The 276686-nt window shown below is 48.5% G+C and overlaps 12 protein-coding genes, 5 long non-coding RNA genes and 1 other non-coding gene across 72 annotated transcripts in view; 8 read left to right on the top strand and 10 right to left on the bottom strand.

The window, feature by feature from the left end:
• Positions 1–47418: 47418 nt before the first annotated feature.
• Positions 47419–50479, bottom strand: LOC147651750 (uncharacterized). Its single transcript, XR_015273954.1, has 2 exons — positions 49767–50479; positions 47419–48681 (listed from the first exon to the last, which is right to left on the bottom strand). It is a non-coding gene; the product is annotated as an uncharacterized LOC147651750 (long non-coding RNA).
• Positions 50480–50788: 309 nt separating this feature from the next.
• Positions 50789–111803, top strand: USP24 (ubiquitin specific peptidase 24). Of its 3 annotated transcripts, none has more exons than XM_086842543.1 (68): positions 50789–51116; positions 51155–51241; positions 63101–63266; positions 64220–64287; positions 65728–65871; positions 66383–66505; positions 67383–67418; positions 67986–68051; positions 69561–69626; positions 70424–70498; positions 71206–71364; positions 72454–72568; positions 73078–73181; positions 74328–74435; positions 74898–74993; positions 75095–75256; positions 77123–77230; positions 77827–77976; positions 78624–78755; positions 79267–79378; positions 79615–79691; positions 80568–80708; positions 80851–80904; positions 81082–81197; positions 81900–81966; positions 82122–82232; positions 82605–82703; positions 82783–82953; positions 83565–83650; positions 83794–83887; positions 84149–84304; positions 86580–86677; positions 87421–87516; positions 87662–87890; positions 88728–88887; positions 89173–89328; positions 89882–89952; positions 90681–90841; positions 91257–91318; positions 91677–91868; positions 92119–92236; positions 93498–93642; positions 94351–94470; positions 94700–94825; positions 95035–95133; positions 95345–95427; positions 95635–95776; positions 96103–96222; positions 96619–96839; positions 97270–97394; positions 97970–98111; positions 98407–98557; positions 99577–99672; positions 100322–100425; positions 100510–100623; positions 101333–101429; positions 101593–101709; positions 102332–102424; positions 102733–102835; positions 103694–103815; positions 104280–104393; positions 104647–104712; positions 104986–105052; positions 107003–107081; positions 107662–107737; positions 108477–108563; positions 109023–109133; positions 109280–111803. In XM_086842543.1, exons 4-68 carry the CDS (start codon positions 64255–64257, stop codon positions 109340–109342), a joined length of 7287 nt encoding a protein of 2428 aa, XP_086698669.1. In that variant the 5' UTR covers positions 50789–51116; positions 51155–51241; positions 63101–63266; positions 64220–64254; the 3' UTR covers positions 109343–111803. The 3 variants fall into 3 exon arrangements, with proteins under 3 accessions (XP_086698669.1, XP_086698668.1, XP_086698667.1); XM_086842542.1 differs by adding an exon at positions 76510–76554 and having other exon boundaries at positions 50815–51241; XM_086842541.1 differs by having other exon boundaries at positions 50838–51241.
• Positions 111804–113541: 1738 nt separating this feature from the next.
• Positions 113542–119816, bottom strand: PCSK9 (proprotein convertase subtilisin/kexin type 9). The gene is made up of 12 exons (XM_086842544.1): positions 118701–119816; positions 118439–118624; positions 118202–118325; positions 117879–118012; positions 117379–117520; positions 117110–117303; positions 116813–116996; positions 116367–116537; positions 115378–115526; positions 115154–115298; positions 114741–114922; positions 113542–114534 (listed from the first exon to the last, which is right to left on the bottom strand). The coding sequence occupies exons 1-12, from the start codon at positions 118830–118832 to the stop codon at positions 114379–114381; spliced, it is 1899 nt and encodes a 632-aa protein (XP_086698670.1). The 5' UTR covers positions 118833–119816; the 3' UTR covers positions 113542–114378.
• A 1440-nt stretch (positions 119817–121256) lies between these two features.
• Positions 121257–121327, bottom strand: TRNAG-CCC (transfer RNA glycine (anticodon CCC)). Its single transcript has one exon. It is a non-coding gene; the product is annotated as a tRNA-Gly (tRNA).
• Positions 121328–121329: 2 nt separating this feature from the next.
• On the top strand, positions 121330–124963 carry LOC147651749 (uncharacterized). Its single transcript, XR_015273692.1, has 2 exons — positions 121330–121524; positions 121659–124963. It is a non-coding gene; the product is annotated as an uncharacterized LOC147651749 (long non-coding RNA).
• BSND (barttin CLCNK type accessory subunit beta) lies at positions 123495–127185 on the bottom strand. Its single transcript, XM_023932361.2, has 4 exons — positions 126832–127185; positions 125750–125829; positions 125181–125423; positions 123495–124504 (listed from the first exon to the last, which is right to left on the bottom strand). Exons 1-4 carry the CDS (start codon positions 127006–127008, stop codon positions 124219–124221), a joined length of 786 nt encoding a protein of 261 aa, XP_023788129.2. The 5' UTR covers positions 127009–127185; the 3' UTR covers positions 123495–124218.
• A 1124-nt stretch (positions 127186–128309) lies between these two features.
• On the bottom strand, positions 128310–141024 carry TMEM61 (transmembrane protein 61). Of its 3 annotated transcripts, none has more exons than XM_023932365.2 (3): positions 140411–141024; positions 130805–131212; positions 128310–128841 (listed from the first exon to the last, which is right to left on the bottom strand). In XM_023932365.2, the coding sequence occupies exons 2-3, from the start codon at positions 131149–131151 to the stop codon at positions 128562–128564; spliced, it is 627 nt and encodes a 208-aa protein (XP_023788133.2). In that variant the 5' UTR covers positions 131152–131212; positions 140411–141024; the 3' UTR covers positions 128310–128561. The 3 variants fall into 3 exon arrangements, with proteins under 3 accessions (XP_023788133.2, XP_023788132.2, XP_023788131.2); XM_023932364.2 differs by lacking the exon at positions 140411–141024 and adding an exon at positions 135528–135567; XM_023932363.2 differs by lacking the exon at positions 140411–141024 and adding an exon at positions 135170–135510.
• Positions 141025–147254: 6230 nt separating this feature from the next.
• On the bottom strand, positions 147255–148094 carry LOC111932919 (uncharacterized). 2 transcript variants are annotated; one of them, XR_015273794.1, is made up of 2 exons: positions 148051–148094; positions 147255–147406 (listed from the first exon to the last, which is right to left on the bottom strand). It is a non-coding gene; the product is annotated as an uncharacterized LOC111932919 (long non-coding RNA). The 2 variants fall into 2 exon arrangements; XR_015273793.1 differs by lacking the exon at positions 148051–148094 and adding an exon at positions 147721–147900.
• Positions 148095–148313: 219 nt separating this feature from the next.
• On the top strand, positions 148314–157948 carry DHCR24 (24-dehydrocholesterol reductase). The gene is made up of 9 exons (XM_023932366.2): positions 148314–148658; positions 149729–149884; positions 150328–150433; positions 150698–150816; positions 150907–151170; positions 151946–152089; positions 153020–153217; positions 153967–154145; positions 155730–157948. Exons 1-9 carry the CDS (start codon positions 148401–148403, stop codon positions 155881–155883), a joined length of 1578 nt encoding a protein of 525 aa, XP_023788134.2. The 5' UTR covers positions 148314–148400; the 3' UTR covers positions 155884–157948.
• LOC111933017 (uncharacterized) lies at positions 157063–160252 on the bottom strand. Of its 2 annotated transcripts, none has more exons than XR_015273952.1 (2): positions 160103–160252; positions 157063–158162 (listed from the first exon to the last, which is right to left on the bottom strand). It is a non-coding gene; the product is annotated as an uncharacterized LOC111933017 (long non-coding RNA). The 2 variants fall into 2 exon arrangements; XR_015273953.1 differs by lacking the exon at positions 160103–160252 and adding an exon at positions 158493–159071.
• LOC147651748 (uncharacterized) lies at positions 158960–159848 on the top strand. Its single transcript, XR_015273951.1, has 4 exons — positions 158960–158983; positions 159069–159179; positions 159542–159661; positions 159778–159848. It is a non-coding gene; the product is annotated as an uncharacterized LOC147651748 (long non-coding RNA).
• Positions 160241–166238, top strand: PARS2 (prolyl-tRNA synthetase 2, mitochondrial). 5 transcript variants are annotated; one of them, XM_086842538.1, is made up of 3 exons: positions 160241–160541; positions 162428–163876; positions 163993–166238. In XM_086842538.1, exon 3 carries the CDS (start codon positions 164232–164234, stop codon positions 165645–165647), a length of 1416 nt encoding a protein of 471 aa, XP_086698664.1. In that variant the 5' UTR covers positions 160241–160541; positions 162428–163876; positions 163993–164231; the 3' UTR covers positions 165648–166238. The 5 variants fall into 5 exon arrangements, 3 of the variants coding, with proteins under 3 accessions (XP_086698664.1, XP_086698663.1, XP_086698665.1); XR_015273950.1 differs by lacking the exon at positions 163993–166238 and having other exon boundaries at positions 160336–160541; positions 162428–163696; positions 163733–163769; XR_002866477.2 differs by lacking the exon at positions 163993–166238 and having other exon boundaries at positions 160505–160541; positions 162320–162455.
• Positions 166239–166642: 404 nt separating this feature from the next.
• TTC4 (tetratricopeptide repeat domain 4) lies at positions 166643–174307 on the top strand. Of its 2 annotated transcripts, none has more exons than XM_086842250.1 (10): positions 166643–166826; positions 166904–167021; positions 167096–167257; positions 168105–168182; positions 168931–169055; positions 169257–169343; positions 170192–170406; positions 171544–171625; positions 172671–172753; positions 173651–174307. In XM_086842250.1, exons 1-10 carry the CDS (start codon positions 166740–166742, stop codon positions 173748–173750), a joined length of 1137 nt encoding a protein of 378 aa, XP_086698376.1. In that variant the 5' UTR covers positions 166643–166739; the 3' UTR covers positions 173751–174307. The 2 variants fall into 2 exon arrangements, with proteins under 2 accessions (XP_086698376.1, XP_086698377.1); XM_086842251.1 differs by having other exon boundaries at positions 166663–166826; positions 173491–174307.
• Positions 171836–175742, bottom strand: TMEM205 (transmembrane protein 205). Its single transcript, XM_023932367.2, has 3 exons — positions 175518–175742; positions 175264–175427; positions 171836–175053 (listed from the first exon to the last, which is right to left on the bottom strand). Exons 1-3 carry the CDS (start codon positions 175645–175647, stop codon positions 174754–174756), a joined length of 594 nt encoding a protein of 197 aa, XP_023788135.1. The 5' UTR covers positions 175648–175742; the 3' UTR covers positions 171836–174753.
• Positions 175743–177163: 1421 nt separating this feature from the next.
• On the bottom strand, positions 177164–193254 carry ACOT11 (acyl-CoA thioesterase 11). Of its 16 annotated transcripts, none has more exons than XM_086842238.1 (19): positions 192612–192728; positions 191600–191707; positions 190128–190204; positions 188472–188547; positions 186810–187008; positions 185922–185991; positions 182986–183046; positions 182686–182787; positions 182297–182432; positions 181862–182018; positions 181439–181558; positions 181220–181364; positions 180273–180328; positions 180080–180146; positions 179911–179994; positions 179689–179822; positions 179266–179397; positions 179067–179193; positions 177164–178976 (listed from the first exon to the last, which is right to left on the bottom strand). In XM_086842238.1, exons 4-19 carry the CDS (start codon positions 188532–188534, stop codon positions 178821–178823), a joined length of 1809 nt encoding a protein of 602 aa, XP_086698364.1. In that variant the 5' UTR covers positions 188535–188547; positions 190128–190204; positions 191600–191707; positions 192612–192728; the 3' UTR covers positions 177164–178820. The 16 variants fall into 16 exon arrangements, with proteins under 16 accessions (XP_086698364.1, XP_086698355.1, XP_086698359.1 ...); XM_086842229.1 differs by lacking the exon at positions 191600–191707 and adding an exon at positions 184094–184144; XM_086842233.1 differs by lacking the exon at positions 190128–190204 and adding an exon at positions 184094–184144 and having other exon boundaries at positions 191600–191711; positions 192612–192706.
• A 963-nt stretch (positions 193255–194217) lies between these two features.
• On the top strand, positions 194218–262264 carry SSBP3 (single stranded DNA binding protein 3). Of its 8 annotated transcripts, none has more exons than XM_086842242.1 (18): positions 194608–194875; positions 207632–207704; positions 207885–207946; positions 208514–208598; positions 243829–243918; positions 251738–251818; positions 252653–252712; positions 254632–254698; positions 254780–254856; positions 257738–257802; positions 257904–257952; positions 258157–258192; positions 258355–258409; positions 258830–258900; positions 259625–259703; positions 259903–259931; positions 260135–260236; positions 260790–262264. In XM_086842242.1, the coding sequence occupies exons 1-18, from the start codon at positions 194613–194615 to the stop codon at positions 260817–260819; spliced, it is 1374 nt and encodes a 457-aa protein (XP_086698368.1). In that variant the 5' UTR covers positions 194608–194612; the 3' UTR covers positions 260820–262264. The 8 variants fall into 8 exon arrangements, with proteins under 8 accessions (XP_086698369.1, XP_086698368.1, XP_086698372.1 ...); XM_086842248.1 differs by lacking the exon at positions 194608–194875 and adding an exon at positions 207298–207517; XM_086842249.1 differs by lacking the exon at positions 194608–194875 and adding an exon at positions 207334–207517 and having other exon boundaries at positions 260845–261273.
• Positions 262265–266792: 4528 nt separating this feature from the next.
• Positions 266793–270679, bottom strand: MRPL37 (mitochondrial ribosomal protein L37). The gene is made up of 7 exons (XM_023932374.2): positions 270292–270679; positions 269885–270068; positions 269325–269440; positions 268667–268852; positions 268242–268399; positions 267570–267773; positions 266793–266999 (listed from the first exon to the last, which is right to left on the bottom strand). The coding sequence occupies exons 1-7, from the start codon at positions 270677–270679 to the stop codon at positions 266922–266924; spliced, it is 1314 nt and encodes a 437-aa protein (XP_023788142.2). The 3' UTR covers positions 266793–266921.
• CYB5RL (cytochrome b5 reductase like) overlaps positions 270445–276686 on the top strand; it is a 24300-nt gene continuing 18058 nt past the window's right edge. For 2 of the 22 annotated variants that reach the window (XM_086842206.1, XM_023932378.2), the window contains exons 1-4: positions 270445–270804; positions 272066–272245; positions 273084–273232; positions 274381–274468. In XM_086842206.1, coding sequence (XP_086698332.1) covers positions 272069–272245; positions 273084–273232; positions 274381–274468 — 414 coding nt within the window. In that variant the 5' untranslated portion in view covers positions 270445–270804; positions 272066–272068. The other 20 variants (XM_086842213.1, XM_086842217.1, XM_086842205.1 and 17 more) reach the window with 17 other exon arrangements.

The following is a 276686-nucleotide window of genomic DNA, read 5'->3' as shown; positions in this document are numbered from 1 at the left end:
CTCATAGCTCTGATTTCCAGCTGAAGTCACTACAGTAGATATATTTGAGTTACTAACATGATGTTTTCCAGAAGAGCAATAATCCCACTCCTTTAGCATCAGGTGTAGGCAGTTTTCAGTTCTCACCAAGGGAACTGAGGGAAGGATGGAATAAATGGATATTTCCCTCTGTCCCTGTATAAGGCTATAAAAAGAAGTACCAGAGAAGGATGAGCAATAAAGCTGTTGAACAACATCAGCAAAGAATGCCCAGTTTAGCAATTTTTCTTCGCCTAGAAGTATCCTGAAATGCTCAGGAGACGTTTCCTCATCAATTCATGAGGGATGGGCAACATGAGGACAGTGATTAGAGGCCCTTGTAGACCTCCTGCACCTCTGCTCCCGGAGCACGGGCGGCACTCGCTGCATCGCAGGATCAGCTCTCAGCCTGCAGAGAGGGCTGGGGAACAGCACAGGGGGAGATTACACACCCCCTCCCTCCCATCCCAGTCCAGAGATGCTATTTCCTTACTCCAGGCAGTCACTGCTCTGACAGACCGCTGATGGAGCCCCACAAAAATGTGGCTGACATTCTGGCCTCCATTCCTGCAGCACTTCTGGGCAGATCATCAGCCTTATCTTTGAGCTTCCTGCCTCATGTCACAGCCCCACTGTTATTCAAACATAGTTTTGTATTTAATTTAATTTCCTTGCTTTTGTTTAGCTTTGATAAAGGAAAGGAAATCTTTTCTAATCGGCTCAAAACAAGACCATTGACTCAAGACCAAGTTCAATGAGCTATCAGGGGCAGCAGGATACCAATGGCTAATGCAAAAGTCTGAGAAAGAGTCATGGGAACAAAAGCCACTGGAGGGAGAACAACTTGTCCTTTCAATCCATAAAGAGGAAGTGGGATGTGGAGAAAAGTCCTGAGCTGAAAAACCACTGTGAGAGGGGCTGTGACAGAGCTTGAGCAAAAGCCAGGGTGAGCTGAGAGGGAAATCACAATGCAATGGGCAGAACCTTTTGTGCAGCTACAACATAGATATGAAAATATTTGTATATGTACATAACACATACATGCATGATAAATACATAAATACATTTGATAAAGTTCTATTGGGTTTTTTTGCCAGGTAAGGGTCCTGGAAGGGAAGACTTACCTACACAATTGAGGAATTTAACCCAAAATATTTCTGGAGTTGGAAAATGTCTCCATTATCTCCCCCAAGATGTAGTCACACACATTCTCAGGACATGAAATAATAATTTAATGTTGATTTGATTGCACATCAGTGTAGAATAAAAAGGTTTGAGAAACTGAAAATATAAAGGGGTCAGTTCTACCAATCTAGGTCAACATCTAGAGTTTGAACGTGGCAGAGAATCATGAATACCTTCAGACCTGACAAACAGCCACATGACAGAGCCTCATCCACAAGTGCTTCCAGGAACTTCAGAGAACTTTGGCTCATATCCCAGAATCCCTGCAATTTTCAGGCTAGCTAAGGACAGAAGTGCTCCTACAAGTGAACTGCATAAAGAGTAAATCCAAGTCATAAAAATATTGTGCTAGCAGTTGAGAAGGTTAGAATACAAATGCAAGTGAAGAAACAGATTAAGGTCAAACAGTCATATCAGAATTAGCCCAGTGTGGTGCATTTACAGCTCCTTATTTCCAGCTGAGACAATTTTTTTATGTAAGAGTTCACATGAAAACCAAAGCTGCAGCCATCAGAGCCCTTATAATAATCACCAACCACCCTTCCAGACAAACTTCTTCCTTTCACAGTTCTTGGTTCAATAGTTCTAACTCTTTTAAATCTTCCCAAGCAGATTTGCCCTCACTTTCTCACCTCCACTGAGGTATAACATTTGGGTCAGGTCTATCTTCTGACCTACTCCATGCCAAGTTCCCATTGCACTTGAACTGCATCACATCTGCCATTATAGAAACCCTGTTATGACATCCAGCTTTTAATGCAGTGCTAGATACTTATTTACTAGATAAACAGGCCCAAAAATTCCCTGGCTCTTTCCCTAGCTCGCTAAGACTGTCAAGGGCATTTTTTTAATTTTTTTTTTCCAATTAGGGCATTTTTTTCTCCATTGTTATTAATTCACATTAAGGGTCCTTGGTCATGCTCAGTCATGCTGTCTCTTTGATCAGCACCCAGGTCAAATACCATGAGAACAGCCTTTCAAGAAATGTTTGGCTGCTCTGTCTTCCATCATCCTAAATGCTGGCTCTGCCAACAGATTTGGGCTGGGGATTTCATTACCTTTACTATATTAGGTTCTTTACAGACTTCAACCTCATCTTTATTAAATCATCTCCACACATTTTCCCCTACATTCTCCAAAAAACTATCCCAGGTCTTTGTTCAGGTTATTTAGTGACCATTCTTCCATCTAAGTAGAGATCCAACAGCTTGAAGCTCTGCAGCTTGGTGTCTCTTACTCTTTTGGACCTAAATGTTACCTGCAGAAAAAGTAACATCATTATCACTCTTAACAAGCCTTAGCTTCCCCTGAGGTGTTCAAACCCCTTAATATCAACATAATCTAGAGTTTTTACTGACTTCCAGAAAAGCATTCCTAAGATGATCTTAAGCTAACAACTGGGCTTTATTTCCTTTAAATTTAAGTGCTCTTTGGAGTTTGTTTTTATATTTGCAGTGCCTTCTGGTCTACAACTCTCTTCTGAGCTGTATTTCTTCTCTCTCATGACAGTTAACTCACCACAATGCCCAAAAAGGAAATGTAAACCATTCAAATTCACACTATTCTAATAATTTTACAGTGAGTGTATTAGTCCCACCCAGTCATATTAAAAGTTACAGGAATGATACTTAAGCATCTCTCTGACTTAACCCTTCACTGAGGTCAAACAGAACAGAATGTGCAATGTTTGCCATTTCAATCTGTTCATATTTGCACCTTTCTAATTCATTTTTTAATCTGTTCCAGACCGTTTTTCTGCTGGAAGTCAATTTGTGACAAATAACAATATTCCTTATACCTCCCTAAAAGCTAGAGAGCAAACATACACACAGATATTTTATATATATATATATATATCTTGATCACATTCCTGTCCTCTCCTGAGCTCGTAATGGATGAAGTCTCTTCTCTCCATGAACAAAAATAGAGTTTTTTATAAAGCAGTTTGGATGTATTAGTCTGTACAAAGAAGGGAAAATACTGCAACATTTCTTCCATTCTGGCTTCTCCCTTCTGGAGAATTGGACAAATTCACTGGGAATTTATTCAAGCTTCCAAACCAAATCAGTTTCAAAAGCCTTTGAGTCTGTGTAGGCCCTTCTGTTTTCAATAATGCAGCAGGAACACTATCAGCCCCTGGTGCTTTATTGGTCCTGAGAATTGTAATTGTCTCTCAAAGCTCCTCAAAATGTGGTATTTCTACAAAACAGCTGAGCTGCCTGGATTACAGCCAGTGTCTCTTTTTTCCACCTCACTCTTGAAGAGATCACAGTATTTTCTCTATTTCTTTAAAGTTATGCTGTAATTTCCACTTTGATCCTTAGTCCTGCTCACTCATTTCTCCTCCACACGTGGATATTCTTGTAAAGTGCATTCACATTATTAATACCTCTCTTCTCCCCTGTCATCTCTATTGTGTTTTATTATCTGATGTGTCGTTTAACTCATCCTCCACCTGTGTTGTGGTGTGCCTTCCATCCTGAGACAAACAATTGTCTCTGCACCAGCCCTCTCAGCCTCTACACACAAAGCTTCAGCTGAAAGTTCCCTCTCTCTGTGTTCCCAAAACAAAAATCTCTCACTCACTATCAACAGGTTTCTAAAACCTCAAACCAGATCTCAGCTAAGATCAGCAACATCTGGGGTTTCTGGATATGTCAATTATTTTGTCTTGTCTGATGGGCTCAGGAATTTTGTTGTATTATTTGCTTGATAATTTGCTTAATAATTATTATTATTATTATTATTATTTGCACTGAGCAACAGTCTCAAGACTCTTTGGCTATAACCTTGTCCTTTGAATAAATAAAAGTGTCAGACTGACTGACATCAGCTCCTTTTATTCTTACAAATGTTCTACTGCTCTTCACAACTGTTAGATATTGCAGAATTAACTCATCTCCAGTATTTAACAACATCAGAGGATCACCCAGAATTCCTTCAAATTCCACAAAGGACGCAGTTTTAATTTCATCAGAAGGCTGTTGTTTCTAATATAAGTTTATACAAATCATTATGAACAAAATAAACTGTGTGTTATCCTTCTATTCTGGGAAAAAAAGAAACAAAACAAAGAGACATTCACTGATAGCTTCAAAACCAAGAACTTCTGAATCCTGTCCCTCATGACAAAAACTTTACCAATTTCATGCCTTTGAGTCTTTTCAACTCAGCATACATCTGAAGAGAGTTTTGTACTCTCTTTTGTACTCTCTCTTTTGGCTTTTTGCAATGACAGGATGCTGTGGAGGTCCAGTCCTTTGTCTTAACATCTCTTTCCTGTATTATAAAAATAAGGAAATTATAATTATTAAAAATAAAATTATAAAAATAAGTTGGAGATATTAATTTTTGAAACTACCGAGGCAATGTGGGAGACTCACTCATTTCATATAATTTGGAGGCTTTCTGGCCACATCAGCTCATAAGTTCCATGCTTCCAAATCCCTGAGGTCCTCTATCCATAGAACTGACTTGCTGGGGATTTGTTTGTAGGTTTTTTCCATCACAGAAATGCAATGCACCTTTGAGGGCTTTGAGGCCAAGTGCTTGTGAAAGCCAGCCTGGATATAGCCTGAAATGCAAAGTGAGCCAAGCTTCACCAAATGTTTGAGCACAAAATAGTCCGGGGCAAGAAAGTGACATCCTTGACCCAAAGATATTTTCACATCATTCTCCTTGGATGCCAGAAATACACCAAGATTGTTTATTCTCCCTTTGGAAAAGGCACAGGTCTGCATGAGTGTCCTACAAGGAGGAGAGGGGAGGTGTCAGAGCACTTTACACACTAATCTGGCTTTAGAAACACCATTACAATGAACAGCTAGTGTGTGCCTGTACCATTGTGCTCAGCTGAATGCAAGCAGTTCATTTCAGCATCATGACAGATCCTTTAATGTTCATTGCTGAAGTAGCTGTTTCTGTTTCACAGAACAAATTCCTACAGTTTCAGAAACAGTTTAATCCTGGCACTGAGAAGTTCAAAACATTAGTTTTCAACCTGTCCATTTTCCTAGTACAATCATGTTTTGGCCAATGAAAAACATATGAAATCCTGCAGTTTATTTCCTTTTCTTTATAGGATTATTATTTTTTTGCTGTCCTGGTGCTTCAAATGAGACAACTTCTGTGAACCTTGTTTGGAAAGAGACACCATGTGCTTACACATCCCAGGAGTCCAAATTGTTCTGATGCTACACTTAATGTTCTCCATTAAAAACAGCTGAACACAAATGTAAGGGATTAATGTCTTTATTCCTTAATTATGTGATCAGTATCTATGTGTAGCTGAGATTATTTAAGTGGGGGAAACGCAATATTTTTTTTCATAATATAAATGTTTTTAGCATTAAATTCATGTAAGCAGAGATGCTCACAAACTACTTTGAATCACTTCTGTTTATATTTGCTGGCACCTCTTAGTTCCTGAGTTTGGGGAAAGCAGCACTTGCTGCAAGAGGACAGTGCCCTCAAAATATTCAAAACATTTTTAAAATACAGTTCTCTGAGTTCCTTATGCTGAGGAAAAGCTTGGGAACAAAGAATTTCAATTGTGTATCTCACCTAAAAAAAGACTGGGCAAGATCCCTTGAATACTCCCTCTTTTTTCATCAAGATATGAAGCAGAATTATTATCTGACCTATTTGTAGAAAAACAATAGAAAGGCACAATTCTTTGCTCTCCTCCAGAAAGGCAGCCTGGGATCCCAGCAGAGCCAAGGGGTAGCTCACAGTGATCTCATCAGCTGAACTCTGCTGACGCTTTCCCTGCCAAGAGCAATTCTCTGCAAAGGGACTTCCTGCACAGATAAGGGTAGAGAAGTCCACTGAGTATGTTGTTATTCCAAAGATTTAACTGGTAAAACACATGGATGTTGAACAACTCCTGGAGACCAGCTCAAAAGCAGGAGGCAGCTTTAGGATTGACGCCTCAAGCTTTCATTCTGAGCCCAACAAATTCACATTTTCTCCCTTCTCAGGCATTTTTTTCCTTTCCAAATCCATTTCTCTGGAATATGATTAGAGCTTCTACGAACACTCTTGGGCAAGATAAGCCATGATGAAAAAATTATTGAGTTTATAGTGTTGGTACAATCTTTCCTACATATTTTTAAGGATGCTGGAGCAAGGCTGTATAATGAAAAACTGACTTATAAAAGTGTCACTGAACAGGTCTGTACTCACAGTTGTGATCAGTGCTAAGTCCTTGACAAAGATAGAACTTAAATTCTGTGGATGTTTTGTGCCTACAACCAGTAGTATTCTTTAAAAGCTGTTTTTGTTTAGAGGAGTCAGGAACAGAAGGGAGGCTGAGAAAAGCTGCAGTAATTGCTTGAATAGAGAAGTGTTTTTTTCATCTAGAAAGTTCCTAAACAACATTTTCATAAAGAATTGTAGCGCCTACTAGAAGTTTAACAGGACTTTAAGCAGGAATTACAAATGCCTATAAAGGTTCTCTACCTAGATTTGAGGGATTCTGGGACACTTCTGGCTCTTTTTGAGTTTCCATCCCCAAGCTTTGCTGAAGATGGCTTTGCCCTTCCCAAAGCCCCCTCTCTGTTAAGCCAGCCAGCCTCCCTTTGGTTCTGCAAGCATCATTTTCCTATTAGAAATGATGTTTTTATTACTCTCCTATCAGGCTGAGCAGTGGGGGATATTCCTTCTGCAGCAGCTGGAGTGCAAGGCCTCCTGCCCTGTGGGGATTTGGCAAACCAGTTGCAAACTCAGTGGAGCAGGGAGCGAGATCTGCAGAGAGGATGTCTTGACTGTAATAGCGCGCAGATCGCTCCATTCCTGCACAACTAAAACCAGGCCACTGTTTTGCTTTTTAAGAGACAATAGGTCTCTTTCTCCCCTCCTCCCAAACAGGCCAGGCACAATAGCTCCAAAATCAAAACCTTTTGTCAGTGCATATTATTTGGTTTCAAGCTGCCTGGAGTATAATGGTGATTTTTTTAATTTTTTTTCTCAGCTCCTCGCAGCAGCTGCCAGCATTTCTGTGCAAGGAGATGGGAGTACTGAATATCTTTGTGTGCGTTATTTACTATTATTTGTAATTTATTTTCTTTAAAAAGCTTTCAAAAGGCTGTTTAGGAAACTGCTGCCAGCTCTCCTGGTAACCTCAATGCATTTTCCTTATGGAAGGAAGTTCAGCAAGGAAAGCCACCACTTAGATTTAGAGAGCACTGTGTATTCTGTGCTACAACAGAAACTTTCAAAGCCTAGGGAGAACTCTGGAGAAGGAATGAGGAGTGGGAAAAAAGCCTCTCAGAAACAATAGAAAGGCCCTTTTCAGATTCACACAAGAAATATTGTTATTCAGAAAAGAGTAAAACTCACAATTAATTTTTTTTCCTCTCATCCTTTTCCCCCATCTCAGTCCTTTTCTAAGAGAGGAGCTCCTGGAACTCACCTTTTATGCATTCCTTGGCTAGGGTTATAGCCAAGTGTGAGCAAGCATTAATGCAGCTCCAGGTATCTGGCTAAATAAGTGGTTCTGCAAGGCTTAAATCACCTTTTTGGGGGCAAGGGGTGCAGCATCAGTCCTCTTTTGACATCTTTGGTAAGTACTAGCTAGGAAAGAAATCAAATAGAGTGATTTTCTTTTGCTGTTGTTTCTCTTTGCTTTTTTTCTTGGGGTTTTTTTTTTTTTTTTTAATGTACCAAATTTTTACAGAGATTTTTCTAATAACTGATTCACTTCTGTCCCAGATAGAACAGAGCAGAACAGAGCAGGGGCTTCACTGTCACTCTTTTCTGCCATGCCAGGTGTGATTTTGGTTTCTGGCACATGAATCCTTTGTCAAAGACAAGACATCTGCCTTACAGGTTGTTGACCACTGAACCCAAGGGCTGCCACTCAACCATCCAAAGGCTGGATAAGAATCCCTCAGTATTCAATACTTTTGAATAAATTGTCTCACTTGACAAAAAAAAATAAACTTTACAGCAAAACTAAGGCCATACTTACAACATGGAATAGAGATCAGGATTCTGCCTGAGGTGAGGCTGACCCAGGCTGATGATGGAGTGCACCTCTAGAAAACACACAGCTGTAACTTTTTGGCACTGAAACTTATGGTTTGCCCTGCAAATATGGTTTATAAACCTACTGCCTCAGTTTGGTGTAGGCAAGTGAAGCAGAACTGGCTCATTCTGGGGAAAGGAAGAAGACACTTGCAAAGGACTTTTAATTCTAGGTTCATCCTGCTTGGGGAGGAAAAAGGAGAGAATGCAAACCCAGGGTGTTGCAATGCCCCATCTTTCACAGTAAGAATGGGATTTGGGTGTGTTCTGGCTCAGGCCACTGCAGTCAAACTCCCTCAACCTTGTCAGGTCCCAGGCTGTGGTAGATTTTAGCTCAAGCCTATCTCCAGCAGCCCTTCCCAGTGTTGGCAGGCAAGGGAGCAGGGCTGCCACTATTCACTGTCACAGCCTCAGCCAGGGGCCTCCTGCCTTGTGATTGCTGATTTCAGTTCATTTCTCTGATTTACCATTTCCTGATTTGCAGGTTGTTAAAATACTTGTAAAAAAACACTGGCCTGGAAAATGTTCCTAAATAATTATGTTGATGACTAAAAATCAGGGCTTTAATTCATAGCAGCTTATACAATAAGGGGAGATTTAGGGAAAGCTTTTATTCTCGACTCATATTTTTAATGCTTTATTCATGCTCATATCCTGTACTACAGACCCCAAAGTGAGTTTATATGGCTAAACTCTCATTCTACAGTCAGGAACTAGTCCCTTCTCTGGAAAAGCTTTTTTAGGCAAGTAACTTTTTCTATTTGAAGGTTAGTGCTACATTTATGTCCTGGAGGGCTTGTGAGGAATTAGAGTATTTTCCCCTCTGGAAGGGGATTGTGGGAATTGAAAGGTTGGTGTTTAAATAGTGTGTCTAAGCACCAGTGAGAAACTGAGGTTGAGAGGTGCCCCATTGAATTATGCAAATAAAGGTCACCATAGTGCTCAGGGATTTGTGCAGCACAGCCTGACACATCCTGGATCTGCAAATGTGCAAGACACAGCCAGGACTGCTTTGAGTTTTACCTTTGGTGTTGAGAGGAGAGAGATCTGTTGCCATTAGCCAGGCTAATGTTTAGGCCTGCAATGGTGTCATCTCAAGTTTCTTATTTAACCAATCCCAGCTGTGTGAAATTCTTCCTGCAGCAGAGCTGGAAGTTGGAATTAACCATCGAACCTCCCAAAATGTATGACTGATTGGCTCTATTGTAAGGTCTGGTTAGGACCATTTTGACATGTCTTCTGCTGGAGAATGTCTTTGTTAAAACTCTTCAGAAATGCATCTGTTACTTAATACCAAGACAACTCAGAATAACCTGAGTGAGGCCTGGCCAGGATGGAAGATGGGCTTTACCACATCCCAGGGGTATAAGTTCAGGCTATTGTGAGTTGTTTCTGGTTTTGTGATGACTCCCAGCAGGGAAAAAGCTTGAGATTCACAGTTTTTCGCCAATGAGATAAACATTCTCCGCTCAACTCCGTTTGCAAGTCTTCATTTATTTAAAGTCTTCAAAGAAGTCGACACAAGAACATGACTGCATTCAAACAAGGTTCTTAGGTGGGACAGAGCAGTTTCTGCATTAGGGGAACGTGGATTACAGGAGTTTGCCCATGAGGTGCAGTAGCAAACATCTTCATGCAGCTTTGCAGGCCAAGGCTGCTCGTGAGCTCCCGTGGAGCACAAAGCGCCGCTCCAAGGTGCCAGAGGTTCAGGTGGGAGTTCAATCCTCTGGAGAGAAACAGAACTTCTGGAAGCCTTGCTAGTACAGAATTCTGAAAAGTTTGGAACTTGCTTAACAGCTTGATGTATTAACAGAAGCATTAAAAACAACAAAAAGGCCTCGGTTGGTTAGTGCAGGTGCCTGGTCTGCCAAGAGGCAGCTCTGAGGGAGGAGAGCTGATGTCAGCTGAAACCAAGAACCTTGATGAGCGAAGCAAGGAGAGCTGTGAGAACCCTGTCTCCTGGTGTACTGGACAGTCAGGTGTGCCCAACATCTGCTTTTGTCAGGACAGAGCTAAATGACATGACCTGCTATGACTTGCCAGACTCCTCTTTGTGAGATGGAGCATCCTCCTTGTCCTGCTCCCAGGAAATATTTGTCAGGCAACATTTGATTTGTTTCATCCTTCTACATCCCACCATGCCTCCTTGTGCACAAAAAGGAGCTGCTAGAACAGTGTGTTAGCCATTAGCTTGGAAAATGGCATGTAGAAGGAATGTCTTTTAGCACTGTATTCCATTACTGAGAAAAAACATCTCATCTGCTAGAGGAGTTGATGAAGCAAAGAAGAGACAACGTCTAGATCAAAAGCTTTCATTGAATTTTAAAATGTAAGACAGAAAAATGGTGGAAGGTGGCCTAGTTTTGAGAATGGAGAAAGGATGTTTTAGGAATTGGCATATCATGGCATTATTATTATTATTATTATTATTATTGCCACAGAATGGGAGAGAAGAGCACCAGTTTACCATTAACTCAAGGTGAATTTGCAAACTAGATATTTCCAGGGGACAAGCACATAACATGTGACATTTGTAGTGACAAATAAACTGAGCTGCTCATACACTCTGAGATCAGCAAATTCTGCCCTCTCCTTTAGCAAGTTCCACAGCAGCAAGCAGGTTAATTTGCAATTATCTACTTGTATCAGTTTAATTTACTTATCTCCTTGTGTGAAAGGGTGAGAATATGGAACCAGTCAGTTTTAGGATGGAGGTGAAGGTCTTGCCAGTGAAGAGGAGACGTCTACTCCAGTCTGCCACAGCTTTTGCCACTTATATCCCTTAAGGGAGCCCTTAAGGAACTCCCAAGGATACAGCACAGATGGAGGTAGAGAGGTTTTAAAAGCCATTTCTACTTTGTTAATAACGTGTGTGAATATTGGATTTTATTATTTCCTCTTTGATTTTATGACTATTGCAGATTATTCAAAAAGCAAACTGAAAAAGTCATTTATTGCCTGAGTTTGTTTTGTTTTTTAAACCTGTTACACTTTAAAGGATCATGAAGAGTTCCAGATCATACTCATAACAACAGGAATGCTTTATGAAATAAAGGAACTTGACTGCAAGTCTGAACACCACGATAAATGGAGGGGTGGGAGTCCATGTGGAGCTGTAAGGTTCAAGAACCCAGTGAGATTTTGCTGTAACTCCTGACTGAAGCACCTCAAGGGTCTGCCTGCCCTCTCCAAATGACCTCCATAAAGGGACTGATGATCTCCTGGTAAAAAGACATCAGGATAAAATCCTCCTGATACTTTGGGTCTTGCTAGAAACCAGACGTTCTCTGAGTACCTGACAGCCTCGCTTTGAACACTGGCAGGAAATAGATATTGGAGAACACAGGAATAAGAACACAGAAATAAGAAACCTTTTTTTATTGTTGTTTTTAATTTTTTTATTGTGCCTGATCATTCTCGAGCCATAATACCGGGGACTAAGATTTGGGCAAGGATCCAAACTGGTTCTTCCTCATTAAATCCATTCTCCTGTTCCCACATGCACATTAAGGTGAGCATCAAGTCTGATGTTTCAATTTTAAATCTCAATTCCCTTGCTTCGCTTCCGAGCCAAACCTTTCCTGGGGGAGAGAGAGGCACAGAGGATGAGAGTCCTTCTTGCAGGGAGCCTGTTTACACTGGCTGTGTGATGAAATTGCAGATCATTCTGAGTGGTTCTGGCTGTTTTGCACAAGACACCAGCTAATTAGGCTGCAATGTGTCCCCACCTTGACCAAGTACATGGTTTTTGTACAGCAATCTTCACTAAATGCTGCCAAAGTGCATGTGGCACCATGACCTTAAACTGATGTCTGTGTCACCAGCATTTCAGACAGACATTTCCTCGGGTCACAGACTAGGTCTAGTTAAGTCACCATTTTTTTCTTCCCTGGTGGCTTTCTGGTTTAATTGAAACCAAAGGGTTTAAGTTCAAGATTTACTATAGATATTTAAGCACTTTTTCCCCCTGCCATGTTCCCTATTGAGCTTTTCCTCCCAGAGGCAGCTGCATTTAACTTTTTACATGATGTTTGACAGCTTAAAATGCACCTTTTGTGCTGGTTTTCTAGCTGCTAAGACAGCTTTTTTGTGACTTCAAGGATCATCTTATCAATGAAAGACAAAAAAATAAAAGACAGGAAAGTATACACATCATAGTAACTTCAGATAATTGTAATTTGAGTAACTGTAAAATCTGACAATCAAACAGATTGCACCTGTTTAAGGTTAGTAAATATTCTTTTAAAAGGCTATTCTTTAAACATGATGCTTCTGGACCTGTGTTAATCCATAGGTATTCATATCTCTGCCACTGACAACTTCAATATGAACTGAAAACACAATCCAAACAAGGATTAGATTTTCCAATCAGGCAGTGACAGTAAAATTCTGAAGTACTTCCAATGTGTCAGGCCACTCCTGCAGTGGGAATTCTGCATAAATCACAGCAGTGCTCTGTGTCAAATGTTCTGTAGGAATAAAAGCCAAACTAAGTAGTAAGTGATTTAAATAAGGCTACTGGCTTGCTTCAAATTATTCCAAATTAAGTCATTTTTGAACTTAAAACCTTTGGCTTAAAATAAACCAGAGAGCCATCAGGGAAGAAAAATCTGAGTGCCATGAAAAGTGAGCTCTGAGTTCATGGATATGATTCATTTTCCCCTTTTCCTTTCCATCCATTCAGGGGCCAGCCAAATGCATCTTTACCTGGCCTTTCTTTACCCCAAAACTCAGAGTAATGGGAGGAACAGAGGGGCTGATGTGGCAGGATGTTTGTCAAAGGTTCTGCTGTGAGTGTCCTGTGAAGATATATACATATATATGTATATATATATATATATATTTACACAGGTATAGTGCAGTGATAGAGAACCTGGGCCTAAACAATATGTCTGGGTGGTGTTAATATGGGATTTGCACAAAATCACATCTCTCCATTTCTTCTAAGCTGGGGATGGAGAGATCCCTCACACACACACACACATAACCCTCTCAGAGTGTGGCACCAACATCTGAAGCCCCCAAGATTGGAATTTTTGTTGTTGGTGCTCACTTTCATCACATCCAATATTATCCCTGAACCAACTGCTTCTAAGAACATCACCCTTTGCTACATGTGTGGCTATTAATCTTCCAAAGAGGAATTTAAATGGCAGAGTGGACCCTTCAGGCTAACACAGGGGAGATGATGCCCTGCCTGTTTTTAATTAGAGCCAGCTTGTTTAATGAGGTAATGTTCTGTTGTGCTGGGTTATCTCCTGGAAGACGGGGCAGCAGGCGAGCTGCTGGGGAGGGACACTTGAAAAACATCACAGGCAGGCTGTTTAATGTTAGCACTATCATTCATCACCCGGGCTCTTTGGAGAGCCTGACAGACGGAGCACGTCCTGTGGGGACTCCATCAGCCTCTGGCGTGCTGCTCCATGCAATTTAGCCAGATGTATCAAAGCAGCAGGCGAGACCCTGCTATTTGGACAGCATTTACAGCATCCTGGGCAAATACTCAGGAAATGTTCAATAATGTGCCTTGCACAAGTGTGGCAAGGAGCAGATTCTCAGAGTGACGGGTTGCCAAGAGAAATCCTGGCAGTGCCTCGCTCCAGCTTTTAGTCACATGCTGGTTTTGTTGTTATTGTTTGAGGGATTATTTTTGCACGGGCTCTCTCGGTCTGAGGTTTCCAAGGGCCGGGTTTAAGGTGTCTTGCACACACCCATCTGGTTCCTGATCAAGAGGGCAAATGTGAGCAGCAGGATCCCTGGAGCACTGGTGGATCTGGGCACGGGGCCTGCTGGAGGGCTGGGGCGCCTTCCAGCAGACAGAGCAGGGCAGAGCTGAGTTCTGCAGCAGCCCAAACACTCTGCTCCCCATGCAAAAGGGATCAGTGGTGTTTGGGCAATCGCAGAGCAAATACCAGTACAGACAGGGAGTTTAGTGGGGCCTCTGGCTGTATCTCTAGGCTACAGAATCCAGTCTGGTATGCTGACAGCCTCTGTTTTGGAATCTAAGAGGGGTTCTGCAGAGTGTACTTCAAATACACCTAACTGTTTGACACTGAAATAACAATAATTCCCAAATTTTGCCATATGGACCTCTTCCCAAAAACTTGGATATACCCACAGCCCTGTCTTTGGTTCTCAGTGTGGAATATTGTGTCTGTGAGATCTCTCCATCAGTTACACAACTGGAGGACTGCTCTCTCAGGAGAGCAGATACTCTGGGGAAAGCAGGTTTCTGCTCTTTCTGCTACATGTCCTCTGCCCAGGCAGGGGGGCCACTGCCAGCAGCTGCCAGAGAAACCATTGCCATGAATTGTGTGGGTGCTGAAAGCAGATGGGGTTTGTGGCACTGGTGCTGTGCTATTTAAGTCTACAGCTTCCTTGCCAGCAAAGGAAGAAAAGAGCATGGTTAATGCACTGCCCCATGGGCTGCTGGCAGAAGATGTTTAACTTCTAGAGGGGGAGAAGTTCCAGTGGGCCTGGAAAAAGAATAGTTGTGATGTGTATTTTCAGCCTTAAGGCTAAAGCCTCATTAAATTCCCAATGCAGAAGCAAAGCTGTCTCTGGCACCAGTGTTTTTAAATTACTATTATTATTATTATTATTATTATTATTATTATTATTATTATTATTATTATTAACCGACTTTTCTGAGGAGACCCCCCCCTTCTCCCAGGAGCCAGACCTGCAGCTGGGGTGAGGGACAGACACACAACCCAGACACCTCCCCATGTGCTGGGGTGTCAGCTTCACCTGTGAATTCAGCTTTGGCTCAGGGTTGGTGCATAAAGATGTAAAATCCATCTGGGCCTTGCAGTCTTGGAAAGCTCTTTGATGGTGTTTCCAGCAACAGAAACGTAGCATGTGCAGAGCCTTGCATCCTGTTGCTAATAAGTCTGCTTTTACACCACTCTGCTACACTTAGTAACTTTCATTTACATATTTTTCCAATAATCTTTTAAACAAGTGACTAGATGACCATAAATCCTGGGGAGTGAGGAGTGCAGGGTGTGTTGGAGGAACAAGTGCTTGGGGCTCAGTTTAACCCTTCAGCCCCCACTAGAAAAGCCAGGGCCAGAGCAGCAGTGTCCTGCCATGTGCCCAGCAGAGAAGGTTGGCAGGGAAGGGTAAATGCTTCAAAAGGAACAGAATTTCTTCTTGTGCTATCCCAAAAAAAAATACAAAATCTGGTGCTGCTGCCAAGCCCCAAAATGCAAATTAATGCAGAATGGGGAATTCAAAATGTTTTGCTAGCAAGTACATGCCATGGTTCTGGATGGATATTTAGCTGTTGATGAAATCCCATCCTGGATTTAGCAACCAGGTTCACTAAACCAAAAGACCTTCCCTATCTGATGATATATGATGAGGCAAAGGAAACCTGGAATGGCTTTTTAAGGCAGGACAGAATAGGGACAGCTGGGTGGAGTGTGTCAAACAACAGCACTACCCAGAGACACAGACCCCTATGATAAAATAAGGGGTTATTGGTGTGGGAGGGTACCAACCCTGAATTTCAAAGTTTGAGTTCTTCCCCCTTCTACACCTGGAATTCAGCCTCCTCACTGAGAGAATCAGTGACAGCTTGAAAGATTGTCCAATATATATAATTATTATTTTTTATACATATATCCACATAGTTGCTTCCAACTCCCCAGGAATAAGAGTTTCCTCTACTGAGCCAGTTGCATAGATGGCTGAACAATCTGTCTGTTCAAACACACTTCAGTCAACTTTTCTAGCTGATTTAGCAAGAATTTTTCTTCCTGCAACTGGATCTCCTCCAGTAACAACTCAGACAGCCTTTTGACTTTGGGTCGTGGCTGCATGACACTGAATCCTTTCATTTGTCTCTCTGCAAGTAATGATGGGAAAGCCAAAGCACTGCCATGCCTCTGGATGAGAAAGGACTGTTTAATTCTTTGTGCCACACATCCAGGTGTCACTGACTTTACACCACAAAGCAGAGTGGATGATCTCGAAATCAGGGGTTTGGAGTGGCACTCAGAGGTACAAGCCCTGACACGTGTCCTGGATAATCACCCTTTTTGGTACCTGCATGTATGGAAGTAACTTCTCACCTCAAAGGGTTTCTGTAAGGGATGACAGCCTGTTATGACCAGAGGGCTCAGTGTAATGATGAGCATCAGGGGGAAGAAATATCAGTTCCAGGCAACCAAGAAAGATCTGGAAAAAGATCTGCCAGCAGCAGCAAGGGTGAGCAGGAAGGGACACTGCTGTCATCAGACTGCTCCACCTTTCCCAGTCCCACCCTTTTGTGACAGTTCTACTTAGGCTGTGGCTGTGAAGGCTATGAAAACTTCTAGGCAGGTTACAGCACATGCATTTTACATGTACAAATTTACCCTGCTCTCCCTAAAACTTCAGCTTGGAATGACAACCATTCATAAATATTTCACGTGCCCCAGCTGAGAGGCTAGAAGAAAATGTGGCCTTGATTAGCAACTGTTAATCAATTTCCCTTTCAATTAAATCTTGTTGCAAATGCAGAGTGAGACCACTCAGTTTGTAATGTTCCCAAACCTTGTGTTGCTGCCTGGCATGAGGAAACCAGACCCCAGCCTCCAAGGTTGTCATCCTGGGAACCTTCACAAGCAGTGAAATGCTATTTTGACAAAATCAGCACTTTTCTGCAGCCATTTCCCTGCTGACTTAGGGCAATCTGCTGGGACTGAGTTTGATAAGGGCCCCTGATCTTAGTAATGCAGCTTAATCTCCAAAAGCTGGATTTCAGCACTACCTAATCACATCAGGCTCCTTTGCCTTTGCCAATCCATTATGTTGCTGCAGGCTTCAAAGATTTTGGTGGCATAATGACATCTTCAGACCTACCTTTATGTACTTCCAAAATTCCCATCCAATCCCATGTGCCAAAGCATATCATATTCTTTTAATTGCCAGCTTGCTACTTTAGGGGCACCTTCCTTCATAAGTTCTGCTCTGCTTGTAATGATGAGATCTCTTGCAGATGCAGTTAATCAAAAAGATTACAATCACTCCAGAAACACCTGCATTGGAAATAAGTCTGGCTTTTATTACTATGAATTCCTACTGCTGACAAGCTCTGGGAGGAGAGAATGGGGGAAAACCCAGGATCCCTTTGCACAGCTGGAATATAAATGTGAAATTTTCTTTCCATTTATTTTTCTTCTGTAAATGGTTTAGCTGCTATTGATCAAGATTACCACCAAATAAAAATCAGAATCTACTAGCTTGTGGTGTTTTGTATAACACACTCATAAAATAAATGTATTCCTTCACCACTGGAACAGTGAAGTGGTGAACTGGAACTGAACAGGCCATACTTTTTGCTAGGATATGTGCAGAACTGGAAATAATGTTCATTGTCAGGGCTCAGCAAACAGACATTCAGGAGCAAGAAGGATCCTCTATTGGGATTCCATACTTCACATGGAAGACAAAACACTTCAGTTGTTCCCACAGCCTGCATCCTCTTTACCCTTATGAAATTAAGGATAAATATAAAGGAGCTCATTAATTGTGATGGATAGGTACAACAGGAAGCAGAGAAACCAGAATTATTAAGGGAGCAGAACAAAGATCTGTAATTCACTGCAGGTAAAAAAGGCATTTAAACCATTGCAAACTCTTCAATTAATATCCCTATTACTGTCTCTCCTCTCTAACTGTTGGGTAGGTGCCAGCACAGTTTTTCTGAGAAATATGAAGTTTTCAACCTTTAATAAAGGTGACACAGTATTTCCAAATTCCAAGGGTTAGATAATGAAAGATCTTAGGAACCTGAAAACTGGCAAAACAAGAAACAAAAAGCCATTCCTTCTAGAAAGTGGAAGGACATCCATGTCCACCAAGGACAAAATGGCAACAGTCTAAGAAACAGCTCGAGGCACATTTATTAAGGAATGCTAATTTATTGAAGTCTGCAATAGTTCCAGGCTCTGAACACAGAACTTCTAAGAAATTAAATATTGAATTTAAAAGTCATAGAGGATGTTCACAATTTTTCTAGGTTTTTGTCTGTTTTTTTTAAAGTTCTGCTTCTACAGTGATCTACTAGCACAGGAAAAAGAAAAATCAAAGCGTCCCCCTGTCTCAGGACGGAATTCTCACTACACACAGAGTCAGTATGAATTTGTTTGAGTCCACAGCATCCTGCTCTCCCTCACTGGATAGCAGCTCAAGCCCAATATATACTCAAAGGAATGATTTAGTGGGAATGGTCTGTTCCACTGCTTCTGCAAGAGCTACTGGAAAGAATCTCTAACACAAAAGCAGAAAATATAGCCCCTTTAGTGGCTCTTGATAATATTTTCTTTTACCTTCTATAGGTTCATTTCAGATTCATAAACCATCAGACGCTGTGCTGGCACAGTTACTGACTGGTTTTAAATGATTGTATTTGCCATGCATATCCATGTAACTTCATTTAAATAGCCTGCAATTGGTAGTAGACAACTAAGAAAAGTAATGGCCCTCTCAGAGAAGATGCTCCATTAATAATAGCAAGGTGACACTTCATATTTTGAGCAGAAGAAATATTTAGGGCTGGATCCAGCAAACCACTTAGCTCCCTGCAGTTACAGATATCAAAATCCAAGAAGACAAGACACAAACTCTGTGTAACCCGACAGTTCCTGAATTTTGCATTAAAGACACGTGAAGTAAAATATGCATAGAGTTTTAAAACCATTGGAAAACAAGGGAATGCCTTCTGTGACATGAGCAATGTTCCTTCTGGTCCTGGCAGCTTCAACAGGAGAGCTGAAGAATCCCCTTCCCTCATCCTAAGTTGTCTTCCAGTATGAAATTGGAAGAGGTGGATCAGAAGGGCTAAAGGAGGATTAAAGAAGGTTTAACCGTGTGTAAAAGAAGGTTTAAAGTGTACCTCTCCCAGTTCATCAGGTTTTATCCTTGTGGTCTGCTGCAGAGGAGGCTGTCCCTGCTGCTTTAGGAGCAGGCCCAAAGCAGCACCACGGCTCTCCGGGACACTTGGGGCTGTGGAGCACAACCTCAGCAAGCTGGTTAAATCCAGCCTGCAGCAACCTTGAGTAACCTCAAGTAACAAGGAGGGAAATACTTCAGACATCCTTTTTTACCATTTCTCCTGGCAGCCTTTCAGAGCTTCAGCAAGCTGGCTGAGGTCAGCGCTGGGGTTCAGTGACCAACTCTTCGCTCAGTGCCCAACACACGTCAGAAATGGCAACACAGGCGTACTCCCTACATTGAGAAGTGTTCAGCTGTCACAAATAACCACTCATCCACTCACAGCCAAGCTCCATTTCTTCTTTCCAGAGCACTGTCCAAGTTGCATTACTGAGGGGTGTCTAAAGACGGGCTGCAGGAGCAGAAGGACTTTGCCTAACAGGACATGGGAGGCCACTGAAGTAACAGTCCTTGCTGACTTCGGTGTACTTAAGTCAGACTTAGCCTGTGGTTAAATATACAAGTCCTTTGCCCTTTAAGGCTTAAAATAAATTTGCCTCAAACTACTGCATTGGCTTACATTACAAGATAAATTATGAAAAATAAGTTGGCCTCAAAGCATAGTTTTGCTTAGCTGCTCTGGGCATGAACCGTTTCACTTGGCCTCTGTTTTCCAGACCACCTATCTCCCTCACCAGGAGGATGAAGAGAAAATAATCAAGAGGGATGGAGCCTATTTAGACAACTGCTCAGCTCCTTGCAAAGGGCTCCTTCTCGGGTAGGAGATCCACCACAGAGGAAAAACAAAGCCTGCTGGAGGCTGATCATGGTGCTGATTCAATGCTCTGGTGTTACTGGACAGAAAGGACCAGGATTGTGGCTTTGACCAGGAGCACGGTCAAATCCGTGGTCGGGATCTGTGCCTCCCTTCTTCCTCTCTCCCCCTCCTCTCTTTCCCTGGCTCTCACCTTGCCTTCTCCCTCATCTTTACTGCTACATTTATGTCAGGGCTGAACACACACAGAGTCTTGCACACTACAGCTCTCATCACACCCATCACTTGACAGTGATGATCCCAGCACCCTTTACGAGATCTGTAACCAATTACAGCTGAAATCAATATGAATCCATCAATATAAGCTCTTAAGCTTTACAGCCATGGAACAGTGACAGGCACAGCCTACATATTTTCTGACAACACTGTCTAGCTGACTCAGAAGGGAAACTGCACTAAAATACAGTACTGCTACAGTATGTCTTATATAAAATGTCATATATAACATGTCATATATAACAAGAGGGAAAGAACAAACTACAAAGACACCTCTGTAAAGGCATTATTGCACTGCTATTGAGCAGTGCCTTTCAACAGCAAATCAATCACCAGTTCCCTTAAATGTAGTTGGTTGCAGAATTGCTGCATTTCTAATTTCTATTCCCAATATCGGCCCAGGATTGTGCTGCCTTCCCAAACTTTATGACAGCTCTGCAAAGGTGACCCACTCCTCCTGATCTCATCAGCAAACTTTGGGTGGCTGCCCTGCTGCTGCCTCTGTTGGTCAATCCAGGCAACTCTGAAACAGCAGACAGGGCTGACTGCTCCTCACTCACATTTCACGTGTGCCCTGCACTGGGTTCATGCCTAGACCTGAACTGTGTAAAAAAGAAAAATTAAAAAAGAATTTATGGTCTCGTGAACCTTGAGAGCAGAGGCCCTTGAGCATCTTGTGAATGACAGCAGCACTCTTAAGTCTGGATCCCAGCCCACGTTTTCCATCCAAGAGGACTGAGCGATGTTTGGAATTACATAGCGAGGAATCTAAACTAAACCAGGTGTCTTCCCAGTTTTGCCAAAAAATAGTTTGACACATACTAGCTTATAAATAGATGGTTCTGCCAGATCAAACAATGATATATTACACTGACCACTCAAACAGCCCAACAATGAAGCAATTTTCATGAGGATGCGATACTTTTTTACTTTTTTAAATTGAAAATAATAAACAGATTGGTTTGTGTTATCATGAAAAATGTGCTAAAGGGTAAGGTCTGTGAAGAAAAATCTGACAAGTCATAGGTCATAAAAGTTTCAGTTCAAGCTTGTTCATATTATAGTGAAATAAATTATTGCTGAAAACTCCTTTCAAAGAGTTCCTTTTTGATTGGGACTTGGTTTTAAGATGAGCAAGTGCTTTAAATGTGAGCTATTTCCATTGTTTGTGAGTAATAAACATCAAGCTGAATAGAAAAGCAGAGACCAGAAGTTATTCCCACTGGTGTAAAAGAAAAGCTGCACAGTATTTCCTTCCAACCACAGAACACCCTTTAGCCTTTATCTAACTATGATTATCCAGGTCACCTATGATTATCCAGATCCAGATCACACAGGCAGCTGGACAGGGAGTTCTCAGCATCATACAAGGCTTTTCTTTCTCCTGCAGGTACAACCCATAAACCCAGCTGGCACTTGGGAAACTTCAACTCTTATGTGACTGACTCCAGCACAACCTGACTCCATTTCTAAGATTTAATTCCTTTCACTGGGACTGTTTGCCATTTAATTCTCATTTTGATCTTTCTAGAATGAGGCTGTTTTGATCATGATGAGCAGTGGCTCACTCAGGACAAAGGAGATTTTGGGGGCAGATGTGATGTAGAACAGTATAGCTGCACAGGACCAAAGAGTGTCTTGCAGAGATGGTGTCTGTGGCAGAATTCCTTGGTGCAAATGATTCATGGAGAAACTTCTTTTTGCTGATAGGCTCTGGAGAGATGCCTGGATACAGTGATAAGGAGCTGACAGGGAACCAGCCATGCTCAAATGCCTTTCAGTTCATCTAAAGCTGCAGAGAAAATCTCCTCCCACATTTAAATCCTTGGGACCCTTTCCAGGCATGTCTTTCCCTTCTGACAGTCTTCCAGCTCCCTGGGACTTTCTGGCCCTCCTCAGCATCCTCTTTTGTCTTCTTCTGCTCCCCCAAGGACAGTTCTGATCTTTTTTCAGCTCATTCCACTTCCACACAGGAAGTTCCTGGGGAAGAGGCCGCAGGTGGAGCAGCTGGTGCTGGGACAAGCTGCCATCAGTTGTCCCTTGTCCTCACTCAGGACCCACTGGAGCCTTTCAGAACATGGTTTAGACCTTTCAGAACAAGGTTTAATCCAACACAGCAGACTCAACTCTCCCCCAGTGTTAGTTTCTAGCAGAGCTCTGTGCTCCAGCATGTGAAAGTGCTCTAACACACATCACATATTTTTCCAGGCTCCACTACAGTGTCAGGCTTAATGAAACACTTAATTATCAGACCTCAGGACTTGGGATTCCCCAGCCAGACAAATGCATCAGGGCTTGGCTGTGCAATCCTTCCTCTGCCCAGCACTTGCTCCTGGGGACAGGTAAAACCAGCAGGCTGAGAGAGAAAGAGGCTGCATGGCTAAAGACAGGAATGAGCTCATGATGGTGACTTGTTCTGCCAGCCTAAGGAAAGCCTGGACACAGGATCCAAATAGCTGCTCAGCACCTGAGAGGCAAGGAACTAAATCAGAGGAACTAAATCAGTCCAAGAGTCAGAATGGGAAGTACCAAAATCACTGCATTCCTTGACTGAAGTAGTCTTGCCTAGAAAAGGTGGATCTAGCTGGGAGACCCTGGTGCAGTGGGACACAAGCAAAGGATGGAGACAAGAAGACACCACTGAAAAGACCCCACTGAAACCTTGGCTTTTGTCCCTGTTTCCACTTTCAGAGCAGCTCAGTGAAGCCCACCACCAGCTCTACCCTGGCTCTGAGAGATGGGACCAGCACCCTAAATTCTCAGGTACCACAGAAATTTTCATCTTCTGGGCCAAAGAACAAACACTGCCAGCCACAGGGGCAGCATGAAGGTTTCACAGTGCCCACACCACAGGGGCTTTTGCAGCACAGATCATTTGTTTTGTCTTGAGCACAACAATTCACCCAGGAGTTGTTTCTCCCTCCCAGCCTGCCAGGCACAAAATAGTCACCAGCTTCCTTTTCCATTACTAATTTAAGATCTACCTGCAAAATATAAAAAGCCTGCAGCATGACAAGCATGCAGAGTAAGAGGAGAAGATCTTGAGTCTGTCAGCACTGTCTGTAAATCTCTTTGGTAGCTGGGAAGCTGTGAGGTGGCAGGTTTTCAGTACTGATCCACTGTTATCTGACATGGATTCTAGGGCTCTCTGGGGCTTTTTTGTCAAGCCACTGAAACAATAGTTCTGGTTATAAGAACTCTTTCAGGGTGGAGTGAAAAACAAGAAACCATTGCTGGAGAGTATCTGGTGTTGATCACAAAGAGAATAAGTACTATTTGCCCAGAGAAAACAAAATTTTTTCCACTAACCTCTTATTTTGCCTTCTCAGCAATTTTCTCTGTTTTCTCTAGTCTGCAGCCCTTCTCTAAATAGTAAATTCAATATCTTGTGAGATCTAGAGAGAACAAAGTGAGTGTTAGGCAGACAAACAAGGAAGGGGTCAATTATTGTATTAAAATCCCCAAGTGCATTGTTCTAGCACAAATTTCACATTTGCTTGTGCATGCTTTTAACTGATTCCTTACTTTGTACCTTATAAATGGGCACCAGATGCCAGAGAGAATGATCAAAATTGCAGTGAAACTCAAGATCAAATAAGCTTTTCCCTAAGCTAAACCTATTTTTAAAATATCCTCCGTGCTTTTTCCTCCAAAGATCTAACAAGAAAAAGAGTCTTTCTCCCAATCTGTCACCTTAAGGACTGTGCACACAAGTTGCAAAATCTCTAGGACTCTGTGACTCCCCCACAGTCTCTCCCCTCTTGAGGCACTGGAAGGACCGGAATTATCCTTGTCTTAAACTCACGAATCAGCTTTCCTTTCCCAAACACAAACATCCAACAGCTGTAAAAATGGCATCCAATCAAGTGCTGACTCTGCCAGTTCTGCAGTGTTCCTGCTCACGTCCATCTGCCTCCTCCTGCCACGCTGCAGCACACCAGAGAGTGCTGAGGAGGTAAGGCAGAAGTTGACTTGCTAGCCATGTGTGTGGGCCAGTAGCCAAGTGATTGCACTTTACAAGCTGGCCACAGATCCACCTTTCATGTCAAAACATGGGGAGAATTAGGCAACTTTTTATATTAAATAATTTTTTAATCAATGTTCTTCTGCTGTTTACTTTTCTTCTTCTTCTTGAAAACTTTTTTTTCCCCCCAATTTTTTAATTAGAAACACCTTATTTCTCTCTTTTTAAAACCCTCCTGGATTGAGTTAGGTCAAAGAACAGCAAGTTCTATGAAAGTAAGATCATGTTAAGTTACTGAATCTTTTTGTGAGCTATCTGGCTGCCTGCAGTGTGGCCAGAATATTTTTTTTTCCCAGCATATGAACAGAAGAGACATCAGACACTGCCTTTTAAGAAAAAAGTAAGTCCTTTTAGACATAATCTCTTGCCTCAGATTTACTTCATGCTTCTTCAAAGTGTATTCCTATCTATATTTTTAAACCTTTGGGATGTTAGAACCAATTTTCTGCTCTGAGTTCTGTCAGGAAGCTGAGCCTCTCCCAAGCAAGGCCTACTCAGCTTTCTAGAAGGTGTCACCTCTGTCTTGCTGTAAAGCAAAGAACCACAGGTTTCTCCTCTCTAGGATGTTGTGGGAATTTCCCACACCCTGAACCTTAGAATTTGTTCTCTGATTTTTCTCCCTAGTGTAATAGGAACTGAGCCCCTCCTTACAGTCCACTAATTATAAACTTTAAACCAAATGTGACAGTTTCAGAACCTGGGTTAATTTGGCTGATTATAAATATATATTATATATAAATTATATCTATATAAATATATATATAAAATTATATATATAAAAAATTATATATAAAGGCATCTTCCAGCTATGACCTTCCTCAAAGGACAGGAGCATCCAGGGGTTGAGTGAGCATCCATCCAGCCCTTACAGACATGAACAGAAGCTGCACATTGCAGATTGGGTTATTCCAAGCAGAAAATCATCATGGGTCTTGTTCCCTTAGGAAAATGGGATACAGTTCATCAGTTAGGAAAAGAGGAGAAATAAATGGTATATGGGCATCAAACTCACAATTTCAGAACTGGCCTATGACAGAAATCTCCCCTCCTTTCTGTAAGGGAAAAAATTGATTGAAAGGAAGAAACAGAAGAATCAAGAGGAGTTACAGGAGATGGAAATTGCTGTATCTCAGAACTCTGATGCAGAAATCATGAGTGAATGCAACAAACTACCACAGCAGCTTCCCTCAGTCCACATGCACACTCATGTCTCTGGGGAGCCTTTTTTTCAAATATGGGGTAGCTTTCTCACGAGTTGCAGACTAAAACACTAAATCTAATTGTTTCCCATTTATTGTGGACTGTCACAGGGTCAGAACACACCAACAGCAAGTTATTACTGGGCAGCTGACAGATGCTTATTCCTGTGTCAAACCCTTTGGATCAGAAGCTCAGCTGAGTCCTGCTCCTTTTTAAGTCAACAGAACTTCTCTGAGATCTTTCACTATGTCCTAACTACCACTGCTCCTTATGGCATCTATGAAACACCAGGGACTGCCTAAATTAGACACCTGGTTTTATATTGATTTCAACTCAACACAGCCCTCAAAATGGGGGTGGAGTGCTTAATGCCTTTGGAAAGCCTGCTCCACGTTTTTCCATATATTTTGATAGCACAGAAGCACAGGGAGTAAGTTTGGAAAGTCGCTTGTGTGATCTCTCACTAAAACTCCAAGGTACTATTCAGTAAAAATCCAGCCTTATGGAAAATTTTGCATGCTGCTTACAGGACACTAATCATTCTTTTGACATATATAGGAAAAGTTTTTTGCATCAAAGCATGATAGGTTGAAAACTTTCTTCTTTCTACATATAATACAGGATAACTTCCAGAGCTGAAGTTGCTGTGGGCCAAACCCTATCAGTGGGAGCTTTGCCATTTTTTTTATTAAACCCCCAGTGTGGCCCTAAAAGAACAGTATATACTTTATAACTGCAATTCGAATTCAGTGTTGCTGCATAAAACATTCTCTCTTCAACTAGCTACACCGGAAAATTTTGTCCTCTGTTGCACCTCAATATTTGTATTCTACATGAAAATCTTTCAGGCCACACTGTCTTTGTCGGCTGGTGGGCTCAGCCCACAGCTGGGCTCAGCCCAGTCTGCCAGCCCACAGTTTTGCAGGTGAGAGTGATGAATTTACCACTCAATCTTAACAAACATTTGAATTCCACCCCCTGTTAAAAGACCTCTTTATTCTCCTCCTTTAAGTTTCGGAGAGGTCCTCGCAGGATCAAACTCTTCCACCACTTTGATGACTATTAATGGTGTGCACCGTCAGAAACTTGAATTTAGCATGGAAAATGTCCTTGGATGACCCAGCAACAAGAGGTCACCACTGTGTGGAGAGCACTTCATCCAACACTGCACCTCCTATACGCCTTGAACTTGGCATTTCACTTCAGAGTGTAAAATGTTTGGACTCTCTGGAATTCAGACCATTTAACTTCAAAGTTCAGGCTCATTTGGCTGGTGGTGGGTAGTCTCACCGAGTCACCCGTGTTTGCTCCTAAACAGTCTGCTCCATATCCTGTTTTCTGGGATGTTTACAGGCGCTCTTGGGATGCTGGTTGTGTCTCCCCCATTCAGACAGAACATCTGAAGTTCAGGCCTTTCCTGGTTGATGCACTGGGACCAACTGGAGCACCTCTCCTGTGGAGACAGGCTGAGTTATTCAGACAGATGAAGAGAAGGCTTTAGGAGACCTTAGAGCACTCTCCAATGCCTAGAGGGGTTCCAAGAGAAGTGGAGAGGGACTTTGCACAAGGGGCTGGAATGACAGAGGGGAATGGCTTTGAACTGACAGAGAACAGGTTTTGATTTGATATTAGGAAGGAATTACTGGCTGTGAGGGTGGTGAGACACTGGCACTGCCCAGAGAGGATGTAGATGTCCCATCTCTGAAGTGTTCAAGGCCAGGACAGAGCCCTGAGCAAGCTGGGCTAGGAAGCTGGAAGGTGTCCCTGCCCCTGGCAGCAAGTTGGAATGAGATCATCTGGAAGGCCCCTGTCAACCCAACCGTGATTCTATGATTTGGAAGCTGGACAACATGTCATTACAGCTCCATGGATGCACTTTCAACTCCCTGGTGGCCAAAATATTGTAGATTAATTGTCATTGACCAGGTTTTTGGTGAGGATTTTACTACATGCTTAACCCCTGCAATACCACAGCTGGACTGCTGCCAGCCCCCAGATTTGTCCACCTGAAGCTACTCCAAATATATCTGCAGCCACAGCACAACCATGACTACTGCCACATCTTGCTGTGACTGGATCAGCCCAGACTATAACTCTGATGCAAATCAGCTACTGCAAATGATTTCATTCTCCCTTTAGCCACAGCACCCACTGCTGTTTATAACCAAGGTCAGTGCAGGCATTAGCAAGCAGCAGGCTCCTGTGGCAGTTCTCTTCTGAAGGGCAGCAGAATAGTCTTTGCTCCCTGTGGCATAATTTGCCTGTGTGGAGCCCTGGAAAGCCAGGCTGCTGGGAAAAGGGTAGGGATAAAGCCATACTGCAAAAGCATTTTGAATGGATTGAAAGGAGGGAGGGAGAAGAGGGGTTTGAACAGCCAGAGGCCAGGAAGCTGCAGCACTCTGATGAGTGGATCCTGGACAAAGGTAACCACCAGGAACAGTTCAGAATGAACCAACACACACAAGGGCATGTCAGAGGCAGGCACTCCCACCCAAAATCCTGTTCACAAAAACCTGCAAATGAGCTGCCACTAATGAAAACAAGGGGCTTGGAAACGGGATGGTGGAGGGAGGAAAGGAGAGGCTGTTGTATAACTTGCCCTTCCTGCCCAGACCTGCCAGTGCAGCTGGATCCTGACTTGCAGCATCATCACTTTTCCTGCCTTGGCCTCCTGAACCTGCCAGCAGCCCCTCGAAGTGACCTGCCAAACCTTTACTACCCGAACTTTTCTCCCTTTGAACAGCTTGATAAGGGGCCAGCCTGTGCAGTAGCTTCTCACTGTGCCCCAAAGGGAGAGTACAATGAGGCCTAAAAAGCCAATTGCACTTGTTACCCGAGGCAGTTTTTGAACTCTGCACTGAGAGGCAGGAATGCCCCCTTCCACTTCACAGAACAAAGGGCAGCCAACCTGCAGGGGTTTAAATCTGAAAGTTCAACATGAATGTGATTAATGTGTGGCTTTGAATTTCATGTATTATTGAATTGTATACATTACTCCAGGCTCAGAGGTTTTTCCCTTTTATACTGCAACACAATTGTAAGTTCTGTTTGGGAGAGGTGCAGAGCAGAGAACACCAGGCAAAAGTATTTCCATATGTATTCCACAAATTCTCTGCCTGAAGGACTCGAGCGAGCTGGGATTTATGCTGTGTTCCACTGACCCCAGAAAAACAACTTGAAACAGATTTACAGAAGATGCACTGGAGCTCATTGCAATTGAAACACTGGATACTTATTTGACAGCCTCCAGGAATCCTTCCAGGTCCACCCTTTCCTGTGAATCTGCTAAAGCTCCAGAAGATTATCAGAGCTAAGCGAGTGTGCAGGATGCTGGGTTTTAGGAGATGGGTTGCCTCTCTTAAGACCCATAAAAATGATCATCTCATGTAACCAGTGCTCCCACTCCAAAGTCTGAGTCCTTGATCCCATTTAAGTCATAATCTGCTGATAGGAGGCAGAAAGCTGGACCACACCACTCCTGTCTGATCCCGCCGGCTTTGGTGGAATGCTGCATGACCAGAGCAGTATCCCGCCTCTCACTGCTGGGGAAACCTCTAGCATATTTTTAGAAACAGTTAATTAACCCCATTTGTTGCATACAAAGGCCAACTGTAAAGCACACCTGGACACTTCCAGCTTGGACTTTTTCATTCTCTGTATGGCTCTTGGGCAAGTTTTCTCACTGCACCACAACATAACACAAGGCTAACAAAGGTCCTGAGAAAACCTTGAACGTTTTATTTTAGGGAATGCAGTTATTTGATTGAAGGGTTTGCCTGGGGAGATCTTAAATAGAGTGTCAAATGGTCAGTATCTGATGGGCACTACCTGCCTTTCTGTGGATGGATCAATGGATCTCCTCCTGCAGGTCCTGTGCATTTCCACCCACCCCTGCAGCCTGTGCTTTGCACTGGTGATTCTGCATGGAATGGAGCAACACACCTGCATAAATAATGAACCTACACAACTCCTTGGGCTGGCACTGTCATTCAATGTTACGATTCTGATGTCCTGAGAAGCACCTTCAGCTTTGCCCCAAAGACAAGGCACTGGTTTCTCTCCCAGTATTTAACCCAACCAAATACTGTTGGAGTCATCCTGTGCAATCACAGGCCCCAGCATGATGAGTTTGTGGAGAACGCTCTGCAGCATCCAGACACATCTTCAGAGAACTGCTTCCACTTGGATAAGACCACTGAAAAGAGGGATTTTGTATCACACACCACCACCCAGCTCACTATGATTCCTTCCAGAAGGACCACCATTACAACACCCAGTGAGCCTACCTTCTATGGGACACCTCTCACACTGGGCTGGGCAGAGAGGATCTGGAAGAAATGAGAGATTATGTGAAGAGCTCCCATTTTCAAAGCTTAGATCTAGATGGCTTCTCATAATTTTCCATGCCAATTTGCATCTGGAACTTCGTTTGCTTGTGGAATGGAACATGACTGCTGCAGCAGGAGAGCTCTCTCCCCAGGAACAATTTCTGGCTCAGGAGGATGACTGACCTTTGTTTTGGACAGGAATATGAACTCTGTTGCCCTTGGACACCTTTGAATCCTTGTCTCCCATGCTTTAGCCATTACTTTAACCTATTACCAGCCAGGACATGGATATAGTTTCTCCTAACAGCACTAAAAACTTCCCTGGCTTGTCAAGCTTGTTACAGAGTAATGCTTCTTTAATTCTTTACTTCCCAATCAAAAACTCCAGACAGTGGATAGGGGAATTGTAGCAGTGATTCTTAGACCTGATATATGTCCAGTCCTAAGTTTCCTAGAGTCTCCCTGAAATACATAAAGAGAAATTATTGACCACTGAGGACATTTTGTGAGCAGGGAAGCCCAGAATATCTACCATTATCCATGGCCAGAGACCAGCCCTGAAACTTCACCCTCAATCTGAAATCTGGCAAATGCTGTGCACTTTCACTGGCATGGAGTTTACAGAATGCAGCTGCAGCTCTGAGCTCTGAACTGCAAAAACTAAACCTGCTGCTTCTCCTGCTCATCTCAGTGCAGTACAGACACAAACCAGACAAAACAGGACAACCACATTTCTGTCAAATGCGTGAAAATTCAATTAATGCTTGGGACAGAAGGACAAAGAAGTTTTGAGCAGGGGGCTGGATAGCAACGCTTTTGCACTTCTGTGATTCCCAAACTGGCCATAAAGCACATACCAATGTATCATCAAAAATAGTAAAAATATCAAATACCTTTTGGGACAGCCCCCAGAAACAAAATTTTTAAAATCTCTGTATCTTCTCTGCAAAATGGTATTAACAACCCTCACATACTGCTCCCAGCCCAGGAGCTGCTGGTTTGCTGGGCATATTTGCATCACTTTTGCTATTGTCTGGCAACAAGACCTGACCCACATCTGAACTCATTCAGATATTTCAATAAATCTGAAGTTTCCCCATAAGTCCAAAAGTCCTTGGTTAGGACACCCCTGTCCTGTGCAAAATAAACCAGTTCTCCCCATTTTATTTTGGCATGGCTGGTCCTCCTCCAGTCTCTTAATTAACAGAAGAGGAAAAAATAAGAAGTGTGACAAGACCCACCAGTGGCCTTTCTCTGTGTGCTCATGTGTCTCCATTCTTGGGGGCTGACCCAGGGCACAGCTCTGCTCTTCTACGTGTATTTTCCAGTGGAAGCATTTCTTCTCTCCTTCCTTGAATTTATTCAGATGCCAAACTTCAAATTCATCAAAACTGTCACAGGCCATTTGCAGGATGGGAAGATACTGTGGGTCCAATCAGCGTGGGTGCCACAAACAATTATCTGCTGTGGAATGATCCCAATTAGTAAACACCCTGCTAACAGGCCACCTCCCCAAGGACACTGATTGCCTGTGACAGTGTATTTTCAGGATGTCTGCTGGAAAACTACGACTCAAGCCTTTGTGGCCTGGCTCCTGGCAAATTCCTTGTTAACCCTACAAAAGAATCTACACATGAATAATTAAAAATAGATTGGAGTAGAAATTTAAATTACATTTAGCTTTGTCACCCAACCCCCTTATAACAAGACCTAGTTCTCATCTGGAATCAAATGGAAATTCTATTCCCTGTCTTGGCTTGTATGAGGCGCTCTGTGTTTTGATGCTTTGCTCTAGGCTGTTGGAACTAAATAAAGATTTCAATATAAACACTCCCTTCCACTTTCTCCTTTCTTCTCTCCTTTTCTGTTGGTGCAAAATTCTCAAAGAGTTGCCTGAAGGACCAGCTCAGTGAGGGTTTGAAGCCCAGCTGCTTACTCCTTGCTGAACAAGTGCGGCCTTTAACAACCTGATAGTTGTTTTTAGGGAAAGAAATCACAAAGACAGGAACAAAATAAAGATACAAAACCAAGTCTTTTCAAAAGTAACTGTTTGACCACCCAATTATCTCCTGGAATGGACTGGCTGTGATGCCAGGATGAGGTAGGAAGACAGATTTGGTCAGCAAGGCTGCCTCCCAGCCAGCGCTCTTGCTCCCAAGGAATGGGCTTTAGTGCCATACTCCACTTCCTTTCAAGTGTGCCAAGTCTTCCCACACTGCTCAATAATCCTCCCACACCTCAGAGATTTTGGCAGGCTCCTGCACAGCCTCTCTCCTTCTCCTCTTGCCTGGAATAAGCAGACTCCAGTCTTTCATATGTGGGGGCAAGTAGATTTATTTAACTCGTCCCTCATACTTTCAACTCTGATTTCAAACAAACTGACTGGTAATTTCTTGTCAGTAAATTCTACCCCAGCTGTATCTTCAGCAGGGATAAACTGCCAAGTCTCTGTAATTTCCATGGAGTGATGCCACTTTCCCCAGTCCCAGTCCAGTCCAAAATCCTGGCTCCAGCTATCTTGCTGTCAGTCTGTCACACACACCCAAGGGCTCACTTTGCTGTTTCTCACACTAAAGTTTTGAGGGTTCCTCCTTCCTAAAGAATTTTGCTTTCAGATGTTTCTCTCATACAGAAAAACTACTTTTCCTTCTTTAACATTCCATCACATTCCCACCAAAGTGACCAAACTTCCTGGTTTCTGCCATGCTTCACGTACAAGGTACTCAGTAATGTTTGAAAAACATCGCACCTAAAACTGTCATTAAAATGTTCTTTAATGCTTTGCTAATGCACAGGAGGAGCCCTCAGTGAAATGGATGAATCAAAAACTTTCATCAGTCACATTGGTTGAAAATCTGCGTGACCAGAGCCGTGTATCATTTGTCATTTCTACTAATCCACACGACTGAGTTCCTATTCAAAACAAGCCAAACAGTCTCGGAGGGAGGGCAAGATCTTGTAAGACCCTGTATCAAATGCTCTACTAGGCTCCAACTGCAATATATCTAAGGCAATCCCTTTGTCCAGCACTTTGCCTTTGCATGATTGAGGGTGAAATTGCATAACCATTCCCTCCCTGTCTCCCCCAGGCACAGCACCCTGTGGTTTGGAGCAATTTAAGACTTAGTTCAAAAATTTGTCTCACTTTTCTCCCATCTTGGTGGTCCACACTAAATCCCAACTCTTTTTCCTTTGTTTTCTTACTCCTTTTTTCCTGACCCATAGTGTGGTCCCAGCATCCAGAGCTTCCCCATTCTTTCCCTCCACCTCCAAAGTCACAGGGACAAAATGTGAGAGAAGATCTCTGCTATGACCAACTCAGTTTACAAAAACCTTGGCACTGGCACTATTGCTTTCCTATCCACCACCCTCTTTCCAAAAGAGGCTAAGAAATACTCTGAATTCCTGTCTCAGCTGAAGAGACCCTTCAGCCCTCTGTAAAACTGCAAGAGGTGTGGGCCCTTGTGAATCTGGGAGAAAAAAGAAGTCTGGCTCTCTCCCAGGGGAAAGGCTTTGCACATCAAGATGCAGACAGAGAACCTGGCCCTGCTTTAAAGAGGAGGGACACAGTTCTATTTCGAGCAGGGACATTGTGTGAGAAACTCCCTCTGAAGTCAAAGGGGTTTTGCCCTCAGATATCCAAGGGCAGAAACCAGGAGCCAGTCAACCCTGGTGCCAGCTGATGGAACAATCTCACTCCAGCTGTAGCAAAATAGCTCCCAACACTAGGATAAAGCTGGAGCCACTGGAAGTGTCATTGCAGACACAAACAGATTTATGACCCAAAAATTCAAATAGAAACTATCCTTGTAACCACTGCTAATGCCAGGAGACATTCATTCTCTGCCTATCCATCCTGCTTGGCTCACAAATCCCAGTGGTCCTCCCTAGGACAGCCACACAATCTATGTGAAAGCACTTGGCTTCTGGGAATGCCATGAATTTTCTGTGTTCCCTACAGCACACACTCGCCAAGTAAGTCTTGATTTAGCTACAGGAATCTCTGATGCCTGTTTCCACAGAGAGAACTGTCTAGTTTATAGTATCTCAAATGGATGGTGATAAACATCTGATGCCTCTGCATCAGAACAAGGTCACTGACCCAATCTGCTGCCCAGCAAATGTGTATAAATGCAGCATGGTCCAGGCCTGCCCCATCACCCTGGGCTGCCAAGCTGGCTGCCTTGTGTTGGTGTAGCACAGGCAGAGAAAGCCTGGGCTCTAAATGTGGCTTGAGAGAGGATGGGACATCAGGGAATTACACCCCTGGAAGGACAGCAGGCCCTAAATGCAGATCCAATATAAGCTACACAACCAAAAGGGAAAGACTTCACAGCTTGGCCAGCAGGAGCTTCCAGAGCTTTGGAGGAGCAACAGCATGTTGGCCTAGGAGGGAAGTACCCACACATGAGCTGGGGTGGCTTGAGGCACCTCTTCTTCACAGGAAAAGGGCACTGACTACATGGTGCACTGCAGACCTACTTGAGAAACAGGAATGTTCTGGAGGAACCCACTTTCTGGCCAAGACACTTCCAGGCCAGAGGACTCTGAGGAATGTCTGAGCTGATCTTGAAGTGTTTTACTGCAAATGGCCACTTTGACACCACCACACATGCATAAACTGACAGGTTTTACAGGAGGGACACTTCCAAAAGCCAACAGCTTCCCAAAACCTCACATCCAGCCAGCCAGCAATTTGGCATGTGGTCACTGTGCCTTCAGCAGCAGCTCCCTGACCACCTCAGTCCTCTCAATCCTGACCTCTCTCAACCCTGAGATCTTTGAGGCTCTGGTGTGGGACTGTGGTGTCATCTCTGTCCACTTAGCCAGAAGAAAAACAGTGGACTTTTGACCAGTTTTGTGATCCTGCATCACAAAGGGGGCAGGTGACACCTGGTCCAGCATAAATCCTACCACTAACAAGGGAGTCTTCCAGGATGGTCTGAACCAGCAGAGAGAGTTTATACCAAACCAGCGTGATCTCTCGTGTGGCTGCAGTGTTTTGGATCCAGTACTAACACTCTAAAGACAGTTTTATGGTATCACTGTGTGAGGACTCTGTTTGAACTCCTCTGGTTTAAGCCTTGATTTAAGCTAATGCATAATTCATAATGGGGATGATAACAGATGGCAACTTGTGAAGCCACAGGAACTCAATCAGTTGTGATCACATGACAACACCCTAAATAATTTAAATCATGTCTTACTGCAAGAGCTGCTCTGCTGGGGCCCTGTTACAGAGATGCTGATGCCACACTGTGGGAATCATCCTGCAAGGCAGGATCTGTTACCAAATCTCTCTCTTTGCAAAGGGAGAAACTGAGGCTCAGAGTGAGGGGCTCCCATCTGCTGGCTCCGTGAAAGCAGATCCCTGGTGTCCTCCTGCTCCCCTGCCCCAGATCCCAGCCATGAGGCCCTGCTCTCTCCTCCTCTGCATATTCCACAAGTTAACAAAGATATTTGCAAAAGGTAAATTCAGACAAAAAGCATTGTTTTAAAAATCAGCCTGCCTTCCACAATACAGTTTCTAACTCCAAGAAAACTCTCCAGAGGAGTTTACCCTCAGACCAGACACTCTCATGTCAGAATATCTATTTCTTCTTCTTTAACTACAGGAGGAAAGTACCTTTCCAACACATGGCCTAGACCTCAGTGACACAGAGACCCTTCAGTGTCTCTGTGAGAGCCAGGAGTCCCTGCCAAACACCTTGGCCACTTCAGGAAGAAATGTGGGATGCAGGGAAGCGTGGGGGCTTCTCTTAGAGGCTCAGCACCTTCCTTTTCTTTACATCAATTTCCAGGTGGCCACATGCACATGAAATCTGGGGCTCTGCAGGAAAGTTTTGTTCCCAGTGACTTGAAACAGTTTTCTTAGTAAAAACACTTTAGGAAAGAAATGTTCTAGGAATAATCCAATGTGCTCTGGATTACAGAAATGCTTCTACCGTCACAAGGGACAAAGCACCATAAAGAATATAAAACTTTAATGAATTGTTATCATCATCTCAGCATAGTTTGAGAAGACACACTGAGTTTGAGCCTTCTCTGGAATTCCAATCAATCATAATCAGTGCAGTCAGTCCTGGCTGAAGCACTGGCTGCTCACCATAAGCATAATTAACACAGACTGCTGCCTCCCGCCTCCTGACATATTACTGGGGAATAGGGAACACTGCCTACACCACATTCATCCTTAAACATCACTTGACTGCCAGGCCATTTTTACTCTTCATTTCTAAAGTCACCATCTTTTTTTCTTAAAACACTTCAAGTATAAAAGCACTCATGAGCTGAAATTCTCCTACAGCAACAATTGCAGGCACTTTCTGAAGAGAACATCTCCCAGACAGAAAGGAAATTGTCATGTAAAAAGACTTCCCAGAGGTGTTTGAAGCCCTTTTGGTCTAAGCACAAGGCATGGTTCAAGCAAGTTCTTCAGCACATTTGTTCTAACCAAAGCACAAGTGTGTAACTTCTGGTGCAATATTAGCACTTGGTAAAGGTGTTCAGAGAAATACCAATACATAAAACAAAGCTCTGTGTGTACAAGGTGGACCAGACTCTCAGGTGGACTAGAGTCTGAATTCAAGGCAATCATGCCAAGTGCATGAGCAGAGATGCAGAATTAGGTTTGCTCTAAACCTGTGTGTTAGCAGTGAAGGACAGAACAGCGGCTGGTAACAACACTGTCCTGATCTTCAGGCAAGGATGCAAATCAGAAGATACCTCATGCCCTGAGGGATCCTAGATAAAAAGGAACATCCTTTCCAAAATTATAATAATCCCAAACCTTCTCACAGACCAAGCAGTTTTACACTCAGAATGAAGCCCTGCAATATGTCTCTGTGCTGCCTGGAGCAGGGACAATTCTCCATCACTTTGATAGGTGACTCCAAAGGCCAAGAGTAGCTGCAGCCAGGGACAGCCAGCACTGAGGCAGGTCCCAAGCAAAGTGCCAACCACAGGTTTAATTGTAGAGGCTCAAGAGTGGTTTTGTCCATTTGAGGTTGGACCCAAGGAAGCCCTGCCTTTGTAAGGAGCAAAATCTATTCTTACCACCATGAGTGAGCAGCCCCAGACAAGACTCACGGTCTCTGCTCCATTGCCCTCTCCCCAGGGCTGCCTGTATGAGAGCCAGCACAGACAAACTGCTCTTCCTGGGGTGGGATGCTGAGAGAAACCTCTTCCCAGCAGAGATGGATGCTGCCCTCCCCAAGTGACCTTCTCTGAGAGGAGGCCCTACAACACAAAAATTACCCAACTTGCTTTCCTCAGAAGGAAGAGAACCACAACACTCACATACTCATCTGCTCAGGCTCCTTAAGGAATGCCTCTTTCCATCTGAAAAAGCAACCTGAAACCTTTTTTTATTATTATTATTTATTTCAAGCAAGTAAGGACATGTCAGTCTTCTTGCACAAATCATCAAGGCACTGACTTCAAAAGCAATGAACCTTACACTTCATGCTTATTACAGGGAATAGAATTATAGGACTCTTTTTTTTTAACATGGAGAGCTAGAGTGATCTGAACACAGACTGAACTTAATCTCCTAAACAGGCCCAAATCTCTACTCCAAGTGTCTGGATTATGTCTCTTGGTCCCGAGCGTGCCAAGTGCTGCAGCTCCAAGCAGGTCCTTAATACTCCCAGCAAATTGGTGTCTTGGCTACCTGCCCCTGGGGACAGAGACAGAGAAAAGCACCAGACGCTGCAACACGGTGACCTTGGGCGATAAAAGTGCCCGAGGAAAATGGATAATGGGGGTTGAGGGAGCAGCTCCAGAGGAGCCAGAGCCAGAGCGAGGAGTGCCAAGGACAGCGCGCTCAGCAGACGGAGGGTGGCGGACAGAGGGAGGCTGGGCTTGGGAGGGAGGGATGATGAAGTGGGGACCAGCCTGAGAGGGAAGGCTCCTGCCGTGCTGGGAAGGATCCATAGGCTATCCAAGAGTGTCCTCTGGCGGCAGCAGGCACAGCAGCCGCGGTGGCCGGGGAATGCACCTTCCCTTATCTCCTGATTCCGTCAGTGACTCATGGAAGTGAATAAACAACCGCTGCCAAATCATTTTGATCTTGCCCGCAGCTATAAGGTCAGGGTATGGGTTCGGTCAAGCTGAGGCGTGAGAACTGCAAATGAAATTGCCTGGACTTGGCCGAGGTTACCCGGGGCTTGTCCAGGCTGGCACCGACAGCCGGGGAGGCACAAGCCCCATCCCACAGCAGGGAGGCTGCACAGGAGTGCCCTCTGCCAGCAGCGATCCCAGGCTGTCTTCAAATCCTACCTGGCTGCACTGGGAAAAGGGGGGAAAACAATAACAACAACCAAACAAAACAACTAAACAACTAACAACAAAAAAAATTAACAAAAACAACACCTCTCTGGATGTTTTTTGCAGCTTTCCCTTTGCATTAGAGTTTAAAGAAAGTTCTGGTTCAAAGGCTAGACTTCAGAAGTTGTAAATCACTAGAAAGATACCAAGTGGAGATTGGGAATGATCCCAGGCTTGGAGAGTGCTTTTCCCTGTGCAAGGCTGTGGGAAGCACCAAGGATGGACATGGAGGAAGGAACTTCCCACTTTCACACAGCTGAGTCCTCACCAGAATGGGAGTCAGGACATCACCACTGGTACAGGTGAGCATTCTCTGCATGGCAGACTCCCAAAGATGTTACAAAACTTACAGAACACCGAGGTCACACAGACACTGCCCAAAAAGGAGGGATGGAGGAGCAGAGGCAGGGAGTCTAGTGAGAGAGAAGGCATTTCTTCCCATGATGGCAAACCTGTGCTGAAAGTTTTTCATGGCACTTTTGCTTCCTGGCACTTCAACTCCTCCCATCATGATCTGATTTTTGGTATAGGTCCTGGCTTGAGAAAACCTGTAGGAAAAGGTAGACTCCAGAAAAGAGCATGGAGTGTCTCTCCTGTTCACCAAACCCATGTGCCAAGGGTGTTGTCAGTCTGACTGCCCCATGTTCCCCAGCACCATGGAGGCAAGTGCCAGATGATCCCTGTTAGCCAGCATGGCTCTTCTCACCTGATTCTGTGTTTTAGCTGTCACAGGACAACTGGAGTGGCTCAGGTAACCAGTTCCATGTTAACCCAATGTCTCTCTGCACCTACTGACTCCTCAAAATTGCCAAAACAAAATTAGGCACCTCAGGCCCATCTGAAAGAATTAAGCACAAAGAATATATACTTTTTGAGAAGACATTGACGAAGGCAAGCAAACTGAGACATCACTTGAACACCCCTTGCTCTGAACACTGTGTGCAGTCAAGCTTCTTCACATCTGGGGCTGGGAATGCTCTTCAAGGACAAGCACTCTCTGCTGTGCGGTGCTGTAGATCAGAAGTGATTTTTTTTCTCCTTTAAAAAGCATAAGAAAGAGTACCAGCCTGGCAGAGTGCTGAGCAGGTGTCCTGTGCCCCAGAAGAGTTTGTTAAACAGAGACACGTAGGGATTTTTTCAAAAGCAAACTGAGAGCGAGCCTGCTCCCCCTGTTCGAGCACACAAAGCTTTCCCATGTGGGTAACTCTGCCCTGCTCTTCCCCTTTGCTTCCAAGGGAGAGTTCCCTGAGTCCTCCCTCTGCCTGCCCAGGCCTCCTCCAGCAGCTCATGGATCCAGACAGTTTCTGGGAGATGTGTATGAACTCCCCAGCAGCACCAAAATCCCATCTCTCCCATTGCCTGTGTCAGTGTTAAAATGTTGACTTTGCCTAGAGTTTGACACACTGTGGGCACAATCCCTGCGAGCTTCCCAGAGCTACAGACACACATTTTGATTTGTAGCCCACATTTGTGAGGGGACTTGACCCCATGAGCAAAGCAGTTAAGAGAGATGAGATATTTGGGATCACAGTTTCTTTTTTTTTTTTCTTAACTAGCCCTGTGACTCTGTGTGAATATAGAGACATCCATCAATCTGTGCAGCCTCAGGACAGTGGCTGTTCTGAGACACTCTGACCCAAGTACTGCCTGTTTCCAGCTCCTACTCCTCCAAGGGTATGTGCTGTGAGAACACTCACTTCCAAGTCACAGAGAGTTTTCTTGCTGACAGTAGTTATTTTGATAAGAGACAAAACATAAGAACACAATCAAACTAAAAAACAGCTACTTTTTCTTCCCCCTCACCTCCATCTTGCTGTAACTTGAAATGTCAGTAATTTAAAAAAGAGATAGAGAATGTTAGTGAAGTTCTCCAGGCCATGAAAAAGGTTGAATACAATATCAGACTCTGCCAGGACAACATGACCCACACAAGGGCAGGAAAAAGAACAACATGTAGCAGGAATGGAAAAATGTGGGACCATTACATCCCAATTGTTAGAATGCCTGTATGGAGCAGTGCAGAGCTCAGTCTGACACGGAATCACAGCACCAGAGACAGGCTCTGAGAGAGCATAACATCAAGAGGGGTAAAGTCAGAGACACCTCTTTCAAACAAGCCTTTGGTCCCAGATTGCTCCCACATCTCCGTTGCATCTGGAAGCACAAATTCTCTGAAAAGTTTATGTAATAATTATGATTTTCCAACGTTTACATAAAACTCGCATTTACAAGCAAAACCAGATGAAAGTCTTCCATTGCATTCTCAAGAATCAGCCTAGCTGATTTCTGTGGTTTCTTACATCACGTTCTTGCATAAAATGATAAAATCACTCCTAAGCTATTTTTCTCACAATTGGTTTCACACAGTGCTGAGGTTCTATATAAATCTTTGCATGAATTCCTGGAGGGATTGTTGGAATCACCTACAAAATCTGCACCTCTGACCGAGTTTATAAATCACAGCACATACCAGGTTCCAGCAATCTTCCCTTGGCCTCAGGGAAGCTCAGGAAAGGGAGGCTCCTCATCCCAGAGCCACAGCCCATCCATGGCCAAGGGAGGGCAGTGTGTCCTGCAGATCCAGCAGGCCAGGAGCTCTCAAGGAGAGAATCTCATTTCCTGACTACAGCCACATCACTTCAACCTTCTTACAGCAGTTAGGCTGTTGGGATGCATCCCTGTCTGTGTGATCCTACCTGAGCCTTTTGGATATTGAGGTGCAGACCTCAAAGGTAGATAATTTCCCTCAACTACATAAAATCACAGAATCACAGAATGCTCTGAGTTGGAAGGGACCCACAAGGATCATCAAATTCCAGCTCCTGGGTTTACTAAACTTCTACATCAAACTGATGTTAACAGGGAAACTTCCTAACAGGCGTGAAAGCAATTTTTTTCTGGAAATAATGTTAATCAGCATCCTTAAGCTGAATGCAAGGTATTTCCAAACAAGTTTATGAAGGCAAGAAAAGACAACATCACAAGCAAAACCTGTGAGTCAGGAAGAAGAATCGTGTTCCTACTAAGGACAGGCTGAGAAGCTTCTCTTGTTACTGGTCAACAACAAGCCTTCATGTGGAAAGGTAGAAGACAGTCAGTCAGATGCACTAACAATCCTGCTACATTAATCTTGCTCTTCAGGAAACTGCATGTTTTAAGAGGTGAGGTCATTTGCAGCAGAAGAGGAATAATGGAAGCAAATGGCTGTATCTACTTTCAGAAGAATTTTTGAGAAGTACAGATGCTCACTGCTGCGTGCCTGTGACTGGACTGCTCCAGGAAAAGAGCCATTCCCTCCTGCACACCAGGCTGAATCTGCTCCAGGAAGGAAAAGTAGAAGTAAGTGAAGGCTAAGATTGGACACAGCCCAGGTGAAAGCTGAGTGCATTTGCTGTGTAAAAGGAGCAGAGAACAGGAGAGGGGGCTGTGCAGCAGGAAAAGTGCTTCTCTCTGCCCTGAAGATGGGAGATCACACTGGAACAGATAGAGCTGGTGGGGAAACAACATGCTGCTTTCTCCATTTCCTCATCTACCCCCAGAAATCCACCCCATCCTACAGGCAGTGCTGAGGCTCACAAGTGGTGGATTATTTCCAGCTCTGTCACTAAACCTCCTTTGCAGTACTGGACAGATTCTCCCCCCCTGGTGAGGATTGCTCTTAGATCAGAGCACAAGCTAGAGATGTAGAATCTCTGAGCCTTTATAAATAGTTCACCTACACATTTCACAGGAAGGGAAATGCCAATAAGCGGCTTTAATGGCAGCCCAGAGATGACAATGGCAGCAGCCAGCAGCGAAAACACTGCCACCTTTCTCCAGCCTGTCCTTTCTTCCCACATCCTTCATACTAATAGGGACAATTAAAACCTGGGAGAAGCCCCAGGACACTGACAATTAGTGACTGTAGGCCAGGCCTGAAACACAGTCATGGATCAGTAGCTACAAGTCTATGAAACAGGCTGGGCAAGTCACGAGCTGGGCACACAAACGGCACCTCAGGTCCTCGCCTCATCCTCCCCACAAGCCTGGACCACATCTCACATAATTTTCGCACCATGCTGTGGCCCTTCTCCTGCCCACACAGCAGGCAGAGCTTTTAACTTGCCAAACAGTTTGGCACAGATCACAGAGTGGGGAAGAGGAGAGGTCTCAAGGCATAAACAAAACAAGCCCAACCTGGCCAGTGGAAGGAGAGCAATTCCTCACTGTTAAATCACACCAGGAGCAGCACACTGTGGTCAGGATTTCCAGCATCTGGGACGTGCTGCAGATCAGGGCTGTGCCACTTGGCTGGACCCCATCAGCAGACAAACACACAGCCACAGCCTTCCCTGTGCATGACCCAGTGCAGCAAACACTTCTGTCTCTCTGTCTGTCTGTCCTCCACCCCACAGCACAGCCAAGACCCACCCCTGAGTGCAGGGACAAAACGAGTCGGATCACTGATCTGCAACCACATCAGCAGGAGCTGGCTGCTCAGAAGGCTCTCTGAGGAATGTGCTTGTTATGCTGGAGTTTCTGCCCCAAATCCTACAAACCAGCAAGTTCTTGCTAGGTCATCTGATAAGCAACATCTCCAGCAGAACCAGCTCAGGTGCTGCTATTGGTTTCCTCCAGCATTACTAGGAATTTAGCTGATTTTAACCAAATACATTTTAAAATTATTGTGTGTCTCTGCCTTTGCTCATTTGCCACACTAAAAAAAACCCCACAAATGTGAAACACAGAAAGCTCATTCAGCCCTGCAGCACACAAAGCACCTTTCTTTCCACTGGGGTCTCTAACTTTGACAGAATCAGCCTAGAATTAAACTAGATCCAGCCTGGCCAGCAAAAAGGGACTTCTGCTGGAAGATGAGATTCAGGACTGCTCAGTAATTAGGATTTACAGACTGGTCAGAGCCCACAGCACCAGGTGCTGTAAGGATGAAGTAAACAGCCTGTGCTCCATAGATTTTTAAAAGCAGCAGCTAAATGCAGCAGGGAGAAGCAAGGGAATAATTAACCATATAATTATACCACCATGTAGTGTCTGATGGAAATTGCCATCTTGAAGCAAACTGATTTCCACCATGATTATTGGAAGGCTGAGGGGAATAGTTTTACTTCATGCTTTCAAGCAAAAGCCTGGATGTACTTGCGAGAGCAGCGTGCAGGCAGCAGAGATTGCAGCATTTGGGGAGGGCTGATGGCCCTGCACAGCATAATGAAGCATTAAAAAACAAGAAAAGCTGTTGCTGCACTTCGGGAACAGATCAAAGGCCGGGAGCACCCCAGGAGTGAAAAGAGTAGCTGATAACAGGGTACAGTAACAGGGCTGATACATGGGTGCGACTCAGCCCTGAAGCACCTTGCTGGTGCAGATAGCGAGCCTGGGAATGAGTCACTGACAGATCAAATGCCTTGTAAATGGGACAACACGGCTGTGTGTGCCAGCAGGCAGATGAGGCAGGAGAAATCCAAGGCTTTAGGCTCTCACAGCCTTGAAGAATCTTTTCGTGCTTCTGAAAAATTCAGCCTTGTGATGGAACCAAAAATATTCACATGCTTCGTGCATGTCCCACCTGCAGATCCCGAAGCAGTGCACTGAAGCCTCTCACTGGCACGGGACAGCTCTGCCTCCCACCCAGAGCTGAGCCCCAGTTCCAGCTGCCCTTCGGCCAGCACTTCATAATCTGCATGAAATGTCAGAATCTGCCTGAATGAGAAATGGAGAAATGCTGTGAAAGCACAGCCGAAGCAACGGTAATGTTAAAAACATTCCAAAAGGGAAAGAGGTTCTTCCATCACAGCCCCTCTGCCTAAATACCTCCAGATTTTTTGTCAGGATAATGGTTTTCACCTCTCTCACCTCCAAACTCCTGTTGGTGCCAAGCAGCTGCAGTGCTCTAGTACAAAACCCTGGCAGCAGGAGCACAACTTTAGGTTTCCAAATCACTGAGGGCAAACAAGGTGGTATTTTGATCAAGAGGCAGAGGTGTCCTTTAACAGCAGGAGAGGGTGAGGGACCAGTCTTTAATACCAACCATTTTTTGGAGCTGATTTAAGCTCAGCACCACACAGGCTCATACTGTTGTGGACTGGACTAAAACAGAAGTTAAAAGGCAGCAGATATGAAAAATGGTTTCCATTTGGTGATTGTCTCCCTTAGACCCCTTCCAACCCTTTCTGTGTTTCACTAATTAGGACTTTTAAAAAATCCTGCAGCTTCACAGACTTGTTTCTCAAGCTTCAATGCAGAATTTAAACAATGAGAAACTGAAGAAGCATGTCTTTCTTTAAAGGTCAGCACCTAATTCAGAAGGAATCTGCAGAGGGCAAGAAGCCAGCAAGGAGTTCCCTGTTGTTCTATCACATTGCACCACGTTTCAGTGTACACCAGGGCAACGCCAGCTGCTTTTGTTCCTGGTTATCAGATACACACACCACAGAGAGCAGCCTTCACCCTCAGAGCACTGCTTGTCACTACAGGCTCTGTCAGCACACCACACACCCTTAGCCAGACTGAGGGAGTCTGAGTATATCCCATCAGAGCTGGATTTGCTGTGCTGTTTTCTACCTGCCTCAACAGTCTCCACACTGTTCCCCATCAAAGTTAACGTGTGCTCGCAGTGATTTCATGCTCGTATTCACAGCTTTACTGATTATAAGACTGAAAGGCCTGTAAGTGTTGGGCTGGTATCACAACAGCCAGGACATTCACAATGTCACACGTGTGTTAACATCACTGGCTCTGTGACAGCATTGAGGGATCCCTGCAAGGGGACCAGCAAGAGAGGCTGGGACAACTCGAGCACAAAACAAAAGCACCCAAAGGCTACCCTGTAAAACTGCGTGGTGCCTCACAGACTTCTTCAGTGCAACAAGAAGTTTCCATTTCAGACTGTTTCACTTCTAAAATGTCACTGCCTGAGCTCGTCCCTGCACAAACTGGGCTCTACAGTCAACTATTACATCAAGTTTCCTCAGCTAGCTTGGCTGCAGGAGAGAGTGAGCATTCAAGTGCCTGCCCCTGGGTCGGTCTCTGGGGGTGCTGCTGCAGCCTGACACTGAATATCCTGTTTGTATCATTTCTCCCCTTCACCAGCAGCTCAGCCAGAGCCTCTCCAGCATCAGAAATAATTCTGTCCTTGCAGTCTATCTGTAACTGAACTCACATGTCAACACATCATTTATCTAAAATGACGGTAAAGAACTGTAACCAATACAGGGAGAGAAATGATCTTTTAAAGAAGTGATTTTACCTACAACCACACACATTAAAAATGGATTAGTCATAACTGCAGGTTTTTTTCAGGGCTCTGTTCCAAATCTGACTCTATTGAATGGCTTCACTCTGCACTTCTGCATCTGAGTGCTTTCAGCTTGTTTTAAAGTTCAGCCTTAGCTTTCATTTCCCACAGGCTGCGAAGCTTGTTTCAGGAAGAAGGAACAACCTCCTCGCAGTTGTTTCATTTTCCAGCCCAGAGCTGTGGAGATGTGTTGCAAGACCCACAGAATGGTCTGAACTGAAAACAAACCCACACAGTGAAGCAGAGGGGGCAGATCTGCTCAGCCCCTGGAGTCAGCTGTTCTCTCCTTTCACTCCTGATTCCCATAACATACTGTTCCACTCTTTCCACGCTCACGTCATGCTGTTTCCATTCAAGGGAAACAGTATGAAACTTCATTTTTGTATTCAGGAGGCCAGCGGGTACCCAGCTTCTGCTGCAGAAAAACGGTCATGGTTCAGCTCCTGTTCCCTTTGGATGCTGGAATAACAACAGGGACAGACTTGCTGGAGGAGGCACAGCAACACCACAAGATCTGTACACCTTCTTTCCCTTTCAGCCCCATGATACTTTGTAGCTGTTGCAAAAATTAATACATGTCGAGGAGCTAATGGTATCCCTCCATCACCCAAAAGGCTTGTTAGATATCCATCTTAAAAGCACTGTGTTTGAGCTAAATATTGTAATTATGATAACCAGTGTGCATGAGTCCCAGCTTGAAACCATGGGAAGCTGCCTCTTCACAAATCATTGCTGACAGCAGGCAAAGCCTTGGCGGCTGCCCCAGCTCAAATCTCCTTTCTCGATGGACAAAAGCTGTGAAGGCAGAAAAAATTCCTACCATAGACAAAGTCTAGAAGTGTACTGCAGGAATCTGTCAGCTGGTGCTTGTGAACAGACTCACATACTTCCTGTGCTTGCTAAAATCTTTTCTGAGTGAGGCTGCACAGCTACCTGAGGTGTCAAAAGCATCTACTTTCTTATTTCTCCATTGCAATTGTACCTTGGAGAGGAGTTATGAAGTTTTTCTTTACACATTCAAACATTCTGAACCTCTCCACTAAAGGCAACCAAACACAATTCATCAATATGTTCATATAAGAAATGTGATTTTCAGTAACTCAGGGGGATTTTCTCTATGTAGTTCCCAAAGCACTTCCTTAAAATCCACCTATTACGTTAAGCTACAAATAAACAAGAAACAGGAAACTGGAAGAGATTGGGTGGGACAAGAAATACAAGGAAGGAAGGAAGGAAAGATAAAAATCATTCAGAAAACCTAAATTAATTCTTTGCAATACTATACAAATACTTGGTTCTAGATATATCCCAGATACTCTTTTTTTCAGATAGTAAAGATATCCTTTGCCCCAACTGGCAGCTACACTAAACAGCAAGTGCTTTGCCCATCCAAAATATAAGATTAGCGAGACCTCTGTAAACATTGCTTACAAATGTTCCTCTTGTCAGTGTTTGGTATCTTTAGGGATACAGGCACATGATATTTCTCCCCAGCAAGTTACCTTCATTCCTCCAGTGGGTGATGAGATTTCCTGCAAGACATCAATTGCTCTGCCATCTCTTTGGTTAATCTAATTCAAGTCTACAAAAAAGCATCTACCCTGCAGCCTGTGGAGAGTGTTTCTGTTCATCTGGCAAACAGGACAGAAGCCCCTTCTTAAAATCCTGAGATCCAACTATATTAGTCAGCATCCCAAACCATTAACATCAGTCAGAAAAATAATGTTCTTCTCTTACAAACAAGGGAGGTTGGATTCATCCAGGTTCACAGATATTCCTCACTCATGCAACAACTGCAAAGGAATATTTTCTAGCTACTGTAGCCCCAGTTTTCATACAACTCCTTCTGTGCTTATGTACAGTAGAGTGGTAGAATCCTGTCATTAAATTTTGTCCTGATTTCCCATATTTAGCCATTATTTATAAACAGCAAGTTTTACCTCATGCTAAGCTTCCCTTGGTAATATATTCCTATGGTACCTCTAACAAAATATGAGAAAAGTACTCTTTTATGCTGAGTAAAACACACATGAAATTGAAGATTTGGTGGCAACATAATGAACTTTAGGTCCTTTCTACAATAATCTCTGAGTATTTATATAACAATGATAGCTAGGACAGTACAACAAAGAGAGAAACAAAATCAGGGTGGCATTGGTATTTTCTGAGTACATGGGATTTTGGCTGGAATTTCCCAACGGCTATAAACTACAAGAAAACCTCCAAGTTCAATAAGACAGAGTCACTTCTTAGTTTGGCTGTGGGTGTATGTTTCACCAGAACAATAGAGTTGTTTCTCTTTGAGGGGAAGCACTGCATTCACCATGTAAATAGCTAAAGAGATGTAAACACAGGACTGGCTTTAAAAGAAGTTTATGGAGAAAAGTATAAAAGCATTCTCATTAAAAAGACAAATTATTCAAACACACATACTGAAACATTGCTGCAGAAGTCATTGCAATTCTCCATCACACTCTGTTTTTATTCTACCTGGCCACACCATGATCAACCCAAAAGGCCAGGTTTGATGTCACAGCATGACCACTTACAAAAGCAGTGGTTTCTCTTCAAAAAAGTCTTTTTCTGTAACACAGAGGTTTCTCATGTCAGACATGCCTCAGGATACACAATATGACGCAGTCAGTAGAAAGCAATTACCTTCCACATGGTAAGGCAATCAAATAACTTGCAATCATGTGTAATAGCTAAGTGGCAACTACACAGGCACAAACTCCAAGTCATCTAAAAGCAGATCTTGGGGATATTTGTTCCCCCTGCTTCAGTTTATTTCCTTCCCTTTTCTCCTTGCAGCTCCTGGTGCCCCACAGAGAATCACTCATTGTTCCCTCTTGTTGTTCTCAGACGAGTTTTCTCTGCTTCTCCCTGCAACTTTTCTAGACATGGCAATGCATGAAGAACATTTGCAGACTGTGACTTCCAGGCTGAATAACGTGTAGAAAAGGATGTGCCCATTCCTTCACTAAGCTGCAATGTGTTATCTTGTCCTTCAAGCAGTCTCAGGAGAGGTGCTATCAGTGAGGTCTGTAAAAAATGCTTTGAGGACCAGCACCCCTCGCTGTCAGTTATGTTGAGCTGCTGTGTCCAAGTGTTATTCTCACCTCCTGGTAAATCCAAATTCCCCTCAAACTTCTTTCAGGACAGCTGGACAACAGAGCATGAGTAATTTCATGGCAATGCATCCTCTTCTTCCTTTGTCACTTGGGATTGCAATTAGTTCCTCCATCACTTGTGTAGTTTTCATTAATTACTCAGCACAAATTTACAGGAGCACTTCTTTGAAATAATTCTAAAAGGAATAATGACATCTAATAAATTTCTTACTTTTTCCTACCAACTTTTTTTTGCATTAGTAGGGGGAAATTATGCCAACTGACTTCATCAGGCTATGAGGATTAAACCATCATTTATAATACCCTTTAAAAATGAGAAAGTGTCATTTAAATGTTAGTCACATGAATAAGCAGTGAGTCAATATTCTGCATATTAACTGATGCATTTGAAGTGCTGGAGTTTTTCTGAAGCCTGCCAAGACTGAGCCATAACAATTTCTTTTATAGCTGGAGATCAGCCTGAATAAAAGACCTTCCTAAGATCCAGAAGGTGAAAATCAGAGTCATATGCACATTATCTCCATTGAATGTCAGCTTAGAGAAAATCAGAGAGGACTGAGCAAGAAGAAGGAGCTGTGATTACTTTTGAGGAAAGTAAATAAGGAAAATAAGATCACTGGTGCCATACTGCAATCTAAAAATTAATCCAGAATCTGCCAGTCCAACAGACTGATCCATCAGTTTGTCTCTTTCAAAGACTAACACCGCACTCTGAAAGCTCATGTTAGAGACCTAAATACTGCTTGTGCCCCCTACAAGTGAAAGTTTCTTTTATGCTGAATGTGATTTGTATCTGAGACATCAGACAGGGGTTTCTGGATTCCTTAACCCCAGGGTCAGTCACTGTTAACACAAAATAGTTTGCCTCAAACCATGAGCCTCCAAACCCAAATGTTTATATGCAGATACCAGTACTGATCTTGACAAATCTTTTATCTGTTTCCTCCTTCCTCCACTTCTCTGGACACAGAAAATACATTGTTACAATGAGGTAATAAATTTTGCCTGGGAGAGTGCCAGGAGATCCAGGTCTGCTGACTTCTGTGTGCTACAAGAGCTCACCAAGTGTGTTTAAAGAACACATACAACTTTCTCTCCGCTTTGGGCACTAGAATTTGGTTTTTTCTGATTGTACTCTGCTTCATTGTGCATACATGGAATGATTTGGGTTAGAAGGTACTTTAAAGATCATCTAGACCCAACCCCTGCAATGGGCAGGGACACCTTCCACTGTCCCAGGTTGCTCCAAGCCCCATCCAACCTGGTCGTGGACACTTCCAGGGATCCAGGGGCAGCCACAGCTCCTCTGGGCACCCTGTGCCAGGGCCTCACCACATTCACAGGGCTGAATTTCCTAATATTATATCCTGAAAGGATGCAATCCCTAACTCCACGATGTGCTCCCCGGAGCCAAAGCATCCTCCCAGCACTTCCACTGCACTCCAGCCGCCACTCCGGGGGCAGGAGCAGCCGCTGCAGGCTCCGGGAGTTGGCTTGGCCACAGAACCGACCCCGTTCCCTCAGCCAAGGGCGCAGCTGTCCCCGCCAGCCCCGCCGCTCGCTCCGGCCCTCAGATCCCCACGGGCTGCGCTCTGCCGCCCTCCGGGCCCGCCGTGCTCCGCCGGCCGTGCCCCACCGGCCCCGGCCCACGGAGAGCAGCCGTCATGAGCGGCGGCACTACCAGCAGCGGCAGGAGGCTTGTCCCGGGCTGCCCATCCCCGGCAGGGCGTGAGACACCGCCAGGTCCCGCCGCCGGTCCCCGTCCTGATCCCGATCGCGGTTCCAATCCCTATCCGCATCCCAGATCCTAATCCAGTTCCAAATCCTCGTCCCAGTACTCATCCCCGGTCCTGATCCTGCTGCACATCGTCATCCCGGTCCCCATCTCCGTTCCGGTCCCCATCTCCGTTCCTGTCCCCATCTCCGTTCCCGTCCCCATCCCCGTTCCCATCCCTGGCCTCGTTCCCATCCCGGTGCGGGAGCCCGCTCCCCTCACAAGCCCGCCCGCCCTCACGTGCCCCTGGGCCACGCCCCCTTCCCACGCCGGTCCATTCATTCCCCCCCCCCCCGTCACGTGACGCGGGCCCGGCGGGCGCTCCCCGGCCGGGGCTTCGCCGCCGCTTCCGGGCCGGGCCGGGGGCGGGGCTGGGGCAGGGCCGGGGCGCGCGCGGGGGGCGGAGCGGGGAGGGGCGGGGCCAGGGCCGGGGCGCGCTCGGAGGGGCGGGGCGGGGCGGCCGCCGCGGCGGCGGCGGCGGCGGGAGGGGAGCGGCGCTCCCGGCAACATGGCGGCGCGCGGGGCGGGCAGCGCCTGAGCCCGGCGCCTCTCGGTCCGCGGGGGTTCCCCCCCGGCCCCGGCTTCTTCTTCCTCCTCCTCCTCCTTCTTCTTCTCCTCCTCCTCCTCCTCCTCCTGCCCCGCTCCCCGGCGCGGCCATGGAGAGCGAGGAGGAGCAGCACATGACCACGCTGCTGTGCATGGGCTTCTCGGACGCGGCCGCCATCCGCAAGGCCCTGCGCCTGGCCAAGAACGACATCAACGAGGCCGTGGCGCTGCTCACCAACGAGCGGCCCGGCCTCCACTACGGCGGCTACGAGCCCATGGAGAGCGGGCAGGGCCCGCCGGGCGGGCACGGCTCCCCCGCCGGCGGGCAGGGCCCCCGCGGCGGCGACGGGGACGGCGGAGGAGGCGGGGGCGGCTTCGACCCGCCGCCCGCCTACCACGAAGTGGTGGAGACCGAGGTGAGCTGCGGGCGGGGGGTCCCGGGGCGGTGGGAGCCTCCCCGCTGCCGGGGCCCGGCGGGCGGGGGTCGGCCCGGACATGGGGCCGGCGGGAGGTGCCCGGGGACCCCCCCCCGTCAGTCCCCGGGCCGGGGGCTCCTCATCCCCCCTCATCGCCCGCCCGCCGCCCGCCCCGCGCGCTCCCGAGCCCGTTCCCTGCGATCGCTGCAAGGTGAAGCGCACCCAGGGTTTCCCTTGGCATTCCAGGAATGTGTGGCTACCGTAGGGCTCTGCTTTTCGCTCCCCCTCTTGCGCCTTCTTGCATAATCCCGGTGACTAAGGGCTGTCTATTTTTTTTTTAACTGTTTGCACAATGTTAAAGAAAGCGCAGTGTGGGTATGACTTTATGAACAGTTTTATTTGGATAAGCTGAGCGTAAGTTTTGAAGTAGGAACGCAGTGAGGTCAAATGTTTTTCGGAACAGAGCTTTAACTCATAACTTAGGGCTGTGTTCTAAAACAAAACTGAAGTAGATAGGAGTGCTGGAGAATGTCAGCTTTTCCCAGGTTCTCTCCTTCCTCCTTGTTTGCCTTTCTCTCTCTTCCATCCTCTTCCAGAACTCTGAACTCTTCAGCCAGCAGATACACTCATGGTACTCCCCTTGCTGTCAGAACAGTCTTCCAGTGCTTTCCTGTAAAGTCTTCTCCTCCTCCTCCTGGTCTTTTTCCCAGAACTTCACAGAGTGCTCGTTAGAAAAGAGCTAATTAGTAGTGTCCAGACTATGGGACTCAACTGAAAGCTGCAAGCCCCCCTGTGTGATACCAAAGGGCCACCTTGCGCAGTCTCTGTCTCAAGAAGTGGTCAAGAGCAGATGCTTAAGCTCATGAATAAAACCAGGGAACCTCGTGTAGCCTCTCAGGCTCCAATGAAGAGTATCCTGAGGGTTTTCTGTGCCAGAAAAGTGCTCCCTTTCTGTGCATGCATGTGTGTGTGTGTCTATAAATACATTCGTGAAGAATCCATGGGCGTATCTGGTGCGTAACTACACTTGCACAGATCATCCGTATCCGTAGCCTCGGCGTATTGACGTCCAGCCCTGTGGAATAAAGATAGGTGATCCTGCTCACTGAATTAACTGGGTTAGATCCTGAGCTCCTCTAAGCTGCTGATGTGTGCTTGTGGGGTAAGGTGATCCGGGGATGGCATGTGTGCCGCGCAGAGACGGAGCTGCTCTTTAACTGCCCTGACCGAAGCGCCAGGGAACTGGTTTCCAGCCTTTCCTGTGGAGGACTGAGAGTGAATGAGAGTTTTTGTTGGCATTTGGGTTGGATGTAGTTATAGCTGGGACAGTCTGGCTTGTCAGTGTGACATTTCAAGAGAAGCTGTCAGTGTAAACTTCAGAGAAGCAATTTTTTCCCTGCTCTTGTTCCCGTTACAAATGGCACTTTGACAACTCTCAGAGGATTCTCCCACCCCCCATTATTTCATCTGGTATTTCTGATCAAATTTACTTATGCTTTATAATAGTTTCCTTTGCCACTCACGTTCTTGTTTGCTCTGACTTGTGTTCTTTTTAACCCACAGGAGAGGAGTCAAAACATTTCAATGTAGGTAAATCACTGCACAGAGCAGGCATTTCAGGAGGATTGAGGTGTCTTGCTACATGAAACTTTATATAAATTCATGCCTCAATTTAGTAATTGGATTCATTTGCATATGAGCATCTGTCAACTCCTGCACGTGTATGCAAAACAGTATTTTTGTAATAAAGGAGTTACATCTGTAAAAGTCCTGAGATTGGAATTGTTGCCTGTGCATATTTGTCTAACACTGCAGTACAGTTTAACACCTTTTGATATACATTTTATGAAAGAGGGAAAGTGATATATGGTCAGTTCTTGGCTTTTTAAATTCGTCAGCTGTGATCTAACATAACATTTAATAAGCTACAGCTATTCTTCAAGTGGTTAATCAGTAATTAATCAGGTTAATCAGTAGTTTTCCATTCAGCAGAAGCTTATGGCATATGAAGCTGTACAGAAAGCCATTGCAGAAGCAGCTATATTATTCATTGTAGTCATACACATTATGGTGAAACATATTGTACCCCCTGCTGTCTTGTGGTAATTCAGATGTTATTTCTGGTTTTCTTCCTCTCAGTATCATCTCTCTTTCTAACAGCTCTTTGAGTGTGTATTCCTCCTTCTCTTCATAATACCAGTTTTCTTCAGTGGGGAGGAAGTGGTGTGTTAGATTTTTGGATTTTATATATCAGCAACAGGAGATAAAGAGGAGATAAATCACAGGAGAGCAATTCTTAGAAATTTTCCCCCAAGTAAAATGTTCCAGTCTAATGCTTCATGAGCAAAAGTTAGGATTAGATGTTATAATTTAAAAATAAAAAGGATGCTTCAGTCATTCTTCAAGATGCGTATAACAGGTCTGTACTTTGAATTGACATGTTTTTTTTGGCTGAGTACACTTTAGCATGCATATAAGAATAGGTCTATGAATGATTAAACACTTTACATTTTCCCTAATCAGTAATGAATCCATTATGTTTGCATATGCTTATTTGGTCTCTATTACATAATGTTAGAATCTGTTCAGCATTCATGTGGATCAAAGAAAGGCTTGTCTAGTGGTTTTCTTTGAGAGAAGCACAGCAACCGGATACATATCATACTAGTTAAAACATGTTTTCTGTAGATAAGATTTTAAAAATCAGTGTGAATCCTCTTTCAGTGGTCCAGACTGCTGGGCTTCAGGGCTGTCTGCAAGTGTTTAAGAAGCCTGAATTTGGAGTAACTGGATCAGAAACAAGATAGCTGCTGTGAACTGGCCCCATATATTCCCTGTGCTTGCTTTCTGTATGAGGCTTGAGGTGGAGATGTGCATAAATTTCAATTTCATGAGGTTAAAACTTCAGTTTCAGCAGGCTGATGTTTCCCAATTACCTCAGTTTTAGGTTAATAGCTGTGGTGTGCCTTTGGCATTGATGCTGGTATCATGACCACACTTAACTCGTCAAAAGAAAAAGGCCAGACAAACTTGGAAATGCAAAGGGGGCTTCAGTTCATTTGTGCAGTCTTCCTGAAACTGCAGGAAGTTCAGCTTGAGGTTTACAGCTGGTTGGAATTTTTGCCCTTTGTAGCACCAAACCACACTGACAGACTGAGGTCACCTGCTTTTCCAAGAGGTAACTTTGTGTGTTTGACACACAGACTTCTATGTTTATGTCTGCTGACAGAAGTAAATCTTGCATTTTGGCAGGATGCGGGGTTTCTGTGTTTATTCCTCAGGCAGCGTGCAGACTGTCACGGTGTGATTCTGAGCTTGGGAGGCGGGTGAAGGATGCTACGCTCATCTCTTCATCTGACTGACAGATAAGCTGCTTTATGAACTGCTGCTAAACCCTTATAATTTAAGGCAAGACTATAAATGAGTGTGATGACAACGTCTGTCAGTGTGTCCATGAATTGCCACAAGTGCCACAATTGCTGGCTTTAATGAGTCTCAGAGGAACGGGGTGGAGGAGGCTACACGAATGTGGGGATTGTGACCAAATAACTTGAAATTGTTGGGTGGGGCAGGTAAAGATATTAAACATATATCAATGGTTTGTATAACCTTTACTAAAACAATCTTAATTTGCTTTTAAAAAAGCTTCTGAGAGCCATTACTATGACCTTTTGGCTAAATTGTGATGAACAGATTATATTACCCCCTGGCTATTCCTGTCCCCTTCAGCATGTGCTCTTTTGATTTATGTTTTTTCAGTTGAACTGGATCAAAAGCTCATACATGCCAGATTTTACTAGGTAAGGTTTATAATAAAACTTCTCCAAGATTGCTTTTGAGGTGCTGTTTGACTGCAAGAGAAGGGATTTTGTGAAAAAAACAGGCCAGCGACTGTAGCGAGTGCCAGTGCCAGGAACATTCTCACTAGTCATGCTGCAGAACTGTGGTGTTCAAACCCTACCTCTCCTCATTATTAAAGCTCAGGACTGAAAGCAGTTCTGCCACAGATGTGCTGCGTCACGGTGGGTGTGTAACTTTACCTCTGGTTTAGCTTTTAATGTGTAAAATGAGGATAATGGGGTGTGCTTTATTAGGAGAACCATGGACGTTAGGCTTGTGAAGTTCTTTGATCTTTGAATGGAAGGAGCTGTATTTATTTAAAGACAAAGAAGGTATTTAGCCTTCAAGCAAAGGAGATGGATTTCACGCTACAATTCTGCACATTTAAAGTCAGTCTCCTCTCTTGTAAGTAGTCTTGAGCTTTGCAAAAGTGAGTATTTCTTGCATTCTCGTGTGGAAGTTTTACAGTGTGGCTTGTCTACGAATTGGCCTTGTAAAACAATTAAGCAATCAAATAAAGCTCTGTGGTGGATTCTGGCATGGAGTCCCTGGCTGGATGCCATTACAATGTCAAGTGGAATTAGTATTTTAGCACTCCTGGTTTTCAGCATCACTGTTTTCAAAAATGAGTGGCCCTGGTGTGGAACCTCTTTCTGTATTCTGATTCCATTAACACTTCCTTGAAAGCATTTGTAAGAAAACACTCTGGGTTTCATTCTTGATATAGCACAGACTAATAGAGATGCTACATGAAGTTAGGGAAGTAGGGGTGATACTGAGATGTGCAACTGGTTCATTTTAAATGTAAGCTTTGTTTTGAGTAACTCACAAAGTCATTATCATGTAATGTGATCGTTAGAGTAATTGCTGGATTGAGAGGAGCACTCTGTTATTACTGGTTCATTGGTGAAGGTGATGCCTGCAGGGTCAGTGAAGGTGGGAGACAGCTCTGTACAGCCAAGTTCTCAGCTGGGCAGGAAGTGTCTCTGGTATAATGTCCTCTGGAAGCATTTTTTGGTCATCTTCCCAGTTTACAGTGCTATTCTGTGGCAGCTGTTTAATAAGGAAGTGAAATACTGAGGAAGAATGAGAATAAAAACAAATTAGCCAGTGTTAGAAGTTAATTCCAGCAAATCATTTGGATTGCTTTTGGATTAAGGAACAGTAGCTCTTTGTATGAGGAGGGCAAAGAGGAAGTGCCTGTTTCTTTTGTAAGCTTTTATTTTGAAAAAAACACGCATTTGTGCTGCTGTAGGAATAGCCTTTAGTATATATGTTTCAGGGGCCAAATTAAAAATTAATTTTAAAAGCCAATGTTCCCAGTGTTTCTTGCCACTTGATCTTCCTGCCACTACTTTACAACAGTTCTGGCTTTTCTGATGCCCAGCAGAACGACCTTGAGAGGCACTTAAACATTTTTTCATGTTAGTTAGTCACAATTTTGTAATTATACACTGTTAAAATCAGCTGCTTTGTGAGTTCTGGTTTCTGTCTCACTGTACTTCAGTAGAAGTATAGATGAGTGTTTAGCAGCATTATTGAATTAATTTTCCTTTCCAGAGCCTGACCTTTGGTCACTAAAATGTTACAGTAAATACTTTATGTAGTGGTTCTGCAGCACTTCTCTATTAATTCCTGGTGTTTTGGCAAAGGGAGATACAAGTATTGACTTAATTTTAAGTACTGAAATGTTAAGCGTTTGTGATTCATGGCTTTATTGTTTTAAAGCACAATGTTTATCTGCTATCACACCAAGTTGTTCTGGGTTATTTAGGAACAAGTATGGGGTTTTGTGCTTATGAAAACTCGAGGCTTGGGAGGAATAGTGGTGTTGATTCTGTGTCTGGCTGTTTGTAGTTACACTAATAGAGTAAGTTTTTAAATATATCCACAGGCAATAGTGAAAACACATGGAAGATAAGTGTTTTCTTGGTTCCTTATGAATGGCATTTCTAACAGTGTTTTCCACAACCTCTCCCTTACCTACAACTCGACTCCAAAACACATTCCCAAAAGTGGTTGTAGTGAATCTCTGCCTCAGATTTCACTGAATACTGTGGTAATAGCAGTATAAAAGGGCAAAGAGGCTCCTTGAATTTTTTAAGGAGTTTTTTTAATGTTTTTTTGTATTTTCAAATGGAGGTTTTAATTCAAGTGCTATTTTTACAGAGCCTCAGTTGTTTTGTTTTGCTGTGATGCTCAGGACTATGTTTATCTTCGAACAAGTAGACAAGTACATCAAGGGAGTATTGCCTGGTAACAACACACCATCACCCTGGAAATCAGGGAGAGAGTACAACCCATCTTTTCAGAAACTCTTGAGTCAATTCTCAGCTCTGCTGAATTTATTTTTATTTTTCAAATTCATGTTGTGTTCTTAATTCCCATCTTAAACAATTTTTGGTTGTGAGAGATGGGGGTCAGAGGGAAGGTGGAGCCATAGGGTTTTTGTGGTTATAATTTGTTGTAATCCTTTACAGCTACTAAGGGTTTAGTGTAAGCATGCATCCTTGACAATGTCCTTGTGCAACTCTCAGTTATGGTCAGTGTCTAAAACCTTTTTGAGAAAGTTCACTAAATAAATTTGTTTTTTTCTTAGGGCATCTCTATGATGGGATAAGAGTCCAGATCAGCGTCAGGTGGAGTCTGTAAAGGAGGATTTATTTTCCTTTAGTACTAGATTGGAATAATTCTTTTATTTTAGCATGACAAAATACTGGCATTTTTTCTTGTGACAAGACTGCATTTGTTTGTGTAAGGTAGTCCATAGTAGAAATTTTAAGAGCTTCTTTTCTCTGAAGAAAGAACAAAGCAAAACATCTGTGTATCTCACAACAAACTTATGTTCTCTTATCAGAACATTAGCAAAAACAATTCTGTTACTGGACTTAAAATTTCATCTGTGGATGAAATTCTGTATCTCTTTAGGACTTAAAACAGTTAAAAACTATGACAATACTTTACAAGTAAATATCTGTTTGTCAGTACATTCAGGAAATCACAGTGGGTTTTCTTATTGCCAGATGAGAAACATAATGTTTTATCTATATGTATATATTTTATATATCTATATAAAAAATGTATATGTTGTATATGTGTATATATTATGTTTAATGTGTCACGAATCCCATACATGACACCATTTTTTGAGTCTTAGCAGTACTGACATAGTCACAAGAGGAGACCAAGATTGCTTTAATTGTCTGGAATATCAGTTTATAAAGAGCAAATAGGTTCCAGGTATGAAAATGTGAGCATTGTTTTTAAACATTCAATACCTTGTTCTTAGTTAAGTGCAAGGTGGTAGCTTTGAGTTATTAGAATGGCTTTGAATTCTTACCTTTGCATTTCAGTTCTAGGTAACAGAATATCTCCCTTTTAGGACTTAATTAAAAGAAAAAAAAAGGGTTTGACATCCTGGTGTGAAAGTAAAAGCTGGTTTAATCAATTGTCTGGCAGGTGGAGGGACTGTCAGGTCATGACTTCAAGATTCATAGCTTCTCTCACAAATTGATGGGCACAGTATATCAGAGCAGAGAAATGCTGTGTTTTTATGGGTATTTGATGTATTTCTCTCACCTTGCCTCCATCTGAGCGTTGCAGTGCTCTGCAAACACTTGTGAGTGGTACAGCAGTGCTGTGGCACAGGGGAGAATCCCTGCTGACACTTGGCAGCTGGAAAAGCTGTAGCATTCAGAAATTGATTTCTTTATGTTGACTATGTCTGTGAAAAAAATTGAAAAGTGAACCTAAAATTTTTGTCTGCTGGTTCTGGCTTTATGCTTAATTTTCATTACTGCTTTTCAGAGCAATTAAACTTTGTCCTGTTTGTAGGTACATAATAACAAGGTTTTGTGGTTGTTTTTTTGTAGTAATGCAATGAAACTTTAAAAATCTGTTTTCTTGGCTATAAAACGATGGTTATTTCGTGAAAATCACTTATTAGAGAGGCAGGAGGTGGAGGTAACTGCTTGGTCTGCTGGTGTCTTAGAAAGTCTGATCCTGTTGCTTGTTGAAAGAAACGTGAGTTTGTGGTTTTGTTTCCCAAGTTATACTGGATTCAAGAGCACATAATGTGACTTAGCTATGGTGATAATAGATTCTGTTGGTAGCCTCCTATCAAAATCAAATTAACGAATCTAAATTATAATTTGACTGTAATTTCATTACTAAGGCTGTCAATTAGAATCAAAACAAGTCTTAAACTCCTTCTTATTGTACATAAAGTGACTGGAATGAGAACTGTCAGTGGCTTTAGTTAAACAGTGTTTGATGAGTTAATTAGCTGAATACTGCATGAATACATTTTGAAGCTTTAAACAGTGACCTTTTGGCAATTAAAGTTAATTCATATTTCACTTTTTGCGCTAATCTTTGTTCTGTGTTCCTCTTCAATAGAAAGTTTTATGTTACACATTTAAGCAATGCTTTATTGATCTGATGTTGATCAATTTTTGTTTATTCAGCCTTGCAAGCAAATCTGGGAGGTTCCAGGTCCCCTGAGAGGGAATCTTGAATCAGTGCTTGAGCCTGTTCCTGTGAGGGTATTTCTCCTGGGAGCCTGTGTGTGTGTTTAGCCACAACTGCATTTTCACACCTTGAAAATAAGCCAGAAGAGCCAAGACTGTTAGAATGAGGGGATCTTCAGGGCTTTTGTGCAATATGAGATATATCAGAGGGTGTGGAAAACTATATTAAAAGTTTGTCAGCAAGTTTGTTGGTCTCAGAATTTCAGCTGCAGAAATAGTCATAGATTTATCACCATGACTTCCTACTGCAGAAAAGAGTGATTGTAGGAGCCTTTTAGACAGTTTATCTTTGGATGACCCATTGGTTACCAAGTCTAGGGTTGGGTTTTATTTTTTTGCTTTTTGCTATTCTATAGAAGAACATCCCTACAAATCCTTATCATGTCTGGGGCCAGTGCAGTGCAAGTCTGTTCATCCAGAATTGCAGAGTCCTGGTACAGATCATCATCAACTGGCAGACACTACTCTGAAGTCACCAATTTGAGAGGAGGGAGATAACTTTATATATATATATGTACATATATACACATATATATAAACAACCAACAAACCCTAAAACCCCATGTAATTCCCCAAAGCCAAGATTCAGAAAGCCATTTTTTGTGAAGCTGACATGGCCTTGTATCCTGTTTACTTTCACATAGACCATAATTTTTCTTCAAAATCTTTTATTTCCTCTATGGAGTTTTGTCAGTAGAGTGCAGCTCTCCAGCCAACATAAGATGATGCAAGAACTGAGCTGATGTTTCACCTTGCTGCAGCAGCTGCTGGTAATAAATCCCTCACTTTAAAGAGCAGTGCCCAAATTTATTTAAATTTGGGTGGTGAACAGTTTGGGCTTTTTCATGTGCAGAGAGACACTAATTATGAAAGAGCAGCAGTATAAAGAGACTGTTTCTTGTAGTAGATTTGTTTTAAGAAACACAACTCAGTCTGCACTAATATAATGTGAACATAGCTGTAATCTCCCAGAAATACAGAGTGTTAAATTTATTAATGGTTTGGAGGGGAATTTGGGTTTTAAACTGCCTGGGTGTGTGTTTAAGACTGTCACAAGTTTCACAGTAGCTGTGAAGCTATGTGGATGTGCTGTGTTCTAAAATTAATAAATGAACTTGATACTTTCTGCACATGGTTTTACTAGCAGAGCACTGTCAAGCAAGAAGCCTTACTGCCTCTAATTCCTGGAAAGTGCCAAAAGCATGCTCCTTCAATGCAAATAGTTCCCATTATTATTAGAGCAATATTCCCAATACCACACTCATTTTTTGTGTAAAACCATCTTTTCACTGCACTGTTGGTAGAGTCAATCTGACAATAGATGTTCTAAGCATAATTTGTGATAATGTTGGAGCTGAATGTACAGTGAAGGACATGTATTATTTCACTTTCCATATGAATTTCTGTGTCATGGACCCTGGCAATCACTTGTGTGGAAACAGTAACTAATGAGCAGCATTGCTTGGATGCAGATGGGAAAGCACAACAAGAAGTGGAATTTTTCAGCTACAGTTGATGGTCTGCGTTGCTGTTCTGCACCTCTTGAGATACCAGGTGCTGTCACTCAGTTTATTTAATGTGGATACTTTCCTCCAGGGATGAAACAACTGTTGCTCTGTTTCTGTAACATTTGTTGAAATGTTGCTTTCCTTGGCTACAATTTGGGGCTGAACTGCAGTCCTTGAACACCCAGCAATTGGGTCTTTATGTTATGCTCAGCCTGCCTTTATTATTCTAAAAGTTCATTCCTGCTCTGTTACTGTGAGCACTTTCTTTTATAACTGCACACTTATTTTCTGTAGGAAATGGTTTTGTTTTCTGCATGGGTGTTCTTTACAGAAGCTGTATAATTAACAATTTAATTGCTAAAAAATACTTCTAAATAATTTCAGTGTCTTTTCATGTAGACCTTCAAACATCCCTTCTCTAAAACCTGAAGTATTTAAACAGGGTATGATTTGCTAGATGGGAATTACATTGAGGTTTCCATGCACAGTGCTGGATCAGGTGACCACAGTTTCAGAAGCTGATATTCAGGTCTGCTAAAGTGCAGCTTCCCATAAAGACAAACTGAGGACTAAGTGTTTAGTAGGAGCTGGAGAAGGGTGGCAGTTTATTTCCCAAACACCAGTATGTGTTTTTTTCTAAGCAGTGTTCTGTTCCTATAAATTTTCCTGCTGCTCTCCAGAGCGTTATTAACTCCAGCCTGCGTGCTGTCCATGAACTTTAAAGGTTAAGCTCTGTATAATTGCTTTTCCCTTGGCTTAATAGTTTTGAACTATTATGAAGGTGAATGACACATTTGCTTTTTTAAAACAGGTCTAATCCTACAAATAGCAAATACAGTGAGAAAGCTGGAAGCACTCTGTGTGTGTATACATTGATTTTATTCTTTGTATACCATCTCCTCCAGAGTTCAGTTCTTTCTTTTGGTCTATTCCTTTCTAGTTGTTCTATTCACTTTCCTGACAGTGTCTGGTTTTTACTTTCCAATGTGTTTCCTGCTTGTCCTTCCTCCCTCCATGTCCCTGGCTTCTTTCTCAGTGGGATCTTGTTACCATCACTGTTCTTGTTTTCCACTGTCTCCGACAGTGGCTCCTGCTCGCTGCCAGGCCTGATCCAGACATTCTGTCCTTTCTCCTGCTGGCTTTGCCTGCTGTTGTGGAGGCAGGGAAAGGTAGTCCATGTGAACTCTTTGACGCATTGGCATCTATGGGAGGTTAAAAAATAAACAAAAGAAAATAAATGAATAACTTGTCTACTCTTTCTTTGGCGCTGCTGAGGCAGTTACCTCATATGGCACTTGGTGAGGAGCTGGGGGTGATTCTGTGTCCTGTGCGCAGAAATAGCTGCTCTTTAGTGCCACTAGCAAGGAAACCTGTAAAGCTTAGCTGCAGTCACCTGCTGGCCTTTTCCCTCTTACCTTCCAAAATACTTGCCAGTAATTCATTATTACTTCAGGAGAAGGATAATTACATTACCTTGTTGGACAACTGTCTTTGATATAGATTTTTTTCTTTAGATTATTAGTAAAAGAAAATCTTGATGTACTGAAACAGTATCCTGTATTTCTAATGTGATGGGGTGAAATGGGCTTCCCTTAATTATTCCCATGTTCTACAGGAGTTGTTGAGCAGAGGATTAATGTGCAGATCTATGGAGATCAAAATTCATACTCTGCAGTCTCCCAGGGACTGGAAGTACTTATCACCTGGCTCTAGGATCTGATATGCTATGGAACAAGATTTGCTGCTTAAATAGGCAATTAGTTAGCAATTAGTTATGTAAACATAGTAGTTATCACTTACACGAAATACATCCAGGTATGTAATCCCTTCAAATTGAAATATTAAATTCTGCTTTGAAAAACACAAGGAGCCTCAGGGTTGAGAATTTGACATGCTTGTTATAAGCACAGCTGCCTTTTCTAAACCCTTTAATGTGCCTAGGAAACTGTTTCACTTGGACTTTTTGTTTTTTTCACCCACAGAAAAATGATGAAAATGGGAATTGCTCTGGTGAAGGGATTGAGTTTCCAACAACCAACTTGTATGAACTGGAGAGCAGAGTTTTGACAGATCACTGGTCCATACCCTACAAGCGGGAGGAGTCTCTAGGCAAGTGCCTAATTGCATCCACCTACCTGGCAAGACTGGGTAAGTTCCCTTTCACAATTACACAGATTATCTGTTCAGAGGGTGTTAGAGACAGAATATTGTGCAGTTGTGTCTTTCACTTTAATCTTGTTGCTGTTTACTTGCACCCTGCACAACAGCCACATCTCTGGGAAAGTGGTTAACAGTGAGCTGTTCTACCCAGTGCTGTGAAAACAACATTGATCTCTTTTCTTTCTCTCTAAAGTAATTTGTTTACTTAAGTTTTTTTTCAAAAAGTGGTGCACATGTTTCTTTATGTTCTAATAATTGTGGGAATTACATCTTTTCAGAGCTAAATTACTGACTCGTTTTTTTCTTGTGCTGGCTATTTTCCATTCATAAAAGCAAGCTGTCATCTCGATCCCTGCTGTACCATATAAGTGTTGTTTTTCCCTGGTGAAATGCTTATATTGCATTAGAACTGAATTTTACTTTTCTTATTCAGTACTTTGGCTGGTGTTAAGAGTGTTATGGAGGCACCACACCCAACAACTGGTGTATAATGAGAGTACAAGATAGTTTTTCAGTCATGCTTGATGGCAGACTAAAGGAATGTTGTAATCTCTTGGAAGAATAGAAGTTGTTAAGTGGTTCTGGTTTGCTTCTCTGTTTCCAATCTGTGTTAAAGGGCTGTGCTTTAATTTGGTTTTGGAGGGAGGCTGTGAAGCATCAGTAACATATGAATCGTAAACTGTGTTACAAGTTACTTATGGTGCTAATAATGCTTGGAGAAGCTGTAAAAGGTATTGGGAAATTAATTCTTAGTTCTGAAAGGCAGGTTCTTTCAAGTCATGCTTTTTGTGGTTTAAAAAGCATGCTAGTTATGAAGGAACAGTAGCACATTTACTACTGCTGGTTTGGTGTTCCCTCTAAATTTGCAACAAGATCCCTGAGGTCATCTTAAAAAGTAATTTTTTTAAATACTGTTAAAAAGCACTCTCTTTTCTGTAAAGGTCTTTCTGATTCTGATGAGAATTGCAAGAGGTTTATGGACAGATGCATGCCTGAAGCATTTAAAAAGGTAAGTAGGTACAATAGGTCAGTTCAATGTTTCTTTGTGTTGTTCATGGTGGGAATAGTGTTTTGTAATACAGACTTCAGGCAAGTACTGCATGGGTTCTTAGAATAGAATCACACTCAGATTATTTTCCTAGATTAAAATCATTGGAATTTGAATTTAAATTGTACAAGGTCCCAATTTTGTAACTCTGGCCAGCTTTAGCACTTAGCTTTTTGGGTTTTTTTCTCTTAAATGAAGAGCCCTGTAGTAATTACTAGAGCCCAAAAAGAGGTTTAAAGACCCTTGGATATGGCCACTGGTGACAAGTTCTTGGTCAGATTTCCATTAACTATTCTTTCTGTTATTTCTTCAGAGGGTTGCTAAATTCTGTTCACAATCCATTTAGAGTTATATCTTTCACCTCAGTTCTCAGTGCCCTGTGTTTCTCTGGGCTGTGGTGAATTTTCTGTCGAGCTCCTCAAAGTAATTGACTTCCCACTATTCCATCCACTTTAGGTACTGCCTAAATTTCCTGCCCAGTTTTTAGACCATATGTATAAAAACACATAAATACCCTATAAAGAGTTACTCTTTCCTAGTGTTAAAATACTGAGAATATAATTCCATTTAAGGAAGGCAGAAATTTAAGGGAAAAATAATTTTTTTCCATTTAGTTTTCAGAGTACAAATCTTACATACAATAGTTTTATATCACTTGGTATTTTTTGCATATGAAATAAACAATATAGATTGTTGCTCCAGAAGGATAATCAGATTTCTAAGTTCAGGATGTGCTGAATTACAATTTGCTGAAATATTTACAATAAACTCTATTAATGGTACAAAAAGTGATTGTATTTAAACTGTTAAGCTTTTTTATCTGCTTCTGTTCAGCCACAGCAGAAATTAAGTTAAATTTGCAGATAGCAGCCAAGTGTCCTTTATAAACAGCCATGAAACCAGATTTAAAGAACATGTTTCAGTAGGTGGAAGCAGCATTAAATACCTCTCTCTCCTGGTACATGTGCTTTGTTTTCCAATAGAAGCTGCTCAAAAAGTGGGAATTGGTAAATGGTTACCTCAGCTGAATCAGTGCAGCTTTATGGCTGCCTGTTTCAAGATTTAATAGTTGTGTGTTCAATCTGCAAACAGATTAGTTTCATATTAGTTGTTCTTTGCAAAGGTTACGGTCTCTACTAGTGCATGCAAATGGAAACACTTTGATAGATTTTATTTTCTGTCATAAACTGTGATTTAAGGTGTTCTTCCACAAAATTACAAATTGAATTAACTCTTAAGCCATTAGTGCAGAGAGAGCATCTGAAAAACACACCAGACAGTGATGAGTGCATTCCAAGGAAACATTTATTCTGAAAACAGTATCAGGAGTTGATAAATTTGTTCTTGTTTGTGATTGTGCTCAAACTTTTTAAAAAATTACCTTTTTTTTCCCCTTGTTAGCTGTTGACATCCAGTGCTGTTCACAAGTGGGGAACTGAAATCCATGAAGGAATCTACAACATGCTCATGCTGCTGGTGGACCTGGTTGCAGAAAGAGTAAAACAAGATCCCATCCCCGTGGGCCTGCTTGGTGTGCTCACAATGGTATTTGACTCTCTGATGCAGTTTCTAACATCTGGGTATTTGGTATTTTGTATTTATGCAGCTGATGCTTTTTCCAGCTGTTTAAGTTGTAGTTCATTGTCTTAAAACCTGCAGCTATTGATTGCTGCAGATATTTTACATCCTGTCTACAATTCAAAGGAGTGGATGCTGTTCAAAACTTCTGAAAATTATCACTTTAAAAAAAAAAATCACATTTTTGTCAATTTACTGTTTATTTTTTAAAATCGATACTTTGAGTTCAATTCTCTGTTTTATGGACCTCTGGCTCACATGGTTATTGGACATGGTCTCTACAGAATAAAGGCTTCAAAATGCTTTATGTGGTGAGAACTGAGAGGCAGAAGCAGAGGGCTTGTATTCAGCTTTATTTTTTGCTAGATCTTTAACTGTCAGCCAGGAGAATGCTGAGCTGAAAAGGTCAAATATTGTCAAGATAAGTTTTGAAGCTGACATAAGGCACCTGTTCATTGCCATGGGCTTTTCTTTCAAGGCATTTAATCCCGACAATGAATATCATTTCAAGAATCGAATGAAGGTGTGCCAGAGAAACTGGGCAGAAGTCTTTGGGGAGGGGAACATGCATGCTGTCTCACCCATATCCACTTTTCAGAAGGTAAGCATGGTCATGCCCTAAAAACTAATTTTAGGGTGGATGTCTTTGTTTCAGATAAGATTGCTTGTTTAGTAGGTATTTGTAACACAAAGTTTAAATATGTCACCAAGAATTATTGCAAATAGATGTGGAGTGCATGTTGGTCTGTAGACATTAATTTGTGCTCTCAAATTATTCCAGTTCTCTGTTAGAGGCTACATTTAGAAATGGGTGTATTTTCATGGGTAAAGTAGCACAACAATCTGTGTGTTACTTTGGACATGAAGCGCACAATGGGTGGATCTGTGTATCTAAGGACTGACATCTGTTTGGTTGTTGAGTGTGAAATGACCAGGATAACTCCAGGTGTTCAGTTCTAGTACAGAATTCAGGCTTTTCTGACAGCCAAGGATAAAATACCTTCAACTCAAACACACTGGCAAGGAGGCAGTTTTTGAAGTTTGCACTCTCTTGTCACAGTTGTTCCAGATGGGTGGGTCCAAAACAGCATCAGTGGATTTGATTTCTCCTTCAGGAAACAAGTTTGTGGCCATAGAAAGAAAATTCTGCATCTGCTGCTTTGGGAAAGTAATGTTCCACAGTGCTATAAATACAGTTGCTTGTGAGTCAGCAGCCACATTGTGATCTGTTGCCACAGCACATGGACAGTGATGTCAGGCAGAGTCCAAAACAGGATGATGCTCATGAAAACCAACCAGAGCTCCAGATACACTTAACACAGGAGCTGTCACAAACATTGTTTTATTTGTGTAATAGTGCATCCATTTGAGATGTGGCTTAATGGGCTGAACATGTCTGTCCAAATGTCTGTTTCAGTAGACAAATGTTTAGCATTGATGTTGCAACTGCTAATTTGTTCCTGTTCTTATTGTTCAAGGAGCCTCACGGGTGGCTGGTGGATCTGGTAAACAGGGTAGGTAAATGTAAACCAGAGTTGTTGTTTCTCACTTGAATTCATTGGTCTTCAGAGATAACTTCTTCTCCCCCACCCTCACCTTGCCCTGACTTGTTTTTTCACTCCTCACTTTTCACAACCACAAAAAAAATAGTTTGAGATTTTAACCCTGCCTTATAAAATATAACTTGTTGAGTTGCTGCCTTCTCCCCTGAGCACCTTTACCCTAACATGGTATCTATAACTCGAGGAATCTGAGAGCCCAGCTGAGGCTGCCATCAAAGGTTCCCCAAGCAAAAGTGCCAGTCCAGTGAGCTGTTGCTGTATGTGGTCTACCTTTCTTCCCTGTGTCCATGTTTTACTCAAGACAGAGTTTCTGGCTTGATGCTTAAACCCTGCTACCATGTATAATTGCATGACATTCCCTGAATTCCCATGAAAATACGAAGCTTTTTTTGGATGGGATGTTCCATGGTAAAGGACACTTGACATGTCAGGAACTCTCAGTGGAGTGTTTTCTGTCCTCTCTTATTTAAAAAAGAAAATACTGTAGTTCACTGTGTAATACTGATTATTTTATTTCAGTTTGCAGAGTTGGGAGGATTTTCAGCAATTCAGTCCAAACTCAATTCTGAAGATATTGAACTTGGGGTAAGTCCATCTTCTGTCATGAGACTTCTCCCTTTCCGTTTTGCCCTTCATGTAGAACCAGCAATGTCCCTTTTGGCAGTGCTTTTACCTTTTCTTTGGTACCAGAGCAGCAGTCCCACAGAGCCCTGAGGAAGTGCTGTCAGACTGGAGGTCAAATGAGGTTGTACATAAGAATCCTGATTGAAGAGCAATTAAGACTTCACAGAAAAGAGGAGAAATCAGTGTACCTTTCTGCTAGCATTCAGCCTTCTGGTTAGACATCAATCAAAGTTGTTTGATTGTATGTTCACCAGTATGTCCCTGGTTTTCTGTTTACTGCACCCATATCTGCATTTAGCTGCAAGTGAATTGACTTCTGTCATTTATTACAGAAATCACTGCTTAAGGAAAAAAATCCTTAGGAAGACAGACAGTGTCTAATCCTAAACAACTTTTCAAGAGCGATGTCTTAAAAACTGACTGGTTCAACAGAGCTAAACTATTTTTGGTGATGAAGACTAATTTGGTTAGTTTTAGCTTCCTAACCTATATTCTAGAGACTTCCAATTCTTTCAAGCTTTGGAGCATGAGGAGGCTAAAGGAAAACTGTGTCATTGAGAACCTTGTCCCCCAGTATAAAATCACTCTGCTTTCAGTGACATGCCACCTGGGGGGAATTCAGCTCCTTTTCTTGGGATATTGATATTTCCTGCTTTATATAGAGATAGGTTCATATGTGAGCTTGACAGAAGAATAAGGAAAACCTTGATTTACATGCCAGTTCTGTAATAGAAACTTTGACTTGACTTTGTTTAATGATTAATAATTGCTTGCTTAGGAAGAAAATCTGGGTCAGCGTCACTTAATTTGGGCCTTGGATTGCACTGCTGTACACTCAGTTCCACAATTCTTGATCTAGTGTGAAAAGAAACTGATTTTGATATTATTTATTGGCAAACAAATGTTTTTCTACATTTTATTTCTTGACAATAGATGCCATTTTAAAATCATGCATTGAAGAGATCTTGACATGTATATGACACATTTACAAAAGCTTTCTCCCACGTATTGCTTTGGGAAAGAAATTTGCCATATGGCTTTAACCTTAAATTTTACATTCACACTTCTGATTGCTGTAGAGAGCAAGCAAAATGTGATATGTTCCTTTCCGTCTGTTTATTTCTGTGACTGAAACAGGATCTGTCAGAGAACACTGAACAGAGTGATGGAAGGACCAAGATTAGTAAAAACTGGGAAGGCATTTTTTTATTTCAGACAAAAAAATGTAACACATACTGTGTGCCATATATAATATATAACACATACTCTACTGTGTGCCATAGAGTAAAACATTCTTAAACTGTGTGTTGTTGTAAAGGACTTGCACACCAAAAACAATCATAGCAAATGACTGGAGATATATGATATAAATAATACTCGTTCACCTTCATTTGTCTTTTAAGCTATAGATTGCTAACCATGAAAACATTTCTTAAATATGCACCTAAATACTTGCTGTCTTTCTTTCAGGCAATCTCTGCATTAGTTCAGCCATTTGGAGTTTGTGCAGAATATCTTAACTCTTCTGTAGTACAGGTAAAATGTCTTTGTTATGACTTGTAAGAGGACTGAAAATTAATTTCGAACTGTGTTGGTGTGAAACTGGTGACTAATTTGAAAAGCCTTCAAACCTCACATTGCAGAAAGTACAAGAACCATTTTGAGTATCCTGAGGTGGTGAATAAAGGGCTCAGACAATGTTCAGATTCATTTTCCAAGCAATCATCTGTAGTCATGCATATACATCTGCAGCAGGGAGAAGCTTTACTGCTGCCATTAGTAAGCCTGAGCAGTAGAAACCATGTGGGAAAAGAATCCAGCCTGAAGGATAGATCTTGCTTTTAGTTTAACTTTCTGGCTGAGATCAAGCACATGGATATGAGAGTTTACACTGCAAAAATCATGGAAAAAAAATTCACCAGGACCTCTTTGTATGTGCAAACATACTCCAGGCTTCACTCCTGCCCTCACCACCAAAAACTGTTAAGTGACTGAAAGACTTTATTGGAAGAGAATGTAGTTTAGAAGCCCCTGGGAGTAAGAGAGGCACATGCACGTAAGAACTGATGTGTTTTTAGAGGGCAATCAGTCTGTCTTTTTGCAAACCTGCATTACAGTGGTCTGAAATGGGTTCTTACTCTAATTGCTTTTATTTTTTCCTGGACATAGCTACCAGGATAGTTTTATCTTTGTTGTAGGTGTTGCTTTATCTGTAAGGTAATGGTGAGCTTTCAGCTAAGTATTTCCTTTTGCTGCAGTCACGTCTTTCAAGTAATTCAATTGATTTCAGGAAACATTAAAATGATTGTCATGCCTTTTTTCACATTCTGTAGCCCATGCTGGATCCAGTCATTCACAAAATGATTAAATATGTACAGAATGTAGAAGAGAAGGACTTGAAAGACAAGGTAACATTTTACATATTAAATATTTAGGAAGAACTTCCTGCTTGTCTTGGAAATGCTGTCATTGTAAACTAGAACAATAGGTTTCTTCTCCCTGGCAAGAATGCAGTCTGTTCTGAATTCTGACTGAATCATATAATGAAAATGCATTTACCCAATTCCATTTAATGCCCTTTTCAGTAAATATATAGTTTATGACCCTTTTTAAAATATTTTGCCACTGTTGCTATCAAATATTTGGTTTGGTTGGTCCCTTTGTGCAGCATGCTGAATGCTCACTCTCTGACTCAAAGATATTTGCTGTCTTGCAGTCTGTTAAATTCATATTACTGTTGCATTAGCTGTTTGCTCCTGAGGATTTAGTAGCAAAGTGTCTGTATAACTTGTGGCTACTTCCTGCATTACCCTGAATTTGGCATTCAGTTCTGTTAAATTGCATTGACTTTTTACTTAGTTAAAAATTGTTAGTTTTAAACAAGAAAGTATTCATAGGTTGTTGAACCAAAAGAGAAGAATCTGAAGATTTAACCAAAGGTTTGATTATCTTAAAATACCTACTGTACAAGTAATACTTTCAGATGTACCAGGTACTGTGTTTTGTTTAAAGAGTCTGTTTGGTCACTAAACCTACTCTTTGTGACATCTGTAGCAGAATAGCAAAAATACCAATGCCTCTGTTTGTCCCTTTTTTGTTGTTTTGTTTCAAACAGAGACTGGTGAGTATCCCTGAGCTCTTGTCTGGGATCAAACTGCTGTGTATGCGTTTCCAACCTGACCTGGTCACGGCGGTCGATGACTTGCGGCTGGACATTCTGCTGCGCATGTTGAAATCCCCCCACTTCAGTGCAAAAATGAATTCCCTCAAAGAAGTAGGTTGGCTTTTTGTCTGTCTGTCTGTGCACAAGAGCATGTGTTTAGGTAGGATGGGTTGTTAATAAGCCACTGAAACCACAGCCTTAAAAAAAGAGATGGTGCAAAATTTCCTTGCAAGTTACGTTGCCTTAACAAAACTCAGTTCAAAATAAACACCAAAACAAGTTAATATAACAGGAGTTAGTATTAGTAGCTACTGCAAGGCCTCCCAGTTACACACAGTTTGAAAAGTACACTGTCCTAAGAAATGCAATTTTAGATTGATTTATAAGCAGTGGTCGATGCTATTCATTGAATATTCACTCTAGGATAATCCTGAGCATCCTGTGGTATATCCCATTTTTCTCCTTCCACCGAGAGGAAGCAGAAAAAAACCCAAATAGGACTTAAACCTATATTGATGTCTTAGCCCACTCACATCAGGTCATTGCACTACATAATTGCAGTATTTTATATTGTATTTTTTAGTACAGTTGTATGTGGACACTGTAGTGTTTCAGAGTCCATCTTTTCTGCTTCTTTCCTTCTCTGTTTAAGAGAATATTGAGTTGTTAAACCTCACTGCTGTTTGGTTCTTAATCATAAATGCTGTATATCCGTGGTGAATTTATAAAAGTGCAGCTTTTGAAGATTTTAGCAGAAATGTGCTCTTTCTCCCTGGAGTGAGGAGCCTGTATCAGTTCAGTATTGGATAAAAAGTAGGACACTGATTTGAGTGTAACAAGCAGAAGCCTGAGATAACCTATTTCTGGCATATCTGTAGAAAAATACCTGGCAGCACAGGCCAGCTTTTCTGTGTCAGACTGAGAACAAGATTGTGCTGCATCAGAGACTGATGATGGGGTGTTTCTGGTTAGGAATTTGCCTTTAAGTGGCTTATTAAAAAATAAAAAAAATTAAAAAACAAACACCCCACGAAAAACAGCCAACCCAAAAAATTCCAAACACCTTCTGTACTCAAAATACTCCAGGATTCACACTTAAGCTTCATCATGAACCTTTTTTAATAGATTTCACTGTGTGTGTGTGTGTGCATGATGCAGGTGGGAATTTTTTGTTAAAATCTTATATTTTGCAATTTTTAGGTAACAAAATTAATAGAAGACAGCACTGTGTCCAAGTCAGTGAAGAATGCAATAGACACAGACCGACTGCTAAATTGGCTGGTGGAGAATTCAGTCCTGTCGATTGCTCTGGAAGGTAAGAACTCTCACAAAGCCTTTTGGCACATGCTTTGAATGACTTAAATTTAAAAATCTCATCTTTCCCTTTCAATGCATTTTAATGAGCACTATTAACCAAAGAGTTCACATTTTTTGTTGTCTCCAAAATAAAGTAAAATCCTGCAAATTCTGAAGCTATCACCTAGTCCTCTGTTTGACATCTGTGCAGATGTCTTCTGCTGTACCTGGGGTTTTTTACTCTCAGTTTGTATATTGTTAGCCTCTAAAACAGAGAGAAAAGAGGTGTTTTTCTCCCCAAGTAATAACATTCAGTAGGTTTGCTATCACATGTATGAAGCAAAACAAAAAATGGAAACAGCCTTGTTCTTTTTCTTTGTACTGATACTTGTCTGTAACACTAAAGAAAGAGTTTCCAAATTAAGATAGCTTTGTTCTCTCTTAAAGTAATTAGTTCTTTTATATTAATTTAATGTCTCTAATACTGTTTGAAATATGTTCATTGAGTTGTCTTTCTTTGTTTCACAGGTAATATAGACCAAGCACAATACTGTGATCGTATAAAGGGAATTATTGAACTGCTGGGCAGTAAATTATCTTTAGATGAGCTCACTAAAATTTGGAGAATTCAGGTAAGCAGTCAAGATTAGGCAGGTGCTTTTAGACTGTCTTCCAAAAGTAAACATTCCAATGAAGGGATTTTTAAAAATAATCTGTACATCTCTATTGCAATGTGGAGGTGTTGAGATTTTAACAGTGTAATTAATGCAAAGAGTTCCTTTTACTTTTTCCTTTACCATGTAAAATCAATTGTTCTGGCAATTTCTTGTATCACAGCTGTTAAATCCTGTGATGAAGTTCAGTTCTTTGCAACAAGCATTAAGGAACTGTAAAAGTATTTGGCTTGGCATAAAAATTTGTCGGCCTGAAACAGGTGACGAGAATACTTGTCTAGACCAAACTAAGATGTTAATGTTTGTGGTTGGAGGTATGGATTTAAAGTCAGAATGTGACTTTAAAGAGAGCAGGCTTCAACTGTATGAATTCCCATTTACCTTCCTGTACAGTCTTATAATTGACTGACAAGTCATTTTTTGGCCTTCACTTTAAGGATATTCAACTTTTCACTCTGTGGGGAAGGTGGTTTGAGTGTTTATGCAAATGACACATGGAAACTTTGACAAGAAACTAATCTTCCACTTCAGGAAATGGTTTTCTTCTCTGTGCAAATATTGATATTTTAGACTGAACTCACTGAACATGGTCAGCTCTGCAGTTTGTGTGGCATGGCAGCAAGTCACACTTAATGCTTAGCAGAGTTGAAATGTGATTCTAGCTCTCTCACTTTTATTCTTTAATAAAAAGCAATACTTCCTCCCCCTCTCTGGCTGTTGTTACCATGGTGCTCACATCCATGTGGGAGGAGATTTTGTATTGCTCATTTTTGAGTAAAGCCTGGGAGAGTTTCAAATATTCAGCACCTCACACGTGAACCTCACCAAGCAATAGAAAAGGTAATGTTTGTACTGCTGCCACTGCAGCAGCTTGAGGCTGCTGTAATGATGGCAGACTTGTAGTTTCCTGCTTTAGAGTTACTTCCAAAGACTTCTCAGGGAAATGAGGAGTGCAGACAGTTGACTCTGAACTTGTGTTTCTACCATGTCAAAAGCTCCTATTCTCACTTATTAGTATGAATAGTAGGGTAATGCTTACATTAAGGTTTTTCTCTGGTTTGTTTGGGTTAAAGACCTACCTTCTTGTGTTTTCCTCCTTTTCAGTCAGGACAATCCTCCACTGTGATTGAGAACATACATACCATTATTGCTGCAGCTGCTGTGAAGTTTAGTTCTGATCAGCTCAATCATTTATTTGTTCTAATCCAAAAGGTAATTTTTCACATGAATTTACATTCCTTATGAAGATATGTACTTGTGCATCCAGCCTTCTAAAAGGCAAATGCCTTGAACACATTTATATTTTCTTTATAAATGTGAAATTTGCTATTATAAAAACACTTCTATTGCTAACTTCTACATTAACCCAAAAGCCTAATCTGCTACTGTATTCCTAATTGACTTGGATTTTAAGTACATATAGGTAGCCAGTCCTAAGGGACTTACAGTGAGATTTTCTTAAGATATTTAATCCCTAATATTATTTGAAAAAGAATTCAGCAAATTAATGCTTTAACTCCCAACAACAGAAATAAGGAAATACTTATGGTGGAAACATACTTGTTTGTATTTTGATTTTCCTGCAGTAGAGCAATTGTGGATTACATTTTTGTGTCCACTTGAGGTGTAACAGCCTGACAGAGGTGCTCTAACACTGATTTCTTTGCTGTCCAGAGCTGGGAGACAGAGAGTGACCGAGTGAGGCAGAAGCTGCTGAGCCTCATTGGGCGCATTGGCCGAGAAGCACGAGTGGAAACAACCACTGGCAAGGCAAGTGGATGCTTTTCCTTTGGATTTCTGATTTATTAAATGGAGAGTTGCTAGCCTCTGTTTTTCCTAGGTGCTGACTATCCTTGCCCTTCTTCCTCCAGGTTCTGGAGGTACTTTGGGAGCTGGCTCATCTTCCAACGTTACCGTGTAGTCTTATCCAGCAGGCCTTGGAGGAACACCTGACAATCCTCAGTGATGCTTATGCAGTGAAAGAGGCAATCAAAAGGAGCTACATCATCAAATGCATAGAGGATATTAAGAGGGTTGGTTTATTATTTTATCTTTTCCAAAATGAAATCTTATCTAGCCTCGATGTTGCCCTTTTCTTTCAAGATGCACAAATTGTGTGTCCCATCTGTAAGTTCTTACCTTGGGGAGTCCTCGAGAGGGGTAGGCTTTGTGTGAGCCACTTTGTTGATCATGAGACTCATAGTAAGTCTCTTGCCTTTGTTTTAAGCAAATTTTCAGCACAAGGAGTGATCAGTTTATGGGAAACTACCAGGATGGGCCCAAGGTTAGAATTTGCAAATGGAACCACTGTAAAGGTATGTCAGTATTTTAACTGTCCCTTTCATGTGAAAGCCTAGATTAGTTTTTTTTTTGAGTAAAGCATGTGTTCTGGCATGACCATTAAGTCTCAAAATGCAAAACAGTATTTCAATCGTAGTAGTGTTGTATTTTAGTAAAACACTTAACTCTTTTCCTGTAACATAAAGAAGCCATTCCCAAAGCTGCCTGTACTGTTTCCTGGCAGCAGCAGAGATGTGCATGGCTTAAAAGATTGCATATATTCTCTCCTGCACTGTTCACATAGCAGGCAGTTTTTCTTGAGGCCTGCAGGAATGCTCCTGTCTTCTTTTTTTTTCAGCCTGAAGTATGCTGTAAATAAAGAAAAAGGCTTGTATTTTTTTGTTCATTTCTTTTATGATAAATTAGGTTTTGTCTGTGTTGCAACGTATCTAGAGGATTTTAGATGTTTAGGAGGTACAGTATGTTGATTCTTGATATTGAACACACTTCTTCACACATGAACACACACTTCTTTGTGTGTGTTCATGAATACGGATTTCAAATGTGGGGCTCTCAATGTCTGTGAAAGTTGTAGTTTTTTGGGTTTTGTTTTTTTATCTTCTCTTATGCTTTCCTAATCTCACTCCTTTTAATTATATTCTGGCAAGGGCTTTTACAGAGGTGCTGCAGTGGGAAACACTAACAAAAGCTGTAATTATAAACTAAAAGGGTTTGGGGTAAGCATAATACAGCAAACTTCTAAAATACATGGTGTTCTTATTTCCCTTCATTAGGGAAATGAAGACATAAACTGGGAGGGAATGTAATGTTAAGGCAGCTTTCTCAAATTTGTAAGGGAGTTTTCAGTGGAGAGCTCTGTTATGGGCAGGTTCCTTCAGCCTCTCTGAGTTTATAGGTGGTATTTGGGTGTTGTCAGTATTTAAACCAGACATCACTTCTCTGAACAAGCAACCTCAGTACTGGTCTGTGTGGTCAAACTTTACAGAAAATGAAGCCTCCCAGAAAAGTGATGAGCAGTTCTAAAAATGAGGTAGGAGGGTTATTCTTTGTAGGATCTCTTTCAAAATGCAGCTTAAGTATCCTTTGCTTCCTATCAGGGAGCTGCTTGCAGCACCAATCAGAAATTTCTTGTCTCTTAAGCCTCAGCAGTATTTTAAATTATTTCTTCTGTTGCTCTTGCTTTAGCAGTAAGTAACATAATTTGACTGGATTTGCCCTTTTATGCCGTTTTAGACCTGCTTCATCTCCCATAATTGAGGAAGGTGGTGGTTGTCATCTCTCCCTGGTGTAACTGAGTTCTTTTTGGCTACTTAATTTGCATGTTCTCTAGCAAGGAGCTGGTATTTGGGCTTAAAAATAGGGATAGCAAAATGGCATATGTGTGTATCAAAGGATTTCTTGTAGAAAGTGAAGAAGGGCACACTGAGTGTGTTTGAAAAGGGAGCAGGAACAAGTAACTGACGCCAGCAGAGGTGGTAGCTGTTGTTTTGAAACAGCCTTAGCAGATATCATTAGGCTTCCAGGAGTCTGAGAGGGAAGTTACTCTGTTGTTGAGCATGTACCACATGGGTAATTGTTTTTACCTTTCCTGCTACCAGTCGTCCCAGCACAATAATCCTCAGTTTGTGTGGGTGGTGCCAGCCCTGCGTCAGCTCCACGAAATCACGCGTTCATTTATTAAGCAAACTTACCAAAAACAAGACAAGGTAAGACTATTTGCTGACAAGATTTTTGAAGCTTTTCTTGTGTCTGTGCCATAGCTCTGCCATGCATGGAAGGTTGAATTTAGAAAAAAAAAAAATAAATTAGCTAATAAACAATTTTAAAGGTTGTTTAGTGATGTAGTGTAAACAAGCTGTTGGAATAGAGGTGCTGTGCTGTCCCTTTGTGAGCATGTATAAATCTGTTTGCAGTGTCAGGACTAATTTATTTTATTCTCAGCTTTTTGTAGAATAATTAACAGGCATGTTTGTGTTAAAAAAGGAACAATGGCTAATGTTTAGACTAACTGCTTTGTAATTGAATTGACATTGACTCTTGGAAAACAGACTAAACTACCAGCAGTCATGTGTGCTGTAGAGTGGCAGTGTGGAGATGTGGGACTTTGCAATCTGCAGCACATGCTGAAAACACTAGCATTGGGGGGGTTGGGTGTTTGGAAGGGGAACAGCTGACTCTGGGTGGGAGAACATGACTCCTTCTGATATGAGATGTGTCTTTAAAAGAGCAAATTGCTGTATGCACATCCTTGTTTAATTATTATTTTAAAAACATCTTTTCTCTCTTTTCTTTTATTGCCAAGAGCATTATTCAAGATTTAAAGAAAAACTTTGAAATAGTGAAGTTGGTGACAGGAAGCTTGATATCCTGTCACCGTTTGGCTGCATCTGTGGCAGGCCCAGGAGGGCTGGTGGGAGCGACCCTGGTGGATGGCCGATACACTTACCGGGAGGTACCAGATTTCTTTACCTTGTTGTTTTATTTTTGAAATTCACTGCTGAATAATTATTCTAGTTTTTATCTATAGTTCTACTACTTATCTATGAAGGCTTCTCGTACCTTTGTTATTATATAGAAGAAAGCTGTGTAAACATTACATAAAACTGTACAAGTTCCTTAGCAAAATCTTTACCTGGTGAAGAGTAAATCTCCCCAGCCTAGGATCTGTTGTTGCAGCTTATTCACCAGCTTCAGTTCCTGGTAGAGATGATACCCTTGAATGTTTTGTGAAGCTCTAAATACCTGCAACAGATTTGCTAATTAGCACATAGAAGCCACACACACAGACAGCAGTTTGTTGCTAATGCTTTGATAATTATTTTTTCCACACTAGTTTTGAATTAGTGTCAAATAATATCACCACCAGCAAAGTAAGAGCAAATCCATGGGGACTTCAGTGTTTGTTTCTAGAAAGGTAGTCACAAAGTATGTTTAAAATAGAAATAAATCTCACAAACAGTTTCTGTTTCCAGGCTTTCCAAAATGTACTGTTGTTTGACAACTTTGCAAAAAAACAATAAAATAAATAAATAGAATGCTCAGAGTTCTTGTTTCAGAAAGAAAAGTCTTAAGCTTGAGTTTTTGTTTCCTCTTTCTCAGTATTTGGAGGCACATCTAAAATTTTTGGCATTTTTTCTGCAAGAAGCCACCCTTTATTTGGGCTGGAATCGTGCCAGGGAGATCTGGGAATGCCTTGTAACTGGCCAAGATGTTTGTGAGTTGGATCGAGAGGTAAGAAAAACTTGAAAAGTTGGTTTCTGTGGTTGCAGAAGGAATTTTAATGGATCATGAGCAGCATGTGTGTTTGTTGAGACATGTGGAGTGTGAGTAACAAACACAAACTAGTCATGAATTTTATGCTTTGTGTAGGCAAGAGCAGCCACTGTTAGGAGTTCACTTATGGCCAGGATATTCTTTTAACATTAAATTTGACTGGAAGAGGGACATTGGCTTGAAGATTAGTTGGAGATGCTGGTTTGAAAAGGGGTACATGGAGGTTGGTGCAGGCACAAGAGACATTCAGCATTATTTGGGTGAAAGATGACTATGAAGTACCCTAAATCTGCAATGCAGCCTCTATAACATGTTAGGTTACAGGAGATGAGATTTAGAACCTCTTGCTGTAGATAAAACCTTCTGCAAGATGAGTGGTATCTGATATATTTTGCTGTATAAAACTAAAATATTTGAAGTGACAAATAGGGTAAAAATTATTACCCCATTATCTGCCTTTCATTCACAGATGTGCTTTGAGTGGTTTACAAAAGGACAGCATGATCTGGAGAGTGATGTGCAGCAACAGCTCTTCAAAGAGAAAATTCTTAAACTGGAATCTTATGAAATTACTATGAATGGTAAGAAAATGGATTTGATGAACAGATTTGGGGTTGAAATATATACCAGAAATTTGCTTCCTAGGCCTTCAAATCAAACAGCTAACCAGTTCTTTAATATAAAGGAGTCTATCATTTTAAGCTTTGTTAGTTTAAGAGGAAAAAGTTCATCTCTTGTATTTGATAACTTCACTTTTTAAACAAAGAAACTAAGCCTGACCAGCATAAAAAACCTGCCCCTCTTGTTTCACTTTCAGGTTTTAGTTTATTTAAAACATTCTTTGAAAATGTGAACCTGTGTGATCATCGGCTGAAGAGGCAAGGAACTCAACTGGTGAGTGTGTTCTGGCAAGTTTGGGTCCTGTGCCCTACCTGTGTCCTCTTAGGGATAGCAGGAGGTGAGACAGGGATTGTGTAGCAGCTGTCTGACATGGTCATGTTTGTATTAATGACCAGATTGTCCTTGTAGCATTACCATTGTTACATTCTGAAGCTAAAACTTTGACAATTTCACCAGTTAAAATTCAGCAATTGATATCTGGAAGCTGGTTTGTAGCTTGCTTTGCAAGAGGAACAGCTGAACTCTTTTTTTTAAATAACTGTGAATTCTAATGTGCATTTTTTTCTTCTCCCAAGCAGGGAAAGTATTTTTTAAATGATTTTTTTATTTTTCTTCTTTGCATGAGAGTTAGACTTATTGTATTTAAATTCTAGCCTACTATAATTTTTAACTCTGATCCTTCAGTGGTTTTATTAAATTAATGATTATATGTTAAGTAGTTTATTATAGACATTGTAGATCTTTATCACAGAGAACTTATTCTAAATGCAGAATTTTTTGCCAAGTATCATAGCAGGTTTTGTGATGGTTTATTGTGTGGTTAGTTACCATGTTGACTTCTTTGAAACAAATTCCATTCTAGATTAAATTTCTCCATGCTTTTAAATTTTTTAATTTTTCAGTTGGCTTGACTGAGATTGTTCTTTGGAATTTGTTTATCTGCCAGTAAACAATTTTTTTTTCTTATATAAACACACAAATGTGCAGCAGTTGGTTTAACTTTGCACTGTGCCAAAGTTTGGCAGCATGTTGGAAAAGAAAATGTTCAAGTTTTAATGAAAAGGTGCTTTTCCAGTTTTGTCCCTGTGGTTCAACTCACTATTGTGTAAGAAATCCAGTCATGTTTTACTGTTGTTCTTTCTTGTGTAGAGTGTAGAAAAACTGGAATTAATAGGAATGGATTTCATCTGGAAGATAGCAATGGAGTCCCCAGATGAAGAAATTGCCAATGAAGCTATTCAACTGATAATAAATTACAGCTATATTAATCTAACTCCCAGATTGAAAAAGGTAGGCATAAATGTGCTTTGACATTCATAAAGTCTTGATACTCTGCATGTCCAGTGATGTGATTTGTTGGGTTCTGTCAGTTTTGGAGTAATTCCCATGATTTTAGTGTAAGTTCTAATTAATTTATCCATTTTATCTTTAGGATTCAGTATCACTGCACAAGAAATTCATTGCTGATTGCTACACACGATTAGAGGTAAAGGACAAATTTTAATTATTCTCATGCCTACATCCTTTTGGGTCTGCATCTTAGAATAAGAATACTGGTCTATGATAATTCCATTTAAAGAAAAAAATTCTTTCCACAAATATTTTTTGTCCTCTGAGCTTCCCAGGACATCCTGACTGTCCCTTTCCCTGCTCTGTGTTGCAGGCAGCCAGCTCTGCACTCGGCGGTCCAACATTAACACACGCTGTCACCAGAGCTACAAAAATGCTTACAGCAACTGCCATGCCTACAGTGGCAACATCAGTTCAGTCTCCTTACAGGTAGGCCAGCTTCTAAAGGAATAAATATGACAGTAGACATTTGCTCCCAGCTGCTTCCCACAAGATTTTGAGTGCTAATTAAAATTCTCGGTAATTGGTGGTTGTACATTCTGATGGTTCCTCAGTTGAATGTTCCAATTGCTATGCAAAAGGAGTTCCAGAGGTTTTGAAAAACCTGTGTTTAAAAAAAAAAAAAAGAGACAAATAAAACCAAAACCAAATAGACATTAAGAAACCCCAAAACAATGAATAAAAACAAAAAAAAACCCACCCTGCCTCCAGCCCCCCAAAAACCAAAACCAACCAACCAAAACAAAACAAAAACCCCCACAGGTTATTACCAGCCCATTAATCATGTAATATTTCTGAGGCAGTGGGATTTAGCCGTGGTTCTTCTTAAATTAGGAGAGAAAAGGTTGTTTTTTCAACCTCAAGCTTAATTTAGTCATACCTGCATATGTGAAACTTAAATATAGGAGCATAGGGTGGGACCTTTAGAAACATGAATCTTCCTCTGAAGCTGGCAACATTTCAAGCAGTACATCATGAGCCTCTTGGCCTGTTTTCCTAGTTCATTTCTGCTGAATTAACTCCAAGTTTAAGGAGGTACCTTCAAAACCAGACAATTCATGGTAGTTCCCCGTGGGCGTTGGAAATTAATCTGCGAGACAAGTTACTCTTGTTTTCAATGTTTATCTTTAGGTCAACTAAACTTGTAATAATTGAGAGACTGCTGCTGTTGGCAGAGCGTTATGTGATAACAATAGAGGTAAGATGTGTAATTTCCTACTAGGCAAGGCTAAGAACACAACTTGCAATTTTATTAAAAACAGTAAAAGTTATTTAAACATTCAGCCCTAGCTAGCCACCATCACAGAATGGTTTTCAAGAGTAATATTTACTGTCACCCTTCTCTTCCTGTAGGACCTTTACTCTGTTCCCCGAACTATTCTACCTCATGGTGCCTCTTTCCATGGACATCTTTTAACCCTTAATGTTACATATGAGTCTACCAAAGATACCTTCACCATAGAGGTAAGGTGTGCCCAGCTTGTGTGTGCCATGGACTGTTGGTTAGAGAGCCACTCTTGGTGGGTTTTATACCTGGACTGAATAGAGTAAAATGGTTATAAAGACTCCAGTTAACTTCAAAACTCTTCTTGAAAATGGTAAAAATATGTATATGGAAGTGTCTGTGGATCAAATGTATTTTAATTCCAAGATGGGAAAAATAAAGTGTTTTGCTCACTGTGGGTGTTGGAGCATTTCTGTGCTGTCCTATCCTGTCATTCTTAGGAACAATACTTTTGCCACCCTATGCAGGAAGACTCTTTTGGAAGATTTTAATTTTTCTTGGCATTTGCTGCTCGAGCAGACTTACTGAACCAGTGTTGTTTAATTTCACAGGCTCATAGCAATGAAACTGTAGGAAGTGTCAGGTGGAAGATAGCAAAGATGTTGAATTCACCTGTGGAAAATATACAGATATTTGCCAATGACAGCCTGGTATGTTAACTGTAAAGAATTCCCATTCTTTATGAAATTGAGTCTTTTCCAGAACTAAACAGTAGATATTTTCTTTCAGCTAACCGTAAACAAAGATCAGAAACTTCTCCACCAGCTGGGCTTCTCCGATGAACAAATCCTTACAGTAAAAACATCAGGAAGTGGGACTCCATCAGGGAGCTCTGCAGATTCCTCAACCAGTTCCAGCAACAGCAGCAGTGTGTTTAGTTCATCCTATGCAATGGAACAGGTAAAATATATGGTAAAATATGACCTGAAGCCTTCCCTCAGATGTTTCCTGAAGCAGGGATAGATGGGGAGAGAGTAGGAGCTCCAGTATGATCTTCCAATCTTTAGTAATCTGGTTTTGCTTTCAAACTGCAATTGAAACAAATCATCTAAATACACAACTGCCTTGTGCATGCAGGTTGGACTTCATAATCTGTACTCTGTCACCTGTGGTAGCCTGCTTGGTGTTTATTCATCTCTCCAGGGTCTTTTAAACAAATAGGACTCATCTGGTTTAATTATGAGACTGTATTTGTTGAGGGTAGAGATTTTCATAATTTCATTGCTAATAAAGATACAGTATAAAAATAAAAGAAGCATCGATTGGCATGTTGAGATCACTCCTGGTCTGCTTTGTATTTTGTTTGTCATAACAGCTGACTTCACAAATTGGCTGTTAAAAGGGAAATGGAATAGTGTAAAAATTTAAATGTTGTCTTAGCCTTGAAAGTAGCTGGGATTTCTGTGGGTCAGGTTGGCATCTGGGCCATTTGCTTCAGTGAAGAACTCTGTTAAATTTACATGTAACAGAGAAAGGAGAAAAAGACCTTTGTATTTCTGCTTAATTCTCAGGAGAAATCCCTCCCTGGAGTGGTCATGGCTCTCGTGTGTAATGTGTTTGATATGCTTTACCAGCTTGCCAACCTGGAGGAGCCAAGGTAAGCAGATTAAATGGTTACTAAATATTAAAGAATTGCTCACAGGACTCAGTTTGAATACTCACTCTACTGTGTGCAGGCATCCACCAGGCCAGTGTGGCTGAGCCCTTGATTTGTGCATGTAACTTCTGATTTCTTTTCAGGATAACACTGCGAGTGAGGAAACTTCTGCTCCTGATTCCCACTGACCCAGCTATTCAGGAGGCTCTTGATCAGCTTGATTCCCTGGGAAGGAAGGTATGGATTAAATAATTGATCAGGGTGAGCTACACAAAGAGGATTTTACTACCAGGTTCCTTAAATTCCTGTCAGATCATTATACACAGAGGGTTTGAAACTGCAGCCAAATAATATTCCTGTAAAGTCAATGTTCATTATTGACTTATTTCAAGCAGCCAAAGGTGAGAGGGTTATTACAGGGGTTGTAAGAATTATATTCCCAATTACAGCAAAACACAGGAGTCTCAAAATATTTCTTCTGTGGCTTTTTCCTCCTAGAAAACACTGCTTTCAGAATCCAGTTCTCAGTCCTCAAAATCCCCATCCTTGTCTTCAAAACACCAACATCAGCCCAGTGCCAGTTCAATATTAGAAAGTCTTTTCAGATCTTTTGCTCCAGGCATGTCCACGTTCAGAGTGCTCTACAATTTAGAGGTAAGAAAACAAATTTGCTTCTTTCTGTGTTTCTAAGCAGTAAGAGTTAAATATTTCAAGGCTTTTTGGGCAGGAGTCCACTGTGACAGGGTCATTATGAAAAAGGCAAATATTGTGACAAAGTCTGCTTTTATGCATGTAGTAAATTTTACACAGAATGAAAGGGACAGAAAGTTCCCTTTCAGAGACTTTACTGAGAAAACAGCCCCTCTTTGTGTGATTTGCAAGGTGGAAGAAGTGTTCTGAAGTAAGTGGAGAGGAGCAAAGAAACAATCAAATTCTTACTGTTTAGATAAAATTCCTGCTGGAATCTCTAGATCTCTGAATATGCAATTTTCAAAAGTGTGTGTATCTGTAAAAAAATATATATTAAAAAAAGTTTGCCCTTAAGAATTAATGGGAGCTATTTTAAGTTGGATTGGTTTTGCTTGATTAAATTTGTCAGAAACTTTGTGCTGTATAAGTCTCCCATTTTCTGTCCAAAGATGAGTGTTTTTACAAAGCATTCAGCTGGGAAGAATTTTCACTATCCAAACGTGCAGGGCTTTTACCAAGATGCCTCTGGCCTGTTTTGGCTGCACAGGTAGAGTGGAACACCTACCCCTAAGCATTCTGCTAAACTCTTTAGCCAAAATGCTGGAATGGATCCTGTGAAGATTTTTCCCTAGAGTTCGGAGAATGGATTTTAAGGATTACAGGAGTTCAGCTGGTGTTGTTGGTAGGACACAGTAACCAGCACACTGAAAGCTGGACACTTTAGTTCTACTTGCAGGTCCCACTTTATCCATGACAAATGTGATTTGAACAAGTTGAGGCTGGAGGACCAATTGCCAACTGCTTCCAGAACATTAAACAAAATTATTCTCTTCCCTTCATGGTGTGTGCCAAGATTAGTGTAGGAATTTTCTCGTGGCTGCTTCCCTTTAGGTTTCCACAGTCTAATGTTAGCTCTTCATCTTCCTACACTGTCATCACACTCCTGCCTTAGGATTCCCCCTTTCCTGTGCAGCTGGAGTGAAAGATATTTGATTGTGTCTTCAGAATTTGTTAACAAGTTCTACAACTCAAAGCAAATGGTTTAGGGTGTCTTGTTGAACTGACAGGTTATATTGCAGTAGGATGGGACAGCTGCTTCTGTGCCAGAGAAAATAATAAAGGCAAGTAATAAATTGCTTGCTTTTCTGGCAAGGGATGAGAAGTAATAAATTGGATTAGATGTGTAGATTATATGAGTGGACTTTTTCCTCAGTGCCAGTCAAGCCAATTGGAAGATGGTTTCTGTCAGGAAAAGGAATATGTGCTCTTTTATCCCCTCAGCTGGTGATCTGGTGAAAAGATGGGAACCAGTCCTAGCAGCTTTCTGAAAAAAATGTGCAGAGGAAATTTGCAGAACATGTGAAAGAGATCAAAACTGAATGTTGCAGATGTCCAGGGGGTGATAAGATTTCATGCCTAGAATTCTGTAAAACATTCTTCTGATCTGTGAACCTGGAAGGGATGTATTTTGTTTGCAGCACTGTTGGCTGTACCTGCCAAGGAGACTTTTCAAGGGAATTTTGGGATTTTGGGAGGGGCCAGGGTTTGTTTGTTTGGTGGTTTTGGGGTTTTGCAGGGGTTTTTTGGTGGGTTTGTTTGGGTTTTGGGGATTTTTTTTATGTCAAGTGAAACAGATTATAAACATAAATGAGAAGTGACCCACAGAGACCACAGACTTCCTTCTGGCCACTTTTCTGAGTGTATTTGCACTCTGAAGTTCAGTGCTGATTTAAAACAAGAGAGATGATAGAGTGGTGATATTCATAAGGCCTCTAGAATCACCTGAGCCATCTTTTACAAAGAAACACCAGAATAATAGTAGTGCAATTATATTTCAGAAGGTGTGAATCAATAAGTAAGCCATCTGTAGGGTGCTTTATGGCATACTGTGAACTGAAAATCCAGAACCAAGAAGAATTTGGGCTCCTAAGAAGCACCAAGTGAACCAGAAGATGACACTCCATATACTTCATCTGTTCCCTTAAATGTAAACTGCAGTGAGAGCAAAATGCCCTTTGGTTCAGAATAAACGTCTGTAGTTGCCACAGTTGTCCTAAATATTTGAGATTTATTGAATATATGAGATTTCTCTTACTGGCTACAGTTTTGTGTAAGTGTATTATTAATTGCTTCATTTGTAGTGGACTTTTTGCTGTTTCACCTTCACACTTCAGCAGGTGAAGAACACTGAGAGGGGTGGTAGTTTACATCTGCTTATTCATTTATTTATTTATTGTAGGTGCTGAGCTCCAAGCTGATGCCAACTGCAGATGATGAAATGGCAAGAAACTGTGCCAAGTCTTTCTGTGAAAACTTCCTCAGAGCAGGAGGTTTGAGGTTAGGTTTCAAAACCTTGACTCAATTTGTAGCACTTCATTTAGTTAGCAGTTGTGTGTGGTTTCCTATTTCCACACTGAAGCACACTAATACACCTGTCAGCTTTTTTTTCAGAGAAAAAAATCCACCCAAGGCTGTTTTACCACTGCCAGTAGCTTTCATATTTAACAGAGTACATGTTGTTAAACCTCAAAATCAAGTTAGGCACAAATAAGCTTGTGAAATGTAGCTTGTACTAAAGTAGTTCATATTTGGATAGTTTCCTGACATTTAAGTGTTTCAATTCAAATTTGCAAGTGTGTACATTGCACTCTGCTGTGTAGACACCGGTGGACATTTTAAGCAGTCAAAGTATAGTCATGCAGTGGGAGCCAAATTAAATTTGTACTTATGGTCTTGAAAATTCACACTCTTCAGATAAGAGTTGAGGCACAGTTTTGAGTGGTTTGGAAGACCTGATAATATTGATTGTATGAGATTTATCAAGTATACTTTGCTCTTAGTAATTACATCCATGACACACCTCTGCCCGAGAGATCCTGAAGCATTTTCCAGCAGGAGCAGGAAGCTTCCATCTGTAGATATAAAAGGGGAAAATGAGAACGTTGGCCTCCAAAGAAGTGAATTTGAACTGGGGCTCAGCTGAGTGAATAGGTGGAAGGAAAGATAGAGACAAATTAACTGCAGCTCTCCTAATGTGAAACATTTCCTAATGGAGTCTGTCTTATCGATTTGTTTTTAAGTTTGGTGGTGAATGTGATGCAGAGAGATTCCATCCCATCAGAGGTGGACTATGAAACAAGACAAGGAGTCTATTCCATCTGCCTGCAGCTTGCAAGGTACATAATTGCTTCTCCTTCAAGAAAGTGCTGCTTCCTTGGCTTTTAGCTTTTAATATTTAAGATTAATTGGTACTTTGAGTTCCGTTTCTTTCACTCTGCGAGCATTCAAATCCAAGCCTGATGTTTTTACTCTGTGAATTAGGTTCTTGCTGGTTGGCCAAACAATGCCCACGCTGCTGGATGAGGATTTCATTAAGGATGGGGTGGAAGCTCTGTCCTCGCGGCCCTTCCGCAACGTGAGCCGGCAGGCGAGCAGGCAGATGTCCATCTGTGGAACTCCTGAGAAGTCCTCCTACCGCCAGCTCTCCGTGTCTGACAGATCCTCCATCAGGGTAGAAGAAATCATCCCAGCTGCAAGAGTTGCCATACAGGTAAGGAAGTGTTTGATGGTTTTAACGTAGCAGTGTCATCTCCAATGACAGCTCTGAGATTTTTAATCAATCTGTCTTTCATACAGGCTTTTGCCTTGGCTCCATTTAAAAGCCTCTGAAAATCTTGACCATCAGTGTTTCTTCCACTCTTGATCTCATAAATTATTTTGGCACTACAAAGGGAAGCAGTATCCCAAAAGTGCTTGCAAGAAATAGATGTACACAGGAATCTTACTTGTGGTTTATCCTCGGTCACACTTAACTCTTAAGATCTTATTCTTGTTAATTTCCTGTGAATTGAAAGGAGAATGTTCCTGCTTGAACTTGTGGCTTTAGAATCCATGATACTTTAAATTAAAAAGACTAGGACAAGCTTTTTCCAAATAGCTCATTAAAAATTAAATTTGCTTGATGGTACTGTGGAGAAAAAGGAAATATTTTATTTTCATTACTTTAAAAAAATGTTGTTTGAAAACCCATTGAGTCCAGTTGAAAGAAGCTTCATAGTCCATGTGACAAGTGTGCTGTGTTAGGTTGTTGGGCAGTGCTTCCCAAATGGACTGAATGATTGAAATCACCATGTCTGCCTCCAGATAGGTGACAAGGGTATGTATCCTCGTGGAGAATTAAAAAATTAATTGCTTCTCCTAAGACAGCAATACCAATCTCTCATTGGGAGCAAAGACTCTTGAATCCTTGAACCTGTGTAGAGAAGAGAGGGGAAAACAAATGTATATGTCAATTAGACACGATCCAGAAAATACATTCCTCTGATCCCTGTGATTAACAGAGATTGTTGAATATCACACAAGTAACTGCTGTTTCTTGTTCCTCCAGACCATGGAGGTGAACGATTTCACCTCCACAGTGGCTTGTTTCATGCGCCTCTCGTGGGCTGCAGCTGCAGGACGCCTGGACCTCGTGGGAAGCAGTCAGCCCATCAAAGAGAGCAACACTCTCTTCCCTGCTGGGATTAGAAACAGACTTAGCAGCTCAGGTGGGTTAAATGTGTCTCTAAACCAATCTAAAAGCATTTGGTTTAATCTTAACTGAACACTTTAGGAGCTTGAAACTGAATTCATTGGATGCTCATCCTCTTGGATCTCCTCCAGCTTGGGACATTATATAATTAAATTACAAAAAATCTGATCAAATTTATGTACATTCATCAGGCATTCAGAGAAGCTTTTCAATTGCAGAGAACTAACAAAAAGCTGAAAACATCTGAGTAAAATTTAATAAATTACAGCACTTGTTGTTTTTTGGTTTTTTTTTAATGCAGGAAGTAACTGCAGCTCGGGAAGTGAAGGGGAGCCCACGGCACTGCACGCTGGGATCTGTGTGAGGCAGCAGTCTGTGTCCACCAAAGATGCTCTCATTGCTGGGGAAGCCTTGTCTCTCTTAGTAACCTGCCTTCAGCTACGTAGTCAGCAGCTAGGTATGGAAAAAAATTGGATTATTCACTACTTGGAGTATAAGCCAGGTGGGAGGAGGCTTTTGGATACAGTAAACTTAAAAACAAAATAATGAGAAATTTGTAGGTTTGTTAGCTGAGACAGCTCAAGCTAAAAACACATTTCATTTAAAATTACAGGGATTTTTTTTTTTTCCAGAGCTGAAATAAGGCATGTAGTGCTATGCCTTGGTTGGAAATGTTTTGGGAAAGCTGACTTACTGCCAGAATATAAATATTTGCACTGCCTTTGAAGTCTGTAATTTTGTGAGTGCTTGCAAATCTGTTTGCATAGCTCCTGTTTAGTACTTGAGTCTTTGTGTACAGGAAGTGTAAGTACTGGTGGTGCAGGAAGGCAAGGAAAATGCTGTTTTATCATGGTGGCAGCCCCTGGTGAGAGAAGGAGATCAAGAAATAGCCTTTACTGCTTTTCTGTATTGATGTCCTCTAGGCCCTGTGGTATTTTAATGCAAGACTGTAACTGACTTATTTTAAAATATTATTTTTAATAAGATAACCTGGTACTTTTCTGTTCCAGGATCTTTTTACAATTTGCCTTGTGTTGCTGATTTCATCATTGATATTCTGCTTGGATCACCAAGTGCTGAGGTGAGGGTCTTCCTCTGAAAACTTTCTAAATTCTCCTTCTGAAAGATAATTAAGATAGTTTTGATAATTTCATATGGTCTGAACATAAAATTGTTCATTGCAGGTATTCCCACTGATTATTATTTGAATAAATAAACTTTGTATAATTGTTAGTAATTCCAGTATCTGGTGATGGGTTGATAGAAAATGCTGTAGTATTACACTTTCTAGGCTTGTTTCATCCATGAGATGCACAGGACTGTGCTGTGACTAGTCTAAAGAATATAGTCTCATTTTGGTGACACAAATTCTGTAAAATTAGTACTTTAGGGAAAGTTTCAAACAACTTTGGGTAAAATTTAATAAATACTTCGGAACATTGATTCCAAGTGTCAGAACCCTCCTAAAAGTCATTCTTTTTGATTTAAGATTATCATGGATATTCTAAAATCTATTGACTTTTATGCTTACTTAATTTCATGATACATGATTTATCATCTATTTTGCATGAAGTCATTGCATCTTTCCCCTTTATCTGTATTTATTATTTGTGTTTATCAGAGGTTTTCACTCAGGGATGAACAGGGTTTGTTAAATTTCTAAAAACCCTGGTTGGTGGGTGCAGAGCTGGTTTGCACCATTGCATTGTCCATTTTTCCTGTTAGATTTCTAACATAACAGGAGTGTGGGGATTTCTGCAACCTTTGAGTAGCTGCTGGTGTTTGACAATGTCAATGTCACTGTTCCAGATTCGTCGCGTTGCCTGTGACCAGTTGTACACCCTTAGCCAGACAGACACATCAGCTCACCCAGATGTTCAAAAGCCAAACCAGTTCCTCCTGAGCGTTGTTCTTGGGGCCCAGCTGCCTCTTTGGTCACCAACCAGCATCATGAGAGGAATCAACCAGAGGTAAGTCACATGTGTGTTTATTGAGGGAGCAAATCTGACACGTTCTGAAATGAGCAGCACTGTGGGAGCTCTGAGGAAAAAGAGATTAGCACTTGGCAAGTGTTGGAAGTAGATATCCTGCAGTTTCTAAAGGAGTAAGTGAGAAGCTAAAGCATGTTGTTGTTTTATTGTCCACTGGTAACTAACTAGAATTGCTAGGAGGTGAGGGAAGAAATGAGGATTAAAGATGATTCCTAACGTTCAGAAGTAGCTGTTGGGAAGGAATGTTTTTTTAAAGCTGCAGTATGAAGAGGCACACCTAGATGGTTGTGCTGCTTTGGGTTAGATGGACAGAGCACACAGACTTTAAAGACAACTGGTTAGAGAAAAGCTTATGATTTTAATTTTACCTTTCCTCTGTGTATATCTCTTTCAGACTTTTGTCCCAGTGTACAGAATATTTTGACCTGAGATGTCAATTACTGGATGACCTGACATGTAAGTATGTGCAGACACCTGATTCAGTCATTCTGATGGCAGCATCCAAGCTTTTCTTCCTCCTGTAGAAAAGATGTAGAATTGCCTGCAGAAAGGGGTTTTACACCTTGAACTCAGAGTGACCTGCCAGTGTCCTGTGCTAGTGCCTGGCATGGTCTGTTCTTGGCATTGGGTAGCTGCAGGGCAGCTCATTCCTTCTGGAAAGTGGCCTGAATTCCTTGGTGGAAGGTTTACTCGATACACATGGGGGCAGAACTAGATCATTACCAAACGGTTTAAAATACTTTGTATTTATATTCTACATTTCCAAAGCTGCTAATTTTTACTGACTTCCTGGTTTGTTTTTTTTTCCTTGCAGCATCAGAAATGGAGCAGCTGAAGATAAGCCCAGCTGCCATGTTAGAGGATGAGATCACTTGGCTGGACAATTTCGAACCCAACCGCACAGCAGAGTGTGAGACTAGTGAGGCTGATAACATCCTGTTAGCAGGACACTTGAGGCTCATCAAGACTCTCCTTTCACTCTGTGGGGCAGAGAAGGAAATGGTTGGTGAGTATTCCTCTTTAAATTGACCAGACTGGTGTGAGTTCTGCATTGACACATGACTAGACAGTCATGTGAAGACATCAGGAGAAGTGATACCGAGCTATAAGGACTGATTCTGGCAGTGCCTTTAATATTTGCCAAAACATTTGTTGTTGTGGTGCTATGAAGTGATTTTGTTTTCATAAAACACCTTTTTGGCATTTGCAGTGATAATGTGAGTATTTAACAGTAGATGTGGATTGCTGTGTTTCAGGTTCATCTTTGATTAAGCCATTGTTGGATGATTTCCTGTTCCGAGCATCCAGGATTATTCTGAACAGCCATTCCCCAGCAGGCAGTGCTGCAATCAGTCAGCAAGACTTCCATCCAAAGTAAAAATTCTTTTTCTTTTTTTTTTTAATGTTGAGTTTTGTCTTGAATGTCATGAATGCAAATGTCAGTATTAAATCTTACAGACAGTAGGATTTAATACCAGTAGTGAAGCATTTCTCCATTTTCTACACTTCCTACACAAATGCCCAAATAGCATTTTATGTTTTTGTGTGGTCCAATATCCTTGTGTTTCTCTACTTCAAAGTCTGGGCTTTGTTAGATCAATGATGAACTTCAAGCACAACCAAGTGCTGATTTCATGAGTCCAAAGAATATTCCTTTAGCTCGTTACTGCTTAGGGTGTTGGCTAAATTGGAGCATGAGCAGGAAATTAAATTCCCAAGCTCCTTGTAAAGGAGAATCTCAAAAGTACCACTACTTTCTTTTTCCCTTCTCCCTACCAATTTTTTAAAAATCTAACACCAAGCACCTTGCACCTGAGAAAGCTGATACAGCCTAGAATAGATCAACTGGAGGAAAAAGAGGGGAGTTTCTCCTCCCTGTCACAGCTGTTATGGCCATACAGTGTCTGAAGGGGTAAATTAGCTCATGTGGAGTTCTGACCTAATGCAGCTGGGTTGCACTGAGTAGTTGGTGTTAGATCATGCAGATCCTCACTGCCTTTCCACAAACCCAAAAGAAGGTTCCAGTGGCATTTAACAGCCCTGAAATGAATGAGACTTGATCCATTTCAGTGTTCTGCTCCAGCTTTGCTCCATTGCAGTTCATCCCAAGTTTGCTCTTTTGTTTACCTAAAGTAAACAAAGCCTTTTCTTTGGACTTCAGAAGAAAGGGCTGCTGTATTGAATGACCACTGAGAAGAGCTGAGTTGGGAAGGTGTTGTCTGGTCTAGCTCTTCCCAAGCTTCCCTCCCTGTAAAAAAAGTCATTTTGTCTCCATTAGTGTTATATGGTGGAGAGTATCTGTCTGTTTGTCCTCAGACATGCAACCAATTCTGTCTTCTTTTAGAGCTCCTCCTTTTCCTTGCTCCTGAATGTTAGTAAGTGTATCCATGTCCGTGAAGAAGGCTTGTTTAAAGGGGTATTCCTCTTGCCACTCTTCTCACTGGATTATTCCCCATTCTCCTACCCCAAGAAAGAAAAAAAAAAAAAAAATAGCACTCTGCAGTCCCTCAGGAGTGTTTAATCACTCCAAGTGTTCTTTAGAACATTGTTGCTTGTTCTGAGTAATACAGCTTTCTGGAATTAGAAATCATTGAGTCATCTAGCCAGTAGATCTGAGGTGTGGTTTTCTTTCCAGGTGCAGTACAGCAGACAGCAGATTAGCTGCTTATGAAGTGCTGGTAATGCTGGCTGATAGCTCACCCTCCAATCTCCAGCTTATTACAAAGGAGCTGCTTTCTATGCACCACCAGTGTGACCCTGCACTCACCAAGGAGTTTGATGTAAGCAAGAAGCCTTTTTTTTTTTTTAATCTGTTTTAGCATGGTTTGGAGTGCTGTACATGGTTTACTTGTTGATTCATTCATGAGATTTCCATGGTCTTCAATTTAAAATGATACAATGCAGCTAAGGGTAAATGCAAATATATTTGATCTTCCTCAGAAGCAGATACTTCAGTGTGTTATTATCTGAGTAAGGAAGAAATATTTCCTCAATGTCACAAATTTTATTATTACATTTTAGGTCATTTTCAACAGTGTTGTACAATGTGTTAAATATTTAAATGATTGCATACGGTCGTCTTGCAGTTTTTCAGAATTTATATCCCTGGCTCCCCATTAAATTGTTATTAACAGCTCATATATGAGGGGGAGTGGTTTTAAACTGAAAGAAAGTAGTTTTAGGTGACATATTGGGAAGAAACACTTCTCTGTGAGGGTGGTGAGGGCCTGGCACAGGTTACCCAGAGAAGCTGTGTCTGCCCCATCCTTGGAAGTGTCCAAGGTCGGACTGGACAGAGCTTGGAACAACCTGGGATAGTGGAAGCTGTCCTTGCCCATGACAGGGGGTGGAGCTGGATTAAGGTCCCCTCCAACTCAAACCATTCTGTGATTCCACAATATAAAGGTGATTATAAAAGCCATAGAATGTTGTTGGAGCCTCGTGTTTTTTATAAGTTGTTGAGACAAAAAATGTATTTGTCATTCTAGTACCTTCCACCAGTGGACAGTCGCTCCATTTCTGGATTTGTGGGACTGAAGAATGGTGGTGCTACTTGTTACATGAATGCTGTTTTCCAGCAGCTCTATATGCAGCCTGGTCTCCCAGAGGTAATTAGTTCAGCATCCAGTGAAGTCCTCTTTTTGGAATTACTTTCACTTGAACCACTTCATCCTAGCACCATTTGTAAATAAATTGTAAAATAAAAAGGCAACTGTGTATGTATGAATATGCACAATAAATACACGAATTTTAAGTTGTAGTGCTGTGTGCCATTACATCTTACAGTAATGATTTTTTCCAAAAACCAATTTAATAAGGTCATTTATTTCCTTCCAGGCCTTGCTTTCCATTGATGATGATACAGACAATCCTGATGACAATGTGTTCTATCAAGTTCAATCTCTTTTTGGTCATTTGATGGAAAGCAAGCTACAGTATTATGTACCTGAGAACTTTTGGAAGGTATTGCATCTTTTTGTTTAGAATCTATAGTTTTTCTGCTTAAAAAGTAATCATTTATTCAGCCTTTTCTAATTGCAGGATTTATGAAGTTCTAATTCAAAAAATCAAAACATGTTGAAATAACCAATTTATATAAAAATTACTTTTCTTAGCGATATATGTATGAAACAATCAACTTTAACATAAAAATATATTTATATTTCATATAGATTTTCAAGATGTGGAATAAGGAACTTTATGTTAGAGAGCAACAGGATGCTTATGAATTCTTCACCAGTCTTATAGATCAAATGGATGAATACCTCAAGGTAAAAACCTCAGCAATTTCTTTTCTGGTTCATATGCATATCCTTGGTACCTTTTTTCTCTTTTTGCTTTGATCATTAGAAAAGAAGGTAGAGAGCCATTTGGCTTATTTTATAATCTGCACAGTATTCAGGAGTTTAAAATTCCTACTGATTTCTTGGTCCTCCACCCTGCAATATATCCAACTGATGTCTAACTTTACATCTCCAACAGAAAATAGGAAGAGATCAAATATTTAAGAATACTTTTCAAGGAATCTTCTCTGATCAGAAGATCTGCAAGGACTGTCCTCACAGGTAATGTCACATTTAGTGCATCAGTTACCAAGTTATGTGCTCCCAGAATATTAAAATATGTAGGACAAAGTACTAGAAAGTAGATAAAAGCCCCTGTGAGCATCACAGGTTTGATAGCTGCAGGGCAAATGCAGTATTCTTTCTGAAACATATGTTTTGTTCCTGCCAGCTGGGTAAGTCCTAATATGTTTTTCTTCTTGAATTTAGGTATGAGCGTGAGGAAGCCTTCATGGCTCTCAACCTTGGTGTGACTTCATGTCAAAGCTTGGAAATATCACTGGATCAGTTTGTTAGAGGAGAGGTTCTGGAAGGAAGCAATGCCTACTACTGTGAAAAGTGTGAAGAAAAGGTATTGATCCTTAATTTTTGTGAAAGAAGATTCATGTGCAGTTTGATGCTTTCTAAGCATTACATGGTCATGGGAACCATGCTTAGAATGCTGCTCACTCTTGCTGCATTGAAGACCAAAGGTTCAATGCCTGTAACTCATGTTGTAAACTAAAAATTCAGAGGGATGGCAGGATGGTAAAGTTTTGTGTAAGACGCTGAGATGTATCGCAGTCATCCTATGGACACCCTGCTTCCCATGGCTGGATTTGCCCTGTGAATCTCTAGAAGGATGCTGCAGATTGCCTGGGGTATCAGATAGAGGTGATAATCTTGTTTCTTTTCAAGAGAACTACAGTGAAGCGTACCTGCATTAAGGTCTTACCGAGCCTGCTGGTGATTCACCTGATGAGATTTGGCTTTGACTGGGAGAGCGGCCGTTCTATTAAATACGATGAACAAATAAGGGTAAGAAAACTTTTCTTTATGGAGCCTTCCCCAGCTACTTTGTGTAGTGGACTCTCATTCTTCCTGTTCATTTTTCTTTCTTTTCCCCACGTTTTGATGCAGGGATTTTGAGTATGTGGTACACTAGTAACATGGTAGTGCTACAGAAAATAAGTGGTTTTCCTTAGAGCTTTCCTTGTTTGCAGCATTCTCAGGGTCCTTTCAGAAAGCAAGACAAAATACCTCCTTAAAGTGAGTTTATTATCTAACATCTGTGGAATAAGCATAAGAAGTTGAAGTTCCATATTTTCCTTTGGTGTTCCCAGTGCGGGAAGTATTGATACCATTCTCATAAAATTACACAAAGAGTGTACGCACTGCAATGTCTTAATTAATCCAAAATATCTCTTCAAACAGTTTCCCTGGATGCTGAACATGGAACCTTACACTGTGTCAGGGATGGCTCGTCAGGACTCGTCCTCAGAAGTGGGGGAAAACGGCAGGAACACAGACCAGGGAGGAGGAGGCTCCCCGAGGAAGAAAGTGGCCCCAACAGAAAACTACGAGCTCGTTGGTGTGATTGTCCACAGTGGCCAGGCTCATGCAGGGCACTACTACTCCTTCATCAAGGACAGGAGGTAACGGGCAAGAAGGTTCGTGGGGGAGGTTTGAGAGCTGTCTAAAGGCTTCTTCTTCTGGGAAGGTGAATGGAGCCATCCAGAGCTCTACTGGAAACACACTTCCCTTTCTCAACACCTGTCATGAGGCAATGACACAGGGATATGGGACATCATAGAGTAAAATTCCCATTAATTCTTATGCACCTTGTATTGCAGTTTGAGGGCTTCCTATGATACAGAGTTGTAAGTGACGTGCTTCTCATAGTTTTAATCAAGGTTACTTTTTAAAATGCTACTTTGACATGGATTGAACTAAGCTTTCTTCTTACTGTCGAAACAAATACCAGTTCAGGCTTGTTGCTTCTGGGCCATTCAGGGTAGTTTGTTTTTTACTGAGACAATCAAGTAACTTTGTTTCTTTTGTGTTTCTGTTGTGTTTTGATCACAGAGGATGTGGAAAAGGAAAGTGGTACAAATTTAATGACACCGTTGTTGAAGAATTTGATTTGACTGATGAAACCCTGGAATATGAATGTTTTGGTGGAGAGTATAGACCTAAAGTCTACGATCAATGTAAGCAGAAGACTGATTTTACAGTAGCTTCATATTTCATACTGATTTCAGTAGCAGTAGAACTTAGTCCATTATAGGCACTTTAAGTTACTTGGGCTAATAATCCTTCTGAAGCATTGTTTCCCTAAAGCCTTCCCTTTACTGAAGGACAGAACAGCTTGTGTATGGCCTAATATCAATTGAGCCATATTCACTGTTACCCAGCACTTTGCAGACTTAATAGCAGAGACTGAAAAGCAAAATGGCACCTTGTTAATATAGTTTAAAAAAAAAAACCAGCGAAACATAAAACACCCCTTATTTTAGGCTAGTGAGAATGACTTCATAGAACACTGTGTGCCATCATAGTGTTGAACTTTTCAATCCTTTAAGGAATTTATTCCAAATACCTTTCCAATATTCACCTGTTTCATAATTCAGACAGTTTTAATCAAGGGCACAGATTGATGTTTTGATCTGATAGGCTTACACCACTACCATTCACATTACTGGTACCCCCAGTTTTGCTTCCATATGGGAATGGGAAAGGTACTAACCCTTCAAGGGCCTTCATGGACTGCCTGTTTTCCCCACAGCAAACCCCTACCCCGACGTGCGCCGGCGCTACTGGAATGCCTACATGCTGTTCTACCAGAGAGTGTCCGACCAGAACTCTCCTGTCCTACCAAAGAAAAGCCGAGTCAGTGTCGTGAGGCAGGAAGCTGAGGACCTCTCCTTGTGAGTTCCTCTTGTATCCATAAAGGTTTCTCTCATATTGATACCTAGAATTCTCTCCACAGCTAAAAGTTGTATATTTCCTGTCCAGCAAAGCAATGTATTCGCCCTTCCGTTGATTGGGGTTGGTTTTTAAGCTGCTTGTTTGCTACTGCTATTGCAACAAGTTCCAGCTGACTGACAGCCTGCTGTCATCAAAATTGCCTTAAGATCACCCTGGCTGCACTGGTATTTTATACCTAAACTGTAGCTTTGTTGTAGGATTTCTTTATTCACCTTCAGCTTGTTTATATTTCAGATCTGCTCCCTCTTCACCAGAAATTTCACCCCAATCATCACCTCGACCTCACAGGCCCAACAGTGACCGTCTCTCCATCTTGACTAAACTGGTTCGAAAAGGAGAAAAAAAGGGACTCTTTGTAGAGAAAATGCCTGTGAGGATTTATCAGGTAGAGCACCCTGAAAGTGGCAACTAAATTCTGCCCCTGTAAAATTTGATCACACAATGAAAGAAACACAGTAACTTTTAAAGGTTACCTTGAAGTAATTACCTTGTAGTAAAACTAGAAACGAGTTCTGGATTCTGACATAAAGTTACTAAACAGCTGTTTAGTGATACGTTATTGTCAGTTTTGCTGTACCTTCTCACAAAATTTGCCCACCAATTCTTTGCTTTGAAGAAACTGCAGGCAGATGAATCAAACATGAGATCTGGCAGCAGTCAGCATGCAGGCAGGGAGAAACAACAGCAGAGAAGGTGCTTCATTTGGAGTACACTTGAGGAGTAATGGAGATGATGGCAAATTACAGTGATCCTCAAGTTCTTGAGTTCACAAGAATGTAGAAAGAGGAGGAGCAGTGAAGAGAGCTTGCATCACACACACAGGGAGAATAAACTGCAGGCTCTCTCTGGCCCTCCACATGGGCTGTTTCAGGGCATTAACAGTCACTTTGGGCATTCTTGTATCTGGGATTATATTATTACAATGAACAGAACTTTGCTCCAATTTATTGAGAGTCTTTCAACAAAATCTCATTTGAAAAAAGAAGGGCTTGGCATTTAAATACCTTATTGTGGCTACAGCTTGTAATTACACCAGGTCTCCTTGCTGTCTGCATCTAAATTTTTAGGCAAGCCTTTCTGGTTTGAGAGGTGTTCTCTTGGCTTCTTCATTAAAAACAAGTGAAAAATAGAACTTACCTGCAATTTCTTCCTTTTCTCCCTTAATGGCCAAATGATTAAGTCCCTCATCTGTTGTTTTATAATATCTTTGTAAGAAAATCACTGGTTTTATACCAAATCTTCTCCTGTATGTATTTTTCCCTCTGCTGAAGTTGTGATTCAGAAGGAAACAGAGTAAGTTTGACACTGATTTTTAAACACCACGCATTTACATAAAAGATGAAGTTGTTGTTAGAGAAATGTATTTTGACAACATTTTTAACTTTTTTTTGCCTTCTTTTATAGATGGTGAGAGATGAAAACTTGAAATTTATGAAGAACAGAGATGTATACAGTAGTGACTACTTCAGTTTTGTTCTGTCATTAGCATCCCTGAATGCTGTAAGTATCTGGATTTTAATCTTGGAGTGTTCAAAGTATGTTGGGAAAAATGGCCACAAAAGCTATTTGGGTCAAACCAAGAAAACTGGAAGAGAAGAGTTGACATGATTTTGCTTTTCCACACAAGCTATTCCTTGTCTCCAGTAATTTTTGATGCTGATGACAACATCTGTCTCAAAGCAAGCTCCAGCCTCCTTTTCTAGTAGTGGGAAAAACATTTTGCCCCAGTAAAATTTATTTAATAAACCATACATTTTGTAATGATGCAAACTGAGCTCTAGAGGGACAGAAATCCCTCTCCATATGGAACGTCCAAAAGTTGGTGTTAGTTGCCTCAGAGCTGATAGAGTTTTAATTGGTAATATTTTCTTAATTAAGTTTTTCTAAATGGAGTCATAAAGAAACAGAATTTATTAAATGTTTAAAATCCACAGATCTAGTTGGCCTTACAGCAAGTTTGCTCCTGTTTTAGCATATTTATATAGTAGCACAGTCAGCACTGGAGAGTGACTTAGCACAGAAAAATGCTGTGGTTTGTTTTTTCCAAGTGAAGCAAATAACTTGGATAGAACACATTGATGTGTTTAAGAGACAGCATGTGTGCTGTAGGCATCCTTCTGCTCTGGAGTAAATTTGATATTTCTTTCAGACTAAGGTAAAGCATCCCTATTATCCCTGCATGGCAAAGGTGAGCTTACAGCTGGCAGTCCAATTCCTCTTCCAAACTTATCTCCGAACCAAGAAGAAACTCAGGTAAGGCAAACAAGAAACACGGTTTAGTTTTGAGAGGTGTTTTTTCCTCCTGGATTACTGATAGTTGTCCCTGTTTTGTTGAAGGGCTGATACAGAAGAATGGATTGCCACCATAGATGCACTGCTCTCCAAAAGCATTGATGCTTGTCAGTGGTTGGTTGAGTATTTCGTTGGGCCAGAGGGCCGGGAGCTTGTAAAGTAAGTCCTGGTAATTCTGTCTGGGGTGTTTTGTGTCTCATGTGTGGATAAAGCTTTCTCTTAACATCATCTGGACTATACTGATGTATTCCCAAAGAGTTGACTGTGCACATTATTTAAACAGACACTTTAGATAATGACTTTGAGTTCTATTTCTAGTATTTTCTCTGAGAATGTTGAAAATCAAATTAGATAGCGCAGTGTGCATGGAGGAGAATGCAGGAGATTAATACAGTGAAGGGACTTGGAATGTGTTTTAAGTTTGTGTGGTCAGCCCTACAAGTGGTGGGAAAGGAGAACATGGTGAAAATGTTTGGGGTAAGGTAAGTTAAATACTTACCTGACAAAGATCACAGATAGACTGGAACATCTTCCTGTTGCCAAGCTAAGGATCAGCTAATAGGTGCTTTGAAAACAAATTAATGGAGATCTGACATGCTGAAAGAAGTGTGTCAGTGTAAAGAAAATGGTATCTTTAAATTTGCATTGAAAAACAGCATCCTATGAGAGCTATGAATGGAGTAATAGGAATATTATAGGCCTCACTACAAGCAGGAGTGTGTGAATGTTAAAGTTTACTCACAGAGGTACAATACAAAATGTACCTGGACTGTTAAAATAATAAATACTAAACACCACATTGAATCATAGCAGCTGTGTGTACATGTTGATTCCAGTTCTTTTTGCAGCTTCACCTTTTCTCTTCCAGGACTTTCCTCCTGGAATGCAGCGTGAGGGAGGTGCGAGTTGCTGTGGCCACTATCCTTGAAAAAACCCTCGACAGTGCCTTGCTTTATCAGGAGAAGGTCAGTGAGTGTCACCCCCTCTCCAAGCATCTCCTGGTTGTAGCTCTTCTTTTCTAGAATAGTTTAATGCTCATCTCTTCCTGCCCAGGAGGGATTTGAAACACTTTGGGTTTTTAAGCAGTAGACAGCTCTTTACGTTCAAATTTTTTTTTTGTTTTCACAGTTAAAAACTCTACATCAGTTACTGGAGGTGCTACTTGCTCTACTGGATAAAGATGTACCTGAAAACTGTAAAAACTGTGCTCAGTACTTTTTGCTATTCAATAACTTTGTACAGAAGGTAAGAAAACATTGTTTTCTCATGGCTATTTAAATTCTAAAAGGCAGTGATAAAGCAGATAGTGATCCTTATTCATAGAAGGGTTTGCAGCACAGTGAAACTCTGAACTTGTATTAGGAGTAATCAGGTTTGTTTTGTTTTTTAAATAAATGGCTTTGAATAATGGATTAGGATAACATCACACAAAAATGTACCAGCAAAGTATACCAATGGAAGATGTCATTTCCAGTGTCTGAATTTTGATTGTCTGTTTTGAAGGGTTATATGGGGTTAAAAAAAAATAAAAATACAAAGATAGATACAGATATAGATCTAAATCAAGCATTCAGGATTTTTATTTCATGGGGAGCAGAATATTAGCAGAATATAGAAATATTTCTCTACTCTTTTTGCCTTTTTTTCTTGTAAGACATTTATTGTGCATCTGCTGATTCTGCTCTGGTTTGTGTAATGTGCTGTAAAGACAGCTCTTCAGCAGTTTATCTTATTGATCTGTGTTGGGATATTATGGGGGTTTTAGAGTGGGAAGTGCAGGTTTCAACTTGTGCATTTTACATCTGTTCTCTTGAGCAGTAATTCTTCACCTGGACAGGAAGGTAATTTGTTGGTTTTGTCTTCACAGCAGGGAATAAGGGCCAGCAGCCTTCTCCTCAGACACTCTGCCCTGAGGCACATGGTCAACTTTCTCCTTGGCCCCAACCGGCAGAGCAATCAGGTACAGTTGTGTTGTGCTGTACTTTGGCCATCCCCATGTCTCTGATGATGTTTAAATTATTAATAAATACTTTTCTTGTGGTAGAATAGACAAATCCTTCAGTTGTTCTATAAACCTCATGCAAGTGTGAGCCCACCTATGTGTAATTAGCATGTGGCAGAAGTGAGCAGGATCTTTTTGATAATAATAAAATTTTTACCCACTCCAAAGTATTATACCATGGTGGTGGAGTGTAAAAATATTATTTTGGCTTAACCAAGTGGATTAAATAAATGAAAGTTAATTAAATCTGTCTTTGGCTCAAGCAGAACCGCAGGTGGAGTTCAGCACAGGCACGTGAGTTTGGATATCTTCACAACACTGTAGCACTACTTGTCTTGCACTCTGACGTCTCCTCACAAAGAAATGTTGGTAAGAATTGTGTTTTTGTCCTTTGGTGACCTGACATTTCAGTTACATTGGCTGGGAGGAACTTAATTTTAGTGAGGAAAATACAGTCGTTTTGAATTTAAGGCAGAAATTATTAATACAAGTTTGATTACTTCTGATTTTCCTGTAAATGTATTGAGAGGCTGTGGCAAACAGTACTTTGGGGGGATGGAAATCTTGATACTAACAGTTTTGTACCTTCCTCACTTCCCCATATGCCTAAAAGGTCTTTCCTCATGTGAGTGAATTGAGCTGTGTTGTTGGCTGAACAGATTCACAGGCTGTATTTTGTTTAGACTTGTCCTGTCTTTTGCTAATCTAAAGGAGGGTATTTAGACTAAGCTACTGAATAACAAACAATTAAACACTCCCCTAGTTACTTCTTACAAGAGGCAGAAATATCCAAATAAAGATAATAAAGGAATAAGTTAAAATCTTGAGTTTCCTGAAGGAAGAACTTGACATTGTCATTTAAAAGAATAGCTTAATTTCTCTCTGAGGTTGAAAGCAGTCAAAAATCAGAAGATAACAGGAGAATTATAAATATTTTGGATATGATAAATGTGCAAGAGTGATTGGGAGCAAAACTAAAGCTCAAAGTTGATAGTCTGTGGACATTTTGCTTTGACCTTCCTGCAGTTCTTTTGTCTGCTGTGACTAAAACAAGTGACACTTCAGTGTGCAAGAGATTTGTTACTTGGAGTGGTAGCACACAAGCTATAAACTAGTTGAGATGAGTGTCATGAGGGATTTCATGGTGCCAAATGAGCAGCAGTGTCTTCAAGGTGTGTTAGAACAAACTAATCTATGAGTGGATTGTTTTTGTATTTGCTGTTATAGCTCCTGGTCTCTTTAAGCAGCGTCCACCTCTCAGCATCACCACTTCAGGGCCACTTCTGGCGCTCCATGAAGAAGTGGAAGCCTTGCTATTCCTGTCTGAGGGAAAACCCTACTTAATGGAGGTATCTGTTCTAAATTCTGCCCTGCTTGAACCTAAAAACTCACCTGATGCATTCCTTTGACATATCCTTTCATGAAAAACACTGATTATCCAAAAGCAGTGGCTATTATGAGCCTAAACAAGAAGGCACCTTTAGTTTCTTGACCTCTTCATATTCTAGTATATCCCTAAACTTTGGGTTTTAAGCACATTTTGCAAGGGCTTATGCAGCTTTTTGCCATGTCAAATGCAGGTGCTAAATTGAGTTGATCTGACATAATGGACAATGCTTGACCAGGCTCTTGGAGGTGGCCATCAGGAGCTGAAGGAATGCTGTGAGGGCAGGGGTTCAGCCTCCTGGGCCATGCAAGCTCTGGGGGAAAAAGGGGCTGCATCCTTCCTGGGAAGGACAAACATTGTGTTACAGACGTATTTTGGGGAAGGCAGCCGTGTGCTGTGTGTGTGATGGGTGTGCTCTGCCCGCAGGTGATGCACGCGCTGCGGGAGCTCACGGGGTCGCTGTCGGTGCTCATCGAGATGGTGGTGTACTGCTGCTTCTGCAATGAGCACTTCTCCTTCACTGTGCTGCACTTCATCAAGGTACACACAAAACCAGGACACTCCTGTCCCATAAGTGTTTCTCACAGGCTTTGGTCATCCTGTGTCTTGTGCGTTGTAACAGCACCACAGAACAGTCAGTACAGTTTTGTTGGATTTGGAGAGGAGGTGGGGTTTAGGTTTTCTTAGGCATTTACAGTTTAAATTAATTAATTTTTAAAAAGCTGTAAAGCTGTCTTGAAATTCTTTGCTTCATCAGCGTATTTTGCTAAGTCACTTTGTTTCTTACACGCAGACTCAGCTGGAAACTGCTCCTCCTCATGAACTGAAAAACATATTCCAGTTACTCCATGAGATCCTGGTAGGTGAAGGGTAAAGACTTGTACAGTATAGATTTTGTATTGATGTGTAACAAAAAATGTCGGGACTGCATTGGTAATTCAACATCCACACATATTTTAATCCATCATCCTGAAGTTTTATTAACTCCTGAATTTCTCTCTTGATAATCCAGTGACATGTGAAACTTCACAGTCTTTCTTGTTCTGCATGTGGGGGTGGGTAAAACCATTCCATAGAGTAGATGCATCATCACACACAACTTACCTATGTTGATATTTTTCTTTCCTAACAGGTTATTGAAGACCCATTACAAGTGGAGCGCATTAAGTTTGCCTTTGAAACTGAAAATGGATTAATAGGCAAGTAAGCCAGTGGGTGAACACTCCTGTCTCCTACTGACCCTGATGGAGCTAGTGGTTCACTCCATCTCCTGGTTCCTAATCCTCCTAAACTGTTCTACTTCTTAGGGAAAAAAACTTGACACATTTCATTTGGCCACTGTCGCTCCAAAAATGCTCTAAGAAAATCCAAATTAAGCATTGGAATGTTATAGTGACAGCAAACTAGAAAGGAATGGATCTGGGGAAAAGAGCTAACTTATTTAAATAAGGGGCAGATCAGGGTGTATGTGTAATGGGGGAGGGGGAAGAAAAGTACCTTTGATTACCATAATAGAGGAGCTGTTTGAATCCTGTAACCTTGAAATTATTTTTTCATTTCTTAACATTTCTCAAGAAACTGCCAGACTTTTTGTTTTGTCAGCATCCTAATTACCATAAAAGAAAATGGTTCAGCACAGCAGGATGCTTGCCCTGCTAGCTGCAGTAGAGCCTTGCAGTGGGACAGGTGGCTCCCACCTGTTGCTGCTCATACAGAGTGTTGTGTTTCCATCACATACAGAACTTCACTGAAGTGAGGTTAGTGAAGCATTCAAAAGCAACAGAAAAATCCCAGAAGTAAAGAGAGCTTATTTCATGTGCATCAGGAGGAGCAGCTTTGGTGTGTAAATGAAATGTGGGGTAACACAGAGAGCCCCTCTGATGGGTTAGAGCAGCTCTTTCATGGCTGTTTGGGTGAGGAGCTGCTTCAGACTGTGGCTTTCACCTTCAGTTAGTTTGGATCTTGATTTAGTGAGAAGGAATATTTAGCTTTGTTCTTTGTTTCTCTCATCAGTGCTCTCCCCTGTTTAGTAGTCTCCATGTATGGCTGATGGCAGAGAAGGAAATGTGCAGTGTAAGAGAATAGCTAAGTGATTATTTTAATTTCTGGATAAATTGGTCCCAGTTGGACCAATTCTGTGCTGTAACTTGGGCAATACATGACCTTTTTTCCTCTGCTGAGGAGAAGTGCAAGTGTTCAATTGGATTTTTATGTTGAAGGTTTTGAGAACTGCCCTGAGGTTTGGGAGTGAAAGTTGTAGTTTTACCTTGAAGTTTCCTCACAACAGCATTGAACAGCATCCCTCACATTGACTAGTTTTAATCCAGGAAAGGGAAATCAGCAAATAATAGGTTTTGGTGGTCCTTAATAGGATGTTTGTGCATAATTTGTAGTACAGCAGTGCTGTAATTTTAATCATCTGCTCTGCTTCAACAGTATTAAAACTGGCAATTTGCAGTTCCCAAACAATTTTTCCCGGTTTTGGAGGTTTCACTACAGCGTTCTTTGCTGACTGCTATGGACAGAGCAACTTTTGAGTAGCAAATCTGACTGGGGTAGCTCCGTGGAAATCTTTGTGCTCCTCCTCAGTCAAAGAATTTTGCTAAAGAGGTGGGAATTCATTGTACAGAAACATCTTGGTAGGAATGGCCTGGGGTTTTGCCTGAGTCTCCCATGGAACAGTTTCATGGCTGTTGAATTCTGCTATGCTTGTTTATGTGAAGAAGCTTTAAACATTCCTCTGGCTTTGCAAACTTTGATCCAGGTGGAAGCTGGTGATCTGGTTCATTTATGGGGGTTTCAGACAGTGTTTTTTTTTCCTTCAGACAAATGTAACCATAGTGATTATCTAACATAGAATGGATTATATGGGAAGAATAACTGCATTAGGGCTGTTTAAAATTCAGGTACTGCATTTGAAAGATCAAAGTGAAAATGCAGCAGTTCTATTTTTAATCCAGTAGAGTTGTGGAAGTACTCAAGACTGCCAGCACTTACAGCATTTGTATTTAACACAAATACTTATGCTAACATCTGTAGAAACAAAATCTATTCCCTAACTTAAAATTTTAGCTTCATCTTTGTTTCCAGACTGGCTGGTATATGGAAATCTGGGTTGTGGTTTCTAATCCATGTGTTTCTCCCCACAGCCTTGATGCACCACAGCAACCACGTGGACAGCAGCCGTTGCTACCAGTGTGTCAAGTTCCTGGTAACTCTGGCTCAGAAGTGAGTAATGAAGGTTTCAGAGTTTAACCTCATCCCTGCCTTAGATCCATCTGTGACTATTATAAAACCTACTACTCCTCTTTTTGATCAGTTTTATCCTTTGTTGCTGGTGCAAGGTCTTGGTAGCACATGCTACCAGTATGAAGTGAGATTTTTACTGGTTGGTACCTGAAGGGATTGCTCAGGTAACAAGTGGTAATTGCTATTTATAAAGAAAAAGGCCAATTTGCAGAGCAGGAGGCTGACCATTAACACCAGATAAACACAGGGACACTGTTCAAGATTTTTGAAATATTATGATTCCTAAATTCTCTTTGTTTAGAGCTTGGCATATGTCCTGATAAAGCATAATTCTGAAATATGTGAATCTGTGGAGTAGATTGCTTTGAGTAAATTTTACTGGGCATTATTGCTCTTGCTAATTCAATTAACAACAGGGCTGTAGAGTTAAAGTCAGTTTGCAGTGATAACAATGCACACAGAGGGCAGCAGTGCAAAGAGAGAGGAGTCTTTGTATTTTGTTTTTGTGTTGGCCAGAATGCCTTGTTCCTAACTAATGAATATAATTTCAATTCCCAAGGTGCCCTACTGCAAAAGATTACTTCAAGGAGAATTCACACCACTGGAGTTGGGCTGTGCAGTGGCTACAGAAAAAGGTAATTTGGCTGTAAAAGGGAAATTGTCACTTGTTTACAACACTCATGATGGATAGATAATCTCCATCCTCTGCATGGCTCACTGAGATGGCTCTAAAGACAAAATACAAGCTACTTCATTTTTCACAAGGACTACTTCGATGCAACTAAATCTGATGCAATGCCAGAACTTCAGTAGCCCCCCACGTGTTCCAGGCATAAATGCATTTACAGTGAATAAAACCAAGTGTGAATGGTTGCAGTGATTATTCTTTGCTATGTGGGAAGCTTTCAGTGCCACTGTATTCATATTGGAAGGCTTCAGGTTTTGTTTTTTTTTTTTAAGAAAGCAGTTTTCCATTGCCTGTGTGTTGATGCAGGAGAATGTTTAAATGATTGGATTCCTTACAGAATCATCACAGCTTTGCACAAAGCACAGCTGTTAACTGATACAGCTTTTCCTCCCACACGTGTAGTGTTTGTTCTTCCCTCTAAACTCAGCACAGTTTGGCCAACATATCTTTCATAAATATCCAAGGACACTTTGCAAACTCGGAGCTCAGCAGAAGTTGGTTTCAGCTGAGGGACAATAAACTTTGTGGCTGCATTTAAAGTGTCTGTGCCCCAGATCTCCAGCTCACTGCTAGAGAATTCAGGAAGCTTGTTCCAGACTTAGTTCACCCACCATCACAAGTGGTTGAGGCTTTACACAAGTGAAAATCAAATGGCAAATTTATGGCTTTCTTGGCTTTTTATGCAGATGTCTGAACATTACTGGGCTCCCCAGAGTAACGTGTCCAATGAAACATCCACTGCAAAAACCTTCCAGCGCACTATTTCAGCACAGGTATGTGTCAGTCCTGGCAGAGGATGTTAACCTTGCTTACTTCTTTTCTTGAAAGCATCTGGGTTTGGCAGCTTTAGTTACCATCCCTGGAAGTGTTAAAAAAAAATGTGAGGCCATGGTTTAGTGATGAACATGGTGGTGGTGCTGATTTGGCAGTTGGACTTGTTGATCTTAAAAGGTCTTTTCCAACCCTAATGATTCTGTGATATTTCAGTGCATTTCAGGCTATTTTTCCTTTAGAAGCTCAGACCCTGTGGTTGTTCCTGAAAAAAAAAATTAACCCTTGAGTGATATTAGTGAATACTCAAAATTACCAGTGGTGACTCGGCTGTCTCACTGCAGCAGCTATTATTGTTTAAAAACAATAATAATAAAACAATAAACATTTTAAAAATAATAATTGTGAAATGAAGGGATCACTATGACCCCTGACACTCTCTTGGACTGTTTCCAACTCAGGACACTCTGGCCTATGCCACAGCCCTGCTGAATGAGAAGGATCAGTCTGGAAGCAGCAATGGGTCAGAAAGCAGCCCTGCCAATGAGAATGGAGAGAGGCACCTGCAGCAGGTAAAATAAGGGCAGATTTACCCTCTGCTGTCAGCTCTGTGGGGCAGCTGGTCCCTGGGGCTTGGGTCAGAACCATCCACACAATAACTGTGCACCTTACAAAAGTGACTGTGTCCTTCTCTCCCCATCCCTTGTGTGTTTGAAAGGGCTCAGAGTCTCCTATGATGATTGGGGAGCCTAAAAGTGACCTTGATGATGTTGACCCTTAGAAGAGATCCCTGTGAACACAGGAACCAACTCAAACACTCAATGCCTGGTACCTGCTGGAACTGGAGTCCTGTTGCTTATGCCATGGGAAGTCTGGGGGAGCAGTGGCTTTACAGGACCAGAGGAGATGCTGGAAGAGGTTGTTTCCCTGAAAGATAAAAGCATTTTTTTAGGCACAAAGGCTTCAGATCAACAAATGGTCTAGAAAACTGCATTTTCACCTGCAGTAGCTTGTGACAGTCCAAAACACCGAAACCAAGTTTGTCAAGAAGATTTTATCAAATACACAAACGCTAGTGGTTGAATTTTTATGTGAACATTAAATGAGTGAATGTAAAACTGTTGCTTTTCTGTGATGCTGCAAAAAAAAAAAAAAAAATTCTTTTGGTTTTTATACAGGAAAAAAAAAAAAGAAACAGACTGCCCTTATGTATGGAGGGCAAATTTTTAATCTTTCTGATAATATTGAATAGGAATATTCAAATTTCTGTAAAGATGTGTGATGAGTTACATTTCATTGTAAAATATTAGTTGAAGAATGGGTTTACATAAGGACTTCTGTATTTAATATGTCTCCCTGCTAATTTGTAAAGCTCTTGATGAGAAAGATCAGCAGGATTGCTCTGTAAGAAGAGTGATTCCTTACAGAATGGTTTGGTTAAGGAGCTCTGAGATGAGTCATCTTTCCCAGTACCCTTCCAAAAACCCTTCAGACAACTGGGAAGGGCAGTACAAGAAAAGCTTTGTTCTCTGGGTATGCAAGCATTTATTAGTCAAGGATGTTGATGAATTTAAAAAAAAAAAAAAATAAAAAAGTTAATGAGTAGTTTAAAAGAAAAAAGCACTTTAAGAAGGAATTCTGTTGCAGTTTTACTCATTGAATATTTTTAACCTTTGGAGACATATTGAATAAAATGTAGTCTCAGTCATGGATCTGCAATCACTTGCTTATGCTTTGAAATTACTGAGAAAGTTGGTATTGGTTGTATATGATGAATAATTCCTTGAGTGAGCTGGGAACACTGTTGTGCAGATTTTATAGCAATTTTAACACGGGGAAAGAAAGAATTGGCTTTGTTTGTATTTTCACTTGACCAGGCAACGTTTAAAATATCACAGCTCTTTTAATTTGCTCACAAATAACTGGAAACCAGTTGGGATGATTTGAGCACAGTTTTATTTTCTATGTCAAGTGCAGTTCAGTGATTTCTGGCTCTGGATTCAAGCTTCTTTTGTGCCAACTAACTTCATCTTTTGTACATTTTGTGTTCGTCACATTTTCTGCACTGCTTTTTGCCTTTATTTATGGATTCTGCCTTACTTTAAAAAAATTATAAAAACAAACATGCACAGAAACGGGGGACATCTTAAGGAGTGCCTGGGTACCTCCAGAATAGACAAATTTGCCAAGTTAAAGGCACAACCAGCCAAAAAGTGCCTTTTTTTGTTTCTTTTCACACGCTGCTGCCAAAACACAGAGCAGCAGACAGCTTTTCACTGTTGTGCACTAATATTGAAAGTAACCAGTCATTTCACTGTTGGAAGTAAGCACGGGATGTGATGTCAGCTGAACAGCTTCCTAACTTATTGTGGGGTAGGAGAGCCGGCGTCACGGAGTGCAGGGGCAGGGGGGCACCCTAGTGAGCCTCTCCCTTTCCTTTTCCAGACAACATCTTCACAGAGACGTGGCAGAGATAGCATTTTATAAATGTTTCTGATGATGTGCCGGGACATTTGAAATGTGACACCTTTTAAATTAATTTCCAACCAATCATTTCTTACGGACACCCCCTTTCCTTCCTTCCCCCACCCCCCCAAATGCTTTGGGAATGGCTCATGAATCTTCCCAAGGAGTCAGTACACAGCGGTGATGTGGTGGGAGAAGCTGGTCATGTTCCTATGGGTTGGCACCACTTGTCACTTCAGGTTCCTGTGATTTCCTATGGAAACAACATCCTGGATAGCCGCAGGCCCAGGGAAGCATTGGTGGGAATTGCATCAGGATGGCTCATCACCACTGTGTATACTTGAAACCAATACAAACTTTTTCACCGTTCTGCTCACGCTTGTACAAAGTCAGTGGTTATAATTTGCAATAAGATGATACTTGGTCACTTATTTTTGTTTCCAGCTGCTGTCATTTGAACCTGCTGAAGATTATTTTTTGGAAAATAGAGTTCAACAAAAAAAACAAAAAAAAACCAAAAAAAAAAACAATTAGTTTTTGTGTAAATTGTGATGCATTTATATGTTGTAATTTTTACTGCCAATCTTTTTGGATGAAAATGTTTTTATACAGCTTACAAAATGTTCAGTGAGGAGCAGCCACAGCCTGCCTGTGAGCACTCGGGGAGATATTGTCCGATTAATGAGTAGACATTTGGCACTGGAAAAATAGGCAGTCTTGATGAACAGTCTTGGGATTCCTGGTCAATGGAATAAAGTTATTCCTTTCACAGAAAACTAGTGTAATCTTTAGACTGTGCACATGCTGCTACGCTCTTGTCTTGTTGATCCTCTTATCCTGAACCTCCTTGGGCCAGCCCTGCAGATGCTGAGCTCCCCAGGGGTGCCCTGATTGCTGTTCTGGCTCCTGCCCAGAGTCAGTGGAAGCAGCTGAGTGGCCCTGGAGCTGCTGTTTGTCCTCATGCCACGGCATGTGCTGGGGCACTGTCACACCTGTAGCTCTGTGCAGCCTCTCCTGGCCTCAGCAGAGTGATTTACCCTGGCCACACTCACAGTGGCAGATTAGAGCAGATTTTGTGTCAGATCCAAGATTTGTGGGCAAGCTGGGCGTGAATTCATCCTGCCTCCCACGGGGGCAGGGGGCAGAGAGGTGCACATGGAGCTGCTGTTCCATTACTCACTTATTTGGGAACCAGGTGCTACAGCCAGAGCTGTCATCCCCACTCTGCCTTTGTCACCTGCTCTAAGGACAAGGACTTTCACTTTTCCAGCCTGATCCAGCCTCTGCTCTCCACTGGTGGTCCTGGGAACACAGACTGGGCGTTGCAAATTGCTGCCAGCACTGGGATGAGCATCCTTGGGATCAGCCCTGCTCTCCTGAATGTGAGAGGCTTTTCCACCTACCCACGTACGAGGCACAAAGTAAGGGCTAATCTTTTAATATTGTTTCCTTCCACCAGGATTATGAAGGCTTGAATTGAGCTGGGGAAGCTCTGTCTGGCTTATCAGGCGTGGAACATGCTCACACCTTGTGCTGGATCCTCCCCTCTCCCAGGGAAGGCAGCAGAGCTGAAATCCTGATGTGTGTTTTCAGAGGTGACAGCCCAAGGAGTCTGCTGAAAAATCACCCTCAGTCAGTCAGAGCTGTCCAGGAGCTCTCAGGCTGACATCCTTTTTTCTTTTCTGCCTCTTTGTGCAAAATTCAGGTTCCAGCTGATCAAATTATGGGCTGTAATTATGTCCATGTTATATAATTACATGTTTAGATTAGGGTTGGGCTTTTGCCAGCTTTATTTAACAAGTTGGAATTAGTTTCAACCTTTCAAAGTGATGTTTTGTGCTGGATTTGTCTTCCCTTGCCAATTAAAGCCAGAGTAACAGAACTGCAGGGGGCTTTTATATTAGGAAAAACACCCAACCCAGCCAAGTCTGACAGGTTAACATGGAGCTTGTGGTATCAAACTGCATCTTTTTTTTCTTCTGTCCTCAGATAACACCACAAAAATGATATATCGCAGTAGCAGGAGGCTGCTAAAGGCTGAGAGGAAAGTGAGACCCAGCTTTGGTGGCTTCTGGTGCATCTCAGTGCTCTCAGCCTTTCCCTGCTGTTGGCATCTCTCTGAGCCAAGCTTTGTCTCCTTCCTGGGGCTCCAGCCCTTCCCAAGTGGAGGAACAATGCAAGTTCAAGGGCACATTCCCAAAGCTGGGTGATGTTTGTTTCCATAACTGGAAGCTCTTGCCCTGCACCTCTGTTGTTAAAACAAACTTTTGGTCTTGTGTGTGTGTGGATAACACAGTCCACAGAGCACAACCCAGCTGTGGGCAAGGGCCCTGTGCTGGCTGTGCCAGCTTCCAACAGTGCCAGCTGTCATCCAGGAGCACCTGGGATCCCAGATCCCACTGGGGGCTGGGGCTGCTCTTGGGGTGAGCAGAATCCCTGCTGGATCCCCCTTCCCTCTTCCAGACCAGTTCCCCAGAGGGATGTCTATGAAGCCAGAGCATGGACCACAAGAGCACAGGTCTGCAAGTTTTATTTTAAAAAGACATTTATAAAATGTTCATTTATAAAACTCTAAATAAATATTTAAGGTACAAATGTAAAAACTAAGGTGCTATGAAAGCTTTTCCTTCATCCTATTTTTGTTTTAAGGAATTGCAGCCTCCTACAGTTCTATGTGTCTTGGGAAGACCTGAAACTGTTGACACGTAACACCAGCAGATCATTAACTTTGACTTAACAAAAAAAGCACTAATGAAGCAGTAGCTGACTATAGCAATGCAGATAAAAAATCTAATTAACCAAGCAGGCTGTTTAAACTACAGCCCTTGCACTTGACTCAGAAGTAAAGAAGTCTCCTAGGAATACGAGTAGGCAATTATAAAACTGCCCAGAAATGGCTAAACTAAGATTTTTCAGGTGCTAAGCAGCATTAGCTGACAACTAATGAGCAGCTAACCAGGAAAGGAAGGAGTGAGCCTCACAATCCTTTTTTCTTTAAAGAGGTGGTGGATTTTGTGTTGGGTGACAACACCATGGCTTGTTCTGTCAGGGTGTTTATAGGAAAACTCGGTGCAGGGCAGGGAGAGGGCTCTGGGATGGCTCTGGTGCATGGGGGATGCTTGGAGAGCTCTTGCAGGGCCGCTCTGGATGCTGGTCCTGCATCCTGACCCCACTGCGTGTGAGGCAGAGGGACATTCATCCCCCACCAGCACGGCAGCCCAAGCGTGGAGGTTCTCAGCTGCATGTCAGAGCGTGGATTGTTCTGGAAGCCCTGGAAAGGGACAGGGTGACACCGTTCCAGCCAAGCCTCCATCCCCGCTGTGCCACAGGAGCCTCCAGCTCAGCCTGTCCCTACTGCCGGCGCCGGCAGCAAATGGCCATGGCCATGGCCCTGCCAGGGCCAGCGGGTGCCAGGCAGGAATTGTCCACGGCATAGGCTCCCATGGAGCTCAGGGGAACGGCGTTACAGCCCGTCAGCGTCCAGCCATCGTCACAGGACACCGTCACCTAACGGGGAGGAGAGCTCATCATCCATGGGTCAGCACAGGGCTGGGGGCCTGCCCACCCCCGACATCCCCACAGCACCTCAGGGTGATGCGACTGCCTCACCCAGCTGGGTGGGGTGTCCCATTGCAGGTGGGGACAGCAGTGAGGGCAGGCAGAGACACAGACACAGACACCAGCACGGCACAGGGAGCAGGGCCCATCCCTACCTTGTCCTCGTTTTCCGGGGCCCTGCGCTCCTTCAGCCGGCACTCGAGGCTGGCAGTGGGGCAGCACAGGGCGTGTGCCACCGCCTGTGTCCTGCTGGCACAGCGGCTGGGTCCCCTCCCCAGCCCCAGCACGGGCCTGCCAGCGGCCCCCAGCCCCACGGATGGCGAGTGGAAACTGCAGCCTGCCCGGGGGAGAGGGGATATTGGCACGGGCAGCCACAGCAGCATCCCAGTGCACGCAGGGGTGCCAAGGATGTGCCGAGAGCCCTGAACCTTCCCCCCTCCATGCACACAGCGCACGAACCCCGTCCCTGCCACCCCAGCAAACGCACCCAGCATTTTACCCCAAATCCCAGAGTTTTTCTGGAAGAAACACGCACGTCCACCAGGCTCGCAGGTGTGTTGGGTGTTACCTGTCAGCACGCGGTGTCCTGGGGAGCACTCGGCCTCCCGGGAGCTGGTGTTGATGTGGCATTTAGCCCTGGGCCACGTACAGCACCTGGCGATGGCATAAACCCCCCGGCCTCGGGCCACGCACCGCTTCTGCCCGGCCTTGTCCTGCGGATGGGGCGGCACGGGATGGGGACAGCCCTGCGAGGCCAGCGGGCCCTCGGGGCAGCACCCCCCTTCTGCTCACCTCCATGCGCTCCCCGAGCCGGCTGCCGCTGCGGGAGAAGCTGGAGCAGCTGAGCATCTCCTCGGCGCTGGAGCAGCGAGCCACGGCCGGGCCGGGCCGGGCGGGCCCCGAGCGGGCCGACCACACCGAGCGGCAGAGCAGCTGCTCCTCTGCAACGGGGCCGGGGCCACAGCGGCGGGGACAGCCGCGGGGACAGCCAGTGACAGCCAGTGACACCCGCGGGGACAGCCAGTGACACCCAGTGACACCCAGTGACACCCAGTGACACCCGCGGGGACAGCCAGTGACAGCCAGTGACACCCAGTGACACCCAGTGACACCCGCGGGGACAGCCAGTGACACCCAGTGACACCCGCGGGGACAGCCAGTGACACCCAGTGACACCCGGTGACATCCAGTGACACCCAGTGACACCCGCAGGGACAGCCAGTGACAGCCAGTGACAGCCAGTGACACCCGCGGGGACAGCCAGTGACACCCAGTGACACCCGCAGTGACACCCACATTGTCCCCGCAGTGACACCCGCAGTGACACTCACACTGTCACCCGCAGTGACACCCACAGTGACACCGAGTGATACCCACATTGTCCCCGCAGTGACACCCACATTGTCACCCACACTGTCACCCACATTGTCACCTGCAGTGACACCCGCTGTGACACCCACATTGTCACCCAGAGTGACACCCTCGTTGTCACACACATTGTCACCCACAGTGACACCCACACTGTCACCTACATTGTCACCTACATTGTCACACACATTGTCACCCAGAGTGACACCCACACTGTCACCCACGTTGTCCCCGCAGTGACACCCAGAGTGACACCCACACTGTCACCCACGTTGTCCCCGCAGTGACACCCAGCGCTCGCGGCACCGACCAGGCGCCATCCCGGCCCATCCAGGCTGAGCCGTGCCCGGCACAGCTCAGGGGACATTCCCTGCGGGCACAGCGAGCGCCCGGCCGTGCAGCGGGCTCCTCACCTGTGGCCAGGCGGGCGGGCAGGGCAGCCACGCTGTCGGGTGTCTGGGGGCGCTGCTCCTCCGGGAGCCGCTCCGTGCCCATCGCGCCCTTGGCGGAGAAGCGCAGGAGGCGCTGCCGGAGCTCGGCCGGGCTCAGCCGGGGCTCGGCGCTCAGCAGCACGGCAGCGATGCCTGCAGAGCCCGGGGGGCCGCAGTGAGAAGCGGAGGGGACACGGCCACCTGCACAGCGCTCCCGTGGGCAGCTCAGCTCCAGGGACACGGGAGGAGCCGCCTCCGCTGCCCATCGCCACCGGCGGGGTGCGGGAGCGCGGTGCGGGCCCCGACGACACAAACCGAACCCAAGGCAAAAACGCCCCCGGCTCAGGCGTGCCTGGAGCCCTGTGCCAGCAGCAGCAGCAGCAGGAGGAGGGGGACCAGCCCTCCCTGCCCCTCCAAGCGCAGCTCGCCTGCCACGTGTGCGGCCGCCTGCGAGGTTCCGCTCCGCGCTGTGAAACACGTGCGGCAGTCGCTGGAGGCGCCGATGATGTCGTCCCCCGGGGCGAACAGGTCCACGCAGCGGCCGAAGTTGGTGCCCAGGGTGCCGATGGAGGCGGGTTGGTCCTCGCTGTCGGTGGCACCGACCGTGATGACCTGACGGCGACAGGGGAGCTCTGGAGGGATGGCGCGCTCAGCCCCAGCCCACGCCGCCGACCCGGAGCTGGAGGGGATGAGGTGGCACCTCAGGGGTCCCCCACAGCCCGTACCTCCGGCTCGGATGCAGGCGAGTAGAGGCAGGCATCGTCCTTGTAGTTGCCGGCGGCCGCCACCAGCAGCGCTCCGGCCCGTGCGAGCCGGCGGCAGCCCGCGTTCAGTGCGGGGCTGTGGCCGCCCGCCAGCGGCAGCAGCACCAGCGGCGGGGACGGCTCAGCCTCCAGAGCCCTCCTGACGAACTCCAGGGCTGGGAGGGACAAGTCGCTATGGCAGGGAGCTCCGCGAGGGATCCCGCACCTCTCCGGGGCAGGGGGTCACTCACCCAGGAGGGTCCCGCTGACGGTGCCCTTGCCCTGGCAGTTCAGCACCCGGAGGCTGCGGATGTTGGCTGCCGTGGCCACGCCGGCGTCGCGCCCGCTCAGCACCCCGGCCACGTGTGTCCCGTGGCTGTCACACTTGCTGGCCTGGCACAGGCACCGCAGTTTCATGCCTCAGCCCACGGCATCAAAGCAGGTTTGCAATCCCGCAACATCGTCCCCACCCCTTCCCACCCTGATTCCCTCTTACCTGACACACACCCGTGCTACCCTAGAACGGTTTCCTAGAAAGAAACCCTGCCCCACTCAGCCCTATCTCCAAATAGACCACCTTGAGTGTCCCAATATCCCCCAGCACCGCAGCTCCTGTTTCCCATCCTGCCCAGCATCTTGCTCCAGCCAAGTGTCTCCCTTGTCCTGGAAAGCCTCACAAGCCTGGCCAGGATTTGGTGGATGCAGGGGGGTGCTCTGGCCAGGACGCAGCATGTGGCACCTCGGGACTCGCCTGCCTGTGGGAGTGGGTGCCATCCTCATCGGGGATGCTCTCGAAGCCAGTCACAGTCACCCTGCCCTCGATCTCCCGGTGGGTGCTTTGCACGCTGGTGTCCAGCAGGTAAATCTCGACCAGGTCACCTTTATCTGCCAAGGATGCAGCAGAGGAGAAAGGCAACCACCATCACGGTCAGCTCGGACCACCTGGGTTGCCCCCAAACTGCAGCTCCAGACCCGCAGCACCATGGGGCAGAAGAATATTCCCATCCCTCACGTTAAGGAGAGGGGACCTGACTCTTCCTCAGAGCCGCCCCTCTCACACTCTCCAGCGCTTACTGGGAGGGCTGTAGGCGCCTGAGCTGGGCTGCGGCGGCACAATCCTGCCCAGGTTCCAGGGAATGCTCTGGCCGAACACGTAGGCATCCTCCTCGATGTACTTCACTTGCGGCAGCTTCAGCGCCTGCGGGGAGGACACAAAGCTCCCGTTTCCCCCCGAGGCTGGGGCTGCCGCTCCCAGCAGCGCCCACCGCAGCTGCCGTCCCCTGCCACCACCCTGTCCTCCTCTCCACGTACCGTGTCCAGGACGTCGCTGCTCATCCTCACCAGGAAGGCTGGCAGGAGGTGGAAAACGTGCAGCAGCTCGGCCCGGTGTCCCCGCCGAGCCGCCCGGGCCTGCAGCCGCCGGGCCGTGTCCCGCAGCTCGGCCTCGCTGCCCGCCCGCAGCATCACCACGTAGCGCCCGGGCAGCCGCCACGACACCTGCGGGGACACCGGGCTGGCTCCGGGGGACACACACACACCGGAGCGCGCCTGTCCCCCGCCCCACGCTCCTCACCTTGGCGGCGCGATGAAAAGCAGCGGGTCCCGGAGGGGCCACCCCGACGGCGGCTTCCCCCTCCTCGGCCGCCCCCAGGGCCAGAAGCAACTCCGCCAGCGCCAGCGCCAGCGCCAGGGCCCGCGGGGACATCCCGCACCCGCGCCCCGACGGGCAGCGCCGGGAGACGCCGCGACCCTCGGGGCAGGGGACGGCACCGGCGGGGACCCCCTGCGAGACCGCCGAGGGGCCGGAGAGCACCCGCGGGGCCGAGGGGCAGCAGCGCAGTGGAAGGGCAGGAGCGGGGCCGGGCAGCTGGAGCGGAGCCGGGAGGCCGGAGCGCACCCGCGGAGCGCAGATCCCGGAGCGCACCCGCGCAGATCCCGGAGCGCACCCGAGCAGATCCCGGAGCGCACCCGAGCAGATCCCGGAGCGCACCGGCGGAGATCCCGGCCCGCACCCGAGCAGATCCCGGCCCGCACCCGAGCAGATCCCGGCCCGCACCCGAGCAGATCCCGGCCCGCACCCGAGCAGATCCCGGAGCGCACCCGCGCAGATCCCGGAGCGCACCGGCGGAGATCCCGGAGCGCACCGGCGGAGATCCCGGAGCGCACCCGCGGCTCTGAGGTTCCGGAGCGCACCCGCGCAGATCCCGGAGCTCACCCGAGCAGATCCCGGCCCGCACCCGCGCAGATCCCGGAGCGCACCCGAGCAGATCCCGGCCCGCACCCGAGCAGATCCCGGCCCGCACCCGCGCAGATCCCGGTCCGCACCCGAGCAGATCCTGGAGCGCACCCGAGCAGATCCCGGAGCGCACCCGCGCAGATCCCGGAGCGCACCCGCGCAGATCCCGGTCCGCACCCGCGCAGATCCCGGCCCGCACCCGCGCAGGTCCCGGAGCGCAGCGGCGGCCGCGGCTCTGCCCGTGTGGCCGGGGCTCAGCGCGGCGGGGCGGGGATCACGCCACGGCCGCCGGCCCCGTCGGTGCAGCCGGGCGGGTTAAAGCATTAACGGGGCCGAGGGAGGGGGCGCGGGGTGCTGGGGCCGCAGGGAGAGGGCAAATGGGGCCACCGCTCACCCCGAATCCCGGCGGATCGCTGGGGGCTCTGGCGAGCAAAGCGCAGCCGCTCAAGGACTGTTTTCAGAAAGGGCTGAAAGCTTTAATGTGCCTCCTACTGCCTCACTCCACGAATAAATTCCCGTGAAATCCTCTAATCCTGTTTGGGCATTTTTTACAGAGGCGGCACACATCGCAAATGCCCTTTTTAGGGGATGATATCGGCGCTTTCCCGCGGGTCTCCACGCCGCTTCCCACCTCTGCCCTCCCGCAGCATCGGGATGCCACACTGCCCCACATCCCCAGTGACCTCTGCAAACCCCGTCCTCGCTGCCGGCTTCTCAGGGAAATAGGAACATGTTTGTGTTTTGACTGGTTATTTGTAAGCCAGAGATTATATTTCTGTACGGATGCACGTGTTTTATAGAGATGTGTGCGTTTCATGTGGATGTGCATGAATGTTTTACACGTTATAATTGTGTGTATGGTTTGTATGCACGTATATGTTTTAAATGGATGAACACGTTTTATAATTATGTGTATGGTTTATGGGGACATTAATGGTTTATATAGCTGCTTTATAAGGATGAGGACGGTTTATATGGTTTATATATGTGTGTGTTTAATATGGATGTGAATGGGAAATGTTGATCTTTTTAATAAGACCTCGAGTGGGTGCCTGGACTCTGGTTCTGGTAATTGCAGGGAGACCAGAGCCTGCTTGTCACCCACTCTGCTGCAGAGAGCTGGCACGGGAAGGGGTCAGCATTCAGGACACTGATCATGGGGACAAGTCTCACTCCTGATTTTTGGCTCAGTTTCCTCAGTGCCGCTAAGTCCCACAACGCCCCACTGGGGCCTCAGGAGGCTTCTGAGACAGCTGAGCACGGGGGGACCCGTCTCAAGGGGGACAGTCTCCCTCTCCCTGCACTCTTCCCCTTCGTTTTAGCCCAGGGGACAATCTGTGTCCCAGGGAAGGACAGAAGGATCCCAAAGAGGAGGGAGGGGGTGGTGGAGGTCCCCGCAGTTCCACGTGCTGAGGAACCCACGGAAGTCTTGGCATGAACATCTGACCCCAGGGCCTGGAAAGGGATCAGGCCCAGCTCTCACACTCCAGGAATGGATATCTGAAGAAAGGTTTTGTTTTATTTTGTTTTGTTCTGTTTTAATTGAGAAATTATTAAGAAATAACCTAAATTTTGCACCTTGTACAAAAGAGCTCTGTTTCGGTCCTGGCTCCCTGCGGAGCTTCCAGCGGGTCTGTGTAAAGGGGGAGCTCCTGCTGAGGGGGGAGGAATGGGAGAGCAGAGGAGGCATCAGAGAAGACCTCAACAAGGGGGAAGGGTTCCTAAATCCCTGCTGCCGTCCCTCCGTGGGGAGAGATGGGGCTCCGGGAGGTGCGGGCACAGGGCTGGGTCGAGCATCCCGTCGGTAAAAATGAGCTTCTCCACGGATTTTGGGAAAAAAATCTGGGTGTGGAAACATCTTAACACGCTCCACAGCTCAGAGACGTTCTGTCCTGCACCAGCCGGGAATCGAACCCGGGTCGCAAGAATGGGAATCTTGCATGATACCACTACACCACTGGTGCGCGGGGAGCGGTGCGGCCTGCGGGCCTGAGGGCTCGGCCCGGCCCGGCCCGGCCCGGCCTGGCTGCAGCCGCGGCTCCGGCACGGTGACACGCGTGGGTGCCACTGCCAGCCCCTTCCCATCCATCGGCCCCAGCAGCGGGTCCGGGCACGGTGACACGCGTGGGTGGCACTGCCAGCCCGACCCCATCCATCGGCTGCAGCCGCGGCTCCGGCACGGTGACACGCGTGGGTCCCGGCACTGCCAGCCCGGCCCGGCCTGGCTGCAGCAGCAGATCCGGGCACGGTGACACGCGTGGGTCCCGGCACTGCCAGCCCGACCCCATCCATCAGCCCCAGCCGCGGGTCCGGGCACGGTGACACGCGTGGGTGGCACTGCCAGCCCCTTCCCATCCATCGGCCCCAGCAGCAGGTCCGGGCACGGTGACACGCGTGGGTGGCACTGCCAGCCCGACCCCATCCATCGGCCCCAGCAGCGGGTCCGGGCACGGTGACACGCGTGGGTGGCACTGCCAGCCCCTTCCCATCCATCAGCCCCAGCAGCAGATCCGGGCACGGTGACACGCGTGGGTGGCACTGCCAGCCCCTTCCCATCCATCAGCCCCAGCAGCGGGTCCGGGCACGGTGACACGCGTGGGTGGCACTGCCAGCCCCTTCCCATCCATCAGCCCCAGCAGCGGGTCCGGGCACGGTGACACGCGTGGGCGGTGCCCGCCCTGCACAATCTGAGCCGGAGCCGGGGCTGCTGGCGGCCCTTAATTCCATGCAGGAATGTCGCGATTCCCACAATGTTTAACCTCGGCCGGCGCGGGAGCCGAGTCCTTCGGCTCCAGGATGCTGTGCCAGGGCTGGGGGATGCACATCCAGCTGTGTGAAGGCTTCCGTGGGGGAGAGGGTCCCCGTGTCAGCCCCTTCCCCTGCTTCTGCCTGGAGAAACGCTTCTGAAAAACAGATTCCTTTTCCAAAAATGAAAGTGAGTGCCAAGCCATGAGGTAGGAACCTCTTCTGTGGGGAAATTCTGAGTGTTCAGCCTGGAGAAGGCTCCAGAGAGACCTTATTGCTCCTTCCAGCACAGAGACTACAGGAGAGGAGGGAGGGACGCTGGACTGTGGAGCCCTGGCACAGTTTTCCCAGGGAAGCTGTGGATGTCCCATCATTGGAAATATTCAAGGCCAGGTTGAAGGGTCTTGGAGCAACCTGCTCTAGCGGGAGGTGTCCCTGCCCATGGCAGGGGGCTTAGAGCAAGATGATCTTTAAGCTCCATGCCCAGCCCAAACATTCTGTGGTTCTATGGGTAAAAGCTTCTGGGTCGCTAGCAGATCCCCACACTGCACAGGAGCAGTGACACAGAGTGACATCCCACCCCAGACACCCTCTGAAAGCCAGTGAGACACGGCCCCATCCGAACGGCATTCCCAGAGCCACCTCGCTCCCCCACCCTGGGAAGGACAGGCAGGAGCTGAGAACGTGCAATCCATCTGGTAATGCTTCCTCCTGGAGAGCGTCTGGCAGTCCTGTGGCAATGTTTAGCCAACATTGGAGCCTGCACTCCCCACCCTCCTGTTGGCCATAAACAGCCCGAGTGCGTGGGTGCTCCCTGCCCTTCTCCCTGGCTGCCTTGGTGACACCGAGGTGAGCGAAGGGAACAGCAGCAGGAGTGTCAGGGGGTGTGACACCTCAGCTACAGCCTTTTCTTGCACACCCTGCACTGTACCAGCACTGCCTGGGTGACCAGGGAACACGGGAACATCCCTCCAGGGCTCTCGTGCTCCCTTCCCCTTGGGTGCTGCAGGACAGCTCTCCCCCACTTTTGCGCTTCTGAGATTGGAAGTGCAGGATTTTAAAGCTCCCTTCAGTTCTGTGATTCCATGGAATTTGCTGAAGTGCTCCTGTGCCAGCAGACATGTGCTCCCGAGCCTCCTGGGACCATGCCAGGCACAGGCAGATCCAGCCCAGCTTCCCCAAAACAGAGCAGGGGACTCTCAGCATCCCCGTGCTGTTGGATCCGCTGCTGCTTTGATCCAAACCCAGCTGCCCTGGGGAGGCTCAGCCTCACAGATCCCCACAGCAGCCAAAAGTTGTGGCTCCCCTGTGTGCTGGAGACAGGCTGTGGAGAGCACCCTGTGTTGTCACTGTTGTGGTGACAAACCAGGCTGAGGCACATCCACGTGGTTTGGAACAATTATTATTGACAGAAAGTTTGGGGATGGTGGGTGCCAGCGTGCAAACCCACCTGCAGCTGTTGACACTGGCCCAGCAGACAGTGTGCAAAGCCACCACCTCAAGTGCCATCACCAGGATTTTGGCTCAGTTGTGTCCCCTTTCCTGTGCCCCCAAGAGTGCTGGAAGCTGGTCCTTGTGCAGGAGATAGGGGACAGCACGATCTGTCACCTCCATCACCCCTCTCCCAAGCTGGAGATATGGAGGCTGCCTGCTGCAGAAGACTCAGGGCCGAAATTTAATTTCAACAGAGCTTGGGTAAGTGGGAAAAAGACTTTGAGGATACCCCTGCCTGGTAAAACCCACTTGTATTGAGCATGTTTTACCTACCTAAACCTGATCCTATTCCAAACAGCACAGCCGATCCTTCCCCTTCCCAAGCAGAGCATTTAGCCCAGATCCTGCCCAGCCCAGCTTCTCTGTGCCCGCCCAGATGGCTTTGGCGAGGGGGCCTTGTCCCATGTTCTGTTGAATTCTTGGTGTATCCCCTTTGGGTTTGGGGGAAATGACAGCCTCGTGTGGCTGGGTGTGCACAAGGGGTGCAGCAAGGCACAGGGGCAGGCAGGAACCTGGGGCCACTGCACTTTCAGGGACAGCCCTTTCCTCCAGGCTGTGACCTGTGTGTCCCCTCCATGAGGTGAGTCCATGCCAAGTGGCCATTCTCTCCTGGAAATCAGTTTTCAGGCTCAAAAAGGTTATCACTGGCGTTCAGCAGAGCATCTGGCTCCTCCTGGAGCCCGTAGAAGAGGTCATCCTCCTCCCCAGGACCTTTCCAGTGGGATCGGGGGTGCTGTCCCCCCTCCGGGGCGCTGCTCGGGGTGCGGCCGGAGCGGGAGGCGGAGGGCAGGGTCCTGCTCTGTGGCGTGGGGCTGCCGGGCACGGAGCCCTCCAGCGATGGGGTGTCCATCTCCTCCAGCAGGGATGCCAGCGGGGCATCGCCCGCGGCTGGCCGGGTGGGGCTGCGGGGACAGGGTTACACCAAACGCGGCTGGGCAGGAGCTGCAGTTCCCCCTGGAGCCTCTGGCTGCTGCTCGAGCAGCATCCCAGCATCAGCAGAACCCTTGCTGGGTGGCTGGAGCACCCTGGGATGTCCCTGTCCCAGCCCTCGGTGCCTGCCGTTTTGGGGACACCTGCCCACCAGGTTCCTGCTGCCCATGGGGTGAAGTAGTGGCTGTCCTTGCATTTCCTGAATCTACAGCTGAGATGGGAAAGCACTGCACCCCATCACCTGCAGAGCCCTCTGGAACCTCCCAAACCAATGCTTGGGCATCGTATGTGGCATCTGGTTTGAGGGTCACGTGCCAGGCATCTCATTTCTAGCAAAGTCTGACCAGGAATTTGGGGTTATTCTTGTGAGTGGTGCTGTTTATATTGATAAAATGACATAAAAGCAAAATGCAGAAAAGCAAACATCAAAATGCAAATTGCAACCATCTACATTTCCTCCTGGGAAATAATTTGGTTCAGAGACTCCTCGTGGGTTGAGACACCACCTGACCTTCAGTGGAGGCTCAGAGCTGTGAGAGCAGCAAAACCCCTCTGCATTGTCCCCCACCCTCAATATTGGGTGTCTGATCCCCCCATGTTCACCCCACACCCCAGCAGTGCCACCCCAACCCCGCAGGTATCACATACCAGCTGCCTGCTGCTGTTTCCAGGCGAGGTGCCAGCTCTTGGAGGGGGTCTCCAGCACCCCCCAGCTCCCGGTGGATCTCAGCTTTGGCCTGCACGGCTGACTGGGAGCAGCTGCGGGGTCTGGGCTGTGCCGTGGGTGGGAGTGGAGCCGAGCTGACCACCTGCCTCTGGATCTGCTCGTAGGATGGCAGGCTCTTCTCGTAGGTGCTGCTGGCATCTTGGTTGGGGCAGGGGGCAATCAAGCTGCAGGGAAAGGGACAACAAAGGGTGATGAGCAGCCCTGCACCCCGTGGAGCTGGGAGATGCTCAGGCACATGCACACAGGGCTCCATCACCTGAGGGAGTGGCTTTAGAGACCACCAAGGCCCACCCCAGCAGCAGAGGGAGGGGATGCCTGCAGGAACATCACTGGATGCTCTGCATGCCCTGGCATCATGCAGGCTCAGCCCTGGGGGGGCTCAGGCAGCCCTTGTCCCTCCCAGCCTGATCCCTGCTTGGCATTTTGTGCTGCAGGAGGTTTAGCAGTCCCCAGCCTCAGGGCACACACATTACCCTGTTGTGGGACCCACCCGGTGTCCTTCTGTGGCAGCACCATGGGTTTGTAGTCCAGGAACCGCTCGACCCCGAGGTCCGCAGGGATGAACGTAATCTGGGGGGAAAAGAGAGGCAGAGCCCAGGGGCTGTGCTGGGCATCACAGGGTCCCTCGGCCCTCCTACTGGGAAAAGGGCCAGAGTGTCCCTTCAGCTGGGTTTAGGGTCTTTTCCCACCATATTTAGATGTTTTCCTCGGAAATGGCTTTTTTGAGGGAAACCAGTAAGGAATGAATGAATCCAGCACAGCCCTGCTCTCAGTGCCTTTCCCCCCATGGAGTCACACATGTGCCCAAGCCCAGAGGGAGTCCCAAGGCCCACACAGGAGGTCAGTGGTCAGGGACCACACCATCCTTGAGTCTCGAGCACAGTGGCAAAGCCACATCTCCCTCCGAGCTGGGGCTGAGCTCAGCTTTGAGGGTAGCTGGTTTCTGCTTCATCCCAACCCGAGAGCACAGCTGCTTTCAGAGATCCCAGCTGGCCCTGGGTCCTGAGGTGGCTCCCCCACGCTTTGGAGGGCAGCCAGGTTGTTGACAGGCCATCCAGCAGTGCTCAGATCAGTCCTACAGACGCCCTCTCCTTGGACAAGTCCCTTTTCTGCCAGGCCAGTTTCCCAGGGCAGGGACGCGTGGCTGTGCTCCGGCAGTGCCCTCTGCCAAGGAGACCGGCAGGGGAGGGCTGGGCTCAGGGGGCCGGGACCCTCCGGCCTCCATGGCCACCACAGTCCCTTCTGGGAGGTCCTGGGAGCCTGCCAAGCCCCAGACCCCAAGGAAGGGGCTGAATAGGAGAGAGAACACAAGTTTACTTCCTTGGGATTATTCCTTGCTGCCCGAAAGCAAAGCCCCAGGCTCAGGGGGAGTGCAGGGGGTGAAGGAGACAGGGCACACCCTACAGGCATCAGCAGGGCACAAACCTCCCAAATCAATTCCCCCTCAAGATTGCTGCAGCCAGCTTCCCCTGGGAAAACTGAGGCTGCACATCCAGAGCAGCCAAAGCTGAGCTCAAGCTCTCTCCCTCCCCTCAAGCCCCGCAGCGTGCTCAGCAGCGGGAAGGATCCTACCTTTGGGTAGCACTGGCACATGCTCCACGTGATGCCCACGGCTACGAGCAGGACACCCAGGACACAGAAGGTGATGTAGTACTGAGGCTTTTCCACACTCATGATGAACATCCCCACCATCACCAGGAAGAAACCCAGGATGATGAAAGCGTAGCGGAAATTCTTCTCCTCCGCCATGGGCTCCGGGTGGAAGAGGTGGGAGAAGAGATTTTGGGAAGGCCGTTCACCTGCGGCACTGCCTGCCGAGCACAGCGTAAGGCAAGGAGTGGTTTCTCTCCCCAGAGGCTGCCAGGAGCTGAGGATCAGCTGCACGTTGAGCTGGTCCTGCCCAGGGCTGAGCCAGCCAGTTTTTAATGGGTTTGTAATGAATGCAAACACTGCCCTGCCGTTCACACTCCAGTGGAGCCACCCTGCACGTGTCCGGGTAACCTTCCCTGCAGGCACCCTCAGCCAGACCACAGCCTGGGGAAGGGACACGGAGGGAGAGGGGAGCAGGGCTGCGGGGATGGGGACACCGAGATCAGCTGGTGCTCTTGGGATTTTCCCAGCCCTGGGCACTGGGGCTGGACTCAGTCATAAATCAGCTGGCACAGCACCAGACAAGGGGGACACCGGAGCCCAGCATGCTCTCAGGGGCTGTAGGACTGCAACAGGAAAAGAGGGAGTGATCCAAGATCTTTTTGGAGGCCAGTGGGTTTGGAACAGACCCTGCCTTGCTCTGGCTGAGTGCTAAGGCTGCCTCACTGGGCAGCAAGTGGGCTGTGAAGGGGGAACTAAAGGATCCAGAAAAGGATGGAGTGAGGTTGGTCCACCCAGCAGAAGTGACGACAGAGTGTCCCTGTTCCCTGTGTTCACTGAAGCTGGAGCTGGGATGTTGAAAGGTGTCTCCTTCCCACCACACGTCCAACAACCAGACAGTGTTGTTTTATTCCCTTGATTTATTCCCTCATTTTATTCCCTTGCTACACCGGGTTTATGACAAATAATTATGTTCTAAACAGTATGTTAGACGTGGCTGTGGCTCCTCAGCCACTCTGCAGCCCTGCAGGGCCACAGGGGGCCCAGGGCAGCTCTTTATTTTGGTGGAGTGCAGGACCTGGCAGCAGCCCCTGCCACAGCTGGCCTTTCCTCTGGGCAAGGCTGCACACCCAGCCGTGGAGGGCAGGGAGGGAGGGGGCTGTGCCACCCAGCATGGCTTTTCCAGGAGGCTGCCTGAAATGCCAAGTGCACTTGGATGCTCTGACCACAGGCACGACCCACTGAGCATCCCTGACACCAAATGAAGTGAGTCAGTATTTAGGGAAGCAGGGTGGAAGGCACTCCATGGAGACAGGGATGGAAGGGGCATTGCAAAGGCAGAGGAGTGGAAGGTGCAGACAGAGCTGGGCTTTCTCTGGCCAGATTTGCCTCAGATTTATTATTGAGTGGGCCTGACAGGAGCTCCCCAGGGTGGGCCAGAGCAGGGAATGCAAAGCCTCTGAAACCAGCAGTGGTTTTATTAAAAATACGAAAGCTTCCCAACATGCCAGTTACTCCCGGCGCCCTGAACACATCACCCGCAGGAGCCACGCTCCCAGCAGCGCCGGACGCACCCCTCGGACAGCCAGGAAAGCCGGGCTGACCCTTCCCACTCCTCGCCCACCCTCCTCTCACCCCCACAAAGAAGAGGCTCAGATTAAAGCTGAGGGGCTGGGCAGCCACCCGCAGAGTCCCGTTGCGGGCTGCCCAGCTCAGACCCCCCTGACGCTGATGTTCTCATAGCTGGGGGGCGGCGTTGCCTGCGGCTCCTCGGGCGCGTCCAGCCAGGACGGGCTGGGCCGGAACAGGGCGCTGTCCGAGGAGCTGCGCCGGCGGCCGCCCTGCCAGCTCTCGTCCTCCTCCAGGTAGCGGTACAGGGGCGGCGTGAGCTCCTCCTTCCTCCCCGGAGGCTGCACATAGGCCGGGGCACCGTGGGCAGGTCTGCAGGTCAGGGCTTCTTCATAGGTGGGGATGGCGCTGGCGTCCCAGTTGCTGCAGGGAAGAGGAAGAAACCCAGCAGCTCACACCGTCAGCATCCCAGCACCCAGCTGGAGCATCCCAGAACCCAGCTGGAGCATCCCAGCACCCAGCTGGAGCATCCCAGCACCCAGCTGGAGCATCCCAGAACCCAGCTGGAGCATCCCAGCGCCCAGCTGGAGCATCCCAGAACCCAGCTGGAGCATCCCAGTGCCCCATCAACTCGAGCTACCCAACATCCCACCAACCCCACTGTCTGGAGCAGCCCTGAGCTGCCTAAGGCGTGCACTGGGGACAGCACCTGGGCAGGTTTTGCTGAAGTGCCATGTGTCATGTGTGCAGGGGTGACCATGTCAGCTGCTTCCTGGCAACCATGGGGTTTTGCAAGAGGGTCCCATGGGCCATCATCATTATCATCATCGTGCCTACTCCTTAATTCACCCCCTGAAGAACAGAGGCTGCCGACAGCTGAGGGAGCAGTTTGGCACAAGAGCCTGGACAAGCCCCAGGCACACCAGGTCACTGTGATCACACCCCACTCCCATGCCAGCCAGAGCCCTCCCTGCACTGGCCAAGCCTGGTGCCACTTCCAGCAGAGTTTTCCTGAGCAAACACAGCTTGTGTACAGGGAAAACCTCTGACAACCTCTGCCCTGCACACGGCTCAGCTTGGCACCCTACAGAATGGTGCAGTCCCAAAGCTGGAGATGCTGTGAAAGCAACTCATCACTGCAGGTGAAACCCAGCCCAGTGTGCTGGGGAGGCAGCAGGCATGGGAGGGCACAGCTGGTCCAAAGGAAAAGCCATGTGCTCCACAGGGATGCCTCCATCCTGAACTTGGCAGATCCCTGTCCCAGGCACACCACCCCGGGCTTCTCTGCCAGGGATTTGCCAAACAGCCTCAGCTCACACAGGAACACTACCTTGGAAATGTGGAAAGGGGGGTTTATCCCAGCACAGGATGCTTTTCTGGGGCTGGAGGAGCTGCTGCAGCACCAGCACTGCCAGGGTGCTGCATCCCATCCAGCAGGGGAGCTGGGAGCTCAGGGAAAGGGACATTCCCCACAGGGACACAGCAAAGTCCCTCCCTGGGACAAGGAACCTCCCCCCAGATACCCAGATCAGCTCACAAGCTCACAGATATCCAGATGGGCACTGAAATCCCTGGAGAACCAGGAACGTGTCTCCCACTCCAACTGTGTTTTTATGGTTTCATGTTCTTAAGAGTTTCTTTTAGTGCTGTTTTTCCCCAGAGCCCGATTTATGCCAGAGCCAAGATCTTTGCTGTGACCCCATAAAGCAGCACTGGGAAGGGCTGGCTGGCTCTGCTTCCACAGCAGTCTCCAGAATAAAAAACCTTTTGATCAAAAAACTTTTAAATGAAGAAGTGGGAGTAAATCTCAGGCCCACACTGGAAGATTCAGGGAACCTGAAAAGCATCAATGGTCTTCAGGGCAGGGCAAGGAGTCTTTCTATACCCTGAAATGGGCTTCATAAAGGACCTTCTGCCTACATTCCTATCTTGCTGCTATTCCAAGGATTGTTTTCCTTTTTTTTTTTCCCATTTAACTCCCTTCTAAAAAATATTTTGCTCCCATTAAAGATGTTATAAACACCTTCATCCTTACAGAGCACTGCAGACCTGGGAGACCAGGACCAGAGCTCTGAGTGACCCTTCCCCACCCCCACATCCAAACCTTCTGCCAGAAAACCAATGTATTCTTCTGCTTGGTGGCCCTGCTAAGGAGATGTGTCCCTTGGCACGTGATGGCCCTGCAGGGCAAGCAGAGCTGGATGCAGCCGAGCCAGCCACGGGCACGGCCAGCGTGGGCAGGGAGGGTTGACATTAATGAGCAGGAGCAGGAGGAGAGCACAGAGCAGAGCTGCTGCTCCTGCGAGCTCACCAGCCAGCAAGGGGGCTGCAGGGACAGCCAGACCCATCCTGCCCACCCAGACAGCGGCAGGGACCAGGCTCCCACCTGCAGTTCCACTTCTCCGGAGGCTCAGCCGTGAAGTACTGCAGGTCCCTGGGGAAATGGTACTGGTAGCGCCGGGACACCACCCTGGCGTTGGCCTTGACGGACCAGAGGAGGCCGAAGATGAGGAGGATGCCGCCGATGCCGCAGCAGAAGAAGCTGACGGAGCGGAGCAGGGCGCTGGAGGAGGAGGAGCTGGGGACGGCCTCGGCTTCCCGGGGGGGCAGGAGGCGAGCCCCACTGCCGGAGCCCACCTCCCCATCACTCCACCAGGCAAAGCACAGCGTCCCCGTCACCAGCAGCACGGCCCCCGTGATGGTCAGGCCGTAGCGGAAAGAGGCGGCTGCCATCCTTCAGGAGGAGGTTTTAGGAGGGGAGAAGAGTGAGACAAGGCATGAGAGAGCCCAGGTCCTGTAAGACAAGAAAGGTGCCAGGTTTGAGCGGGAGAAGCTCAAGGAAGATCTGCCAGAGGAGAAAATGACTGAGCGAGGACCCATCCAGGTCTTGCAGCCCCTTTAGCCACCATTATTTTCCATCAGAAGGGGCATTTCCACCATCTCAGATGGGAAGCCTTTGGGAAAAGCAAAGTCAGCTCCAGGTTGGACCTATAAACTTCCCAACAGCCTCGTAAAAACATCTTAATTTCCAAGGAACAACACAAGGGCACAAGGGCAGGATGGACACCCCAGCTCCAGACACTCTTCTCTTTGGGTTTTATTCCAGACCTCCTCCCAGGCTTGGAGGAATGCCAGCTGGGTTTCCTGGGTTTTCAAAGCATGGCTTATGGAAGAGGGACAAAAATTTAAGATGTCATCACTTCTGAATTTTCAGTGTGCCTGTTTACTCCTCCAGAACTGATGACATTGGAAAAATCTGCTCAACCTTCATCCACATGAAGTTTGGCACACAAACTTCAGGTCAGCTCCTCCTCAAGTTCCTGTCAAGATCGATCCTGCAGGTGTTATCACCACCTTCACCCTCCCTGTCAGGGTGGTTTGGGGTTGGTTTGACAACCAAACAGGTGAGGTAGTGCCACATGTTCCTGCTGGGTGGCCCTTTTCAGCTAAATGTCACATGCAGAGAGTTTCCCTAGTGCTGGAAAACCTGGGGAGGGGGAGGGTGATCTCAGTCCCCATTGCTTTCTGCAGCAAACAGCAGGCATCTGCTCCCTCAGCTTATGCATCCCCATCTCCCAACTAACCAGGGAGGCAGAGAGGTCCCACCACGTCCCCTCCAGCCCTGCTCACTGCCCAGCAAGAAGATGCAGGTTCAGCTCCCACTTCTCAATGGACAAAAAGCTCTGGACAATGTGGGAATTAAGCACCAAGACTCCTGAACAGATTCAGTCCTGGGTGACTCCTCTGGGAAGGTTTGTCATGGTGGCAGTGCCAGCAGAGAGCCTGCACATGAGGGATGGCCAGGGCAGGGGAGGAGCTCAAGCAGAGGTGGTGGACAGATGGATGACCCACACTCAGCTGTCACCTCTGCCTTCATTGCTTTGCCTGTGTGTCAGTAACAGGACAATAATGTGGTGGCTTTGGTCTCCATTCCTCCAGTCAGAGCTCATCTCCTACAGAGGGGTCTTAAATTGTGCCCTGAGATCCAGAAGGGCAGAGCCAGAGCTAGGCAGGGAGCACAGGTCCAGCATGGACTCAGTGTCATCAAGGTCAGGTAGAATTATGTTATTTCAAGCTGTTATTTATCAGATGGGCCCACTAAATGGAAAGCCAAATTACCTTGTAGTGAAAGAAACACTATCTGATCTAATCAACATTTAATGAAGGAATCTGATGAGAAGTGAGATTTAGGAAAGCTGCAGGGGTGGAAGCCCCAACAGCTCACTCCAGCTTTTGTCCCAGGGTCACAAGCCCAAAATGCCACCTGGGCTGGCTGTGACCAGTGGTCGTCAGCTGTGGCCACCTGCTGGGAAGGCAGTCATCTTCCTGGGCTGAGAAAAGGCTTCCCTCCATAATGGGGGGCTTCTTTGGATGCTCCCTCCTGAGTGGCAGGGGCTTGGCTGAGCTGAGGTAGGGAAGAGACTTTTGGAGATGGTATTAGATGCCATCAGGGATCAGCATCCCCAAACCATCACTGAATGTGAGCAGGACACAACAGAAGAGCTGGACTCGGGTTGCCTTGCAGCAGGAGATGTTCAGGAGAATGAGGACCCCACTGACTTGTGAATGCAGCCCCTTTGGACAGCAATGCATTTTCATGCAGAAATTTCAGCATATTGTTTAAAGAAAAAATATTCACCCCAAAAAAAACCCTACAGGAAAGCTCTTGATCCAACTGCATGGAAATGTCAGGTCACTCCAAACTGAAACACTGGACTGAACCTGCCCCAGGAGCTGAAATGTTCACCTCCTGTAACAAACACTCTCTGCATTCTGGGGTCAGACTGGTGAGGTTTGGGAGATGCTCTGAATGCCCTGATAAGATTTAGGAGATGCTGTGATTCCCCCTGCCTGGGAACGGGGAATTTTGCAGCCTCCAGCACTGAGCACATCTGGGAGAGCTGGCAACGAGGGGGAGGCGGAGGGAAGGTGGAGAAGCCTCTGGTGGAGAAGCCTCTGGGAGGTGATGGATTGACAGCTCGAGAGAATAAACTCTTCTCTCTCTTGACAAATCCAGCGCAGCACAGGGAGCGCCGCTGAAAGCTCCCCCAGCCTCGCCGCACGTGTTCCTGTGCGGGGGCAGCTCCGTGACACTGCCACTGCTGGGTGACACTGCCACTGCTGGGTGACACTGCCACTGCTGGGTGACACTGCCACAGCTCAGTGACACTGCCACTGCTGGGTGACACTGCCACTGCTGGGTGACACTGCCACAGCTCCGTGACACTGCCACAGCTCAGTGACACTGGCACTGCTGGGTGACACTGCCACAGCTCAGTGACACTGCCACCGCCGGGTGACACTGCCACAGCTCTGTGACACTGCCACTGCTGGGTGACACTGCCACAGCTCAGTGACACTGCCACAGCTCTGTGACACTGGCACTGCTGGGTGACACTGCCACTGCTGGGTGACACTGCCACCGCCGGGTGACACTGCCACAGCTCTGTGACACTGCCACCGCTGGGTGACACTGCCACAGCTGGGTGACACTGCCACAGCCGGGTGACACTGCCACAGCCGGGTGACACTGCCACTGCTGGGTGACACTGCCACAGCTCAGTGACACTGCCACTGCTGGGTGACACTGCCACAGCTCAGTGACACTGCCACAGCTCTGTGACACTGGCACTGCTGGGTGACACTGCCACTGCTGGGTGACACTGCCACAGCCGGGTGACACTGCCACCGCTGGGTGACACTGCCACAGCTGGGTGACACTGCCACAGCTCTGTGACACTGCCACTGCTGGGTGACACTGCCACCGCTGGGTGACACTGCCACAGCTCAGTGACACTGCCACAGCTCCGTGACACTGCCACAGCTCAGTGACACTGCCACTGCTGGGTGACACTGCCACCGCTCAGTGACACTGCCACAGCTCAGTGACACTGCCACAGCTCCGTGACACTGCCACCGCTACATGACACTGCCACCACCGGGTGACACTGCCACAGCTCCGTGACACTGCCACTGCTGGGTGACACTGCCACAGCTGGGTGACACTGCCACCGCTGGGTGACACTGCCACAGCCGGGTGACACTGCCACAGCTCCGTGACACTGCCACAGCTCAGTGACACTGCCACAGCCGGGTGACACTGCCACCGCTGGGTGACACTGCCACAGCCGGGTGACACTGCCACAGCCGGGTGACACTGCCACCGCACCCTTGCCCCTTGTCTCGGGCTGCCACAGCTCTCCCGAGCCCCTGTGAAAGACGCACGCTGCTCGCTCAGCCGCTGCAAGAAGAGTCTGAAGGAGCAGGGGCAGGGAGCGAGGTGCGAGGCTGGGGCGGGACCCGAGGCTCCCGGAGCCTCTCCCGGCTCCACTCCCGGGGCACTCAACATCTGCACAGCAGCCTTCCCTCCCCGTCAGCATCCCCAGCACAAGTTTTCACGGAGCCACAGCAATTGCCGGCTCTCAAACGCTCTTCTCCACTCTCCGAGCCGCCCTGACATTTTGTTCTGCCCTGTCTCCTTCTTTGACCTGCCCCGAAGTAGTTTTCCAGGTAATAGATTTGCACGTTGCATGTACAAACAGATACGAATGTTGATAGTTTACATAGTTCCAGTGAGATGCTGAGAATAGCAGCCCCCATATAAAGTTATGCAGATGGTGATTCATAGGGTCTACTAAGCATTACTCAGAAAAACGCTCTTTTCAAGCAACACGAGAAAAGAAAAGAGTTTTGAACCTCTCCCACCGCCATCAAGCAAAAAATCCACCTCCACTCCCGTCCCTTCACTTACAGATCGCACTTCCATGCGGGGCTGGAGACCTTTAATACGGAAGAAGAACGCCGGGCAGAGATGCACCAAAGCGTGAGCGTGTCTTTAGGGAGATCCCTTCCTGCCTTTATCCAAATTCGCTCTTTTGTTTGGATAGTTATCAGCGAGGGTTTGGTCCCCGTTCAGAGCAGAGTAAGAGCGATGCCTCAGAAGAGCATCCCAGAGCGGCACATGTGTCCCCTCCGCCGGGCTTCGGGAGATGCTGAGCCCCACGTCCCCTGTACCGGAGGGCACCCGCGGGGCCCCTGTCCCGGCCGGCACGGCGCTCAGCCGGGGGTGCCCGTGTCCCCCCGCAGCCCCGCTCCCAGCGCCTACTCACCGCCGCCGGCAGCCCCGCTCCGGAGGCTCCGGAGGCTCCGCCGAGCGCGGCCCGCGGGGCGGGCGGGGCCGGGGGCGGGCGGGGGGCGGCTCGGGGCGGGCAGGACCGGAGCTCCCTCCCGGCTCCCCGCAGCCCGCTCCCGTTCCGTCCCGTCGGGGAGTTCGGGATGCAGAAGCCGGGAAGGGTCCCTTGTTCAACACGCCCTGCCCTGGGGACAGCACTGCTGTCCTGTGTGTGGGACACCCAGGCTGCAGCACAGGAGGGTCTCTGCCCCAGCCTTCCTGTGTGATCGCTTTAGTTCTCCTCACTTGTATGTCAAACGCTAATATTGTCCCTTTTCCTCGTTCGTGGAAATAGAACGGTTTGGGTTTGGAAGGACCTTTTAAAGGTCGTGTAGTCCAGACCCCCTGCAAGCAGCAGGGATATCTTCAGCTAGATCAGGCTGCTCAGAGCCCCATCTCACCTGAGCTTAAATGTTTCTGGGAATGGGGCATTCACCATCTCTCCGTGCCAGTGTTTCATCAAGTTCACTGTAAAAAAACTTGTTTTCTTTATACCTAATCTAAGTCAACCCTTTTTTAGTTTAAAACTATTACCCTGCAGCACTCAGGACACCTGGATATTAAACAAGCTGAGGGTGCTGTGATCTGAATTTCAGGATGGTCGGTGTGACAGCACCTGGATTCAGGCACAATTCCTCATCACGCAGCTGGAGGGAGATTTGATCAAGAGCTGCCGTGCTATGGCTGTGCATCTCACACATCCACACATCCACCACGCTGCTCTTGGGCTGCAGCTGAGCATCACTGACAGGCAGAGCCATTTCTGTGGATACCCTGGGCTGCTGTTCTTGCACTTCTTGGATTTCCTCATCTCACTAGCTCAGAAGCTGCTCAAACTTTACCTGCACATGCTGCAGGGGCTGATGCAAAGCCCCTCTGTGGAATTCATACATGATTAGAAGCCACTCAGCCCAGCTGAGAGCATGTGGGTGTGCAGTCCCATTTACCTGCAGCCACTGTGGAGTTTTACAAATGGCAAACTGAGGCACACAGAAGGCTGGCTCACACAGGAGTGGCCCTGCAGCAGGTTGAGTCCTTGTCCAAGAGGAACATGGGGCAGAAGTCCCCAGGGCCAGCACCCAGTGATCTGGGGGCACTGTGAATCAGCAGTCACTCTCTTGAAGAACAGTAAAACAACTTTTTCTGCTCCTTACCTGCTCATATATTGTATTAACTGAAATTCAATTGTCAAACAGCATCTGAAGCACTTCAAGGTGGTGTTAGTGCACGGCTCCATGCTATTCCCAGCACAGGGCTGCAGAATGAAATGGCTTTGTGGCAGCACACTGCTTTTTCAGCCCCATAACCATCCACAACCTTCTGCCTTGTCCAGAGGTCTGGCCTACAGGCAGCCACAAACCCATGACAAATAATCCACCACAAGGTAGAGGCTGGAAGTGCTGAGTGCTACCAGCACCTCTGTCTGCTTAGCAGCACCTTGGCCAAAATGTGTTTTCCCTCTCTGAGAACTTTCCTGCTGGTGGACAAGGTGCTGCAACACAGGTCACAGCGAAAGGGCTTCTCCAGAATAAAGACAGAATATCTGTGGAAAATATGTAAAACATCCCATCTACAGTGAAACTGCAGTGGAGAAAACAAGGAGATATAAAAGACAGTTACAGCCCCTGCAAGAACAAGAACAAAGGAGGAACGGGGAAAGAGATTGTTCCAGTAATTGCCTCCCCCAGGTAGGGATGCTGAGCCTGAGCAACACTGCTGGCACCAAAAAAGTGCTGCTTTTTGATTCACTGTTCACCTAGTTTTGCTGCTGCAGCAAATCACATGTAAAATAGTGCATTTCACTGTATAATCAAGATAAATAAGCCAGCTTTTTCATTAAGGGTGTCTGTGTGCAGATGCATGCCCAGTCACGACAGGATGGGTGATACCAAGAGCGCCAAGTCAAGAATGAATTTGGGTGCACCAAGTCCAGAGCACAGAGTCCCTGTCAGAAATGTTATTTGTGGGACCTGGGCCAGGCCACAGTTGTCCATCAGTGATTTGGCACACAGGACACTCATCCCATGCCCAGCTGCCCCAGCAAGCACCTCTGGTCACAGGGGTGTGACAGAGCCAACAAAGAGGCACTGATGTGGCTTCAGGGGTGACATCTCTGCAGGCATAAGGTGTCCATGTTGTCCATATCCATGGAGAAGCCAATCCCAGGGGCTGGCACACCTCGTGTTTCCCTTAGCATGGGCCACTGGGCACAGCAGGAGTGGGTGCAGCCTGCCAGGCTGATAAGGAGCTGTAGCACATAGCCATGAGGATGTGCAGATGGGAGAGAGTTCCTGCATCCAGCACGTGTAAAGCAAAGGAGAAACCTCCTGCTGTTTATCTTTGCCTTAATTTGCATCTCCTTAAAATGCCTAATTAGTCATGCTAGTTGATATACTGGCTCAGGCGCTCCTACTTAACCCAGTCAGCAAACCCAGGCTTTGAAAATATTTGTCCTACACCTTCACTGGATGCAACATTCTCCGGTGTCCTTTGGGGCTGAACCCACAGCTGGACATGGCTCTCTCTGTGTCAGTCCTGCTGCATGGGCAGCTGGAGGGCTTGGGAGCACTCCTTTGTGGTCTCCATCAGGAAAAGCCAAGCATTTGGATGTGAAAGGAAATCAGCCCCCTGGCCACAAAGGGAGTGTGTTTTTTTTGGCTACTTCACCTAGAAGTACTCCTGCTGCAGACCAGCTTGGTTTTGACCCAAGACTTTACTGAATGCCTTTTTGCACCATAATATGTACTTTGTAATATATCTTATTATTTAGTTCCAATTACTTTACTGAGTTTGGAGTATAATAGAAGAAGAAGATGTGTATAAAGTTGTTTAATATCAGTTTCTGATGTGGTTCCTCCACTAGAAATGTCCATCATCTAGCAAGCCCCTGGACCCAAAACCTCTGAGTGTTTTAAAGCTTAAAAGTTTTCTTACTCAACTGTAATGATGGCCCAACCAGCAGCCTGTAAATCTGCACCACACTGAGGAACACAACTGGTGGAAAGCTTTGGAAAGGGACTTGGAAAGTGCTGATGGCATCATCCACAGAGGGCTTTATGGACAAGCAATGATCTCAAATTCCTTCAGCTCCTCGTCGGGGAGTTCTGTTCATACAGGAGCACCTGGCTGAGGTGCCAGCTCCTCTTGGGGCTGCTGTGTAGAGAAATGGGTATGATAAAGGTTTGGGTTTCCTCTAAGGGAAATTTCTGTGTTTCAGGTAAGGACAGAAGGAGCTTCCTAGGAGCTTTCCAACAAAATCTACAAAGAATTTGAAATCTGCCTAGCAAGGGATGGGGGAAGAAAAGAGTTAAATCCTGACATCTCATCTCAGTCTTTAGTCAGACAAAACTTTTCCAGTGCTCCTGGAGATTTTTGCCTCAGGGAAGCCCCATGTCTGAGCCTCTTTGTTTCTCCAAGAAGAGGCACCACGGTTGTGTTACAGGTGGGTGACCCACCACGCAGTGTGTTTTATGTGCCACAGCTGCTGCAGCTCTGCTGCAGAGAGGAAACATTGATTCCCAGCCCTGTAGGCTCCTCAGTCAAGCTTGATGTCAGTCACATCTATCACACCTGAGCAGAGAGAGCTACAGGAGACATGCCCTGGCTGCTGAAACACAGCAGCAGCTTGCTTTACTCCACACATTGGATAGCTCAGCTTGAAGCTCCTGTGTATCCTTGATTCCAAATGCTGATGTTCAAAGAAGCAGCAGGAATTTTGATTAAACAAAAGACTGGCTGAATTTGCTTCCCAGTGAACTCAGCATTAGGTGTGAGATGAACTGCAGCTCTGCTGACATCCCTGAGCCCTGGTGCCTCCTCATGCCTCTGCTGCATGCAGCTATTCCAGATCCATGGAGCTATTACAGAGCTCTCCAAGGAGCAGGGAACGGCTCGGGCTTTGTTCATTTTTCAGCACAAAAATGCAAAAGAGAAGCTCAAAGCAGCAATAATTACAAATTTTAGAGGAGAAGGGTGGAGCAGCCATCCAGCTCTTCTGGTTGCCACCATGTGTGAAGCCCTCTGTGTCCAGCACACACCTGTCCCAGATGTTCCACAGCTGTTCTCCTTTTCCAGTGCCCCTGCATTATCCCACTGCCTGCCTTGGCATCAGGCTGCCCACAAGCACTGGTTCTCATCAGTGTGCTGTGCTGGGAGGTGGCTGAGGGTTATGCTGCTGCCAGCAAACCTTGCAAACGTTTTGTTGGAAGCATGACAGCCTGGGGGGAGACACAAGGAATGGCTGGGAGGAGGAGGTTTCAAGGTTTCTTAAAGAATCACCACCAAAGGTATCAGCAAAAACAGATTTAATATAAAAGCAACAGCACAACAAAGTTTGTTGGCAAGGTTCACTCTATTATTTACTAGATGGTTAAAGCACAGAGAGAAAAAAAAAGCAAACAAGGAATCCAGTGTCAATCAATCCAAGCTGATATAAACCCAACATTATCTGTGTGAAGGGTGGGCTGGGGAAGGGGAGAAAAAAGGATAGGAGAAGGTAAGGATAAAAAGGAATACATCCTAAAGGCACAACAGTTCTTCAATAAAGAGCATTTAAACTTAACAGGACTTAAACCTTATTTAACTTATGTTATCAGCTAAGTCAAACAATATAGCAAAGGATTTATATAGGATTTACTACAGCACAACAGTAACTTAACTACAGGCCTAACTTCCTTACAAATCTAAAATACTTAAGAATCCAGGAGAGCAGCATTCCCAGGACATTTGATGTAGCATATGCACAATCACATGCACATTGTTATAAAGAGTCTGTACAAGACACCTCTAAGAAATTCCCTTCTAATTCAGTGAAATACTCACCTGGGATACCTTTGGTGCCTTGCTGTGCCCAAAAACCTGTCTGCTTTCTTCAAAGCTCATCTGCAACATCAGCTGTTGGCCCAGTAAGAGCTCTGTGATTTCTGCCTGCACACCTTGCTTCACTTTAACCCAGAACTTTCACATCTCCTTACACGGGTTTCTAGGTTACTGAAGACAATTTTGAAGCTCTGCAAGAAATGACAAGAGGTGAATTTGGGAAATAACAGGCTGCAGCTTCTCTGTAATGGCATTAAAAGAGTCAGAGGATATCAACACTCATCTCCAGTGCCACAGCTCCCTCAATGGGGAATTTGCCTCGCACTCTGGTTAGCTCTGTGGTATGAGGCTCTGAGAACATCATCACATCAGAACATCATCACTCCTGATGTTCTCCTGATTTCTGCCTGAAAGAAACAGCAGTAGCAGATTTTTCCTATAGAGGTGTAAGAGCAGGTTGCTCCTGTCTCTTCCCTCGATCTGTCAGAGAAAAGCTGACTGTACTGACTTGGAAGAAAGAGGGGGATGTGAATGTGGTTGTGATGTGCAAAGATGCATGCGAAGAAACAGCTGGAAGACATTGCCTAAATTAGTTACCTTCAGACTGCAAAGAAAGGTCTCCATCTACCATATGCAGGTGACTTGCACCAGCACCTCAGACTGCGACAGGACCTCACAGAATTCCCTCAGACCCATGAGCAGCATCCCTGAGACACAGACCTGCCATCCCAGAGGGAGAACACAGGCTTCCCTGCTCGACCTCCCTGGGAAGCCACCCGGGATCCAGAGAGTTAATCTCGCTCCCCAGAATGTATCCTGTCCTTTTCTTTGGCTACTCATCTTATTTGAAAAGGTGTGGTCTCACTTCCCTGGCACTCCTCCTGTGCCAGAGAAGTGTCAGCTCTTGTTGGCAGATAACTGGTTGCCTCACAGAGGGATGAAACTCTCCTGCCCTGATTCCCTCTGCCAGTTCCAGCATGAGGGAAAATTCATCCCAGCCCCATATCCTGCATTAGCCTGGATGTAAGCAAACACCTCTGTGCAATAAAAGTTCAGAGTTTATTACAGGCTCTAGTTTGATACCATAGATAATGGTAATTAACCGCTCTGGGATGACAGTGGTTTATTGCTGACTGATTTCTCAATGTTTTCTTTAAAGATCCTGTAAAAAAATGGGCCCTGCCAAGGCTGGAGAGGGCAGGAGGAGACAGAAAGCAGTTGTGTGGGTCTGCAGCTCAGCACATGAAGGGCACCTGGAGTTTAACACGAGCTGGGGGCAGGATCAGCACATTTACCCATTCTCAGATTTGTTTGTGAGTCACAGGGTTTCTGTGGGTGGGTATTTAAAGGCCACTCTTCCCCATGGGCAGGATGCTGCAGCAGTCATATTTTGATGCTTACTGGAAGTACGAAAAAATCGGGGTTTGGTTGTTTCAGGAGGTACTGAAATTGTCTCATTTTACCAGGTATGGCTCCCACCAAGTCTGCCAAACTGGATTCTACAGAAATTTCCTGTATTAAAGGAAACTGGGCAATCACACCCTCACCACCTTCTGTGCAGACACCTTCTCCAGCCACTGATTTGCAGAGCTGAGGACCAGTCAATTTATCCAGTCCTCAGCCTGAAAACTGCTCTGTATCTCCATGAGATGAGCCACACATGGGAGCACATCTTGTTCTTCTCCACAGAAAGGGGCAGGAACCTCTTCTCAAAGCCTCCAGCTTCCTTCTGCTCAGTTCCATACACGTGGGAGTCGCTTCCAAGGCACATCTGCTGTTGAAAGGAGCCGAGCAACTTGGAGGGAACAAATACTGGCAATCAGCTTTCGACCTGATTTTATACTGAGTTTTCTAGTGAAAAAAGGACATTTGTAGTCTATCAGCATAGCACTGAACCACGTTAAATACGCCTCCATTTATCTTCAATAAGACCAATACAGTTCCTTATTATTGGAACAATGGTATATTTTTGTCACACTTAATTATTAACTTATCTGGCTGCAGTTTATTAAAAGGATATTCTAGGTGACTTTAACAGCTATACAACACTTATGTAACCAGCATCTTAAACTCTTTTTTCTTCCAGCCTTTCTTTTCCTTTTTTTTTGCTTTGCTCCCAGCTTTTCTATTTTTCTTTGGCATCAGTAAGTAAACCCAAAGGGCCAGATCCTACAGTTACACTGATGCTTTTGGAGCATGGCCTGGAGTTTTATCAGTTTACATCATCTGGGAGTGGGCCCATGAAATTTTTGAAATGTTGAAGTAAATGAAAGCAGGCAGGTGACAGAGTGACAGCACCAGACAGAGAGAATGGCCACAGCCAAGGCAGTGCAAGCCTTAGCTTTATTTGGAGGAAAAGGTCCTGCAAGTACATCTGGTACTGGGAGGTTAAACACACAGGCAGGTTTGCTGGGAGCTGAAAACGGGAGGAAAAATTTGGTCTGTACCGAGAAACAACTTGTAGTGTTCTCCTCTGGTGACATTGGCAAGTCTTCACCATCACTAAATGATTCCTGCATGTTCCCACAGCATTTGTCGCTCCAAGCAAGAAGATTCCAGAGGCAAGTGATGGGAGAGGGTACCCTGCAGCCCCTCCCCACCAGCTGTGGTCCACAACTGCCTTCATGACAAAGCTCACCCTGAGCATCGTGGAAGCCACTGGAACTTGTGTCCATTTTGTCATGAGTCTGAGATAATGCATTTACTGCCTTTCAGTGACTGCAGCTCGTTTCTGATGCCCAGCACAGTCAGTGTCCCCAGGATTTTACTGACAGAAAGAGACAGGGGAGCATCACTTCACCTTCTTCACCCACTTCTCCTCCTCACTCTCAGGGCTGTAAAGCCAACTGATGGCTGCCATGAGCTCGCTGTTCCCCACTGCTCACCCAGAGGAGTGTGGCCTCCCTCAGCCTGTAGTTTGAGTGCTGGAACCCCAAGTTCCTCAGTAACCAGCTCTCCACACCTGCTACTGTACCACAGCCACTGTGCTTCTGCCGCAGAGGACACAACCCCGGTGACAATGAAGGGAGGGCTGAATTCCTTTCCCAGTCTGGCTCTCTGTTTTGACAAGTGATTCTTTTTATAAATCCCAGACAGGGTATCCTTTCAGAGGCAGTTGTAAAGCTGGATTTAATGCACATCACAGAGAATACACGAAAGCTCTCGTACGTTCTGCAGCACTGGGGGTTTTTTTAGTGGCTCTGTGAACGTGCTGACCAGCAGCTGACCTTGTTTCCTGATGCAGAACACAGCCACTGAAGGATAGGACACCCTCTGCCATGGTCAGAATTCTTGATTTCACCTCACACCCTGTATCTGCTTCCCCCCAAGGTGGTGATGGGTCCCACCAGCCACCTACAATAGCTCATCACCAGAGGAGTGGGGCCTTGTGACACGATTGGTATCGGAGCACGTGGGATACAGCCCAGGTACCCTTGATCCCTGCAGCACCAGTTATTCCTGCTCTTGGTGAAGCCCTTCCCAGTGTGAACAGGGTGACTGCAGCCTGGAGAGGACAGAGGAAGGCAAGGAAAAAAGACTAAAGTCACCCCAAGAACTCAGCGTGCTGGACAGCATGGACCAGTCCACATGGAGAGCTTTCCCCACCGTGGATGTCAAGCAAGTCTTTCCACATTAGGTCCACCTACACCTAAAATAGCCACACCAATCTAACCTTGCCTAAGCCTTCAGTTGGTGTTTCACTTCCCCTGAGAACTATCTGGAAGTTTCTAAAGTAACTAAAAATGCATTTTCCCTTCTTAACCAATTTCCCAAGGGCCACCCCAGCTACAGCTGCTGTGCCAAACCCTCTGCCCTCCTCCTCTGCAGGCCACCACACACCTCTACTCCCTCCCATGAAACATTTGTGAAACCTGAGAAACAGGTCCTATATAAATATCACATCGACAAATACCTTTCAAAAAACCCATCTGCAAGCTGGTCAGTTGAGCAACATCAGGTAAACAGAGACACTACCTTCCCTTACAGGCTTTTCCTTCAGGGTGACCGAACATACTTAGGATTTCTCAGCAGAGGGAGCTTCTCACAAGCAGTTTGAGCACCACCTCCCTCCAACCCTTAGAAACACTCCCGTTTCAAGCAGCACCAGCTTTGCACCAAACCAAAGTGCAGGAAAACCGAAGGGAGGTGACTCCTAGCCCCGAGTAAACATCATCTGGGTTTGTTTTTTGTTTTTTTTTTACAGATTTAAGCAGACTTGCAGTCTTCCCAAAATTCTTTATTATTTTTTGTAACTATTCCTATTAAATGCCTGTCCTTTCAACATCCTGGTACTGCTCAACAGCAGCTCTGTGGCAGTCAGTACCAGGGCTGTGAGAGTTTGCAAGAAAAAAAATGGGCTTTTTAATGCTTTTCAATGCCATCATTTGGTGCCACTGAAGGCCTCCTGATATTATTCTTATGGAGACAGAACTCTTCAGCCTGCTTTTGTGTGCAGCTCAAATGCTCTGTATGTTATGACCATGCAGTGTGGCCAGCAGGATGAGGGCAGTGATTGTCAGCTCAGTGCTGATGAAGCCACACCTCGAATCCTGTGTGCATTTCTGGGCCTCTCGTGACAAGGAAGACATTGAGGGGCTGAGGTGTGTTCAGAGAAGGGCAGCAGAGCAGGGAAAAGGTCTGGAGCACATGCCTGAGGTTGAGGGATGGGGGGGGCTCAGACTGGAGAAAAGGAGTCTCAGAGGGGACTTTCTCAAACTCTACAACTCCCTGAAATGAGGTTGGAGCCAGGTGGGGGTCGAGGTCTTCTCCCAGGGAACAAGGGAAGCAGCCTCAAGATGTGCCAGGGAGGTTTGGATTGCATATCAGGAACAATTTCTTCACATAAAGGGTAATAAAACACTGGAACAGGTTGGCCAGTGGTGGAATTATCATCCCTAGAGGGGTTTAAAAGCTGTGAGGATGTGGCACTTGCAGTGGTGACCTTGGCAGTGCTGGGGGAACAGGGGGATCGATGATCTTAGACGGCTTTTCCAGCCTAAACAATTCTATGATTCCATGACTCTGTGTGCCTTTTTCCTTGTCTCCTCGGACAAACAGCTGCATCTTTTATCCAAAAGCCTTTGCAAGGGTACCAGCAAGCCCTGCAGGGTAAGGAACAGAGTCCTGTGCAGGGCTGGCAGGGCTGTCTGGGATGAGCTCTCCCCAAGAGGATGGGGAGCTCTGGCATGGTCAGTGCCAGGCTCCTGCTCTGCTCCCAGCACAAGCGTGCGTGGGGCAGGCTCCACCAGGGAGCTGATACAGGCAGAAAATTAAAAAAAACTGGTTTTAAAAGAAAATGTTTAATTCTTCAGTCAGATCAGTTCTCCAACCTGTTTTACTGAGTGACAGCAGAAGCACTTGTACTGCACAGCATGCCCAGAACAGCGTGAGTGGGCGGATGGGATGGCAGGAGAGGGAGGGAGGGAGGAGAGGAAGGGAAAAAGATTGCTTTTTTAAGAAGCACTAACAGCTTAAACACACTTAAAATGTTAATTTAATTGAAGAAACCAAGGATTTTAGTATCACAAAGCTACCAAGGGAACCTTAGATCTTCCAACCAGATTTGAAGATGATGTTTTCCTAAGCCTACATAGATCGTTGGATGATGTTTTGCTCAAATAACTAGAATAACTAGAATTGAAAACCAGCAGCAGTTCTAATATCTATCTCCCCTTCCCTCATCCCCTTCTCATCCTGTGTTTTCTATGCCTGGCATCAGTAGCTACATGAGCAATTTGACCATTTTGAGTGAACAGTGGTTCACTCCTCTCCTTTAAAATAGTTTCACATCACAATCTTTGAGCTCACCTACCCCCTCTTGTTGCCATGGGCCTTACAAAAACAGGAGCAAAACATGAAAAATATTATAAGCGCTTCTAAAGGTTCTTCATAAAAAACAATTTCAAAATAGTATTTACACTGAAGGCATAAATATCCCCTTATGAATAAATGATGCTGTTATTCAATAAGCCCAGTGCTTGATCACATTCAGATCAGGAATAATTATTTAGGTCTTTCAAAGAGGTTAAAATAACCTCTCTTATGGCATGGGAACCTTCTTTTGCATGAATAATTTCCATCAGCAGATGAACTGATAAATAAAACAGATAACATCAATCAGCTCAGATGTAAGAAGAGCTAGTGAGCAAACTAGGCACAAGCGCAACAAATATAATTTGCCTATAAATAAATTTAGTCTGGAAATTAGGAGACCCTTTCCAAATATGAAAGCTGTGAAGTCTCAGTCTAGTCCTTCAATAAAAGCAGTGGGACAAAACCCACAAGAGCAGTGTGCTAAATTTCTATCCCTGGAATTGTTCCGGGCCAGGTTGCATGGGCACCTGAGCAAATTGTTCTAATGGAAGGTGGTTCTGCCCACGGCCAAAGGCTTGGGACTAGGTGATCTTTAAGGTCCTTCCAACCCAAACCATTCTGTGAATGGTTCCACGAAATCATCAAGTGGGGTTGAAAACAAAGCCTTCCATTTGTCCAAGACAGCGAAAGGTGTGGCTGGCCTGCCACAGCCGAGCTCTGAACCTTGATCCCTCCCTGTCTGAAGTTTCCCTCTCCCAGGTATCAATCATCTGAAGGACAAGGTCAGCAATTTGTCCTGGTGGCAAAGAGGAGGAGTCACCACCTGACACTTGTGTTACATCACCATGGCTCTCACGGAACACCTTGATTCCATGTTCCTCTCTGACCCCAGTGGTGCCATGGCAAATTCTCTGCCATTCCAGGGTTCCTGACAGCCCTGGCTGTGCCAAGACCTCCTGGGGCTGCCCTCTGTCACCGTCCTCTCCAGCAGTGCATCCCTTGAGGGATTTTAACTTCAAAAAACAACGCCTCATCTTTCTCACAGACTTTATTTACCTCCTATCACTTGGTTTCATCATGGATAGGAATTTTCTGCCAGGGTTTTAGAGGGCAAGCTGTGTTTTGGAGGGAGGTGCACTTTGGACTTTCTGTCAGAGACACCTTCACTGCTGGGTTCGCTGGTGCCTACAACACCAGAGAGATGCAGAGGTGAGGGATGCAGAGGTGTTTTGCTCCAGACCCCAACCCAAAGGCACCAGGGTGTACCCCTTGTCCGGGAGACACTGGCCAGCACAGCACCAAGGGCCTGCCCCCTGCCCTGACTCAGGGGTCCCCTCTGCCTCAGCACTTGTCCTCTGCCCCGCATCCCATTCTGCCTCTCTCAGGACCAGTGCCCAGCCCTGCCTGAGGGTCTGAGCCTGTCCAGTCCCCATTCCCAGCCCTGCCCGAGGGTCTGATCCTGTCCAGTCCCCATTCCCAGCCCTGCCCGGGTGTCTGACCCTGTCCAGTCCCCATTCCCAGCCCTGCCCGGGGGTCTGACCCTGTCCAGTCCCCATTCCCAGCCCTGCCCGAGGGTCTGATCCTGTCCAGTCCCCATTTCCAGCCCTGCCCGAGGGTCTGAGCCTGTCCAGTCCCCATTCCCAGCCCTGCCCGAGGGTCTGACCCTGTCCCGGTCCCCATTCCCAGCCCTGCCCGGGTGTCTGACCCTGTCCAGTCCCCATTCCCAGCCCTGCCCGGGGGTCTCAGCCTGTCCAGTCCCCATTCCCAGCCCTGCCCGGGGGTCTCAGCCTGTCCCGGTCCCCATTCCCAGCCCTGCCCAGGGGTCTGACCCTGTCCAGTCCCCATTCCCGGCCCTGCCCAGGGGTCTGACCCTGTCCCAGTCCCCATTCCCGGCCCTGCCCGGGGGTCTGAGCCGAGTCCCCCCTGTCCCCAGGCGGTGACACCCCCGCCCCGGGGGGGGCCCGGTGGCCGCGGCGATGAGGGGGAGCGCGGGGCCGGCCGCGCGCAGCCAATCGGCGCCCTCAGCGCCTGGTCCGATCTCCGCGGAGCTCTTCGATTGGCCGTCGCTCTCCCCTCGCCTCACGCCTCGTCCAATGGGGGCGGAGGGGCGTGGCCCGGGCGGCGAGCGCGCGAGCGGCGGGCGCGGCATGGCGGGGTCCCATAAGGGAGCGCGGCCGTGATGGAGCGCGAGCGGGCAGTGGGTGTCATGTCGGCGCTGTGGTCGGTGGGCGCGGGGCTGCTGCTCCTGCTGCTCTGGGTGCGGCACCGCGGGCTGGAGGCCGTGCTGGTGCACCACCGCTGGGTCTTCGTCTGCTTCTTCCTCCTGCCGCTCTCCATCCTCTTCGACATCTACTACCAGCTGCGCGCATGGGCCGTGTGGCGCCTCCACAGCGCCCCGCGGCAGCACGCCCAGCGCGTCCGGCACATCCAGGAGCAGGTGAGGCTTCACCGGACCGCGGGACCCCCGCGGATACCGCGGCTTTGCGAGGGGACAGCGTGTCCTTGTCCCGCTCTCTGTCATCCCGTCCTCCCCCGCCGTCATTCCGCACCCGGGGCAAAGTCCGGCCGGAGCGGGGAACAGCAAAGGAATAAACGCCAGCGGGGCTTTCAGCCCCCTGCAGCCTTCTTGTCCCGCTGAAACTCCTGCGGAGCTCCCTCCCTGCGGCCGTGCTGGCGCTGCGGGCTGCTCAGGGATGCGCTGGGAGGGACACACGTGTGTGCAGCATGGGAACATCAGGCTCGGATCGGCCCCAGCCTGCTCCCGTTCCGCTCGCCTCCCGCTGCCTCCGGGAGATGCTTCACGGCGAGATTCAACTTTTCCTCCACCCAGAAATGCAGATGTCTGTAGTGATTCTGTGCTCTCTGGTGTTGGTGGTAATTCTGTCACGTCCGCTGCTGTTTCCTGCCTGGTCTCTCACATCACAGATACAGATGGATATTAATGTGCGTGGCGTTATTCTCAGAGGGGTTGGGTTTGTTGGTTGGGGGTTTTTACCAGCTGTAGTAGCAGCTCAGCTTTGAAGAAAATGCAATTGTTTGTTCTCTGGTGTTGTTAACCACTGTGGCTTTGCAGAATTTGTGGCTCATATGTATGGCTCACACGTTTTCCTTCTCAACTTTTTGTAGAATCCTAGGAGGCTTTGGGTTGGAAGGGACCTTAAAAATCATCTGGTTCCAATCCCCCCCTGCCATGGGCAAGGACATCTTCCACTAGACCAGGTTTTCTCTCTTTGCCTGGTCATTTGCAGGCTCAGGCCATTTTTTGTGCGTTTTGGATTAGAAATAAAATTATAAGAGTGATAACACCTTCTTTAGAGGAGGAAATTTTTAACTCTCTGTTAGTGTCTTCTTAGCTTTCCAAATCCTTCCCCCAAAGGAAGCTACAGGACAGTAGAAATGTATCCTCTACATAACCAAACCACTCTGGTTGTACCTTATTTAGAAGTTCAGAGGTCTGCAAAGAGATTTCCAAATCCTTTCTGCTCTGACAGCTGTTGGCTCTTGCAGGTCCGGGAATGGAAGAAGGAAGGCAGCAAGAGACACATGTGCACGGGCCGGCCCGGCTGGCTGACCGTGTCCCTCCGTGTTGGGAAGTACAAGAAGATTCACAAGAACATCATGATCAATTTAATGGATGTTCTGGAAGTAGACAGTGAAAGACAGGTAACAAATTCCACCACAAAGCATTCACTATAGTGGATTTTACAGTTTTCTTTACAATGCTCAGAGCTGAAGGGCTTAGATTCCACAAAGAACAAAATTTTGTAGCAGACCTATCAAATTTCAAGGGTTTGCAATGTGTGCTTGGATCGTTCTATCTGAAAAACCCAGCATATGGAATTGCTTGGCTTTTATGTGCTGAAGTCTAAAAGACCAGATTGATTTATGGGTTTGGGCACTGAGCAACAAGATGTTGAGGCAGAGGAGGAATCACTAAACAGTTCCCACTATTTTTAGTAGCTCTCTTAGGAAAGTGAGTCTCTGAATTCTGATAACAGATGGAAGTGTATCCGGTTAGCCATATTTTGTCATCATTAATGCTGAACTCTTAATTTATGTTTGTTGAGAACTTGGGGGTGGGTTTCATATTTTTTTTTGCTTTTTAGGTTGTTCGTGTGGAGCCTTTGGTGTCCATGGGCCAGCTGACTGCACACCTGAATCCCATGGGCTGGACTATTCCTGTGGTGCCAGAGCTTGATGATCTCACAGTAGGTAAGGGTCACTGATGGCAAGAGATGCACTGATTTTGCTGCCCTTTCATTAGGGTTTTTTTATGCAGTAAAACATTGCATTGTTTTAAAGGTTCTAGAGATACTCTGTTGAACCTTATGTTCTTTGTGGCGTTTATGTTACAAGCGTTTTTTGTTGTTTTTTAAATAGTCTTAAAAGAGCTTTTAAAAGTGGGGGTTTGCTCTCATAAATCACCCACAGTTTGGAGTGTGTTTCATTTGATTTGTTGTGTGCTCTCTTGATAAGGTGGCCTGATCATGGGAACTGGCATTGAGTCTTCATCCCATATCTATGGACTTTTTCAGCACACCTGTGTGGCCTATGAACTTGTTCTTGCTGATGGAAGCCTTGTGAGATGTTCACCAGTAAGACAAAATGTTACTTTGCTATCATTTACAATGTCATTGACAGTTATTGGTGTGGATATATGATTTAGTATGACATACTTTTTGCAGACTGAAAACTCAGACCTATTTTATGCAGTGCCTTGGTCTTGTGGTACTCTGGGTTTCCTGGTTGCAGCAGAAATAAAAATGATTCCTGCCAAGAAATATGTCAAAATACATTACGAGCCAGTAAGAGGACTGCAGAAGATTTGTGAGAAGTTCACTGAAGAGTCTAAGAAAAAGGAGAATAGTTTTGTGGAAGGACTTATGTATTCCTTGGATGAAGCAGTCATCATGACAGGAGTCTTGACTGATGAACCTGAGCAAAGCAAGGTAACTAAAGGGAAGTTATTTACAATGAAAAAACTACTCCCAAAGTCTTACTGAAGCGGTACTAGGATAAAACCATTATAAAATTGGAACAATCTCTTAACATAGGATTAAAATCTGGATCAGTCTATCAGAATATTTTAAAAGTATAGCCCTTTCCTACTATAACAGAGTCTGTTCTCTAAATCTCTTTTATTGAAATGACCCATTGATTTCATTGTTCTAGCAAATAATTCAGTCTACAGTCTCTTCACTGCAGTACCTGAGGAGGAAGAGAAGGATCTTTTCTCATAGACTGAACCATGCTGCTTTGAACTGCAGCTATTCAGAGTAACTCTCTTCCCAGCAAGCTTTTAATTCTGTTAATATTGATAAAAACACATCAGGGACATGCACAGGAGGGTCATGCTAAGTGTTCGTGCAACCCTCCACCTGGATGTTTCCTCTCTGCCACGTGAGATTTCAGATTAATGGTGGGTTTAGAGATTGGCATTTTAGGAATTCAGTTCTGTCACATTTGTGGGCTCTTAAATTGCTTGTCAGTAAGTCAGGCAAGCCTTACTTAAACCTTACTGGCAAGAAAGGTAAGAAGGAACCTTGCAGGTGGTGGTGTGAAGGCTCCCTAGATGTCTTGTGACTGTCTTTTCCAGAGGGTATAACACAGATTCCTCCCAGGAAAGGAATTTTGGGATATACTCTGTTGTCTAGCAAGGTGTAACTGTTTTCTAATAATAATTAATAATTATTAATAATAATAATAATTTTTTCTTTCTTGTAGATAAACAGAATTGGCAACTACTACAAGCCGTGGTTCTTTAAGCATGTGGAGAAGTATTTGAAAGCTGACAGGACTGGAGTAGAATACATTCCTTCCAGACATTATTACCACAGACATACTCGCAGTATCTTCTGGGAGCTCCAAGTAAGACCAGTTCCAAAATTCAGATATATCTGCAGGAAGGTACTCTGCCCTTTCACAGTGTAGGTACAATGTACCTTCTTCCCCTTGGCAGCAACTTCTGTCTTTCATGGCAGAAAAAAAACCAGCAAAGTTTATGGCAAATTTACAAGTCCTGCATTTGGGTACAGCAAATCCAAAGACAGTTCTTCACATATAAGGCGTTGTATCAGAAATTCCTAGTTTTTGGTTTAGTGCTTTTCTGAATTTAGACCTAAAGTGTGTATTTCAGCATTAAATTTTCATACCTCCTGAGTGATTTTCAAATTCAGATGGTGGAAAAAACATAAATGTGAATTTCTGATTGAGAAACTGCCCCACCTAAAATAATTATGTAGTCAGGTCATTAATTAAAATTTCATAATTGTATTTATTGTTGTGTGTATTTAAACAAAATTTTATTTGACATTATAAATTATTCCTGTTACTACATTCTGAATCTCTGGAGTGAGGTACCAGATCCTTTCAGCTCCTGCAGAAGGTAAACAGGAGTTGGCTGTGCAGGCGGTAATTGAAATTTTACAGCTTTAAAATGCTACTGAGAAATTTGATTACTCGTGCAAAACTTCTGTAAGGTTAGCTCCTTGTGCACTCCTCCCTTGGCTGTTGCAAGATAATAGCTTGTTGCTCTCTGAACTTTATGCTTTGAAATTATGAGGTTGGGTATGTTGTGATTCACACAAGTGAAAATCAGTGGTAACCAGAGGAGGCTTGGGGCAAGGCTCCATAGCCAAGTGCAGTCCAGGCCCCATTAATTTGTATTTGTACTTCAGCAAAGTATCAGCAATTAAATTTATTGAAAATCTGCCTTAATATTACCCTGAGGACTCTGAAGTGCTCTTTTGGTCTGCTTGCACATTCTTCAGTCAAACTCCTTTTCTTTCCTCTTTGAAGGATATCATTCCTTTTGGCAATAACCCCGTGTTCCGTTACCTGTTTGGCTGGATGGTCCCCCCAAAAATCTCCCTGTTAAAGCTCACCCAAGGAGAAGCCATTCGGAAGCTGTACGAGCAGCACCACGTTGTGCAGGACATGCTGGTGCCAATGAAGAGCCTTGAAAAATCAATCCAGACCTTCCATGTTGACCTTAATGTAAGAATTCTCCTTAGAACGCAGCAAATCTTGGGTTGTTTGTGATAAGAACTGTGATTTTTGATCTTCAGACATAATTCCCTGCTTGTGCAAAAGGTCATTATTGTGTCCTAGAGAGTCCTGTGCTTTGTGAGTCCATGATGCAAGGCTGCAGCAGAAATAAACACAGCTTTCTGAAAAAAAGAGAATTAAATAAAAGATTCAAGCTTTGGTAGGAGCCAACACTTCTGAAAGATTTTATCACTTACTAAAATTTAAACTGATCTTCACCTAAATGATTGATGGTCTCTCTAAACACCAACTGCGGAGCTTCATTTCCCTTTCTTGATTTTATTTCTGAATTTATTTTAGTTAGTGTAGAATTTCAATTTTGGACTGACCTGGAAAAGAAAACGCTTCCTTCTCTTTTTGCTCAGAATGTTTATTCAGTTGTTGCTTTGAGATCGGGGGTGGTTTGTTTGTGGGTTTTTGGTTTGTTGGTGGTTTTTTTTTTTCTTTTTAATTTCAAATATTTAAGGACAGCAGATGTAATTCCAGGAGGATATTTTCAATCTATTTGTGTTATGGTCATTAGAAAGTCCAGCTAAAAACACTAGCAGCACGGTTGGGAAGGAAGAGCTGAAAGCAAGGGTTTCAGTCTGAGATTGGGAGGAAGTTCCTTTAACTCGTCATTTTGCTACATTTATTAAAGAGTTTAAAGGATGATTGTCTTAAAAAATAAGTGATAAAGTGTCTTCCTGCCTCTGCAGGTGTACCCTATTTGGTTATGTCCTTTCATATTGCCCAACAATCCTGGTATGGTCCATCCCAAAGGAAATGAAACCGAACTCTACGTGGATATAGGAGCTTATGGAGAGCCCAAAAGCAAACAATTTGAAGCCAGGGCTTCAATGAGACAGATGGAAAAGTTTGTAAGAAGTGTGCATGGGTAAGGACCCCATCCTCAGAATACTGATAATGTCATATAATTCACACCTGTGTGGTTTAATCACAGTTATTTATCCCACAGAACTTGTTATATTAATGCAATATTAAATATTAAAGTACAATAATTGAAAATAATTTTAATTTAATTTTAATTTAGTTATCTAATTTTGGTGAGTTTTAAATATGATTTCACTTCATTATTTGATTGCAAAACCAGCCAAACAAAAGGACACACTGGCTGAAGTTCTTGTGGCGTACTGGGAGCTGGGTGACTTCAGATCACCTTTCAGCTCCAGGCTACTGCAGGAGTAGAGTCTGCTGCTACAAAATACATCCTTGGAATACATCATTCAGGAATCCCAAAAGTTTGGACAGCTTCCCTGCCTGCCCTTGGGACTGCTGTCCTTGCAGCATCATGGGGCATCTCTGCCCTGTCCTTGCACCAGGATGTCCTTGCCCAGGGGGCCAGCCTTGGCTGTCCCTGCACTCAGTCCCTGTGTGCTGCTGGCATTCTTTCCTCCCTCAAAGCTTGTGCTCCAGAGCTTCCTTTTCCCTGCCTGGGCTCTCATTACACAGGACCACAGTGGGCGTGAGGCATGTGCCCACCATCTGTCACGGACTCGAGCCAGCCTAATTTGCTGGAGCGGTGTCAGTGGAGAAGCAGCCACAGGCTGGTTTCTCAGGAACAAAAAGCAACTACACAGTATTTTTACACCATCAGTATAATTTATCCCCGTTTCTATTTTGACCTACTTCTCAGGCTAACAGTGATCATGTCCCATGTGGCTGAGCAATAATGGCAAGGCTGCTTCGAGATGATTTGGGGACTGCAAATGACTTTGAGCTGCAAGAAGTGATTTGCCAGAGAACAAAGCAACCCAAAGTTAATTTTAAGCTTTTTTTTTTCCTCATTAATTTGAAATTAAGCTTTTAATTTAAAGCTCTTTCCTGACGAAGTTTGGTCTGTTTTCTACCTGTCACTGGGAAATGAACAGTGAATAAATGCTTAATCTTCCAGTTTCATAATCACACAAAACAATAGAGCTTCTGTGTTAGGTTGTGTTTTGCTGCTGTACTCTGAGGGTAGCTGCAGCTTAGAGAGCACAGTATGGAAGTGAGGAAGAGTCCACAGCTGAAGAAGGATTTAATTTGTAAATGGACCTTTGTTACACCATGCTTTGTTCACACTCTGAATTTATCTTCTTGGCCTGGTCTCATTTGGTGGTGTCTTGCCTTCCTAGTTCTATTCTCAGTGTCCAGAGAAATGAAAAAGTCAAAGGATGTATTGTTACATCTGTCTTGAGTGGATATTGTAATGCAGGCAAATATGAGATTCTGTGACTGTGCCTACATGGATCCTAAGAAAATAGGCAGAAAAAATATTAAATCCATAAAACATAACTGTAAAACGTAATCTATGTGAGCTATTGTATTTGCTTGTTTTTAAAAAGCATTGTTGATGTTTTTGTTTTGTTAAGTATTTGCTATTCATAGCTTGCACTGAATTTTCTTTTAATATTCTATATCAAAACTTGTGGCTCAATTAATACTGAATCTCTGTCTCTTCTTTTTCCCTTCTCTCCAGTTTCCAGATGCTGTATGCAGATTGTTACATGACCCGTGAGGAGTTCTGGGATATGTTTGATGGCTCGTTGTACCACAAGCTGAGGGAGGAGATGAATTGCAAGGATGCCTTTCCAGAAGTGTATGACAAAATCTGCAAAGCTGCAAGGCACTGAGCCTGGCTGAGCTCACCAAGCAATCAGGGAAAGAGGAATTTACCTATAGCTAGTCAGTATATCCTTTAAAAAAAAAAAAAAAAGCTTTATTGCTCTCCAAATAAGCTCATTCTTATTGATGTTTAAAGGTATGAATTCCTGCTTTACACATTTATGTTTAGTATTTCTTCGTATGTTTTAAAATCGGTTTTCCAAACTCAGAGTGATTGTTTTTAAGAAATCTGAAGTGCTAGCCTTTGTATCTGATGTAGTGACATAGGTGAGTTCACCTATTTCCAAGCAGAAGAAAAACAATGGGAATGGATGAAGACACTGGAGTTAGACCAGCTGTGTAGCACAGCTATATTTAACATGACTTCTGAAAACAGGAGGGAGGGCTCAGAAATAGGTGCCAAAGCTGAACACATTGTCTAATTAATCATGTTGTTAAAAACATTTGCCTCCAGTCAGTGTCCTGTAGAGCAGCTCTGCAGTGGCTCATCCACACTCCATCATCCTCCAGCTGTGTGATGGTGGTGCTGGGCTGCTCACGCTGTCCTACAGGGCAGCTGAGCTCCCCAGGCCTGGCTTCTGCTGGAAAACTGAGCATTGAGGTGTGAAGAAGATGCTTTTTACTTGTGCCTATCAGATTTGTACTGATTTTGATTATGAAGTGCGAATGGATGTAGGTTTTTAGGTGTTTTGTAGTTGGCCGACAGTGCATTGGTTTTTTTGCCCCAAAGTATCAATGTTCTGGCTTTGTAGACCACTGAAAGAAAAAAAAACAAACAAACAAACATTGCTGCTATTTTATATAGCCAAATTTTAATTTCTGTGTGGGTCAGTTTATTTGGGTTTCTTTTGGGTTTGTGTTTTTTGGTTGTGGCTTAATTTTAGTGCCTTATAAGTACTCAGTTGGAGGAAGATATGGCTTATCTCAGACTGTTCTGTCCTGGCCTGTAGGAGAAGGAAGCCAAGGCTGCCCTCATAGGAGGTTTGTTAGAGCAAGTGGCTGTGGATAAGAACTCTGGATGTGAATCTTGATACACACAGGCTTCGGTTCTGACTTGAGTGACATTTTTGCTTTTCATTTTAGCTGGTTTAGGTTGATAGGCTTTGTAAAAGGACTGTTTCAGTCACCTGGAGAGGAAATAACAGCAAGCACTGTTAGTTCCCTCTTCTGCTGCTCGCAGGTGAAAATGGCACAGTCGTGGACTTGATACAGTTGGGTGTAGAAGTGTGGAAATGTTTTGGCCCTGTCACCAGTATCAGGGTTCCAAACCAAGCCTGTGTCTTGTCCAAGCAGTACTGAAAATTGTTACTTGAAACCTTACTGAGCCTGAGGGAAAAGGAAGTCATTTTCTCGAGGCTTGTGTAGGGGGTAACAGGGAGAACTTCTCAAACAGTTACCAGTGGGAGGTGTAATTTTATTATGTGTGCTAAACCAATGATTTTATTTATTGATAGATGGATGTTTAAGGTCCAGATGAAACCAATGATAAAGCAGTAGCAGGAATAAGCTTGGGCTGTAACTCAGTGATGCACACCATGTGCAAGTAAGGTACCCCCTCAAATCCTGCACAGGGGCAGCATTCCACGGGGAGACACAGCCAGTGCAGAGTGTCCTCAGTGCTGCCCGAGCCGTGCAGCTGTGTCAGTGATCCAGGAGTGGCTGCCACACCTCCTGGCTGCACCAGGGGTACACAGGAAGGCAAGTGTTGATTCTCAGGGTGTGACCTGCCTTCCTGCCCCTCTTGGGAATTGTCCCTGGGGTGAAGCTATGATTTAGCCCAGTGCTTTTATGATAGCCTGCACAGAGCAAGAATGGTTTGGTTAGCTTTGAAAGGGCAATGTTAAAACAGCTAGAGGATATGCAAATACTTCTACTTAGGCTGTGTTTCACTTATGTACTGATGATCTTTAGGTATGCACTGTGTTTGTTTTTTCACTCCTTAATTTATTGGCAAACTTTGTATGCCGTGATTGGGTACTGCACTGTATCAGTCACACACATCATTGCTGTTGCTCTTGGTTTTTGGTTGTACGGGCTGTTGAAAATAAAGCTCTGGCCGGCGTACTGTTCCAAGGGGTGTCTTTTAATGAGTGATTGCTTGCTTTTCAAACAGCTGTTTATCATTTCTCTCTCATGCTTCTTGTGTCGTTCCACATGACTGGCGATTATTGAGAAAAGTCTGGGTGAGAGACCCAAGGCATTGTGAGGGAGGTGGTGTGGGAGGTGATGTTTGTAGAAATGTCTTTGAAGTCTTCAAGCCTTCACTTATCTTTCCCCCAAGACACACCTGCAATAAAAGAAACACCTCATGGCAGAGCCTTTAACCCTTCAGTGATGCCCCACTAGCTCCACACAGCTTCATGATGCCAACTGCCCTGATTTTTTACACACACACACTTCATTCTTTCCCTGTGACATTTTCTCCAAGGAGAACAAACCCCCATTTTGCATTTAGATGCTAGCCATTGACAATGGATAGTTACTTCATTCTTCTCATTTCATGCTAATAAATCTAATCCCTGCCTTGAATGAGCAGCCAAAAGAGAGAGTGAAGACTCGGTGCACTCTTCAGCCTGAGGAGTTTCACACCCATCTCTTCTGTCTCCTTGATAAATACCTTCCTGGCAGCTCTGTAGGCTCAGAGGGAGGTGTTCCTGCCCCTCCCTGATCACAGCTGGTACACCTTCTCCCAGGCTCTACACTGCTCTTTTCCCAGGGAGAAATCCAGGCTGCCAAGTGCCTCAGCCCTGCTGAAGTGGCAGTTCAGGTTCCAAAGCCCTTCCTTGTTTTAATCTCACTCTGTGCTGGCCTTGGCTTAGGCTGCATTTCACAACCCTTCTTTGTTGCCCAGCAGCATTTCTGTACCCTCCCTCACCCACATCACTGCTCAGGCATTTCCCTTCAGAGATCTCCTCCAGAACAATAGCCAGGATTTCCTCAAATTGCTGCAGCTCTACCTGTGTTCCATTATCTTCCCCCCCACCCCACCAAATGATAATTGCAGATTAATTAGCACACTTAATCAGCCACAACTAACATGTAATTACACCTAGATTTAATTATTCCTGTCTGGTCTAAACACTTGCACAAGACCTGACAAACTTAACTGTAGGTGTGCCAATGTGTTCCCAGTACATTTTTGTGGCCAGCTGCTGGCATTTCCTGCTCATCTGACTTTCTCCATTGCCTCCAGGTTTTCATTCCCTGCTCATCTTTGCTATGGTAGCACTTTTTCAGACTCAGTTCTCTGTGGAGTTGTGGTGGATCTGGGGCTACTCAGGTGTGGTAACACCACCCATAAAAGGTATGTGCAACTCCTCTAAGTAGTAGCAGAGCTTGGAAGGATGTGTTTAACCCTGAGTGGGCTGTGTGTGCTGTCACACCTTCCCTGGGAGGGTGTGCAGGATCTGCCATCCTCTTCTCATGAACATAATTTCTCTCAAGTCCCAGCTGCAAATAGTTAATTACTGTTCAATTGCAGTGTCATTGCCCAACTCCTTTAAGTCTCTGTGTTCAGCCAGGAAGAGAGGACAGGGAATCCTTTCTGTCATGCTTCCTGTGGGCCCTATCTATCCCAGAGAAGGTACAATTCCAGCAGTTTCTCTCTCTTCTCTTTTGCTCCTGGGCCTCCCTGGGTCCCATCAGCCACTGTCATGTGAATTGCAGGCTCCTGGCTGCTCCTGAGGTTCCCCCAGTTTGAGAAACCCCCTGAGGACCAGGCTGATTGTGCCAGCACCAGAGCCACTCACCTCAGCAAGTGATAAAACAGTGGCACATCTTACCCATGTGAGCCCACCCTGCAGGGAAGGGAGGAGGACACAGCACCCACTGAGAGCCCAGCCAGTCTCCTCCAGGAGCAGCTCTGGCCACAGCAGGCTGTAAAGGGTTGATTATCCCTGCAGGTCTGAGCACACTCACCAGTCACCTACTGCCAGCTGCAGGGAAGGGCAGCAGTGTCACAACCTCCCCACTCAAGTGTAATCTGAAAGTTCCCCGCCAATTACGAAGATGTCTTGACCTCTTTCAAGCTGCCTGTTCCTCACTCAGCTGGATAAAGGAGAGAAGCCATGTGGATTCCTGCTGTTCATCCCTAGCCAAGGTGGACTATTTCAGACTAAAGCCTTCCCTGTCTACTTTGAGCCCGTTAGGCTTTGTTCTGGTTCTCCGTGGGGAAGCTGCCAAGATGAATACGGCTCCAGGAATGGGTACTGAGGGAAGGGCTCCTACCTGCACTGGCTCTGCAACGTGCTGCTGATGCTGCTAGAGGAAAAACTGGCTTTTAAGCAGCAGAGTATGACTTTTTGGAGGATACAAGGAGCTCCTGGCACCTAAAAGGGCTCAGACCCGGCTGCTCTCATCCATGAAGTGCATCTGTTTGCTTGCAGGTGAAACAGAGCAAAACTAATGGGAAGGGTTGTCCAAGCATCCCTTGAAAAGGGCAAAGGCCTGAGGATGCAGGCAGAGGTAATGTGGTCACTGCTGAGCTCCTGCCAGGCTCACCTGCCTGTGGGCAGTGTGTGCTTCATGCTGGGTGCTCAGCACATTCCAGCCAGGCTGCTCCCAGCTTGAGCTGCCTGTCCTGGACTGTCCTGTACAAAACGTCCCTGTGTGAGGAGCTGCTTCCCAGCAGGCACAGACAGTCTGGGAGGTGAGAAGAGCTACATGGGTAAGTCCAGCTCCCCCCACACATCCAGCTCTCACCCGGCTGCCCACGTCCCCAGGACTGCCTGCAGCCACATGCTGACAGCTCTGGTCCCCAGGGACCGCGGGGCTGGTGGCAGGCCTTGCTATGGCAACCATCACCGTGGCACCCAGCATCTCCATTCCCCAGGGAATGTCCCCTCCCCTGTGCAGGCAGGAAAACAGCAGGGTCCTGGCAGGGAAAAAACAAAGCATTGTCTGTTCAGGAGGAGCTGTCTAAAAGCACCCAAGGGTTACCCAAGAGGGAGCACCTGCACCTTGGGGAGCTGCCAGGCTGCAGGGGGTGTGCAGTAATTTTATATTCCCCAGCAACTCCCCAAGGAGCAAATCAAAGGCAGAACCTTTGATGGAGTAACCATCACTCCACTGGGCATAAAAACATTGTCCAGCAATTACAGTAATATTACTGGAGGGGATCAAATCAGCGAGACAAGGGTGTGAGCCAGCACTGTGGGGTCACAGACCCTACAAGCTGTAGGAGCACAGCCAGGGGTGGATGGAATGTGCCAACCCCAAGCCCAAACTGCAGATCCTCTGCAGGACAGAGAGAGGTTTGACCACTGAATGACTTGGCCTCTCACCTGCCCTGATCTCCCTAGCCCTGGGCTGGTGCTACCTGGGGATGTTGCTGGAAAGGGAGGAACCATTTTCCACCAGCCCAGTGGCTACTCTCACACTGACCCCTTGATCTCTCTGGTGCTGTGCCAGGGACTGATTCAAGACAGCTGCTATTGCCTGCTTGATCTTTCATTTATCTTCTCCCCATCCTCTGCGGTTTTTCTCCCGGAAATCCCTCGGGGCAAAGAGGGAGGCCCCAGACAGGAGCTGAGCCCCTCAGTCTCACCATGTGCAGGGCACGCCGCTCTCAGGCCACGCGTTTGGCCCCGCTGCCATAAATCAGCCCCAGCAGAGCAGCGGGGGAGCAGTTTGGTGAAAGGCTGCAGGGACAGCAGTACCTTTATTAGGTTCCCCCAGCACAGCTGGAAAAAATAAGGAGCCCAGACAGGCTTTCAGGCACATAACCCCTGAGCTGAGGCCCGCATTCAGTCCTGTCTGCTGATTTAATACGAGATCAGCTTTCCCCACAGACCACATCTTCTGTGTAGCCTTAAACCCTCCTGGTTAAAACGCTGCCCCGCGAATCAATCCAAGCTGGTTTTGTCCCTTTGATCAGCACAGCAGTTAATAAGTCACCAATGGAAATGTGTTTCACTTCTCTGGCTCCAACAATAGAAATGGAGACAACCCTCCCGTCCTGAACTGTCTGGTGAAAATCTCACAATTCCTGGGCAAGCAGGAGATGGATAAAGGCATTTCCAGTGTGGCCCTGGAGATCCCCAGGGACGCGCAGCAGCACCTGGGTGTCCAAGGTGTGAGCAAATTCCCTTCCCACAGGGATCCATCCTGATCCTCCAGCCTCTGAGACAGCCACAGCACCTCTCCCAAACAGCATTGGCAGTGCCTGTCTTACTGTGGTGCCAAACACGTAGGGAGGAGTAATTGCCTGACAAAACCAGTGAAGGCTGGTCTGGGAGGGATGCTGCCACCTGTCAGCCAGGAAACCTGGGCCAGATCCCAGCTCTAGCACCGAGCTGCTGAGGGACTCCCACAGATCCCTCTGGGCACAAAGGATGTTGAGTCACCTTGCACAACTGGCTCAACTGTTTAATGACTTTAATGCTTCTAGATAACCTGGAGCATCAAAGATGTGCTCTTTAATTCCCTGGTTTTGCTCATTTCCAGCCTGCTGTAAAGGAGTGCACATGAGGAATTCATAGAAGAATTGTAAAGATTTTTTCAAATCCCATTTTAAAAACAAGGATTCGTTCTTATTTCCCTTTATTTAAACAGGATTATTTAACTCTTCATATAATTGCTGTCTCCTCCTCCAGTACAGTACTTTACTACATGCTCCAGAGATGAAAAACTCCCTCTGAGCTGAGGGAGGAGGCTGAAGAGTGCAGTGTGGAGGTTGTCACTGGGTGGAGGCAATGTCTGTCTGCTAGACTGGATTGGAGAAAGCTGGAATGAGCTAAGAGGGTGGCTTTTGATCTCTCAGCCCTCCTTCAGGCACCCTCCAAGTGGTTCTGCCCCTGAACACTTGGGACATGCCGCCCCAGGACTGAGCCTGGAAGGGGAAGCAGATACACTCTTTGCTTTCAAAGACCCATTTTGTCCCATCCTGGCTCTATTTACTATTATTTACTGTTACACGAGGGTGGACATTGTGCAAGAACTATTTGTGGTGGATGAAACTCCTGGGCCAAGCTGTGGAGTTTGACCTGGATGATGCCATTCCCAAGCTGCAGCTCCGTGGGGACAAACAGAAAACATTTGTCATCGAGTGCTTTGAGCAGGTCATTGACCTGGGCTCCACCGAGACCTTGTGGGGCCTCCTGCAGACGCCGCTTTGGGCAGGTGAGGATGAAGAAACAGTGAGACAGAGATGGAGCTGTGGATTAAGGAAAATAATTCCCAGTCGGTGCCTGTGGAGCTGAGAGCTGCCTGCCATAACCACACTCTGGACATGACCCAGCTGTCCAAAGCCAAGACCAGCGGGGAAGGATGGAGCTGGCAAAGGTGCTGTTTGAGGTGATAAAGGTCAGTTCTTCCAAGAGCAGGACGGACAAGTGGTCGCTGTCCCTCTGAGCCAGTGGGACGGCAGCAACTTCCACAGTAGCAGCCTCTCCCAGCAACCAGGACCTCCTCAGTTTCCCGAGCGCTTGTTAATTAGGAAGGGACGCCCGAATCCTGGTGGCGCCTGCGGGAGCCCTGTCCCCGTCCTGGTGCCGCCCGCTGCGGCCGCTCCTCCCGGCCGCCAGGGGGCGCCCGCCGCGCCCGCCGGAACCATAGAGAGAGGCGCGCGCCGCGCACGTGCGCGTGTGTCCGCCCACGTGACAGGGAGGGGCTCCTCCATTGGCCGCGCCGGCGGGGCTGGGCGCGCGCCCCCGCGGGTGTAAGTGCGCGTAAGTGCGCGCGAGTGTGCGTGTGCACGTGTGCCGGTGTGCACGTGTGTGCGCGCACTCAGGTGTGCCCGTCTGTGCCCGTGTGTACATGTGTGCAGGTGCGTACAGGTGTGCCCGTGTGTGCAGGTGTGCCCGTGTGTACAGGTGTGTGCAGGTGTGCCCGTGTGTGCAGTTGTACAGGTGTGTGCAGGTGTGCCCGTGTGTGCAGGTGTGCCCGTGTGTGCAGTTGTACAGGTGTGTGCAGGTGTGCCCGTGTGTGCAGGTGTGCCCGTGTGTGCAGGTGTGCCCGTGTGTGCAGTTGTACAGGTGTGTGCAGGTGTGCCCGTGTGTACAGGTGTGCCCGTGTGTGCAGTTGTACAGGTGTGTGCAGGTGTGCCCGTGTGTGCAGTTGTACAGGTGTGTGCAGGTGTGCCCGTGTGTGCAGGTGTGCCCGTGTGTGCAGTTGTACAGGTGTGTACAGGTGTGCCCGTGTGTGCCCGTGCAGCGTTCACGTGTCCGTGCGGGGCTGTCTGTATATCCCGGAGAGTGTCCGTGTGTGTGCCCCAGGTGTGCGGGTACGTGTGAGCTCAGTGCGCACGTGTGGGTGTCAGGGTGGCACCGGCTCCGTGCCGTGCGGTCAGCGCTGACCCCTGCTGTGTCCCGCTGTCTCTCCGCAGGGCCGTGTCCCGTGCCCCGTGTCCGTCCCCGCCATGGAGGCTTTGCTGAGGAGGTGCCGTCTCCCGGCGCTGGGCGCCCGGCAGCGCGGGCTCAGGGCCCGGCACGGCGACACCCCGGGCAGGGCCAGGCGCCTGCTGCTCTCGCAGCTCTTCCAGCCGCTGGCCCTGCCCGTGGGCGGCCAGGCAGGGCCCGAGGGCCGGCCCGGGGAGCCCACCTGCCGCAGCCAGCGGCTGATGCTGCAAGGGGGGCTCATCCATCCCAGCAGCCCCGGCTGCTACTGCTACCTGCCGCCCGCCGTCCGCGCCATGGAGAAGCTGATCAAGGTGATGGACGAGGAGATGCAGGCCGTGGGCGGGCAGAAGCTGAACCTGCCCAGCCTGTGCTCGGCGGAGCTGTGGCGCGCCAGCGGCCGCTGGGACCAGATGGGGCCGGAGCTCTTTCGGCTGGTGGATCGGCACAACCATGGCTACTGCCTGGGCCCCACGCACGAGGAGGTGGTGACGGCGCTGGTGGCCTCGCAGAGTGGCCTGTCCTACAGACAGCTCCCGCTGCTCCTCTACCAGGTAACCAGGAAGTTCCGCGACGAGCCCAAGCCCCGCTTCGGTTTGCTGCGCAGCCGGGAGTTCTACATGAAGGACATGTACTCGTTCGACGCCTCCGAGGAGGCGGCTCGGCGCACCTACGAGCGGGTGTGTGACGCCTACTGCAGCCTCTTCACCCGCCTGGGGCTGCCCTTCCTCAAGGTGCAGGCGGCCACGGGCAGCATCGGCGGCACCACGTCCCACGAGTTCCAGCTCCCGGCGGACATCGGCGAGGACAGGCTGGTGCTGTGCCCTCAGGGACATTTTGCTGCCAACGTGGAGACGCTAAACGGGGAGCAAATCTCGTGCCCCACGTGCGGGGAGAAACTCACCGAGACCAAAGGGATCGAGGTGGGGCACACGTTTTACCTGGGCACCAAGTACTCCTCCGTCGCCAACGCCGCCTTCTCCTCCGCCGACAACAAACCCCAGCTGGCAGAAATGGGCTGCTACGGCCTAGGCGTCTCTCGAATCCTGGCGGCCTCCATCGAGGTGCTCTCCACTGAGGACAGCATCCGCTGGCCGAGCCTCATCGCTCCCTATCAGCTCTGCTTCATCCCCCCCAAGAGGGGCAGCAAGGAGGAGGAGGAGGAGGGAGCGGTGCTGCTGGAGCGGGTGTACGATGACCTGGCCGAAGCGGTGCCCCACCTCGCTGGAGACTCGGTGCTGGACGACCGGACCCAGCTGACCATCGGTAAAAGGCTGAAGGATGCCAAAAAGCTGGGATATCCCTACGTGGTTGTGGCTGGGAAGAGGGTCTGCGAGGACCCCCCGGTCTTTGAGGTTTGGAATCAGAACGCCGGCGAGGTTTTGTTCCTCACCAAAGAAGGGGTCCTAGAGCTGCTGAGTAAAGTGCAAGTCCCTTAAATGCCTCCTCTCTGAATCTGTCATCTCTGCTGCTGTGAGTTTGTCTGAGCTGCCCTGGCGATGGCTCTGGGTGAGCAGAGGCAAATCCAGCTCGCGACAGAGCCAGCCACGGTGTCCTGCAGGTGCTCCAGGTGCCGAGGTTGAGCTGGGATCAGCCACACAGGGCTGGGGACATTCCTCCCTCCGGGTACAGGTCCCTGGAAATTGCTTTTCCCAGCACCTCCTGTGGCTGTGGGAGCACTGGCAGGGACGGACTGGCCATGGCCTCTGTCAGGAGCACAGGACAGCCAAGGCTGCACAGGGACAGGAGGGCTCCCCTCGCTGCCACGTTCTCAGCATGAAGGATTCTGAGAGAGAGACAAAGGGAGGTGACTTTCATCTGTTTGCATCTCTTTGGGAGCACCCGGGTCCCATGAACATGTGCCATGGCAAGCCCTGGGGCTCTGGTGAGGAACAGCTTCTGACGGGACAGGGAGCTCCTTGGAGAGGGTCACCTCACCCTGTGCCACAGCTCCTCACTCTGAGATCAAGAGATCATGAGCAACAACGGTGCCACTGTAATAAAATCACAGAATCGTTTAGACTGGAAAAGGCGTTTAAGGTCATTGAGTCCAAGCATTAACCTGAGCTGCCAAGGCCACCACTAACCTGTGTGCCATATCCACTGCCTTTTCAATCTCTCCAGGGGTGGTGACTCCATCACTTCCCTGAGCAGGCTGTTCCAGTGCCTGACAACCCTTCTGATGAAGAAGTGTTTCCTAATATCCGCGCTGGGGGGAGCGGGGGGCGGTGGGCTGAAAGGAATGGGGCCGGGGCTGATGCTGGGGCTGATGCCGGGGCCGCTCGGAGGGAGCGGGGCCGGGATTGAGGTGGGGAGGGTGGGATGCCGGGACTGGTCTGATGCCGGTGCCGGTACCGATGCCGGTGCGCTGCTGGGGCCCATGGGAAGGAGCGGGGCCGGGCGTGAGGCGGCGGGGGCGGTCTCGGGCGGGGCCGGGCCTGAGGCGGCGGGGGCGGTCTCGGGCGGGGCCGGGCCTGAGGCGGCGGCGGCGGTCTCGAGCGGGGCCGGGCAGCAGCAGCAGCAGCGGGAGCATGGCGGAGGCCGAGCAGGACGGCGTGTCCGGAGCCCCGGAGCCGCCGCGGTACCGGGGAGCGCTGCACCCCGACACCTGGGAGCAGGTGAGGCGGCGGGGCCGGGCGCGGGGCCGGGCGGGCCGAGCCGAGGGCGCTGTGCGTGTCTGTGTGTCCGTCCGCAGGAGCTCGAGGCCATCCCCATGTTCATGAAGCGCTGCCCGGCCGAGATCGATGCGGCTCGGCAGCCCGAGCTCGCCTGCCTGCAGTCGCTGCTGTTCGACGAGGAGCGGAGCCCCGCAGGTGCGCACCGGGCGGGGCCGCCCCGCCGGGAACCGGGCTGGCCCCGGGGCCCTGACCCCGCTGCGTGCCCGCAGAGCTGGCCCTGATGTACAAGAACGAAGGGAACGAGTACTTCAAGGAGAAGGACTACGGCAGAGCGGTGGCCGCCTACTCGGAGGGGCTGCGGAGGCGCTGCGGGGACGCGGAGCTGGACGCGGTGCTGCTCACCAACCGAGGGGCTGCACATTTCCACCTGGGTAAGGAGCCTGCGACCGCCTGGCACGGCGCCTCCGCGCTCCAGAGCTGCTTTTCCTCCCCGTCTGGGGTTTCCTTTCTGTTTCTTTTGTGTTTGTGATACGGCAGGGTGAGTAGTTTATCCGTCCTTGAGCCCTAAGACCTGGCTCACCTCAGCACACGGCTGCGTGCGGGGTTTGTTCTCTGTCCCTTCCAGCTGCTGCCTGCTGCTCGAGCCTTGGCTCCAGGACAGAGCAAAAACGGTGGTTTTTGGAAACATAGGCGAGTTTGGGTTGGAAGGGGCCTTTAGAGGCCATCTGGTCCAACCCCTCTGCAAGGAGCAGTGACATCTTCAACTAAACAAGTTGGTTCAGAGCCCTGTCCAACCTGGCCTTGAATGTTTCCAGGGATGGGGCTCCTGCCCCCTCTCTGGACAACTTCTGCCAGTACCTCACCACTCCCATTGTAAAAAATTTCTTCCTTACATCCAGTGTAAGTCTACCCTCATTTAATTTAAAACCATTGCTGGATGATCTTGGAGGTGTTTACCAGCATTAATAATTCTGCCACCATCCAAACAGCAGTGTCCATGCTGCAGGGAAGATGTTCTGGGCCTTTTAATGCTGCTGTGTGTTGCAGCAGAGAGGGGGTCTGCTCTCACCATGTTATTTACCTCTCATCTGCATGACTGATCCTTGTTCTTTCACTTCTTGTTCTTAGTTTGCTCTTTCATTACCCTCCTCTCAGCTCACTGTGATTGTACAAAGAGTGAATTCCAGGGTCTCTGCATAAATTTCTTTTGTCACCTCCATATCTGGCTGGATTTTAAATACAAGTGGAAGGTTCTGAGCACTTTTATTTGCTTTACAGGTAATTACCGTTCTGCTCTAAATGATGCCATCCAAGCCAAAAAGCTGAAGCCCACCCATCTCAAAGCCATCATAAGAGGTGAGAGTTAAGGCTGGTGTTGCTGCAGCATCCTTTGCGAGCACTTGGCTGATGTTGACTTCACTCATTGTTCTGTAGTTGTTACCAGCCCTGAAACAGGCTGTCATTACTTGTTGCCTTGTTTCCTTGCATGTTTCTGGGTGTGTAATAATTGTGTTCATAAAGCTTCACTTACTGTGACTGGGCATCATACTCTGTTTCCAGATTAATTTCAGAAAGGGAGAGCAGTTACTGGAAGAGATCTCTTCACTTGATATTGCTGTTTCTCCCCCAAACAGAGCTTTGCCTTTTGCTTTGCATTTTCAATTAAAATATCCTTTTGTTCTTCATCTCCTGTATCTATCAGAGGCACTAGACCTGTTTCTGTAGAGCACAGCATAACTTTTCCTGTTTTGCACAATGCTTTTTTTGGGGTCTGTTCTTTTTTCCCACTCCATAGAAACCCCCCTTTTATTTTTCCTAACAAGACAACTGCTGAAATGTTAGTTACAATGATAAAATTTTGTTTGCAGCAGACACTTTTAACATAATTCTGCTGATTTCTGTGACTAAATGATAAAAGAGCTGACAAAATATTTTAAATTTTCTTCTCAATGGACCTTCAGGAAGTTTCTGGTTGAACATGACCACACAAGACAAAAAATTTAGTGCAGAAACACCAGATCTTATGCTGTCTTTATAATCCCCACTTTTGCAGTAGTTGTACACTGACTCCAACAATGGAAACTTACAATATTAATCCTTTCAGGAGCTCTCTGTCACATGGAGCTAAAGAATTTCTTGGAAGCAATAGAATGGTGTGAGGAAGGCTTGGATATTGACCCAAAAGAGAAAAAGTTTGTGGAAATGAGAGCTAAAGCTGACAAATTGAAGGTAAATATGAGGGCAGCCTCATCTGCAGTGCTTGTCTCTTTGGGATCCTTGGAGGGAGAGCTCTCCATCGAGGTTTCTGAGTGGTGGTTCCATGTGTTGTGTGTTGAGATGTGCAGGGGAAGGGGCTGGAGGGACCTTCCTGGGCACCCAAACTGATTTCTCCACCTGTGTGACCACGGTGCATCCTTTTCTTACCTCTAGCGAATTCAGGAGCGGGATGCCAGGAAAGCAAAGATGATGGAGAAGAAAGAGCAGTGTCAGAAGGAAATTTTGCTTGCAGCAATAAAGGTGAGGTGCTGAGAGGGGCTAGTTTTTTGTGGTTTGCAGTTTTTTTAAGAGCTCTCCCATTTTTCTCTAGAAGTTGGTTCTCATCCATTGGCTTTTGAGGGCTAGAGCAAAAAAAATTAAGTTAGAGCCATGATTGTCCAAGTCTGCATGGCTCCAGCCCCACCTACAGCTTTCTGCATTTCAGGTAACAGCTAATGCAAAATACAGAGCCAGTGTTAGGAGGTGGGCTGAGCTCTGTGGGTGCTCTGGCTGCTGGGCTGTAGCATCACATCAGCCCAGTGAACCTGGCTTTCTTTGCTGCCCACAGGCATCAATTCTGTGGAGGAATAGAAGATAACTGTTCAATGGGGTAGAGGAGGGAGTCAGTCCTGGATCCTCTCCTTCCTCAGTGAATGTTGAAATGACATTAAAATGTTTTGGGCTCTTACATACAGTCAGATCTCTTCTGCTGTTGTTTTTCCAAGGAAAAGAGTGAGCTTTCTTCAGTTCTTTGGAAGAGTAGATGTTCTCAGGGGCTGGTGTCTGTAGTTGCACCCTGCTAGGTCCCAAAGATTTTAGATGCATCCCTTTCCACATGTTTTCTCTCCATGTGTGGGCTCCTCTGGATTCCCACTTCTCTTCATCCTTTTCATGAAGAATTTGGATATCTGGCTGAGGTTCTGGATTCTACTGGGAAGTTCAGTCACCTGAGTCTGATACTGTGGGAAAGCTTTGGATGGCATGTTTAGGAGCTGACTCATTAACATCATTTGACCTTTTACTGACTGCTAATTTTTTGTTCTTATTCTCCTCACCGTAACTGTTTGATTTTTAGTTGGTTTTTGGTCTTTTTCCTCCCTCCCCTCCAGGAAAGAAATATCAAGCTGGCTCTTGAGCCTTCAGATGAAGAAGAGGAAGTGTCAGATGGCCTGGCTGAGATATCCTTAGATGGGTTCCACCCTGACAGTGCCACAGGGGCAAAGGTGCACTTGGATGCTGATGGCAGCCTGAACTGGCCTGTCCTCTTCCTGTACCCTGAGCACGAGCAGACAGATTTCACTGTGGCTTTCCATGAGAACTCCAGGTGAATGCACTGCCAGCAGCACTCCTGCATGGAGGAGGTGTTTGAGCAAAAGAGAACAGGCAGCAGGTGAAACACTGCCATGCTGGTGGAGCAGTTCCAGATTTCTAATCACACAGCTGACCCTGCTTTTGAGCAGGAGGCTGCACTAGATGACCTCCTGAGGTCCTCTCCAGCCTGAATTATTCTGTGATTTACATAAATTTATAGTGCAGACAAAGCCATTTAGCCAGGGTGACGGAAGGGGCTTGCAGAGCAAGCTCAGAGCAGTAATTAATTAGTGGCCAGGGATACCTGTGACCCATCCACACATGTGGGCTCGTTAAGGTGCTGTCTCAAAGCCCTCCAAACATGGCATCTCAGAAAAAACAGGTTAAACTTAAAAATTACGAAAAGCTTCCAAAGGGGGCCTCAAACAACCAGCAGTGACCCCAAAGTTCTCCTCAGGGCTTTCAGCAGATCTGACTGAAGTGCTGCAGACCTTTCAGTGACTGGCAAGCTCGGAATTCCACGCTCCTTTAAGTCAACTTCAACTTAAAATCTTGTAGTGTTAAACAGACTTGGAATTTGTGACTTTTTCTTTGTTGGAAGACATATTCCTCAGATCTATTAATAATTTTAGGACTTAAAATTACAGTGCAAGCAGATTACTAAAGTTGTAGTACTTTCATGGTAGTGTTCACTGTCCCTTTTTGTGACTAAAGGAAGTGGAAATGGATTTTTGGAACAAACTGGACTCCAACACTCCTGAAGTAGCAAAGTAAAGAAGCCTTTGACACACAGACACATTCTCATCACTCTGATCTGGTGAAGCATGGGACTGTGTTGAAGGAAAATCCATTTTAGACAAAACGCAGGGTTTTTTATCTTGACATCTTTTTCAGTGTGAAAACGTAAAGTTAAAAATAATTTGTTGTTGCAGTGCTCAAATTTGAAGCCAATAGCCTCAGTTACAGCAGGGCCTTGGATTCATTGGGAAAGTGATGAGTTTGAAGGGAAGGAGCTGTTGGTGATCTAAACTTGCTTTCAAGTCTGTTGTTTAATTTGCTAATGTATTTTTGCCATCATTCAAATGCAAGTGTACAAGTTATTGAAGCTGAGCACTTTGTCTAAGCTGACCAAGTGTATTTTGGCTTTTAGGTTTATTGATCATTTAATGGTGATGTTTGCTGAGTTACCTCCTTGGGATTTAGAGAAAAAATACCTTCCCAACAATCTTGAGGTGAGAAGTTTGACTTTCCTTCAATTTCAGGGTTGTTGTGGGGTTTTTATTTCTGGAGTGAGAGGGTGCACAGCTCTGAGGGTATGGAAGTGTTGGCATCTGTTTACCATGCACAGATGTGGAACAAGGACTTATAAACTCAGACATTGCCCATGTGTGCTGACAGAATTCACTTATGGAAATGGAAGATGTCTTCTACTTAGACTGTGTTTGACAGAAGGTATTTATAGATATTGCTTAGATTCCATCTTTGTAACAGTAATTGAGATTTAAACCATCAAGCTGATAGGTGGCTTGGTTTTTTAATTGCATCATGGAGTTGCTTAATACAAATAAGGAAATATTATTTTTAAAATAACGTATTTTTAAAGTGGAGTTACTTAAGCACATAATCAGATCAAGATAATATATCTCTATTAACACTTCAGCAAAGGTGGGCTGTGAGTTGGTTGTGGCTGCAGCAGGTTTTCAGAGTGTTTCTGAAGTTGTACATAGAAGGATATGAATGTTTATTTTTCATTTTCCACTTCAGTGTCATCTGTGCCAGGCAGCAGCACAACCCTGTGTACAGTGAGCAGACAGGTCCAGAAGGACAGTGGCTGTGTACTTTTCCAGGTTAAATCCTGTGTGTATTTACAGTCTAAGGCACCACTGCTGGATTTTAATCTCTTAAATCAACACTGTTTTGTTCAAATACCTCAAAACCTGCTCAGTTTATCTCCTAACATAGCTGCATTTCACCTGTTAAAAAGCAGCCCTTAGATTTGGATTGATTGCCTGTAAAGCATGGGAACAGCCAGTGTATTTTACCTTCCTGCTGTCACTGCCAGGAGAACCTAAACTGGTTTATACAGGGAAAACTTGGAATTCACACAGACCAATTTCTGCCTTGCTGAATTTTGCATCTGACAGTCAGGTCAAGCTGCAGAGGTTTGACAAAGCCCCAGCTGATAATGGTGTGCTGTACTGGGCTTTCAGCAGCTTAGTGCTTTCCTTCATGTACCCCAGACACTTAATAACAACCCCCCCCCAATTTTTTTTCCAGCTCTATTTTGAAGATGAAGAAAGAGAAGAAATGTATGAGGTGAACCCAGAACACACATTGCTACAAGTGCTGCAGCATGAAAGGTGAGGCTGTACCTGTCCATGTGCAGGGGAAAAAAGGCACAAAAGTATGAGCTTTAAGTCCAGTTTGTTCTTAAATAGTCCTAACTCTTCTCTGACTTCATAGTCCTGCCTCTTGAAGGTATAAATCTGTGTGGATTTTATGTCTGGCTTTAGCTACTTATATCTGTTTTCCCCCCAAAAAATGAACATCTTTCCAGGGCTGGATGGAGATGGGAAAGGGAGCTGGGCACAGCTGAGCCAGCACAGAAGGGCTATTCCAGATCCCATCTCCACAGTACTACTTTAAAAAAGAAAAACAAAAAGAAAAACAGGCAGCAGCCGCTCAAGAGCGTGTTGAAGGTTAACAATGCTCTCGCTGTTCACTCTGCTGCGTGAGCAGCCTCTGGCACAGCACGCAGCTCTGTGCTGCTCTGAAACTGCCTTTAAAGAGGTCTGCTGTTACTGAGAGAGAAGAATTTTCTGTTTGTGAAGCCAGAAAATTCCTGTGCAGCCTGTGCTGTTGGGTTGCACCATCTCATAGCTGTCTGGAGCTGCTGCACAGCGCGGGGGGCTCGGTCTGTCGCAGTGGGAGCGGGATCTCCGCCACTCCATAAAACTCAGCAGTGTCCATAAGCCCTCAGATTTCAGGCTGTAAGGGCAGTTGCACAAGAACCCTCCTTCCAGAGGGAGAATAACAGCTGCCTTAATTAAAAGAAGCTGTTGGGAGATGAGTTGATTCATAAAACACTCCTCCTCAGATGTGCTTAGCCCTGGCTCCAAGAGGCTCTGCTAATCAGCACGAAAGTTCGTCACCAGCCTTTGGGAGGTCAGTCTTTGTGGAGCTGGGCAGGAGTCACTTGCTTTGCAGGACACTGAGCCAGCTACAAGGAAGCCAAGGACTCCTTTTAATCTTTGCAGGTATTTTGTAAAGGCCGGGACCCCGACAGTTTTGGTATTTGCCAAGTGTTCTCCTTTCTCTAAAAAATACTTCTCTGGCAAGAAAGTGCATCGACTGTAATGAGCAAGAATGAAACAAGGAATCCTGTGCAGGAGGCTGCTGTTGGTTAGCCCAGCTCCAGGCTGCAGATTTCTGCTTGAACAAAAATACCTTGCACTCTTCAGGGGAGGAAAATAATCTTGGCACACAGGGAAACTTCCAGGGGAGCAGCACAGGAGAAGGAAGGGCTAACATGAGGGGATAATTTGTTTAAAAGGGAACCCAGCTGGCTTGCAGAAGGTCTCTTCTATGATAGGCTGCATGTGGTTTTGAAATAAACCTGAAGCAGTGCCAAACACTGGCTGGGGTTGCAGTAACAGCAGCTGGGAATGTACCTCCTTACCTGAGAAGAATCACAGATTTCCTCGGAGGTGGGCTGTCGCTGCTGGGGTTTAACAGTGGTGGCCTGGGGCGATCCCTGCCTGTTGCAGTGGGGTGGATGCAGTCAGGTTCCTGTTGGCTGTGCTGCTGGCCTGGGTACAGCAGTGCTCTTTGTTTGGAGCAGTGTTTGACTGACCCTTTTGATACCTTCCTGAAATGTCCTACATAACCTGGAATAAACATGGCTATTTTAAGCAGACTGACTTCTGCCTAATGAACGAGACTCCGTTTTTTCTCACCTTGTGAAATACCCAACACAACACCCTGATCCATTACGTTAACTGGTACAGCCAACATCCAGGGTCTTCTGCACTTCTGGATTTGCGTTTGGCTTTTAATTAGAAGTAATTCTCAATCTCTCGTTTCTTTCTCTTCTGCAGTGTCCCTGTGACTGCAGGAATACACTGCAGCTTTACACACAGCTAGTGCACGGGGTGTTAGAAAGCTGTTCAGCCATAAAACACTCCTGCTTCGATCATGGAGGCTGGCTGCAGGCAGCTCTAGAGAAAATTTCCATCTCACTATTCCTAAATTTCCACACAAACACATCAAGAGCATCTCCACCTGAGGATGGTGCAGTTGGATGTCCAGAGCTCGGGGTTGCCTTACAGCCAGGCAGCCGGGGATGGGCTCTGGGTCCTGCTCAGAGGGCAGGGAGCTGTGCCGCCAGGTGCCACAGGCTCAGCGCGTTGCACACCACGCAGAGGAGGTTGCACAGCGAGGACAGAGCGTGGCAGAGGGCGAAGCGCCGGGCCAGCTGCCTGTAGCTGGGGTTGGAGGCTCGGAGCTGCCTGCGGGGCTCTCTGGCCGCCAGCCCCAGCTCCTGCCCCAGCCCATGGCTGTGTTCCACCCGCTGCAGCTCGGCCGCGCTGGCGGAGGTGGCCTGCCCGAAGCACTGCGCGTTCAGCACCGAAGCGATGATGCAGACGAAGAAGATGATGATCTGCGGGGGAGAAAAGCCCACCCTGAGCATCTCACACGTGTGGTGGGTTAAACCTCCCTCCCCCCAGCCCCCTGGCTCTCCGCAATTTGGGTGCTTGTGGGCTCCTTCCAGCCGGAGCCCTGCGTGGGTCTCCGTGGTTTTGGAGCCGGCTGCTGGAGCAGAGGAAGGGCTTTGGGCCGTGGGCAGCTCACGTTTGGAAGGGGAGGGTACCTGGCTCGTGTGCTCCTCGCCGAGCCGCTCGCTGCGGTGGGACATGGCAAACAGCGTCAGGTTGAGGAAGGCACAGGTGCAGCTGATGTGGAAGTAGTAGGGGAAGAGCTGACGCTGGATGGAGCCGAAGGTGTGGCGAGGGAGGTGCCTGCTCATCACAAACCCTGCGAGGGGGAGAGCAGGTGAGTCCTGGGGCAAAGCCCCCTCCCCTGTGCCACCCCCCTGGGCAGAGAGCACAGCGCAGCCCAACCTACCGGCCACGAAGGTCACCCAGAACTGCATTCCCCAGGAGGTGGAGAGGAAAAGCAGGTGCAGCAGTTTGATGGTGTTGGAGGGCTCCGTGTCACTTGCCATGGTGTCCTGGATGGGGACAGGTCCCTTCATGTCAGCCAGGACGCCCCGAGTTCGGCGCTGAGCTGTGGCTGCTGCTGTCACCTTGCTGCTCGCAGGGCAAATGCGGTTCAGGTTCACAGACCTGCTTACTCAGGAAAAGCTTTGGAGCTGGCACAGCCCCGTTCCAGCCCCACCACCACACAGCCAGCTGGGCTGCAAACCCGCTGTTCAAACCCCTCGTGTCCCAGGGGCAGGGCACTGCTCAGCACCTGACAGAACCAGATGGTTTGGGTGGACTTTTGGCAAAGTCCAGCCAACTCCCCGTCTGACCCTTGGCAGCAGGAACGAGCAGAAAGTCAATAAAAAGGGGAAGAGAAAAGCTGTGACAAATACACCTGCCCACGCTGTGGCCATCAGAGAGGCCTCTTGGTCAGGGGGAAGGCCCTCTGTTTAAAAACAGCAACAGCTTCTACGCTATTTAACCAAAACCCTGGGGCTCACGCCGCTGCCCCAGACCCTGCACAAGAGCACGGGCAGCAGTGGGTGGAAGGAGGCTTTGAAGGAGCTGCCTGATCCTTCAGTGCAAGGAGCACTCTGAAAATTAATTAAAACAAAGCTTCTGGGAGTAGCCCATCAATACTGCTGCCTGCAGAATTCCTCCTCCTCCTCCTCCCCTTGGCTGGTCGCCTCGGGGCATGAATTACAGCGGGGCTGGCCTTGAGAGAGACACCGCCGTCTAATTCTATCCCACTCCTGCAAAGCAGATAGATATACCCTGTGTTGTGATATATTAGCTCCATGGATTTATTTAGGCATCCATAAAATCAGGTCCTTAAACCTTCTTGTGATGGCAGCACACTGGAGAAGGCGCCCACATCCAACCTGGAGTGCTGGCCAGTAAATCGCCAGCTGTCCTCATGGCCTTTTCTTTTCCAAAATCTTCCCGGCTTTTCTTGGGTTTTGGGATTTTTCCCTGCAGCATCCTGGGCAGGAAGGCAGTGCTGGGCTCTGCCAGCAGCCAGCACAGACCCTGCTGCTCCCGGGGTCCCAGATCTGCCTCTCCAAATGTTTTGCCTCCGTGCAGGAATTACCGGCCGAGAGCTCCGGGGTGTTTTCATGCAAAGAAGCTGCAGGTTGGAAGGTTGCTCAGAACAGGGGGAAACCCCATTATTTTTTAAAGGGGATTAAGAAAAATGGTGGTTGATTGCTGAATTGGTCCTAGAGCACAGCATTTGATGGGGAGGGCAAAGAAAGGGAAAGGCTGCTAAGGACAGTCACCAGCAGGTCCCTCCTTCCCTGTGGCATGAGGCGGTGGGGATGGGTGCTCCAGGGATGCTCCAAGCTGCCCAGTCCTGCACTCCATGCCCTGCTGAGGGCCAGCAGATGCTGCAGGGCTGCAGTTTTCTTCCAGAAGCACGAAGCACACACCTCACACCGTGCCCCCAGGTCACTCCTGCCCCCAGGTCACTCCTGCCCCATCACCCTGCATCCCCGGGGACCCAGCCAGGCTGGAGCCAGCGCTGCCCGGGGCCTCCCGATGGGAAAAAGCACAATACTTACAGAGAAGAAGAGGTCAGTTAAAGTTTAATGTTCAGGCAAATACATCATCCCCTCCACTTAATCAAGCAGCAGCAATTCCTAACGGTAAGTAGAAAGGATGGCTCTCGTCCTGGTGATAAAAAGGCAGGATTGCTCTGAGTTTTGGGAGATAAGAGGGCTCTACAAAAATTGAATGTATAGTACTATGTTCAGCCTAAGATGGCTTTATCTTTTGGAGGTCGGGGCACAGCCGTGCCAGACCTTGAGCTGAGATGTTTATGATGGGAGATAGAGCAGAGATTAGGGGTTTATGGCCACAGCCAGCCCAGGGGTGGGAGCCACTGGCTGGTGGCCACAGGAGAAGGGACAGGAGCTCCTTCTGCTTATAAAGTGGGTGGGGAATTTGGGTGGCAAAGGGACTGGGTGTTGCAGAGGGACACCTGGGGTCATGGAAAAGACCCCGTGCTCATTTCTGGTACCTCCATGGCCTCACCTCACCCCAAGTACAGCATCACCATCACTTGCTCTTGGTTAAGCTCTACAAAACCCATCCTTGGGTTTAAGCACAGGGCTCTGCACAGCTGGCACCTGTAAAACCTGCTGTGCCCAAAGCTCTGTGTGCCTAAGGGCTTCCAGGGCTCCCTCATTTTCCAGCAGGCAGCAAGCCTTCCAGAAACCTCAGTGCCATCAGAAAACCTCTGGCTGTGTGACCCAGGAAGGCCTGGCAGGGGCTCTCCACAGGCCTGTGCCTGAGGGCAGATGTCCCCTGCACTGTGACTGATGAGTAGCACTTCCACTGTCACCCCTGCTTCATTCTGGTGCCTTTCCCAGAGCATCCCAGACTTTGGGGAACAAGGTTTGGCTCTGTCTTTTCCTTTTTCAGCACCTCTGAGGCAGTTTGGGGTCTGCAGCTCAAGGTGTTGGTGCACCCAGCAGAGGGGGATAAGGAGGGCTGTCCCAAACATGAGAGCAACAGCTCCAGGCAGTCCCCAAAAGCCACCTGCATGGAGCACCACCCCTTTTCTGCAGCACAGTCCTGCCTCACAGGACCCCACCTCCACCTGAGCCCCAAGTGTGCTGCTCCAAGCTCACCACACAGCAAGCCCCTGGAGCAGATACTCACCCAGAGCACATAGGGGTGCTTTTCCTTTCAAAAAACTTTTATTTCTGCTCCTTCCACAGCCCCAGGGGGTGGGATTTCAGCCCAGGAGGAGCAGGGGCTGTTTTCCAGCCCTGCCCAGGAAAAGAAGCAGCACTGGGGAGAGTGGAATTTTTCACCCCTGTGCTAGGGAAGGGGTACAGCACCCACCCCACATCACTGTCCCCTCTCTCCCTTTGCTGCCTCAAAAGGAACCAGTTATGCCCCACCAAGAACTAGTGAAAAAAAAAAAATAATCTGGTTTGGGAAGATTTTGGATCATATAAAGATTCAAGTAGCGTTAAGTGAACTAGAAAACTAAGTCCTGTACATAGAGCTTACAAAATTTCTACATAAAATAAAAAAGGAAAGAAGAAAAGGTATGACACATCAGTGATGAGGTGGTACAGTAACGCCCCTCCACCCCAGCCCCTGAGCCCAGAGGCCCCAGGGAGGCAGGGTGTGGGTGCCACCATCCCATGTTCCCTTCCACCACAGAAGTGTCCCCCTCATCTGTCTGTCCATCTGTCAGCAGGGGGCTGTGGCTCTAGAAGTCCTGCAGCCGTGAGATCAGGTCCTCCTTATTCTTCAGCAGGAACTTCTCACAGGCTTCGAAGGTGGAGCAGATGTCGGAGGACAGTCCCGCCACGTTGGTGGTGACGTAGTTGAGGTACCCCGGCATAGCCTGGTTGTAATAAGCCACCTGCGAGGCACAGGACAAGGTCAGCAGGGGCACAGGGGAGGGGGGAGCCTCCCCCATGGGCTGTGGGAACACAGCCATGCAGCATCCCACCTTGCTCATCTCCTCTGACTCTGGCCAAATGCAGAACCCGGAGCAGAGCGTCTCCCCGCGCGTGAACTCGGCTCTGGCGGGGTGGGTGGGCAGCGTCACCGACCGAAAGGCCACCACGTAGGGGTCCCTGGGGACGAGAGAGCCTGGTGAGCTGGCACAGCTGGGATGGCAGGGAGCAGGGGCCAGGCTGGACGCTCACCCCCTGCTGCAGGGCTTCCGCCGGGATGCCAGGATAACAAAGTCCTGCGGTTTGTTCTCGTTTCTGAGCTTCTGGCTCACCACGTGGTAGATCATGTCATCGTCATCGACCTTCTGGACAAGCTCAGCACTCCTGTAAGGGAAGGGGACCGCTCACAGAAGCCTTGCTGTGCCCCCTGAATCTGGGCCTTACACATTCACAGCCCACCACCAGACCCAAAATATTTGTGGGGAACTCAAAATAGGTGTTTGCTCCAGCAAAGCAGAGCCATCAGCCCAGACGGAGCCAGGACAGGGAGACACAGTGAAGAGTCTGTAAGAGCAAGCAAGGCAACACTCTGGCTCCCAAGAAAGCCCAAAGGGATATTCAACAACAAGGTTTGAACCCAGGGGTGTGATGTTTGGGGAGGCCTGCAGCACTCACACGTAGTGGCTGTCCCACTCGTGCCGGCGCCGCAGGTTGGAGAGCAGGGAGAAGGCTCGGCTGGCCGGGATGCAGACGGATATCTCGATGCGGAAAGACAGGAACTTGTCCTCCTCCAGGGTGTACATCCGCACCTTGGGGAGCACAGGGCACAGCTGGGACGTGTTCCCACCGGGATTGCCCACGCTTTGGGGCCAAGGGAGAAGGGACAGGGTTTAGCACCTTTTCCTTTTCCCTGGCGAGCACCCAGTTGGCTTTGGCCACCAGCATCTTCAGCGCAGAGACGTTGTTGTAGCTCAGGTAAACCTGGGGCAGGGGCAGCACGTCAGGGGCAGGAGGGGGAGCAGGAGGAGGAGCAGGAGGCAGCAGCTCCCACAGGTGATCATCCTACCTTGTTGCTTTGGTCCCAGGGCACGGAGAGCGGCACCTCAGTCTGCTTGCAGGAGACGACGTATTTTCTGCAGCAAAGGAACAGTTTCCCTTATGAGGGGACACAAATCACCCCCAGACTGTCCCTGCACCCCAGTGCTGGGCCCCCCTTTCTTCCCTCCTCCATTTCACATCCCATTCATTTTTCTGCTCACCGGTCCAGCCGAATTTTTTTCCTAGCACTGGCTTCTCTGTACCTCCTTTCTCCATCCTGATAAATGGGAAAAGGCAATTAAGTTAATAGGAAAAGGAGGATGAAAAAGAAAAAAAAAAACATGTCTTTTTGGGAAAAACATTCAGCAAGGAAGGGCTGGAAGGTGAAGCCCCCTTGCTTGCCAGCTGCTACCCTGGCCAGGCTGCAGTGATGGTCAGTGATTAATTGTGTTATTTCAGCATTACCACCATGCTCTGATCAAGTGATGAGCACTGGCACATTAGGGAAAACCCTTGTTGTGGCTGCAAAGCTGCAAAGAGCCCCTGAAACAGAAACTGCGTACCCTAGCACCTGCAAATGTCCCCTCCTGGGGAAATAAAAGCCAAAAAAAAGCAGCTTATTTTGAAGAAAGTGCTAGTGTGGTGCTTTCAAGCGGGTGAGAGGAGGTTTCAAGGGGGCTGACTTTGGCCACGAAATGATCTCCATCACAGTGGGAGATCCTAGTTTTAAGGCAACAAAAAAATCAGGGAGCAGGACAAGGATCAGCCCAGGAGAAGCTGAGACATGTGAGTGTTTGCTGCTGTGCTCACGTGACAGATTTCCCTGAATATTTAGATCCCAGCAAACTTTGGATTAGGATGCTTTGAAAGGTAAAAAACAACCTCAACATTCCTTCCCCTAAATTACAGAAAAGATGAGCTGGAACTTGCAGGCAATACTCTGTTAAGCCTTGCATGGCTAACACATCTCCATCTCTGCAAGTGGTTTATTTTATTAGTTATACCGAGCAATCTATTTAATTCACTTGCTATTGAGCAATTTCATTTCCATCATCATAAAACCGCGTTTGTTTTGCTGCGAATCCGAGAGCCCTTGGGGGCTGGGTGGGATTCCCGGGGGTCCCACAGAATAGAGGGGCTGGGGAGAAGCCAGCCCTGCTGTCCTTACCCCCGGCTCGGGTGCCACCATGGGCAGGGTGCGGGGATGACCCTCCTGGTCCAGCACCACGAAGGTCATGAAGGCGCTGTTGATGTGCCTGCGGCTGACGGACATCTCCTGGCCGTAGGCCTCGGCGCTGACCCCCACCTCCATGCTGCGGAGAGAAGGGATGAGGGAGCGGAGGGCTGCAGGGAGGCTGGGAAGGAGACCCCCACCACCGGCACCCACCTGTTTTTGAAGGCGTTGTTGACGATGGCTTTGAGCACCAGGCGGTCTCCCACTTGCGACGGTCCCCGAAAGTGGAACATCTCGATGGCCCTCAGCGTGGGGTGGGCGTGGCACAGCCGGCTGTGGGGACAGGTGTTACCCATGTATCCAGCCCCATGTGCCCTCCCCGACCCAGTCAGAGATGAGGAGACCCCAAAAAATGTCTCCACTGGCCAAAGACAGCCATGGGAAGGACCAATGAGCCAACTGCCATGAGCGTGAACCTTTCCCTGGGGTCCCTCAGCACCACACACCTGTGGGACTCCCTGTGTCACCCAAGGGTGACACGCTGGGGACCATCCCTTTGGAGGGTCCCTATAGTCCAGCCGCACGTGTCCCCTCCAGGCACGTCATCCCCTGACCCTGAACCCCTTGTTGGGTCACCTGGCTGCGATGGTGGCCACGTTCTCCATCCAGGCCATGATCTGCCCACCGAAGGTGTTGCCCTGGTGGTTGGCGTGTGGAGGCAGCACCAGCTCCACGCTCTCCACCCGCGTTCTTTCTGCCGGCACCGCCCCACTGCAGTCCCGCGTCTCCAGCTCTGCCACGGGGGGATAACAGGGGTCAGAGTGCTGTATGGACAGTAGGAGCCCTCTCCCAGCACCCCACCAACCACCGTCCCTCTCCCCACAGGGATCAACACCCCGCAGACCTCCAGGCCTGGGAGTCTGGGATGGTGGGGCCGATCCCTTCCCCGCCATGGCCAGGCCATTCCCAAACTGCCATGTGGTGATCACCACCAGCACCCTGCTGAGGAACTGGGATGGCACCAGTGGGTGTCAGAGCTATTTTGGAAGGCCAGGCTGCAGGACACGGTACCGGTTTCCTGGGGGCTGCGGATGAGGAGGTCCTTGAGGGTGTCCTTGTGCACCAGGCGCATGCGGCGGCGCTCGGCGGCGATGCTGTACTCGATCTTCTCCTCCTCTGTCTGCGGGGTCAGCGGCTTCAGCCTCACCTGCAAAGGGATGGGGCAGGGTGCAGTCCCGCTGGGGGATGAGCAGCAGCAGCGAGCAGGTGCTCTCCATGCCCAGAGTGGGGCCGAGAGCCACCCCCCATGCATCCCCCAAGCATGGCACGAGGGATCACCGAGCCACGAGGAAACAGCAGCTGCCATGATGGAAATCTGAGCCAGCCCAGCCGCACAGAGGCCATTTCCTTCCTTTGTGCAGAGGGCAACAGAGCCACCCCAGCCACCAGGCACTGCTCACCTTGCTGCCCAAGGGACCCTGTGCCACGAAGGTGGCGTACGCCTTGCAGATGCTGCAGTGCTTCCCGCTGCACAGGTCTTCGTAGCTCACCTGGATGCCCACCTGGGAGAGGACACAGCACCCCTGAGAGCTGGATCTGCTCCCCAGGGATCCACATCCCAGCACCCACCCCTGGCCAGAGCCAGCCAAGAACAATGAATGCATGGGATTAAAGCTGGGGACTGTGGGAGGATTTTGGGATTGGGCCACGTGGCCGGTGGGGACGGGCACCCAGCAAGGAGGACAGAGGCACACACCAACCTCCATGCTGGAGTTAAAGGCTCGGTTCACTTTGGCTTTGATGTTGACAACTTGCCCAACGCTGAAAAACAGGAAGAGAAGGCATGTGGGGTTACTGGGGGACAACAGCCACTGAGAGGCTCCCTCTGAGGTGCCACGGCATTCCAGCTCACTGCCCACTGTGGTAAGGCTTCCTGGGACTGTGGGACATGCCAGATGGCCAGCAGGACACGGGGACAGCCAGGCCCGAGATGTGAGAGCAGTGAGCTGTCACCCCTGAGCAGCTGTGTGCAAGTGGGTCCCCAGGTCTGGTGTGCTGCCGGGACACCTGAGGGGTGCAGAGGTGCTCGAGGCTTGCTTGGCACCCCTGCCCCTGTGGGCATGCACATTCCTGCCAGATCAAACAGCTCCTCCAGCCTTGCATTCACTGTCCTGCACAGCTGGACCAGCCACGGGGCCTCCCCAAAAGCAATGAGTACCTTGGGATGCTGGGGGACAGCAGGAGGCAGGGCCCAGCCAGGGGTGTTTGGCACCATCTCTTACATGAAACATCTGCTGGCAGCACACTGCTGCTCCCCTCTGTGCCTTCAGCAGGCTTCAGAGTACACACACAGACAGCTCTGGCCCTGCAGCCTGAGCTACTCCAGACTGCTACCCATGGAATGAGCAAATTAAACTTTTTACTGACACCAACATCAGTCTTTACCAAATACATCATTAAATCAGGAATATTCCTCATTCCCCAGAAGAGGCCAGCGCTAGAAAACTCAGCAGAAAAAAAAAAAATACAGCCTGTAACCACCACTTCTCAAAAGCAGAAGAGAGGGAGAGCCAGAGTGTGCTTTGACATCAGATTTTTCCCCATGCCCTCACACGTGACTCCAGGCTTCAGAAGAGCTCTGTACACGACACGCTCTGCACGTTGGCTCTGGCTGGAGCAGCAGTGGCACGAGCCGGTGCCCCTGGCTGTCCCCCAGCACGGACCCGGGGCCGGTGACATGCCAGAACGTTAGCAGGGTTACGTGAGCAGCCTCTGTTCACATGCCATGCCACGTCAGTGGGGTTAAGGCTCCCAACTCACGGCAGCACTGTGCTAGGCTGGCTGCTCTAGGGCCAAACACGTCCGTACCCGACAGCGCTCCTCCCGTCCCGCTGCCCAGCAGGGCTTACAGACGGCTGGCTGGGGCAAAAAGAGAGAGCAAATGTGGGGAGAGGGTTAGAGGCGATGGAAGCAGCCAGATGGATGCTCTGGATGGGTTTGTGGCGAGGGGCATGCACGGGCAAGGGGCCAGGCAGGCAGACTGGCAGCCCCACATGTCTATATATGGCCCCAAAAACTCTTTATCTTCTCTGTCCTTATCAAACAGTAGAAGCCAGTGCCATAAATGCCACACAAAGCCCCACTCAAGGGCACGTGTGATCCTCCCTGGAGGCTGCACTTCCACACAGCAGGGCGGAGAGACAGGGACAATCTGCTGCCCAGCCAGTGAGTTTTAAGCCAGTTATAATTTGGGATCTCCTTTGTGCCCTCAAGCATCTACAGCTCCTCCCTGCCTCCCCCCCTGCAAGGGCAGCAGAAAGCACAAACAGCTGGGAAAGGAGATCTGACACAAAACTCCTCCACCTTCCAACAGCTCTGTGGGAAATCCTTGCCAGGCCCCTTGCTTGGAGCCTTAAACTGGACCACAGCAAGTGGGATCTGAGCCAGCAGCAGCACAAATTCCCTGCCCCTTGGAGCAGTGCCCAGCTCACCCCTGAGGAGGGACAAATGCTTTGCTGGGCTTGATGTAATTCTGTGGAGTGGGCTTGGGTCTGTTCTTCCCTGCTCCTGAAGCCCAGGAGGGCTGGGAAAAGTGTCCTGGGAAAAGTGTCCCAGGAAAAGCTGCCCCAGGAGCAGGGTATCAAGCCCCAGGGGTGCCACCCCTGCACCATGGCTGCACCACATCCTCACACTGTGGATTGTCATGGAGCCCCAGGGCGATGGGCAGCTCATGTGAGAGGGCAAAAGGGTGAGTTCAGCATTTCCTGGGAATGAGGGTAAAACCCAAGAGTGAGTCAGACTTCTCAGTGCCAAACAAATCAGCTGACAGCCAGGGACCCCAGTGACAGCCCTGGGTACCCACACTGGTGCCTGCCCCAGCAGGGAGTGGCTGGACAGTATGGATCCTGTGCTGCACGGATCCCATATTGCATGGCAAACCCCAGGGAGGCCCCTGGAATGGTACCCAGGTGGAACAGACGGGCACAGGGGGTGTGGGGGCTCTGAGAGATGAGTAAAGGAGGGTGGCAGTACCTGGGCTTACTGAGGGTACAAAAGGAGGAGACTACTTTGGGAATGCTGGGTGGGAATGGTCTCAAAACTGGGAGCCTGTGGAGGACGAGGGCGGAACCCTGTGAGGATTTTTGTCCCCTCTGGTCACAGCCTCAGGTCAGGAGAAATGTTGTCCCCTGACACAGGACATTCCAAGGGCTGTGTGACTCAGAGGGGGCACCTCTGTGGGGCAGCACCAGGGGATGCCAGGAGCAGCCTGGGATGGGATTTTGGCCAGACAATGCCCAGCCTGCTGCGTCTCACAAGGCCGGGAGGTCCCAGCACCAGCAGGGTGGGTGAGCCCCACCGCGCCTCAGCCACCCACACGGCCGCAACACAGGCACGATTTGCAAGATTGGAGCTTTCCAGAGCACTAAATCAGAGCTGTTTCCTGAACAAAGCCAGGGAGGAGCTGGCGTCGGGGGAAATAGCGGGAAGCCAAGGCAGCAGGAGCTCCCCAGGCGACCAGACAGCGGATAAATCAGAGCAGACAGATCAGAGCGAGCCTCGGTCCCTGGCTGCCCTGCGAGCCTGGCACTGCCAGCACAGCTCCTCCTCTCCCAGGCACGCTGCTCCCTGCTCCAGCTCCAGCCCCTGTCCACGTCGCAGCCGGCAGATGGGAAAAACCCCTGCGTGGAGTATTTACCTAATGGTGTGCTCAAAATAGATATCATCCATGGAAGCTGTGACGCACGGGCAGCCGGCGTGTCTCTCGGCTGGAAAGGAAAAACAAACGGCATCAGCAACCTGCAGCAGCGTGCTGAGGGTGTGAGAGCCACGAGGGCTCCTCTGCCCCAGCCTGGTGACACCAGTGACTCCCAGCCCTTTCACTGCTGATGCCCATTGCTGTGTTTGCAGGGACCAGAGCAGGATCTGGGGTTTCTCCTCACCCAGCAGGGCAGGTTTGCATATATTTAATGGTGTGGAGGGTATGCCAGTGTTTGCTTTCCCTCCATGAGTTTGCAGCTGTGGGGATGCACCAGCAGCTGATTCCATCTCCCCACACACAGCAAATATTTCAAAGCCGCTCTGCCGGTGCGACTTCCCCCTGGGACTTCAGGAACCCCAGACTGCAAAACTGCTCTGGGAACCTCATCCAACTGCAGAATTGCACTCGTTTCCCTGTCATAACCTCCCCGTGCTTGGCTGAGCTGGTGAGCTCCATTGCTTCCTGCTGAGTGGAGGAGTTCAGCCCACTCCAGCTGCTGCTGGAATGCCAGGGGTGCCACCAGCCCTGCACACCAAGCAAGGAAAAGAGCAGCACTGTAGACAAGGCAGGCATGGATTTTGATCTGTCCCCAAGCCAGCATGTATGCTGCAGTGCACATCTCCTCCCCTTCTTGCCCTGCTCCTGTTTGCTCTCTAATTACTCAGCAAAACGGCATGACGTGGGTGCCCAGCTGGCGTCACTCCGTGGCACGGTGCTGGACTGCCAGGGATGCTGCCAGGGATGAGCTGGCTCCTCTGGCTCCTGCCTGCTGCCTTCCCTGGCAGCCCAGCAGGACGAGGCTGGAGAGGGAAGAGGATGACTTACCGGAGAGGCAGGCGGCCGTGTCGATCCACTTGAGCAGCTGGCCGGTGCTGAGCTCGCCACGGTGGTTGGTGTGGCAGGGCAGCACCAGCTGGCTCATCTGCACCTCGGTGGGGTTGCGGGCAGGCGAGGGGCTCGCCATGGCCCCCGGCGCCTCCTCCCGCTCCCCTGGCTCCCCAGCACGTGGTGGAGAGGTCGAGCCCTGTGGGGCACAAAAGCTCCCTTTTACCCAAGTGGGAAGCAAATCCCCTGAGAGAACAGCGGTCTGTGAAGATGCTCCCCGCACAGAGCCGGGAGAACCCCAGCCATGCACACCCCTGGACACCACCAAACCCATCCAGCCCTTGCCAGAGACAAGGTGCCCACAGCCAAAAGGGAAAACATCCCTCTAAAAAAAGCTCCATAGGGGATTACTCTAGGTTTTCAGGCCATTTATCATCTAAACCCACTGCTCCCTCCTGAACACTCCGAAAAACCCCTCCCAAAGTTAATCACTCTTCTGGGAAGGAATTTTTCTTCCTGACAGCTTCATCTTCAGGGTGCTGCAGCACAGGGTGGGTTTGGTTTCCTGGGGCTGGACAGTGCTCCACACCTTCCACCAACACCCCCCATTCACCAAGGGAAGCACGGGAAGCTATGTGGTACAAGCAGCAGAGGAGGAGCATCCTCAGTTGCTCAGGGGCTGTTGGGGCAGTAAAATCTGTTCCTGGTTTGTCCCTTTGCTGGGCACAGAGCAGCTCCCCTGGCACCCCGGTGGGAAGCACGGTGGGAGAGGGAGGAGGCTGAGGCGGCGCTGGCAGGGAAAATAGCTGATGAGAGACGTCAAATGAGTCGTGTTACACAAGGGGTGAACTCAGTTAGCCTGGTGAGTAACTGAGGAGACACGAGGAGCTGTCTGGGCTTCGTCACAGCCCTTTCCTTCCGCTTTCTGCAGCTCCTGCTCTCAGCACTTGTTGCGAGAGTCCCGCTGCAGCAGCTTCTCTGCCCTCTGCTTTGCCCGGATTCTTTTAAAGATGGGTTTATGCTGAAAACGAAGCTTTCCCGACTACCCTGAGCTCACTGCCTCTCAGAATAGCATTTTTCTCCAGCGGGTCTAACCTCTGTTTCCATAGCTACTGGTACACGACATCCCGGGAACGGCACAAACCTCGCCTCAGCAGAGACGGCAGCGAGCGCACCGAGCCCAGCCGGTGGCAAGGGTCCCCCATCCCACAGTGACACCGAGCCCCGGCCACCAAAGCCCCTCCAGAAGCCTCCAGACCCCTCTGTGAACCTCCCAGGCAGCTTCCCAGCACGCAGAGGCGCCTACACGAGTACCACAGGGCTATTTTGGGAAGCAGGCAGGCTCTGGGGTAGGAGCCAGCAAGGCAAAGAGCTCCAAAGCCGCCTGCTGCAGGGTGAGCAGACAGCCTGGCCCGAGATCCCGCCGGTCATTTTCCCGGCTTGACAGTTCTGAATTTTAGGGAAGAAGCCGCTAGCCGTGGGAAGAGCCCTGGGCCAGTGTGAGGCTGGGGATGCTGATGGGGAGGGAATGTGTTGGGAGAGGATGTGGCCAGGTCCCGTGCAGGGCTGGGAGCAGCTCCTGGCACAGGGTGGCATCTGCCTGGCACAGCCTGGTTAGTAGCGGCGGCACAACGGGATTAGTTGCACGGCACGGGGGGGTACCTGGAGGCCATTGCAACAGAAGCTCAAGATGTCTTCAGGGACTATAATATTCCCCTTGACCATTTTTAAGAGACACCTGGAAAGGAGAAGAGTGGCTCTGGTTACGGCAGCACTGGCAGAGATGGGGGTGGCTGTTTCCTGCGGGATCAAGGCGGCATGTGTGGCGGGTTGTCACACCCTGTCCCCACATCCCATGCTGACATCCCTCCCCACACCACTGACCCCTCACCAGGGCCTATCAGGGAGCTGTCAGAGGTGAAAGGGAGAAGGGCAGACCTGGGGGAGGTGCCTGCCATTCCATGGGGGTCAGGTCCCACACTCAGCAGCCCAGATGAAAGAGTCCCAGCTATTTTGGGGAGCTGGACCAAGCACAAGCTGGAGGGCCGTGGCCAGCCCCTCAGTGAGCGATGCTGTGTCAGTGCTTCCCGTGTTGCTACATGTGACAGAGGACTGTGCCTTGAAGCTCCCCTGGCCGGAGCGGTGACACCGCTGTAGTCACAAGACAGCTGGGAGCGTATTTTTGGCAGCAGGCAGGGCTGAGGCTGCCATGGGTGGTACAGGGGGCAGCAAATGGGAAGCACCCAACTCCAGCAATGCTGCTGTGCCCTGCTCCAGCCCCTCTGCCTGCAAAGCCCTGGCATTCCACAAGGGCATGGTATGTCCTTGGGTGCCTGCAGGCGCCCGGGCCACGTGTGCGGTGACTGTATCCCAGCTGGACATTGTGGTGGCATTGCAAGGAAAGGCAGTGTGGGAGCTGCAGCAAAAACAAGTGGAAGAGGCTTCATAATTACAGTTTGCTTTTAAACACAACACTGCCAGGCCCTTGGCATATCCCCAGCTTCCCAGCATGTATCCCTCTCCCATGCAGGTAAAACCAGGCTGCTGGAGACAGCAGCTCTTTTCCCAACCCAAGCTCTTTTCCCAAGTTATGGCATTGACTGATTTTGGCATGGGGCTAAAGAAGTGGAAGCTGTAGATTTGCCTCCTGCACCATCAGGACTGGGGCATCACACACAGTGCACCCAAGCAGTCGGAACAAAACAAGACACAAACAGCACGGCTGAGCCTCCCGCAGCCTCCCACCCCTGCCCCAGCATCATGGGGTTTGGGATTTCCCCACCCTCATGACTTGTTCCCTAACCCCATGACCTCTCCAGGCTTGTTATTGAGGTTTGGGAGCCTCCTGATGGCTCACCTGCCCTTGCAAGAGCCGGGTGCAAGAGTTACTCTCCTGTTTTGTTAACAAGATGGGTTTGGTGCCCAGTTGCAGACACAGGGCGGTGGCTGGGGGTGTCCTGTTACACCCCACAGCCTCAGCCAACAGCACCAGAGGGACATTCCTTGGAAACCCAAACCTGCTGCTGGCTGGCTAATCGTGTCACCTTGTCCCCTGCGTTGCGTTAGCAGGAGGAGGAAAAATACCCTGAGCTGTGTGCTTGGCATCATCCCCCTGCTATTTCCCAGGCAGTCCCAGCCCACGCTCCCACCCTGGGGAAGGGGAGCGCCCCAGCCGCGCTCCAGAGACCTGGAGCCATCCAGCTGCTGGGTATTTATGGAGTATTTGTTATCAAAACCAAGTGAGCAAGTGTCTGTCCTCATTAAAATCTTCAGCCTCACTCAACTGTCACATTTTTAAGGCTGTTGACTGATGCAGACCTCGGGTCACCATGGCAACGGGATGCAGTACCCAGGCGATGATGCTCTTACTCTGTCACCCCTCGAGTGACCCACTTCTACCCAAAAAAAAAAAAAAAAAAGTTTGCATTAGGAACAAAACCCTTCCAGCAGAATATTTTCCTTGCCTCCTGCCACGCTCACTTCCTGTGCAGCTGAAGGCGTAAGGCACCCACAGAGCAAACCAGGGAAGACGCAGAGAGGAAAACACACCAACAACCCTGAAAACACTGGGGAGAGGAACCCCACAGCTCTCCTATACCCTGGCAGAGGGGTGTCCCACAGCACCAAATCCCCCACAAGCTCCAGGAAAGCTTTCTGCTGTGAAATTCAGGGCTGGCCTCTTCAGAAATCACCAGAAATCAGCACTGTGCAAGCCCTCATGGGTGCCACAGCTCCCTGGGATGATGCTGGACAGAGAACAGTTGTTCCCCCAAATCCTTGAGCCCACTGAAATCAGGGTGTTTGCTTCAGCCACCCCCAAGACAGTGGACGAGAGGGAGAGACAAGGGTGGTGGTCCCAAGTTCTGGGCTTTGGGGGGGTCTGGGCAGAGCAGGGCAGCCTCACACTTTGAGCCACCCCCACCTGCCCTCGGAGCTCTCTCACCACCCCACTGCCACCTCTCAAACACCCAGTCACCGTTTTCCCTCACCTGGCTCTGTCTCCTACCCCCACCCCGGCCCCTCAACATAACCTTACCCCTCCCTGGAAGTATTTAAAGAAAAAAAGGGGGGAGATGGTGGGGAAGTAAGCGGTGACAATGAAGTTCTCATGGCGGATTATTGGTGTATAATTGAGCAATATCCATGGTAACAAGCAAATCTGTACGCGTTAAAAAATTAACCTGACCTACTTAGGGAAATTCTGCCATCTCGACAGGGCAGTGAGGGCTGTCCATCCCCTGAGACCCAGCCTGCCAGCCCCACTGCCAGCAGCAGCAAAGCCTGGGTGCAAGCAGCATTGGAGATGTCCAGCACAGCTCAGCCCCATCGCCCCATGCCCATCAGGACGGAGCAGGGTCCCCAGCTGGAGAGCTGCTGCTCGGGATGTGGCCCCACTGGGACAAGAGGGACTGAATTGTCAGGTCACAGCATGGTGAGGAAACACAGCAGCTCCCTGCAGGGGGTCTCAGTGGGACCTCAGGAAGGTGGCCAGCCCAGGAGAAAGGCCAGGACACGTTGCAAGAGGTATTTTTGGGACCACACATTATGTTTCTTTGGAGTTCATGGAGCAAAGCAAGGCACGGGGCCAGGAAAGTGCAAGCCAAGGGTCAAAGGCAAGAGCGGGACAGGATGATTCCTCTTACAAGGGGCTGATGGTTTTCCAACCATCACCCATGGGAAAGCTTCACTCAGGGTGAGCACAGCAGGGACACCTCCAGCACCCTCACATCCCTCTCCACCACAGGGTGAAGAACCCCCAGCCCCAGCCATGCCCACAGCCCCATCCGTACCCTCGCTCGAGTGCTCCCTGCAGCTCCCATGAGGCTCCCAGGAAGGCTGGTGCCGATTTGCCGGCACAGGGGCGAAGTCCCCCAGGGAGTGTCCCAGGGGACAAAGGTCTGGCTTTGTGCAGGGGGAGAACAGAGCCATATGTCACCCTGGCACAGCTGTAAACACCTCCAGGCCCAAAATTCACACGCATGGGGACACCCAACAGCACCGCCCAGCCCAGGCACCTTTGCCCTGCCACCCACGGCGTTCCCAGGGAGGAGACTGCCGTAACATCAATACAACCACGTTTCAGAGCACCACAGCCAAGCCCACCAAGCTGGAAACCACCACAGTGGAGACCAAGCTGGTGCAAAGGTCTACACCCTGGTGGTCTTCACCATGGGGGTCACCATGATTGAGACCACCGGAGTGGAAAACACCCAGGTGAACACCATGGTGGTGTGGCGGTCCCCACCATGGCCAAGACCACCTCATTTGAGGCTACTTGGGTGGAGACTGCCATGGCTTCGTGCCACCCACCCAGCCACCCACACTGCTCCTGCAAGCCCCAGCACATCCCTCTGCCCTCCCCATGCCACCACCATTCCCAGCAGCCCTGTGCCCGTGCTCCCCAAATATCTGCCCCTGCTTTTAAGTGAAAAGAAGCTGGTTCAAGCCAAACCCCCAGCACCCCTCCTGTCACACCCAGAAACACCCGGGGGGGTTCGATGCTCCCAGCTCTCGCCCGCTGTCCCCGCTGCAGCCGGAGGATGCCACGTCCCCACCGTGCTGACCACGATGGAGCAGCGGCACAGCTCGCTGCAAACCCCAGAGGGCAAGAAAGCATCACCCTGGCGAGCAGGGGGGTCACAAGGGGCTTTCGCCCCGCATCTCCTCCCTGGAAGAGCCGCCCGGCGCCGGCGCAAGCCAGGACAAGCCGCGGCAGTGGAAGCCTGCACGGCAGCTCCCGCTCAGCCAGCCCTGGGGTTCCCCGCCTTGTCCCCATCGTGCCCGGCTCCCCCCAGCCCTCACCTCAGCCAGAAGAAGCTGAGCATTTGCGGGAGGTGTTGAGGGCGGCTGGCTCGGAGGAGAAGCGCCCGGACAGCTGCGGGTGCCGAGGCCGGGCTGGCGGGGAGCCCCGGGCCGGGGCCGGCGCACCCCGCCCGCCTCCCCGGACACGGCCCCGCGGAACTCGCCTTAAGGTAGCGCTCGGCAGATCTGCCCGCCTGGAAAATGGCCGGCGCTCGGGAGGCTGGCTCCGGATGCAGGAGGGAATGTGTCGGGCTGTGTCGGAGCCAGGGAGAGCGGCGGGAGGCTGCCAGCATCCCTGCGGAGCGGGGTGCTGCTGCTTCCCCCGGCCCTCCCCGGGGAGCAGCTCCCGGGCTGAGATCCCCTCCCCGGCCCGCTCATCATCCTCCTCTCCCCCCATCACCTCAGCAAGGGGCACGGAGTTAAACTTACCCGAAAATATCGGGATTTTCCCCAGAGCTGTAGGTGCAGACACCAAGCTCGCTGTCCCGAAAAGCCTCGGCAAACTTCTCCAAATCCAATCCCATCCACACAGCTGCTCCCTGGCCCTGCTGCCTTTGAAGTACCTCTGACAGGGCTTGTCACAAAAACACCCTTTTTTTTTTTAACAAGGAAATCAAATGCAAATTGCCCTGTCACCGCATTAATGACTAATGGGTTTGGTGGAGATGTTGTTCTATTTGTATTTGATTTACACACTTTTACAAGTGAATCTTGGTAATCAACCTACAAGAGTTTGATCAAAGCTCTTGGCAGGCACCGGCAGCACAAGTATTGCCACTGGAAAGCCAGCAGAGAAATAATTAAACAGTTTCAACAGGAAATAAGGTCCCACTCTTTTTTTTTCTCTTTTTTTTTTTTTTCTCTTTTTTTTTTTTCTTTTTTTTTCTTTTTTTTTCTCTTTTTTTTTCTCTTTTTTTTTTTTATATTTTTTTTTTTTGTAAATAAGAATAACAAAACACTGAAACAAGGCAAAAGCCCCTGCCTTTGCCACCTAAATTTTAGGCTGGTTGTGTGAAAATGTTCATCAAAACCCTAGAGCCAGGCAGAGGGGAGGTGGGGTGAAAACCCCCTGAGGGGGTTTGGAGCCTTTGGGGGATGGAGGAAGCAGCGCTGCATTGCACCAGGTGATTGATCCGATTATGGTGATGGAGATTCTCTCTGGAAGAAGATTGTTGCCCGAGGACTTTAACCCCACTGAGCATTCACTGCTCAGCTACTTGGATAAAATCTGCATTCTTCATTCCATGAGCAGGAACAGAGAGGCCCTTCCGCCCTGCACTGCCCCTTCCATGTCTTGCAGGTGGCTTTGCACACCCAGCTGCGATTAAATCCCACTATTTCAGAAAACAACATTTCCTTTAAAGCATTCTCTTTTGGGAAAGCAAATAAGATATTTCTCAGCGGGGTGGTTTTCTACCCATCTAGCCCAGGTTTGGTGCCCTGCAAGCCAGATCACAGCGAGCGTCCTCCAGAACATCTCCCCACCTTTAGCACAGCGGCCCCTGGCCAGGAAGCTCGTGGGAGATCTCTCCCTCCCTCCTTAGGACTGTTTGTTTCTGCAGCCACAGATCAGGATCAAAAGGGAAAACGATTCTCCCCGCTCGTCAGAGGGAGCAGCTCACAGTCACAAACACTTCAGATGCTTGAGCCACGCTCGAGCCTCCAAACGAAAGTTGCAAGGAGAGGTTGATGTTTTCCAGGCCCAATTAGCACAATGTTGTAATTCCCGAGCTCTCAGGCTTGCCTGCATCCCTTCGCCCCGGCCGCCCAGCGAGCTCCCTCCTTCTGATCCATCACCATATGCCCGTCTTTTACAGTTCTTTGGTGCGTGATGCTCAGAGAGTGGATAATTAGCTAAATGAATTAATTGACATTCATACTTGTAATTAGCAACCGGTTACAAGCAGCTATTCTCCTTGGGACAGCTAAAATTTCTCAGGGATTGGTGTTAAAATACTGGAAAATCGTTCGGGGTAGAGATAAGGAGGGCCGGGAGTGCTGATGGCGCCCGGGTTCTGCCAGGGCTGTAAGAAACAAGCCCGTGCAAAAGCAGAGCAGGCTGTGGAACGTGTTGGGTTTGCCGCTGCTGCTCGGGAGGAGGAGAACTTTCCAGCTTCGGAAGAAATCCGGGCCAGATGGGCGGCCTCCAGCCGGCGGCTCCCACCAGCTCCCGGCTCACCCCTTCCACCCCCACTCACCGGAGAGCTCGCAGCGAGGCCCCGGCAGCGGAGGCTGCTCATGCAAAGCAATGGGAATTGGATGTCGTGAGTGTTAATTAAACCATTAATTACTGCTGAGCGGGGGGGAGGGGGAAAAAAAAGTGACCTATTGGTTTTATCGCTTCTTGGAGTAGTTGGGAGGATGAATTGCTCTGGGGCTCGGCAGTGGGCAAAAGGGGCATGAGGTGGATCTTTGCTGAAATGTAGGTTTTCTCAGATTTTAAGGGGATGCTGGCGATGGTGCTGATGCAGGCACAGCTAATCCCAGCACCCTGTGAGGCCAGGAGTGGGACCCACAGTAGGGACAGGGTTAGTGGAGACTGAGACCCCAGCTCTCCTGTTCTCCTGCAGGAGACCACAACACCAGGGGCTTGGACAGGATGTCCCAAAATGCCCTTAGCAGGGATCTACTCCCAGCCACGGGGTGCAGTCATCACCCACAAGCCCTGACAATCTGCACCCACAGCCCCTGGAGTCACAGTCCTGGATAGGAGATGTGCAGGGAGCCCCCGCCCCCAAAATGTAACAGGGTTGGGTGACCTGAAGGTCTCTTCTCCCTGGAAAAGGCCCCCCAAAACCTGGGCACCGATGGGAAGGAAGGGAGGGCAGCACACAGGCATTGCCATACAAATGGCTCGTTATGGAAAAGAGGAGAAAAAGTGATAGTAATGCATTTCATAAATCAAACTCTCATGTCTTGCTGCATCAGGAGCTCTGCACTGCCGGGGAGCAGAGCCTGGGCTGGGGGTCCAAAGGCCACCAGGGAGGATGAGCCCTCCAGCTGCCCAGGGACCAGCAGTGGGGTGCCCTGCCCTGCTGCAGCCTCTCATCCTGCCGGGCTCTGCTCCCCACGGCGGCTGCAGCAGCTCCGGCTGGCACAGAGGCAATGGCAGAGGGTGATAGGACAGGGTGATAAACTGGCACCCCACAAGCCTGGGTCTCCCTCAGAGAAGGGCTCTCCCACGGCTCCTGGCATGGGATCAGGGCCGCATCACTCTGCCAGGAATCCTGTTCTTGGCTCCTCCAAGCTATCAAAGCTTTAGATCTCCCTGGCATCGCCTGAGTTTAAAGGCTGGGGAAAGGGACAAAAAAAAAAAAAAAAAAAAAAAAAAGCCAATCTCAGAAGAGAGGCAGTGGGAAAGGCTGGGCCAAGGAGCTGTCATGCCACCCCTTCAGCTACTACACACCCCGGTACATTCTCAAACATGCTGCACAAGATAGCAGGGAGGCTAATTTTTCTTTAGCTGCAGGCAAAAAAAAAAAAAAAAAAAAAAAATTTAAAAAAATCAATTACAAGGTAACCTATTTTTCAACTCCTCCATTGCTATTTACTTAATTTCAAGGCCAGCTTGTCCACCCTGCCAGGGAGAGGATGAGGGAGGCCATGTGCCACAGGGCTGAGCCAGGCTCTGGCTCACTGTGGGGTTTAGTTTGGGTTTAATTGAGACACCAAAGCTCAGAGCAATGAGGGCTTGTTTGAAAAGGACAGCAGGTGACATGGGGCACCCCGGCAGAGTCCAGCCCTGGTGGGGATGGGCAGCACCAGGGGTTCCCTTCTCCTTTCTGGAGAAGGTTTGGGAGGTGCTGGTGGCCTGTGTGGACAGGGACTGCAAGGGGCGTCCATGGGGACAGGAATAGCTCCAGGTGTCCACAAGAGCAGAATCTGTGGAGCACTCAGGGGGAACGCGAGGACAGGGCCATCCCAGGACAGTCCACGAACACTTCAGTTACACAGACACAGGACACCCGGGGGCACATAGGGACAGGACACTGGGGGTAACAGAAACACTCAGGGGGTGGGTGGGGGAGCCACAGGACATCCCTGGACACGGGGACATAGGATCCTGGGGGTGCACAGAACAGGGACCCCCGGGGGACACACAGACACAGGACACGGGGGGGACATCCCGGTCACATGGGAACACTCAGACACGGGGGGACACAGGGGGACACACGGACACGGGGGGACACAGGGGGACACACAGACATGGGGGGACACACGGACACGGGACCCCCGCGGGTCCGAGCGGTACCGGTGCAGCCGCGCACCGCCAGGGGGCGCCGTTGCTCCGAGCGGCTCCGAGCGGCGCCGCGCGCCCCGCGCCCCCCCGGCCCCCCCCCCCGCCACAGCCGCGGCCGCCCCGGCCCAGAGCCGGGACCCGCCCGGCCCCGCCCGGGCCCGCGGCCGGGGGCGGGCACCGCGGGGGGACGGCGCCCTCCGGCACCCCCCGGGCCCCCGCGGAGCGGTGAGGGCAGGAGGGAGGGAGGGAAGGGGGGCTGTGAGGCGGAGGGGGCGGGGCGGAGCGAGGCTCCGCCAATCAGCGCGCGGCGGTTTCAAGAAGCCCCTTCCGCGCCCCGCCCCGCCCGCGCGGCGCCGCGCGGCCCCCGGGGGGGACACGGGCCGAGGGGGAGGGACACGGAGCGGCGGAGGGACCGGGGCACGAACCCGGTGCCCACCCTCCTGCCCTCCTTCCTGCCGGCCAGGGGGAGGGGAGAGCGGGACGGCGGCGCGCCCACGGGGGTTCGGGTGCTGCCGCCGGAGCGGGGCTTCGCCTCCGCACCCGGGGCTGCCGGGCCACGGTGGCACTCGCCCCCTGGTTATGGTGGGGACTCTCCGCAGGCCTTTATCAATAATGCAGTGTTATTAATTATGCTATTTAATTAATTATGCGCGTGCAGCATCTACCAGCGGATCGCTGCCTTCATAACAAGCCTTTTGCTGGTTGGGGTTCCGCAGGCAGGCTCGGACCCCGGAGCCGCTTCGGGCACCGGCGGTGTCCTGGCGCTGGGGATGCAGCCCCCAGCTCCCTCCAGCCGCCGGCACAGCTGCGCGGGTAAACAGGAAACCCCAGCACCGCAGCTCCCGCCGGAGCCAGAAACCCCAAGCCCACGGCAGGCGAATGAGTCCTTCCCCAAACACCGGCGGCTCGGCGGGGCGGGCTGGCGGAGGGGATGGGTGGCAGCCCCCGCTAGCGCTGCCCGCCTGCCGCCGCCGAGCTCATTTCAATGCGAGCCATGCAGAGCGCTCGCCACCGCCACTGAGGTGTGGAAATCTCGCCCAGACGAGGAGGGGGTTCTTCCTGCTCGCAGGTTTAGAGGGGATAAAAAAAAGCCTTATTAGAAGACAGGGAATTTTAGACAGCAAATCCAGCCGCTCTCAATGGCTGCGTGGTGTTCCAGGGAGGCTGTGAAATGAAGGGGTGAGTTTTGGAGGGGTGCAGGGAGTGTGCTGGGTGGAAACCCCTCTCCCGTCCTCCCCATTAGCATCTCCAGCAGTCATCGTGCCCTGGAGTTTTGCTTTTCCCATGGGGAAAAGGAATACCAGGCTGGCAGCAACATGAAAATAAAACAACCTATAGCTCGGTCAAAATTAAAATTCAAAAACCAAACTGTCAGCAGCAGTGCCTGGTGGGAGGACAGTCCTGCAACAGGCTGGGGTGCAATGTGCCAGGCAGGAATGCAGCCTGTACAGATCTGTGTCCAGCCAGGATGGTAGTGGTGACCATCTGCAAGAGCACACTGCCCACACACCCACCGTGGATAAGGGCCACGTCACCTCGGAGGCTCACAGAGCCACTAGAGTTACTGCACCTCTCTAAGTGCAGGGCACAATTAAGGATGGAAATTTTAAAAATGTGTTTATTTTTACAGATGATGTTCCAGCAGAATATTCCCAGTGAAGTGACAAGCACAGGGTTTCTTCCCAGCAATGGGCACCCTCAAGAGCCCTGGGTAGAAGCCGCCAGGCAGTGATGGACCAACAGCTCAAGGAAGGGGCCAGGAGAGGGGAAGCTGCTCTGGGAGGTCAGGAAAGGCCAACTAAAACTTGGGAGCATTTTGATATCCTGACGAGCCCCAGCAGCAGGGGCTTGAGGGCTCCTTTCTGCTCCGGGGGAGTCAGGGATGGGTGCAGGGACGTTGCCTGCCCAGGCCAGAGGCAATAAAGCGCCCGGAGTGATGCAGCAAAACAGGATGGAGTCAGGTGTCAAAATAAATCATCCATGGAGGCAAGGCAGGGAGGAGAAGGAGGAGGAGGAGGAGGTTTACTGCTCTCGAGCCTCCCTGTATCTAACAAAGCCTCAGAAACGCCAGGTGGGCAGCAGGAGCCGGGCAGGATCCGGCTGGCCGTGGCCCCAGCTGTCCCAGAGCGGAGCTGGTCCTGGCCAGGCGTCCCAGCGCTCCAGCTCTCCTGGGAGCTGCTTTTCCCATCCCTTTCCAGCTCCCGCGGCTTCACCTTGTGGCAGGCAATGCACAGAGCTGCCAGGAGTGATAAAATGGCTGTCCCCCAAATTTATGGAGTTTATCTGTGAATAACTCTTGGAGGTGAAGCGGCCGTTGAGCCGGGGAGGAGGAAGGCTTTACTTCGGGAAAAAACTCTCCCAGGGGCAACGCAGGGCAGGCAGGAGCCCAGACCCAGTTCCAGAGACCAGCAGGGACGTGCCCTGAGCCCCCCAGGCCCCCCAGCTTGTAGGGCTGGAGCATGGCCGGGGTGAGCTCGCCACTCACCCACGCTGGGGGAAGCCGAAGGCTCGTTTCCCATCCGCAGCGTGTTTATTAGGAGCTAAGTCATGAAGAGGCTTTGGCACATCTCCGTGGCTCCCGTGGAGCGTGTTTAGCACAGCAGAGATCGCTGCTTCTTCCAACAGCACGTGCATGCCTGGGATTTCCATGCCGGCCAGGCATTGTGCCCCACGCTCTCTTCCCATGCCAATCTTTTCTTCTCCCCCACAAAAAAAGGTTGTATCAATGAGGTATGGAGCAGCATCTTGACTCCTGGGGAAGCACAGCTGAGGCTGAGCAGGCTGGAGCCTCCCCCTCATACCCCCTCCCCACTCTGCTGCAGTAACATCCATCCTAAGTTTCTGAGCCTCTTCTAATTTTGGAGGCCGTTAGCAAATCAGGCGCTGTTGCAGCCAAACGAGGCTGCCAATGTTTCCTTTAAAAGCTGCTTTCACTCCGAAGGACTCTTCTAGATGGTTTGCTTTTAATAGCAGGCTGCAGGGTGCAACGCCCAGCTCGTGGCCAGGGCTGTCTTTGGAGAGGGAAGGGACTGGGTGGCATTGGGACTGGGGACGTGCAGGACGTGCCCATCCATCGTGGGCCATGGCAATGCACACGATGCATCTCTTTCCTGGTTCAGAGCAGCAAAGATCCTCAGCCCCTTGCAGAGCTGATCCCACTGCAGCCCATTTCCTCTTTCCATCACCAGCTTGTGGGGAAGTCTTTATAGGAGAGGGGGACAGATACAGCCCCTAACCATGGTGATATCTCAGAGGAGAGGGAAAGGCCAGAGGAGCCATGGAGAAGCAGGAGGCAGTGAGGTCAGCACACTGGTAGGTGTGAGTGCTTTGAAAAACCCAATTGCTGCTTCAGTATAACCAGATTCAGGAAAATGAAGCTGAAGTGTGAAAAATGAAAGTGAAAAGATAGGAACCAACCCACGGCTATTTATTCTAAAAATACTGACCTAAATACTTAAGCGCACATATAAAAGTAGTTGTCTTTGCTGATTTCCTTTATGAGAGTCTCCCGGTTTGGTTATTATTTCGCTCAGAAACCAGAAGATGAGGATTTTTGGAGACATGAAGATTGTGCTCTAGCCTGGCACTCCAGAAGCCTTTTGCCCAAAGCTGTGTGCCCAAATGTCATATGAAAGCCCAGCTTTGAAATTCATGCATTAAGCTAACGAGGCCCTGTGGTGAGCAGCCCACACCTTTGCTGATCGGAATAGGAAAGGCTTTGGCTGGGTCTCATCCAATGGCTCTCGTGTTTCTCCATGGGTGGGATGATGGCAGTGGCCATGGGCATACTGTGGGCATGGCAGAGCCCCCAGAAGAAACTGGGGAGCAGAGGGAGGCACTGGAGCAGTGGCCTTGGCACAAAGCATCCCTCATCTTGTGGCATTGGCAGAGCTGGGCTGTTGTCACATCTGGGCTGTTGTCACATCTGGGCTGTTGTTGCAGGCAGTCAGCAGCCTCTGCCCACTCCGCACTCATCTGGAAGAGACCAGGGCCAGGATGTGGGGAGGCTGTGAGCAGCCCAAGTACTGAGCCTGCCTTCGTGCAAAACTCCCTGGGACCGGTGACACGACATGGCCAGCGCAGCAGGGACATCGCAGAGGAGCACCTGCCCTGCAGGCAGCCCTCTAACTAGGTATTTTGGGGTTCCCAAAAACACATCCCTGGAGGTGTCTGGGCCAAGCAGTGAGGTGGATGGTGAGGGAAGCCCAGGTGCAGGGGCCCAGGCAGCGCACGGGGACCCCTGCGCGGTCACAGCCCCCGATGCGGCACCGTGACCTGCTCTGCACGACCTTCCTGGGGAAGATTATGAAAGTGCATTACGTGTGGAGGCAAAACGGATGGAGGAGCGGGCAGGAGTGCTGGGTCAGCAAGTCGTGCAGGCTGGATGAGTGGTGAGTGCTCAGAGGGAGAAGGAAGAGACGTGCTGAAAACAGTAAAGGTAAAAGCTGGGCGGGGGGAAAGGTCCTGGGGGGAGAGCCAGGCACAGCGTTTCCATATGACAATGTGAAGGTGCAAGCCAGGAGAACATGGGCTTGATAAAATGGGTTGGTTTTGGGGTTTTTTTTCAGTTAGAAAAAGGGGTGTTCAGTGTCATGTGGGTGCAGGAAAGGGCTCCTTTTGGAGTGTGGTGTATGGCCTGGGGGCAAGGCTGTTCCGTACAGTATTCTGCAGACCAGGGGATGGATGAGCACCAGCCAGGTCTCCTCACTGCCTGCTGGGAAGCGAGGTGGCCATGCATGGCTGGGTGAGTGAGCAGAGCCAAAGCAAGCCCTCCAAGCAGCAAGAGCTTGGGAGGATGTTGCAGAGGTGAGTGTCCCTGAGGACATTGGCTCCAATGCAGACTGCTGACTGGAAAGCCTTTCCTATAGCCCTGAGGTCCCCCTTCCTCCCACAAAACTCCCAGGAGTGATGGAGGAAACCCTCGTGGGCAGCAGAGTCAGTTGGACCACAGCTCACCCTGCAGCAGCTTTTTACCTAAAATAAGGCTGCTAAAATAAGTACCCAAACTGTCACCGTGCTCGCAGCAGATTTACAGCTCCATGCACGCACCTGGCACTGGTCCACCCCGCTGTTGGGAGCACCCACGGGGCCAGTGGCAGCAGGGGGAAGGTCTGCTCCAAAACCCAAGGTCACCCTCCATCAGAGGTGCTCTGGCCCCGCTGCAGGTCACTGGAGGGGGTGGCTGGCTCAGGGCACTGCTGGCAGCACATATCAGGCAGAGACAGATGGAAGAGGTGACAGATAAGGGACTCAGCCTGGAGAAGAAACAGGAGAGATAGGACCCAAATGCTCTGCCCCAGTGGAGAGAGGAGGCTCAAAACCAGACCCAGCAGAGCTGGATTTAGATCCCGTAAGGCCGGCTGGGCGCCTGTTCCCTGCCTAAACCCCTCCTTGCCGAGGGCAGGGGGGTGAGGAAACCACTGATGAACTGCAGATACTTAGGCGGTGCAGTGGGGCTTCTGCTGGCTCCCAAGGCAGCTGAAAACTGCTGCCACCCCAGAGAGGCTGCAAGGCCTTCACTTGAGAATGGCTGGCATGGGGCACAGCTTGGAGGCTGTCCTGTGGGATGACTGAGAGAACTCCAAGACAGGCACCATCCCATTATCTGTAGGGTCTGCAGGCACACACAGCTCTGCTGGGACCCTCTTGGAGGGTCCCTGCAATGCCATTGCCATAGGAGACCAACAGGCAGCACTTCTCTGTAACTTCCTGAGGCATCCTGACTTTGTGCCAGTGCCCTGCTTGGCCCCACAGAGCTGCCACCAGAGCTCAGCCACAGGGAAGGAGCAGGGTCAGACACAGACAGCACCACATGGGAATGTCAGCAGCACTTCTGGGAGCCAGGCTGGGGTTGTCACCCTGCAGGACCACAGCCCCTGCAAGATGGTTTGCCTGGGAACAGGGTATTTCATTGCAAAATGTCCCTTGCAGGGAGGTGCAGGCTAGTGGCAAAGGAGGTGGGAACAAGGAGAAGCAGACTTGCCCAGAGCAGCTGGCACTGGCAAAGAGGTGACACTTTGTCAGGGTGACAGGGTAACCAATATCTGACATTTTGGGTTTTGCCTTTGCTCCATTCCTTAGGAGTCAAACCACGAAGCGTGAGTTTGGGGCTTGCAAGTCGTCTGTGCTCCTGAGACAGAGAAGTCCTGCTCCTCAGCTTTATCTCTGTCACTTTCTCCCTTTGTGCCTGCTACCTCTGTCTCCTCTGCAACAACAGGAACCCACAGAGTTAAAATCCCAGGAGCAGCAGCTATGGGAATGCAGCACAGTTTCCCAGCTTTCCCTGGGGACAGCCCAGGAGCCATGTCCCACATGGGTGCTCCTGCTCGGCACTTTGCAGTGCCTGCCTGCAGCCGAGGTTAGCGCAGGAATTGCGGGTGAGGAATTGGAGCTGCCATGCAGGGAGCTGCTGGGGAATAGCTGCCACGCTTTACATTCACAGCCCATCTATTTTGCAATAACTTCACCATGATGTTCCCACATAGACAAGCCTAAGCTAGCATAGATAATGAAATGGGTTAAAGGAGACAGGCGGAGGGAGAGGAGAGGAGCCAGCAACTGGTAGTAAATCAGGGAGAGAACAGGGTTGCTTTAAATTCAAGGTTTTGGTGGCAGGGCAAGTTTGGTTTGTGCCAAGAGGCATGGGGTTCAGAGGATGAAACACTGTTGGGGAAGACAATAGTGTCTCCTTGGTGGGGCCACCAACTTGTGTCACCCATCAAACCCCACCCTGCTCCTGTCATTCCCCTGTGCCTGCCCCATGGGCATCACTGGGATTAAGCACAGCCAAGGGCACCCATCCTGCATGGTAAGGGCTGGTCAGAGGATCCTGAAGGAGCTGCCAGCCTGGTAGGGCAGGCAGTGGGTTCTGCTCTGCAAGCAGAAGGTCCTGCAGGCCTTCATCAGCTCTTGGTCGGGGCCTGGGGAGACCCAACTGCTGAGACTCCCCCACCTTTGGCACGGGCTTCGAGGCAGTCCAAACAAGCTAATTAAATCCTGCTCTGCTTAATCAGAGCCATTGAGCACCAGTCAGAAGAAATTAATCCCGTGTTTTATTAGATACCGTTTGAAGTCGTGTTTGGCACCTCGTCCTCGGTTCTCATCTCCTTCTGGGGAAGGAAGAAGGACATCTGCGGGGAAGAGCGAGGGTGCAGCAGATGGCAGCAGGGATGATTCAGGGACTCGAGGAAGGAGCTGCGACTCCAGAGGCATCCCTTGGGTGGGAGGGGAGTGGGGGGGACGAGACACCTCTCCCTGCATCCCACAGCCTACCCCCTCCCCACGGCTGAGAGCCTGCGAGCCAGGCAGGCATCCCGAAAATACATGTTCCTCCGCATTGCATGCTAATGGCTCTGCTCGAGAGGTCCCACTGCAATTAAAGCACAAGGAGCATTAATATGCAACGTGGAGAGGCCACTCTTCCCACAGCTACTCCCTCCCAAACCTGTCCTTCCTGCTGCGCATCCCTGCCCACTGGGAGCCTGCCCACGGGGATCCCACAGCAGTCCCAGCGGAGCTGCTGGCAGTGTGCAGTAAATTTGAGCCTCTCCTTTGCTGTGCCCAGGGGATTCTGCCTTTTCCCCCTGGCACCTTCTCCTGCCTTCAGGCTCAGCAGAGCAAGATCTGTTGGGTACCCACCAGGTGGGTGCCATGCAATGCAGCCCTGGCATGGGGGACACCCTGACAGCTGGGAGAAATCCACAGGCAGGTGTTCAAAACAACCAGCTGGGTGATGGTTTGGGGGTTTTTTAATGACTATTGGTGCTTTAATTTCTGCAACCCCAGAAAAACTCCTGACAAAGAGAAAGTCTGGCCCAGTAAGGTAGCCCACAGGTCACCCTCCACACCTTGGGAGCTCTCGGTAGCCTTGGTACATCCTCCTGCAACTCGGCTAGATGAAGCTGCTGACTTTTGGGTGTGGGGATTTATTTTTTCCTAAATTTCCTGTCATAACTTGCGTTAAAACTTTGCAGAGCCACTTAATTGCGTTCTGTGGTGGTGATGATATGAAATTAGTCTCCCTTCTGATCTTTAGCTAAGTTGGTCCAAAGCACCAGCTTATAATTTGCTCTAATCACCGGGTCGCGGAAGATGTGCAGGCAGGGCCGGTGCCCGGTGAATTCACACGGGCTGGGAGTTTCCGCCCTTGCTGTGCCGGCATTTGGCAGCTGGCAGGTCGGGCTCTGCCACCCTGGGATGGCAATAATGATAATTTCTTTTGGTGCCACTTTGGGAAGTTCTTGATCAACTGCTCTTGGGTAATTTCCCCTAGAAAAGGTTGGGAACTACAGCTGTCCAGAGGAGAGGAGGGAAAGCCGAGGTGGTTTCCTGTCTTCCTTCTCAGGCTGCTCCCTCCTCTGAGCATCTCAGAACATTCTCCACTCCTGTGTGGAGACCTGAACCAGACTGCTGAAGGCACCTGGAGAGGCAGGGATCCTGTCTCCCGTCTCACTTCCCTAGGCTTGCTGCATGTCCCAGACTACTCCAGGGGCTGGGGAGAGGAAGTGGCTGGGTTTTGCCTGCTCACCTATCCCAGAAAAATCATAGAGTGAGAAGAAAAGAAGCTCCCGATGAACAGGAGCAGGGCAGGGCAATACTCTGGGCACAGAGAGGCCCTTTTGCTGCCGTGGGCACAGCGCCCATCATTCCAGTGGCATTAGTGCTTTCCACCTCCACGCAGGAGGTACAGGATATCATGGTATTATTTTTAACCAGGGATATTTAGTGAACTTCTCACGTGCTGCTGGAGGGTCAGATTTATCCCATAGCCTCAGTCCCAGGGGACACTCCCAGTTATTTTTGAAGCCATCAGAGGAGCAGAGGGATGCAAAGGCTCAGGAGACACGAAGTCTGTGGTTTGTCTGGCCTGTCCCTCCGGTCTGTGCCACACAGGCGTGCGTGGAGCAGAGCCCCACACTCCTACATCGCCATCCCCGCCGTCACCCCGGCCCCCCACCACAAACCCCAAAACCCGGGCGAAGCCCCAGGTTTTCCTTTTCTCCTGAGACAATCTCGGACGCCTTCAAGTTTTGAGCCTTTTCGACCTACCGCATTGCAAGACTTTCTTCTTCCCCCCGCCCCAGTTCAATTTAAACCTCAGTTTAAACCGTGAAGCGAGTTTGGCCCTGCTCAGACAGGTCCCGGTGGCCGTGAACATTCCCAGGGGCGCCGCAGCGCTGCCGCCGCCGCGGGAATCCCTCCCAGGCCCGCGGCTCCCCTCACGCCGCCCCGGGAATCCCTCCCAGGCCCGCGGCTCCCCTCACGCCGCCCCGGGAATCCCTCCCAGGCCCGCGGCTCCCCTCACGCCGCCCCGAGCCCCGCGGGGCCCGCACGGAGCGCAGGGCCCCGCTCGCAGCCGGCATCCCCCGTGTCTCACGGCTACCCTCCCCGTTCCAGCAGCGGGGAACTCGGCGCACAACCCCAGCCAAGCGCGCAGCCGCCGGCCCGGCTGGTTTTTGTTCAGCCACTCACTCCGGAGCTAGAGGTGAGGCCAGGGCAGGGGGAACGAGCTGTTGGAAGCCTTTATTTTTGTGCTGCTCCAACATCTGTCCCCACCGGCACCGCCACCCGAGGCCGGCACTGATGGTTAGTTTGGTGGGCTCCTGCAGAAACAGATGTTGGTGGGGAGAGGGATGCAAAGCCCTGACTCCTGAATGAGAGGTGCCCCGGGACACAAGCGTGGCCTTGCCCAAGCCCCCGGAGAGAGGCGGAGGGGCTCCCCACACCCACACCGCGACCCCCACCCAGCCCGGAGGGGGTGGCTTTCCCCGCCTGTTTTTTAGAGCGGCCAAGCGAACAAGACCCGTGACCGGAGCTCGCGGCCAGGACAGGCTGGCCCCGGGCTCCGCTCAGCCGGGCGCGCCTGGCCCCGAGGTGACCGCCGGCAGCCCGGGGCTGGGGTGCGCGGAGCCGGGCGGGACCCGCCGGGGTCGGTCCGGAGGAGCAAAGGCGGCGTGCCCAGCCCTTCGGCGGCGTGCCCAGCCCTTCGGCCGCCTCCCTTCTTCCTTCTCTCTGTCCCTGCCTCCCGCCGGGTCCGTCCCGCCCGGCCCCGGCGGGTCCCGCCCGGCGCCGCGGAGCGGCAGCGCCCGCCCGGCCGCACCGCCGCTCCCCGCGCCCCCCCGGCGGGCGGTTTCAAGTCCCCCCGTCCGAGGCCTCGGCGTTGCCGGCCAATCAGCGCGCGCTGCGCGCCGCGGCCCGCCGCCTTAAAGGGCCCGTGCGCCGCGCGGCGCTGGGGGAGCGGCGCCGCCCGCGGGCCGAGCCGGGCGCGCGCTAGGACCGCGCGCCGCCGCCGCCCGCCCTGCCTGGCCGCCGCGGGAGGCCGCCCGCCGCCTCCGGAGAGGGGCGTGGCGCGGGGAGGCCCCGCCCCAGCCGGGCGGTGATTGGCGGCAGCGGGCGCCCGTCGGCGGCGGGGGCGGCGCCCGGCGCGGCCACGTTCGGGTGCGCGGCCAGCGGCGCGTTGGGCGCAGCGAGCGGCGGCGGGCGCGGGGCGATGGGGGCGCGGCGGCGGCCGGCGCTCTGACAGCCCCCGGCGCTCCCTCGGCGGTGGGCCCAGCGGCTCCGGCGGCAGCGGCGGGTCTCGGCGGCCGCCCCCCTCCTCCTCGGCGCGGACCATGTTCGCCAAAGGGAAGGGCTCGGCGGTGCCCTCGGACGGGCAGGCGCGGGAGAAGTAAGAGCGGCGGCGGCGGCGGCGGGGGGAGCGGGGCGGCGGTGGCGGCGGGCGGCTTTGTGCGGGGCGGGAGCGGGGCGCCTCCTCCTCTGAGCCGCCGCTCGGCTGTTGCAGGCTGGCGCTGTACGTCTACGAGTACCTGCTGCACGTCGGCGCCCAGAAGTCTGCGCAGACCTTCCTGTCCGAGGTGAGCCCCGCCGCCCCCCGCGCCCTTTGTGCGCCGCCGCACGCCCGCCCTCCATCTTGCGCGGGGCGGCGGCGGCGCCGGGGGGTCGCCGCGCGTGGGGGCCCACGCCCACCCGCGACCACCCCCCACCCGCACCGCCCCCCCTCCCAACCCACCCCCCCGCCTTCCTCTCGCCCGCAGATCCGGTGGGAGAAGAACATCACGCTGGGCGAGCCCCCCGGCTTCCTGCACTCCTGGTGGTGGTAAGTGCGGGGGTGTCCCGTCGCGGGTGGGAGCAGCCCCCCGGGGGTGGGGGGGTGCCCGCCGGTGGCGCGGGGCCCCGCGGGGTGCAGCCCCGGTAGTGGCGTGAGTCAGCAGCGGCGGCGAGTCCCGAACCGCCCCGGCTCCCGCTCCCCGCGGGGCGTCGAGGCGCGGCGGAGCCACCCCCGGCCCCGCGGGAGCGGCGGGCAGGGCTCCCGCTGGAGAGCTGCCGGGCCAGCCGCAGGCACCGGGCCGTGCCGGTGCCGCTGGGGCGCCCAGGGGAGCCGGGCTGGGCGGCTGCGAGGCTGGGAGAACTCCCTGAAGTCTCACGGGGGTTATCCCTTCAAGGTGTTGCCTCTTAAAGGCTACTTTGGCTTCCTTGAGCAGCCGGCATCCCCGCTGCTGGCGGCCAGGTCGGAGCAGTGTGACGCTGGGATGCGCAGCTGGATCCAGCTGTGGTCCCATCCCAGCCGTGCGCCCCGTGGGTGGGAAGCCGCTCACCTGCGCTGACCCGGCTGCCCGATCCCTGATGAGTAACTGCTCTTCCCCTGTCTCTCCCTGCCGTGCAGCGTGTTTTGGGACCTGTACTGCGCAGCTCCCGAAAGGCGAGACACTTGTGAACATTCGAGTGAAGCCAAAGCCTTTCATGACTACGTGAGTAACAAGTTTCTGATCCTCGCGGTAATTACGGCGTTGGGGAGCTCCGGCGCACCGAGAGCCAACCTAACGTAACCAACTGGCAAAAAGCGTGGGGTTTTTTTAACCAGCAATGTTCTGATTTGACTGAACTGTATTTCATAATGTTGCAATTATGTAAATGAGCTCAGATACTTATCTTAAGCACTTAAAGGCATTCGGGCTAGTGGTAGAATTAAGAAGTTTTGCATAGCAATGGACAACAAAGATTTTATAGGGGGTCGGTGGTGAGATATTTCATGTTGAGGACACTGTGATGGTGAGATGTTTCATGCTGAGGACACCTCCAAGGGTGGGCGGGAGTTGGATTTTGGTGGGGAGGAGAAGGGGGAATTCCCCAAACCACTGCTGAATGCCCCAGTTAGTATCTTCTTGCCTTTGGGAAGGCTGAGGACTTCCTTGGATTCCTGAGTCCTCCCTTGATCCCAGCAAGGGAGAAGTGTTGTTTTGCTGAAGCCGGTGTTGCAGACCCCCGTTGGTCGGTCGTTGCGTGCCTTGGCTCTCCATGGTTTGGGTTGCTCTCCACAGAGGTGGCAGCATGACCCAGGGATGGATGGTGCTTCTGGGGTGGCATGCTTGATTCTGAGGTGTCTCCTAGAGAACCCCTCTTGGCAAGGGTGCATGGCATGTCTGCCCAAGTGGGTGACGGGTGGGCTGCCCGCTCCCGTCCCGCACGTGGTGCCCGTTTCCGCAGCGTTGGGAGGAATTTGCATCAAAGGATTAGTCACCTGGCTGCGGGCTTGGACCCCAGTCAAGTGCATTTAAACCTTGTAGCAGGAGCTGGTTTTGTCTGCTCCGGGGAGACTATGGCATGGAAACCATTTTTCCTCCCTTCCCAAGTTTCTCGTTGCCTCAACATGCCACGCTTGGGATGTGTGAGGGTTTGCTGGCGAGCAGCGCTGGGCGAGTGTCTCGAGGACCTCCACGGCCTCTCACACGCCGTGTCCTCTCACACGCTGGACACAGCGGTCGCCCTGGGGCACGGGCAGTGACCAAGAGTCTTGGCTGAGTGCTGAGCTGCCTCTTGTCTCTTCCCACCCCACTGGGTCATGGGAGAACTGTGTCTGGGTATTTGCTAGGTAGAGTTTGTCTGTCCATCCCTGCGGCCACTGTCTGCATTGCTTGTTTTCGCTGGGTCGGATTAGGATGGTGAACTCCTGAACCAAGGGTCAGAGCTGACAACCAGCAGCATGTCTACAAGTTGTTGGCTTCTGCTCGCTTTCTGGATGTTTTGGGGCAAATTGTGGGGATTTTGGGAGCCCAGATAGGACAGCAGGTTCATCAGGAGCAAGGCAAAGGTAGATCTTAGGGCAGCAGAGCCACAGGTGAAGATGACATTAGCAAGCAAGACATAGTGATGCTCCATCCACAGCAGCCTCCTCGTCATGTCTGAGGATTTAGTGTATTTAGAGAAATTAATCTTTTTTTAGCTTGGTAATAATTCTAACAATAGGCCTGAGTGCATTAGATGATTCGCATAAACTTCTTTAATACACGTTGCTTTAAGCTTACAGTAAATAGACACAATCCTGATTGTTTTTAATTCTCGGTGTAACGCAGTTTTGTAACAGCCCCCAAGTGCTTTACGTTCTGGGTAACTCCTAAGAAGATTTTCATTCCCCTGTGCTTTGGCTTGGTGGCACTGGGCTGGTTTCCCCAGGCATGTTTTGGCCCCAAGACAGGGCTCGTGCTTCTCTGTGGCGTGGCTGGTGACGGATGCTCACGGTACAGTCCCTCTCTGCCGAGTGCTTTCCTGGCACAGCGTGTACTTTACAGGGCGAGGGACCTACCTGGCCAAAACTTAAATATTGACCAAAGAACCAAACGATAACCGTGGGAGTGTGAATGGAGCCTTGTTTCTCTCCAGCTTCCGGGGCAGCCTGCTGGTACCGGTGAGATCGGTGGGCATTGTCAAACATCAAACCCAGCAACCCATCAGTGGTGCATGGCAGCTAAAACAGGATGTGAGCCCCAAATGGGGCTGGATCAGTGAGTCATGAATTGCTTTGTGTGGTGGTTGTGGTTAAAAATATCCCAGTCTTAAGTCTTGCCCCAGGTTGGTAGAACATTGTATTTACACTTGGCCAGCAACGGGCAAACCCTGTGTGTCCTGCTTGGTGTTTGCCCAAAATACGGTGTGTGTTAACCCAGAGGCTGTGCTACTGTAAGGACAGAAGGAGGGGATGCTTTGGGAGCTTGGCATGTCACCTTCCAGAGCCAGCACCAGAGGGTTTCTTGCCTAGGAGACAAATCTTTGGGAAGGAGGAGCAGTTCCCCTCATTAACAGGGTGCTAATGGTGGGATTTGCAGGATGTGTCATTTCCACTTCATTTTCCAGCTTCACTGTATGAAAACTATTAGGAGCAGCAGGACAAATTGCCAATTCCCCTCTCCAGTCTTGAGTATTTAAATCTTCATCCAGAAATTAAAGTAAGGAGAAATCCCACTGCTCTTTTTTTTGAGGGGACCCTTGAAAATTGTGGGGTCTTGTGAGCTCTTAGAAATACTTTTTACCTTTCCCCTAAGGTTTTTCTCCCAAGCTGGTACAAAAGCCTGCTGGGACTTTGTAGAAAGGTACTTGTTGGGAGAAGAATGATGGGTGTAGGTATTGACCTGGCACAGGCAGGAGGAATGCTGCTCTGCTCAACTCTTCCATCTCTGGCAGGTCTGTCTGTGTTCACACAACTATCGAGTTGTGTTGGTTGGAGGGTTGTTAGTCATCCTCTTCCACCTGTACCCAAAGAGTTTATCCAAGGTAACAGCCCCATGAGCACTCACCAACTCCTAAAACTCAACCCGTAGCCACTGATTTTGGGCTCCTCCAAGCCCCATGGCGAGCACGCCACGTTCCGGCACGCTCCTGGAGCTGGCGGGCTTGCAACGGGATCGCTCGTCATGACAGGGGATTTCAGCCGCCGCGTTATCTGGGAATTGGCTGATGGCTGGTCGCAGTTGAGCATTTCAACGCCGTGAAAGCCAATACAATTTGAGTTAGCGGTGATGACTGCCAGTTTAAATACCGCAGTGAATTTCTGTCAAAGAGCTAATACATAGAAAGGGGAATTGCAGAAAACTTGATCACCAGAACCACTTCAGTCGATTTTGGCCTCAAGCTACAGAAAATGAACTTAAATCTAGTTGACTGTTGCTGCGTACTTTTTTGTGGTATTGCTCTGTCTGCACAGCCAGCTCATGTCAACATGCAGGAGAGAAAACTCAGGGTAGCCTTTAGGTGATGAAGACTTTGACTTGATCATTGCCTTCTTCTGTTGCCCCCAGCTTCCTCCTGAGAAGAGCCTGTACTTGGAAGCGTTTGGGAGCTTCCTTTGCAGCACAAGAACTGCGGAGCTGTGGCTTCAACTTGCCATTAACACAAAGCATTGATTTATTTGTTTTTGTTTTTAACTTTGGAAAGCTGCTGCAGTTCTTTCTAACTTGGATCTGGAAGGATGCTCTGCAGCAGCAGAGGTGGTTGCTGCTGGAAGTGCAGTGGTTGGTTTGGGAAGAGATGGTGTGTTTGGGGCTCCCGTCTTCCTGTCTTGGTTGGGGACAACCAGGGGTCCTTCTTCTTCCCCCATCTGAAACAGTTCCCCTTAGATTGAGATCTTGGGGATTTCGGATGGATGGATGGATGGGTGGATGGATGGATGGGTGGATGGATGGATGGATGGATGGATGGATGGATGATTAAGGCATGCTGAAGTTAGTGTGCTCAGTGGGAACAAAGTGAAGCCCAAGAGGCTGGAAGGCCTTCAGCCTGCTGGCTGTACTGACTGGAGGTGTCCTAGGGATGGTTCTTTTATGCTGAATCTGCCAATCACACCCCATCCAGGTGTGGGACAGGCACCTCATCCCAGTGTCAGTGCCTGGGTGTTCTTGGGCTGCGGGGGAGCACCATCTGCTCCCTGGGGTCTGTGTGGCCAGCTCATGGCATGGTGCCCTGGCAGGTGACATGGCCTTGTGGGACCTCTGGGAAGGGATGCTCTTTGTGGATGAAGGGTTTGGTGTGACTGTGTCCTCTCCCATGCCAGGCTCTCTTCTTGTTCCAGGACCAGTGAAGGTTGCAAGACGTTGTTCAAGGCACCCATGGCTGTGAGGGTGGGAGCAGCAGGTGTGAGAGTGCTGATCCATGAGTACCTCTGTGGTGGTGCTCCATGGGAGCTTCTCCTGTTGTGTGCAGCCAGTGCATTGAAAACATCTTGTGTAGAAGAGGTGTTTCTGGGGCAGGTTTAGTGCAGCAAAGGGCCAGGGGTTGGGAACAGCTTTGTGTGGTCTCTGTGAGCCCCCTCAGGCATTGCCTGAGCCCTGGGCACGTGGCTCAACAGTGGCACACAGGGCTCTGTCCTGTTTCCATGTGGGACTGCGCTCCATCTGGGCTTCATCCAGCTCCACTCTGCAGGGACAAGGTTCCCTGGTAGGTAACCAGAGAGAGGAGTTTCCTTCAGGAGTGGCAGGCTGCCAGGAGCAGCTGCAAAACTCCACATCACTTCAAAAAAAAAAAAATTGCAACAAAAATAAATAAATCCAGATATTCCCTCTCCTGGCAACGCTGAGCTCGGCCTTCCCTCCCAGTTTAGGGTACTGGTGAGCCTGGGTGTTCTTTAAAGCCTGCTCTTGCTGGAGTACCATGCAAGGATGGATTAGTTTAATGTTATATTTTAAACAAATGACAGAGCAACCTCTGCTGCCACACTTCTGCTGTCCAGCAGCAGGACCAGGCCATTTCAGAGCAGCACCTTTCCACGGGTGATGCTCGTGGAGAAGGCTCCATTGTGAAACCGGAGGTCAGAGCCCAAAGCTTATGTCTTAGTCTTTGACTGGGGAGCCTAAATATTTATCCTGTTCTGTCCCTAATGAAAACAAATTGTCAACAGTTGTTCAGTAACTGACTAAATTAAAATCTGTAATTAGTCAATTAGATTAAAGAGTTGGCACAACCTGATTGTATCATGCTGGTTAGGTTATTAAGAGAAAGGGTGTGATTTTTAATTACTGAATGCTAATTTTGACGGTTTCAAATAGAAACAGACGTTCCCCCCCTCCACCCCACCCCGAATGCCTCTGCAAAAGTAAGGCAGGGGATGGATTTTATATCAACAAATGGTGCAAACACGCAAAGTTTCTCTGGCTCCGGTCCGGGTGGGGGTTCTCCAAAAAAGCCGGGAGCGGGACGGGAGGAGAGGAAGGATTTCTTCAGCCCTGCCTGAGGATGGGAGGGCAGGTGGGTGTTTGTACCTCGGGTGGGGACCCCTGCCTGGCTGTGTGCTGGGGTCTGGCCCATGGAGGCCCTGCCCTGCTGGCCCATTGCCCATCCCGGAGCGCGCGGGTCAGCGCGCCCTGAGCCAGACTGGAGCATTTTATCTTTTTTATTTTTTTTTATAGTATCATTTTAATCCCCCCCCTCCCCCCCAGCGCTTGAGAGGGGCCAGCTTCCAGTGGCAGGCAGAGCCCCCAGCAGGGAGGAGGAGGAGGAGGAGGAGGAGGAAGGCCCTGTGGCGAGCGCGGCAGCCCAGCGCCATCCCATTGTTTGCCCCGGCGGCCACGTGGGCGAGCGCGGTGAGGCCGGCGAGGGGACCCGCGGCGGGGGGAGCGCCTGCCCCCGGCAGATGCTGGGCTCCGGGAGAGCACAAAGCTCGCAGCCCTGCCCTCCCCGGCCTTCGGGGGTCCCTTCGGAGGAACAAAGAGGGCGAGGGGCCGCCGTGCCGTGCCGTGCCGTGCCGTGCCGGGGAAGCCGTGGCCGGCACGGGCGCTGCTGTCCGGCGGGCGGTGGGGAGGTGTTGGGTCAGGACGCCGTCTGTTGGGTACGAGTGTGACTTTCCTGTTCTCCTGATCATTTCCTTCCTTACCTTGGAAACTTGGATTTTCTCCTACCTTTTGTTCCCTATTTTTCTCTTGTAAAGCTGTCCCTGGTTCTATTGGAAACAGCTGCCGGAGCTGGTCCTGGGGAGCGGGCGGGGGGCTCTGGCTGTTTCTCCTCTCTCGCCGCTCACCCCCCGTGTCAGAGCTGGCACTGCCGGGGGGTGCTCCGGGGGGAGCTGCTGCAGCCCGTTTGGTCCTGGTTTTCCTTAGGAACCGCGGGGATGGCAGAGGGAGAGCGCTGCAGCACCTGGTGTCCAGCCTGGCTGGTGCTGGGGACACAGAATGGGCTGGATCCCGGTGAGCATCACACGCCTGCCTTGCCAGCATCCCACTCCTGGGTCAGGGAGGCTCCCTGGCTCCTGCTGAGGCTTCTGCTCAGCCCACGAGCACATTCCTCCGTATTTCCCAGCATCTTCTCCCTCTGAGTCTTCACCCTGCAGATCCCTGAGGGACACACCAGGGCTGAGGTCTCAGTGGAGCAGGAACTGTGCTTTTCCTCCAGGGCTGGCAAGGAGCAGCAATGTCTCTGCAAGTAAACAAATACCTCACCTGCCTCTGGATTTGAGGTTCAGGTTTTTTTTTTTTCTTCTCTCAAAACTCCTGGCCATGGCCACAAGTGCCGGGAGCTGAGTTCAAAGCTACAGCTGTGCAGTCAAGGGGGGATTTCCAAAATCTGGGATAGCTTCTGGGTGCTGCTTCCTGTGTGTGATGGGACACTGCTACCCACCCACTGCCACCTCCCCTCATCCCTAGAGTGGTGACACCAGTCTCCTGTGCCAGTCAGGGTGACAAGGTGACCTGTGTGTCTTGGGTAAGATTTGGGTTTGGATGGGGGTGCAGCTCTATGTGGTAAGACCAGCTTTTCTTTTGTGTTTGGTTTGTGCAATTTATGCATATATATATATATTTCTATAAGAGGAGAAATGCTCACTCTTCCTGAGCTTTATGTGGCATGCATGGTGACCGTTAGTATCAAAATTAGGCAGAAAAGAAATGTATACATATGCAATTATATCTGTGGAATATGCACAATTAAGATGTACATATGGATAAAGATAGAGGTGCACATGCCTGTATATTTTGGAGTGGTGGGACAGAGCAGGGCTTTGTGCCTGGCCATCCAACGCCCTCCCACTTGCCTTACTCTTCCTCCTCCGTGGCTTTTGCCACCACCACCAGTGGTTTTCAGCAAGGTGATTTCCACCTCTGTGTTCCCCGGGCTGGCTGGGAGGCTGTGGGGTCAGTCTGTCTGTCTGTCAGTCTGTCCGTGTGCAAGGCTGCGCCTGCTGCCTTAAGATAAAGTCCAAAGGAAGACCTCTGGCTGTGTCTTGAGCTAACATTTTCTTTTTAATTTTTTTTTCCTTAATGTTTCTGCATCAACCCTTGAACATTTGATCTGGTGCCTCTCCTCCTGGGGTGCGGCGGCTTTCTGTAGTGAAAATGAGCTCTCACCACCCCTCCTGCCTGCCTCAAACAGGGTCTGGAGTGGGGAGGGGGGGTTTCCTTCCCATTTTCCCTGGATTTGGGCTGGTTTTTTTACAGTCTCTCAAGGCTGAGCTCGCACCTATAATTGGAATTTTTTGGCTACAGACCGAAGCAGGGGGATGCACTGCAGCAGCTCTGACTTGCTGGTGAGCACGACCTGCCCAACACAGCTGGGGTGCTGGCATCCCATGGCATTCCCAGCAGGTACAGCAGCCTACATCCAGTCCCTCCCACCTAGCATGGGATTTCCTTCTGTGTCCCACTCCTGTCCCAGCTCCTACCCACACAGCTGTCATTGTACCTGGGTCACTTGGCCCAGCACTGTCTGATGCCCACCATGGCAAGTGGCTGGCTGGCATCTCCCTCCCTCCAGAACAGCCTTGCTGTCCAAAGGGGACACCCACCCTGGGTGTCCCAACCCTTGGCTTTGCTTATTTACCCATTTTAGTAACTGTGAGGTGGGAAATGCCCCTCTGTCCCCACATGGGTAGCTGGCATTGCCCAGCTGTGTCCCCAGGCAGGTGGCTGCTTCCTGCCGCAGACAGTGTTTCTAGCTCAACCTCGAGGTTGGTTGTTTGGGGTTGTGTTTTTTGCCTTTTTTTTTTTTTTTTTAAGTGAAAAAAAGGCAGGTCACGCTGAGGAAGGGGGCAGGGCACTTCCTTGAAGCACCCTGGTTTGGGGTGGGCAGATAAGGGCGCTGCGTCACACTTGGCTCCTCTGCCCTGCCAAGCCTGGCAGAGCATCCTCCCTGCCCTCCTGCTCTGCCCAGCCCTCACTGGGTGCTCATCCTGTTTCTTGGGAGAAGCCCCTTTGGGATCAGGCAGCCTCTAGTGCAGAAGCTGCTTGAACCCCCACATCTCCATGCCAATGAGTGATGCTCACAGCAAGAAGGAGGGAGGGGTGTTTTGCTCCCCCTTGGTTCCTTTCTCCTGGAGAGCTGGGCAGCTGATGGAGTGTAAATCACACCCAGCCTCCCTGTGCCCATCTGGCAGCAGAATCGTGGGGGGGTTGTTGCTGGTGGCAGCTTGGGGTGACTCCATCAAGCTTCAGCCCTGCTCCTGTGTCCCTGTGGCTCAGGGGGAGCGCCTGCTCCTCCCTAAGGAGCAGAACCTGGGTCTGCCTGTTGGTGCTGGAAACACCTGGGCTGTTGAGGTCTTCCTGTGCAAGGCGTGAAGCAGAGATGGGTGTGGTTCTGTGAGACCCTGTTGGGGTCTGGTTTGGGGCAGGGACAGCCACGCTTTGAAATGCTCACTCTCATCAGAGGGGCTTTTGGCAGGGATGTGCTTTGTGGGATGTGCTTGAGGATGGAGGTGGGAGCTCGTGAGGAAGCAAAGGCTGCTTCACATTGCGTATGGGTCCCTTTAGCCCAGCACAGAACCCCAAAACACATGGTTTTGTTTTATCCTGGGTATTACAGCACCAATAACACCCAGGTGCTTCACACCTTTGCCAGTCTCTGCTGGAGAGAAGGTCCAGGCTGAGGCTCCCAGGGCTCATTTCATTGTTAAAAGCAGATTTGCTTGCTTGTCCCAGAGCCCTTCAGGCTGTTGTGGCACGTCCTGACAGCTTGTCCGTCCTTACCTGCAGTCATCAAGGAGTTTTCAACATGACTTATATAAAGGCTTTGTACTTGGATTGCTCCACTGTGCTGCACAATGGCTTCTTTGTCATCCTGCCAGCTAATTAATTTTAACTTTTACCGTTGCTCCAGCGCGGTGCATGGTCCGCCTGGTCCATTTGAAGCTTCCCCCCCAGCCTTAAGTGTTTTCCAAGCAGTTTGACTTGTTGCTGCTGAGCACTGGAGAAACCAGCTGGTCCCGCTGGTGCTCATCTTCTGGAGAAGGAGCTGCCCTCACACTGCTGCGGGAGCCGGGGCTGGTGGAGGAAAAGCCATTAAGAGGCTCAGGTTTTCTCCAGTGGCTTGTTTCTCCTGGCTGGCAGCTGGAGATCCCCACAGAGAACATCCTCTGATGAAAATAACAGGCTCTGGCTCCCTGGCCGGTGATTGGCACCACGAGGATCTCACAGGCAGAGGTGAAAGCCTTGGATGCATCTTCACGACAAAACCCCTGGTGCCCTGGGATGTCTAAGCATGGGAAATGTGATAAAGGTGATTTCTGGAGGATTGGGCTCTGTTTGGTTGTGCTCTGGAAATTGGGTACTTTTTGCTTGTATGCTGTGAGCAAACACTCCAGCACAGCATTCCTGGTGGAGCAGGGAGCTTACCCCTGAGCACCAGAGTGTTCACAGGGAGCAGAGCATCTCCTCAGAGCTGCCTGGAGAAGGACCAGGAGAGAGGTGACCCCAGCTGGGTGTCCCAGCCCTCGGGGTAGGGTGAGCCCCACGGTATTGTCTTTTCTGGGTAGGAGGGATGGAGATGGCCACATGCATAAACATCAGCTGAACGTGCAGCGTGGGGTTTGTGTGAGCTGTGCTGTGGCAGGGGGAGCTCCCCTCTGCTCGGGATGGGGACGGTGGCAGGTCAGGGAATATGGAATTGCTGCCTTTGTGTTTAATCTGGTTATAAGGATGGCTATTAGAGATAATGAATTTTGCCTGTCCCCACTGTTGTAATACAAGAACCCAACTGTCTTTCAACACCGCGAAGGTCACTCCTCTTTATTTCTGGTTGTAAATATTGCTGGTTACAGATGTTTGGGGTTGATGGACATGGCTAATTAAGTTTCTCCTGTCAGCTGGTTGGCAGGGTGCAGGGGTGCTGGCATGGAGGTGAGGTCAGAGGGCAGGATCAAAGGCGGGCAGCAATACCAGCAGCTGCTTAGCATGGTGTAAGCCCCTTCTCTCTGCAGCCCCTCAGTGAGCGCAGAGCTGGCTTTGCACTGAGCCTTGCCCCTCTCTTTATTATGAATTTGGAGCAGGCTGGTGGGAAGACGGTGGCTTTTGGGAGCAAGTTTCCATTTTGCTGCTCTCATTTGAGGGGAATTCAGCAGGAATTGTCACACCTGCTGTCCCCAACCTGACCTGAGGGTAGGAAGGAGCGTGTAAAAACCCTTCTAATTTTTGCCATCGAGTATCTTTTACGCCAGCACCGCCACCAGAGGCTTTTTCTTTCCCAAAGAGACTTCAGCATGGAAATGACGGTGTGCTGGCTAGCAGAGCCAATACCCCAGGTCAAATTAGCACCAGGAGGGGCTGGGGGCCCCTTTCTCTGGGGCACGAGGCCGGTGGCTTCCCAGTGCTCACCCTGCCAGGCAGGAACCGTCCGCGTGCGCTGCCTGTGCGCCTGGAACGCAGCACGTGCTGCTGTGCTCCCCGGCTCCCCCCGCGCTCCTGATTTATGCCGCTCCACATTTTCTCCTCCTTTCCAAGCCTCTTTCTCCTCTCCCTCCTATTTTTTTTTTTCCCCTCCCTTGTGCTGCCTGTGCATTGCCTTGGTCCTTTTTTTTTTTTTTCCCCCCTTATTGCTCACAGGCCTCCCTGTTAACCCAGCGAGCTGCAAGATTTAGGGCTCCCTGCCTGGTGTGCATGCTGAGTGGGGTTTTATTCTCCCAGAGGCGGGAGCCATGATCCCCATCACCCCACTGGGACATGATCCTTGCACGTAGAAGGGGCTGTTTTTATTATTCTCTCCTATGGCCAGAGAGCACAAGTCGTGTGTCTCTGTTGTGGATGCTCCTGGCCATGGATTGCAGCAGAACTGGTGGGGTGGCCACGGGTGCCCATCGCCTCCATCCCGACGTCGCTGCGCCGGCCATCTGTCCCCTCCTGTGCGGCGCCGAGCTGCCGGCTGCTTGCCGAGGCATCAGGGCTTGCCCGGCGTCTGTGAGGCCACCAGAGGAAAAAAAATACAAAGAAAAAAAAAGTTCCATTTTTGCTTTGTTTGCCCCCATTTCATATGCATAACCTGACTTTTTTGTCGCCTTTTGAGGGGCGTGGGGGCTTTTTTTTTTTTTTTTTCCCCACTCCCCTGCTGCCTTGCCAGGCGCATCAAAAGTTTGCTGGGTCTTGCGTGCGTGTGCGGATGCCGAATAATTTTATTAGCTGCCTGGAAGGGAGCCAGCGCGGCGTGCACCGCGCGGGAGGTGGCTGCTGGGGCGCCTTCCCTTTGCTTCCCCTTCCCAGCTGCCCCCCCTTCGCCTCCGCTGGTCTCCTGTGGGTTACATCATCAGTGTTACCCCTTGGTTTTATTTTTATATATATTTCTTAGGGAGGTGTTTTGGGTTTTTTTTTTTTTCTTTTTTTTTTTTGCTCCTTAAAGGGTTAAAACCGATGGGGAAGTTCAGCTAGCACTTGCAAGATATGGTTGCCTTAGCAACAGGCCTCCTAATCTGGTAGGTGACCTGAGAGACTGTGGAAGATGCAGGGGTTGGTTTGGCATTTCATTATTTCATGAGGCTGCGGCTCTCCAGCTGGTTCCCTTCCCAGCACCGCCACCGCCGCTGCTCCCCCCGCTGCCGCCCCCGGCATTCCTTGGCAAAGCCCCGGAGGGGCCAGCAGCACGGTCCCCTCCCTGGGAGCTGGTGGGTCCTGGGAGCTCTCTCTCCTGCAGCTCAGGTGATAATTATTCAACTTTAGGATTATAAAGATGCTTTCCTACCTTGCCTTTCCTCCTTCGAAAGGATTTGCGGTGGTGACCCCAGAGGAAATAATCCATGTGGCCCCAGAGCTAAAGGTGTGCTCATTGGCACTTCCAGACCCTGTGTTTTGGGGTCTGTGGTCTTGTAACAAACAGATGGGGCATGAATGGGGAAGCAGAGTGGCTGGAGAAGGTGATGGAGTTGAGATGCAGCATCCAGACAGCATTTTGGGGAAGATTGGTGGGCTTTGGGGGGTGTGTGGCAGCATTATTCCAGCTGCTCTGGGCTCCCTATGCACAACCAGCACATACCCAGGGCTGGATTGACCAAGACCTGGGCGTTGCAGTGCCACAGCCATGGCCGCTTTCTCGTTTTTTTCTTGGAAACATCTTCAAGTTGGCATTTCCCAGCGCTGTCCCTTTCCCCTTGCTGTAGTGACCACCCCATGCAAAGCATTGCTGATCACCCACTCGTCCTCTCCAGTGGTGGAGCCACCTAAATTAAGAAACTGCATCACAAAACTTCCCTGCCCGATTTGGCCTCACTAAATCTTTGTGCACTGTTGGATGTGGGCTCAAACTTCTGCCTGTGCAGTCCCACCTGGGGTTCGAATGGATGTTGGTCACACCTGACGGTGCCCTCAGCACAGAACTGTTGCATCCTGGTCCAGATCATCATTGAGCTCTTCACCAGGATGGCCAAGCCACTCTCTGTGCCCAAACCCGGGGTGTTTTCCCCCTTGCTGGATGCTCAGTGGTCATGGAGCGTGGCTCTGCCCTTGGCACTCAGCCGGGCTGGCTGTGCAAGGAGACCCTGACGGAAGGAAGGTGTCCAAAGGGCTGGGGCCAAGCTCCCTCTGGGTACCCATGGAATAAAAGGGCCAGGATAGCGCCAGGGGCATCCCGTTCCCGCAGATCCCAGCATGCAGACCTCTTTTGTTTTTTTTCCCCCTCCCACTACTCCACGGCGTCGGTGGCAGCTGCCTGCGGACGCCGGGGAGAGCCGCCTTTGTTTACCCGCCTCTCCGGCAGAGCGAGGGCGGGGATGCTCTTGGATCGAGGTGCTGATCTGTCATCTCCAGGTTTTATGCATCCCCAGACAAGAAATCAGCGGTGCAAAGCACAGACTTTTTGTTACTTATCGCCGAGCTCTGTGCAGAGCGCGGCTGCTGAAAGCAATCTGGTGTCTGCGATGCCCAGATTTATGGTTTCCCAGCCTCATTTGAGGTGTTGGCTTCCACTGGGAAGTAGAAAACCTGGTTTGAGCCATTGGAGTAGGAGGAGAGGACCATGGCATGTAGTGACACTGGACCCCAGATCTGATCTCCAAGCTGGCAGATGCCCCCAGAGCCTGTCATCCCCCTGGGTGGGACAGCATCTCCCTTGCTCCATCTTATCTGGTGGATACAGGAGGACCAATGTCTCAGGGAGCTGAAACAGCTCAGCTTTCCCTCTGGGTCTTCTCCACTCAAGGCTGGGATGGCAGAGGCAAAGGCTGGAGGGAGGCAAAGGGAGGAAATCCAGGCAAGCCAGCAGAATCCCTAGAAAGCCCTTTTTTTGATCACTTCATCCCTTTTTTTTCCACCCTATCTCTGCTTTGTGAGGCTTTCTAGGATTTGTCCCTCTCGGCGGGGATTTGGGGCGGTCAGCAGGGTCCCCAGGCACAGACAGACGGACAGGCTGCCAATCAGCCAGCACGCACCGTCCTTCCGTGGAGCGCTGTGCTCTGCTGCCAGGGGCTCCTGGGGCTCAAGCACAGGATTATACATGGGCTTTTTTTTTTTAAAAAAAAAAAAAAAATCAAAATTCCCAGGGAAAATATAAAATATATATTTAAAAAAAAAAAAAAAAAGCCGTCTCCCCCCCCGCCTCCGCCCTGCTGAGAAGCAGCTCTGCGATGGCGGCTGGAAAGCGAAGCCGTAAGTGTTGCGCGTGCCATCTGCTCCGCTTGGATCGCGGGAGCGGCTGGAGCCGGCGCAGCCTCGCGGGAAGGGGGGGGCAGCGCTTTGCAGGGGTAAAGATAGGGTCCCCCTGCCCCGAATTCCTCCCATCTGGGGTCCTCTCGGTCGGTTTGAAGCCCACGCTGGCATGCCTGAGCCCCAGCTCGTGCTGCTTGGAGGTGTCCCATGGATGCGGGTCCCCAGGAGGTTATGCGCCTCTACCCCCATGGGTTGCCCAAAATTGAAGATGGTTGTGGGGTGGATGAGTTGTGTGGAAGGGAATGGGCAGGTTTTGGTGGGTTTAGGCATCTGCAGCTCTGCTGGCTGCCTGAGTTGGAAGCACCTGCTGGCACAGGGAGCTCTGTAGTGTAGGGTGCACCTCTGGGACCTCGGGTGTTCGCTGTCACGAGGGCAGCTCAGCAGGACACATCTGCTCCTCCCAAGGGGGATACCAAAGGAAAACTCCATCCCCAATAAGGAAAAAGTACATGTTGTCTCTAAAAATACAGAAATGTGTCTATTTGTGGGTTTGCTATGGGAGCATCTCTGGGTTCCCACACGAGGCTCTTCAGCTGGAGCCACCAGAGCAGTTTGGTTTCTCTCTGCTTTACCAGTTTTTACAAAACTGTTGGTTTTTTGAGACTTTACAGTAGGTCAAGCCAACAGACAGAGATGGGATGCCGAGGGAATTCAGTCTTTCTCCCTCAAAAAGCAGCCATGTCCTCAGCAGCTGTGCCTGGGGCTCATGCTGGGTTGTGGGTGATTGGTTTGTTCAGGGGATAGCCAAGAGATGAATATTCCCAGGATGTGTGATACCCATCCTGGGAGATGAGTTTTGACTGCCTGGACAGCAACTGTGGAGCCCTGAAGTACCCCTTGGCTTGGCTCCACCACCAGCAGTTTTGGTCTGTGGATGTTTATCACACGTGCCATATGTATGGGGTATATTTATATATGATTTACTGGTTGAAATTAAACTACATTAAGTACCCTAGATGTTACTCACACCTCTGCCCCAGTGGGATGGGGAGGAGAATGGGGACAGCAGGGGAAAGTAAAACCCATGGATTGCAATAAAAGTAGTTTATTAATTGAAATAAAATATAATAATAGGAATGAAAAGGGACATGAGAGAAAGAAAGAAGTAAAACATGAACCAGATAACTGATGCACTATAGAATTCCTCACCACCCACTGACTAATACCCAGCCTATCCCCAAGCAGCACTCATACTTCTTGGCTAAATTCTCCCATTTTATATACTGGATGTGACATTCTGTGGTGTGGAGTATCCCTTTGGTCAGTTTGTGTCAGCTGTCCTGGCCATTCTCCCTCCTGGTTTCTTGTGCACCTCCTCACTGGCAGAACATGGGAAGCTGAAAAGTCCTTGACTTGGAGTAAGAACTACTTAGCAACAGCAGAAACACCAGTGTGTTATCAACGTTGTTCTCATACTGAATCCATAACACAGCACTGTACCAGCTACTAGGAAGAAAATTAACTCTATCCCAGCCAAAACCAGGACAATAGAATATTTTTTTATATTAGAGAGGGTTTGCTTGCAGAGCTTGGGAACTTGGAGAGGATGCCTGGTGCTTCCCCCCTCCTCCCTTCCCATGCAAATGCAGTTGCTCCTCTTCTCCTGCTGATGGAAAAGGCAGCCGGTGGTGTGAGTGGGTTGAGCCTGTGGAGAAGGAATAGCGCTCTCCAAACGAAACCAGAGGGCTTGTGAGGAGAAATGGGAAGCTGAGGGAAGGTAGAAATGTCTGAGGAAGGGGCTGCAGAATGCTTTTGTGCTTGCTGGGCTTTGGGACAGGGTGGATCCCAGCTCGCTGTTCTCCCACAGTCATTCCCAGCTGGTGACCATGGTCAGAACTTCACAGGGGTTTCTGGGGTTCAGCACTGGCTGTTGTGAAATCTTGTTAGAGCCCAGCCCTTTACTGTTGAGCCTCCTGGGAGCTCCAGTTCAACCCTGTGGAGATCAGTTCATAGGACACGTGCTCCTGACCAAACCCTGGCGTGCAGGACGCCCTGGGGGCCACCTGGCCACTCTGTCACTCCTCAGCAGGACAGGGCAGAGAAAATACCAGGGGAGGCCCATGGGTTGGGTAAAGACAGGGAAACATCACTCATCAGCTACCATCACAGGCAAAACTGACTCAATGTGAATAAAAATTAATTTAATTTATTGCCAATCAGATCAGAAAATGATAATGAGAAATACAAACTAAATCTTAAAACATCTTCCTCTTACCCCTCCCTTCTTTCTGAGCCCAACTTCACTCCTGGTTTTCTCTCACTCCTTACTCCCAGCTGAAAAGAGGGACAGGGAATGGGGGCTGTGGTCAGTTCATCACAGTTGTCTCTGCTGCTCCTTCCTCCTCATGGGAAAGGCTCCTCTCACTCTTCCCCTGCTCCAGCATGAGGTTCTTCCCACTGGAGACAGTCTTCCACAAAATTCTCCAGCGTGGGTCCTTCCCCCAGGCTGCAGTTCTTGCCAAACTGCTCCAGCATGGGTCCCTTCCATGGGGTCACAGCCTCCTTTGGGCATCCCCCTGCTCCAGCCTGGGGTTCCCCATGGGCTGCAGGTGGATCTCAGCTCCACCATGGAGCTCCATGGGCTGTGGGGGCACAGCTGCCTCACCATGGTCTGCAGCACAGGCTGCAGGGGAATCTCTGCTCCAGTGCCTGGAGCACCTCCTCCCCCTTCCTCCCCACTGACCTTGGGGTCTGCAGGGCTGCTGCTTTCATGTTCTCACTCCTCTCTTCTCTGGCTGCAGTTCCTCCTGCACAATAAGTTTTCCCCCTTCTTAAATACATTATTCTAGAGCCCAATACATTGCAAGCAGCTCAAAGTGCTGCACTTCGGTGACTACCCCTGAGCCCAGCATTCAGAAATTCATTAATTGGGCTGGAACAATTATTTTTGGCTTTTGCAGAGGGAAAGGCTATAAATAATCACCCCGCGAGCTTCTGCGGTGACTTTGCAGCCTCGGGGGGGGTGGGGGGGGTGTTGGGGTTTTTTTTTCCTTGCTGCTGTCCGACTGGCTTTTTCTTGGCGGCCAAGAGTGGGAGACTTTATCTGCAGAAAATGCCATTTGAGTTGATTAAAGAAACTCCTGCCATTGGCCCGAAGTGCCAAACTTCGTGCAGAAACGGTTGCGCTTTCTGAGAAACCGCTTTGGGGACCTGCTGGGTGCAGCAGCCTGGCCCCGAGCAGAGGTGCTGGGGACAGGGAGGAGGGCAGGAGGGCAGGAGGGAAGGCTTCCCCGGGCTCAGGGGAGGGAAACAAAGCACAAGACAAAGGATGCTGGGGGAATCTTAGCAAGGAGGGCTTTCCAGGCAGAGGGGCAGTGGTGGTGGGCACGCTTCTGTGCTCGCACTGCTCCACCAGCAGCAGCTTGCACTGCCCTCATACTGAGGGGTTTTGGTCCTTGGGGAGCTGGGTTTGAGCCAGAGACTGATCCAGAGGTGAAAGCTTCTGCATCCCAGCACCTACCCCTCGGGCTCACCCATCCAGTACCCTTGGGAGCCAAACCACAGCAGCCTTAGCAGAAGCAAACAGCATCTAGTACACCTTCTTTTGTAAGCCCTCTGTCGCATCTCAAATAAATTTGCATGTAAATTGACAGGCTGATTTTAATGTCTCCTGGCTGTAGAGCACTGAAGGCCCAGGCTTGCCTTGGAGGTGAGTATGTGGCATCATCCCCACACTTGCTGGATGCTGGCATGGTGGCACAGAGCCAATCCAGGGCAGAGGTGACAAAGGTGACTGCTTTCAGGGAAGCAGAAACTTAGTATGTCCTTTTTTTAAAAAAAAAACCAAAACAGATTTTTGAAAGATTTGAGAGTTACTGACAGGCTGGTGGCTGAGAATGGCCAGCACAGGACAGCAAGCTGGGTTTTTCTGTAGGGCTGCTGCTCTGTGCCAGGCTGCTGGACTCCCACGGCCCACACAATGCCCTGGGTTTGCAGGAGCACGTCCCATATCTCTTTCCTTGCCTGGCAGCAATTAAAACACATTCCCATCATTGCCATCATTGCCAGAGACAGCAGCCATGAGTCGCTGGTGTCTTGGAGAGTGTCACTTTGGCCAGAGCAGCCCTTGGTACCTGGATTTGGGGAGTGCTGCTGGAGCTGGAGCCAGTGTGAGGATCTGTTAGGAGCATTTCGGGAAAGGCTGCCTGGAGCAGAGCATCTCCCAAGCAGTCTCGCCGTGGCAGCTTTCCTTCGTCATCCATTATTTATTTGATCCTCTGCAAAACAAATTCGCTCCTCGGCACTGATTCTGATGACGGTGCTCATTTTACAAAAGAGGTAAAAGGAGCTGGTTTTGTTCCCAGTCTGAAAGACTTGAACAAAAAGGTGTTTCCTGCCGCCTTCTCTCCTGTATCAGCGAGATAAATCAGCAGAGTTTTAGACTGGTGATGAAAATTTTGGAATCTCAAGTAGCAAAACATCCAGCAGCGCTTTCCCTGTTGATCCCCATCTTTCCTGGAGCTCCAAGGGTGTTTGCTGTGGCAGGATTGGGAGAACTAAGATGTTCAGCTTACCTCGTAGCTCACAGCTGAAGGTTTCCTGAGGGCATGGCTGTGTGTCCGGGGAAAAGGGGCTTCACGGGTGCATCTCCTCCCTGCGTGTGCTGTTGGGGTGCACAGAGGAGCAGGGCTTGGAGCCAGTGGGGTGCTTTCAGAGGGTTTTTGGGGATGTCCTCAGTCTCACCAGTGGCCAAGGCAGCTCCACGTTGCTTGCACCAAACAAGCTGGAGCTGTGGGCTGAGCGCTGGGCCGGGAAGTTTGGAGGGAGGAGACGGCGCGCCGGAGCCGCGTTCGTCAGGATGGAAATAACTGTCAGCCCCATTCAATCTGTCGCCTTGTTCCCGGGGGACAATTGCAAAACAGGATTACTGGTACTTAAAAATTCATAGAAAACGTTTCTTATCACAACGTCATAATTGTTATGACTCAGAAGAGTAGAATTGCCATTTTCCTGTGCTTTTTTTCCCCCCCCTTCACTTTTGTTGCATACCGAGTCCCTTGCTGCAGCTGCGGGATCGTCAGGAAGGGGGGAAAAAAAGGGAAAAAACAAACCAGGGCGATGCTTTATTTTATGCTAACTGCTGCATTTGACTTGAAAATGATGTCCCACTGGGTCTCGTGGTCAGCGTATTACGGCGTGATGGATGGCTGTCAGAGCGGCGGTGGCTGGCAGATTGCGATGGGTGGAGGAGAACAGATGCCCGGTGACTTCAGGGGCTTTAGCAGAGCCCAGGACTGAAGAGTGGAAAACAAAAGCAGATGGGAGAGCTCTGGTTGGGCTAACTATTCTTCTCCAGCCACGTGTCGGGGAGGGAAGCTCGTCCTGGCCATGTCCCTTCTGTGCTGTTCCTCCGTGGTGAGCGGGGCTGCCTGGTGATGCCCTGGGTGAACCCCACTTGACCTGAGGCCTGAGCCTACGTGCAGACCATCACTGCAGATCTCAAAAGGGCAACCTTTTACCCCTGTGAGAGAACAGCTTGCTATCCATTTGATGGTTCTTGTTAACCCTTGGCCCTGCTGATGGAGCAGGGCCTGGCAGGCCTGGCCAGGCTCCGGGGGTTGCCCTTTCAGAGGATGTATTTTGTGTTCTGCGTGGCGTTTGTTTTTGGAGTTGGGCTGGACCCTGTGAGTTTGAGTGGTGCCGGTGGAAGGAAGTGAAAGGAGAAGAGTGAGCCTTTCTTGCAAGAGCCTGTTCTCAATGAAACCCTTTGCAGGTGCTGCTCTGCAGCCCCTTGTCTGCTCCTGCAAACTTTCCTATACTTTCTACCTCTTCTGGGTTTAGAAAATAACCTGCTTTGTCCCATTTTGCTTCTCACATCTGTATTTCCTTATTTTTTACCCCTTCACTTTCTTCCTAGTCCTCCGGTCCATCCAAACTTGGGCAGGTGGCTGCTGCCTTCCCAGCTGGCATTTGCTGGGGATTACAGGGTTAATGGTGAAATTAAATTTCACTGCTGTTTTTAAATTAATTGAATCATCAGCGTGGGTAACGGGAAACAGTGGTATCATAATGTATTTGATATGGGTCTTTAAGTCAGCATTTGCTGTGAGATCTGGAGCACTAGATCTTGGTGGAAGCGATGGCTAACTGATATATTGCAGTTATGGCCACAGTACAAAGGCTCCTGCTATGTCTTAAAACGTTCAGGTCATGAAGTTGAGCTGGTTTATGAGCTGGCTGTTTTCCGTGCGCGCTTCCCACGGCGCTCCTCGATCATACTCGGAAAAACCCTGCAGTTGGCAGGAGCCAGCGGTGCTCCCGGTCTGTGCCTCTGGGCAGGCACCACACATCTGTGAAGATGCCCTCCTGGGTGACAGAGGAGCACTGGGGTTTTGCTCCTAGGAGAAAGCAGACACGGGGGAAAACACGTTTTGTCCTCGAAGAAAACAGTGGGAAGACTTTTACTGATTTGCAGCATCATCTGGCCTTTCTTTGGTGGCCCTGGGGTGGCTTCAGGACCTGCCTTGGAAAGGAGAAGCTGTCCAGGCTGAGGGGCCAGCACCCTCATGTGATGTCCCCATCATGCTGGGGCCAAAACTCGGAGCAGGCCATTGTATGGGCTCCCCTTTTCTTGTCCTCTACTTGGTCCAGTGTGGTGGGACTGTGTGATGCATCACAGTGTGGTTCCTCGTGGTGGATGGTGGCACACCCCTACACCAGTGCTAAAAGAGGGCTGGTGTTAATTAAAAAGTGGAAAAAGATAAAGTTTTAGTTTATGTGTTGTGGAGCTGCTTTCAGGTTTCCACCCATGAGGGGTTCCTGCATCCTATCCCAGCAGCCTGGGACTGCTGGAACAGGCAGGATGAGAGGAAATGATCTCAAGTTGCACCAGAGGAGGTTTAGATTGGATATTGGGGAAAATTTCTTCACTGAAAAGCTTGTCAAGCCTTGGAACAGGCTGCCCAGGGCAGTGGTGGAGTCACCATCCCTGGAGGGATTTAAAAGCTGTATAGATGTGGCCCTTGGGGACATGGTTTAGTGGTGGGCTTGGCAGTGCTGGGGGAACAGTTGGACTCGATGTTCTTAGAGGTCTTTTCTGACATAAATGATTCTATGATTCCCTCTCGTCAGCAACTTCCTCCGGAGATCACAATTGTATAGATGACCCCGGAGTGCACCTATGGCCACGTCAGCAGCACTGCCTTTCAGAGCCAAAATCTCAAGGCTACTTAACCAACTGAAACCTCTCAGAAGCTGCCTTGATATGAATATTGATCTCCACATTTAACTCTGCTTTGCCCAGTTGATATTGCCCAGGCTGCTGGTGTGGAGGACGAGGAGGCTACAGGATGCACAGCTGGATTTTGGAACAAAGTTTGTTGGGACTGACCAAAAACCTCAGTGCTGAAGAGCCTGTTCTAGTGCACTAGTTCAGATTTTGTGTAAGGACTTGCTTATTATTTCTGCTAGTTATGTCTCTAATGAGGTGAGACGTGCCATATGTTGTCCATAGGGAGGGAGCGCCGCAGGTGGGGCGGGGGCTGGCCTGGTGGGTAGTTGCTACACAGAAAAGCCTGAAATTGCCTCAGACTCAGACTTGGTGAGCCAAGATTCCAGCTGATCCGTCTGTGCCATGGGCATTGGTGCCATGTCACGTCTCAGCCATCTACAAACTGGCAGCACCTTTTTGCTCCTCATCCACTGTCATGTTCTCCAGCTCCCGTCAGTTTTATCCTTCCGTTCCTGCTTCCCTTCTCTTAACCGCAACAGGTTTTTGCTTCAAAATAAAGTGATTTTGGGGCTGGGCCCAACCACGCAGCTCCTTTGCCTGCTCACAGGAGTAGCAGCCCTGATCTGAGCAGCCCAGGCTGCTCTCTGAGCAGAAGTTTGAAACTAAACCATAGCAGGGTAAAGAAACATTAATTGGTGAGCCCTGAACTTAATTTGAACAGGGCTCTGCTGTTTAAACAATTTTTGGAGCCATAAACCAGAAGCCCTTAATTATGGCTAATTATTTTCTGCAATGAATCTATATGGAAGCTCTTCAACATGAGGGCTCCTCTGAAATGCACCAGTTGAGTGTTCAGGCATCATCCAGCCTGAGTGTCCCTAATAAAATCAGAGACAGGAGTGTTGCCTCCAGCCTGGCTGCCTGACCAGGCAGGAGTCTGCTGCCTGCAGTTTCCTTAAACCCAGGGGTCAGGGCAGGGTGCAGGGGCTTGGAGGCTCCCTGGGCAGGCAGCTGGAGACCCAAGGGCAGGCAAGAGCAAGACAGGAGCTGTTTAGGACATGGACTTTAAACTCTCTGGCATTTGGGGTTTGTTTAAAAAGCAGCTAGGTAAATATTTGTGAAGCGGTTGGGATCCGGCTGCGGGGTCAGGCGCTGTGCGCAGCCCTGCGGGCTGGTCTGGCCTCCTGTGGATCCCGTCCTTCCCACGGCAGGAGGCATGTCCATCCTCAGCCCTGCTGAAGAGGTGGTGGAGGCAGTGCAGGGCACTTGGCATCATCATTTGGGCCATGTTTCTTTAGGATTCAGGCTAAAAATGGGTGCTTAGAGATGTCCTGGGGTGTACCGGTGTGATGCTTCAGTGGGACATATTTAGAACAGGTCTCCTGGGCAGGCTGCTCTGTGCATCCCAGGGATGTCCCCTCTGTGCCATCCAGGCTACTCTGGGGGGTTGGTGGTGCCTTTTCCTGATGAACCTGGAGCTCCTGCCCTGTGCACTCCTGCAGGAGGGAGGGGGGATCCTGCTGGGGACCCACAGTACATGCTAGGGCAGGTAGGACCTGTGGCTTGCTAGGGAGGATGGCACGGCAAAGATGGCACGACAAGGATGGCATGACAAGGATGGCAGGGCAAGGATGGCACGACAAGGGTGGCACGACAAGGATGGCAGGGCAAGGATGGCATGACAAGGGTGGCACGACAAGAATGACAGAGCGGGAGGACGGCGTGACAGGGATGGCACAGCAGGAACGGCAGGGCAGGAGGACAGCATGACAAGGATGGCAGGGCAAGGATGGCAGGGTGGGAGGATGTCACAGCAAGGATGGCAGGGCAGGAGGATGGCAGGGCACGGTGCGGCGCCGGGGGAGCGGTCCAGGCTGCCTGTACACAGCAGCTGTCAGCGCTGCTGCCTTCACCCGCCCAGCCCCAGCCTCTTCCTCATGGCACAGATGGTTTTAACACTTTCCTGGGCCTTTTTTTTCTATAATTAACTCTTGTTTGCAAGTGGGAAGACACTTCTTTCCTTTTGGCAGAGCCATCAAACTCTCCTCGGCGGTGTGCTTTTTTAAAGCCACCGTGTATCTATCCCCCAACTGCAGTCTGTTGTTTTTACCAGGCTCTTTTAAGGCACTGGGCTGCCCCCCCTTTTCTCCCCCCCTTGCTCTTGCCCGGAGGTAAAATCCGCAGGGATTGCAGGCGGAGGAGGCCCCAGCCAGCTCCGGCAGGGGAGTTAACGAATCCGGCCAAGGCGATACAAAAGCCGGTGCCCGGGGAGGGGGGAACGTGGAGGGGCCCCTTCCCTGCACCAGGAGCCTTTGAACCCCCCCTGCTCCCAGCTTTGTGTGGCTTAGCAGGGTGCTGCCTGCACAAAGGCCCCTCGTCCCTCGTGTCATTTCCATGCTGCAGCTGGGAAGAGTTTTCCCAGGAGAGGCTGTTGCCCACCAAAAGCCTGGTGGGCGCTGGGGGCTGCTGTGGTGGGTGCCCTGTGCCACCGGGATAAGGGGAGGGAGAAACCCTAAAAAGCTCTGGAGCTTCAGCAGTACTTGGGAATCTGTGGGGTGCCCCAGGAGGGGTGGGCAGGGGAGGGGGATTCTCTCCAGCCTTTACAAAGACCTAGATAAACTAACTGGAATGCCATGACCATCCTCTGCCTTTTGGAGAGCTCAGGGTCTGCCTGTAGCTCCCCGTGGAGTTTAGGGGGGTTTTGCTGTCAGGGAGGTGAGGGGCAGCAGCTCTCAAAGCTGGAAGGTTTTGGGATGCTCAGCTTTGGGGACTGAGGACGGTCAGCATCACAAGCTGGTGCTCGTAAGAACATCAGTGTGGAGAGGAGGGTGCTGTGGGGGCCGTGACACCGGTGTTGACCCACCAGCCCGTGCCTGGGTTTGTGTCAGGGTGTTGCAAGAGCAGCCCTGCCTGTGGGGAGTGAAGGAGCTGTTCCTACCTATGGATATCAAATGGTGGATGTGAAAACAAAAGAGAGAAAGCCTGTCAGGAAGTTTCTACAGCAATTCATGGCCATGAGCACCATGCCTGTGCTCCCTCTACTCCTCATCCTGGACCATCCCTTGAACTCCACTCACCAGCTCTGTAGCCAGGTGTTTCCCAGCACTGCCAGTCTAAACAAGACCTTGCAGTGATGCTCAGCACTCTCACATCACTCCCTCCCCCTCTCTGCTGTCTGAAAGCCTGGGGCTCTTTTTTTTTTTTTTTTTTTTTTTTTTCCCTTTTTTCTTCCTTGCTCTCCAGACTTTAAGTTTTCCTGCCTCACGTACCAGTTTATTGCTGGGTCAGGGGGCAGGGGTTTGCACACTGGTTTTATAGGGTCCCTCCAGAGCCGGCTTCAAAAAGCTCCCACTTCATAAATGGGGGGTTTGTATTAACCACTGTGTTTTGACAGGGAGAGGTGCTCTTAGAAGAGAAATAATTAATGTTTTGCAAGCTTTAAGGGTAATGTGGCTTGGAGTTGCATCTAACAAAACTGCCCTGTGCAGAAAACAGTGATTTTTTTAAAAAAAACGGTATTTTTGTCAGAAATCCTCCCCTATCCCAATGGTCACCTTGTCAGTTGTGCAACCCCAGGGGGACTTTTCCGTGGGGAAATCCTGCAGCTCAGTTGTGCCTGGATCACCAGTGCCAGCAGCACCAAAGCAATACAGAGAGCTGGTGTTAAGGTAAATAAAATGTTGGGGCCGCTTTGGAGCAATGTTTCCAATCCCCAGGTTAAGGCAGGCGAGAGGCAGCAGAGCAGGAGGGGAGGTGGTGTGCTGAATTCCCTCTTACCCATGGATGTGCACCTCTTCTCCTCCAGAACATGCTGAAATGGTTAAAATGTCTCTTCCTATTCACCCTCCCCCTCCCAAGAAATCCCAGCCTACCAGGGGAGATCTGCACCCCCTCCAAGCTAGCTTAGCCCCTGGCTTTTTTTGGCAGTGGAGAAAGCCACCAGTTCTTGGGAGCAACACTGAATTACACAGTGGCTTACGTCAGATTTACTCCTCCTGTCCTTTGCTCTAGCTGCTCTATTAATTTTGAAATGCCTTAAGCAATTATCAAACCTGGGAAACACTATTTTGGGGGGATAGCACCCACAAATAACTGCAATAAACCCTACTGTTGAAAAAGGGAAGGAAACACTAGACATGGGGCTGTGCTTGCCTGAATTTTGAGTGTTTTATTGTGAATTTTCATCAGAAATGGTGTCTGTAGAGTGGTTAGGGGATCTCTCAGGGGTCTGGAGGGGGGATCACACCCTTTCCCCACCCATACATCGCTTTTGAGGTCCAAAGCATTACTCCCGGGGGCACAGAGGGTGCGAAGGGGCAGCCCGGGAGCAGGTTTGGGATGTGAGGACTCCATATGGCTGGAAGGGATTAGCCTGGGGGATTAGATGAGTGGAGAGGAGGGGAAAGTTGCTGCAATCCCCCATCCCCAAAAATCCTCATCTCTGACCCCTGGCAGATGCGCAAAGATGATTTCTGGGGACGATTAGCACTGCTTTGGGTTCGTCTGTGCCCCTGCAGTCACAGCTCAGCCTCGGTGCTGCCGGGGTAGAGCGATGCCCACGGCCTGGGCTGGGATCCTGTGCTGGCAGGTGGTGAGGAAAGCTGGGATTTTCCTCTTCACATCCACATCTTGCACCTTCCCTTGTGCTCGATGCATTTCCAGCCTGAGCTGCTTGCTCAAGCTTTCAGCTTGCCTGGAAAAAGAGTATCAGCGGTGCTCAGTCCGTGCTGCGTGGACAAACACGCTCCCTGGGGATGGATGAGCCTGGGACACAGCACTTGGGAAGTCGTGTATGCTGTGACCTTGTTGCTGGCCATCCACTGCCTGGGGAGGGTGACCTGCACTGCTGTGGGGTGTGGGGATGCAGGGTGTTCTGCAGCTCCGGACTGGGCAGTGAAACGCTGCGGGGATCCAGGATGCTCCGCAGCAAAACACTGCAGGGATGCCAGGATACAAGATGTTTTGTGGCTCCTTTCCTAAGGCTGGATGTCAGTGAAAAGGTCTGCATGGAGGGCAGAATATTTGCACCATTTTTCAAACATCACCATGGGAATCATGCCAAGGCTTGATGGCTTTTCTCCATCATCACTCAGTCGCAGAGCTCACCTTGCTTTGATTTGGGTTTGCCAGCAGTTTTCCTTGTGGTGCTCTGGTGTTGCTGTCCCAGCAGTGGCTCACTGAGAACTGGGTTGGCTCTTGGAGTACAACTGCAGCCTCATGAAAGATTTCTGAGCCCTTCCTGGCTTCTTGGGATGAATCAAGGGTGCAGGAACATGGAGGGTCAGTCATGGCAATGCTCCCAGGAGGGTGGGTCCTATAGGATGGGTGTTACCTGGGTTTTGACAAGAACAAAAGCCCATAGCCATCATTGTTACTGAATACAGCAGTCCTCAAATCTGCTCAGAGTCCATCCATCCCAGTTCATTTCGGGCTCTGAAGGGCTGACCCAGGTCTGGCCACAGCAATGCCGGCTGCTCCTGAGCAAAGTTCACCACCTTCCTCCCCATCCGCCTCGCCAGGGTTTATAGGATGTGCCAGACTTTGTCCCCATGCAGCAAGTCACAGCCCTTAGTTAAGTTCAGCTGCTGCCTCTGGCTCAATTTAAGGCATTTCCACTCCTTCAGAAGCATTTTCCATGGAAGATGCTGTGCGGAGAAGGTGCTGCAAAAGCACAGACAAACATCAGCAGAGCCATCTTTTTGAAAAATGCTGATTTCTTTTTTGTTAGCCTGCTGCTTTGTTAGAGAAGGGGATTTTTTTTTCTATTTTCTCTCTTTTTTTTTTTCTTTTTTTTTTTTAATTATTTCTTTTTTTAAGGGCTCGCTGTGGTAAAACTTCACAGATCAGCAGGCAAATCCATCAGGGGCCGCTGCGAGCGGGGCTGGATGCTTGGCCGCTTCCGTAGGTACACAAAACCCGCCCGAGCGCCCGCGAAAGGTTACGGCACTGCTCAAAAAGCGCCGCCGTAACCTTTCACAGGCGTTCAAACACGCTTTGTGTTATTACACGAAGATGGTGGCCACGAGCATCTTGTCAGGGACGGGCAGATGGTGTTCACCTGCTCCGGACCAACTTCTTTTGCCCTTTGCCTTTGGTGTCGGGGAATAATACCGGGGCAGCTGCTCGCAGTAAAATAGGCTTAAGCAAATGGGATATTTTGGCATTCAAGTGCACGACAAGAATGGGAGTATTTGCATTAATTCTCTCCTCTCTTTCCCTGCGGCGGGAGAGGATGGAGAAAACTGGGATGTTTTCCCGTGGGGTAAAGCCAGGGCCTGGTCTTCTCCGGCTGGATTGGGGGTGGGAAGTGCTGGATGCTGCGCTGGGGTGTCAGTGCTTCATCCCACAGCATCTAACTACACAGACAATGGAAAAGGATGTTTTTCCAGGGAGGTCACGATGTTTCCCACTGCCCTGCAAAGGGAAAAGGGGTCTCACTCTCTTCCCTGGATTCGGATGAGAGCTAGTTACCAGGCATCACTGACTCTCCACACAAACTCACAACTAGTTTTGTGTTGTTCTGGATTGCAAAGAGCAAATGATGAGATCAACTGGCTGAAATACAAGGTGGCAAAAATTCGGGGAAAAAAATAAATATTTTTTTAAAAAAATATATTTGTAATCTGTGCCCATCTTTAATGGGGAAATAGCTGCCGGACTCTGGATGCCTTTGGGGTATTCTGCCAATGGAATTGGCAATATCTTCATTAGTGTCAGTAAATCCTTTGGACAAGTTAAAACTAGTTTTCTTCAAATGCACGTGGTGCAGTGGCGTGGCATTTTTCTAAAGTCATGGGTTACTATTATTTTTCCTTCTTGAATTGGATTACCAATTTAAATCTAGCTTTTCTTACAACTCCTTCCAAAATGCACTTGGCAGTTTCAATGTGGGAGAAGGCAGAGGAGCAGAGAGCAGCAGGCAGTGGGAAGCAGAAGTCCAGCTGCCAACACCAGCAGCCTCCCCTGCACCTCATCACCTCATTATTACTAGTTTTTTGAGAGGGTAAGCAGTATTTTCCTTAATCCGATCTTTTCAAAGGCTGTTGACAGAGAGGACTTGATTTTGGCTGTGATGCTTAAGAGAAGGATGGAAGGTGAGCTGGTCAAATGGCCCTGAGCTTCCAGTGCAATTCCACATAGTTACAGCCCAGAAATTGCAGCATGGAGCAAGGGACATCACTGGGAGCAAAGTCCTGTGGAACTTGAAGCCATCACAAGTTTGTAGAGAGCTCCAGGAAATTACCTCTCCCAGCAGCTTTGATTGCTGGGAACGCTTCCCTTTTGGTTTTAAGAATTGTGACGTTTTTTAAAATCTGAAATTAATCTGTGACTTTCCATAAAGTCTTGTGTGGGTACATCAGGAGCACATTTAGGTGGAACCAAGTGTCCAGTGCAGGAATGCAAGTTGTTGGTGCAAGGAGCTGCTGGGTGGCCCTCACAGAGCTGAGCATCCCACACTGATAGATAAGCAGTAGATTAATAGTCCTAAGCAATTGCATTATCTAATGAAAATTTTATATAATTATTTTATATCACTTTTTTGGCAGGTAGACCCCTGAAATGGATGGTATTGATTGCTGGAAAAGAGCCTGGCCTGTCTGTTGCTGGAATTATTAGAGGAGAATTGATAGTAATTAATACCTGTGTATTTACAGCGTTTTCCAGGGTGCTAATTGCATGGGATCCATTTAAGCTGTTTGGCAGTGGGGAGGGGTCATACACTGGTTCTCATACACTGGTTTTAAGGTGTAGCTGGACATGGATCTTGTGCCAGGGAAGATGCTGACAGTGGGAAAGCTGGGAGCACTCCAAGCCACGGATAGGGGCCGTTCCATGGGGCTGCCCATGGCAAAGCATCCCTAAACACCAGGCTTGGGCTGGATCTCTACACCCAACCACATGGTGTGGAGCCCTGAAGTGCTCTCCTCTGCAAATCCCTTCCTGAGTCAGGAGAAGCACTTCCAGCAAGGCTTCACTTCCCACAAGTTTCCCTTTGTAAAGCTCCCTGTACACACGCGTGTGCAAAACGGAGCCTAATTGCATTTAGTCTGTTTTACACCTCCCATGCTCATCCCTCCCCCCTCCACCCCCCTTTAATTCGGTCGCTGTGAAATTTTTGCAGCCCTGCCAAGTTATTTCCTTGGGATATATTTAGAGAAAGCCAGCTCAGCAGAGCGCGCTGGGTGTTTGTGGAAGGATGTTTGTAAATGTTAGCAGGAACGCTGGCGGGCTGGCGGAGCAGATGTCCGCGAGATGCTACCAAGAGCCTTATTTACAAACTTGTAAATGACTGAAGGGGTTTCCTTCCCGGGGATAAGGGGGACGCCGACTTAAGAGATTAAAATCCTATTGTTTCGTGGCCGGAGCTGCTGTCTCAGATTATCCTTTACAAGGGAGGGGAAAAGAAAAACCAACAAAAAAAAAAACCCATATTGGCTTGAAACACCATTCAACTGTTGTGCCTTTTTTTTTTTTTAATGGTTTGGGTGTTTCTAAGGCTCAAGGAAAATACAGGGCTGGGGGTTGTTTCTTTCTCCATAAAGGAGAGGGAAAAAGTTGCCGAGCGTGGCTGTTCCTGGTCAGGGTGTGTGCTGGAGCTTTGTGAGCCAGGCAGCTCGCAGGTGATGGATTTTAAATAAGCACAAAAAGCTTGTGCTGTTGTGGAAGTAAAATTAAGCTGAACTTGTATGCACAGTGTGGTGTCCTATGGGAGCACAGCAGTGGCTTTTGGGTGGTTTGGTGATACTGCTATGAGCCCATTTAATCTGTTTTGGGGTATTTTTGTATCTTGGGAATTCAAAGTCTTCAACCCAGCGTCCTTTTACCTTCTTTTAAATAAGCCAAAACTGCTTTGTTTTGTCTTCTGGAGCATCCAGCCAAGTGGCTTGCACTGGAGGAAGACTCTGGCATACGCTGGCTGGAGAACACAGCGTGCCCCCAAAAATCACTGAGCCTACCTGAGAGGCTCTGCAGGCACCATGGTTTTGAAGTGGGTGCCCGCTGCTGGCACGTGGGCTGGCGGTGGCACTCTCAGAACCTGCAGCAGGCTGGTGTTGCATTTATTTTGGTGCATGTTGATACAACACAGGCGCTGGCACCGACCCGTGGAGGGGACTGATGTGGGAGAGGATCTGAGGGCTCGGTCCAGAGGAAGCGGTCGGCGTGTCGTCCTCCCTGGCGTTAATCGGGTTACTGTGAGGTGTGGGAGGGTTCTATTATTAAATTTAAAACCTGGCTATATAAGATGAAGGCAGCTTTAACGAGATGAAAAGGCTTAACTGGAGTCCAATTAAATTCCGTATTACCTGTTTACGCAGCCTGCTTAAGTCCTGACCCGCACGCTGGTTTCTTCTTTAGGCTCCAAAGCCTGTGCTCTAGGCAAAAATATAAAATCAAAGGAGACAGATACCAGATCACCAGCATGTCCTGAGCACCTCTGCGTGCTCCTACCAGAGGCAGCTGCCCTCAAGTCTTGTGCTGTTCCCACAGTGGCTGCAAGGTGTGAGATGCAGCCAAAATCCTCCGGTCCACTCTTCTGGAGAGGAGAGGGCAAAAAGAGCAGGAGCTCAAAAAGGAAATACCCAGCCATCCTTAGTTTGGTTTTAGGGTTGATGGAGGCTGTGCCTGGCCAAGCAGCCAGTGCTGGTGGTGCTTCCCACAAATGGAGCATCCTCCCTGCTGCCTGCCAGTGCCTTGCACCACTCTTGGCATGTTATCTTTATTTAAAATAAGTGTTTGGTGAAAGCCAGCATGGGATGCTGGGGCAAGCTGCTCTCCTGGAGTGTGCTATGGGGACACCAGCTTGCATCTAATGGCAGAGTTACCAGCAGCAGTTGGAACCTGTTTTTCATAGATGGTTAACAGGAAGCACTGCGTGTGTTGGTGAAGCATGGCAGGTTTGGGTGGGTGGTGCCCTGCCACCGTTATCTCACCATGACACTGAGAGCCTTGCAGGATGGGGTGCAGTGCCTAAACCCACCTTCAGGTCCACAAATGGAGATGAGGAGGAAGAATCCCTTTCAGCAGCCCCATGTGTGGACAACACATCCAGAAAGCTCCTTGGCTTCCCAAGCCCTCTCTTGAAGGGTGCTGCCTTTTATTAGGCGGGTGCCTGGGAGCTGGGAGCAGCGACGTTCCGGCAGTGACAGTGATTTCACCCCACCTGCTCTGGTTTCTAAATTCAGCCCCCAAAACCCCGGCGGTGCCTCAGGGCTGCTGTGGGGCCGAGCGTGCGGCAGGGCGGGGGGCAGGAAACGGCATCGCCGCACCCTGCTCGCAGCAAACCCTCACGCCCAGCAAAGACCTAAACCCTGCAGTAAAGAAAGTAAATAAATAAAAGCACCGGACCGCAGCTCCTCCCAGGGCTGTGGGACAGCGGAGGTGAGTCGTGTTCCCGGCTCAGCCGGCCTGGGAAAGCAAATTTGGGTGGCACCAAAAGTGGTGGTGGGGATGTGCCGGAGGCCGAGAGCTGTGTGGGGCAGTCACACCAGTGCTGCTTCCCTGCTGCTCTTCTGCACAGTTAATACAGCAGAATAACCCGGTTTCTCCTGAAGGATTAGGTTAAGAAAACAAGATGGTTTTAACAGCCCTTTTACATCCTGAATAGACTGTAGCTGAAGACCCTAACCAGCTTTGTAGCACAGCCAGACAGCACATCTTTTCTTTTTTTCCCTCCATAACCTGATGCCAGCAGTCCTGTGCAAGTGGACTCCTATCGATAATTCAAGTGCCCAGCTCCTGGCTGTGCTGTTTTGTCCGATTTCCATTGCCTCCTGACCTCCATCCTTCTTTATTTGCAAAGCTCTACTCGCAGGCAGCGGTAATAAATCAATTAATGACTCTGATGAATCGTTTAATGGCTGACAAAATAACACTACAGTCAACAGCTTGGATCTCTACAGCAGTACCAGAAGATGCTGGTTGACTCAGGGTAGGGAGACGAAACAGAGACTGTTAGCTCAATTAGTGCAATTAGTGTGCGATTTAAAGGCTTAGACGGCATCTGCTGGCGTACCAGGCCGGTGTGTTAACTGAGAGCTTCGGTTTGGAAGCCAAACACAGTGATCCAGATTGTCATCGTTCCACTGGTTTCCACCAAAAAAAGGGGAAAAATACCGACGTATGTGGCAGGGAATTAAAAATACATATGTGTGTTTGTGTATATAGCTATACATGTGCTCGCCAGGAACACATATATATTGATTTCCAACGTGGGGAAAATTTGCCATCTTATAAAAGGCAAATGAGCTGACATGCCAGCATTGCCAGAGCTGTCCTGGCTCATTTCTGGCAGTGGTTTCCATGTGTTTCAGTGGAAGGAAATTCAGGGTGTCACATGCCAGTGAGGACCTTCGGGTGGCTGATGTGCTTCTGGTTCAGCTCCAGCTTGGATGTGGTGGCACAGCAGTTCCATGCCCATTTTCTGCCAGCTTCCATGGCAACTGCACATTGTCTGTACCTTCACCAGGGAGATACGATGGGTTTTAGATATTCACCTAAGGAGAGAGCTTTGGAGAGCAAACTGCAACCAAAGGTCCCTAAAAAAAGTTTCTGGGAGAAACTGTTGAAAAATAAACCATACGGGACGAGCTGTGTGGCCAAAAAATCCTGGAAATGGGTGCTGGAAAGCCCTTGGGTTTGGGTGCTGATCCTTGCAGTTTGGGTGCTCAGCCTTAAGGTTTGGAAAAGTTGTTCCTGCTGTCTTTTTTGGCCTTTTTTCTTCCATTTCTGGCACACCCAAGTGTTTTACAGAGCTGCTCCAGCCACGGCTGCGCTCTCATGGCTTCGCCAGGGCTAAAGGTGCCTCGGTGTTTACCTTAGCAGCGGTGATGGGGAGGGGAATAAAAAAAGAAATAAAATGTCACTTCGCAGCCTTGTAAATCATTCATCAAGGGCTGACCAATTTGGCTCCCATCCTACAATATGCTCAGGGCACTTGCGGGTTTTTAATTACCAAGTTCTGCCAAGCGCCACATGTGCGAGGAACTTTAAATCCCCGTTTACGCTGCGAAGGCATAGGTGAGGTTTCAGGGTGTTTAACACGGAAAAATACTCTGTGGTTTTGTGGAAAAACGGGCATTTGCTTCAAGATTTTCTTTGGCTCCTCTGCTCTTCTCCCTCTGCTCCCTGTTGCTGAGGGGAGGAGAAGAGCAGCATCTTTTCCCCCCAGATCCCCAAATCCATGTTCCTCCTCACTCCCCACCACTTCGGGATCCATTTCGCTTTGGGAGATTCCCCAAGCAAAGGATTATAGTGTGCTGGAAATCTCTTGAAACCATAAAATATCACCTTGGCAGCTTTATTGCAGCGCTTGCCGCCTTGGGAGAGAAGCGTTTTGCGTGATAGAGGGTTTAATAAAGGAAATTCCAAATGGGCTCGCTGCAGTTTGGGGCTCAGTCTTATATATTTTTGCATTAAGAACCGTCATCTGCTTTGCAGAGAAACTGCAATATGTTCATGGCCTTGGATTAAGATTTGGTTTTACTTTTATAGCTGACCCACTTGGGGGGATGTAGGGAGGGGGAGAAGTGGGTTCACTCCCTCTCCCATCTATTTTTGCTGCCGTCTGATGTATAAAAAGAGCCTGGAATGGGCAGGCTTATTTTTCCTGCCAGGACGTGGTTTTTTTGGTTTTTTATTAACTGTAAAAACACTCAGATCTGGCCTTTGCTGCTGATGGGGGGAAGGCTGTTCGGGATGCCTTGTTCAGGGGCACGGGGAGGAGCGTGGCGTGGGCTGTGCCTGGGGGTGCAGGACCCTGTAGCCTCAGGGGAGATTGGTTATTCTCATGAAGGGAGGCTCTTCCTGGGGAATCAGCCTCCTGTTTGTGACACTTGCAGCTCTGAGATGCTGGGGTGGGAAAACCATCCACTCATCCAGCATGGTGCTGGCCTTTATCCCACATTCTGCACGCCAGCTCCTGCTGGAGAGCTGATGAGGGGCACAGGGGATGCCCTGGGAAGGCACAAGGCAATGATTAGTCTGCTATCATTAGGTGCTCCCCTGCCTCTGCAAGGCTTTCTGGACAGGAATAGCAAGATTGCCAACCAAACGTGGGGATCCTATCTTGGCAATCCTTAGTAATAATCCTTAATTTTCCAGGCTGCCCTGACAGCCTGGCTTCCCCCTCTGCTCACATCTTGTGGTTGTTGCTGCATCGGATGTGGTCGGGAGCCGGGGCTGGCTCGGCTGCTGTTGGGACATGGGGTTTGTTGGGTAAAACCAAGCATGAGCAGGCTCACATGTACCCCATCTGTTCATGGGATTTCCTCAGTGGAAATTTTTTCCATTATGGTTTTAGGTGGGTATGTCCATCATAAAAATTGGTGGAGGGAGTAGTTCAGCGATCCAAATCCAGTTAACACCACTGAGGTGCCTTTATAGCTGCCCTGTAACTGGAATGGGGGTCACTCGATGTTGGGCAAACTGGAGTGCACTTGGATGGCACACTACTGCTCCTAATCTCACAGGGATGTGTCACCAGCAGTGGCTTTTAAAGATCTTTTTCTTATTTTCCTTCTGAGTAGGATCTTGCCCAAGCTGGTGCTTTCCCAGAGAAAGTGAATAAGTACAAATAGGAATGCTGAGAGGAGCAAGTGGGGTGTCCAGGTATCCCATGTCTGTCCCCGTTCCTCTTTTTGGGGCTGGAGTCATGCTGGTGGCTCATTCTAGGGAGGCACGAGGGGAAATGTGACTTTGCAGGTTGAATGCAATGAATTTGGAAATTAATAATAAAGCCTTGGCATGCTGGTGAGGTCAGGGAAGTGTAATTTTTGAAGGAGAGGGCTAAACCAGCGAGCATGGTGGGGAGGTGGAGAGAGGCATTTTAAAAGCTTTCAAACAGCTTCTGCCTAAAAATTACACGTTGGATGAGACTTCTTGATGGAGTAACAAGACTCAGTGCCTGGGAAGATGAATAAACAAACCCCAGAATCATCTCCAGGTTCTGTGTGGCCACCTCTTCTGTGGATGAGTCACAGAGTCCAGTGCCCCTCCAGCTGCGAGCATCCTCCGCCGGTTCCTCCACGGGCGAAGATGCTCAGGGCTCCGCAGATACAAGGCGCATTGACTCAGCGTGATGTGGCAGGAGAAGGTGGCATTTTTAACATGCTTTTATCATAACTCTGACCATGTTTTCCCTGGTTTTGTTCCCCTCAGAGCGCAGCTGCTGCCCCGAGTCCCGTGCTTGGAAACATTCCCCCGAATGACGGGATGCCCGGGGGCCCCATCCCGCCCGGGTTCTTCCAGGTAGGCTGCGGCTCCTCCCGGCGCTCCCTCCACACCGCGCACGTGTTTGCTTTCGCTCTGGGTGTCAGCGCTGTCCTGCCTGTGTTGGTTTGTTTGGTTGGTTTTTTTTTCCCCCTCCCCAAGAGGATGCTAGGGAAGCAGCATGCCTGCACAGCTGACCTGTCTAGGAATAACTTGTGTTCTGCTGTCCTTCCGTGTTTGCTTTCTATCTTTTGTGGCCTTAAAGCAAATTCCTTGCTCGAAGAGGTTACTGTGTATTTACAACCGATGTTTTTTTTCCAAAGCTGCTTGGTTTATGTTTGGGTTGGGATTGTATTTGTTATCCAGTCCTAACAGACGTGTGTAATTGAAAACATTCTGGATTTTGATTCCTGAAACTTTTTCCCCCTCCTCTGGTTAACCACTTGATTTTTTCCAAATGCAATCACTGAATGCATTAACAAACCCTGGCTGCGGCTGCAGGCAGGAGTGGGCTCCAGCCAAATCCCTGAATGCCGTGGAGGCACCTTGTAAGCAAATACCCAGCAAAGTCCCCAAAGTCCCCTCGCTCCTTCCTTATCCCACAACAAGCTCTGACAGAGGAGCTGTTGGAGTGTTTGGAGTGACGCTGACAGAAAGGATATCAACAGGCACAAAGAAAAGGAGTTTTCAAGACCTGAACCTTGGGGGTTTTCTCAGGAATCTCTTTGCCCGGAGTGAGCTGCACTGGTTTGCAGCAACATAAGCTTTCGGTGCTTTAAAATCCTCCTGCTTGAGGATGAAACACTTGCTCATGTGAAAAATGGGATAAGAGTTGAAAGGAATATTTGTTTTGGCAAGCTGGGCTTTTTTTTTAATCTGGGCTTGTGATTTGTATATGGGAGAACTTCTCGGGCAGTAGACAGGCGAGCTCGATAAGGAGCTTGTGATTTATTGTGGCGATATCTGAGCCTGATATCGGCGATCGCGTTTGTGTGGGAAGGGGGAAGGAGGGTCCTGTCTTTTTTGAGAGAGAAAGAGAGATCCCATTTCCTGAACATGCTTCTGACAAAGTAAGAATATCCGATATTGATTGGGAACCCTAAAACAGGCGAATCTCGCGGCAGCGCTCGGCGGCAGGGGGTGAAGCCAACGGCGGAGATGCAATCTCGCAGGTCATAGCTGCTGCCAGCAATCCCAGTGCCAAGCTGCTGCTTCCAACAAATGTGTCTCCAAAACGTCCTGATCTCGCCCCACGGTGAAGCTGACTGTCCTTTGGGGCTTCTGCTTCACGCCGAGCTGCGAGGGCTGCAAAACTGGCATGAATTTAGGGCAAGGCATCGAGAGTACGGGTTGGCTTTCCCAGAGTGGGAAAGGTGAGGAAGAGGAGTCACATCTCTCCAGACTTACTGTTCATGTTGCTGTCTCGACTCTTCCCGTTGACAGCCTCCAAGCTGTCCCCCCTCTTTACTTTCTGCCCTCCTGTAGCACTTTGGCACTGAGGGTCTGATTCAGGAGAAAACAGCCCATCCTAGCTCCCTGCCTCCTGTGCAGCTGGCCCAGGAGCTGCTGGGGAAGGGGGTGGCTCAGAAGCAGGAGTGGATCCTGAAACCCCAGACAATGTCATAACACCAGTACAGGTTATGCTGCCCATCCCCGGCACTGCCAGAGGGAAGAGAGGATGGGTGCCGGTGCATATGGCTCACATGTGACATCTCAAGAGCCTGCCTTTCCTGAAAGCCCTCCAACATCTGGTTTCTCCTCCCAGCCCTCAGGATGGAAAGCAGAAGAAAAATCCCACCTTTTAACACAGTCTGAACATTGCCTCCATGAAAGCCTGTCTGATTTATTGCGGGTGCTGGAGCTCATTCCAGCTTCAGGACATGCTGGAGAGCAGCTCTTGCAGAGGTGGGCTGGAGGCTCAGTGTCGAGCCGGTCACAGCTCAGGGGTAATTTCCTATCTGTAGGAGATTAAAGTGCCTAAATCCAGAGGGCAAAAACAAAAAAGGTCACAGAAGATAGAAAGGACTTCTCCCCAACCCTTGGTATACCAGCCCTGGGAGTGAGTGAGGTGGTACCACCTCAGCCAGTGCCATCCTCATGCCAGGAGAGCGCTGGAGAGGGCTCAGGAGTTTTCAGCATCTCGCTCTTCTGCACCAGGGACCTGCAAGGGATATCCCCAGGGGTAGCAGGCATGGGCAGATAGTTTTTGAGAGGATTTAGAGAGCCTGATTGTGTCCAGGCATGGTGGGGAGTCACACAGGGAGCTGAGGAATGAGTCACCAGCAAAGTTCAGGTAGCAGAAACTCTGCACAGCCACCCTGGGGGTGCGTGAACCCCCCCAGCCCTGCATGTGAGGATGTCCACCACAGGCTGGTAAAGGTAAAAAATTATATGGACCATTCCTGAGACTTTGTAGCCCAAACACGTGTAAATGAGCTTGGAGAAGAAGGAATGCTCCAGGAAGGGGAGAAGCAAGGAGGACTCCAGGCTGCAGCACCCATCCACAGCCACTGCCTTGTAGTGAGATTCCCTTCCCAGTGCCAGGGCTCAGCAACAACCTTCAGACCAGGGGCTAAGGGAAGTGCAGCCTGCAGGATCTCCCAAAATGATGGGAAAGGAGAAGGCCCATGGTGCTCTTGGGTTTCTGGGGCATTTCATGGTGCCAGCCAGCGGCACAGCATCGGCTGCGCTCCGGACAAAAGGTTGGCTGGGTTGACGGCCAGCATGGGTAGATGCTTTTATTTAAATCTCTCTCTTTGTCCCGTTGAGATGAACAAACAAACCCTCTGCTCATCCTCCTAAAGGTCATCAGAGGCGTTCCTGCTTTTGTTTTGAAAGCTGGATTGATGCCGGGGTGCAGATCCCTTGCAAGAGGGACGGGGGAGGGGGGTGCCAGGGAAATATAGGAAGGAAAACAAAAAATTGAAAGCAATTAATACCACACATCTATACCACTAAATAAAGGCAGGGGGGGAGTGTCAGCAGCCCCCCCAGCCATGCCTGCTCTCCCCAGCACAGAGTCCCCTTGCCGCCCCATACCCCGCGCTGATGAAATGGAAAGTTGACCATAAATCAATGTCGGCGCTGCGTTAGCTATGCATCAGCGGCTCGGCGCCGAGATGCACCAAAACAAAGCACCGGCTGCTCCGTGTTCCCACACTGCCCCCTAATGCAGACAGACCTCGGGAGCTGGGGAGGACCGGGGGCTCCAGAGCCCGGGGGGCACCCCCCCACCACATCCCCTGCCCTCCCCACCTCTCGTCCCCGCGTCCTGGGGACCTCCCTCTTTGGGTGAGGTCGCCCGTGGGGTGAGGATGGTGAAGCCAGGGACAATGGGAAGGGGTCCATATTGTCCTGCTCCCTCCTTGGATGCCACCATTTTCCCCCTGCTGTCCTGATGTCTCAGAGGGATTTCCCACTGCTCAGCGAGTGCCACCAGCTCTGGTCAGACAGTTCCAGTGAGGCAGCACAAGGACCATAAAACCAAGCTGCTCTTCCCAAAATCCTGGGGTAGAACTTAGTACCAGCCTGCACCAGGCAGGGTTTGAAGGAAGGTAGCCTACAAGCTGGAGGAAGGGAGAGAAGCAAGCATCAGAGAAAGTTTTTTTCTGGAAGTTTAGTAGGATGCCCGAGGCTTTTGTACCGAGCGTCTGGAGCATATGGTGGGATTTGCAGTCAACTTTCTCTCGGGTGCTCCAGCCAGATGGAGGTGACTGTTCTTGGCTCTGGCTGACACGGGTTTGTTTCCTGAAGAGCTTGTGTTAAACATATTCCTTAAAACCAGGCTTCTGCAGTTGGGAGCCCCAGCTGCAGGCGAGGCAGAGCTCCTGCCCACGACTGCCTTTCACTGTCTGCGGGGGAACTTGGCCTGCCTCCCCTCGCCTCGCCTTGCTGCCTTGCCTTGCCTTGCCTAACCTCGCCTTGCTTTGCCTTGCCTTGCTTTGCCTTGCTTTGCCTTGCCTTGCCTTGTCTAACCTCTCCTGGCCTCGCCCTGCCCTTCTGGGGTAGGTCCTCACCCAGCACCCCATGCTGGAAGTCAACCGGGATCTTTCTTGTTGAAGGCAACGGGAGCATCTCTCCTAAAAGCTCCTTCAGAGATAACCTCTTCTTTTTCTTGACAACTTGCAAAATATCTCTCTCCTTCAGTAGAAATAAATCTCCTCTCCAATAAACCCAGGCATGGCTTTAATTAATATCCATCTAATTTATTTTAGTATTTTCTAACGTCAAAACTGGCAGGCAGGGGCAGGTATTTTAAACACAAGATGCCTCCCTATTGCTAACTCGAAACCATCGGTGTCTCGTGGCAGTGATGCTTTGCCTTCTCGTACCATCCTGCCTTGTTCTGCCACCCCCAGAGGTGCTTGAAAATGTTTTTAAATAGCAAAACTCCCCCATTAGCTGAAAGTATGTAGCCCATAAAACATGATCCATTTGTGGTGAATTACGCTGGAAACATAAATTGACACACGCAGAGCTATGATCGCTCGTGCCATTTTCCATCTTTAATATTTTACAAGAAGTTTGAGGAGTCGAGCTCATGAAAGACAGAGTGGAAATAACCTGATCTCCTGGAAACTCCCTGTAGGAAGCAGCTGTGGCAGCAAACTTCGGCTGTCCAGTGGGCCAGGTTGGGCTTTTAAAGCCTCTGGAGTGTAGAGGGGAGGAAAAAAACTAAGCAGAGTGGAAGTTGGGGCACAACAGCTGTTGGAAACAGTTTCCTCTAACAGCATTTTAGCTGTTGGGGTTGTTCTTTGAGGCAGCTACAGGAAGATGAAGAATAACCCTACACAAAGAGTGTCCAGTTTGGGGAGGGAAAAAATAAAAACTTGAGGGATTATGGGGTTTCTCTGGTTGGGGAGGGTGCTGGTCTGGAGATGAGAGTGAAGCAACTGCAGAGCAGGTCCTGCTCACCCAGCATGACGTGTCAGAAGGAGCTGTGCCGCAGGGATGCAACTCCAGGGTTGGATGGAGGGATGTGGAGGAAGCAGGACAGCATGTGTTCAGCCTCCTCCTTTAACAGGAGTAGTTAATAACTGCTAAACACACATTTTTTTTAAGAAAAAAGGGATGTTCTGTTGGTTGGAGCCCACATGTCATCTCTGCAAAACACTTGTCTCAACTGCCATGATCCGTCGGGATCATCTGCTGCTCCCTCTGCAGCGAGGCAATCCCGTGCGGAAAGGCAACCGCTCCAGCAGGCCTTCCCAGCCCAACACGGCTCCCAGCCCTGAAACATCTGCAAATATTTATGGAGATAACACTATCCAGAGGGGCTGCATATCTGACAGAGCAGGGCAGCCGTGCTGAGGGGGCCGCAGCAGTCGCATCTCCGAGCGAACATTTTGGATGCTGCTGCACACAGAAAAAGGAAGAAAAGAAGGAAAAATTAAAAAGCTGCTTTCTGCTCCTCCCTGCCTGCCAAAACGTTTGCATGAGCTGGGCATCTCCTTATCCAGAAGTGTCCTCTGGGAATGGTACCACATGGGATAGAGCAAGGATGGTGCAGCGCTGAGCCTGGAGCGTCCCGGGAGCAGCCTTGGTGTTGGGACAGGAGCACGCTCCAGAGGATGCACTCAGAGCACAAACAACAGATGCTCTCTGGGTCCAGCAGGGGATTTTTCTCTGGTGGAAATGCTGCCATGTCCCATAGATGCTTTTTCTCCAATAATCAAGCGGTGTTTGCTCTCCAGCTCAAAATGCAGACCCCGAACATCACCTTCAGGCCTAGCCAGGGTGCTTTAGGTGGCCATGTCCCCTGCGTGTTTGATACCTTTTGACCCCACACCCTCACCTGCTGTGGGATATGAGGAGAAGGACATCAGTACCTGGACAGCAGTGACCCCCTCCTGCAGCACAAGGCAGGCATCGTGGGGAACGCTGGCTCGTGCATTGATGGGGCTTGAGGTTTGGCCTTTGCTGGCCCTGGTTTTTACCTTCCACTTGGTTTCATCACTCATTCACCTCTTCTGATCTTCCCTACCCCAAATCCTCCAGCTGAGATGTGTAGGAAGGGCTTTGGGGGTGGCCAGACCTTACTGGGGGATGGTGGGAGGTGTCTGCTGCCCCTGCTGCACTTTGCATTCACAGACAGAGTTAGCAACTCAGAAGCAAAAATAAGTCAACTTCCATGCCTGGAGAGGACTTCTGCTAAAGGAGGTTGATGCTGCAGTTGGACCTCAGAGGTTTGTCTTCTCCGCTCTGGTGGGACATGGATGGAGAAGGCAGGGGGGTGGCTTGTCCTGAGGTGCTGTGACCTTGTCCAGATGAGGTTGGCCAGGAATTAAGGGCAGGGGCTGGTTCCTTTTGGCTCCTGGAGAATAAGTGATGGGATTTCAGTGGCTGGAGCAGAGAGGCTGGCAGGAGGCTCTTGGTTTAAATCTGCTTGGCTCCATCTCGCCGCTGAACCATTCAAATAAAAAAAAAAAAAAAATTTAAAAAAAAAAAAAAAAAAGAAGAAGAAGAAAAAACCCACCCTCTTACTTTATTTACATTGCACTCAAGTTTCCACCATACAAAAGATTTGCAGGTGCAAATATGTCCTGCCTTCATTAACTTCCCCTCCCTTTTTAATTTATGTGATTTCAATTTTCCTTCCCTGTACTGTTAATTAGGGGACCCTCTAATCAGTACCATTATCACAGTGGTATTCATGTTTAGGAAAGCTGCTAAACAAACGCTTGCAAAATTGCTAAATGGCTAATTAATGTCTGTTAATTAAGAAAATTGCTCATGGTAACAAACCATGCCATTGCTGGCAGCAGCTAGAAGGCGAACACTTGTTGAAATTAGTAACGAGGCAGGTAGAGAACATCTGCTCCGGCGCCGGTCCTGGAGCCTGCCGTCTCTTCCCATCACCTACTGACAGAGCTCCTGTGCTTTCTCTACCAATTACACTCCCTTTGACTCCAAAAATACTTTTTCTTTTTTCTTTTTTCTTTTTTTTTTTTCCCCCTTTTCCTCACGTTAACACGCACCGGTATATTTCTTGCACCGAGCTCACGGTTTTTTCCAAGCAAATTTTCATTTCGTGCTTTTAAGGGAAATTTAATTTAAAAAAAAAAAAAAAATTTAAAGTGGGCGTTCAAGCCCAAAATGTCAGCAACTGCTGCATTGCAGCCTTAAACCTGCACCAGCTAATCTCTCCTTTTTTCCCCCTAGACATGCTTTCTTTGCTTGCAGGCCATTTTACTCGCATCCTTAGGGAATCCACCTCGAGGAAGGATGTTGCATCCCTTCAGTGTGGCGGTGCAGCCCCGGCTGTGCCTGCCAAACGCTGCCCAAGCGTGAGCTGGGACGTGCTCCTCGTCCTCCACGCTTGCTCCAGCGCCTCCAGTGAACCACGGTCAAAACACAAACCCGGAGGTGTTTCTAACCTTTGGGATGAGAGAGGAAAAAAAAAAAAAAAAGATTTTTATTTTTTAGATTTTTTTTATTTTAGATTTTTTTTTTTTTTTCCTTTTTTTGGTTTGGGGGTGGTTTTTCTATTTCCCCCCAACCTCTCTGGTCCTCTCCTGCATATTTTTTTTCCTCGTTGCACGCCCCTGCGAAGTGTTTCCCTGTGTGTTTATCATTGCAGACTTGGTTGAACCACTGGACCGTTTACTCTCAATGTGGCCACTGTATTTTGACAGATGTTCTGATTTTGAATATATACTTTTTTTTGCCTATATCATTAGTCACTGTTCAGCTGCAAATGAATAGAAACTCGATTTTAAAAAAAGGAAAAATAAAATTGATTTAAAACTGGGAGAACTGACTCCCCAACTAAACAGGTCCACCCGTGAATCCTTTTTTTAGCTCTTTCTGCGCTTTCATGTGCTAATCTATAACCTCCTTCTACTGTCTGACCTCACAGGGACCGCCTGGGTCACAGCCCTCGCCACACGCACAGCCTCCACCCCACAATCCTAACAGCATGATGGGACCCCACAGTCAGGTAAAGACACTAGTGATGGGTAGGGCTGTGAACTGGGACGTGCGCTCGATTTACTTCTTTTTTCCCCCTCTGTAAGCATGCTGGGCAGCGGGTACCCGCTCCCCGGGGAGCATCCCCCCGGGCACCCCAGCTCTGAAGCAAAATGTTGGTTTTTTTCCCCCCCTTTTTTTTTTTTCCTTTTTTTTTTTTTCTTTCTCTTTTTTTTTCTTTTTTTTTTTTTTTTTTGTGTTTTTTGGATATGCAGTTGTCAATGGACTGAGAAGTCGTGGGTATCAGACTGTTTTACCTTCCCAAGGTAGCCTGAGAAATTTAACTTGATGTGGGTTTTTAAGCTTCTGTTAGTAGCAGCAGTTGTAAAAAGAAGTAATGTTAAGACTTTCTTCTTTTTTTTTTTTTCTTCAGTACTTAGCACTGGGGTTTTTTCTGTGTGCGTGTCTGTATGTGCTTATTTGCCACTTTTTTTAATATATATCTCTATATATTTAAACTTGAGCATTATCTAACACTCAGGGTTTCCCATGCACTAATTTTAACAGCCTCACCTAGTATTGCCGATGCCAAACACGCTCTCAAACAATAAACCTACAGAGAAAATGTCTAAAAAAAACGGACTCCAGACACCTTTCTCTCTTTTTTTTTTCCCCCCCTTTTGAAACGTGACTTTTTTAAAAAGGATGTCTCCAGAAAAAAAAAAAAAAAACAAAAAAAAAAACCCAAAAAATACCAAAAGCAGTATTATTTATATACCAAAAAATACCAAAAGCTAAGCAGCGTGCGTGGGGAGCGTGCTGCCTCCCCACAGCTCAGCCCTGACCCCCTTTTGTGTCCCCACAGCCGTTCATGTCGCCGCGCTACGCCGGAGGTCCCCGGCCCCCCATCAGGATGGGCAACCAGGTACTGGGATCCTGGATTTCCTAGGCATAGCTGTTACTTGGGAAGGGGGATGAGGCCCAGGTGTCCTGCAGATGTTCCTTGGGTTTGGGTGGCAAGCATCACCTCCTTGGTCACCCTCCTTTTTCCTAGTGCTGGAGCATCACTTAACGATGAGAGTTTAATTTTATTTTGAGGTTTGGGCCCATCCAGGGTGGAAAGAGCAGTGGGGAATGTGCTGCTTTCCAGCTGTGGTGTTCCCAGCAGGGCTGTGCCATGCTGTGTGCTCGCTGCCCAGCTGGATTTTCCCTGCAATCGCAGAAAATTAAAGTGATGGAGATAATCCTGCTGCTGGGTTGACCGAGCGTTTAGATCAGCAGCGGGGTCAAGCAGGGCAGGTCACTGCTGAATTTTTTGGGTTGGGTTTATCCTCTTATCCCAGCTTATACAAGGGCAGTTTGTTTCTGGCCTTGCAGACAGAGACTTCCACCCCACGCCCTGCCTGGACGCATGCATGGCCTTCGGTTAGGGAATTCATCTCCTTGCCAATGATGCCATGCAGATCCTTAGGGTAATGACCAAGCCAGAGGTTATTTATCACTAAAGGGAAATTAAAGGAAACCTGTAACACCTTGGAGCAGCAAAGGTTCAAAAATTATCTTGGGAGCTTGTTTTTTTGGCTATCAGCGTTATTTTTCTCTAGGTCTAATTAGCAGAAAGAGCAGGATAGTCAGAAAGTTGGATGTACCAGCTTACTCTGGGTTTGTGCTTGCTGGTTTTGAGACTTGAATCTTTGCATCTTGCTAACTGATGCTGAGAGAGCTGAGATGTAGCTGAGAAAAACCCAGAAGAGGCTGATGAAGGACCCCCATACCTGGATGGCTGGAAGAGCCTTCCACCCAGTGCACTGATGGATGATCTAATGAGGTATTAATTCACTGCACCTCCTCATGGGTCAGTTTTCACAGGACCCCATCCTGCAGTGGTTCTCAGCTCATCCCAAGCTCTGCTGGAGGTGAGCACAGTGAGCTGGGCAGGCAGGAGAGGCAGGGGACACTGGTTTGAGGAGGCTGTTCCCACATCAGGATCAAGCGTCCAGGAGTGAGTAAAGTTAATTAGAAGGATTTCATTTTTTTTCCCCAAACACCACATATAAAACACATGTTTGTACCTAGGCAGAGCTCAGTGAGGTTATGGTCACACCCTGGGGGACAACAGGAATAAATAGGCAGGCAGGAAGGTCAGGCAGCAGAAGTGTAAATACCCACCTCTGCAACCCTCCTGGTGTATCTCCCTCCTGTTGCCAGCTTCCAGCCTGCAGAAAACTTGGAATTGGGCTGATTCTTCCTCAGCACAGCCATGTACAGCCCTGCCTGTGCTGTGCTCCAGCACTGGGATCCTCAGAGTCAGCATCCAAGTAAAAGGCAGCACCATAGCAAAGCTGTTTACAGTTTGCTTCCCTCAGGCAGACAATATCTGCATTTTTCTTCCCCTTTATCTGTTTGGAGTAGCTTTTGAAGCTTAAATACCAGCATTGCCCGAGTGGAATGTGAGTTTGGGGAGGAGAAGCATCCGCCTTCCTCTCAGCCTGTGCGGGGATGGGTCCCAGCCTTGCTCTGCTGCACATGGAGCATCTCCCCACCACAGCCCAGGACTCGCTGCCTGGTTTGGCCCTGGTGCTGTGTCTTACCAGGGTGCCATGCTGCTGGTCACCTTTCCCTGCTGGATTTGGCACCACAGCCCCGCTCAGCCTGGGTTTTCCCCTGCTTTCCTAAAATACTAAATACTACAGCATTTGGCCTGGGGGGAGGGGGAAACGCCTTGTTTGGGGTTTAGAAGGGATTTGCAGAAGGATGAGGGAGGCAAACACCTGGAGGCTGTAGCAGTGGGATGCAGGGGGATGCAGGATTTGTTTTTTTAATCTCGCTCCCTTGCTTTCACAGCCCCCGGGCGCTGTTCCCGGTACACAGCCATTGCTGCCCAATTCGATGGATCCCACGCGACAGCAAGGTAAAGCCAGCAGAGGAGGGCCAGGCACTGGTGTTCCTGATTAGCTGTTGCTGTGTAACACCCCTGCTTTCCTCCCAACAGGGCACCCTAACATGGGCGGCCCCATGCAAAGGATGAATCCTCCGCGAGGGATGGGCCCCATGGGTCCCGGTCCGCAGGTAAGCCCCGTGCCAAAGCGCATCCTACAAACCATGGGAACAACCTCCTGGGGCTCAGAGGGCTGGGAGTTCCCCTTCCCCCCACACCCTGTCCCCCCATTAGTGTTAATGCGTTTTACATTAGTCTTGCATCTGGAAATCCCTCCTTTTAACAGGAGTGAGGTCTTCAGAGCTCATTAAGGGTATTGCAGCCTCCCTCCTGCCCTTCTGTCAGAGGGGATGGCACTTAGCTCCGCGCCGGAGCAGCCTTTGAGTGCATTACACCGCCTGCCTGGGAAACAGTTACGACCCTAACTGCAGGAAAGGGAAAGGAGGCTTCCATTTGAAATTAATAAATAAAAAGAAATGGCAAAGATCCCTTTAGCAAAGGGAATAAGGCTTTCCCCCTGCGAGGTTCCCCTCCACCTGCCCCTCCTGCTGCCGGCTTGAGCTCTCTTATTTCAGGAAAGGGGAGTAAACTCTTGAAATTAAGCAGATCTGGGTTAATATATGCTGTCGTTCCGTTGATTCACTTTATGGAGTGGCTTGTTGTTGACTCACTCCTGTTTGTTCCTTCTACGAGACTTCAAAACCAGATTACCATATTTTGGTTGGAGGTTTATCCTCTCTGCATCGTCGCCTACGTGGAGTTTGTAGCGCGAGGATCAGAGTCTGTCAGGAGACGAGCGGGTGCGCTGGAGTTTTGTTTTGTTTTTCCCCCGGAGACTGTTGAGATAAGTGAATGTTGTGTAAAGAGGGAGTTGTGTCATGTCTTTAGCACCAACCTGAGGATGTTGCTCAGGGGTGCTTGGCCATGCCCACGGGCACCCGGCTCCATCCTAGGGCAGGGGACAAAAAAAACCTGCGCGGGCATCGTTTCACAGGCCAGCCCTCCCATAGCGCTGCTGCCGTGCTTAAAATCCTCCTTTCCTGGAGGATTACACCCAAAAAGAAGGAAAAAAAACAAAGGCATTTGCAAGCGTGGCCTGCGCCAAGGCGAGCGGCGGCGGCTTGCCCGGGGGAGGCTGCTTCCCACTTGCAGAGCTCGCCGCGAAACTTGGAAGCGGCGAGCGCGCGCTGAGCGCCGCGTGGGATGGCGGCGGCTCTGGGAGCCGGCAGGAGTTGTGAAATGTTCAGAGCTTTATTTTTGACTCCACCATTCCCTGTGTATGTACATTAGGGAGGGGTTTTTTTTAAGAAGCAGCCTTTCCCTGGAGAAGCGCTGGGCTTCCCAATCTGGCACCCGCAGGCGCTGCCTCCCTGCAGCCGTCCAGGAATCGGCGCCTGCGCAGGCAGCCACCAAAAATACCGACCCAGACCCAGCAGTCCCTCACACCTTGTGTGCCCAGGGCTTGTTTTCCTTTAAGCTTTGCTTTGGGACCCTCCTAAACACTTCTCAAACGATTCCAGAGGGCTGCAGAACATCCAGCCAGGACATCCCTGCGTCCTGACAGCAGCTCCTTATTACACAGCAGTGATGAATCATCCCTTTCAGCTGATTGCCGCTGCCTTTTTCCCTCTAAGAGTCCCATTCGTAGCTCTGCAGAAGCCAGGACAGGGTTTGCCAGCGCCAACATGAAGAGGGTTTGTAGCTCTCTGGGTTTTGGTGGTGCCTTGCCCAGGTCGCTCGGCACAGCTGCGTTCCCTCCTCTCCCTCCCTGAGCATCTTTCAGCTGGCTTCATTTTCCAGTCTTTCAGCTCCAATTAAAAATGCTGAGCCCCCCCCCCCCCTTTTTTTTTTTTTTTAAATTTAAACAAGGGGCTTGATGCTGCTATTCAGTGTAAATGGCTGAAATTTTGATCAATTAAGGACTTGCTGGTAATTTGTTTGGGGAAAACCCTTTTCTGCCTCTTCAAAACAAACTTTGGTGATGCCCTCAGCAATGCACCATGCACTGGTGCATCCATAAATCCAGGTAAAAAATTGACAGCACTAAAGTATTGTACTTAAAATCCAGTTTGGAACACTCCAAGTGGCTGTGGTGTAGGAGGTGGCCAGCCATCCCTCTTCCTGCTGTAGCAGTTTTTTTTCTTTAAATGGCAGAAACACAGTCCAAAAAGATGCATTACAGAAGAGATGGGGGTGGGAGGGGAAGAGCGGCAACGCGACCTAAATCTGGCTGCACGTCGCCTGGAGGGCACACGGAGCAAAGCACAGACCAAATGGAGCAAAGCATTCGGGGGATTCCTCTTCCTCCACTGCCTTGGGCTTGGCTTTGTACTAGAGCTGGTTTTAGGAGATGAGGGATACAGATCTGAGGCTCCCAGTCCCAGCTGGAGGCTGAGCCAGGGAGGAATAAGGCAGGAGAGGAGGCCCAGGGGGCTGCCTGCCCTCGCCCGCTCCCCGCGGCTGCAGATCTGCTCCGGGGGATGGAGCAGAGAGCTGGGGAGCAACAGAAAAACAAGCCTGGCTTGGTATTCCCTACTCCAGCAGTCATCCAGGGAGCAAGGAGTGCTCCATCTCGGGGGGAGCTCATGCAGCCTTTCCTCATCCTAACGCTGCAACCGGAACCTTCCAAGTGGTGCCTTTTCTCCTCCTCCTGCCCCTGTTTTCTCCTGCACAAAGGGAAAAATCCAAAAGGCTGTTGCTGGCGCTGGGGGCTGTGAACAGAATTGTCTTGTGGAGCTGGGAGGGGGATGTTTTCCCTCCACAGAGAGAAGGGAGGGGGAACTTGGGGGCTCAGCCTGGCTCCCATCCATATTCAGCTGCCTGCTTTTTTTCATAAGCACAATTGCCTCTTATGTTCATCATCATTAATTTTTTTATTTTTTTTTTAAAGCTCATTTTTCCACACAGACCCGCTTGGGTTTTTGTTTGTTTATTGGCTTTTTTCCCCCTTTTCTCTTGTCTCTCTGGTGACCCTTCCCGTTACGGTAGACTGACCCTTGGTTATCGTTGCAGAACTACGGCAGCGGCATGAGACCTCCACCCAACTCCCTAGGTCCTGGCATGCCTGGAATTAACATGTAAGGCAATCCCCAGGCAGGGAGGTCTCCCCACTGACTCGGGGCTGTCTGCAGAAAAACACAACATTTATTTTTTTCCCCCTGTTTAATTTTGTCCCCAGGGGGCCGGGCGCTGGTAGACCGTGGCCGAACCCCAGCAGTGCTAACTCAGTGAGTATCTTGGAGTTGGTTGGGAAGTGTCCTGCAAATGGGATCATTCCCCATCTGCTGAGCCCTGCTAATGAGAGGGGGTTCCCCAGCCTCTCACTTAGGCTGCTGGGATTCCCATCCTGGCCAGGCTGAGGGGGCACTGGGGGTGTTAGCTGTGCCCTGATGGGATCCTGATGGCTGAACCTGTCTCTCTCACCCCTACAGATCCCATACTCTTCTTCATCGCCTGGTACATACGTGGTGAGTCCTCCTGCCCCAACTGTCTGTCCTTCCATCAGGAGTTCATGTGGTTTGGGGGGAATCAGTGCCATGGGAGGTGACTCAGCTGGGTTTGAGGGTTGGGGGTGGTGTTTGAAAACAGGGAAAGGTGGGCAATGCTCATGTTTGCACATCTTTCCACAGGGTCCGCCCGGCGGCGGTGGCCCTCCAGGGACACCCATCATGCCCAGTCCTGCAGGTACGAGCCCCCTGAGACTTCTCTCTCTCCAGGGCCATCCCTGCCTTATTGTTAATGGCCAATTTTTGTGGCTTTTGGCTTTCTGGGAAGCGGGTGGCATGGGCTTCTTGACTTCAGGATTGCATTTGGGGATGTTCCTACATCCCCCTCTTTCGGGGATTCGGATGCTGTGGGGCTCAGGAAGGTGAGGAACCTTCCACCCCACCCTTCCCAGCCAGGAGTTGAATTATTTTTCACAGTTGAATTTCTGTGATTAAAAACTTTGTGGATCTTCATTAAATACAAATTAGCCAGAAAATGGTGGTAGTTAGAGGGAATTTTGGGTGATAAAATACAAAAGAATGAGTTCAAGTGGCATGAGTTTGTTTTAATTAAGAAATGAATTAATCACCCAACTTACTGGGCTTCACTGTTCCACAGATTCAACAAATTCAAGTGACAACATCTACACAATGATTAATCCAGTACCGCCCGCAGGCAGTCGATCGAATGTAAGTCTGCTTTCTAATAATTTACATATCAGATACCATAACAAATCATAATTAACTTCATCAGTTGAGAGTAAAGCAGTTTAATTGATTTCAGCCATTTGTTACAAAACAGAAATAAAACAAACCATCAAAAAGCGATTAACTCTTGGGCGACTTTGTTAATTTTTTATGGTTATTAAGAGAGCGGCAGTCCTGCTGCTCCGGCCGAGGTGCTGGGTTTTGTGGGATATGGGCAACCTTAAATCCTGTGGGATGCTGGTTGGAATTCTGTGCTGCAGCTCTGGGTCTGCCATCCAGCCACATTTTCTAGCTGAACCCACAGGACCATAACACTCGCAGCCTCGAGGGGTGATGCAGCCCCAGGTTGTGCCAGGGAATGTTTAGATTGGATGTTCAGAAAACTTCTTTCCATGGAAGGGGTTCCCAAGCATTGGAATGTGCTGCCCAGGGCAGTGGTGGAGTCACCATCCCTGGAAGTGTCCAAGAAATGTGTGGATCTGGCACTTCAGAGTATGGTTTAGCGGTGGTGCTGAGCTGACTGTTGGACTTGGTGATCTCAAAGGACTTTTTCAACCTCAACAGTTCAGTGATTCTACTATACCTCCCCTCTTGCCCTGCTCCAGAGAGATGGCAGGGGCAGGGACAGTGCTCAGGAGCCACTGTGGCAGCTGCTTGGGGTTGTTCTGTGGCTGATTTTTGGTTTTGTCACCTTTTTCTTGTGCAGTTCCCAATGGGCCCCGGCTCTGACGGCCCCATGGGCGGTATGGGTGGCATGGAGCCCCATCACATGAACGGATCGTTAGGTGAGCCATGATGGTCCTTCATTCCCTGGGGACACTGGCAGAGCATCCCAGTGCCTGCTCCCATCCTGGGGTCAGCCCCCAGATCACACCAGTGCTCAAAGCAGAGCCTTTGGGTGGAAATCAGCGGGGCTGTGGGGGACACGGAGCCATGGCTGCAGGCCCAGTAAGGCTCTTCTCCTTTTCTCTCCCCTCTCTGCAGGGTCAGGAGACATAGATGGACTTCCAAAAGTAAGTGGGGTTGGTTGCAGGGTGGGTGTGTGGGCTCTCCCCTTTCCACTGGGGTGCTGCTGTCACCCTGATGGATGGGGACACGGGGAATGTGACATGGGGTGGGCAGGGCTGGGTCCTGCCCCATGGCATTGTCCTGCCCCCATGGCGTTTCGGTGGGATTGTGGGGACCTGCTCACCACCTCCCCTCCCGTCTCCCACAGAATTCTCCAAACAACATAAGTGGCATTAGCAATCCCCCGGGCACTCCAAGAGACGACGGGGAGCTGGGAGGCAACTTTCTCCATTCCTTCCAAAATGACAATGTGAGTGAGTGCCTGCCCGGGGATGGGGGGACGGTCCCCGAAGTGCCCAGCACTGGTGTGGGTGGGCATGGCACTGGTGTGGGTGCCTTTTGGACTTGGGTTGTGCCCTGTGCTCCAGGACAGAAAAGTGGGCAGGGGGAAATAAGACAGTGGGTGGAAGCTTGGGGTCGGTGGTGGGATGGGGGTGCACAGGTGGAGAGGAGCTGGTGCAGAGGTGGCTGCGCTGGCCTGGCTGATTTGAGACTCCGTGGGTGGCTGCAGACATCCCTCCTCTTCCTCCCTCTGTTAGCAGCATATACACGTGCATGTTAATTATTTGTTTTAAATTGCATCTCGCCCCATACTGTTCTGCTGATTTTCTTCCCGGAAAAGCAAGTTACAGCGCAGATTAGGCCCTGATAAATGGGAGTCTCCAGCATATCCTCTCTTCCTGGTTTATTAGATCCAATTAGGTTGCTGTGTAGTTGCCATCAGCCTCCTTTTGCATCCCTCTCTTGGATGTCCAAGGGTCTGACCCGCCTGGTTTCTCACCGTGGCTCTGTCTCTCTTGCAGTATTCCCCCAGCATGACGATGAGTGTGTGATTTCCCTCCCCCTCCTCCTCTCCAGGATCAAGAGAGTCAGCTGCCGTTCGGAGGATCTCAACGAATTATGCAAGAAGAAGAAGAAGAAGCTAGGTGTATGGGCAGGGACACGCGTGGCGGGGGCCAAAACCCCAGGTTTAGTTTCATGCAATAAAAAGGCTGAACTTTTTATTCCATAAAACATGAAGGACAAAACTTAAAATATTTCAAGACATGACAAGACCCTTCTTTGTGCAGAAGGGTTTATATATGTACATGACACTTCTTTTTGGAAACAAACGGAAGCCTCTAGCACCCAACTCCGATCTCTTTGCTTTGTTCTTTTAAATAAAGACAGAAACCGAACCTGTTGTATGTTTGTGCCGTGCGACACCAGGAAGCTAGTCTAGATATAAAATCATGTTGTCTCTGTTGTAGTCATTTTTTTAAATAAACTGGACAGTTTACAATGGTGGTTTTCGTTCAGAAGGCCTGTTTTTCTTTTTTTTTTTCTTTTGGTTTTTTTTTTCTTTTGTTTTTTTTTTTCCCTTGTATTTTTTGGGGTTTTTTTTTTTTTGTTCGTTTGCAGCACAACGCTTCCTCCTCCAGTTAACAAGATCTGCTTTGGGGAAGAGACTCCACCACCTCGTTACAAACTTGTTAACGCAGGTGACCCCTTCTAGGATCACATCCTCGAATGAATCGTGATCTTGCTCTCTGTGACTGTGGCATGCACTGTGTTAGTCTTTCCCCCCCTCTCTGAGTACAAGAAGAAATCTCTTGTCCTTCCCTTCCCCAGAGTCCTTCAGCTGGTTCACTGCAAAAATTGATTTTTTTAATAATTTTTTTTTTTAAATCCACTGAAAAAAAAAGAAAGGGTTAATCTGACCTGGGACTTTGAAACTGTGATCTCCAGCTAACTTTGGGATTTTCTGGGGGTTCTATTTGCTTTGGGGGTATTTTGCAGGGGGGGGTTTCTTTTCTTTAGAGATGTGCTCTTGTCAGGATTTCACTTATCTATGATTTGGAACTGGATGGAGATATTTTTTAAGGAATTCTTGTTGTTAAAATGTAACCTTGCTATTCTGTAGGCTCGCTCTGTAATAAGAAAATAAAAATTAATGGCAAGCATCGAAGGCCCTTCCTTCTGGTGGGAGAGGAAGGGACGAGCCAAGGCGGCGGGTTGGGATCTCTGTACATGACACTACCCTGTAGTTTGGTCTTGGTTTTTCTCCAGCTCCCATTTCTGCTCCATGTATATCATATTCTGTAAAATATTCTCTCCCTTGGATTTGACCTTTGTGCGGATTATTGAAAGCATTGTATCTTGTTTCAGTGTTTTTTCTTACCTTGTAGTCTGGTTCGAAAATTACCGAGAGGGGAAAAAAAAAAAAATTATTATACATTGTAGTTTGTGTACGATATTTGTTGATAATGTTTTATTAAAGGGATGTCTTTTTTCCGCACCCCTTCATTGAAATGTTTTTGGGGGACATTTGGCTTGTTTTTATTATTCTGACTGCAAGACATGAGATGATGAAACAACTTTTTTTTTTTAGTGTGTAATATGAATAATTTTTTTTTTTTTTTTTAATGTTTGCCTTCTTTTTCCTAGGCATCTTCATTCTGCTTTACCTGTAGAAAGTCGGGAGGGGAGGGAGGGGTGGGTGGGATGGGGGGGTCTGAGGGTGTCAGTCTCATAGTTACAGTCAGGTTAATATTTTCCAAGTAATGCAGATTTTGGGTTGCATTGCATACCCAGGGGCTCCCCAAGGGGTCAATTTTAACCTTTTCCACTTTACATCTCGTTCAGGTTTTGGGGGTTTTTTCCTTTTTTTTTTTTTTTTTTTTTAATTTTTTTTGTTCTGATGTGAGGAAATGAAAGGACCGGTTTTAATGTATTTTAAAATGAATAGCTAAATTATTGTCTTCATTGGTATGGGATGGTTTTTTGAATGAAATGGTTCCCCCTCCTTCTCCTCCCTCCCCCTGCTGTAATAAATATCAACATAAACATTTGATTTCGGTGCTCTGCAGTTTGTTTCTGGTGTTTGCTGCCAGACACAGGGTGGGAGTTGGGTATTTTTTTCCAACCTTTATCGAGGACCAAACCCCAGATTTGGGGTGCAGGAGTAGAGGTGCTGCAGAGCTGAGAAGTTGGCACTTTAGGGGGGCTGGCTGAGCCTGAGAATTCAAAATCCCAAGGGCATTTGGCTGCAGTTCAGGACCTAGAGGAGGTTTAACGATGCCTGCTTGTTTCTTGGAATATTTTTCTTTTTAAAGCATTTTGAAAAGTCAGCCTAGAAAATGGTCAGTGTTGTCCACACCGGGCTGAGGATGTGCTGGCCGGACCCTTGGCCTCCCCACATGGAGCCCATCAGGCTGCAGGCAGAGAGGGGTGTTTTAGGGGCTAAAAGGGGTTTTTTTGGTACACTGTTCCCCAGGCTTTGGTCACTAGAGGCTGGAGGGGCTGGTCTGTCCTCCAGCAGCTCCCTGGGCCAGCAGCTGGGTGCTGCTACTTCCCTTTGCCAGAGTTCTGCACCGCTGGGAGGTAAGAAAGGGAGGGGAACACAAGAGAGTTGTTTCCAAATACACAAATACTGAGCTTGCAGTGCAGTCTGTGCCCCTCCTTGGCAAGAGCTGCCGTGCTGGGTGGGTGTGTGCACCACTGCAGGAACAACAGCTCCAGGAGCCGCTGGGGATGGAGAAACCCAGGCACCCCAACCTCATTCCCCAGTGGGCAGCATCAGAAGCTGGAGGAAAGATGGGGAATTTTTAGGCCTTTGGATGGGAAGTTGCAAGTGCCAGGTGTCTGAAACACTCCCGGGAGCTGCTGTGTGAGACTTGTTCTCTACCTTTGACTAGTTGGGGCAGGACGTGGCTGCCTGTGAGCTCTCCCTCCTCAGGGGAATGTTCAGGCGTGGGCTGTGGGGGCTGTGGGCCATCCTGGAGCTCTGCTGCTCCTGGGGAATGCTCCCACCTGGCACTGGCAGCCAGGTCACTGCTGGAATTCTTGCAGTGAGCACCATGTGGCTGCGGATCTCCCGGAGCACAAGGGCGAGGGGAGGATGCATTGGAAGGCTGCTGGGTTTGGGAGCCACCATCGTGCCTGCACAGCCTGAGGAGCAGCGTGTGTTTGCACCCTTTGCTGCCTGGGCAGGTTTGCTTCCAGGGTAATGCCACAGATGTCCGCGTGCAGGGCCCACAGCTGTGCCCCAGCGTGGATTTTGGCCCAGGCAATCACGTCCCCCTGTGCTTTGCAGAAAGTAGAGTTGTGAGCATTGTCCATCACTTGGTTTTTTGACCCCTGAGGGGTTGAGGCTGATGAGGAAATCCTGCCCTCCCAGACCCCTGAGGCCACCCCTGCTGACCCAGACCCTGCCCAGAGCAGCAGGCTCCTGCACTGCTGCCTGTTGTGTTTTTACTGTGGGGCATAAAGAAGTCCTTACTGTTGGTTCTCAAGGGTTACAGACTGGTATTATTAAATATCACCATGAAACTGCCAAGTTCCCTCCTCGAAACGTCTCCTGAGCCCAGCCTCGGGGATAATTGTCTCCCCCATTAGTTTTCATTAAATTAAATGCGGGAGGAGGATCAGAACAACCAGGGGCTCCAGGCTGAGCACGGTGTGTACTTGTTGGCATGATGTGTGCAGCCTGTGGAGCTGGATTTTGCAGTGGGAGCGGTTCAGGGGAAGGGAGTGTGGAGTGGTGGAGAGCTCTCCTGTGGGCAGCCAGGCTCCTCTGGGTCCTGCAGAACTCTCCTGCGGGCAGCCAGGCTCCTCTGCCTCCTCATCTCGGGCTCCTGCCACCCCATTCTTGCACGTTCTGCTTCCCTGGCTGCCGTTCATGAAAAGTTAATGCCTGGCCCTGGTCCGTGCTGAGGTAACGCCATTCGTCTGCTGACGAGCCTTTATAAGTTATTGATGCCAGCCCAGATGTGCTTCTGTGAGCCATTGCTGGGCTCCCCACCCCACCTCCCTCAGCTGGGCCGATTCCAGCAGGCCACGCTGGGGGAACTGGGAGAGCTGAGCCATGCACAGAGTGCTTGGGAGGCACAGCAGGACACCAGGGACAGCTGGCAGGAGCTGCCTGGTTCAAGGGCCACGCTGGGCCAGCCTGAGCATCCGTGCCAGGTGCCAAGCTGGGAGCTCCACCTGGCCCCACCTTGAGCTCCTCTCCAGGCCCTCAGAGGAGTGTTCCCTGCACAAGGATCAGCTGCTGCTTCCAGTGAAGCACGAGTACCGCTTCCCCTGGCCTCAGGTGAGAGTGACTGCGCCTCAGCAAAGCAGGGACACGGCCTCACACACAGCTTCTGTGTGATCCTCTCGCCTCCAGCAGCTTCCTGATGCCTCACACAAGCCCTGAAGCCTCATTTTCCTGCTGACCATCCCATGTCTCCCTGCTTCCGCTATTTTTCAAAACTCCCTTTGCTCTGCTGTCGTCCATCCCTCCCTGTGCTTGTGCTTTGTCTCAGCTCAGTTTGGACACAGCAGGGTTCCAGCTTCCCTCCTCTCTCCCCTTCAACTGCCTGCCCTGACAGAGATGTCTTTGTTGAGAGGTAAAAGCAGCTGAAGGGACTCTGCCTCTTCCACACAGCCCATCCCCACAAATTCCCACATCTACTAGAAGCACATGAGGTGTTTCACCTCTCCACAACCCCTCCCCACCACAGCTGCTCTTCCACCAGACTTCCTCAGGGAAATTCTCTCCTCAGGAATGCTAACAGGCAGCTGGCTGCCCGACAGGGCTTCCTCCCTGGGATGGGTAATGACCCGAAGCTGGAAGAGCGAGGGGATGTCAAGCAGGGTCCGTGTGACACGGCAGGGAGCCAACAGCCCGAGAAAGAAACACCCACTGCGTGTGACAGGCTCCGCAGAGCACGGCTCTGTTAAAATGTATTCCCAAACACCTGGGTGCAAATCACAGACCTGAGCAGATTTACTCCAATGAGCTGAATTAGGCATCCCTCGAGCAGGCAGGATTATGATGCAGAGCAATGCAACACTTCAGAGGTTATTTCTCTTTCAAGCACTTCTAACCATGGAGGGATTTGTTAATTTAGCTTGCAGCCACTGCATCCCAATTTACGGGGTGCAATTGTTGATTTCAAATGTGACTGGAGAACGTTCCCGAAAGCTGCGGAGTGGAGCTGCCTGATGGGCTGGGGCTGGAACACACAACTGGGGTGTTGATCCAGATGGCCAGGGATCACAAAGCACAGACCAGCCTCTGACACGAGACACTGAAGTGAGATGAATTTCTTGGAAATGTGCTCTTCCACACCTTAAAATAGCGCAGGCTGTCCTCTCCCTTCCCATGTGCTGGAGGGTACCAGAACTGCAAAACATTCTACATTTGGCTGCAGCTAATTTAGCTTTCATTTTACAAAACCCACACTAATCCCCCCATGTTAAAAAGAATACGCTTCCTGCTCAGTTAACTCTGTGTGGCAGGAAGAAATTCTTCCTTTGTATTTCTAGCAGCAAATACCAGCTACAGGCACCAAAGTTTCCTGCTACATTCTACATCACCTTCCCCAAATGCACAGGTCTCTTCATCCAGGATTGGGGGATAAAAGGACTGCGGTTCTACAGATCCAACAAAGCAATCCCTCCGATTAAGTGCTTTGGGAACTAAGCACAGGGCAGCACGACGCATCCCACAGCAGCCAGGAGTAAAACAAAGTCAAAGCCAGGCAGAATGAAAAAGGCTCATGGCTCAGGCTTTCCCCTTGAAGCTTTGTAAGTCTCTTCTGCATTCAGAGGGACTCAAAGCAACCTCGGGAACAGGTTTGAGTCTGGCTCTGTGCAGAAGCACACTGAGAGCAGAGCCTGCGCACAGGAATAATGACTGGCTTATGTTCTTCCCAGGCAATGGAGGAAGAGTGCAGGAGGATGCATCTGATGACTTCTCTAACCCAAATCCAGAGGTGAGCCCTAAAATGAAAGACTTTCTTCATGAACTATTTAGTTAAAAAAAAAAAATAATAAAATTTTACTTTCAGTAACAATATAATTTATTTTTTAAAGTAAATTAATCCACCTTTCTTTAATTATATGACAGTTCTGGCAAAGAGAAGCAGCAGGTACAGTTGGTGAAGTATTTTCATTTGAGCTGAATTTCACACAGTTCCATGCAGATACAGTGCCAGAAACTTCTTGAATGTGTCTGGCTGAAAGCCAGAAATTCCAGCGGGCTTCTGCAGAGAAAAAGACACGGATGCTCAGTTTGCAGTGAAGTGATTAATGTAGACAAACAACGGCTTTAAACATGCTTGAATAAGACTTTCAGGCATGGCAGCTTCCAAATTGTGCTCTCCCTCCCCAGAAGGGTTTGTGTGGGAGTACTTCCACTGGTGTCAATCTCAGAGGGCAGAACCCTTTTGCCTGTGAGTGAGATCTTTGCTCTCCCAGTATAACCAGTACAGGCAGCCCTGTGCCCTATTTAGTCCCCAGAGAGGCTGACAGTCGCTTGTGAGCGCTCCCTTCCTCAGAGCTGGTTTTAAACAAGCACATTATGAGATGGTGGATCACAGCTGGAGGTATCTGCACACAGGAGTTCATGTTAAGCATGACATGTCACACATCAGCACTACAGATACTCAGGAACTGGTCCCCTCAGAAATACCTGCATAGGTAAAAATGAGGCCAATGTCCACTTCAAGTCCCTCCAGTGGGTTTAAAACCTGCTGCAGTTCTTTGCCAGCTCCCAGACCTCAGCTGTGATGAAAGGGCAGCATTTCCACAACCATTTCCCAAGTTTTCCTTACCGTAACAACTTTCTTCTTGATTTCTGGGACGCACTGGGCTCTCTCATACAGGTTCTGATCAGAGTCAATCCAGACTAGATTTTTTACACCATCATTAGGGACAAGGTCTGTTGTATTTAACTGGAACACCATGAACTGGAAGAGCTGTCCATCTGTGCCAATGCTTTGCACCACTACTGGCTGCTCCAAAACCTTGGGGTCATTCTAGGAAAAGAAGGGGCATGTGTTTCAAAATCTAGTTACAACAGAAATTGTACGAGTACTTGCTGATTCTGCATCTTTGGGTTGGTTTAAAGCCAAGATTTTAATAAATATATTGTTACCTTGCCCAGAAAATGACTCTAGTCAAACAAGTTTTGAATGTAGATTTTGTATTTTAATTAAAATTCCTCCTTCAACCAGCAATGAAGTGTCAATTTACATACTGAGCTGTGGGATGGGTTATAGTTTTACAGCTGAACTTACTCCCTGGCTCCTGCCCCTGCCACCCCACTGCATCACAAACATTCTCACTGCTGAGCAGTGGATTTATGGATTTCTGAAGGTTGGGTTTTTACCTCTGGGCTGGGAAACTTGGATGTGAAAATGACTGTAAGGGGCTTTCAGGCCTCCCTACACTGTCTGCAGCAGGAGAGGAAGAAGAGAGGCCCAGCAGCAGCCTCCCATACGTACCCCATGGAGCGCCTTGGCCTTGGCCAGCGCGTTGCCAAAAGCAAACATCAGCATTTTAGCACGGAGCTGTTCTGGTCTGAACCTGTTGGTGCGAACGTTGGCAGACTCCAGGAAGAACAGGGTGTGAGGATGAGAGTAGGGATAACCATCTCTGAAACCTAAAAGGCACATAATCATGTCAGAAACTGCTCAGGAAGACATTAGGCAGCCAAGGTTTTCTCCCAGTATCTTCAGGAACTGTTCAAGTAGTTTGCTGGGGTTTAAGTTCTTGTCCTCAGTCCTGCTTAGGCAACACTATACTCACCACAGGTCTGGAGCACTCTTCTGTACCCCCATTCCCACACACTCCCTACCCTCAGCTGCCCCCAGAAGGACAAGGACTCCCCAAGTTAACCCAAACACAGATGATTACCACCAACACTGACCTGTATCATTGAGCTCTTTGTACACATTCACCTCCTGAAGATCGATTGTAGGAGCAATGGGATAGAAGGTCTCCAGAACATGCTCTTTGGTGGCCAGTATCTCCTCCTTGGAGGCTACTGGTGGTATTGGGGTCATAGAGTTCATGAGTATTCCACTCAGGCCACGGACCTGAAGGAGGATGGATTCTGGAGAGGGAAATTAGGCTACAGTCAAACACTGCTGAAATAACATCAGGGAAAGATGTACATTTCCTTTTGCCAGTCTGTTCTGCAAGGCTCACTCTCTCCCCCTCACCTCCAAACCCATCTGTAGGTTCCTCTTCTAAAATGCCAATGTTAATTGCTAGGGTTAAATTCTTAACTAAATATCCTTAGAAAAACAACAGCACTGATTTAGGACCCAAGAAAATAAACAGTCAGACCTAAGACACTGGTTCCCTTCTCCCACCATCTTGTCAGTATTGATTAACACCTAATAATCTCCTCAAGGATAGCATCCTGCTATCATCCAAGGCTGCCCATGCCAACAGCACTATTTAAACCAGAAAGAATAACCTGGCTCCAGAAATTGTTTCATTTTCTCCAAGTCCTCAGCCTTAAAGCCAGGAGCTTTGCTACCCTTCTTATCTTACATGCTTCCACTACAGCAGCAACTGACCTCTTTCCCATGTTGTTGCTATCCTGAAGTTTCTAGCCAACATCCTTTTACTCAGAGAAGGATACTTCCCAGACATTAACCGGCATAAATGCATCAGGTTTTCAAACAGCACTGGGCTGTAAAAGAGGAAAAGAAACAGTTACATAAAAATGAGATCATAAGAGCAGGCAGATGCTTCTAGGGCACAAATGCTGTAAAATTACTGTATGTAAAACATATAATGGCACAACACTCCCAAACAGAGATTGCAGATTGGTATCACACACACTGTTTCAAGTTGGCAGAGGTAATGCTTACAATTATTTTAAAAATTGATACTCTGCATCAGCTAGATCTTGAGTTGAAACACAGACATTGGCCTGAAAGAAGCTTTGATCTAGTGTAGTATTTATGTCAGTGCTACTGTCAATATTCAGAATTGGGTTTTATTTGTTTCTTTGGTTCTTTTGTTTGACAATCTGATACAAAGGGACTTGTACAGTAGACCCTCCTTCCACAGAAGAGTTGTGTATGGATTTTCTCTGCAGCGTTTAAAACCTCCCCTACAGCACAGGACTCACCAATATTTTTCCCTCCTGGGAGCCACCTCTGCTGTGTCCCAGAGCCGCGCGTGGGACACCACGCGTTCCGCCCTCTCCTCCAGCTCCTGGAGCCCCAGAGCAGGGTTATCCATAATGGCCTGCACGGCTGGGGGCAAACCTTCCACGAGCTTCGTCTTGGTGAGCCACTGCGCCTGCCGCACTCCTGGAAACACAACCCAGCGCGATCTATCACACGTGTCAGCGGTGATCCTCAAGGCCCCCCTCCAACCCAAGCCATTCTACGTGTGACCGAGGCTGCCTGGCAGCTCACGGGGCTGGGCAGGCTCTTCACAGCCCGTGTTTTACACTCTGTGCGAGGAGAAGCCTTGGCAGGCGGAGTGCTTGGGAAGGGGGCAGCGCTGGGGCCGGCGCGGGGTGCCCGGTACCTTCCAGCATGCGGACACCCTGATGGCAGATGTAGCACCCGCGCTCCTTGTACAGCGGCATCTCCTCGTAGCGCGGCCCCGGCGAGTGCCAGGGGTCGCGCCAGCCGCGGTCCCAGGGCGGGAAGCGCGGCCGGGCCAGGCCGGGCACGTAGTGCAGCCGTTCCGCGTACGTGACGGTGTCCAGCTCCACCTGCTCCCGCACCGGCCGCGGCTCCGCCATCTCCGCCAGCACCTCCGGCGGCGGCCCGCGCACGGTCCAGGGCGTGCGCGGGAGCGGCGCGCGGTGGCGGGGCCGTCCCGCGCGGTTGACGATGCCGCGGGTGAGGCCCCGCGCCGCCGCCACCCCCGCCCGCCTCAGCGCCATCGGCCCCGCCGCCATCGCCGCCATCCTCCTCCTCCTCCCGCCGCCGCCTCAGCGCCCGCCCGCCGCCATCTTGGCGAGGGCTCTTCCCCCACCGTCCCCCCCGGTGACTGACGGCGGCGGCGGCCAATGGCGGGCAGGCGCGCCCCGCGGTAAGGGAGGGTCGGTAAATTGCCTGGCGGGTGAGGGGAAGGCGTTGGGTTGGTGAACGGGGAGGCGCCTCTTCGCCTGTGGGGCAAGGGGAGGGCACTTGAGAGACCATCCCTGGGCGGGAGCCGGAGCTCGTGTGCCGGGGCCGGGGCCGCTGTGCCCCGGGCCGGTGTGTCCGAGCTCCCGGGCGCACGCAGTAAGTGCTCGAAACTCTGTGAATCTGCGCAGCCCCGAGCCCGGGCGTCTCGGACTCGCCCGCGGCAACGTCGGGTTACCCCCCGTTCATAGCCCGTGGGTGCTGCGGGCCCCCGGACAAAGCGGGCGCGGTGGGAAGCCGGGCCAGTCGCCTTTGGTTCTCTCTTCCGTTCCCCGCCCGCCTCCTTAAAATAAGTGTGTTTCTGTTACAGGGGTGAAGGTTAGTTAATTAATTGACCTTGACAGTGAAGCGGCTGGAAGCGCTAAATGTTCGCTTCCTCCGCTTCGTCACCCGTGGCTTCATAATTTCCTGTGGACCGCTTCGTGTGCGGGGGATGTGGACACAGGAGCGTTGTGATCAGCCGTAACTCAGCCCGTGTGTGAAAACAGCGGGGTCCGCCGAGGCCTGCAGCATGGTTTGACCTGAGGAGTGTTCAGTGGGTACAGCTCATTGGGAAGCAACGGGAGTGAGGGATGAAGTCCTGTGGTTCTTGAGTTTAATGCCGTATATTCAAAGCCCATAACCAAAGTGGTTGTTTGCCTGAGACTTTGCCCTCTTTGCCTCCAGTCTCTTGGCTCTGAGCGCTGTTTTCAGCTCACTGCCCTCCCCCGCTCCAAAGCTGTACAAAACTCGGGCCACAGCTGGTGGCTGGGTTTGCTGCCCATTGTCCTGCTGGTTGGGTTTGTCACCCTTTCTCTGGCACCGAGCAGCAGATTTTTAAGATGTTTCTGCTCCGGGTGACCAAGCTGCTCTTTTGTAGGAAATCACCACGGCGGAACGAGCAGGATTAAAGGGTGTAGCTTTGGCTGGGCAGCCTGTCTGGGGAGGAGGGCCTGAGACCGGGCTGAGGCTCTGCTCTGGGCTGGTGGCTCTGAGGTCTGGCGTTTGTGCAGAAACATTGAGCACTTGAGCAAAAATGGGGTGTTACACATTAGCTCCAGGTTTTCCATTTGACACACGTGCAAGATGCTCGAGAGAGATTTTCTCAGCCCTCCGAAAACACCCAGCTGATGAGCACACGCTGCTCTCCGTCGTGCTGGGTTTGATGCAGGGCTTGTGTTTTGCAGGCAATGAGTGACAACGAGCAGGACTGGCTGGCTCTGAGGCCTCAGGAACCTTCTCCATCCCAGTGCTGCGGCAGCGGCTGCAAGCCCTGCATCTACGATGTGTATGAGAAGGAGCTTGCACAGTGGGAGAGAGCCAAAGCAATGCAAGACAAAAGCCTTCTCCTGGGAAAGAAGGAGCAGGTCGATTTACCTTCATCGCATCCTGGAGCCTGTGCTTTGATCGTACTTGTTCGGGTCTGGGGTTGTAGTGATGGGTGAGGGATGCTGGGATAAATTAAAGTGGTGTTTTAGGAGAGGGCTGTAAATGCAATTCCCCAAACTCTGCTTTCACCCTCCCCCTTGGCCGCTCTCTCCCTGCTGTAATGTGATTTTCCAAGTGTAGAGTTCTCCCTGGTGTCGCATTACAGCTTGGCTCTGCAGCTTCTCCTCTCTGAGTTTCCTCGGAGAAGCTTTGTTTTCCCCACCTTTTCATCTTTGCCTGATTTTTAGACTCAGATTTTGATGCTGAGAAAAAGCTGTGTTGTGTGTAGTGGAGCAGTTGCCTTCAGAGTGTAATTTTTAAGCCTTTCAGTACCCTTTTACATAAGATTAACTATGCTGGGTCAAGCAGAAAAGATCAGCTGAAACAACTGACAATATTTTCTGTTCACTGTAGCCATCAGCAGGTTGCAAAGTTACCCCCAAAGCAGCACTTGGCTCTTTTAGTAGAATTATTTCTGTTTGTTTCCAGACATGAGAAAATGATTGCAGTGAGTCATAATAGGATGACCTTGCTGTAAGGTGTAAAAAAATGTAATTTAAAAAGGTGGTGGTGGGGAGAAATGCAAGATCCCAAAGTGCATGCTGCAGAACATGATAATGAATCAGCAGAGAGCTGAAATTTGCGCCGGGCCTCGGTGTTTAATACATGTCCTGAGTGTCTCTGGCACTAAATTAGCACGCACATTTGCTGCCAGAGAAAAATGAAATAATAAAAGACACCATCTAACCAAGTAATTATTTATTGTTGTTCTTGCAGAGCAATAATTCAGAGCTGAATCCAGATACATTCACTGCATTCAGCGTGAGCTCAGTGGAACAGCTGACAGAGGACACCTACCAGTACAAATTTGAATTACCGGGAAATAGCAGCCTGCGATTGAGTTTAGGACAACATATCGTGTTAAGGTATTGTTCTCTGTGCTAGTTAAACAGTCTGCATTATGTAACCTAACATGTAGGGTTTTGTCAATAGACAAAGGCTTCATAGCAGGCAAATCATGATTTCTGTACCTCTACAATGACACAGATGAAAGAGCTCGTGAGCTCGCTGCCTCTACTAATTCTATGGTAAAAGCTGTAGTTTTCTTCAGCATTATCCCTGCGTTGGTGGCACAGAAAGAGCTAGGTGTGATTAAGAAAATACATTTGCAGAAAGAAAGATTTAAAAGAATAGATGTTACAACAGATTATTTACTCCAGTGTGTTGAAACAAAGACAATGAGCTGCACTTGCCCCAGAGCTCAGTGTTTTAGGCCCTGTATCTTGGGGTAACTCAGCACCCCAGTACCCAGTCACTGCCTGACTGATTTCCAGCAAAACAGCCCTCCTATGTAGTTTGCTGCTTGCCAGAAAGGGGCCACTTGGGGAAAGTTTCTGTCTCTCAGCCATCTGTGGTGATCATTGCCACACAGAGAAAGTCCTGTTAGGATGCCATTGATGTGCATCTGTCGACGTCCCTGGTACAGTCAGGGCTGGTGTGTGCAGCTGGTTCTGCTGACAGCACACGCTCCTCCCTCCAGCCCTGGCTCATCACACAGCACAGAAAAAGGTTTGGTCACTTCAATCAATTCCTGTGGTCAGTAGCAAAGAGCAGGGTGGATAATTCCATGGAAAGGGAAGACTTACAGGAAGATACATTCTATATTGACAAGGCCCAAGGTCAAGGCTGTGCCTTGGCTTTTGTTATTTGATTACCAGATGCTGACTGGATGCAGAAAGTGACCTCAGCTCAAAAGGAACAGCAAACTTCTCAAAAAAGAAAACAACAAAGTGTTTTCTCTCCCCTTTGCCTTGTTTCTTTCAAGAACTCTTGCATGTTCTTTTAAATCCCTTTCAGGGGTGTGTCCAGGAGCTGGATGTGGTACAGCTGAGGCCACCACTGGGAAAACAAAAGGTGCTGTTAGCCATGTTTCCCCTGGATTTTTGCCTCTGGAAGGGAAATGTTTTGCATCTGTGTACAGGCTGGGCCACTGGGAAGAGGACCTGTGTCCCAGAGAGCTGCAGGAGCCCCCCAAATGACCCAAGTCACAGGGGTTTCCTGTTTCTCTTCTCAGAGGAGTGGTGAATGGTTTGGAGGTCCAGAGAGCCTATACTCCAATTAGCCCCAGGAATGCAGAAGGTTACTTTGAAGTTCTAATTAAAGTAAGTAAGCCTGGACAATATGGATTACAGTATAAGGTGTTTTCTTTAGGAACCAAGCATGCTGTCAATGCTTCAAGTAAGACTCTCAAATCCCTCATGGACTGTTTCTCTGTTGTTTTAAAGCATTTGTGCTTTGCTGGTAAAAACTGCAGTTTTTCCCACAACACTGAAAGCAGTTCACACACAAACAAGTGCTTTGCAGCAGAAGCCCTGGGATCACTTGGGAGAGCCTCTTAGGTGGAAAGATGTGTCCATTCCACTTCTCTCCTTTCATTTTACTTTTTCAGGCTGTCTTTGAAATCACAGCCATTTGTCAGCCCAGCTGAACCACTGATTTTGGGAAATGTTTGCCCTTACCCTCTCCTCTGTATCTTACTCGAAGAACACCCCTCTGTCAGTGGGCAGCTGCTCCTGGTGTGCAGACAGGGCTCTGGAGCTGCAGTCTGAGAGGGACTTTGTGGCCCACAGGGCAAAGAGATGTCCCATAGACATAGGCTGCATCTGTTGAGGTGGACATGGTGGCAGAGCCCATTTTGAACAAGTGTCCTCACCTTTATGGAGTCAATCACAAAATGCTGGTTGAATTGAAAAGGATTTTATAGGAGATTTGGCTGGAAATTTGTCTCATGTAAGTCTTCAGGGTGCTCATAAATTATTATTTTGTGTGGCAAATACTGACTTGAACATTTTTCCAGTACTGCATCTGTATGTCAGTAGGGACTCCTCGGGGCAGACACCGACTTCAGTACAGGTGTGAAATTCAGAGTGCTGGATATCTCAGGTGGCCTGCAGAGAAGGCCACTTGTCCTCTGCCTGTCTTCCAGGATTTCATGTTTCTGGGGTTTATTATGCATTGTATGTTCGAACACAAACCCTGCTCTTTAGAAAAGTGAACAGCTTCTCTAGGACACCTGTGGGAGGGTCATTTCCCCATTCTTGTGGCAATTGGTGTGTGGTAGGGGAGAGAAATGTTGCATTAATAGGATACATTCACAGGATGACGGTGAAATTTCATGTATAGCGGCTCATTACTCACAGTTTTTGCATTTCAATAATAATAGTAATGATTGTAATGATACCTTTGCTTTATATAGAACCTTTCATCCCAAAAGGAGCTATAGTTATTCTCTGGCAGTGACAAAAGAGGCTGGTAACACCCAGTGTAAAGCAGCCATTTTTATAACTCACTCTGTAGGTTGTGGTATATTTCACACTATTGAGGCAATTTTGGAAAGTAGTATATTATTATTACTATGCAATCCAAGCACTGTTCAAACCCTTCTGTCTCCTGTTATTACAGCATTGCATTTGTGATACTACAGTTAAGAGTGAGGGAGTTGCCATTTACAGAGCATAACCCTCTTTTTGAGTGATTTTATAATGTTAGGGTTTATCTCCATGTAAAATGGGGTGTGGAAGTTTTCCCCCAGGAGATAATTTTTTTTCCTTTTTATTTAGAAAAATTCATTTGAAACCCACTCAATCACTTTTCACTTCAATTTTTTGGAAACAATTTTGGTGAAAGAAGGATTGTTTTAGTTTCCATTACCCCAGTTCTTTGGGAATGGGCAGAAAGTGGACTTTTCTCTTCTTGCCTTGGGTTTCTGGATGTATTTGAAGAAGGGAGGTATAAAATTTACTTCTCTGAAGCAAGTGCACCTTCTTTGCATGAGACTTAGCACCTGCCCAGAGCCCTCTGAACATAAAAGAATTCTGACAATAACTCAGAGCCTGGTTACGTGTGTGATTTACCTTTTGAATGTAACAAATGGTGCTAATACTTCTTAATATTTCATGTTTAAGTGAGAGGCTGGGAGGGGAGGAGCATCTGTGTTCTTTCTTAGCTAACACTGCTTACAAGCACAGGCTCCCTCACTTGCTTTTTCTGAGCTGCTTTGTGGTTCACCAATTTTGTTTGCCTGCAGTGCAGCTTGGTGGCCAGCCAAGGCACTGGGGTGTGGAGCCAGACTCCTCTCCAATGCCTGTGCATGAAATACCCCCAAACACACTTCTTTTGTGTGGGCTGGAGTGGCCAAAGGCTTGTATCACATCCCATCTTCTGACCCCTGGTTGTGTTGCTCTTCCCCAGGCTTATCCTTGTGAGACCCATTGTGTGCTGCAGCTTTGGGTTTTTCAGCTCTGGCTGCTTGGGCCAGTCCTGGTTCTCCAGACACATCCCAGACCGTGGCCACTCTTTTGCTCACGTTTTTTCTCTTAA

The sequence above is a fragment of the Cyanistes caeruleus genome, chromosome 9 (genome assembly GCF_971803275.1).
Source record: "Cyanistes caeruleus chromosome 9, bCyaCae1.hap1.1, whole genome shotgun sequence".
NCBI classification, from domain to species: domain Eukaryota; kingdom Metazoa; phylum Chordata; class Aves; order Passeriformes; family Paridae; genus Cyanistes; species Cyanistes caeruleus.
This window is presented reverse-complemented; position numbering and strand designations above follow the sequence as displayed.

What these genes read in the sequence shown, in the direction of transcription:
- USP24 (XM_086842542.1), top strand. Translation starts at nt 50,936, where the DNA reads ATGGAGAGCGAGGAGGAGCAGCACATGACCACGCTGCTGTGCATGGGC. An exon ending in GCCGATACACTTACCGGGAG is followed by an intron (nt 77,977 to 78,623) that starts GTACCAGATTTC and finishes CCTCTTTCTCAG; the next exon opens with TATTTGGAGGCACATCTAAA. An exon ending in CTGCAAGAGTTGCCATACAG is followed by an intron (nt 87,891 to 88,727) that starts GTAAGGAAGTGT and finishes TTGTTCCTCCAG; the next exon opens with ACCATGGAGGTGAACGATTT.
- PCSK9 (XM_086842544.1), bottom strand. Translation starts at nt 118,832, where the DNA reads ATGTCCCCGCGGGCCCTGGCGCTGGCGCTGGCGCTGGCGGAGTTGCTT. An exon ending in AGGCGCCTACAGCCCTCCCA is followed by an intron (nt 118,013 to 118,201) that starts GTAAGCGCTGGA and finishes CATCCTTGGCAG; the next exon opens with ATAAAGGTGACCTGGTCGAG. An exon ending in GCACCCACTCCCACAGGCAG is followed by an intron (nt 117,521 to 117,878) that starts GCGAGTCCCGAG and finishes TGCCTGTGCCAG; the next exon opens with GCCAGCAAGTGTGACAGCCA.
- BSND (XM_023932361.2), bottom strand. Translation starts at nt 127,008, where the DNA reads ATGGCGGAGGAGAAGAATTTCCGCTACGCTTTCATCATCCTGGGTTTC. An exon ending in TGTGCCAGTGCTACCCAAAG is followed by an intron (nt 125,830 to 126,831) that starts GTAGGATCCTTC and finishes TTTTCCCCCCAG; the next exon opens with ATTACGTTCATCCCTGCGGA. An exon ending in GAAACAGCAGCAGGCAGCTG is followed by an intron (nt 124,505 to 125,180) that starts GTATGTGATACC and finishes CTGTCCCCGCAG; the next exon opens with CCCCACCCGGCCAGCCGCGG.
- TMEM61 (XM_023932365.2), bottom strand. Translation starts at nt 131,151, where the DNA reads ATGGCAGCCGCCTCTTTCCGCTACGGCCTGACCATCACGGGGGCCGTG. An exon ending in CCGGAGAAGTGGAACTGCAG is followed by an intron (nt 128,842 to 130,804) that starts GTGGGAGCCTGG and finishes TCTTCCCTGCAG; the next exon opens with CAACTGGGACGCCAGCGCCA.
- DHCR24 (XM_023932366.2), top strand. Translation starts at nt 148,401, where the DNA reads ATGGAGCGCGAGCGGGCAGTGGGTGTCATGTCGGCGCTGTGGTCGGTG. An exon ending in ATGAACCTGAGCAAAGCAAG is followed by an intron (nt 151,171 to 151,945) that starts GTAACTAAAGGG and finishes TCTTTCTTGTAG; the next exon opens with ATAAACAGAATTGGCAACTA. An exon ending in CCTTCCATGTTGACCTTAAT is followed by an intron (nt 153,218 to 153,966) that starts GTAAGAATTCTC and finishes CTGCCTCTGCAG; the next exon opens with GTGTACCCTATTTGGTTATG.
- PARS2 (XM_086842537.1), top strand. Translation starts at nt 163,142, where the DNA reads ATGGAGCTGGCAAAGGTGCTGTTTGAGGTGATAAAG. An exon ending in TGCTGTTTGAGGTGATAAAG is followed by an intron (nt 163,178 to 164,198) that starts GTCAGTTCTTCC and finishes GTCTCTCCGCAG; the next exon opens with GGCCGTGTCCCGTGCCCCGT.
- TTC4 (XM_086842250.1), top strand. Translation starts at nt 166,740, where the DNA reads ATGGCGGAGGCCGAGCAGGACGGCGTGTCCGGAGCCCCGGAGCCGCCG. An exon ending in CGAGGAGCGGAGCCCCGCAG is followed by an intron (nt 167,022 to 167,095) that starts GTGCGCACCGGG and finishes GCGTGCCCGCAG; the next exon opens with AGCTGGCCCTGATGTACAAG. An exon ending in ACCTTCCCAACAATCTTGAG is followed by an intron (nt 171,626 to 172,670) that starts GTGAGAAGTTTG and finishes TTTTTTTTCCAG; the next exon opens with CTCTATTTTGAAGATGAAGA.
- TMEM205 (XM_023932367.2), bottom strand. Translation starts at nt 175,647, where the DNA reads ATGAAGGGACCTGTCCCCATCCAGGACACCATGGCAAGTGACACGGAG. An exon ending in CTGGGTGACCTTCGTGGCCG is followed by an intron (nt 175,428 to 175,517) that starts GTAGGTTGGGCT and finishes TCCCCCTCGCAG; the next exon opens with GGTTTGTGATGAGCAGGCAC. An exon ending in GCGAGGAGCACACGAGCCAG is followed by an intron (nt 175,054 to 175,263) that starts GTACCCTCCCCT and finishes TCTCCCCCGCAG; the next exon opens with ATCATCATCTTCTTCGTCTG.
- ACOT11 (XM_086842241.1), bottom strand. Translation starts at nt 192,634, where the DNA reads ATGCTCAGCTTCTTCTGGCTGAG. An exon ending in TCTGTTGCAATGGCCTCCAG is followed by an intron (nt 187,009 to 188,471) that starts GTACCCCCCCGT and finishes TGTGCCCCACAG; the next exon opens with GGCTCGACCTCTCCACCACG. An exon ending in AAAAAAATTCGGCTGGACCG is followed by an intron (nt 180,147 to 180,272) that starts GTGAGCAGAAAA and finishes CCTTTGCTGCAG; the next exon opens with AAAATACGTCGTCTCCTGCA.
- SSBP3 (XM_086842242.1), top strand. Translation starts at nt 194,613, where the DNA reads ATGGCGCCCGGGTTCTGCCAGGGCTGTAAGAAACAAGCCCGTGCAAAA. An exon ending in TCCCGCCCGGGTTCTTCCAG is followed by an intron (nt 243,919 to 251,737) that starts GTAGGCTGCGGC and finishes CTGACCTCACAG; the next exon opens with GGACCGCCTGGGTCACAGCC. An exon ending in CATCGCCTGGTACATACGTG is followed by an intron (nt 258,193 to 258,354) that starts GTGAGTCCTCCT and finishes ATCTTTCCACAG; the next exon opens with GGTCCGCCCGGCGGCGGTGG.
- MRPL37 (XM_023932374.2), bottom strand. Translation starts at nt 270,679, where the DNA reads ATGGCGGCGATGGCGGCGGGGCCGATGGCGCTGAGGCGGGCGGGGGTG. An exon ending in CCCAGGAGGGAAAAATATTG is followed by an intron (nt 269,441 to 269,884) that starts GTGAGTCCTGTG and finishes CCTCTTTTACAG; the next exon opens with CCCAGTGCTGTTTGAAAACC. An exon ending in AGCAACAACATGGGAAAGAG is followed by an intron (nt 268,853 to 269,324) that starts GTCAGTTGCTGC and finishes TTCCCTCTCCAG; the next exon opens with AATCCATCCTCCTTCAGGTC.